Here is a 288,358-nt window from a genome sequence, read left to right on the forward strand (position 1 = left end):
ACTAAGCGTCATTGGTTTGTAGAATTCTAGATCTATAATTATTAAATTGATATGTCTTGCTTATTGAAAAATTATTGCTTATTGAAAACTAAGGATTTTCTTATCCCAGTCATAGATTACCGTAGCCATATTTGGCACAACGTTTTGGAATTTTGGATCCTCAATGCTCTTCAACTTTGTACTTGTTTGGGTTTATAAATATTTTTGATTTGAGCGTCACTGATGAGTCTTATGTCTAGCGTACTAAATTATAATCCTGGTACCTTTGATAACTATTTACACCACTGGGTCGATGCCACTGCTGGTGGACGTTTCATCCACGAGGGTATCACCAGCCCAGTAGTCAACACTTCGGTGTTGACATGAATATCAATAATGTGGTCATTTTTATAAATTTCCTGTATACAAAACTTTGAACTTTTTGAAAAACTAAGGATTTTCTTATCCCAGGCATATATTACCTTAGCAATATTTGGCACAACTTTTTGGAATTTTGAATCCTCAATGCTCTTCAACTTTGTACTTGTTTGGGTTTATAAATATTTTTGATTTGAGTGTCACTGATGAGTCTTATGTAGACAAAACGCGCGTCTGGCGTACTAAATTATAATCCTAGTACCTTTGATAACTAATTATTCCTTGCCATGCCAAACATATTCATATTTCAAATTGTTACAGTCGATCCAGTTTTATATTTTGTGGGTAGCGGAATCGATTTGGATTTTTGTTTTCATAGCAATTAGTATTGATTGCTCAGAAACGCCTTCAATTGAATCTTTTGTAGTTGCCTAATATCGTCAATCGCAATTTTGAATCAGTCCGCTGCACTGTATTTTAGAAAAATGATTGATTGCTGTCAATTTCAGGAAGTAAATAACTTTGCAGCATATTAGATTAGGTAACTAAAGTGGAAAAATGACAGTACAAGTTACATAAAAGCACAAGGTTTGGCTAGCCATAAAACCAGGTTCAACCCACCATTGTTTCTTCAAATGTCCTGTACGAAGTTAGGAAAATGACAGTTGTTATCTTAAAGTTCGATTTTTATGTGTGTTGCATTGTCTTTTGTGTTTTGTTGCACTTCAGTGTTTCTATTGTTTCTTTGTTCTCTTATAGTTGATAGGTTTCCCTTGGTTTTGGTTTGTAACCCGGATTTGTTTTCGATCAACCAATTTATGACTTTTGAACAGCAGTATACTACTGCTGCCTTTATTTACATATACAAGGAATTCTTAAAATGCCATTTTCAGTTTCATCGACGTAAAAGAGGGACGAAAGATACCAAAGGGACAGTCAAACTCAGAAATCTAAAATAAACTGACAACGCCATGGCTTAAAATGAAAAAGACAAACAGACAAACAATAAAACACATGATACCAACATAGAAAACTAAAGAATAAACAACACGAACCCCACCAAAAACTAGGGATGATCTCATGTGTTCCGGAAGGGTAAGCAGATCCTGCTCCACATGTGGCACCCGTCGTGTTGCTTATGTGATAACAAATCCCGCAAATAGTCTAATTCGGTAGGTCACATTCATAAAAGGGAAGGGGATTGTAGTTACGACGTAAGGAACATATCCGATATCATTTGTGAAACGGTTATTCCATAACGGTCAACCAACTCGTGATGGCGTCCGTAAAATTTACGAAGGTAATTACTTAAGGTATCTTTGGTATGCTGTGGAGCTGAATCTGCTTGACCTACCTTAAACACCTTATGTCCCCTAGCTTTCGTTGGAGTTCGTGTTGCTAAGTCTTTAGTTTTTTTTTATCTTGTGTCTTATGTACAATTATTTGTCAATTTTTTTTTAAATTTAGCAATATGACTTTGTAAGGTTATTTTCGATCTATATGTTTAAATGTCCCTCTGGTTTAAATGTCCCTCTTTTCCAGTTTCAACGACTTTAGATATCTTTTGCCTATACTCTACAAACGTTTGAAGCACAAGAATGACCTATGAATGATATAAAAGAAATAACATGAATAAGGCTAAAATTTTAAAGGCAAAATTCGCCAAAAAAACAAAAAAATGGTATTAAGTTCATCCTACATAAATAAGCGTATTCCCAAAATATTAAAGGTTTATCCGTCTAGATAAGTGAGTTAATCGATTTTTAAAAGCAACTATCAATTCTCGGCAAGTCGCCATCTTGAAAACTAATGACCATGGATATTGAATTACCTCAAAGTCCTTGTACCCAGCGTGACACGTCCGTTAATCAGTGTTAAAATGACTTTCAACACTTGTGGTAACAAATTTAAGAGTGGTTAGAAGAATATGTATATGTCTAATCCCCGTGTTATCTAACTTTTTTTTTTACCAGCGACATATATATAATATGTTATTCCACGACGATCTATTTTTATTTGTCACCACCTTGAATATGTATTTTAAATGTGTGTATTAAACGCTACCTCTTGCTTTATAATCCACTGATCCGAATAAACAGTCACACCTGGCAAGGTGTGCCCTAGAAGCCTGGTTAATGAACGATCTGCAAATAACATTTAAGCTTTTTACAAGCCTTTCACGAGTATTGCCACAGAACCGTGAATACACACATCGTATAAACCTAGTCATAGCGGAGATAGTTAAAGGACAATAAGCGTTCGCCAAAATATTGTCTTTATAGATTAAGTTATGTTCTTTAATTTGTTCACCTTATCAGTCTGAAAAAGCATAAATTAAAAAAAGTATATAACTTTTTGTGTTGTCTACGAAAATAAATCGAATATATACGTTTAATTAGTTATCAAAGGTACCAGGATTATAATTGAGTACGCCAGACGCGCGTTTCGTCTACATAAGACTCATCAGTGACGCTCATATCAAAATATTTATAAAGCCAAACAAGTACAAAGTTGTTCAAAATATTTATAAAGCCAAACAAGTACAAAGTAACATAGATAATTTATCTCATGAATGTGTACAACTGCAGGTCTGTGCGTTTTATTTTCTTATTAACCGATGGTTTTTAGATATAGCATTAGTCATCGGCGCACTTACGATTATGTTAAAATATGATTAAAACCAAGACTCTTAATGATTGTATTTTAAGTCCAGGCATGCATTACCAGGAGAAAACGCCACGACCTACAGGAAGTAGTTATTATTTTCATTAATTATTGAATTTTCTCCTGTACTACTGCATACATAGCGATAAAACTTTGTGAATATACATGTTATGTCACAATGAACATATTAAAACCATAAGAACAAATCGCAAATTTTCCCTTTAAAAGCCGGCCATGAACATGATGAAAGACAAACTCATAATCGCTTGTAACCTACACTTCTGACTTATTATTTTTGTAGATTTCTAAAACTACCTAATAGTTTGATATTATTGTCTATCCTACGTCGTGAAAAACGTATTTCTACTTAAAATTTTCACAGTCGGTCGAGTTTCATGTCTGAACATTTACTTTACAGATGAGTCAATTATTAATCCGCTTTTATGTCACGTTAAATAACATAATACAATTTACCACGTATTCTAAAGGGAGTACATAATGACAACAGTAGTATTCCGGTGTTCAAAAGACACAAATCGATTGAGAAAAACAAATCCGAGTTACAAACTAAAACTGATCATAATACATCAGCTATAAAAAGAAAACAAACACTGAAGAGCAACAAAACAGACGCCAACATACATACACACGAACTATTATACATGTTTGATACAACTGCCAGATTCCGGACTTGGTGCAGGACATTTGAAGGAGAAACAAATAGGGGTTGTTTAAATCTCAAGCTAGGTTCTCAATGCCGATCAGATCAACTCGATGATCCGGATTGTCCAAATTTACACGACCAAGCCCAACCAAATTCTTGATCGGACCTGTTTATGACTTCTACCCGACCACCATCCAACTGTACACGACCTTAACTCGACCATTCACGACTCCTTAATGACTGAATCATGATTCCATCCCAACAACAAAATGAATACTTATTCGATAATTCCGATCAATTCATGATATTTACACGATCATTACTCGACTAACCTGACCAAATCAAATATTCATGATCTCAACCTGAACTCGACCAGACCAGATCGACCTGATCGTAAATGGATCGTAGGGATAATCGGGAATTGGTCGGGTATGCACATTTTTTGTATAAAAACGTCAGATGTTTTACTCCCTGCCGCTTCGGAGTGGGCATTAGGTGTTACCCCTGTCCGTCCGGAGGCACGTACGTCCAAACATGACCCTTTATAATGTTATATATGTAGAACTCAAATCTATGGCGGGTTCCGAATCTATGGCAGATTCCTAATCTATGGCAAATGCGACGATACGAACGTCAATCAAATCAAATCTATGGCAGATTTTTGTTTTCTTCAAATCTATGCCAGATCTTTAATTTGCGTAATTTTCCGGGACAAAGAGTAACATATACCGTCACAATTGAATAGCGCAATATTTCATGATCACCGCTGCTAACGATGTTGAAATCAATAGATTTGAATACCATTCAAAATAAAGGTCGCACCCGCGATAACAATTTGCGGATGGTTTAAAGGAAGATGTGAAATATATTATATTAACCGAAAGAGGGAAACAATGTTCTGTACCTGCAAAACAACGACAGAACAAGGGCACCGCTATTTTTTACAGTCCCTTATATTTAAGAAAAGGAGTTATAGTAATTATTTTACTGTCTACGGCTGGTAAAGTTTATAAAGTGAAAGAGAAAATTACCGAATATCAATTTAATTTAAATCGTCATCAAATGAAAATAAAAGTGTGTTTACAATGAAATAGATATCAACTATTCATTTTTATTTATGATCATTTTTTGATAAAAAACAAACTGCCGCTTCTTTATTGTTAACAGTTATGTTTAATAAATGGGTTAAACAGATACTGATACCATACACAGATTAGAAAGTGCTTATCTTTTACGGGAGACATCGTTTTAATCTTGAAGTCTGTATTAAGGTATATAAATTCATCATTGACGTTTTTTTTGTTTGCCATCACGATTCGGTTGACCATTACAGAACGTTTTTTTCACAAATTTTTATAGACATACTCCCGTTGTCGTTCATTTCCACTTGTTTACGATAAGTCATTGATCGTATATATACTGCCACAAAATCTGCCATGGATTGGAAACATAGATTTGGGACGGCATGACGTCACATTTGCCATAGATTAGGATGCCACTGCTAGTGGACGTTTCGTCCCCGAGGGCATCACCAGCCCAGTAGTCAACACTTCGGGGTTGACATTAATATCAATAATGTGGTTATTTTTATAAATTTCCTGTTTACAAAAGTTTGAATTCTTCGAAAACTAAGGATTTTCTTATCCCAGACATAGATTACATTAGCGTATTTGGCACAACTTTTTGGAATTTTGGGTTCTCAATGCTCTTCAACTTTGTACTTGTTTGGCTATATAAATATTTTGATATGAGCGTCACTGATGAGTCTTATGCAGACGAAACGCGCGTCTGGCGTACTAAATTATAAAACTGGTACCTTTGATAACTATTTAGGAATCTGCCATAGATTAGGAATCTGTCATAGATTTGGAACCCACCACAGATTTGAGTTCTGCTAGCTGGGGCATTATTGGTGTCCTTGACACATTCTCCGTTTATTTGGTTATATTCAGTAGAAGGTCCTAGTAAAATCATACATCATATCTACATAGAAATAAAGCAGTTGAATTTGTGGGCAAGGTGGTAAGAGCTCAGAGAGACAGGTTATTAGCTGTGATGGAGCTTGTCGAGTGTATAGAAGACGAAGAAGATAGTGTAGACATCAACAAGCGCCGAGAAATCTAGGTGAGGCAGTGGCTGACACGACGACCACTGTGTTGGCAGTTTGAGAGACTTGCACTAACTCAATAAAGAAGAACCCAATTCTTATAAAAACTTAAAACTTAGAAACTTAAATGAAAACAAACACAAATTCACATGGAGAAGAAGAGATAAGTCACAAGCTAGTAGGATTGACATGATTTTTATTGGGTCAGATTTTTTTTTACCACTGGTAGAATTTTGTAAACCATCTGTTATTCGGTCTACTAACCACCAAAAAGTATTTCTAAAATTTAAGCCAGGGGTATCAGAAAGGGGCAATGGATATTGGAACATTAACAATTCAGTTTTGCAAGATAAAGATTACCAAGAACTAATTAATACTTTGATAGATAAATATAATTTCGAAAAGGAAACATTAGTTTGTAGATTATTATTGGAGGGTTTAAAAATCGCGGTAATGGGAGTAACCACAAATTATTGTAAAAATAAAGCAAAGTTAACCAAGGGACGGAGATATACTCTGGAAAAAGAATTAGAAGAAAAATAAAATTAAGAGACGAGACAAATATAGATGGCAATGAAATAGAAAAAGAAATTAATGGTATTGAAGAAGAGCTAAATAAGATTTTTGAAGAAAAAGCGAAGGGAGCTCAAGTGAGATCTAGAGAAAAATATGTAGAGTTTGGTGAAAAAAATAATTCTTACTTCCTTGGGTTATAAAAAAAATGACAAATTAAAACATCTACAAGTAGGCTAATGGGAGACAGTGGGGAAATAGTTTCGGACCAAGAGAAACTTTTAAACAAAATAAAAGATTATTATGAAAACTTGTATAACAAAAAAGTTTAAATACAGTTTTAACAAAAGAATATATCAGCGATACAAAATTAGAAAATACGTTGAAAAAAATGACAAACTAATATGCGATGGGAAAGTTACAGTGGAGGAGTGCACACATGGTATCTTTAAAATGAAATTAGATAAATCTCCAGGTCTTGATGGACTAGAATTTTATAGATTTTTTTGGAATAAACTTAAATCCCTATTGGTAAATGTCTTAAATACAGGATTCGATAGAAACAGTTTGTCATATTCACAACGTACTAGTATATTAACTTTGATATTTAAAAAGGGGGGATCCATTACTTTTGGAAAACTATCGTCTAATAACACTTCTTAATATATACTTTAAAATTTTGTCATATGTTCTTGCGCAATGTATAAAAAAGGTACTTCCAAAAATTATAAATGAGGATCAAACCGGTTATGTTAATAAAAGATTCATTGGGTTTCATCTGAGACAAATCCAGGATGTAAAAGACTACTCAGAAACATACAAAACAGAGGGAGTAATTGTTTTTGTGGAATTTACAAAAGCATTTGATTCTTTAGACTCGGATTTTATGCTTGGAACTTTGAAACATTTTGGGTTTAATGAATCATTCACATTAAGTGGGTTAAAACTATGTATACAGATGTTCAAACATGTGTAACACGTGTAATGAACAATGGGTGGGTATCAGAAAATTTCAAAAATTCACGGGGAATCCGACAAGGCTGTCCTTTATCAGCGTTCTTGATTGTTTTGGCTGTTGAAATTATGGCTTTTATGTGATATCCGTTTGACGTGGCTCGTCAATGTGTTTGTATTGTCTTTCATTTTTTGGTGGTGTGTTTTGTATATGCGACATTTTGTATTTCTTTGGTTCTTATAACGTGACTCTGTACTCTAAAAGATCCCGTCAGTATGATATTGTTCTATTTGATGTCATTATGATATATTTCTATTTGATGTCATTATCATGATATATTTCTGTTATGAATTACAAAATACATTGAACCACAAACGTCAAAATCATTCAATCGCGTAGTGGAATTTACTATTTGTAGATTCTTATAAATTCTATATATAACTTTTGGACTAGTTTAAATCTCGGTCTATTTCTGAAATCTTATTTCTTACATACTTTTGATTTTTTAACCCTGTATGCTAAATAAAGGCAACAGTAGTATACCGCTGTTCAAAACTCATAAATCCATGGACAAAAAACAAAATCGGGGTAACAAACCAAAACCGAGCGAAACGCATTAAATATAAGAGGAGAACAACGACACAACACCGAAACGCAACACACACAGAAACTGACCAATCATCAGACAAAACACCACGAGAATAACAAATATAACATGAAAACCAAATACAAGAATTTGGGATAGACAAGTACCGTGCCACGTCTTATCTCAATATCTCAAAAACAAGAGAAAACACAAACGACTCAACGTTAAAATACAACACACAGAGAAACGAACAATAATATAACAATGACCATCTTCCTGACTTGGTACAGGACACTTTTAAAGGGGAATAAAAGTGGTGGGTTGAACCTGGTTTTATGGCATGCCAAACCTCGCACTTTAATGGCAAAGTTAAATATAACATTGAAATGACAACATAATATTACAGGACTACAATACAAATAAATAGGAGAACATATTAGACAAAGAAAAACATGATTAATAGATAACAAAAAGCATCAGGTTTAAAATTCAATACGCCAAAAAACGCGCCTTGTCCACACAAGACTCACCAGTGACGCCCAGATATAAAAGATCGAAAGTGAAAAAAGTACAAAGTTGTACAGCACTGAAGATCAAAATTGAAAAGGTCTCGCCAAATACGGCATTGTTTTTATGCCCGGGACAAGAACATTCTTATTATATAGAACAACTCATGCTATTGCAAACAGTAAATTTCATCAAATGAATATGAAAGAGATATAAACAAAGAAACTGAAGCATCAAACATTACAGAAAACTAAACCTGAATATTGCCTATGAAAATTTTCAAATTGTTTGTATGCACATTGAACGACAAATCTGTGTGACGTATAAAATTTTCTGATGTCAAACACACAAATCAATGAATGTGTTTGTAGATAGATGTTTTTGTGTTCTGTTAAATTATTCCTTTTTAAAGTTGTTATACGATGATGACTGATGTACCCATATTTTAACCATTTACATTTATTTATTGTGTCTGTTTAGTTAACGCATCAATGCAAATATAACGGAATTTGATGAGACTGTCATCAAAGTAAAAGGGTTAGCGCTATAAAACCAGGTTGAAAATGCCTGAACAAAGTTTGGAATATGACAGATCTTGTCCATTCGTTTTTGATGCGTTTTGTTATTTGATTTTTCCGTGTGATTATGGACTTTCGGAATTGATTTTCCTCTAGGTTCAGTATTTTTGTTATTTTATTTTTTACATTCTTGGGAAGTGCTTGCTTAACTCATGAGAATTATCTTAAAGAAATAGAAACAAGAAGCTTTAAATATATTTGGGATGGGAAGCCAGACAAAGTAAAAAGAAACCTGATAACATTTCCCTATGAAAAAGGAAGCCTACTAATGGTCGATTTTAAAAGTTATTTTGTATCGCTTAAAGCATTATGGGTATATAGACTAGTTAATGGTAAATTAGCCAACTGGAAGCTTATACATTTTAAATATTTAAAAGTGTCTAATAACATTTTAGTAATATTTAATATGAATTTAAAGGATATAAAACATTAATAATACTTTAAATATGTACAAGAATTTTATAGAGAAGTAATAAAGTCCTGGATTTTGACTGGGGGCGGGAAAACAAAACAAGCAGTGACATATGCTGATATAAGAAAACAAACAATTTGAGGAAATACATTTATTGCATTTCATAAGAAACCAATTATCTTTGAAAACTGGATTAAAAGTGATATAATATACTTGAATGACATTCTTAATGAACCTATATCACTATCAGAAATTATATTCTGAACAAAAAAAAAGTGTAAAGTAAACTGGATTGCTGAATTTCATAAACTAAAACAGTCCATTCCACAAAATTGGATTGATATAGTTAAACAAGAAAATTCTGTCCAAAGTAAAGTAAATATCCAGAGAAATAAGATCACATGGAACGATCGTTATTTTGAGACTAAATTTTTTTCAAATAACATGTTATATGACTCTCTAGTGAATAATAAAGAAACGTCAGTAGGGATAAACAGGTGGCTCAAAATTCTACCATTGCAAAAAACTTCAAATATGAATTCATTATATAACTTTTTTTTCAAATACTTAACTGAAAATGAATTAAAAATATACAGATGGAAACTACTACAGTTTATTGTACCAACCACAAAGCATTTATTACAATGGAAAATAATTAATAAAAGTTTGTGTTATTTTTGTATCATAGATGAAGACTTTGCTCATTATTTTTTCAATTGCTCTTATTTGACAAAATTTTGGCCACAAATATACGATTTCTTAAAAGGGAGTAATTTAGATTTTCAATAAAATTACAACACATAATATTTTGATACACAATTACAGACAGCAAGTATTACCCAATAAATTTTGTGACTACAATTATTATTTTTTTCTATATATAAGTCGTACTATGTATCTTAGCAGAACACAACTAGTGTTATAGCTTGTTGTTCGGTGTGAGTTAAAGGCTCCGTTTTGAACTTCGTACATTGACCTTTAATGGTTTACTTTAATGAATTGTTATTTCGATGGAGAGTTGTCTCATTGGCACTCATACCACATCTTCCTATATCTATATAAGACAATAAGTCACATGTTACTTTCAATTAAAAGAAACATAATCAATGAATAAGTTTTGAATATTGTTAATGTAGAGTTTTGTAAACAAAATGTATGTCAATTAATTTCCTGGGTGGTCAGTGGATTGTAACAGGGTACGTCAAGAGAAGCTTGGAATCTTGATGGTTTATGTAACAAGCAATATTTGATGAATACAATTATTATGTAGTTAAAAAAAAAGAAAGATGTCACATATTTCCCCAAAGTTTGACCCAAAGTAAAATTTCAATCCCCTGGAGTGATACCTTTTCTAAAACAGTATTCAACTTTACATATATCTATCGAGAGATAAGAGTGTATTTCTTTTTAACCAAAGTTTGGTTAACGTTGTGTGCCGTTTGTTTATTAACAGTAACAGAAGTAGAAACAAATGCATCGTTTGGTTAAAGGGGATTTAAATTTTGAATAATTTTAGTCAATGTTTTGAGTTATGACAAGCAAGAACATGTTTAGATAAATTATTTAATGTTGAAGTTAGAAAGAAATGCATCTGTTGAACTAACAAACGAAGAACGACAAACTGTAAACGCATTTGCAGCGAGTGTTTAATTTGTCAAAATTTATGCAAAATTGCAAAAGTATGTTTGAAACAAATAATCAAAACTTGTGCTCACTGAACAGTTAATATCGTTACTGTTGGTAAGAATTAGCACCAAATAAAAAAAAAATATTTGTCGTTCGTCTCATTTTTTTCTTTAATTCGCAATGCTCTAAGGTTAATAAAGTATTTATTTGTTAGACTAGAATACTGTTAAGAGATATACGATTTGAATGTACTGTTGATATTTAACGATCTTAAAGTAAATACAAGTTGATTTTTATTTAATGAATCTGTTATTAATTTTAATCTTACAAACACAGAGAGTTATCATACAAACACGTATTGCCCGATACATCCAAGTTTCTATCTTACCAGAGTAACCAACCTTACCAGAGTGTAGACAGATAACCAGAGTACTACCGTTACGGTACCAAGGAAGGGTCACCAGTAATAACTTTCATTCATTATATACTCGTACATTCTAACAAAACACATTCTTATAGCAACACACTAAAGAATAAACATTTATAATTTGACACTAAGGTCCGACCACTCGGTTTTCGTTACAATAAAAACCTACTTCAATACAAAGTGTTTCTTTTATTGTCGCTAGTTAGCATAGATTCATCACGTGACTTGTTGGATCAAATGACATACATGGTATGTACATTTTTATATCTTATTTAAATAACTTGATATTCAATGTGCTTTTTTTAACTTAAAACATAGACGATATGCCGAATACAATGATTACATAGTAAGAGTTCATCAACTAAAACAGGAGATGAAATTTGTGTGAAACATAGCTTCAACTAACAACAAGTTGTGTAACATCTATTTTAGTTTGTTCTCTTGCAGGGCATTTTGCAGTTTGTGTCTTGGACAATCATACTACAAGTACATTGCCTTTTTTTTATAAGTTGTAATTTTTTTTAATGAAAGTCATAAACTTACAAATAGGTTACGGAAAAAGATAAGTGTTATATTATGTTAATCTATTTTTGACTACTTATCGTCCAAAACTCTCGAAAGTGAATAATATTATACTGAATTATATGTACTGAGTGGTACTGTAGTCTTACTAGATATATGATGTGTGTCTTTTAGTTTTTAATAGCTTTGAACAAGCTGTCAGTTACTGCGGGTATTCTCAAAGGAGTAGGTCCAGTAAGGACCGATTTTGGCCTCAAATTTCAGGTTCATCTGACGAAAGATTTTGACCACTTTTTAAACACCTAAGTGTCTATTTCATTTGAATCAATTAGTTTATGTGAAAGATTTTAACTGATTTAGTCATTAAAAACGACCCGATTCAAGCTCAAATATGAAAAATCTACCAAATATGCCGAAAAATGTCACTTTTCAGATGGTTTTTGTCAAAAATGAAAGTGGCCGCATCCGTGTTCAACCTCAATCTTTATATATGTAATGTATTATCATAAAATACAACTTACATTTTAATATTAAGGATGAACACGAATGCGGCCACTTTCGTTTCACACGAAAACCGTCTTAAATTTAACTAAAATGCTAGAATTGTGAAGATTTTAGTAATTTAGCATGACTTAATGGTGCTAATACCCGATATATGTGCATTGCATTGTAAAAAACAGCCCATATTTAAGTAGAAGAAGCATTCTACTGTACAATAAATAACTAAAAGTTTACATTTTAACAATTTTGTAAAACTGCTATATTTTGGGGCCAAAAAGGGGTCTTACTGGACCTACTCCTTTGTACTAAATGTGTGATTTGTTGTTTTAAATGAGGGATGGATCTTTACCCTGACACGTCCTGTCTGTGTTTTTGTTTGATGATTTTCTTTGTATCGATTATATAAGTTAAGCGTTAGTCGACTGATTTTTATAGTTTGTTACTATGTTGTGCTGTCCCAGATTAGGGGAATGGATTAGTGCTCACAAACATGTTCAACCCCGCCACATTCTTTATGTGAAGGTCGAAAGTATTACACCTATCGTTTAATGGTTGTAGTTGGTTTATGTCTGTCATGTTTTTTTTTTCTTTATCGTTAAGTAATAAATTAGAGTCAAAGACGTATAAGTTTTGTTATCACTATTTTGTGCATTTTTCCTTTGATCTTTTTTTTTGTGATAATTTTTCATATCATGCTACTCGCTTGATATGGAAAATTATCGCTAGAAACTAAGCAGGCACGTAGCGTTGCTAACGAAATTGACAACGTCGTCAAAGGGAAAATAGCGATAAACAGATAATCATTGGTCATCTCAACTCGATTGCCTTTCTCGCTTTCGCCGTCCCGGCTCAAGCGAGAAAATCAATCTCGTTGAGATGATCAACGATAATCTATAAATATCGTTCGAACGAATAAGAACTGTACCTAAATGTTCGTAAATATAATACTGTGGATACCAATTTTCGTCGATTGAGAAATGTTTTCGGGGATATTTGATTTCGTAGTTATGCAAATGTCTCCATACCATGTCTTGTAGAAAAACATGCAATTCGTTGTACATTGGAATTTAAAGTTCCTTGGTAGCCACCAAATCCACGAAAATGGCAATTGATATCCAAAGAATAATGATGAATCCACAGTAATGTACCATATGGATGCACTTTCTTCAAAGTTATCCAAAAGATACAAGATTTTAATAGGACAATGTCAAGGCACGGTAATGCTCCACATGATTTTCTTGTTACGCTTCTATAGCACCTTTTGAGATGTTCTTTAATTTTCATTTCAGAATTCAAAAAATTGTAGTCTGAAATCATTCAGTTGCTTTTTAAAATAATCAGTATTACTCGATTTATTTCACTTGACTGGGCGGAGTTTAACCAGTTCGCTCATAATAAACAAGTCCATCTATAGATAGGTGTTTTAGGATAAACTCATCAATGAAGTGTCCAGTCATTGTTTTGTAAATTTCTTTGATGACACTGATAGATGATTAAAAATCAATAATAATTATAACGGCTATCATCCTTATCACACACATCTTCAAATAGACTCTCCCTATGCAAATTAAAATGTAAGCTCCGCCCGATCAGTTGAAATAACATTGGTAATATGTTGTTGGTGTTCAGTTTCACACAACTGGATACTCTGTAAACAGATTTTGTTCTGTGGTTGTATAGATTAGACCGTTTATTTTCCCCGTTTCAATTGTTTTAAAATAGTCTTTTTCCGGGGCATTTATAGCTTGCTGTTCAGTGTGAGCCAAGGCTCCGTGTTGAAGACCGTGCTTATGGTATAATGGTTTACTTTTACAAATAATGACTTTAATTGAGAGTTGTATCATTGGTACTCATATCACATCTTCTAATATCTGCTTACTTGAATACAAGAGAGTTTCTGAATTCATTGCAATAAATGAGTCTGAATTCATTGCAATAAATGAGTCGAAAATTGATTCAAAAACTCAAAATAATGAAATAATATATTGTGCAGTCTTTTAAGAGTTATTTAGACTCGACATGTTCAGAACAAATAGACCGTTTCAATTCATTATTGGTTAATTCCATGCGGCATAAAAAACCCAGATATTATAGAACCAAATCCTGTATGCAATCCTTTAAGGAAATGTTGATTCCCATGTGCTATCTTTTATCGCGGATTTAAACACTTTAAGTAAACTGTACAAGTTGATAATATTTGTATGCGTTCCTTTAATTCAAGAATTAAAAGCTTATTTTTGTGAATGTATTGGGATGTAAAAGCATTGACCGAAGTAAATTTTGTTTGATCCGCGGAAGCACTTCATTCAAAAAATGAACGTACAGTCTAAGCTTTTACAACCCTTTAAAATAACTAAAAGTAGTACCATTCAATACTTATAATTACATTTTTTGCTAGGATCATAAAAACACGATTTTTGTCAAGTTTTTTTAAATTTATCCATGCACTTTGATGCAAAATTTCGTGTCATCATGAATGTTCATTCTGAAATGAATGTAGATTTCAGGATGACATTAGATTCAAGTTATCAAATTACAATAACGTATTATATTGAAATATATATGTGTTATGATTAGTGTTAAACATAAAAATTGATCATGACATTTAAGTGATTTAACAATCAAACAAATTTTCAATCAATCACAACTAGGAACATATGTGACAGAACACGTCTTCATTTAAATCTATTTAAAATTATGTAGATGAAAGTATTATTATTCATCAACAATTATATTTGTAATTACTTATTTCTTCTACCTATTTAATTTATTAAATGTGCGTCCTTGGTTTTGCTTTAGCATATTTTTACAGATATTATTTTTCTTTTTTGCGGTAGATTTTTATGTTCTTTTATTTAAGGTGGTACCTAACACTACAGGGAGATAACTCTGTAAAATCAGTAGAACGTTTTAATTACGCTGTGTTGTTAAGGGAATATTAAGCTTCTCAATGATCAAAATAAGTGTTTGTCAAACTGCTATATAACCAGTGTAATTTTTCTGATAAAACGGTTGGTTCAAGTTTTTTGAAATTTTTATATTTTTGTAAAAGGGTCAAAGTAAATACTTTGTCAAAATTTTATGAAAATTAAACGAGCCAAATTAATTTTAGTTAAAGTGTTGGGTACCACCTTAAGTCCTATTATAATGAAATGCCTGAATTGATATGGTCGAATCAATATGATACGTGGTTACTTTTAATTAGAACTTATTAGAAACACAACTCATGAGTTATGATTTCTGAGTGTAGCGCTGTAAACAAAGATCGCACATATTTATTGATTTTTTATGCTTTATGTTATGCATCTTGCGTACATTTTTTTTTCGCAGGTGTTTGCATTATAAACGTGGGTCATTTGGCTAACTTATCAAGGCATGTGCTTAAAACCCTTAGAGAGAAACATGTAGGATAAAATCTACAAACGCTAGTTATTATAAATATGAACCTACTTCACTTATTGGTCATTTAATTTTTACTTTTTGTTGTACACTTTTTGCAAATACAGGGATGAAGTCCTTAATCCTGGTCCAACTGAAGAACTCGATAACTCTCAAAGTTTGATGAGCTTAACAGTCATGTTGGATGTACAAACCTCAAAACAAATTTGACGAAAAGCGTAATGTTGAAAACCCACACATTTGTGTGCTTATTAACAACATGACGACGTCACAGTCGAGACAGATAGCCGTGGTATATCTTTAAATTTGGTGGTGCAGAAACACATTTTCAAAAAGAGCTCCGAGTAAAACTTCAAACGGAAATGGCAAAATCAGAAGCTGAAACACATCAAACGAATTGATTACAACTGTCATATTCCTGATTTGGTATAGGCATTTTCTTAATATATAGAAAAAGGCGGACAAAACCTGCTTTAATAGCAAGCTAAACCCCCTTATGTGTATGGCAGTCAAAAACAACAAACGTTTCAAGTATATTAATATTAATACTCCATATAAAAAACCCACCAATATCATCTCAAAATAAAAAGTTCAAACACAATCAAACGAAGTCACATACATACAGAATGTGGCGGAGTTTTACATATACGCGGGATCTCAACCCGCTCAACTTATGACATTGTTGCAACAGTACAACATATGAACGAACTTCATGTATTACAACATTTAATGTTTATTCCTACTTCTGTGATATGATTAACCTTTTTCTCATTCTTATATGTCGTGAAGAGAATGAATGACAATATCAAATATATAAATGTTTTTAAAATACTATGGTTATTTCTGAATCCGTTATATTTATTTCAGGTGTATCCTATAATAAGGTTGTGAAGTACCTCATATTATATTGTTTTAAACTAAGCTTCTTCTACTATTATGATAGTTTACGTCAATTTCAATGCCCAAATTGGTTAAACTACTGATCATAATACGCTTTCTTCTATCATAAAATCTAAGAATGCGAAACAATGTCGTTAACACATTAATTGATTTACTTGTCGAAATGCATTAATAACATTTTATATAATTGTAAATATTTATGAGTCCTTAATTAACATATTGCCCTATATAAAACACAGACTTGAAGTTGCATCACGTATGAAGTGGCTTCCAGGTAATAAATAAGATCATTATACGATGAGTCTTATGTACATAAAACACGCATCTTGTGTACAAATTTATTTATCTGATATTATCATTTATGAATTTTTTGTTAAACTGTGACATGATTTAAGAATTGTCTGTTTGATTGTATAAAAGTAGGTTGAAATATTTGACAAGAACATTGATCATTTGTTCGTGCAAATTGTATATAAATGACAAAATATAATTTGATGTTTAGTTACATCTTTCTGCTAGTATAAAGACATTGTTAAGTGCGGCGTTTGTTTATGATTTAAGGAGAAGGGCATACATACTCTATATTGTGTTTTATCAAATTATTAGTTATTACTCTTAAAAAGAAAACACAGATTTTTTCTGCTAATTATTTTACATGCAAATTTTAAAATTATGAATTTACTTATTTAACTTTAGAGAAGGCAGTAAACATACAAATGATTATACTTATCTTATTATGACTGTGCTTTGTGTTCTAAACCAGAACTGCACTAAATATTGTGGCAAACGGCCTTTATCATAAAACGATAACTATCTATTTCTTTTTTGACTTTCAAATACGTCCAAATTCTAATGGGGCCTGGTAGGCCCAGTCGTCTAGTTCCTACTATTATCACTAACCAGTCAACAATAAGGTTCTATCTTAATAGACTAGGTTTGCCAGTTTTCCTATCAAGGTCGGCTTCCTTCACTAATAGAAACTTGCTGCCAAAAAATAGTCCAAAAGTGGCGTTAAAACACAAAAAAACCCAATCAATCAATCAAATGTTAAAGGATTAAATAAAGGCAACATTAGTATAACGCTGTTAAATATTTATAAATTGATTAAGCAGAAACAAATCAATGATCAACCTAAACCGAGTGAAACACATCAACTATAAAACATACAACGGGACCATGAACACTGTATGCACCAAAAAACAAACGTCAACATACATTTAAACGGACTATTCGTAAGACTTGGTTCAGGACACTTTCAGAAAATTATTTTCTACTAGTTCATTTCCAAAAAATTGTTTTTCTCAAGCGTATCCTCTGCTGGACAAGGGTGGTAATTTTACAGCGTGCACATTCGTACTCGATTATTTTGCGAACGAGCAGTCTCCCAACGAACAATTTGATCAAATGTTAGTATTATTCTATTAATGATATCTATGATAAAGTATAACAATGTTTTTATCCAGGTTGGTTTCAAAATCTAGCAAATGAATTTACTTGTAAGAAATGTATCATTCATGTTTTAATAATTGCGTTTTCGTTAATTTGAAAACAATACAGTGCATTATATGTCTGACATTTGCATATGAGGATCTGAGGACGACCAGTTCCGCTTTCTGTTTCAAAGACCGTTCTTGATACTCTAGTTTTGTCAGATTAAAACACACATGGAGACTGAAATGTCATTATATATTTAACACATAGCTGAGAGGGTGATAGAGCAGATTGTTACACCGCCAATCAAGCTATGGCATTTTAACGAAAAGTATTATCATAGCTTTTGTTGATGTTACCAGAATAGACAGTGTTCTCAGATCCTTGTGAATAAAGCTTTGACACAGGATTCATCGACATCTTCCTTAGTTAAGGGCAATAACTCGCCGGTGATAATTTAGGTTCAAATGTATCCGTTACTAACGAGAAAAAAAGCAAAAACTTTATCTGTTTACCCTCACAGTGAAAATAACCCCAGGTTTTTGGTGGGGTTCCTGTTGCTTAGTTTTTAGCTTTGTATGTTGTGTTTTATGTGCTATTGTTTGTCTGTTTGACTTTTTCTTTGTTAGCCTTTTCATTGTCAGTTTATTTTCAATTTATAAGTTTGACTGTCCCTCTGGTATCTTTCGCAACATATAAACTAAAGACTGAGCAACACGAAATCCACCGAAAACTGGGGTAAGTAGATCCTGCTCCACATATGGCTACCGTATAAGGTTCGATGCAAATGATTGAGTTGCGGAACATAATTGATTTGTCAAGGTTAAGAATATTTTCATTTACAATAGAAAGTTTGATAGGTCCAATTTTTATTGTTGAACTATACCGTTTACAGCTGTGTGATTTAATAACATTATGTTCATCACATTTGATATGTTTAAAAAAAAATATGTTTAAATTCAAAAAATGTTCAATCAGTATGGAAATTCTGATTTTTGATGCAAAATGAAAACAACAATCAGAAAAAATCTAATTAACCGATCCTTTAAAAATGTGGCTGGATGTTTTTTTTTATACTAGGAAGTAGAACGTAGCTAAATGTGGAAGTATTATTGGCTGTTCGTGGTTAAGGAAGTTCGCTTGTCATGTTTTTGAATTTTTGTCAGATTTTTGGAATCCTCTGGTTTTATCTATTTGAATGCCATACAAAAAATTGCCCATTGACCCCCATTTTTCTTTTTGAAAATCTGTTACGAGTATAATGATAGGCCATCTGCAAAAGTCTTATAAGATTTTAATTATATTTTATTAGATTTTGAGAGCTTAAACTTGTCAATGATAAAGGCTTTGAAATATCTAGAGAGAACATTTTCCCGCCAAAATTTCAATGGCTAATATCTCGAAACAAGCACATTTACCTTAATTCGTTTCTTGCTCTTTTAATTCCTTTATTACTCCCATATCAACATGATCAATATATACCAGTTTTATGAAAAGCTTATAATTTTGAAACTGAGAAGCGAACTCCCTTAGTAGGCAACCATGTCCGGTAATAGGGTTAGTTTAAGATAGAGTACAAGTGACTATTACAGGCACACACTTTGCAATATAAAGTATACACAGGAAATGTATGCATTACCTTCAAAAACGAATGTCTCATTTCACGAAAGTTGAAAAAGGTAAACCGAATTCGGATTTCGTATTTTCTTGTTTAGACTTCCATTTTGTCGACAGGTCGAAAACCTTCATTTTCCACCAGTTATTTTCGGATTTGTGTTGCCAAGTATTTAGTTTTCTATGTAGTGATGTATAATAATATGGTCAGTTTTTCTCTAACTTGTGAATTTGCCATGGTATCGTTCGGCTTTTTTAAGCGCATTTAACCTGATATTCGCTTATCAATCAATTAATAATCAATCAATAACTTTATGACGAATAAAGTATAGACAATTATTAATTTGGTTATTTTTACAATGGTATGCTGTATCGTTCACTTAACAAACAAACATAATATAATCATAAACTAGTCATCTATAATATATGTATATGCTAGTTGTCTATAATATATGTATGTTTTCCGATACCTCGTTAAGCATAGCGATTCATTAAACATGAAAAAATACGTTTAATTGTTTATTACATACTAAATATTCGTGCAAATAATTTTAATTGTTTTAAATATTACAAATACTTAAAACATGTTCCCTGGAGTTACACGTTAAGGGCACTATCTGTTTAGGCAATTACGGTAGGAATTTATTTCTTATATAATTCTATAATATTTGATCAATGTCTTTTACAGTTAACTTTTACAGATAAGACATGTATTTTCGCTGTCAGATATTATATCATATTTATAACATATATGTCATTAGGTGAATGGGTTATTTAGATAGCTTACAAGAATAATACTTTTAAAAGGGTCTATGAGCTGTCAAATTTATGTTAACCGATTCGACTCAAAATTTCATACTATACTTATAACATACTAACGTATATCAAATTTATAAAAACTGTAAAAAAAACACAAATTTACGATGCACGAAAACGCTAATTTGTTTCACCATTACGTGTGTAGTTTAGTCTAGACTGCATCAAATTATTCAACGAGGTGACATACGACGGTCATATAACTCGATACAAACATAAACATAGATAAAAGTATATTAAAAAATCGTGTATTTAAGTACATTCTTGTAGGTTTGTTTAATTATACATTGTAGGAAAAACACATATTTTAATCGTCGTTTTTACCTGAAAAAGAATGATTTTTTTGTGGATCACATCTGTCAAACAAAGTTTTACCCTTGTTTAAATTCTAATGTTAACATTCTTTTCCTTTCAATTCAGGGGTAACCTATGTCTAGGAGTTAAATTGGAGGTCACATGAATACGGATTCAATAAGGTCGAATCGTTCACTTGTAAGTGTATAATTCATCAATGACTGTTATACCACTGTCCCAGGTTAGGGGGAGGGTTGGGATCCCGCTAACATGTTTAACCCCGCCACATTATTTATGTATGTGCCTGTCCCAAGTCAGGAGCCTGTAATTCAGTGGATTGTCGTTTGTTTATGTGTTACATATTTGTTTTTCGTTTATTTTTCTTATATAAATAAGGCCGTTAGTTTTCTCGTTTGAATTGTTTTACATTGTCTTATCGGGGCCTTTTATAGCTGACTATGAGGTATGGGCTTTGCTCATTGTTGAAGGCCATACGGTGACCTATAGTTGTTAATGTCTGTGTCATTTTGGTCTATTGTGGACAGTTGTCTCATTGGTAATCATACCACATCTTCTTTTTTAAATAGTCGCCCTTTGGAAAATTGGCACCATGTTTTTTGACAATATCTTTTTTTTGCCAGCCGCATTTAATCAAGATGACGTTTTCCAATTGGTGGAATAATAAAAATATTTCCCCAAAACAGCACTGTCGTAGCTTTTGTTGTGTTTAACTATTTAAACCACAACAAGAAAGTACATATACATTATTGGAATTGAACGATACGTACTATCATATAATCTCCTCAAAGCTTACACAACTTATTTATTTAAAATTCAATTACTTTATATTGTTATATTTCCCTTATCATATTTTGTCATTTTGTAACGAACTGATTTCAAGATTTTGCATCTGGTAATGTCATTTTGAAATATTTTTTTATCATAAACATGTTCATTTTTAAGGTGATCTTTCATCATGTTCCTCGGGCATTCGCTTTTAGGCAACATCACAATAGCAACTTACCTGCAAAATGTGTTGCCACCCGGACCTAAAGACCCACCTGGAGTTTTTGACAGATCCTTACGACGATACTACGATTATATTATAGGTATGTGTACATAAATACATTGAGATATGTGATAAAATAGTGAAACCTGTTTAAACCGAACCTCTTCGGGACTTAAGATTTTGTTGAGTTTTGGCCGATGTTCTGTTTTATCAGGTTCACAACGCATGCAATTTGATGTGACGGTGCTTTAGGCAGCAACCATTTGATTTTCTGGGGGGGGGGGGGGGGGGGGGCTATGGTTATTTTTGGAAAAAAAAGTTTGTTTCCAGTTTTCGGAGAAAAAAATAATTTGTTTTTGATTCTGAGAAAAAAAAATTGTTTGTTCCCCCTCAGCTGCCACTATATGTAATGCTAAAATTGAAAGAAAAAAATTGTTTTCGACTTGTCGCGAAAAAAAGAGATTGTTTTTCGCCGCAGGCGAAAAAAAAAATTTGTCCAGAAAAAAAAACCATAGCCCCCCCCAGAAAATCAAATGGTTGCTGCCTTAGAACATGTTTGGTTATGACAGGTTTTCTGTTTATGCAGGATTCGGTTTAGTCAGGTTTCACTGTATCTGAGATACCATACATAACAAATTATGTACGCCAGACCAGCGTTTGGCCTACAAAACTACAAAACTTCCTTGAGAGTACAATGTTTCAAAAGGTTTATTCCCAAAAACAAATATTGTAATCTATTCCGGAGGGAAAAGAAAGGTACCAACTGAATGGCCTAATCGAGTTAAATAATCTACAACAACACGAACCTCATTGTAAATCTCTGACAGTAAAACTATGCAATTGTTTAAAAAGAGCTTGAAAATTAAGATCACATTTACTGTGTTCCGCTGTCTTTGTTTGTCATGTATTGGATGAATTTTCATTTGACACAGTTTGTATTTGCTTCTATCAAAAAGGTTTCGGTATTTTTCGTTGACGAATATCCATCTTCTTTTTTATTCTTTATACATTGTTATAATAATGTAAGAGTACCGGCTTCTATAAACAAGTCGCCTATCTCGTTGACAATTCTGTTTATAAAAAATGTGTCTTTTACTACTTTCTCGGGACTACTTGATTAGTATTTTTATTAAAATAGTTTTATATCATTTACTTTAGCTACAATTCATCACTTTTCCGTTTGATTAACGTTTGTCCAATTCGAGACGTATTGTCATTGCTACATCAATAAGACACAGACTTTGTTTTGATTTCAATTATGTCTAATTAATTATAAGTGAGAGATGTATTACATTATATAGATGCCTTAAGGTTATGAATTGTTCTCCATTGACAGTTTTTTTTAATTTAAAGGTGTTATTAGGGGGATTATCAAAAGAAAAGGATAAATTCATTCATGTAATTATAAATTATAAATGTTTTAAAGCTGTTTTTGAAATGTTCTAAATTTCCACTCTAAATAAGTTGAGCGGCATAGTTGTGTTTAAACTTTATTCATCCTTTTATAGCGTGTAATTGACGGTAATCGATTAGTAATGTAATTGTAATTGATTACATTGAAAAATAAGTGTAATCGATTATTAATCGATTGCACGAAAATCCATTATGTAATCGATTATCAATCGATTACATTTGTCAGTAATTGTGTCCATCCCTGCGAGCCATATAAAATAATACAAAAAATTTGACAAATCCAAAACGCTATCAATCAAAACAGTAAACAAAAATCCAACTTCCATATTCCTGACGTGGTACGGTTGTTTTATGAGATTAGTGATTGGATGAATCTGGTTTTTAGCTAACGTGACCATTAACTTGTATGACTATTATTTAGAGATCTTTATAATCGTTACGAGAGCACACCGACTTTTTCTCAAGTAAAAGCAAATAGGTTCAACCCTAGAATTTGATTCAATCCTTATTACCTCGAATGTCATGAATAGTAATACTTACTAATGTAATTTGCCTGCATTTCTTCACTGTTAATCTTTAATTTCATCGATAATATCATTTGGATTTATTTGTATAAAATCTTGATCAGTTGCCGTTAAGCTTTTAAAGTCTTCTACTATGGATATATGATTAAAATCGCTTGAACAATTAAAAAGTAAAATAACAAAAATGCCAAACTGCAAGATTATTAAAAAACGAATGGCATAATCAAATGACCAAACATATCAAACAAAATGAAAACAACTGGCATGTAACTGACTTGGTACAGGCACTTCATTGTGAAGATACTGATAGAGTAAATCTTGTTTTAAAGGTAGCGTCGTCTCTTACTTGAATTACTGTCGCGAAAAATTCCATTACATTGACAACCATGTGTTAGCAAAACAAACAGATGTAATAGGTAAAAATGTTAAAATTTTCGATACAGTTGTCAACATTGTGTTATCATCTTCATCACTAAAAATACAAATTACTTTGTCAGCAAAAAAATGGCATGAAGACAATCTACAGTAAAGCATCTTAGCAAACATGAACGTTATGAACACTCAAAATTATCATAGGACAATAGTCGATTGTAATCAAGGATGTATAAATACCCAGCCACGCCAAACTGATATTACAAAAAAGGGTGAACCAGTAAAGATTAAAAAAATAATAAGAACACTTTACCACGTAATTGATATACATAACAGGCAGTACCTATGATCTTTACTTTATGACTATCATGCATCACTTGTGTAGTTGATACTGGATATTTATCAACAAAGTCTTGGTATTTCCGATCAATCTTGTAGAAAAGAACGTGACGTTCTGTGACATAATTTTGTTCATCAACGTTTTACTCAGGCACTGGTGACGATATATAAAGTATAAGTAGCAACTACAAGCTCTTAAATACCGAGTGAGTTGGGCAATGTATATCCAACAAGTGGGGAATTTGGAATATTTAAGCTAAGGTGGGGGAAAATTGATAATTTCCAAATGGTAATCGTCTGATATGTTTTCGATTCTATAAGTCAAAGGTTCTTTGTATCGTGCGATCGGTGATATTTGTGTTCTCGCAGAATGTACACAGTGTCGGTAGTAAAAGGATACTAGAAATTTAACCTTTAAGCTTTACGTTTGATAATTTTGATGTGTTCCCGTTAGATTATCATCCAAACCTATTGAATATCCGTATAAGTTTTGATCTCTTTAGCATAACAAGTATAAGAAAAAATGAAAAATTCATTGCAATCATCGTGTTTGTCTCTTGTAAATCAATAGCATCCTATGAATTTATAAGTTAAATATAGTATGCGTCTTTTAATATCGGAAACGTTTAAAGAAAATATGAAAAAATGTCAATATCGGAGTTTGGTTTACGATTACCCAACCGCAACAATATTTAGGTGTTTTCGGTATTAAGTTAGTTCGTGCTCTTATACTTAACCTTTATGCGTTTTAACAACATCCCACTGTGAATTTTAAGTATTCTACAAAGAACCAATTTCATAAAACAGTTTCATAAACTTTCAATAGAAATGTTAAAATTGGCAAAATGTTCCCTAGTGGAATTTATTTTCTTTCCAATTCCAAACATATACTCATTAGTAATATTGGTATTTCGATAGAAAAAGGACAAACAGCAATATTTCAAATCAACACATTTAACAGTGTTATTCTTAAGTTAAATTCTCAGTTGTTAATTAAAACACTATAGCCATTGTTCCCAGTGGCGGATCCATTAATTTTCATAAGAGATGGTTGCCTAAGAGGGGACCACTTTAGTCATGTTTCAGTAATTTTCTATATAATCAACCAAATTTTGTACACATAATGGGAGCCCGGTCCCCTGCTCCCCTAAACCCGCTTCTGGTTCGCAATACTTTGCACAAGATGTATGAATATTTTTTTTATTTTAGTTGGTGGCGGTTCTGCAGGGTCTTTGCTAGCTTCACGTTTAACAGAGGACAAAGCATCTGTCTTGGTTTTAGAAGCTGGGGGATCAGATTTAGAAAACGAAGCCACTGTAATACCAGGGGCATGGGCAACTCTCCTAAGGAGTAAGCAAGACTGGAATTATCATAGCGTTCCACAGAAACATTCATCTTTTGCTATGGAAGACCAGGTAAATACGATATATCAATATTCAATTTATAGGAAGGTAGATTCACTATTTCCCACAATTTTTGATTGTACAAAATCAGTACATAATCGAAGTAAATCTTAGCCTAAATCTGCCTATTTTGACAAAGAAGTGTAATTTATATGTAAAATGTTTCATCAAATATCAAATATTTGTGTTTTTTCTTTCAATTTAGCCATTGAACGGGAGATAACTCTTACAGTAAAGCTATACTTTTTTTTAAAATTCTATCTCATAGATTTCTTTTTATTCACAAAAAAGCTTTTTTTTCATTTACAAGCCGAGGGGGTATATACCAATGATCCAGTTTAGCTATCATAAATGGATTACTTTTCTTTGGTCTAGACCTTTGTATTATAACAATATAAGCAACTTAGAGATTTGTAATTAAACTACTAGAAAAATGAAATTTCATAGTCTGTCAACTCGAAGAATAGCTCCGTGTAAGAAATGAATGAAGTCGAGGTTTTGAGCCAGTTACTGAATGAAAGTTACTGAATCAATACATAGCTTCTTGGTCAGCATGTTCGTCCTAACATCGGTCTATAGCTCTAACTGGCGTTATTGCAACCTCAAAATATGGCTGCAAAATATTATGATGACTGATATGATCAAAAATCTATTATGTCAATCATGTGTGGATGTTTAAGAATTCTTAAGACCCATTACATATAGGTTTTATCCATTTGAATGCCTTAAAAAAAATTTGCCATGGACCCCCATTTTTCTTTTTATAAATCTTTTACATGTATAATTATAAGCCATTTGTAAAAGATTTTGAAACTGAGCAGCGAACTTCCTTACGTCGCTTCTAACAACAAATGAAGAAGATGGTATCAGCTTCTTTAATTTCAAATTAAGGTGTACTGATGATAAACAGACTTTCATCATTTATTATTTCAACGAGTGTTTATATCTATCATATAATGCCAACGACCTCGAAAATGTAGTATACTTTCGGTACAAGCAAGGATGCTTTATTTGTTCTCAAATATGGCACAGCCGAACTTTTTAAAATTACGGTATATGTTCCACATGACGATTTTAGCTTTCTAAGTGTTGATACAACTACCAATTGCATAGAGTGCATTTCTTTCTAACGATGCAAACGGCTAAGCGCGCACATGTTTTGATCATGTGTTTCTAACATACGTTTGCAAAGTTACCTAAACTTTGACAAACTATGCACTCGCTAAAAATTCGTCCACTGTTTGTCGTTCATCGTTTGTCAGTAAAAAAACCAAACATTGTGTTTAACTACAGCCTTATTAAACGATGTATTTTTTGAACTTTTGTATTAAGTCTGTTTACCAATAACATGTACATGTATTATTGAAAGTTCAAACAGGGTCAGTAAACACTGATTAAACGATGTATGTGTTTCTACTCTTGTACCGTTTAGTAAAAATAACAAACGGCACACCACGTTTACAAAATTTTGGTTAGAAAGAAAAGCTCCCTGAGTAAAAATGCCATCTATTCCATCGTTGAGTGTTTACATATCTCTATTTAATGATGACCGCGTGTATGCTGACATTATCTAGACTACAATAACACGGATGTCATCCTTACAATTAAAATTTCCTCATTAGGGTTTCTGTTGGTTGTGATTAACGTATTCAATCTTGTTTTATATTTCCAAAATGATTTTCTAGATTTGATTATCGTTATCCAAATTTTGCCTGAAATCTATAAGTTTAACAGCAAAAATGGTGATTTTATTAATCAAAATATTTTTTTTGAATTACCATTACATATTTTACCGTTTCATGCTCATTACCGTTACACTATAATTGCATACTATAAACAAATTTGACAGAAAATATATTTGGCCAGTGGTAAGATGTTGGGAGGATCCGGGAGTATGAATGGTTTGCTTATGGTCAGAGGTAGTCGTCATGATTTTAATGAGTGGGCAAGACAAGGATGCAAGGGTTGGAGCTACAAAGAAGTTTTACCTTACTTCAAAATGATTGAAAAAACTGAAATACCGGCACTAAAAGGATCACGTAAGTAAGAGAGCTGGGTGTAAATATGTAACCTTAGGGGTATTGTCTGAAAAAACCAACGTGTCAAGTCACAGGGACAAAAAACAAACTTCGAATGAACCACGGTGATATGTTACAGGAAGATGGACACAGTAGGGAATGCAGATCAAGGCTATCATTCGCTTGCACTCGTCATATGCCCGCTAACAGGCACTAAAAGGATCACGTAAGTAAGAGAGCTGGGTGTAAATATGTAACCTTAGGGGTATTGTCTGAATAAACCAACGTGTCAAGTCACAGGGACAAAAAACAAACTTCGAATGAACCACGGTGATATGTTACAGGAAGATGGACACAGTAGGGAATGCAGATCAAGGCTATCATTCGCTTGCACTCGTCATATGCCCGCTAACAGGCAAACCGAATATAACATTAACAGCTGTACATATTTACTTCTGACATGTGCATTAATATTTTTTATGATTTCGTTTTTTAAATAGGGTGATGATGACTTTTATCGTTTTTTTTGATAAATTTCAACAGGAATGGCAATTATCTCTCTTTGCTATTTCAGATGTTCGTTCATTTTAAAGAACAAATAAAAGGTGTTGTTTTATTCGAAATGTAAAAAAATTTAAAAAAAATGCAGGAAATAACCTGAATTTAATGATTGATATTGTGTTTTACTAATATACATTCCAAGTATTGCATCTTTTGGAGAAATCTCATCTCAGGTGAAATATAAACAACGGTTTGTAGGAATATTTATATATAGTGAAATTTGAATAAGTATAGAAAAATACACACAACTATCTTTTGCTCTATACATTTCCTTTTTTTTGGCAAATAATTTCAATAGACATAAACGCGTTTCTGCTAGATTGACAGTGATCAAGGAAAAAGAAAAGAATATTTGCATTATTTGTTTGGAGTCAATTCTAGAAAGCATCAACTTAAAAGTGAAGTAGTTATTGGCTTTTTCATATTACCACCAATTTCCTACAAAAGTAATGTATGATTGTTGTGCCAATTATATATAAAATGTTTTTTTTTTAGTGGTAACATATTTCGTTTGAGGGAATTCTTAAAATTGGGTAAACTGTTTTGGTTCTTAAACATGTATTTATAATTTCAGCTTATAGAGGCACAAAAGGAAACATAGTAGTAACCCCTCAGAAAAGTACAACTTTAGAATATTTCTATAGAAAAGCTGCTTCGGAAATTGGTTACCGTTCTGTGGATTGCAATGGATACAGCGAAATAGGTACAGTTAACTCTGATTTCAATGGCAAGGTGTTCACAGCGAAATAGGTACAATTAACTCTGATTTCAATGGCAAGGTGTTTACAGCGAAATAGGTACAATTAACCCTGATTTCAATGGCAAGGTGTTCACAGCGAAATAGGTACAATCAATCCTGATTTCAAGGGCAAGGCGTTCACAGCGAAATAGGTACAATTAACCTTGATTTCAATGGCAAGGTGTTCACAGCAAAATAGGTACAATTAACCCTGATTTCAATGGCAAGGTGTTCACAGCGAAATACTACAATTAACTCTAGTTTCAATGGCAAGGTGTAAACGGCGAGATTCAGTTAACTGAATTAACAATTGCAATGTTAACTACGAAACAGGAACAGTTTACTGTAGTGTCTATGGCTTAGTTTGGCGGATAGAAAAAAATCGCCAAATTTAATTCCGCCAATTTAAAAGTGTACATTCAAAGGTATTGATAAAAGTTATGAATCCGCCAAAATGATAACCACCAAAATATTTCGTATACCATTGTATACCTTATTCAATAAAAATCGCAAAATTTTACATCCGCGAAAACATCCCGCTATACGGTATTTTACTTATTTAAACAAAAGATCAAGGCATGTAACTTGAAAAGAACTTAAGAATTTCAACAAAATGTTTTTGATATCAATACAACGGTACTATTCATTAGTTTATTCTGTACAATTCTAAGACTTAAGTTATTTTTATAAGAAAAATTAGCCTTATCGTCTTGCTAAACACTTAAAAGAAAACATACTACAATATTCGCATTCATTCATTGTTGAAATCAACATAACGAGTGTTAATTTTATACAAATGAAATTTAATTAATAGCAGTCATGATGCAATTATAATAAAACCTTATACATGTTATAAGTCGGACATAAATTATGTAATACCATGTCATTGATGTACATTATAAGTTTTCTATGTTGTGTGTGCTATTGTTGTCTGTTTGTCTTTTTCATTTTTGGCCATAGCGTTGTCAGTTTATTTTCGATTAATGAGTTTGACTGTCCCTTTGGTATCTTTCGTCCCTCTTTTCAAAGAAGAGCATCATTGTTTTACTTCAAGTTGAGGATTTTTAAAATATGATGTCACATTATAATAGTAGTTATCTTGTTTACATAAGTTTGCTCTTGATTTTATAAACGACGATTTGTCAAGCAAGAGATATATGAGTTCATGTTGATATGAAATTATTAATTTCTTGAAGTATAGATTCTAAGTACTGACGTTGTCTAATATCTTAATAACGTGCTACAGTATTCGTATATTTGTCTTTTCGAATACAATATTTACTGTTTATAGATATAGGAAGATGTGGTGTGAATGCCAATGAGACAACTCTCCATCAAAGTCGCAATTCATAAAAGTAAAGAGTTCAAGGTTTGGTCTTCAACACGGAGCCTTGGCTTACGCTGAACAGCAAGCTATTAAAGGCACCAAAAAATTACTAGTGTAAATCCATTCAAACGGGAAAACCAACGGTCTGATCTATATAAAAAAGAGAAACGAGAAACACTTATGAACCACATAAACAAATGTCTTTCTTTTTTGTTTATGTGCTTTGTTTATATGCCTTTTAGGGTTATTTTTATTACATTTTTGTTTGTTTTTATAGTGATTAAGATTAGCATACAATGTTGAATGTTGTGCCCCTATTTTGACGTTTTTAACTATTGTGTCTGTTTGTTTTGTTCCCTGGTCGTTGTCAGTATAACAGATTTTTATGTGAGATGACTAGCTAGCTATATAATCAGGTTTAATCCATCATTTTCTACATGAGAAAATGCCAATATCAAGTCAGGAATATAACAGTTGTTATCCATTCATTAGATGTGTTTTAGCTTTTGATATCGGCTTTTATTTATGAATTGTTTGATTTTAATATTCCTCAGACATGTCAGAGTTTGGATTGTTTGTGATTTTACTTTCTCACATATAATATTAAGTCATAGAAAGAAGTATGTAATGGAGTGATGGATTGAATAATACAGCTTAATTTGATGCTGAGTACTTATAACAAAAATAACACTTTGTAAATTTCGTGCGTATATAACTTGTTTTTTTCTGTATACATCTTCTTACCAGGAACGCACTTACTCATTGAAAATGCAAGTAATGTTATATATGTTGAAACTTCAGACGCTATGTGACCGATATAGACATTTAAGTATTGGAATGTTTCTGACGTTACTGCCAAGGCCAAAAATATTCTTAAATTTACTTAAAACAAACATTGAAGAGCCTAAAAAAAGAATAAAATCTGAACACCAAAAAGGGAAAATCCTTAAAAAGTGACAAAATCAAACAATAGGATTTTTTATTCTAAAATATACACATATTAACTACTAAATACAATACCAAATAAAACCATACTTTTAGCATGATTGATATTACATGTTCACGACATACACGTACAGTTTCACCATCAAACTATACATCTAAAACTGAACGGGATAACATGGAGCCAAATGGATATATTGTATCAATCAACACAATTAATAAGTATAAGTATTTGTTATTATATGTTCCTTTCAACTCATATTCCCATTTAAATTTCGGCTTAATCAATGAAATTGTATATGTTATTAGTAGTTGAATAAAAACATTAATTTCATTTTTTGCCGCAAGAAATTATGAATATTTTATTATCCAGTAATTTCATAGTTGTCAAGGGTGAATCGTATCTTCCTTTGACAAGGGTTACACATACGTAATTATACGTCTGTTCTTGTTTTATACATACAAGTTTACCATATGCATGTCAACCCTTACATTGTGTCAATTAAACCTTTTTTTTATGTTTAATAAATATTATATAAAGTTTTTGCTATATATAGTTAGTTATCAAAAGGTACAAGGCTAATAATTTGATACGCCAGACGCGCGTTTCGTCTACATAAGACTTATCAGTGACGCTCAGTTCAAATAGTTAGTAAGCCAAAAAAGTACAAAGTTGAAGAGCATTGGGGACCCAAAATTTCCCAAAACAATTGTGCCAAATACGGCTGAGGTAATCAATTCCGTGGATAGATGGGTTCAATACATGTATTCTTACCATTTTAGGATATTGTCCAACACAGGCCAATATAAAAGATGGCGAACGTTGTAGCTCAGCTTCATGCTTTCTTAGACCTGTTATGTACCGACGTAATTTACAAATCAGTATAAACAGTTATGTAACAAAGGTAAGTAGAATTAGCGTTTAGTGTTAAATATCATAAATGATAATCGTCGTTAAGCTTGCTTTTGTCTTATTACATGTGTTGTCAACATTGTCTGGTAAACGGGAGGTTATACTAGTCACAAAAGCGGCTTCAAACCACCTTCTTCTTTAATTTAATATCCAGTTCCAAGTCAGGAATATGGCATATGTTATTCATGCATGTTATTAAATAATTCGTTTTATATATGTTTGCGTTTGATTTTGTTCCTGGTTTCTGTTGTTCTGTTGTTTTCATTTTTATAGTTGATGTATTTCTCTTAGATTTGGATTTAGTTTCGTTTAAACGATTTATGACTTTTGAACAGCGGTATACTACTGTTGCCTTTGATAGAAATATGCTTAACTGTTGATGATTTTAATTATCAATCGTATATTATAATGCTCAACTGTTTTCATGACAGTTAAAATTGGCCCATTAGCAAATAAAATTATACGACGAGAAAAATTAAGAAAGAAAATATAATAAATAACTGTCTAAGAACATGAGCATAAATGTATACTATTAAACCATGTTAAAACTATGTTGCACTATCCTTTTCATTCTGATCATAATGGCCTTTTGTAGGTACTTATTAGACGCAAACGTGCTATTGGGGTTCAATTTGTGAAAGGAGGGCGGAAATATAACGTTTATGCTCGTAAAGAAGTCATAATGTCTGCAGGAGCATATAATTCACCACATATATTACTTTTGTCTGGAATTGGACCCAGAGAGCATCTACAAGAACTCAAGGTTTGTTCTCTCTTTTCTACTCAAACATTGTCAATGTTAAAGATCTGAAGATGATAACTACTAGATATATAATTTATTTTCAAATTGGCCATATTATTCACATAAAAAATATATTGTGTCATATTTTGAACGATAATTATTTACACGATTAATGCGAAATACTAAAGGAATTATTCGACGTGTTTTCCTATGATATTATAAGTAGTCGTTTTTCCTTTTACAGCTCATGCAATTTTTACAGTTTATTTACTATGCGTATATCTTAAATCAATTAATGGGATTTCAACATCAGAACGCTACACTCTCCTAAATTTAAATTCCATAAGGGTTCAACTTTATCTAACGGTAAATGATTAATTATATTTCAATGCACCGTTTACCCTCAGCTACAAAAAGTTTAATTGCTTGTGTGAGGATGTAAAATTGCAAAAACAATTATAATCTTCAGACTTAAATATAATTAATTTATTTATCGTATTGATTTTACTCTACCTATAATCATAAATTAAAAAAGAAATTGTCTAGCTGACTCTTTTTTCAAGGTAACCAAAACTAATACGGAATTTTCAAAAGAGACAAATGATACATTCTTACGGAAATGACATTTACATCTTCATTGAAAGATTTACAATCGTTATTTGAATGCTAACGTAAAACAATTGTATTGCATTCATATGCGTTATGAATGGGATACATACCTGTCAACTGATTCTGGTTAATGTTTCACACCCTTGATTTAAAGAGCAAACCCGCGATTTTTCTATAGTTGCCCGCTTCATAACAAAACACGTTATATCGGCATGTGAGCTGTGTCCCCCCGTATTCTTGAGCCTTCAGGCTTTTTTAAGTACGAAAAGATATATTAAATTTTGCCTTGAAACACCGTCGATTCTTCTTTGACATGCAGTTCAACTAGCTGTGTGAAAGAGGGACGGAAAGATACCAGAAGGACAAACTAACTCATCAATCGAAAATAAACTGACAACGCCATGGCTAAAAATGGAAAAGACAAACAGAAAAACAATAGTACACATGACACAACTTAGACAAATAAAGAAAAAGCAACACGAACCCCACCAAAATCTAAGAGTGACCTCATGTGTTCCGGAAGGGTAAGCATATCCTGCTCCACATGTGGCACCCGTTGTGTTGCTCATGTTATAACAAATCCGGTAAATTGTCTGATTCGGTAGGTCACACGCATGATTTGTCAACACATGTGATCAATTAAGTATGTGGCTTTTGTGTTAAGGTCAAGGATCAGTAAATGAACTAGTCCATAGATTTAAAAAAAAAATTAAAACTCAACTAGATATTAAAAATATACATAAAAAAATGTAAAAAAAAGTATATGTCACCGACTTCGTTTTCAAGAAAAATCCATTTTAAAAATGGTCCGAGAGGGTACTAAATTACGTTGAATATATAGGGGAAATCTATATTTTTCTTCTACAATTTTCGGTTTCCGGTATAAATCACGTGAACCGCTCCATAGATTTTTTTTTCAAATTAATATTTTCTTCCTTTTTGTCTTACGAATAAGATGATATCAAAATAAAATATGGTCACCGACTTCGTTTTCAATGTAGAAGCGACGCAAACCCAACATTTAGGCAAAAAAAATAAATAATCAAAATTCGTGACGTCGAAATTTTTGTTACATAACGTCAAGTTATCATGCTAATAATTTCCAACGTTTTTCGTGTTGATTCTGCACGATGATTATGTGTTTCGTATTGATAGATTCTTTTTATCATAAGAGTCTTGATAATTATCATTAATTTTTATTAGTATTACCAATATTCGTTATTTTATATTTTAGCACCCCATTATACTTTTTTTCTTTTCTTTCTTTTTTGCATTTTATTCTGCAATTTTTGTCCATTATTCTGTATTCCGTAAACCCCAATCAGACCCTCTTTTATGGAACATTTTAAAAAGAAATTATACGTTGTAAAAACTATGATACATGTTTGTTCATAATCAATATACATATATAAAACAATTACTAATTCAGACAAAAATACGTTGTAAGTACATGAACGCAAAAATTTAAAAACTTAAAAATATAAATCATCAGGGTTACTGTCTACAAGTTGACGCAATAAAAGATGTAATTGAAGCTATATTTTTTTATGACCCCCTCAACTACCCCTGTACATCTGTCCGCCCGTCCTTCCGTCCGTCCGCCTCCCTTTATAGTCATTCCGCAAAACATCAACAGTTTGAATCCTAGAACGTTTTCACTTTGCTGTCTGTTTGCATGCGGTCAGAGTTTTGATCTTTATTAATATTTGCTCTATTGTCATTTTTGGGTAACCAATTCATAAATCTCTTAGAATATCTTGTAAATCATCTGTTTACACTTTTTCTCCGTTCCGATATATGATTTGGCAACTTTAAAAAAAAAAAAAACGGTTTCTTTAGCAGCGGAACATGCAATAGCTTGTGTTTTGGTACTATATCACGACAGAATGTGTTCTGTCCATATACTGCTGCTTAACATCGCATATATAAACAAACATTATATCAATGATCATACAAATTCTTGAAAGAGTGTCGTGTGGTTATTTACACATCTGCAAGTTAACAAGTAAAACACGCAGACAAACTGACATCTTTGTTAATATCTTTTTTGTTCTGTATAAAATTTAATGTATACAAGTCTACAAAAACGTTTTAAAAAGTTTACTAAAGGATTATTGTTCCATAAGTGTACATATGTATGCTCGAAGATATATAGAACCAGTACATGATACACAACATGCGACAAATAAAGGGGGGGGGGGGGGGTAGTAATAACAGGAAACTAAATTAAACTAAGGCTTTGATAGATGTAAACTTCAATAAAACTGGAAGTTACATAAAGGGAACAGGAAAATAAGAATATATTGCATCACTTACAACAACCTTTAAATTGACCAGTGATTTTTTTATTCATTACTGACCAGCAACACCGAGATAATCCAACGATTTTTAAGGTTCCATATTAAGTGTGGACCTAAATGTTCTTTATCTTTAAATATAACGCTTATTCTGTAAAATCTTCAATTAACTATTTTGTAAAATTCTTCTATCATTACATGATTTCTTAATTCTGTACATGGTCTACACTATTGTATTAAATAATTATTTAATTTTCCGTTGTTATTCTTTATAATTTTGCAATCTTTTTTGTTCAATTTTGACATTCGCCAGTATCCGCTATTCTGCAACTCCCTTTGAGATCTAATTTATATGTGACAATACATTAATGTGCTTCTCTCTCTGAATTTCGCTTTCTCTCAAGACATTGCACGGTCTTTGTAGTACAGTGTAAAAACATTTCCAAGGAAACCAAACATACGGAGGTTGAGATATGACATAAAAAACAGATGTACATATTTATGTTTAATATGCCTACAAAAATACCCCCCCCCCCCCCCCTTCCTCAAACAGAAAAAAAAACAAGGAAAAAAAACAATCGCACAAAGACTGAGACATGACTGGAAATATTTTGTTTTGTTATTTAGTCCATCTACACAAATGAGGGGGGGGGGGGGGGGGGCTTTAACGGGACTCCGGGCTCGAGTGTTTTAACACGGGATTTCGGGATTGATCCTTTCCGGATGGCAGGATTTTTATTTGTATAAATTCGGGACCTCGGGATTTCATGTTTTAAAGTCCGGGATTTTGAGATCAGGACCTCTGCCACCCCTACCCCCCTTACAAATGCATATCATGAGATGTCTTTTCCTTTTTAATTTTCTTTTGGCCTTGTGTTGTTGTCTGGTTGCTGTCTTATTGAAGTACTAACTACTTACGGGATTTACATTTTACTTTAAGTACTGAAAGTCTGTGACACTTTGCATATTTTTCAGTAGGTATATATAGTAGTAGTATGATATAGAAATGATCGATATAATCTCATTCTCAACCTTCAAGTTTTATGAGTGAAATAGAGAGAACAGTTCTATTTTATATTTTAGATGCTACTTTCAGCTAGAGTACATATTCGGTTAATTTTTACCCATATATAACAATTTCCTTTGAGGAGACAACCATACGAATCAATACTTTTATGATACTAAGCCATGTATTTATAAATCTTCAGACCATATACTGTTTATACATGTATCTATTTAAAGATTTGTGTTCTATTTTTAACATCGAAATTGCGGACGTGAAAGAAAACACCATTACCAAAAAAAAAAAAAAAACAACGTTAGAATACAAAATGTAGCGATGGATTAATGATCGTGAAACATCATTTTTGTTTGTTTTTAAATTGCTATAATCTAAAAACTGTGTATAAATATTAAACTGTTGTTCCAACCGTGAACAAGGTTAATTAATTTAAGTGTATTATAGTTTAGTGCTATCTATGACTGACTGACAGCAGCGGCGAATTTATAACCAGTATTTAGTTTATGTGGTTCATTTCCTTTTCTCTTATTTGAAAATATTTTTACTTGTTCCGACTGGTGTGATAATTTTCAAAATATGGGATATATATATAGTCTTACCGTACAATACTAAAGTTTTAACTTTAGTATTAATGTCCCAAACTCGCACCCCCTTCTGCTTATTTTCTGCTAGACGATGTCTTTTCCCAGTGAATATAGGGTTTTTGTAAGGACAGTTTTGGCATACTACATATAGAATACTTCCCGAGACCATACTGTTTTTTCTCATCACAATTGTGTAAAAATAGTAGTGAGCAACAGTTTTCACACTTGTTTCAACTGGTCGGCAGATATACAAACTCTACCACCCTACGTCCCTGACGCCAGTCAAACACCTGATTTTCATTTTGAAGATCGTCTTCATGACTCTTTTTATATTAATTTTCAATTTTAAATTTTAGAAAAACAAGTTCATTCTCTTAGAAGTAACATACTTTCCGTCAAATTTACCGTTGACGTTGTCCCATCGAAAAGTCGCCGGGTGCAATTTTGACATTGCAAAATCTGGTCAAAGGGACGTAATTCGTACAAAACGTCGCAATATTTCGCGGAATCCGCTAGACGGCGTTTATTTACTGTTACTTGACCTTAAGGAGACTGATAAATAACACAATTTACATTGACCTGATACTCTAAGAAAAAACAAATGAAACATTCAGAGAGTGGAAGGTCGAAATATATATATTCTAAACAAATTGCAATGTCAATGCTTATTGAACACAATGAAACAATAAAATCAAAGTTTGTATCTATTTTTAGTAAATAACTCACCATGCAATTATTAAAAAAGAAGATTCGGTATGATTGCCAATGGCACAACTCTTCACAAGTGACCAAATAACACATACATTAACAACTATAGGTCATTTTACTGCCTTCAAAAATACGGGCTTATTATATTATTTTTATCGCAAGGCGCTCGTTCTGTCTTTGAACCAGTAATTAACTACTATACAATGTTCACTTGAATTAAATAGATAAGAAGGTCAAATAGGGATTGAAAGTATACATTAAAGATGATTGAAAACCCTACACCTAACAATGTAGTAGACTATGGATCTGATGTTCATTAGTTGTCGTTTGTTGATGTGGCCCATAAGTATGACTTCCTAGCTACAATATTCACTTGAAATAAATAGATAAGAAGGTTAAATAGGGAATGGAAGTTTACATAACAATGTCAGATTAAGCGAGGTGTCAGAGTACTCAGGTTTTTTCTGTAAGGATAGGCATATTTGGGGACCATGAAAATGTCTGAAAAGTAGGATATTGGAATACTCAGGTGTCGGATTAGGCTAGTTACACTGTAGAAGACTCTGTTTGAGGTTATTAACATTATATTTGTTTATAAATAGATACCAGTTCATGCTGATCTGCCGGTTGGAAACAACCTACAAGATCACCCTGTTGTAATAATGTCTTATTCAATCAATACGACGCTGAATACCAACGGCCAAAAATTTACAGATCCTGAGAATGTGTTAGACTATATACTACACAATAAAGGTATATAACACACAATAAGGACATTTTGAGATATGTTATGAATGTTTTAAAAGGATCCTGCGATCTAACAGTGACCAGAAAAACTAGAAACATGGCGGAAAATAGCTCTTGATCATAGTGTGGCCTTCATACATGAGTCAAACTGTATTCTCTAACAAGACAAAATTTAATCAACGACATGGTGTTTGCTAAAAACGATATACAAAATCAAATATGGCAGATGAAAAAACAATTATTACAATTCCAAAACCTGAGACAATCTCATAAATCATTGGACAGTGTTAAACATGTTTATCTGCGGTGATTTCTCCGTCTATTCAAGGACGGTACAACATTAAAACAAAATGTATAAATCAGTTAGAAATAGATACACTAAACGGCACTTGGCAACAAAAGAACCACCATAAGAATGCACGAAATTATAAGTAACGTTTATTATGTTTATTGATTGCATACCTTAGTGAATATGCGAACGGAAATTACAGACCTTAGTCGATCTATCATTGAATTATATACCTCAATTCAAAGATATGTCTACCGATTTATTTTATTTTTGCTATTTCATCATATTTACGCTTGTTTAAAAATAAGAAGTATCTAGTCTAGGTTTTTGTCTATATTCAAACCGATAGGAAGGTGAAAGTTACCTGTTTACATGTAGAACCCTATAAATATTAAATTGGAAAAAAATTAATTTGATAACAATTGCCCGTTGTAAAAAAAGTGTGTATACTTGAGAACACTTTGCGTTTTCTGTTAATGTTTTTTCAGGTTTTTATACAACACCATTAATGGATGGATACATGCTTGATAAATTGGACAAAACATCGTCTTCAAAGTATGCAGACGCGCAAGATATCTTTGTTCCTATTGCATTTGAAAGGCCAAGTATTACGAGTACATACAGCGACTTTATCGACAAGGTATTTTACACTTTGCAGTTAAACCGAGTGACAGGAACTTTATGGTACTTTACACTTTGTGGTCAATGACAATAACACAAAAATAATCGATCAATTTAGCATAAGTAGGTGTAAGGTAGATTCATGGTATACCGCCGAAGTACTTTACACTTTGTGTCCAAAGACAATGACACAAAAAATAATCGATCAATTTAGCATAAGAAGGTGTGAGGTAGATTCATAGTATACCGCCATCTTGGATTGTACAATCTCAGTACAATATTAGTCTAGTTATTTGTCCAAATCTGCCAATTTGGAGACAGATTTGCAATTTTATTGGCTAGACTGTTATTTATATCAAGAAAACTTGTTAAGTTTTTGTATACCTCAAAATATTTAACGAATATTAAACTTTGTGGCTTTAGAATCATTTTTTCTCAAATAAGTAATGTGGGGGGAGATAACTCTTTCAGTAAAAACAAATACCGGACTGAATGGGATTTTTTTTAATTTTTACTTGTAGCAAAAAAACCAAGTTTGGTGACACTTTTTTCTTTTCTTAAATCATAATCCATTTTTATTATATTTAAAAATGAGCATAGTAAAATCTTCTATTTGGCAAAGTATAAGAACATTATATCTCATGTTAAAAAAATACGTATGATCTACCTTAAGATTGAAACATCAGCAGTCTATTACTAAGTAATCAATTGCACTTATGTCCGCCAACAAATTCACAATTCTATTTGCTTCGATATTAAACAGACAGGTTTGTTTTAGTATAAATATCTTCCAACATAATGTTTACGATGTCAAAAAAGGACAAACACTAAAATGAAAAGTTGTGTATATACAAACTTCCTCTCTGTGTGTAAACTTGGTCAACTATTGGTACCTTTTTAGTTGTCAACAACTTTGATTTCAAAATATTGTAAAAAAATAATTATGTTACGAGCCTTTGAATTCCAAAAAAATATTATAAATCTTCCAATTCAAATTCTTATGATGCTGGTATGGTATTGGTGTTTATTATTTTTGAATTTTGGATTACGTATGTGCTGTAAACATTAGAAATGCATATTGTTTTACCGTTCCGCATTACTGTACCATAGAACAACACTGTCGAAAAAGTCATATTACTCTGATCAACCTGCTCGATTAAAAAAGGAAGATATAATATAGTCTGCATGATACTTATAAGTTTCACATGTTCTAATAAGAATGAGAGCTTTCTTAGATTGGATTGGTTTACTTGGTGTTAAGGGGGTTCGTGGGTCTAAATCATTTATATAGGATTTCTCTATATTTTTCTATAAATGAACTTTATCTTATAGTTAATAGAAAAATAGAATAAAAAAGTGGGGTCACCGTTCATTTGCGCTCACAATCTGCCTTCGAAAGAAGCATACATTTTGGTAAAGGTGTTTTTTTCTGTTGAAGTAATAGGATAAATAAAGGTAATATCGAAATAAAATAAAGAAATTTATTACAGAAATCGCTAAAATTTTACAATAATTTAGATTAAGTACAGCTTATATGGAAATTATATTAAAAAAGATAGGTCACCGATGATTTGAAAAAGATATTTCAATTTTAGAGCCAAAAAATGGCATTTTTCCACCAAAGGGAGATAATTTGGAACTTTTTCAATGATGTATACATTTTAAAAGTTATCAGGGGACAACACGAATTGATTGTTTTGAATGATTTTTGTACCATATGATAAAGTAACAACTACAAAAGGAAATAAATAAAATTTGTAATGAAAAACAAATGTTTGATTTTTTTCCTGAAATTTTTATATCCTCGAGCCTCCTTAAGTATTGTCAAAAAACTAAAAAGAAAACTAGTTCCATTACTCCTGTAAAAATGATCAAATTGAAATAGCGGTACAATATGGTCACATACTCATCATGGAAAACAATCGTACCAAGTAATGTCAAAAAAATAAAAATTACTAGTTACATTACTCTTATAAAAATGATCAAATTGAAACAGGAGTACAATGTGGTCACTGACTCGTTATGGAAAACAGTCTTACTAAGTATGAGCGCACTGTCAAACATTCTTCGTGAACTCGCTTTCACAAGGTTTCTTTGTTATTATACTAACAAAAATTATTATAACCAAAAAACCTTAAAAATGGTTCGATTAAAATTTATAGCGCAGACAATTGAATATGATGACAGCCTACATTTAAAAAGTATGAAGGCTGCATGTCAACGTATTGTTGTGTATTGATGTGTTTCGGACAAGATGACGAACGGACAGAGAACATGTCCATCTATCTCGTAGCTCGACGGACAGGGTACTAAGATCTGACGTTGGTTTATATTTGAACAACCCTATAGGTCTTTTGGAGAATTATCCATTAAACAATTAAGTTTTCGTTACTTTGCATGTATAGCAGGGAAGGCATATTAACCTTTATTTAAAGTACAATGAGAAAGCTGAATAATACTCGTCTTTTAACTTTTTTAACACTAACAAAATTTCAATCATGGTATATATGATGATTTCTTTTTGTTTTTGAGGAAGAAAAAGGTGTAATGGATTTACATACAATGAAAATTTAATAAATATCTCATTTATAATTCCCAGGTAAAGCAAGAACTTTTGAAGCGAACTACTGACAGTTCATTTGATGTTGCTCTTTTTTTGTTGCATCCAAAAAGCAAAGGATATGTACGACTGGAATCCACTAACCCTTTAAAACAACCTCTACTGGACCCAAGATTTTTAGAAGATCCATATGACATAGAAATGTTGTTAAAAAGTAAGTAGAAATAAAGAAAGCCGTTTTATATAAAATAAAAAACAAGAGATAATTGGAAATTATAGTAGGATCAGAAATAAAAAAAAAATAATGGTTGATAAAAGGAATGCAACTTTCTTTCGTATCCTCCAGACACTTATTTCTGCTTACCCTTCCGAGGCACCTGATATCACCCACAGTTGTTGGTGGGATTCCTAGTGCTTAGTTTTCTATGTTATGTCTTGTGTGTTGTTGTTTTTCTGTTTGTCTTTTTCCATTTTAGCCATGGCGTTGTCAGTTTGTTTTTGATCTATGAGTTTGACTGTCCCTCTGAAATATTTCGCCCCTCTTTTAACTAGAATTAATAAGACTGATACACAATGTGGTATATTGTTCACAAGGCAAAACAGATCAATGATGTATATTATAAATAATGTGTTATTCGTTAAAATTTGATAACGAGTACATTTATGGTTTTTTTTTCAGTTTCACGCCCATATTGTTATGTTCAGCTTTTCGTAGGTCAAAAACAGCATTTTTGCACAGCACACGATTAAAATTTCCTTATTCTAAAGTGTTCAGGCAATAATTGTTGATTAATAACATGAATGATATTACAATTGAAGTCCTCGATTGAATTTATTAAGATGTTATATCTACCCAGAAAGGCATAATATTTTACAAGGTTGATATTATAAGTAATATCGTTCGCTACTGACTCCCTACAGATCCATGAGTCGGGCGATTCATACTTTTTATTATTATTTTTAAAAAGCCATGTTAAAAACTTCATTTTGACAATTTATTAGAAAATTCTAGGGACTTTGATGCAGACGTACCAGCCACCTTAACCAACTTAAATTACCATTCTACGTTTATGCTGGATTAATCTAGATCAATATGATTGAAACTGAGACGATATGATATCAATAAGTAAAGTGTGTTATTTGCTATAATGTTTATTGGAAGGACTTTGAATACCCTTACTACCAGGCAATGATACAAACAAGTAATTTAATCTACTAACATTTTATCATTTGTGTAATACATAACTTATCAAAATTCAACAATTCGCAAATACAACTTTAAATCTAATTCTGTATTTTTATTTTGTAAACTTTTACGTTTTCGAATATGATATAATATTGATAAAGTGACATATAGGTCCAATGGGTCGGGTGTAAATATCAAATTGCTATGTATATGATTGTATAAATGTATGTTGTGATACAGATGTCACTATAATAAATAGTTACTTACACTAAAATTGCGTCCCATAACTCCAGTATTATAAATTATAGTGATTCGTTGGACACAGAAACTTGAAAAGACTTCGTCATGGAAGAGATTTGGTGTAAAACTAATCAGATATGATATGGAAGGTCACTGTGGGGAAAGAGAATTTAATACGGACGACTACTGGAGATGCATTATTCAACATTTTGTGGTCTCGGGACTTCATCCCACAAGTACGTGTAGAATGGGTTCAAGAAGAGATCCAACTGCAGTTGTAGACCCTACATTAAGGTATAATTATTATATTGTTAAAACTTCTCATTTGGTCATTAATCTCTTTACGTGTTAATGCTTTATAAATCCTTAACTTTGATATTTTTTTGTTTGAGTGTTCCTAATGACGGGGAATACAGATAATGATTCGGAAGCAAAAATATAATTAATCAATTCGCCTTTTCTGAAACTAAAGGTCTATTGGGTTAACTTATTATTTGACGCCAATTGAAAATAACGTTACGTCATTGGTTGGATTTCCATTTTTTAGAACGTTTTAAACCAAACACAACGTTTTGATGTACATTTCTGAAAATATTACGTTTCTGCGTAACTATACATCGCTTGTGTTTAAAAGTATAGATGAATGAGGTCCTTGTGGTGGTTAACCGGAAAAGCAAAATGTTATTTTCATTAATTTAACACTTCAAAGATCACGGAATAAACAGTAAAGCACAAAAAAAAAACGAAGGAAAATATAAATAACAAACGCATAATAACATAAAACTGATGTGCAACCATGGTAAAAACAATATGTCAATTTGCCATCTACATTTTCACTTGCATAATAATGTTTCACGTAGGAACGTTACAATGCAAGACTGTGAATATTTGTGTACAATGCAATTTTAAGAGTTTCAACATGTCAATTGTTACTATACAGTTTTTTATGTACACTTATTACGTTTACTTTTACTAGTATACAGATTAGTGTTTACACGTAGTGTATTCATAGAGAGTTTCACATAATAAATATCACGTTCCTTTAATTCAAACTACTACTGTAGGGTATGTTTTGAGTATACATTCATCGAAAAATCATTATTTGCTCCTAGTTGTTTCATGATAGTTAATATTTTTCAGGGTTTATGGTATAAAAAATCTGAGGGTAGTCGATGCATCTGTCATGCGCAATGTTATATCCGGTAATACTTATTCACCAACCTTGATGATTGCAGAAAAAGCAGCTGATATGATCAAATGTGGAACTAGATATTAAAATATGACAATCACTAAGTGTGTACTTAATATCATATAACTTATTATTTACGGTCGAGTTAGTTCATTTTCGGCATCTAAGGGAATAAGGGTAATCTGAACGTTCGTGTACCAAATGAAAATACCGTTATGTCATTGGCTGAATTTTCATTGTTTATGATCTTTTAATCGATCACAACGTTTTGATGTATCATTTTTAATCTCAGATGTGTTGTCTTTGATGAAAATTGCTGCAAAGATATAAAATGTTGTCTTCAATTCGACAGCAAATATATTATGAGATATCAGTCTTCATTTAGATATACATGTAGGTTATAAGATTACAGCATAAATTGCTCATCCCTACAAAAATCACTCATATGAATATTTTCTTATCAATGTGTTCTTAAGTACCCCTTTACAATCTAAAAGTTATTTTGGACAATTATGTTGTTCAAATTTATCTTGCGTATCAAATCATAAGAACTAAACGGCCATTCACATTCAAATATTGTAATGACGTAAAACTGGCATCGCCAAGGACATTTCTATGTTAAAATGAGGATGATATCATACGATTAACCACTGAACATAACTTCGTTTTAAAAACATCGAAGAAGAATATTATTTAAGCTATTTCAGGAGCTAATTAACTGACGGTTTAAGAAACTTTAATGTACCGGAAGAACACATACATATATTGTATTTCGATGGAGAGAGAAAAATGTGGTCGTAAAACAATGAGTGTTCATATTTTTGTAAGTAAGTTGAAAGGTCCAACCTCATATTTATCACAATTTCAAACACGAAGTTAAAGAGAAGGAATTGATGAGATATACATGATATAGTCAGAGGAATGCTCAAAAACGGTTTAATTAAACAAACAATAAAATTGAGAATGGAAATGGGGAATGTGTCAAAGAGACAACAACCCGACCAAATAAAAAACAACAGCAGAGGGTCACCAACAGGTCTTCAATGTAGCGAGAAATTCCCGCACCCGGAGGCGTCCTTCAGCTGGCCCCTAAACAAATATATACTAGTCCAGTGATAATGAACGCCATACTAATTTCCAAATTGTACACAAGAAACTAAAATTAAAATAATACAAGACTAACAAAGGCCAGAGGCTCCTGACTTGGGACAGGCGCAAAAATGCGGCGGGGTTAAACATGTTTGTGAGATCTCAACCCTCCCCCTATACCTCTAACCAATGTAGTAAAGTAAACGCATAACAATACGCACATTAAAATTCAGTTCAAGAGAAATCCGAGTCTGATGTCAGAAGATGTAACCAAAGAAAATAAACAAAATGACAATAATACATAAATAACAACAGACTACTAGCAGTTAACTGACATGCCAGCTCCAGACTTCAATTAAACTGACTGAAAGATTATGATTTGTAGAGAAAGTTTGTTTTTACGTACGAACATCTGACAATAATGAATCTTTTGATTTTTGGGACAAAACAAATGTGGAAGTGACCTTTACCTTTTCACATCTATTAACTTTTACATTGGTTATCATTCGTTTTTGTCATTACGAGGTTTAACAAAGTAATATGTATTACTTGCTTTGTTTGATCAGTGTAAAAAAAAATGGTTTATGTCATGAACAGTCACTTATACCGGTAAAAATGTGTAATCTCATTTTTCTTTTAGAAAAGTGATTGATTATAATGATCTTCTGTTGTGATTTGACAATCGGTCAATAACCCTGTATAACTTCGATTGCAAATATCAGGTCTTCATTAAATAGTTATCATGTCTTCGTCGAGTGTCTCTAACGTTAAAATACAAATCCCTGGGATGTGTTTCAGTATATTTTAGTCTCTGATGCATGTTTTTTTTATTATTAATTTGTTTTGGCTTTTAACTAGCTGTCAGTAACTACGAGTACTCTCAAATCATACTTTCTTGGTAATTTGACTTGTTGATACTATTCGTAGTGCTTTTTTGTTATCTAATGTTAACATGTATCTGGTAGGTATGTATTATGTTCCGTATCTCCCTCCTTTAGTAGGAGCACCACCATGGGTTATGGTGTAAAAAGGAAGACATTTAACACACTGTATCGGTACAGATTTAATGTGAGCATTTGCCTATCCAGTCTCCCAGCCTGGCCGTGACGGGTCTTACTACCAGAAAGTTAACCTTCCCCAAAACAATAAGTACAATGTAATAAAGCATACGAACACACCCACTCACCTGACTCGCTCATCCTCAAAAATATAAAAAATGCATAATATAAAAAAACATAATATATACAAAATAAAGGATAAGGTCACCCCGGATGCCGCACAAATGCCTAGACAACGAACGGGAAACCGGAGAGGACATACTTGGAATCCAAACCGATACCGCTAAATGCCCAGCTGTATTTCTGGTAGAGGAAAGCTCCTCTGGTGGTGCTCCTACTAAAGGAGGGAGATACGGAACATACATACATACATACACTACAAACATCAAAATTATTTCCTTGCTCCTTTTATACTATTCCGGCATCTGTACATGGAGAACACGGAATCGAGCACCAATTTTATAGTTGTATTGTTGAAATTTACGAACATTTAGTTTTAGATTAGTTTTATTGATATATGAAAAATTTCTTGGTATTCCTAAACTGAAGATTATACAGACAGAAAAAGAAGTACCCTTAACAACACAAATATTTTCATTTACCTGTGTATGATATGACTTCTTTTTTCAAAGTTGATTGTTTTTGTTAACTATTTCACACTGGTATAATATTTTTACTTTATATTCATCCCTTATTTTTTTTATTAACTTTGTATTTACATTGTGTCATAGTTCAAATTTATTCGTTCATTTTGTGTTCAATTTTGTTACTATGTTTTTTATTGAGTTAAGCCATTCCAATGGATATTTTATAGTGTGTCTTTCTATGTGATGTTGCACTATTGTTTTCAGATAAGGGCGATTATTTGGTACCATTAAAACGTGTAATCCCACTGCAATTGTTTACACCTGTCCTAAGTTAAGAATCTGATGTTCAGCAGTTGTTGTTTGTTTTTGGGGTTCATACGTGTTTCTCGATTCTAGTTTTTTATATAGATTAGACCGTTGGTTTTCCAATTTTAACGGTTTTACATTAGTTATTTTTCGGGCCCTTTATAGTTTGATATTGGGTGTGAGCCAAGGCTCAGTGTTGAAAACCTCACCTTGACCTATAATGGTTTACTTAAGTTTGTGACTTTGATAGAGAGTTGTCTCCTTGGCACTCATGTCACATCTTCCTATATCTATATCAGCAATAAAAAATGCTTCACGTTGCGAAATTATAAACAAAAATCTGATCTCGTTATTCTTGCCGTCATTGTTTGAATCCTCTAAGCGCAGTTGCAGGCTTCACCGCCTAACACAGAAAAAGGTCGTGTCATGAACGTCTCCTCGGATACATTATTAAGAATTAAACGATGGACAGTATGTGGACTGAATGCTTCTTACTACCTGATTGGAAGATATTACGAGAAGTGAATAATTAAAATTCGTTGATTGGTTAGGACAATCCAAACCTAGTAAATGTCTTTCAATCCCGTAAAGTATCGGATTTTTCCTCTCTATTTTAGCTATTAGATTTTGCTTGGTCATTAATCATGGATATTGGTATACAGGTTACGTTTATCTATAAATAGCCGAATCTTCTGGAGTTTTGTAAACACACACAACGTTGAACGATAAACTACTTCATAATATGTGACCTCACGTGTGTAGTAAAATTTGTTGATTGATTTGCAAGGCTATTCTAAATGAAGTAATCTACAAAGCGAGAACACTTTCCATTTTCATCAGCTAAGAGACGGCTAACCTTTTTTTGAAAAGATATTACTTTTAGTAGATTTAAGCTCAATGCAAATTATCTGAAGACCTTGCAGGAAGGTATTTATTGCTAGTTATTGTCCCTGTTTGAATAAATGCATCATAGACACCCAAATTAAAATTGTGTGCATCGTATACGCGTTGTGTTGAAAAAAGATTTATCAGTGAAATGAATAAAGAAAGTTTAAAAAGGTAATAATAAAGAAAGAAATTGAAAAGCTTTAGGAATTTTTTCCCAAACACAGCGAAGGTAATATATGAAACTACAATTTTTGACGGTTTTTTTTACATTATTGTGAAGAAAAAGATCATTTGTCTCTTAACACTTTTTACTTATTCGACCTTCTTGATTGTGCATCCAATTTCTCTGTCACCAAACACGACATGCAGAATCATTCGGTGTTTGTCTCTTAGTGTGCCCTGCAAGTAAGTAACCTATGTTGAAGAGAAATTTCAACATATTTACTCGCTTGAAAGCGTTTGCGTATTTGTTCTGGACTAATATAAAAATGAGAATGAAAACGGGTAATGTGTTACAGAGACAACAGCCCAAAACTGCACAAAGCCACTAATGGGTCTCTATGCAACACAGTGAGTTAATCCCGTACCCGAAAGCAGTCTTTTGTCAGTTCCTACTCAAAAATGGACGTCACACTTAACTCAAAAACATATAAATGAATCAAATGTTAACCAATGATACAAGAATAACAAAGGTTATCGTCACCAAACTTGAGCCTGAGGCAAAAGTTTGGAGTTAAACATGAATTGTGAAATAGCACCAATCCCCTATACATCTAGCCATTGTAGAATTAACAAAAACACGCCTCAGTATGCACAGTGAAACCTAGTTTAAACGAAGTCTGATTCCAATTTAAGTACTTGTTTTGCTTTATAAAAAATTTGATATGAGCGTCACTGATGAGTCTTATGTAGACGAAACGTGCGTCTGGCGTACTAAATTATAATCCTGGTACCTTTGATAATTGATTAAGAATAGAAGAAACTAAACAACATGACAATGATACTTGAATTAACAAAGCAGTAAGTGACATGCCAAATCCAGCCTCCAATTAAACTGATTCGAAGTTTGGAATTATCTAGTTACATACCTACTTTAATATTTGTATAGTGTCTTTTTTTCTGTCATTCATGTTATGTGTATTTTCATTTTTAAAAAGCTTGAAATGGTGCTTCAATATCGTTTTGATATACTATGACGATCAAATTGTTAGTATCTGAATTGGGTTGCAAGATGAACCAATTGAGTTTGTGACTTATGAATAAATTGTGATGATTCCTTTCTAAGATTCGATAGATAGAAGGTTGATGAGTTTCAGATGCAAACACGAAGTACACATTGTTCAATTCTCACAACTAGCTTGATAACACAAGGGAAATTTAGACAAAACCTTTTTTGAGAATAATGCGACGTTTATTTTGTTATTGTGTGTAAGTGTATGATATGTTTTGCTACACATTAATACTGACGAAAACCCAGATGGACTGACTAACGTAAACAAGCATAATATTACAGTGAAACCTGATTAAACCGAACCCTGAATAAACCGGAAACCTGTCTAATCCAAACTTGTTCTGAAGACCAATCATATCACATTTTATGCATTGTGAACCTGATGAAACCGAATACCTGCCAAAACCGAACGAAATCTCAAGTCCCGAAAGTGTTCGGTTTAGTCAGGTTTCACTGTATATTCAAATTTTCCCTATGCATGGGCACAACAACATGAACAACATATGCTACTTCACTTGAATTTTTATTTTTTATTTTATGTTGTTCCTCCTGCCTTCTATTCCCCCTCCATCAGATGTTCCATAGTGTTAATTACTTCTCAGTTTCCCTTAAAGGCATCTGAAATAAAGGTTCGTACGCTTAATAAAAAAAGTCTCAAATTATCATATCACCAACAAAAATATGAAGAATTTATCTTTTAACTTTAAAAAAAAGACCCACCTGATTCATATCTATTTTAAATCCAAATAGTAAATTAGTCCAATAAGTTATGTCGCAAATTTATCTTTGCGATCTCGTGATTTAGTTAATGTGTTTAGCGAATAATTAATTATTTCTACCACGTATTAGCTAATAATAGTACATATAACGTTTGTCTCTTGATTATTGGGATTTGCCATCTGTTGCTAAAGTATTTCTATTTTTTGTATCTTGTTGTTTGTATAACGTGTTTAATTGTTCTTCCATAATTAAAAAATAAATTCATAGAAAACCAATGAAAATAATTTGACAAGAGCTTCCTTCTTCCTCATACGCAAATATGACAAAAACACATCATCGACCATACAGACTACTCTTTTACTCTTTACGCCTGGTAACTCCATGATGAAAACAAAATATCGATATACTATTATTGACCATACAGACTACTCTTTACGCCTGGTAATTTCATGATGGAAAACAAAATATCGATGTCTTAGTATTGACCATATAGACTACTCAAGCTTGCTCTTCACTTCTAAAAATATTTCCGATTAGTATACGTTTTTGTCGAGAAGAATAATAAATCCAATGAAAGAGGATCGCCATTAGGAGCCATTCAAATCTGTCATTTTTAATTGTCAAAATCGTTTTTTCCTTTTTCTTTAAAATCAAAATGTGCCTGTTATTCTCTGTTCTTTTTACTATCCTTTAATTCTCTTTTTTTTTGGGCCTATTTGTCTTCGTTTCTATTTAGTTTTTTGGCCTATTTGTCTTCGTTTCTATTTAGTTTTTTGGCCTATTTGTCTTCGTTTCTATTTAGTTTTTTGGCCTATTTGTCTTCGTTTCTATTTAGTTTTTTGGCCTATTTGTCTTCGTTTCTATTTAGTTTTTTGGCCTATTTGTGTTCGTTTCTATTTCGTTTTTGCATATGATTCTGCACTTTTGACACATAATTTTCTTTCTGTAAACCCCATCCTGACCCTGATGAAATTGTTGTGAACTACTTGCCTTAAAAATCATATTTGTTGTTGAGTATAACAATAAAGTTTATAGTATGATTGCAACAAACCAGAGTGGTGATCACAGTTCGTCTTTCAATATTGTGTAATCATATGATTTTGGATTTAACATGTCTTTTGATTGACAGTAAGTGTTTTGTCTATCAGCTCATAGACATAATTTTTTCATGTCACCATGACTTCATCAACGTTTATTTTCAAAATTTACTCATAGAAAAAAAATTTAGAATCAAATTATAAGGAATGACTGAAATATGTGATTCTGTTCATTCAAAATATCCTAAAAAATGTGGTGCACACTTCTAAATAACTCGATCTGCGGTTTATTCAGTATGCACCACATTGTTTTGGTTATATCTTCATAAACATCAAAAACTATAATAGTTTCCTAAATATACACATTGTCTTTAAGCTTTAAAAAAACCTAACGACTATACAAAATAGAATAGAAAGACTAATCAAATATACCAGATGTAAAATTTTGTACTCGAAACACGTTTACCGTCTACGCAAGACTTATACCTCGAACAGTGGCAAAATACTGTTGTATTTGTTTATTCATAAACAATTTAATGCCAAATCAATTAAAAATGGAAGACCGAAAGTTCCAAAAAGAAAAGAAAAATGGGACTTCAGTGAGAAGTGACAATGACAACCATAATACGGTAGCTGGATTCAGTAAATATTTATATTGTCAAGAATCCGAGGGTAAAGAATCTCAAACAGTTATTTGGTGACGAAACCAAACCAAAAATAGTTTCTACGTAAGTTGACTTTATTTAAGGCAAGAGTCAAAGTAAAATTATTTCTGTATCACGACATTGTGAAAACCCAGAAAAGATGACTGCATATAAGGACAATACAAGTTGAGTTTTTTCCAATGCATGAAAATTATGAGAAACAATAAGATATACTTAGTCTTGATAGTTTTACATCATACTTACTGGTAACAATTTTTTTTCCCAAAATTCTTTATAGCATCTAGTAAAAATTTCAGACGGTTATTACAGCACATTTTTTTTTAACCCCAAGAAAACAGGGGACATGAGACCAGTAATAAATTCAAAACCCCTCAACAAGTGTCTCCGAAAACAACATTTCAAAATGGATTCCTTTTCTAGGGTTCTCAATCTGGTAAGACAAGCTGAGTTGGGAATCAGTCTGGACTTAAAAGACACATATCTACACATCCCAAGTTACAAAACACACAAAAAATGTCTAAGGTTTTGTCTAAAAAACAGAAGAGCTCTTCAGTTCCAGGCACTACCTTTCGGTCCAACCTCAGCTCCAAGAAGTTAATAAAGTAAATAAATATAAGTTGCAGAAGTGAAGGCACCATACGACTATATTCATATTTTATCAAGACGACTTGTTTCTTCTGTAGCAGGAAAAAAGTCAAATAATATTAGAGAAAATTAGTACTCAACCTCGTTGTCGAACTAGGATTCATAATACACTTTGAAAAGTTCACTTTAAATCCATCATTACAGATAACATACTTTGGGGCAATGTTTCATTTTGATCTGGGGATCGTTTTTGTAGAGTGAATATATAAATAAATTGAACATGAAATTGCTACCAACCACAGAATTAAGTACTGCTTTGAATTCTGTATGTATCCAATTATGTAAACCTATGAGTTAAATGTAACGAATGGAATTTTAAATTTATATAATTTGGTAGACAAATGTGAATTTTGTAAACGGAGTTACACTTACCTGATATACTACCCATCTCCTCCCCTCAGTAATGTGTTTTGGTGAATTCAACTGGATTGTCGCCTGTAAATCTGAGGTTCTAAGCACTTAACTGATATAGATGTATATGATTTTTAAAAGAATAGCTAAGTGCTTGAGCGGGTTATAACCAAATACCAGAAAGAATAATCAACTAACGTGTAAACCTATCAGGTAAGTGTAAAATAAAGATCAAAGCTTTTTTCTTTTCAAAGAGATATATAGCAATTAGAAAATGTATTTTCCGCGAAAGACTTTGTGGTGAATGTCAGCTAACTTTTATGGTTATTTTGAACCTTCTATGCATTTGTTGAGTTTTGACACCTGTTTCGCAATGTCCGAACCGAACATATGGAACTGTCAGTTCACTTGACTGATTTTCCGTTTTGTTTTTTTACATGTTTTTCTTCTGACTGTTCCCGGTCTTGAGTTCAACTTTCTCGTCATGATTTCTTTGATAGAGGGATGCTTCTCACAGGGAAGCTCTTAAACCAAGAGTTCCCAATGATGAAGTAGAAATCATCCTTTCGTAAATTTTATGGACGTCTTTAAGAGTTGGTTGACCGTTATGGAATAACCGTTTCACAGATGATATCGGTTATGTTCGTTACGTCGTGAATACAATCACTTTCCCTTTTCACGAATGTGACCTATCGAATTAGACCATCTACCGGATTTGTAATAAAAAAACGATGGATGCCACATGTAGAGCATGATCTGTTTACCCTTCCGGAGCACTTTAGATCATCCCCAATTTTTGGTTGGGTTCGTGTTGCTTAGTCTTTCGTTTTTTATGTTGTGTCTTGTGTACTCTTGTTTGTCTGTTTGTCTTTCTCAATTTTAGCCATGGCGTTGTCAGTTTATTTTCGATTTATGAGTTTGACTGTCCCTCTGGTATCTTTCGCTCCTTCTATAATACACCTTTCCTCTCGCATTTCTCGGTTTTATAGATCAATAAACAACAGATTTATATCAAATTATATAATTATCAAAATATTAAAATTTCATACACGAGGTATTACCTTCGATAGTAACAGTCCAGGTAAGACAAACGACTTATTATAGATTATAAGTAGTTCATAAATGAAGTTTTCTTTAGTATTTTCAATTTGAGCTGGCTCGATCAGTCAGTTTAAACTAGGAGATTGGGTTTTTAAAAAGGTAAATAATCAGGTGCTGACTTTTATTCTAGTACCAAACCAAAAGTGGTAAATAACTGAAAATACAAAACAAAGTACAATTTTACAATGTGTCATATAATTATTTAAGTTAATGATTCATCCGGTATTGAGTAGCGACGTAGTCCGGGATGTAGCAATTCAAAGCTCCGACATTGTGTACTTCAGAATGTAGAAATGAAAAACTTCCAATGTAAAGATAGATAAATTATACTTTTGTTGCACAATGTATCACGGACAAGTTGAAGGCATCACTAATACTATTTCTAATGTTACTCACGCTGTGGCTAGCCACAAATTGTGATCAAGAAGAAAACCTGTGACAGTCCTTTGTCCAGTGATGTGACGTGGCAAGGTTGATTTGCAAAAGACAAATGTAAGGCTACGGTAAAAAAGAATGTTGTTCGGTTTAGTTCAGATCAAATCCGGAAATATATAAACTAATCGTGAAAATAATTACACAGAATATATAAGGGATCCCAGACAACAGAGATTTGCTATATGTTATTCAAATTATTTCTGTATTTATCTAAACAAGTTTTTTTGTATCAAACCATTGAAAATTCATTGATATCCTCATACGCAAATATAATCAAAATATGTAATAGCCATCTGTTACAAAAACATTTCTATAATAACAATAAAAAACTGTTTCGTAGCAAACAAATGAAAATCAATTGACTGAAGCTTCCTTCTTCCTTATACGCAAATTTAACAAACGATATGTAATTTGTCAGGGTATATGTAAACAGGTGTATCATTATAACCAGCAACAGGAGATTACAAGACTAGATTGTCTGAATCAGCTGATTTGGGAACAAAATTAAAGGTAAGTAAAAACAAGTATTATATTGCTTTTTTTTAATCTAACTGAATTTATAAGTTGAAGTTGAAGAGCATTTGAGGACCAAAAATTCAAAAACGTTGTGCCAAATACGGCTAAGGTAATCTTTTCCTGGGATAAGAAAATCTTCCGTTTTTCGATACAATCAATGTTTTGTAACAGGAAATTTATAAAAATGACCATATAATTGATATGCATGTCAACACCAAAGTGCTGACTACTGGGCTTGTGATACCTTCGGAGACGAAACGTCCATCAGCAGTGGCATCGACCCATCATATTCTTTATTGTCAACACTTTATTCATAGATAATTTCTTGCATTAATTGATATATTTCGTTATTAATATGATTCACTCTGATTTTATTTTTGTTGTCTCTTTTTATAAAGCATTTTCATTACACATGAATTAATTCATTTCTTTACGTATTTCGACCTTAGTCAATGGTGTTTGTTCCTACTTTTTTTTTTAAATATTTATCAGATTTTCGGACGCCTCCGGTTGTATCCATGTAGTGCTAATACATATTTTGTCCACTTACTCCTACTTTACTTTTCATAATTTTATAACATTTAGTTTAAAAACAAATTTTCAAACCCTTATAAACTCCCTGTTATATTTTAATAGTTTCTGAAAGAAAAAAGGTGCAAATATTAAATAAAGAGTTAAGAGAGTTGTACCCCACCCCTGTTTTCAATTGCACATATCCCAAAAAGAAGGGCACATATCTTTCATTAATTTCTGTTCTTTAAGTTCCATTATTCATAGATGATCAACTTACAACAGTCCTTTAAAGGCATGTTTAGAAGCAAACGTTCTTCAGAGTCAATGATCATAATATGTTCTTATTTTCTTTACAGTAAAACATGATAATTGTGTTTTAATATAAAGAGTCTATCGTGAGTGATATCGCAATCGGCAATCCTCAGGAAACTCCGCTAATCACATAATCGGCAGAGTTGTGACGAAAGATACCGAGCAAACGATCAATTTTGTAAATTTCTTTCTTTTATTATGACTCAACGTAAAATTACCCAGCTTGCAAATGTAGAATAAAGACAAAATATATTTACAAAAAGGTTTTAAAAAAGTTCTTTTGGCAAGCTAGTTAAAATTGCAGAAAATCAAACAAATTTTTCCTACACACGTTTTTTCAATTGTGTTTCAGCATTTCTTTTCATCACTTACGTTAATGATAAATTATCATGTTTGATAACACAAATTTATCAACGTTCTTCAACCGAAAGTAAGTTTGAAATGTAGTTTCGTGCAGTATTCACGAGATCAAAGTTTTCAATGTGGATCGTGTTTCTAAAATATTTCATCAAAATTTTTGGATTCGTAGACACTTTTTTTTTGTCTATTCATGGTTATTTTTTTCTGTGGCGTTGTTAGTCTGTTTTGACTTATGAATTTGAGTATCGTTTTGATATCTTCTCCGAGAGGGATATTCAAACTGATAAGTGGAAAATAAACTGACAGCACTTTTGCTAAAAAAGAAAAAAATGAACAGACAAACGCTAGTACTTTAACACAATATGAAAAGGAAGGACTGAGCAACACAAACTAAGGGTGGTCTCAGATGCTCTAGAAGGGTAAGCAAATTCTGTTCTAATGGGCGTAGCAACACAAACCAGGGGTGGTCTCAGATGCTCTGGAAGGGTAAGCACATTCTGTTCTATAGGACTGAGCAACACAAACCAGGGGTGGTCTCCGATGCTCTAGAAGGGTAAGCACATTCAGTTCTTAAGGACGTAGCAACACAAACCAGGGGTGGTCTCAGATGCTCTAGAAGGGTAAGCACATTCTGTTTCAAAGGACGTAGCAACACAAACCAGGGGTGGTCTCAGATGCTCTAGAAGGGTAAGCACATTGTGTTCTAAAGGACTATCATACATAGATTCTGCTATACTTCATGTCTGTGACCGGATCATCGATGTTTCTACAAATTCAATTACAAAAAAGACTATCAAAACGTTTAAATATTCTGTTTTTCTTAATTGCATACTTAAGGGAAAACCCGCTGACTGTTGAAGCATGATGACTTGGTAATGCCCAAATACAGAATTGATTTGAGTTTAGTCCAAACATGAGTTTTCGGTGTGATAAAGAATTGACCTTCATCGGATATATAAGTTGGGTTTCCTAAAAGTAATGTTTTGTTTAAAAAAAAGATTGAGTTATATCACTGAGATAGTATACGTTAACGGGTGAATATTTCTGGTAATAATTGATCCAAAAAAGTATGATTCAAACTCAACAAATGTAGGAAGCAGTATTTTCATATTAAGAACTGAGTGAAAGCCCATGTTGTTGTAAAAGATTAATCAATGTTTCATTGTTGTCATGATTTAAACAAACATTAGTTAATTTATGTTCTGTTAAAGTTAGACATTCTAAAGAACCTATGGTTCCGACCTCCATATTTGAAATTGGAATAAGTATGATTTTGACATTTTGTAAGGAAATGTACAGTATCAAATATTTTGAAGGGTATATTCATTTAAATGTATAATCATTACTTTTCCCGCTATGACCCGTTATACTGTATATTTCTCTAGAATATTTGAAAAATTAATTTTGACATTTTTCATTCCCTTCATTTTTTTCTATTTTAGTACAATTCGAAATAGCATCATCACTAATTTTGAAACCATGATGTACAATGTGATAGTGGTGTTCATCCTCTGCTTTCTAAAAGACACGTATGCCCAGCAATGTACACAACCACCAGTGCCAATGTGTACTTGCTTCTTACGTACCAACCTATTTTGTTCTGAGAAAAATTTAACACAAGTACCGAGTAATATTCCTGCAACAACAACATCAATGTAAGTTTTGACCTAACGTGATATCTTTTATCATTGTCTATTTAAGATTTTCTATTTTGATCGATTATAATTTGAACAAATCGATTAGATGATATTACGTTTAAATTGCCAGAGCCGCGTTCAATATCGTAGCTGCTACGTAGTGCTACGTAGATTTTGACTATTGAACGTGTAGCTATAGACTAGCTGCTATATAGATATAAATAGCAGCAACGTAGCCGCTACGTTATTGAACTCAACCCTGGTGATGGTTCCGCAATATTTAAATTCCTTATGATCTTGAGTATGCTTAAACAAGATGCGATAAATTTTAATTAAATATTCCAAGTATTAAATAAACTCATCATAAATACCAGGATTGAAGTTAAGTATTTGTACCAGGCGCGCGTTTCGTCGACAATAGACTCATTAGTGTCGCTCGAATTAGAGAAGTTTAAAAGGCCAAATAAAATACGAAGTTAAAGAGAATTGAGGACCAAAAAAATCCTATTAGTGGTGTTGTGCTGGTATGTAATATTCAATCTTTTAAAAAACCCGTAAATCTGCAAAAAAGAGAGAGTTCAGTCTTCTTTCGGATATCATAACTTCGAATCTGAAGCTCTTTGATATCAAAAAGTAGGATTATTAGCTTTTAAATATCACGCTTTAGAATCAGTAGCCTTTTGATTATAAGAATGTAGAACCCTAAACGTTTTACTATTATCATTTTAATCAATGTAACATAGATATCAGGCATACAAAATGTGTACTTTTGCCTTCAAAAGACTCATCAGAGACGCTCAAATAAAAACAAATTAAGAATGCCAAAATAAGGTATAACGTTAACGAGCAATGAATATCACGATGTTGAATTGTATGAATTGAATTTCATGATGAAAAGCAAAAAGCCTTGAATGTCATGATGTGGATCTATAATTTTAAATCGTGAAGTAAAATTTTCTGGATAGAATTATTTAGAATTGTACACTATTTGGTATTATAATAACTAATCATAGGCTTTTGAATACAGTGATTAAATAAACTCTTTAAAAAGATGATGTAGAATATTATCCTTTTGCATTTAAACAATATAGAATCTTCTATATCATGATTACGATTAGAAAGACACATAGAGAACGTTACCATTTCTAATAGTTCAAACTGTACAATCACTCTAGGGTTATATTTGTGTACGGATGTTACAAATAAATAACTATCTGATTAATTTCGGACATTTCACCTTCCTGCTAAAATATCATTTCCTCATGTCATTTTTGAAAATTCAAATACACTGGTGATACTCTGATAAAATTCAGAGTACATATTTATTCAGCAAACCATTTAGAATCAAAAGAGGGACGGAAGATACCAAAGGGACAGTCAAACTCATAGATCGAAAATAAACTGACAACGCCATGGCTAAAACAGAAATAAATAAACAGACAAGTAACAGCACACAAGGCACAACATATAAAACTAAAGAATATGCAACACGAACCCCACCAAAAACTGGGTGTGATCTCAGATGCCCCAAAATGTGGCACCCGTAGTGTTGCTCAGGTTATTTCCAATCTGGTAAACAATCTAATTCGAATAGCATGCTGGGCATACATATTTTACCGTAATATCAAACTGAAATATAACAACGAATAATTAAATATCTATCTAAAAAATTATAAATCAGGTCAGTGGAAAACATCGGAATAACAAAAAGTATTCATAGAGTAAGGAGAAGGGAATCCGGACTTAATTAAGTAGGTCTAGGTAAACAGAACATATTCTATTTGGTTATTTTCATGATATTGTCACGATGGGATATCATTTAGATATTATCGGAAATTTGTTCACATTTACCTTTGATGTGTACTCGCTGATAATGTAAGTATCAGTGAAGATCAGTTAACTGGTTGTGATAAAAAAAAATATTGGGTCTGTCTGCATTAGACATGCGCGAGTACATTGCCTAAGAAACTATTTCCTCTTTGTATTTTCAAAATCGCGGGCAATTTTTTTTTCGAAGAAGAGTTTTAAGGTGAATAATTTTTGCTTTTGTTTCGAACAATTAGTTATATTTTTTTAACAATTTTTTCTAACTGCAAATGTACGAAATGTCAATTAAACTTTATAAATGTCCATAATCCGCAGTAGTATTGATACATGTATCTTACCCTACTCTTCCGAGCTGTTCCAATGTTTCTTGTTTGATACATGTATCTTACCCTACTCTTCCGAGCTGTTCCAATGTGTCTTATTTTTCTGTTTCTTGTGAAGAATTTGTCAACCTGTTTAGTCACCATTAACTGTTGAAATTCATATTTCTAAGAATATAATTTAGTGATAATTTGTTACCCCAATCGAACCATTTTGAAGACTATTCAGAATGGAAAATTAACAGTGAAAGGCTTATTGGCAACAACATACGACTTCTTTCTAAAAACTATTAATTACAGGCGTCAATAGGGCTTTCAACGTTTTAATGGTCCAGGTTTACAAATAAATGAGATGACATAGACAATCACGAAAATGTAAAAGTAAATAAACCAAAGTTAACTTACAAGAATAAGCTTTAAGATTATCTACAGAATCGCTACCCCACCTTAAAGAATAAGTGTCTGCTTACAGTGCTTTCCTCAGATAAATGCGTCTAAAGAACAAATAAATAAAGGCAACATAAGTATACCGGTGTTTAAAAGTCATCAATCGATTCAGAAAGAACAATCCGGGTTACAATGAACGCCAGCGAATAACGACAAGATAAATATTGGCCCATGTTCATGCTCAAAGAAAGAATCCCAAAGCTCTAATTGCGTGCTTATCGTTTTTTGCTGTTTCTCAATAATTGTTTTTCGTTTATTGTTTTGTATAGTCTTCTTCTTGTGTGTCATTGCAACACACTCCCATGTAAGATAAAGGGTTGGCGCTTTCAAACATGTTTTACCCCATCAGATTATGTGTGTGCCTGTCTAATGTCAGGAGTCTGTAAAAAAAAAATCAAAAAAAATCAGTCATTTATTATATGTCACAAACAACCCTTACAAGAAGTTAACATTGTTTCAGCTGACGGTTATCTCGTTGTTGTTAAAATGTAGGTTGGCCAATCCTTAGTTTTCAACAGAACCTGTGAATTTCCGAACATTTCGAATAATGACAAAACCTTTGACTTAGGAATTTTTAGTATGTCACCGATCTTCCAATGATAATACCCATTCTGTATATTCATATGTTTTATACACCATTGAGAGTTCGTGACCTTTTGTTTAATTCAGGATTATTTAATTGTACAAACATGCCAAAAAACAACACACTTCAAATAACGTAAGAACATATAATGATAAATGCTAAAGACGAATACATCAATTCCCAATGAAGTGGATGACGAAAGGAAAGACTACTTAAAACTGAATTATTAATAATAATGTAAACACTATCGTGATAAAATGCACGTCTTTGTAGTTTTTCGATTACTGTGTCTTTTTTTGGTATTTAATTAAGGCATACACATTACTATTAATTTATATAAAAAAAATAGCTGGTTGTATAATTGCACTTCGATTTTTAGATTCCTTAGCTACAATCAAATTAATTCTCTAGATGCTACATCATTTTCTGGATTAACATCGGTTCATACCATGTAAGTACATTAGAACTTGAAATCACATTTGATTGATATCATGATAATATATTACCTGATATCAAGACTAACATACAATATATTCAATTTATGTGTTCATTCCGACGTCCTTTTGTATCATTTCTCCATGTCTGAAGGACAAAGTAAAAGAGCGATTTTCTGATTTTATTTGTTTTGATATAAACGTTAAATTGTGCGCTGATATCGTTATGAGAAAGTTATTATGTAATACCTTAATGTATGTAATACACATGATCAACCTTGTATGTTAGCATACTATAAGAGGGATTTCAAATGGTAATTATAATCATTATATGATTTTTAACTCATCAGCTAATTTTTATTAATTATTACTTTTCACACATTAAAACTTCTAACAAAACCGGTAAACATTTTCTTTTAACATGGATGTTGTAAATTATAGCCTGTTATAAACTGTATTGATTTTTAGATAATTTGAATGATAATTGCAGTAGATGTTTAGTCATTTAATTTTTGAGTCAATTCATAACAAGAATTATGAAGTAAATATCTAAATTTCGAATATGTATTTAATAGAACATTGCAATGTTAGTGCTCTCATACGAACGTTTATTGTATGATTTTTATGAATCTGTATTAAAAGTGTATATAACATATATGATTTTTGTGGGGCCTTTATAGCTTGCTGTTCGATGTGAGCCTAGGATCCGTGTTAAAGACCGTACCTTGCCCTATAATAGTTTACTTTTATGAAATTGTGACTTGGATTGAGAGCTGTCTCATTGGAACTCATACCAAATCTTCCTGTATCTAATAACCATGTACCCGAAGATTGCCGACCAACTATTTGTGCTGGATTTATAAACCTTGAAAATAGAAATATTTGGTTTAATTCTCAGAGAACCTGTGTCTTAAACATTTCGAATAAAACCTTTGACTTATATATCATTCAAATAATGTCCATAACTTTTGACTTAGGAATATTTAGTATGTCAACTATCTTTCAATTATTAAACACTGTCTGTAACAATTCTATTAAAATGTTATTTTTCTCCATTGAGAGTTCATGACCTGTTGTATTCTTCAAGGTTATTTAATTTATTAAAAATACCAGACAACAACACACTTCAAATGACGGTATAAAATTAAAAACAATAGAACATTTGATGAGCAACGCTTAAGACGAATAAATCTATCATCAGTGACGTGAACGGCGAAGGAAAAGGCTACTTTAAACTTGATTAATTAATAAAAATGTAAACACTATCGTTACCTATTGCACGGCTTTGTAGTTGTTTTTATATAGATGTTTTTTTAGTATTAAATCAAGCCATAAATATTCCTATTCATTGATAAAATAGCTGCTTTTCAGAGACCTTAAACACAATCAACTTAATTCCCTAGATGCTACAACATTTTCTGGACTAACATCGCTTAACAAATTGTAAGTACATAAGAACTTGAAATCATATTTGATTAATATCATGATAATATATAACCTGGTATTTAGGGTAAATTAAATGTATTCAATATTTGTGTCCATTCCAACTTCCTTTTGAATCGTATCCGGATGCTGAAGGACATAGTAAGTGACCAATTTTCAGATTTTAAACAGTTTGATATGAATGTTTCTTTAATTCATAGCCGCTTATCGTTTTCCTCACATGCTGATTATTTTTATTTAATCAACGTATGGTTCGTTTAATCTCAGATTTTTATTGGTTAAAGTTCGATTATGATGTCTTGCTGCCTCTGAATTTTCTATTTCACGAAAAAAGCAACCATGTCTGATGACGTCGAATAAATAAACTCATCATAGATACCAGGATTAAATTTTGTATTTACGCAAGACGCGCGTTTCGTCTACAAAAGAGTTATCAGTGACGCTCGAATCCCAAAAGGTTTAAAAGGCCAAATAAAGTACGAAGTTGAAGAGCATTGAGGACCTAAATTCTTAAAACTTTTGCCAAATACAGCTAAGGTAATCTATTCCGGATGTAAAAAAGGCCTTAGTATTTCAAAATTCCAAAGTTTGGTAAACAGTTAATTTATTAATATGACCATATCAATGATAATTCATGTCAGCACTTTACTACTTGGCTGGTGATACCGTCGGGGAATTAAAACTCCATCAACACATCTTTTTTTCTGATCAATTGAGAAGAATGAATAACTGTATACTGCATAAAAATCATTGGAGAAAATGATTCCACCACCAAATCTCGTGTAATACGATATTTATCCACTCTTGACAGTTAAAAAAATATTCAAAACGCGTTTTAAATTAAAGAATTTAATTGTCTCGAGTGGATAAATATCGTATCACACTCGATGCAGGGATAAAATGGTTATTTAATTATGCGCTGATATCGTTATATGAACGTGCTGTTGTTATTTCTTAATGTCGGGATACACATGATCAACCTTGTATGTATGTGTATAAAAAGGGGATTTCAAATGGTGAACATAATAATTTTTTTCTAACTTATCAGCTGATTTTTATGTATGATTACTTTTCACACATTTTAACTTCTTACAAACCCGTTAAACATTCTTTTATGTCACCTTGACGGAGGTTGGGTGACATATTGTTATTGTTCAATCCTTTTAAGGAACCTTCAACGGAGTTGGGGTGACATACTGTTATTTTACGGTTCTCTTTTTTTCTTATTATGGCACCCTGACGTGGGTCGAGTGACGTTTGTTATTATGGCACCCTCAACGGAGTTGGGTGACATTTTGTTATTCTACGTTTCTTTTTTTTATCTATGTCACCCTGGCGGAGGTCGGTTGACAGGGTGGAGGTCGGGTGACATATTGTTATTTTTCCATTCTTTTTATGGCACCCTCAACGGAGTTGGGGTGACATATTGTTATTGTTCGTTTCTTTTTGTCTTATTATTATTATGTCACCCGATCGACAATGTCGGGTAACATATTGCTTTTCCTCTGTTTCTTTTTTTTTATTATATCACCCGATCGACAATGTCGGGTGACATATTGCTTTTCCTCTGTTTCTTTACTATTATTATGTCACCCGATCGACAATGTCGGGTGACATATTGCTTTTCCTCTGTTTCTTTGTTATTATTATTATTCTTCCAACTATTTTGTCCGCCACTTTTCTCGGAGCCAATGGAACCAATCTTAATGATAGTTAAGTATAATAGGGAACACAAAATTCCGGGTTGCAGTAGGGTCTAAGACCATAAAAAATGGCTGCCGTTTCCATGGAAACGGAACAATTGTGAAAAATTCCACTTTTTGGTTTTTGTGAATAATTTGGAGATGCTTAAACTCAGAATCATTATGTTTTGATACAATGGAGGTGCCACCCATATACTGGTTTTGGATGATTTTGGCAATCATTGGAACTACTATGTTGCCATGGAAACTACACCAAAAATTTCAAAAATATGAAAATGCTCCAAATTTTTTGAAACTTTAGCATAACGATGAGCAACTTTGGTAGATGTGGAATTTGGCGTTGGAATTTCCAAAATGTCTGCCGTTTCCATGGAAACAATGCAAAAAGGTCAAAATGCTCCAAAAACTTCCGGGATTGGTAAATAGCTTTGGTATGCTTGAACTTAAAATCCTCAAATTTTAATGGAATATAGTTGTCCACTATATCCAGGTTTTGAATGATTTTGACAATCATTGGAACTACTTTGTTACCATGGATACAGGATCAAATATTTCAAAAATTTCAAAATGCTCCAAAATTAATGAAACTTCATATGATTGTTGACTGTCAAGACTGCATGAGACTTTTGAAGTTGGAATTTCCAAAATGGCCACCGTTGCCATGGAAACTGCAAAAATGTCAAATATTTTCGAAATGCTCCAAACTTAATGAAACTTAATATTATTGTTAGCTGGCATGTATAGATGAGATTTTTTACTTTGGAATTTTCAAAATGGCTGCCGTTGCCATGGAAACAGCAGAAATATGAAACTTTTTACAACGGTCTAAATGTACTGAAAATTTATAGAAAGAGATATCGCAATTCATAGATCTGCATTCACTGTTAAATTGTTTTCAAATGGCTGCCGCTTAGTGGCAAATGGGGAAGGGTGACATCCGCTATTGCTTGCAATGGCAATTCTAGTTATGTCACCCGATCGACAAAGTCGGGTGACATATTGCTTTTCCTCTATTATTATTATTTTTCTTCCACCTAATTTTGTCCGGCAGTTTTCTCAGAGCCAAAGGAACCAATCTGAATGATAGTGCACTATAACAAGGAACCCTGACTTTCCAGTTGCAGTGCAACTTTGGAACTAAAAAATGGCTGCCATCACCATGGAAACGAAAAAATGGTGAAAAAATATAATTTTGGTGTTAGGTGAATTGTTTGAGAATGCTTAACCTTAAAATCTTTAGATTTTAATACAATGTAGATGCCCACTATATACTGCTTTGGGATGATTTTGGCAATCATTGGAACTGCTATGTTGCCATGGATACTACACCAAAAATTTCCAAAATATGGAAATGCTCCAAATTTTATAAAACTTCACAGTAACGATGAGCAACATTGTAAGATGTGGAATTAGGCGTTGGAATTTTGAAAATGTCTGCCGTTACCATGGAAACAATGCAAAACAGTCCAAAAACCTTAAAGTGGCAATAACTTTCTTAATATGGTAGGTCAAATGGATCGAAACTTTGATGATATGGTCCCTCCCATGTACCAATGTGGTATATGCCATTAAATTTTGGGAATGGTCTCTGTTGCCATAGGAACCATCACAAATGTCAAAAATTTTAAAAATTTCAAAATGCTCCAAATTTGATGAAACTTGATAGGATTGTAGACTGGCAAGTCTGGATGAGACTTTTGAAGTTGGAATTTCCAATTTGGCCACCGTTGCCATGGAAACTGCAAAAATGTCAAATATTTTCAAAATGCTCCAAACTTAATGAAACTTAATATTATTGTAAACTGGCATGTATAAATGAGACTTTTGACTTTCGAATTTTCAAAATGGCTGCCGTTGCCATGGAAACAGCAGAAATGTGAAACTTTTGACAATGCTCTTATTGTACTGAAAATTTACAGAAAGATATATTGCAATTCTTAGATCTGCATTCACTGTTAAGTTGTTTTGAAATGGCTACCACCTAGTGGCAATGGGGGGAAGGGTGACATCCGCTATTGCTTGCAATGGCAATTCTATTTATTATTATTCTTCCACCTAATTTTGTCCGGCAGTTTTTTCGGAGCCAATGGAACCAATCTTAATAATAGTTGTCTATAATAAGGAACACAAAATTTCGGGTTTCAGTAGGTTTTAAGACCATAAAAAATTGCTGCCGTTACCATGGAAACGGAACCATTGTGAAAAATTCCAGTTTTTGGTTTTAATGAATTATTTGGAGTTGCTTTAACTTAGAATCATTATATTTTGATACAATGTAAGTGCCGGGCATATACTGGTTTTGGATGATTTTGGCAATCATTGGAACTATCATGTTGCCATGGAAACTACACCAAAAATTTCCAAAATATCAAAATGCTCCAAATTAAATAAAACTCCACAGGAACGATGAGCAACATTGGTAGATGTGCAATTTGGCGTTGGAATTTCCAAAATGTCTGCCGTTACCATGGAAACAAGTCAAAAATGGTCAAAATGCTCCATAAACCATACAGTGGCATTTCCTTTTTTAAAATGGTAGGTAAAATCCTTTAAAACTTTGATGGTTTGTTCCCTCCCATGTACCAATGGGGTATCTGCCATTAGAAATTTGGAATGGTATCTGTTACCATAGAAACCAGCCAAAATGTCAAAAATTTCAAAAATTTCAAAATACTCCAAAATTGATGAAACTTAATATATTTGTTGACTGTTAAGTCTGCATGAGACTTTTGAAGTTGGAATTTTCAAAATGGCCACCGTTGCCATGGAAACTGCAGAAATGTCAAATATTTTCAAAATGCTTCAAACTTAATGAAACTTAATATTATTGTTAACTGGCATGTAAAGATGAGACTTTTCACTTCTGAATTTTCAAAATGGCTGCCGTTGCCATGGAAACAGAAGAAATGTAAAACTTTTGACAATGCTCAAAATGTACTGAAAATTTACAGAGAGATGAATTGCCATGCATATATGTGCATTCACTGTCTACATGCTTTTTAAATGCATGCCACTTAGTGGCAATGGGGGGAAGGGTGACATCCGCTATTGCTTGCAATGGCAAATCTAGTTATATTATTCTTCCACACTTTTTTGTCCATACTATTTCTCAGAATTGGCTTGAACAATATTGATGGAACTATACCATAATGTAGACCACCACATTAAATAGTGCATTGGAGTATGGCACCATCAAGATGGCTGCCGTTGCCATTGAAACGAAACAAATGTGAAAAAATCCAGTTTTTTTGTTTTCTCGAACTGTTTGGATAGACTTGAACTTAGAAACATTATATTTTAATACAATGTAGGTGCCCACTATATACAGGTATTGGATGATTTTGACACTCATTGGAACTACTATGTTGCCATGGAAACAACACCAAAAATTTCAAAAATATCAAAATGCTCAAAACTTAATGAAACTTCAGTCACGATGAGCAACATTGGAAGATGTGGAATTTGGCGTTGGAATTTTCAAAATATCTGTTGTTACCATGGAAACAATGCAAAAAGTGAATACCTAAAAAAATCGAATATTAATTTTGATAGTACATTGCAATGTTAAGACTCCCGTACAAACGTTCATTGTTAAGAATCTGTATTAAAGGTATATAAAACATGTATAACCAATGTACCCGAGGAATGCTGATCAACTTTTTTTATGTTCCATGGGAATAGATATATTTGGGTAAAAATACTGATAGCAAACTCAGATCTAAATTTCTTGTAAGATATTTAAACGGTACTGACTGCATACGTATCTCACATTACCAATTTTTTTGTAGAGTTTTATCCTTCAACAGAATTTCTAGTATAGATGCTGATTTTTTTTCTGTTCTTCGGACTGTGAAAAGTTTGTAAGTATTTTATCACAACATGCAGATATGGAATAGATATATTCAAAATGCTAATCTTTTCGATTGACAAATGTACATTGAAGAGAAATTTATCATTTTACATAGTTCCAATTATACGTCCGTGCTAGGGGTACGTTTTAATACGCATTTTTTTTCATTATGTTACAGATGAATAACTAGCTGATTAATTTACTTGCTAGATAAACGTGTTGTGTCAGATAAAGTTATCGCCGTTAAACATGTTAAACCCCTAGTTTTTGGTGGGGTTCGTGTTGTTTATTCTTTAGTTTTCTATGTTGTGTCGTGTGTACTATTGTTTTTCTGTTTGTCTTTTTTATTTTTAGCCATGGCGTTGTCAGTTTGTTTTAGATTTATGAGTTTGACTGTCCCTTTGGTATCTTTCGTCCCTCTTTTAAACCCCGCTATTTTTTACATGTGCTTGTTTAAAGTCATGATCCTGTAATTCAGCCATTTGTTGCTGTATATCATATTTTATTTTTCGTTCATTGATATAAACTTTTTTTACACAATCAAATAACTTAATATTTTCATTTCATATATTAGATGATTCTCAGCTTAGCGAAAAACGTATTGCTAGACAAAAGAGAGAATGCTATAATAATTATTAAGTCTTTCCACTTTTCTGTGGAAAGACTTATTGTTTTTGTTCTGATTATTATTATTATTAAGTCTTTTCACTTTTCTGAGGAAAGACTTATTGTTTTTGTTCTGATTATTAGGTCTTTCCACTTTTCTGTGGAAAGACCTATTGTATTTGTTCTGATTATTATTAGGTCTTTCCACTTTTCTGTGGAAAGACCTATTGTATTTGTTCTGATTATTAAGTCTTTCCACTTTTCTGTGGAAAGACTTATTGTTTTTGTTCTGATTATTATTATTAGGTCTTTCAACTTTTCTTTGGAAAGACCTATTGTTTTTCTTCTGATTATTTTTTTTTTCTTCCGCCTAATTTTGTTCTTGCGATAAATATTTGTTTCGCAATATGTCGCTTAGATATTTGGTATATGATATCGAACAGTTTATGCGCCTTTGGAATTTATCCTGCGTAACCAAATAAATTTCTTTGTAGGAGTTATACCCCCAAACACTGTTTTCCTTGTGTCCACATCTCCCCCGTAACCGTAAAAGAAAGCGACAAATTTATTTTATAAAATTGCTCTTTATATGCTTCGCATGATTTGTTCCATTTTGACCAAAGCGATATGAACCCTCCATATGAGAGTTCTTTCCCCTTATGCATTGATATAAATGAAATGAATTTCTATCTTGTAAACAATAAGTGAAAGAGACCTAGGATCTTTTAATTTGAGATCCTTTGCTAAAAAAAATGAAAATAAGGTCAAGGTCTTTCCACCGGTAAAGATCTATTTTGATATAAAAATATTAAAAATCAGTCTAAAATGTCACTTCCTATGGCTTTATGATGTATAAATATGAATTTAAAGCAAAGGTCAAAATCTAGAACGTCCTATTAACCAATGACCTTGAGCTCATTTTCAAGGTCACAAACCAAGGACCTCAAATCAAAAGATGCAAGGTCTTATAATATGTATGGATAATGAGTTATATCACTTTATGCATAATTCTAAATATAAGATGGGCGAAAACTCCCATTTATTGTTTATGCACCCTTTCAACCAAAATTTATAAGTTACGACATGTCGTAACTAACAATTTAGTAAAAATAACATGTCGATATGTTATACGGTTTTTGAAGAAAAGTGAAAATAAGCCAAAATTAAAATTTATAATATGACCTTGACCTTTGACCTTGACCTAATTTTCATTTTTTTGGACCAAGGACCTTAAATCAAAAGACCCTAGGTCTCTATTACCTATGGTTTACCAGTTAGAAATGCATATTACTAATATCAAATGCAAAAGGGGGAATAACTCTCATATGGAGTGTTCATATCGCTTCGGTTTAAATATGACAAATCATGCCAAGGATATAACGAGCAATTTTATAAAATAAATTTGTCGCATTTTTCTACGGTTACAGAGGAGATGCACTCTAATGATAAACAGTGACAGGGGAGATAACTCTTACAAAGAAAATGGTTCGCCTTAGCAGGGTAAAATTATTTTTTTTTCCGCCAAATTTTGTTCTTGCGATTAATGTTTGTTTCGCAATATGTCGCTTAGATATTTATCATATGGTATCGTATAGTTTATGCGCTTTTAAATTTCACCCTGCTAAGGCGAACCATTTTCTTTGTAAGAGTTATCTCCCTATTCACTGTTTACCATCAGAGTGCATCTCCTTCGTAACTAAAAAAGATATCGACAAAATTCTTTTTACAAATTGTTTGTTACAACCTCAGGAAATTTTGGCTAATTTGGATCGAAGCGATTGAATAAAATTTTATAGGAGTTATCTACCTTTACGGAATAAATTTGTCGGCATGTTTTTTTAACTCATAAACCGTTAACCGTATAACCCTGGAATGTTTTTATTTGAGTCCCCTGGGTCCTAACTTAGAAAATGTTGACTTTTCCTTTTATTGATATTTTCTCCAACACCTTTAAAGATATGCATAAAAAAAGAAGTGCAAAATGTTTGCTTAATTGTAATTAAGTAGATTTGTAACATTTGGTCTGAAACAATCTAACGGCATCTTATAGGAGTTAGTGCCCCTGAAATGTGTAATTATCATGTTTATTGATGTTTACTTCAACTTGATTCATTATATAGCCATATGACCTTTACCTAAATGTTAAGTGACATATGACCTTGTTGCAAAATATCAACCGGAAGTGACCTGGGAAAAACCGGAAGTAGCCATTTTTGCACATTTTTCATAAAAAAAATCCATATATTTTGTCATATAGATAAATAAACTGATTACTGAAGACTAAAAATGACTCCCAACAAACCGGAAGTTGCCAATTATCTCCCATTCTACATACAAAAGTATATAGAAACTATATATTTTTTGAATCAGTGTGAAAGAAGCTATCCTGAAAGACCGGAAGTGCCATTCATTTCACCGGAAGTAGCATATTATCTCCCTTATTTAACTCAAAATTATAATTTAACCATTATTTATCGCATCAGTATGAAGAAACTATCTTCTTATCAAAATTTCTTTGATGTGGAAAGACTTTCAATTGTTCTCTGAACAATTGGTTTTTAATTATTATTATTATTTTTTTTTCCGCCAAATTTTGTTCTTGCGATAAATGTTTGTTTCGCAATATGTCGCTTAGATATTTCTCAAATGGTATCGTATATTCACTGTTTATCATCAGAGTGCATATCCTTCGTAACAAAAAAAGATATCGACAAAATTCTTTTTACATATTGTTCGTTACATCCTCAGGAATTTTTGGCTAATTTGGATCGAAGCGATTCGATGAAATTTTATAGGAGTTATCTACCTTTACGGAATTAATTTGTCGGTATGTTTTTTTAACTCATAAACCGTTAATCATATATACCTGGAATGTTTTTATTTGAGTCCCATGGGTTCTAAATTGGAAAATTAGGTCAAGGTCAAAGGTCAAGGTCAAGTTCTCAATTGTGACTTTTGCTTGTTTTTGCATTTTCTCTGACACTTTGAAAGATACATATAAAAGAACAAGTGCAAAATGTCTGCTTTATTTTTATGAAGATATGCTACACTATGTCTGATACAATTAAATGGCATCTTATAGGAGTTGGTGTCCCTGAAATGTCGTGATATGAGGTTATTTGATTAAAACTTCAACTAAGTTCATTATAAAGGCATTTGACCTTGTACAAAAGGTAAGGTGACAAATGACCTTGAAAAATGACAACCGGAAGTGACCTTGAGAAAACCGGAAGTAACTTTTTTTGCAATGTTTTCATATAAAATTACTTAGAATGCATATATTTTGTCATATAGATACATGAACTGATAACTGAAGACTAAAAATGACATCCAACAAACCGGAAGTGTCCAATTATCTCCCATTCTACATACAAACGTATATATGGAAATACTTTTAATTTTTCTGAAATTGTTTCTTGAGAAGATTTTATATCAATGACAAAAAATTTAGAACTAGCACATAGAAAACAAAAGTGTTCGTGAAACACAATAAATGAATATTCGAAAATAATAATGGTCCATAGTACGATTTAGCTATAGCGTTGTCCGTTTATTTTCGATTTATGAGTTTGAATGTCCCTCTGGTATCGGGTTGACGCTTTCAGACATGTTTTACACAACCAGATTATGGATGTGTCTGTCCAATATCTGTAATTCAGTCAATTCTTGGTTTATTTTCAGCAGAACCTTTGTCTTAAACGTTTCTAATATTGTCTATAACTTTTGACTTGGTTTTTTTAGCTTGTCAACAATCTTTCAATGATAATACCAATTTTCTGTAAGAATTCTATTAAACTATTAGTTTACTCTATTGAGAGTTCAAGACCTGTTGTATCATTCAAGATTATATAATTTTTCAAAAATGCAAGACGACAACACACTTCAAATAACGGTATAACAGGTGATGAGCAACGCTTAAGACGAATATTTTTTTTAGTTTTAAATTAAGCCATAAATATTGCTATTTAGTGATAAAAAAAATATTGGCTTTTAGAATTGTACCTCGATTTTCAGATTTCTTGGAAACAATAAAATTAATTCCATCGACGCTACATCATTTTCTGGACAATCATCACTTAAAATATTGTAAGTATATTTTAACTTGAAATCATATTTGATTGATATCATGATAATATATTACCTGGTATTAAGGCTAAAATAAAATGTATAAAATATACGTGTTCATTCCAACGTCATTTTTTATCATTTATCGATGTCTGACTGACATAGTAAAAGGCCGATTTTCTGATTTTATTCATTTTGATATGAACATTTAAATATGCGCTGATATCGTTATGTGAAACTAATGTACCTGGTGAGTGCCGACCAACTCTATGTGCAGGATTTATGAGCCTTTAAAATAGAAATATTCGGGTCGGAATACTGATAGCAAATGCAGATTTAAATTTCTTGTAAGATATATATACGGCACTGACTGCATGCATAAGTTACATTTCAGTTTGTTTTTTTGCAGAAATTTACGCTACAACTAATCTAGTTATTTTTACATTGATGTTGTGAATTATAGCCTGTTATTTACTGCATTGCTTTTGAGTTAATTTGATTGATATTTGCTGTAGATATTTAGTCATTTAATTTGTGCATCAACCTTTAATAATTTATACAAAAATTATAAAGTGAATATCTAAAAAAATCGAATATTAATTTTGATAGAACATTGCAATGTTAAGGCGCTCCCGTACAAACGTTGATTGTTATGAATCTGTATTAAAGGTATATAAAACATGTATAACCAATGTACCCGTGGAATGCCGACCAACTTTTTGTGCAGGATTTATGTACCATAGGAATAGATATATTTGGGTTAAAATACTAATATCAAACTCAGATCTAAATTTCTTGTAAGATATTTAAACGGTACTGACTGCATACGTAACTCACATTACCGATTTTTTGTAGAGATTTATCCTTCAACGAAATTCCAAGTATAAATGAAGATTTTTTTTCCAATTTTCCGATGTTGACCAGTTTGTAAGTATTTTATCACAGCATGCAAATATGGAATATATGTTTTTTTAAATGCTAACCTTTTCGATTGACAAATATAACCAGAAGAGAAATTTATCATTCTAAATATTCCCAATTGTACCTCCATGCTAGGGTATGTTTTGGTACGCATTTTATTCATCATGTTACAATTGAATATCTATCTGATTAATTTACTAGCTAGTTGTACATCTTGTATGTGTTGTGCATTAGCACGACTGTCCCAGGTTAGGGGATAGCTAGTGCCTTCAAACTGTTTAAACCCCACTACGTTTTGTATTTGCTTGTCTAAAGTCATGAGCCTGTTGTATATCATATTTGTTTTTCGTTTGATATATAACTTTTTTTTTTACATATTCAAATAATTTAATATATTCTCACTTCATATCTTAGGTGATTTTAATTTATTGAGGGGAAAAACGTATTGCTAGACAAAAGAGTGAATGCTATTATTTTTCTAAAACTATTTCTTAGATACATTTTATAACAACTACAAAAAATTAAGAACAGGCACATAGAAAAAAAAAGTGTTCGTTAAACACAAAACATGGATATCCGTATGTCATAGCGGTCCATAGTACGATTTTAAATACGATGTTGATCAACACGATTGTTATTTTAGATGTTTATATTTTTGTGTTCGGAAAGGTTTTCCACTATAAATGATCTCATATATTGTTCCTATATTTAGCGATAAATAAACACAAACTTCAAATGTTTGTTTCTTTGAATTAATTCAACGTAGACGAACTGTTTCTTTCTTTTTTCTTTCAAAATTTTTCTGCCTTGAATCGTACGGATATCATTACGAGTTGTTTGACTGTTATGGAATATCCGTTTCACAGATGATAGAGAATATGTTCTTAATTTCGTTACGATAATTCCGTCCACCTTTCACGAATGTAACCTACTGAATAAGACTTGTTACCGGGTATGTACTAACATAAAACAATACAACGACTGCCATATGTGAAGCAGAATCTGCTTTCCCTTCAAAGACACCGGATATCATCCCCAGTTTTTGATGGAGTTCATGTTGCTTAGTCTTTATTTTTCTATGTTGTGGTTTGTGTTATATAGTTTATATATTGTCTATTTCTTTTTTTAATGAATGGCTATTATTTATTTTGAATTTATTGAACCATAAAACTAATTTTTTACTCTTCACATTGAATAATCCGCGAAGCAGATTATGTAAAATGTGAAGAGTCAAAAATTAGTTTTATGGTTCAATAAAATCAAAATAAATTATTGCCATTCATTATAAATAAATTTTCATAAAAAATAAGGCTCAAAGAACTTTTTATATTATTTATATTAACAATAACAACGTACACACATGTTGGCGTATGAATACACAACGTCAGAGTGGGCGTGTCGCCATAAAAATTGACAACATTGAAAATAAAACTAATAATTTTAACCAATCAGAAGACAGTAAATACACCAAATTTATTTATTTAGCCATGGCGTTGTCCGTTTATTTTAGATTTATGAGTTTGAATATCCCTCTGGTATTTTATGCCCCTCTCGTGAAGACTATTTAGAATGGAAAATTAACAATAAGATGCCAATTTGCAATAACATACGGTTTCTTTTTATAAACTAAATGTTCTACAAACTATTGCATGTTTAAAATCAGAATTTATGCAGCTCATAAGTGTATTCCCTACTGCATATGTCATTGAAAGTCCGAGTTGTTTCTTAAATAATTATAGATTATCGTTGATCGTCTCAACGAGATTGATTTTATCGCTTGAGTCGGTACGGCGAAAGTGAGAGAAAAAATCGAGTTGAGATGTCCATTGATAATCTGTTTATCGCTATTTTACCTATGACGACGTTGTTATTTTAATGTTAATTTCATTAACAACGGCACGTCCTCCCGAAGTTTCTAGCAATAATTTTTATATCACTTGACTCCGTTGATAAAGAAAATTATCAGACAGTAAGATCAAAGGGAAAAAAGCGACAAAAAGAAATATCGTTCTGAAAAGAAAAAAAAATGAACCTAGGTACTATATACGTTGAATATAATTTTCATGTACGAGCTATTGTCAACTTCATCAAAAACGACTAAACCAAAATACTGACGGGCAGAGATGTGCTTACGTTTGTTTGGAGCTATATCAGTCGGATTGATAATGAAATTAGTTTTCAGGAAATTTAGTATATAAGCGCTCCTTGGGCGTGCGTTTAGACTCCATGACAAGGGCTAATATTTTTCGTGTAAATGAATTTGACTTTCAAATTTTTCAGATATATAATAGATAACAATCTAACCACCTTTAATCCAATTACTAATAATAGTTTTGGAATACTGAATGAATTGTAAGTATTTTATTTTCTTATAGAAAATTATTCAAATGAAGATTATTATAAAGTTTCGGACAATTTGCATTTCTTAAGATTAAGCAAAATATTTACCTTGTGGAGACCTCTTGAGGTCTATCTTGGTTTGACTTAATAATTTATCAGGACTACAACGTTTGCATTAGGTTTTGGGCTTTCAAATGTTTTTGACTCGAGCATCACTAAAAAAAACCAAAAATCTAAAGGGACAACAACTGTCGAAACGCGCATCAGATGCAATGCCATATGGTCCGTGCATGCTATTATGTAATTGATTGCGTAGTAAGTGTTACATGACAACATGACAGCAAAGCATAGTTTCAATGTACTTATTGATACATGTTGATAGAGTTTCAGATAGTATTTGATGTATGACAGATGTTATGACAGATAAAACATACGTGAGTGTACCCAAGAAAAAATCTAGCTGTCTGATTCTCTTCCTTATGAAATTGAACTTTAAACAATAATAATCGGCGACACACCATTTATTTTCATTCGCGTAATGACATTATCAATATGCTGATTCTCAAGAACTGAAAAAAGCTTCTGAAAATCAAATATCGGTCATTCTATGGAATAAATTCTTACAAAACCTTCGATATTTTCATTCTTCACACCACCATACGATTTGAAATAATGAAAATCTTTCTGGAATCATAGCCCGCACGGTTTTATTACATACGCTTCACAGTTATAGTTTTTGGATATAACAAGTCATATGTTTTCTAAATTGAGTTTTAAATTAAAATGTGCCACACTATGGTACGAGTGATAAGTATGATGGAAGTGCACTGTAACAACATATTTGCTGCATTTGGAGATTAAGTTAGCATGTTTTTTTGAATTTCAACTGTCCTCCTCTCCTGGTTGAACTGCATTTTGAACTTTTGGCTGAAAAACTGTTTTGTGAGCAGCAAACCTCTAACAAGTGAACCATGTTGTGTCAACTGAGAGATGCAAATTGAATAGGCATGCGGCGATGTTACTCCGAAGTCATAGTGCTGAAGGATGTTCGGTTGTCATGTTTTGGATTTTTTTCTGCAGATTTTCGGAATCCTCTGGTTTTATCTATTTGAATGCCTTAAAAACAGTTACATGTATAATGATTAGCCATCTGTAAAAGTCTTATGAAATTTTGATTATTTTTTAATAGTTTTTGAGAACCTAAACTTGTCAATGATAAAGCTATGAAAAGTCAAGAGAGGCCAAAATTTAAATAGCTCATATCTCGAAAATAAGCACATTGACCTCTATATTATTTTGCTCTTTTGATTCCTTTTTAATCCCCTATCAATATATAAACTAGTGTTTTGAAACTCTCTTAAATCCGCTCTTTTATCGAACAGTGTTGTTCCACACGACCTCGTTGTCAATTTCTAGATTTAAGGCAAGCTTTGAGTCATCTGTATCTGATGTATCCTTATTCAAGTTAGTATGTCTCCAGATAACGTAGTGACTTAAATTAATTAGCAATACTATGGCAGAGTAACACATTTTTGCAGGTCTCTACGTGTCATAATGACACATGTACACCTTTACACATTAATATGACAAAGTGGCACACATGTTCATGTCTTCATATAACAGTGATATGTTTCTTTCGAACACGAGGTATTTAAGTAGAAATATCTTGCAGTATATATGGCAAATTAATTAGTTAATTTTTAAAGAAACTAAGTGTTGTCAAAAACAGTTGTTCAGTTTTACCAATATTATATTAAGCTCAGTTGATGTTTAATTTAAGAGGTTTGAGGGGGAACCCATTCGTCTGCTGTACAATGAAAGAATTCGTAGATTGGACCAAAACAGTATCATGGGAATTCTTTGACGGATCGTGTACTGATTTCAATGAAAGTACACCGATCCTAAGTTTCAATACATCAACATGTATTGTTCCAGGTTTGTAGCATACTGTTTGTCCTATTAAGGTGGTACATAACACTACAAGGTGATATTTCTGTAAAATTCAGCAGAACGTTTTAATTACGATCTATTCATTTGCTATTGGTCAGGAAATATTAAGCCTATAAATGATCAAAATTGCTGTTTGTCCAACAAAACTTTTCCAACAAAGTGCATAAAGTGTGTGGTTCAAGTTTTTTGAAATTTTATATTTTTGTCATATGGTCAAAGTAAACATGGTAAACATTTTGTCAAAATTTAATGATAATTAAACGAGCCAAATTAATTTTGGTGAAGGTGTTTGGTACCACCTTAAAGACGTTTGTATATACATAAAACTATCATTACTTCATTAATTATTATTATAAACACCATCATTATTATTTTATGATCATTATTGATGTAATTATTATTTTAACTATTTTTAGTATCATTTAGCAGTTCTTGTTTTGTGGTGTTTTTTTTTTTATTGTTCTTATAGTCTTTTTGGAATGCTACATAATTTAAAAAACCGCCAATTATTGTACCTGTCTTTTCAAAATTATATTATTAAGTACGTTCATATCATATTATACTGATAAACTGGCAATAATCCTCATAGTTTACATTTTTTTATCGAATGCATCACTTAAAGTTAAATTTACTAAACATGTGTTGTCTTTTTCATTGATTACACCAGATAAGATAAAAATCAGTGCAAGTGCATAATGATCATAGAACTTTTTTAGGAATCAAAAATGATTGATGATTGATAATTGGATATAACATGTCTCTATTTGCAATGTTGATGGTTTATACATACTATGAATTAAAAAATACAACTTTCATTTCCTATAGTTGATGGTCGATGGAGCGCGTGGAATAACTCCACATGTTCTGTGACCTGTGGAGTAGGCATTGTGTCTAGTAGCAGAACATGTGACAGTCCCCTTCCATCTCAAGGTGGAAAGCAATGTACTGGTGAAGCAAATATCACGACATCCTGTAACTTAGTAGACTGTCCAAGTATGTGCAATTTCAATTCTGTGTTTTAAATTCTTACCATTATTCGTCTTTTCTTAATAGATTTTAGATTTTTGAAGTTTTGTGCATTACTGTCCTCTCAGACAAACTATAAATCATTGTAATCAGTAGTCTATTCAAAGCAGTAGTCCATTCTAAGCAGTAGTCGTATATTGGAACAGTTGAAATTAATCACCTGTCTAATAAGAATATACATAGTTATTAAGGGGGTAGACCTTGGTTCAGGGAGATAACTCTTTAAATCAGTTAAGCGTTTGTAAAAGTCAAGTTCATCAATGTTTTTTAAGCATTTACCTGAAACAGATTAAAAATAATCTATGTAACCTAGAAGCTTAGAATATGTTTTTGAACATGGTTGACACAAACGTACTGATGATTTTAAGAGTTATTTCCCTTAACCTAGGTCTACCTCCTTAAAGTGAGCTTTTATATAAAACATAAACCGTGAGTCACTGTACAATCTTTTGAGGAATTCAATTGTAAACAATTACAGTTGACACATGTTTCAATTTGAACTATACAAATACAAATTTCATTTCTATAGTTGATGGTGGATGGAGCGCCTGGACTAACTCAACATGTTCTTTGACCTGTGGAGTAGGCATTGTATCTAGTAGCAGAACATGTGATAGTCCACTGCCATCTGCTGGAGGAAAGCAATGTATTGGTGAAGCAAATATCACGACATCCTGTAACTTAGTAGACTGTCCAAGTAAGGGCAATTACAATTCTGTGTATTGAATTCCCACCTTTATTTCTCTTTCCTTTATATATTTAAGAATATTACATTCTCTATATATAGCTATAAGGTAACAATAAACCATTCCGAGCAGTATTCATATATATATATACATGATATATATAGATTCTAACATTGATACCTGTGGTTTTTTGGATTTATCCAATCGAGATAGTTAAAATATCAATTTTAAAGTCAGAGCCTCGGCGAGGACTTTAACATTTATAATTTAACAATCGAGATTGGAAAATCCGATAATCCACGAGTAACTATGTAAGAATCTGTTTCTCTAATAGTTAAACAATTAATTTTCTTTTTGTTAAACGATAATCCCCTTCGATTGCCTTTCACATTCCACAAAGTTGTCAATTTCATTAACGCCTGTGAGCATATTTTGATTCTTACAGTTGTCTAAAAAAAGTCATGACCCTTAAATATGACCTACCGAATTAGACTATTTACCGGATTTGTTATCACATAAGCAACACGACGGGTGCCGCATGTGGAGCAGGATCTGCTTACCCTTCCGGAGCACCTGATATCACCCCTAGTTTTTTGGTGGGGTTCGTGTTGTTTATTCTTTAGTTTTCTATGTTGTGTCGTGTGTGCTGTTGTTTTTGTTTTTTTTTCATTTTTAGCCATGTTGTTGTCAGTTTGTTTTAGATTTATGAGTTTGACTGTCCATTTGGTATCTTTCGTCCCTCTTTTAAAATCATCCAATGAGACTTTGTGATCCTTTGAGATCACCGGCAACCAAACGTTGATGAATTTTGTTTATACAATAATGGGTTCGGAAAGGGATAAATTTCCATAGAATTAGAGAAATATATATTCACCTAATAAAATTTAAAAAGTTAGTGAGATGATTGATTTTAGAAATAAAAAGATTTTAAGTTCCTGGCAAATCTGTGAAAGAATCGAATCATAAAATATTGATATTGACTCAGTTTGTACTAAACAATTATTGATGTTTCTTGATTTTCATATACAACATAAGAAATGTAATAAACATTAGAAGATAAACTCAGTTCCTAGCTACGCGTTTATTTATTTTATTTTATTTATTTTTTATTTATTTATTCATTTTATTATATTTATACTGGTGTTTGTAAAATAATATTCACCTATGCTATATTTTCTTTCCAGGACAGTGCAGACGTTCAAGAAAAAGGTAACGCAGGACATTTGGCAAACAGTTTGGCAATAAATGAGGTAAATAGTTTTTTCCCAAAAACTAAGACTTTTTAAAATAAGTGATTGAATGTATAAGTCAGGATTTTTTTGAAAAAAACAGATAGCAAAATATACCATGCTTCCTCTTATCAAAATGAAGGTTGAACGGGCATTGTTTTAGATGAATACTTATATGCATCTAGTAAATATATAGTTCGATGAGTGTATTCACTTACAAAAGATTATCTAAAAAACATACAACTTTAAAGTAAATGCTTTCTTAGTAGTCTGGTCATCAACGTTTGTAGATGTTTTATAGATAACAGTCAATATAACATACAAACAGGCATACATTGTTCTGACCATTCGGATAATCATTGCAATCAAATTTTTTTTGCTTAAACAAAAGTAGAAAATGGAGAACACAAATAACTTATTTAATATTTGTTGCTGTATAATTGTTAGAAGGTGAATTAAATAATTATGGTATTCTTTACTTTCTTTCAGGTGGAAAACGAATTGGAAATGAACCAAAACGGAAAAAACGATATATATACTCATCAACATATTGGAAAGATTACAAATAACGGCTCTTTGACAGGCAACAGATGATAACAATATCTTTTCTCAAAATTGTGAAAATTCATTTATTGCATTCATCTGAAATTTTACAAAAGATGTTTTTGATTTATTTTCTTCGATTCGAAATATATACCTTTCGTAGCTTGATCCATATGACTTTTTATATGCAGTCTTCTTGATTTTTAATGGTGTCCAAATATACAGCTTTTATAGATTAATTTACTTGAGCCCGAACATAAAATGTTTGTAGCATTTAAAAAAAAAAAAATTTAAATAAAAAGTCATAAAGTCTTAATGAATTATTTTGAGTCGAGCCCAAACATACTGTCTATATGAATAATTTTCAGTCGATTTACATTCATGTACTGCTGAACTTCTGGTTTAATTTTGTAGCATAAATAGAAGAAATTACGTTATACCGCTTTGCCCATTTTCATACATTTGAAAACAATATTTATGGCATTATTTCGGGACATTTACTGGGATTATGAATTGGTAACTGGTAGCATTTATATATTTTATATCATTTGATGATAATTTTGGAAATATCAGTTGGGTTACTGGTAGCATTTGTATTTGTTAAATCATTCATCATTTTTTGTGGGAATAACCATACTCTTTAATTATTTGATAACTTACCGTAGGGTTGTGATTTGTATCATTTTTAACGTTAAAATCATTGGATGATAATTTGTTGAAGAGAAAATCGTTGAGGGTAATTTGTAGCATCATTTGAATCATATCTTATTATATGTGTGACTTTTTGTATAAATAAATGTGGGAAAACTATTATTGTGATTTGCCTTTGTGTCTGCCATATGAACATGTTCGGTTCCCGATTGTATTTAATAGTTATCCCACAAGAACGCGGTGTGGTAGTGTATGATCACCCCGATGGCCGGAGGCCAGAGGGTGATCTAACACTGACACACCAAGTCCGACTGGGATAACTATTTTACATCCCAGCTATTTTATTTAGATTGGACGACAAACATTTACAATTCATAAAATCTAGTTTAGATCGCCACACAACCATTATAATATACGTTATATATTACTATATGATGTATACCCTTTATGACCCCCGAACACGATGAGTAGATATTAAACAATGTCAACTCCTCCCACTTGCCTATCGGCCCACACTATATCGCCACTTTATAAAACAAATCGCCCACTCTTGTTCACTGACTCGCCCACCTTTTGAAAAAGTGTAAAATCAAATTGAGCAATCAGTCTGACAACTCACTTATTAACGGAAGAGGTTTAAACCCCACTCAATAAAGGTCTGCCAACTCGCCCCACTTATAAAAAGATCTTGCTTCCTTCAAGTATGTTACATTATCATGATTATTGTGATTTCATATCCAGTCCTCCTGGTGTAGTGGTATATGTCGTGGCTTGTATGCTAAAGGTCTTGAGTTCGAGTCCCAGCATATACACTGGATTTGTTCTACGTGAATTTTGATAGATAATCTTTTCCGTATAATTAATTATAAGTTTTATAGTGGATTTGACATTCCCGCCAATTGTAACAGAACAAAGGAAAGCATGCATAACAAAGAAACTCAAACTGGGGTGATCTGGTAGGGACGATCCAGCTCAGAACACCCCCGTTAGAACAAAGGAGCTGGGATGTAATTAATAGTTATACCACGATGACGCGGTGTGTCAGTGTAAGATCACCCCGATGGCCGGAGGCCAGAGGGTGATCTAACACTAACCTCATTGGTTGATATCTTTGGCGGAAGTACATGTGATACATCCTCATTCTTTCAATATCCAAGCTGTGGGAAGGTCGTGCTCCACGTGTTGTCGGCAAAGTAACTATATTCTTTAACTTTTACTTACATTTGCCTTGGTGGCAATATAGCCTTGGTGGCTTTAAGACCTTGGTGGTCATTTATATATGCCTTGGTGGCAAAAGACCTAGGTGGTCATTTATATATGCCTTGGTGGCAATAGACCTAGGTGGTCATTTTTATATGCCTTGGTGGCAATAGACCTAGGTGGTCATTTTTATGATTTTTTACATTTGCCTTGATGGCAACAATGAATTAAAAATACTAGCCTTGGGAGCGTCAAGACCTTGGTGGTCATTTATATTCGCCTTGGCGGCTTCTTGATAGAACTAGATGGTAATGTTTGACCTTGGTGGCAAACTGATGTTTTGGGATTTAGACCTTGTGTAGTTATTATCAACCCAGGTGGTCAGATATTTGTTATGCCGTGCGCCGGTTAAACGCAGGGCAAAGTGCTATCGCTATATAAAATATATGTGGAAGTGGGGGCTCTGGCCATTTTGGAAAATTGTAGTTGAAAGGAGAATAATAAATTGTTTATAGGGTAAATAGTTTCTTTTGTTACTTTTGACTGTGTTGTGGACTTTTCATTTATTTTTACATCGTACATACTGATAGAAATGCTATTTATAGACTTTGGTAGAAAAGAATTGAATTATTGAGAAAGTGGAATAATTTAGTGTGACATGTCACTTGATATTCATGTTTTTTTTTATCGGAGTGATGTGTATTGAATTATAAGGTGTCTTCGTCGAGGTCCGCGTTCAGCGGTCTGTTTGATTGTACATAGAATTGAATAGAATGTTTTTGTTTTCAGATGGTGTTACCTACAGCTTTGACAGGGTGACGAATGAAGGAGAAGTAATATGACATTGCACGATGATTCATGTCAATGAGTTTGAACAACCTTTTTAAAAGGAAAGGATTTTTTCTAATCAGAATATGGTGAGAACAAATTGCAAATGAAGTAATGTTTTGATTTCTGAAAATAGGAAAATAATGCATGGGGAAAATATTGATACTACACTAAATTATGTATGTCTGTGTTGAGAAAGGCAGAAGATGCCAATATGGGACGGTACTAAAAAAAAAAAAAAAAAAAAAAAAAAATCGGTGATGGAAGCAGCTTTATGTTCAAATGAACCTATTTAAAAGTAATGCTAATAATTTTTCCGTAATTTCATGATGTTTTCTATTGGATGTGTAATTAATTTCATTGATGTGTTGAAATATGTCGCAAAAATCTTTTTGTCATGGGAGATTAAATAATGGTTGCAATATTTTTGTTTTGTTTTGTTTTATCTAAATTAATAAATAAATACAATGTTGAATGATTTTGTATACTAGTACAAATGTATACTTAAATTTAATGTATGGTTAAATTTTTTAATTTAAATTTCTTTGTCTACAGTTCGAGGGACACTGATTCCCTAGTGGTTTTCCACGTGGATTGTAGGCAAAGGGATGTTTCCTTTTCAAAGTGTGACTAATGCTGTCTTTAGTACAAATACACAATTTGTTATTGGTTAATATATTTTCAGTAGACATGTGAAGAATCGAGTGGAAATACAATTGTCAATGTTCCTGATTATGAAGTAAAGAGTGTGTTTGATTCAACAACAGTAAAGAAAGAGACAAGCCAGCATAGTTTACACTTGGAGGTTAAGTCCCTTTGCTTACAAGCTTTCCACATGCTGAAGATGTTATTAGAATAATGACAATGTTCATTTTGATATGAGTTCATTGCCTTAACTCAACTTTTAAAAGTCTGTATGTGGTCAAATTCATGAGAATTTATTGAATTATGAACGATTTATAAAGAACTGTTTACATGCATCTTTAAATGTTTAGAAGTGTTTTAAAGTAATTTTAAAAGGAATAATATTTAATAAAAGTGTTGAATTTGTTTTGAGTATTGGGAATACTATTCCTTAAGGGAAAGCCTTGCTAGTGGTATATTTTGAGATTGGCCTGCAAATATGCTGTATGGACTATAGAGTTTTCTATGCCCATAACTTAACATGAACTGGATGCAAGATTATATCAATCACTGAGGATATGTGTATAACCTCATTGGTTGATATCTTTGGCGGAAGTACATGTGATACATCCTCATTCTTTCAATATCCAAGTGGTTGGTTTAAGGGCTATGTTTGGTCAGGCAATACATATTGCCTCTTTGGGTTGATGAGGTTCTTGATAAGTTCCCCCCTCTCCCACCCATAAGTACCAAAATGTGGATATGTTTTTATATTTATATTTCAATATTGGTTTTACATGTATGCATTTTGGGTTGATGAGCATGAGACAACATTAGAAAAACATGAGCATTACCATGGGATCATGTTGACAAAACAAACCTTCGCTTTATCGATTTTCAAGGGAAAGGTCAATTAGGGCAAGTGTATTGGCATGTTTGTGTTTGCTTTTTCATTACAACGGTAAAAATAATATTATATATCTAGGATGACAATAATGTTGATTATAATGCTTCGTTTTATGAGCTCCAGAGTAGTTTTATAACTGAAAAACAACTGTGCACTATATCCAGTGAGCTCTTCTGCATTGCATTGTGCATGGTAGTCCACATTTTGGTTTCTGAAACGTTAAGATATTATCTTGTATTCGGTTCTTTCCTCTAAAGTTTTCTATGCCCATAACTTAACATGAACTGGATGCAAGATTATATCAATCACTGAGGATATGTGTATGACACACCAAGTCCGAGTGGGATAACTATTTTACATCCCAGCTGTTTTAGATTAGACGAAAAACCATTTACAACCCATAAAATCTAGTTTAGAACGCCACACAACCATTATAATATACTTTTTACATTACAATATGATGTATACCCTTTTGACCCCCGAACACGATGAGTATATATCATCATAAGGTAAACTCACCCCACTGGCCAATTGTCCCAACCTATATCGCCACTTTATGAAAAAAATCGCCCCACTCTTGTTTACCGACTCGCCTCACTTTTTGAAGTGTAAAATCAAACTGAACAATCACTGACAACTCACTTATTAACGAAAAGGGTTTAAACCCCACTGAATAAAGGTCTGCCAACTCGCCCCACTTATAAAAATATCTTGCTTTCTTTAAGTATGTTAAATTACTGATAGTACGTATCCAGTCGTCCTGGTGTAGTGGTTGTGTTGTGGCTTGATATGCTAAAGGTCTTGAGTTCGAATCCCAGCATATACACTGGATTTTTTTCTACGTGAATTTTGATAGATAGTCTTTTCCGTATAATTGTATATTTAATTATCAGTTTTATAGTGGATTTGACATTCCCGCCAAAATGTTACAGAACAAAGGAAAGCATGCATAAGAAAGAAACTCAAACTGGGGTGATCTGGTAGGGGTGATCCGGCTCAGATCACCCCTGTTAGAACAAAGGAGTTGGGATGTAAATCATTATAGCTTCTGATATTCACCGATACGATTGTGTTCCTTTCAGAGTTCTGGGTTTTTAACTCGATTTCTATTTGCTATCGATTAATGAGATTTAACTAACTTGCAATTTGCATAATTATATACTGAACGACTTTTAAAACGCAACACTCATTTTATTGATTTTTTTTTTACCAAATGTTGTTTGATTCTCTTACAACTACTTTTCATGCTTATCATACTTCTTTCTCTTTGCAAAAGATCAAAATCTGACTTATTGAGTATAGTGGTTATTGAACATACCAAATTTGTGAAGTCGCATGAATTTCTTAATGCGAAATTTGGGACCCATGAAAGATTATTTCAGCTTTTTTTGTTTTTTGAAACAGTTCTTTCAATCCTTTGTCACACTTAAATCAGTTTAAAATTGTTGCATCTCCATATTGCCAAGACTAAGAAATATTAAACTGAATCAGCCCTTAAGAATACTGCAAACAGGAAAACACAAACGTACTGCAACCATACTGTATGACTTCAAAAAAACGTCTTACTGTCCTTTCGACAACGATACAAGTAGACAAAATTTGTTGCTAACCATCAATGAACAGATCAACGTGTAGTGCCAATTAAACGTCAACATAATTTTGATTACGTAACATCATTTGCCAGACATGTTTACGGCCGCAACGTCAACTGCTAATCAAATTGCCGAATGTCATTGCGTACATATGCATTCCATAAATGTTTGCCATCATCTAAATTGCCAAAAATTCGACTGAAGGAAAACCTTTAAAGCCCTTAAGTTCCAACCACATAATTGCCAAACCCAATTAATGGGTTTAACAAATGCAAAATCAAAATGTGTAAAACAGAACCCAAATCACGTCAGACAGAATATGTTGACCATTCTGACAATCATTTTGGCATTTATAACAGGCAGTCATCACTTTTGACGATGACACATTCATTCAAAAATAACAAAACAATAATCTAGTGCTGCGTTTTTGAAGTCGATCAGTATACAATGTAACAAGCATAAATTACGGTGAAAACCCTACACTGTTTCCCGAAGTGTTGAAACATTATAGATAACCTATTAATTGCTATTTTTGGAGACATCGTAAATGAATTCATCGTATTTCTGGTCATCTAGGAATAAAATTCGTCGAGTAGCTTAATGTTGGAAACTATCACATAAAAAAGATCAAGAAAAATAAGAAATAAAAGCGACTCATGTTTTTTTTTTTTTTTTCATAAAAATACAATATATAACGCATTTTCTATTGGGCATTTTGGAAAATTTCAATCAAACAAAAATGAAGTAATGTAAATGTATATAGTCTTGTTGTTCGTAGATAACACTATATGATAAACAATGTAAAGCAATATGACACGTAATATTCTACTAACATTTTGTATTAAAATGAAGTAAAAGATATCACAAGGATATTTAAAAGAGGGACGAAAGATACCAGAGGGACAGTCAAACTCATAAATCAAACTGACAACGCGTGGCTAAAAAATGAAAGAAGACAAACAGACAAACATGTTCAAACACTCATCTTTTAAAAACAAACTACATTATTGGTAGGTTCGATGAGGTACGATGGTTGAAATGAAAATCGAATAATTGCTGCCTCCGCTGGAAATGAGGGTTTGCTAAATTACGTTATTAATTATCATTGCAATTGGTTTCCCTACAAAAGAAATCAGATGTTACACAACCCCCTTTTCTGACTAGACCCGACTCACACTGCTATCTTCTGCTTTACAAAATAAACTTTATTCCCTAAAAACAAAATACAAGTTTACAGAAAAACATAATGTATAAATACAAAAACAGTATTGAGGTAAACAAATGCAGTACACTATTCTAAAAGGAAAGTACAAAATATTTTGTAACATGTATAACACTAGATTTAACTCATTAGATAGAAACCAGTACAATGATTATGCATTTACGTTTACATGGAGGGACTTACTTTGTTATTACTACACTTGATAAATATTTTTTTCTGACAATCGCGATGTCAACATATCTCAAACTTGTGACTCATGTGTTATTTGAATACTGTCATATTTTGTATTTTTAGGATGAAACACCATTTACAATAAAAATGTTACAGCCTTTGACAAATTATCGTCATACACTCAATTATCTGTACTAAATTTCGTTGGGATTTATAAATTTCTGACACGTCTGTAACTTATTTTTGTATGAATCGATCAGATTAGTTGGGTCCTTTTCAATTGTTTTATTTATTGTTTGTTCATATGTTATTCTGCTATGCTTTCTGTATAAAACTGAAGTCATGTCCTATCTGATTGGTGGATAATGATTGTAATAAATATTTGATGATAGGTGGATCAAAACTAGAGATAAATCAGGTATAACTTTAATTCAAGACATTGATAAGCATAAAAGTCAATTGGAAATTTTGTACTGAATTTACCCCTACGTGTATACCTGTAAAAAACGATTTAATGAATAAAAAGCTAGATATTTTATGTTTTAGTATATTTTCATTTGTGAATAAACAATAGCAAAATGTTTCCGAATGCGATGCCATTGTCAACATAGGACCCAAAAAATACAAAGTTAACGTCAACAAGACAGATCATCTAAACGAATCAGCAAATCTTGACTTAATACATTGTACTGTTTTAAACTATTTACGATTATTAAGCTTGACACTATTGGCTTTTGCTTAATATTACTTAAACTAGAGGCTCTTCAGAGCCTGTGTCGCTCACCTTGGTATATGTGCATATTAAACAAATTACACAGATGGATTCATGACAAAATTTTGTTTTGGTGATGGTGATGTGTTCGCTATAGAACCAGGTTTAATCCACCATTTTCTACATTTGAAAATGCCTGTACCAAGTCAGGAATATGACAGTTTTTGTCCATTCGTTTTTGATGCGTTTTGTTATTTGATTTTGCCATGTGATTATGGACTTTCCCAATTGATCTTCCTCTAAGTTCAGTATTTTTGTGATTTTACTTTGTAGATCTTACTTTATTTAACATTCTTGCTATTTACAATTTTCTCCATCTATAATAAACTTTGCCCTTTCATTACAGAGGATTTGTTTTTAAATGTACAAAAATTTACCAAATTAATGAAATTTGTAAAAAATTGATTTAAAAGGGCAATAACTCCTTAAGGGGTCAACTGACCATTTTGATCAAGGTGACTTATTTGTAGATCTTACTTTGCTTAACATTATTGCTGTTTACAGTTTATTTCTATCTATAATAGTATTCAAGATAATATCCAAAAATGGCAAAATTTCTTTAAAAATTACCAATTGGTGGGCAGCAACCCAACAACAAGTTGTCCAATTCATCTGATAATTTCAGGGCAGTTAGATATTGACCTGATAACCAATCCAACCGTTGTCAGATTTGCTCTAAATGCAGAGTGATAAGCCAAAATCTACATTTTACCCCTATGTTATATTTTTAGACATGGCGGCAATTTTTGTTGGTTGGCCGAGTCACCGCACACATTTTTCAAACTACAAACCCTAATAATGATTGTGGCCAAGTTTGATTTGATTTGGTCCAGTAGTTTCAGAGGAGAAGATTTTTGTAAAAGATAACAATTTTTTTTTTTAAATTGGTAAAATTGACTATAAAGAGCAATAACTCCTTAAGGGGTCAACTGACTAATTTAGTCAGTCAAATTATTTGTAGATCTTACTTGCTGAACATCATTGCTGTTTACAGTTTATCTCTATCTATAATACTATTCAAGATAATAACCAAAAACGACAAAATTTCCTTAAAATTACCAATTCAGGGGCAGCAACTCAACAACCAGTTGTCTGATTCATCTGAAAATTTGCACTGAGGCAAATATAACATCGGTCACGTTATAATCGCACGGAGTGCCTTCTGGATTGGGTATACAGAATGTATGATAATGAACAAAAAGAGGGGACAGGAATAATGTGATGCTAAGATATAGACTATAAGATAAAATTGCAGAAATAAATTTAAAAAACACCACTAAAACAGTAATATTTATTTCAGAAATAAATCATATTTGGAAGAGCGAAAAATTGCGCTTTATGTGTATGTAACCAATAGTAGGGAAAATTGAACTTTTCATTGATTTTAGCTATGCCAATTCGTTACTATCAGTTTTGTTTTTTCTATTTAAAAGCATGAGTATTTTTACATCTTTGGTCTTTGGTTTTTGATTACGAAACAACATCATGTATGAGCTAAAATGAACTAGGGCTGTTTTCCCGTCCTTCGCAACGTGTATTCTAAAAAAGTTCTAACTATCAAAATACTTCTCCAAACAGTAGACAAGGTTTCGTTACGTTAGCATTTTTTTCGAAATGGCGACAAAATGGATAACGTTGTACTGAACTTTGATAAATAGGCAAGACAGTTATCTCATTTTCCGTCGCTGTTTATGTCGGTCACATTTAGTCTGTGGTTTTATTACTTTTTATAATTAAGAATAACATTGTAAAATCTACATGGTAAATTTATGAAACTGTCCAGCAGTTTGTTAAGGATAGATAGATAGTATAATGGCAAAACTGTACGATTTCATTTTCCTTACTTCACTGTTTCAGACAAAATTGACCGTTTCAGAATCTAAAGGACTATGGGTAATTTCATTTTTCGTACACCAAAACGAAAAACACGTCACGACATTGGTTGAATTTTCATTGTCTTGGACGTTTTCAACCAATCACGACGTTTTGCTGTACACTTTTGAAAATATTACCCAGAATTTATTAGATTCTTAAACGGCAAATTGTGTTATATCAGGACCTTTTGGAGTTTGCCTCGAAGGAAACACATACAAAAGAGCTAAATAAGACTTATCACCGGGTTTATACTAGCATGAACAGGACGATTTGTATCATACACTGAACAGGATAAGCTTAGGCTTTCAGAGATCCTGAGGTATCCCCTTTTTGTTGGGTTTTGTTGCTTAGTAAATAATTATCTATGCAGTGTTTTGAAGACTTGTCGTTTGCTTGATTTCCGTTCTTTGCCATTCCATTGTCAGTTTATTTCAAACTTATGAGTTTGAATATATCTTTGGTATTTTCCTCCTCTCTTCCATTTGTACGCTCAGTAATTAATAATCAGGAATAAATATAACATTTAATCCTGGTATCTATGATGTGTTTATTGAATTTCCGACAACAGTGTATCATTCTATGTTTTTATTTTATTTTCATCTAACACCATTTGATACTCATTTCATTATTTTTATTAACAAACTATTTCCATGATTTCTACATGTGAATGCCTTGATTGTTGTTGTTTGTACTCTGTTCAAGTTGTTTTTGCACCGATGATGTTCTTCTTCCTATTCTCAGACACTGTGTCAGTGGTGTCAATCATCCGATATATGTTTATTATTTTGCCATTTAGGGAAATAATCTTGACCCATTAATGATGATTTCTCCTCAAAAAGTCATCATTTCATCGTGCTTTAAACTGTTAACAACTTCAACATTCGTTTATAAACAATTCGTCGGTGGCGCTCGAATTAAATCAAATTATCATTCTTCAATAATGATATTGATTCGAATGCTTTGAAGTACAAAGAAAGTGACGTGATGAATGTGACCTACAGAATTAGACTATTTAACGGATTTGTAATAACATGAGCAACATGACGAGTGCCACATGTGAAGCAAGATCCGATAACCATTCCGGATCACTTGAGATCACCCCAAGTTTATGGTGGGGTTCCTGTTGCTTAGTCTCTAGTATTCTATGTTGTGTCTTGTGTACTATTATTTGTCTGTTTGTCTTTTTTATTTTAGCCATGGCGTTGTCAGTTTATTTTCGATCTATAAATTTGACTGTCTCTTTGGTATCCTTTGCCCCTCTTTTGAAGCAGTCATTATGTTTTTCATACATGCATATATATCTACAGCTGCAAGGCAGAATTATATCAAACTGATTTGAAAATAAAAAAACTTTTTTTTCTGGGTTCGCCCTGATGAGGAAATTTTAAAACTAAAATGTTAAAGCTAAGTCTGTTTAACTACTGAAACAAGGAAAGAGCTAACATGAACCGTAAACATAGCATAATTTATCAAAGTCTAACTTGGCCTGAGGTAACTGAAACCTTCATTTCACTATATTTGATGGGGTAAACGTCCACCAAAAGCCGCATTAACTCAGTGGTGGAAAAAAAAATCGCATTTGTTTAAATAATTGCGTTCAAAGCTTGTATCTTGATTAACATTCTGAAGGGACAATCACAATCAAATATCTATTGTCGTGTGTATGAAAAAAAAGAGCATTATGATACCCACATTTATTGACAGATAAAACAGTTGAAGTCTGTTATTCCAAAATACATATATTCATACAGATTACTTAAAGTTTCAGTTAGGGAAATTATCAATCAGTAGTATTTGGCATCCAAATTATCAGTCCCTATGATGAATACCTACCGAGATACATTGTTAAAAAATATTTGATAAAGGAAGAAAACATAACTCATAGCAAATAATTAGCCATGACAGACAAAACAAAGATTTTTTTTATTAAAGTTATTCGAGAAATAATTCCAATGTCTTGCATCATCCTGATTTACAACACAAACAAGTTGTACATGTTAGATGTTGTTTTTGTATCTTCTAATATTCTGTCTTCTTCCATGATAGCTTCTGCTATTCAGTCTTCTTCCGTGATATCTACTGCTATATTCAGTCTTCTTCTATGATATCTACTGCTATTCAGTCTTCTTCCTTGATATCTACTGCTATTCAGTCTTCTTCCATGATATCTACTGCTATTCAGTCTTCTTCCATGATATCTACTGCTATTCAGTCTTCTTCCTTGATATCTACTGCTATTCAGTCTTCTTCCGTGATATCTACTGCTATTCAGTCTTCTTCCATGATATCTACTGCTATTCAGTCTTCTTCCTTGATATCTACTGCTATTCAGTCTTCTTCCATGATATCTACTGCTATTCAGTCTTCTTCCTTGATATCTACTGCTATTCAGTCTTCTTCCTTGATATCTTTTCCATTCTCTTGCTTTCATTTTTCTTGATTCTACACGATAAAGAAATAAGAAGAAAAATATCATTCAAATATTTTCCTTTATTTATTAATTTTAAAAAGTAGAAAAAAATATGCTTTGGGTATTAATCAGACATTTTATATCCATAGTTTCAATATACTAATAAAGTAATGAAACTTTCAAAACTTTTCGTCTATCCTTCCTGTTAAACAAGCGTTTTAATACATTTGATGTATGTTATTTACACGAGATGATATGATTCACCAAATAGGTTAAAAAGTAAAATCATAAAAATACTGAACTCTTAGGAAAGTTCTAATCGAATGGCAAAATTAAAAGCTAAAACACATCAAGCAGAACTGTTAATGAATTTACCATAACAACTAATTAACTTAATCAATCGGCCAAAGATATCGGAGGTTAAAAACATGGATACAACACTTACTTTAGGACAACAGAAGTAAATCAATTCTAAAATCTTATCAACCTTGATCAGCGTTATTTACATTAATGCTAACTTACCTGAACATAATTCTAAGGTACAAATCACAGAGACTGTGAAAGAACCAATACAACCTTGTCCATTGTTAGAAGCTAGTGGGCTGTCACAACTCCTCTTTCTATATCTTATACCATTACCACATGTGACAGAACATGGTCCAGTCGACCAGGAACCCCACTGACCATCAACTTTAATATATGAAACTTTAGTTGAATTTGTTTTCAAATTGTATCTAAATATTTGATATTTGACAGGAACCCCACTGACCATCAACTTCAATAGATGAAACTTTATTTAAGAATTGAATGCTCTTTTTTGTTAATTTATTGGGATGTAAAAGCGTTGACCGAAGTACATTTTGTATGAAGCACGGAAGCGTTTCATACTAAAAATGTGCGCACGGTCAACGCTTTTACAACCCTATAAAGTTACAAAAAGGCATTCAATACTTATAATTACATTTTTACCTATAGGATCATGAAAACATGCCTTTAATCAAGTTTTTATTTCATTTACCTGCGCACTTGCATTTCTTGTGGGACCTCGTGTCATCATGAATGAAAAGTTGCATTGTGTAATGCAATTGATTAAGGAATATCACGAGATTGCTAGTTAGCCAATCAGAATAACGTATTATAATGAAACATACATCTAATGTAATTATTTGAATTTGTTTTCAAATTGTATCTACATATTTGATATTTGACAGAATTATTGTTTCAAAACTTTCATATTTTTAGTATTACACAATGTCGATTAATGAAAAAAAGGTAAAGACGATTAACCAACTTTAAGTAAAAAAACACAAAAATGTTAGAAATAACATATATCCATTAAAATGGTTGTGAGTGACTTTACAATGTATGTCGTTTGTCACAACAATGATCGTCTTTACATTGAATGTTTTACCTAGGTCAACAATATTTCCTCTGAACTGATGTATGGGTCGACCTCCACAAGGAAACCTCAAAACAACATGAACTAGGATTTTTTAAAAGAATAAAAAGTCATATCCATCTCCGTTTATTGGTGAGATGCATGAATATTTTGACAATTAATGAAGTTCGCTGCTCTGTTTCAAAATAACACGCTTTCTATAAAATTATTATATATAGATGGGGATTAACAAAGGAACCATAAGAGCGAAAAAATATATCGGCCTGTGTGCTTTTTTTTTTTTTTTAGATATTAGCCATTGAATGTTTGGCTGGAAAATTTTGTCTCTTGATTTTTCATAGCTTTATCATTGTCAAGTTTAAGTTTCTAAAAACTGTTAAAAAATAGCAAAGATTTTATAAGACTTTTACAGATGGCTTATGATAATATATGTAAAAGATTGATGAAAAGAAAAAAGGGGGTTAACCATGAAAACAATTAAGACATTCAAATATATAAAACCAGAGGATTCCGAAAATCTGGTAGAAACTCCAAAACATGACAAGCCAACACCCTTAAATCGAAGTTCCGTAATAGTTTAGTATTTGTTCTTTTAGTCTCATTGACCATGTTGACTTACAAATTAATTGTATAAATCAGTTTTACACAGACATGGGTTATATTTCGAATCCCGTACAAACAATTACCTGGACAATCATTTAAGCTGCAATCCGATGTATCTACACTCGATCCATTACATGTTTGACCATCCACAGAAGGAACTGGATTGTCACAAGCTCGATTTCTGGATTGAATACCGTTTCCACATGTGACAGAACATATTGGGTTCGACCAGGAGCCCCATCCGCCGTCAACTTTCAAAAATAAATAAATTCTATCTAAATGATCTCTTAACTTTACAATGAATAACAAAGTTATGTTTCTTTACAATTTTTAGTTGATTTTTTCACATTTTACAGGGAACTTATCTTACAAAGATATGTCTTAAATGTAATAAATGGCATGTTTTAATGCCTATGCTTGTAATCTATGAATACTTTGTAACTCACATGAATCAACAGCGATATGTTTGGTAGGGTATTACATAATGATATAACCTATATAATAAAGTTCAACATATGATTTATGTTATAATACCATTAGAGATTCAGAAAAAAATACCACCTGCAAATTATGATATAACCAATGAATTTGATACATGGTTTTTAAATCAGACATGGATTTCATTTTGAACCCCGTACAAACAAATACCTGGACAAACTCTTAAGCTGCAATCCGATGTATCTACACTCGACCCATTACATGTTTGGCCATCCGCAGAAGGAACTGGACTGTCACATGATCGATTTCTGGATTGAATACCGTTTCCACATGTAACCGAACATATTGGGTTTGACCAGGAGCCCCATCCGCCGTCAACTATAAAAATAAATGAAGGTTATCAAAGTATCTCTTAATTTTGTTATGAATAACAAATTTATATTTCTTTACAATTTTTTAGTTGATTTTTTTCCATTTGACAGGGACCTTATCTTACAAAGAAATGTCTTAAATGTCTTAAATGACATGTTTTTAATGTCTGTGCTTGTAATCTATGAATAATTTGTAGCTCACATCAATCAACAGCGATATGTTTGGTATGGTATTACATAATGATATAACCTTTCTAATAAAGTTCAACATATAATATATATTATAATACCATTAGTGATTTAGGAGAAATACCAATTGTGATATAACCAATGAATTTGATACATGATTTTTTTCAAAACAGACATGGATTTCATTTTGAACCCCGTACAAACAAATACCTGGACAATCCCTTAAGCTGCAATCCGATGTATCTACACTCGACCCATTACATATTTTGCCATCCGCAGAAGGAACTGGACTGTCACAAGCTCGATTTCTGGATTGAATACCGTTTCCACATGTGACAGAACATATTGGGTTCGACCAGGAGCCCCATCCGCCGTCAACTTTCAAAAATAAATAAATTCTATCTAAATGATCTCTTAACTTTACAATGCATAACAAATTTATGTTTCTTTACAATTTTTAGTTGATTTTTTTCACATTTTACAGGGAATTATCTTACAAAGATATGTCTTAAATGTAATAAATGGCATGTTTTAATGCCTATGCTTGTAATCTATGAATACTTTGTAACTCACATGAATCAACAGCGATATGTTTGGTAGGGTATTACATAATGATATAACCTATATAATAAAGTTAAACATATGATTTATGTTATCATACCATTAGAGATTCAGAAAAATACCACCTGCAAATTATGATATAACCAATGAATTTGATACATGGTTTTTAAATCAGACATGGATTTCATTTTGAACCCCGTACAAACAAATACCTGGACAATCTCTTAAGCTGCAATCCGATGTATCTACACTCGACCCATTACATGTTTGGCCATCCGCAGAAGGAACTGGACTGTCACATGATCGATTTCTGGATTGAATACCGTTTCCACATGTAACCGAACATATTGGGTTCGACCAGGAGCCCCATCCGCCGTCAACTATAAAAATAAATAAAGGTTATCAAAATATCTCTTAATTTTGTTATGAATAACAAATTTATATGTCTTTACAATTTTTTAGTTGATTTTTTCCATTTGACAGGGACCTTATCTTACAAAGAAATGCCTTAAATGTCTTAAATGACATGTTTTTAATGTCTGTGCTTGTAATCTATGAATAATTTGTAACTCACATCAATCAACAGCGATATGTTTGGTATGGTATTACATAATGATATAACCTATCTAATAAAGTTCAACATATAATATATGTTATAATACCATTAGAGATTCAGGACAAATACCAATTGTGATATAACCAATGAATTTGATACATGATTTTTTTCAAAACAAACATGGATTTCATTTTGAACCCCGTACAAACAAATACCTGGACAATCCCTTAAGCTGCAATCCGATGTATCTACACTCGACCCATTACATATTTTGCCATCCGCAGAAGGAATTGGACTGTCACAAGATCGGTTTCTGGATTGAATACCGTTCCCACATGTGACGGAACAAGTTGGGTTCGACCAGGAGCCCCATCCGCCGTCAACTTTCAAAAATAAATAAATTCTATCTAAATAATTTCTTAATTTATAATGAATAACAAATAAATGTTTCTTTACAATTTTTTAGTCGATTATTTTCACATTTTAGAAGGAACTTATCTTACAAAGAAATGTCTTAAATGTCTTGAATGGTATGTTTTGAAGGTCTTTGCTTGTTATCTATGAATACTTTGTAACTCAAACGAATCAACAGTGTTATGTTTGGTATGGTAAATCAGAAATGGGTTTCATTTTGAACCCCGTACAAACAAATACCTGGACAATCTCTTAAGCTGCAATCCGATGTATCAACATTCGACCCATTACAAGTTTGACCTCCTAAAGAAGGAACTGGACTGTCACAAGATCGATTTCTGGATTGAATACCGTTTCCACATGTAACCGAACATATTGGGTTCGACCACGTGCCCCATCCGCCGTCGACTTAAAAAAAAAAAAGTTTCTTCTAATTGATCTCTTTATGTTGTAATGAATATTAAAAAGATAATGCTTTACAATTAATACGGGGATTATCTTTATGTTTCCCATTGAACTTTCTGTTAACAAATTATGTCATAAATATCATGTCTTAATTGGCAGAGCTTGTATTCTATCAATTATTTTAAACTCACATAACGATTAAATTTTATGATGGTATTATATACCTGAAATATTGTATAAGATCAGAAAATGATAGAAAAATAGTTTAAACTACTAAGCTTTCTTTTCACCGTTATAGACACTTTTATCTAGAACATTTTGAAAAACTGTAACGAATTTTTCTTGTATGATATTGCATTCACCGCACTAGACAATTTGCCGTTTCAGAATCTAATGTATTCTGGGTAATATTTTCAAAAGCGTACACCAAAACGTCCTGATTGGTTAAAAATGTCATAAACAATAGAAATTTAACCAATGGCGTGACGTTACTTTCATTTTGGGGTACGATTCATGAAATTACCCATCATGCTTTAGAATCTGAAACGGCCAATTTCAGACGAAGTTTTGTGTTTGCATGTTTTTTTATTTTCATATTTAACGTATGAATATCATATATTTGTTTATATCGAAAATCTTGATATGTAAGGATTAAATGATTTTTTTTTAATTCATACGAAATGAAAGCAAGTGACCATCATATATTTAGCAGTAAGCATTTTTGCGATGCAAAATGAGAGAATCACTGCTTTTTATTCGTATAAACATGAATAAATACAAATAACATTTCAATTCTACAGCAAAATTAGCTCCTTTTTCATAGTATACAATTGTGATTGTTTTATACCATCACACAGTTTATTACGAACAAGTTATGGTTATTATAAGTCGATTATAAACTATAATGTATATTGAAATGACGACTGTGTGCCCTTTTCTTCTAGCACAACTATGGATTGGTTTACTCTTTCAATTAAGCTACTACATACTAACCTGGGCACTTTGATAAATCAATTTCATCTAAATCAGTACTTGTTTGAAAATCAGTGCAATCGCCTTCAAATACCTTAAGCTTGGTTTGATTAGACCACCAGTCAATCAAATCAGTCATCTTGCAGCATACCAATGGATTATATCTAAGATACCTTCAACGTGAACAAATACATTTATTTGAATATTCGATAAGTATATTTTCGTTCTTCACCTAATCTTTCTTTGGTAAAGGAGTAGGTCCAGTAAGACCCCTTTTTGGCCCCAAAATATAGCAGTTTTTAAAAAATGTTAAAATATAAACTTTTAGTTATTTTTTTAGAAAGTAGAAGGCTTCTGCTACATAATTGTGGGCTGTTTTTTTTACTATAGAACGCACACATATCGGGTACTAGCATCATTAAGTCATGCTAAATTACTGAAATCTTCACAATTTTAGCATTTAAGTTAAATTTTTGACGGTTTTCGTCTTAAATGAAAGTGGCCGCATTTTTGTTAAATTTTAATAATGAAATATAAATTGTATTTGATGATAATACATAATATATATAAAGGTTGAGGATGAACGCGGATGCGGCCACTTTCATTTTTGACAAAAACCATCTGAAAAGTGACATGTTTTGGAATATTTGATAGATTTTTCATATTTAAGCTTGAATCGGAGAGTTTTTAATGACTAAAACAGTTGAAATATTTCACATAAACTAATTAAATCAACTGAAATAGACACTAAAGTGTTTAAAAAGTGTTCAAAATCTTTCGTCAGATGAACCTGAAATTTGAGGCCAAAATCGGCCCTTACCGTACCTACTCCTTCCTCGTTCTTCACCTTAACGTATACTTCCTTTTGAATGATTTTTTTTAAATGCAACGTGTTATTGCTAAAGAAATTAAACACTTCTTCATAATCGTTTGTCGTCCTATTGAATAAATATATTATTCTCTGTGGAGTTTATTCACTGGGACATTTACATTTCTCCAATCATTGATTAATTTATCCGAAGAGAATAAGTATTCTCTAAGTAAATAATAATACGTGTATCAACTCACAAAAATTGCATGTGATGTTGTATTCATACATTATCAATCATATATTTTCAATCTCTTCGATATACACACTGATTTAAACATAAAACAGTTGATTTTTGACAAAACTTTAGCGTTGTCCTATTTATATTTTGTTTGTGTGTGTTTGACAAATAAAAATGTAAAACAACAATGTTTAAATTAAGGCCTTCCTAAAAATATTCTATGAGTAGACAAACACAAAAAAAAAAAATCAACGCAAAATTATCTATATTGTAGATAATTGTTCTTTTCTGGTAAATTTATTAAAGAATGATGTAAAAACTTATCGGTCAGAACCATACCTATTGTAGTTTTCAATGGGACAGTACATTTTTCAAAAATTTAAATTGACTCAGGTAATGCTACTCAAAGTGGGGACGTGTTTTATTTCCTTCTCAAACCAACAAAATAAAAACAAGAATGTGTCCCCGTACACGGATGCCCCATCCGCACTATCATTTTCAATGTTCAGTGGACCCTGAAAATGGGGAAAATCTTTAATTTGGCATTGAAATTAGAAAGATCACATCATAGAGAACATGTATACTAAGTTTCAAGTTGATTGGATTTCAACTTCGTCAAAAACTACCTACACCAAAAACTTTAACATGAAGCGGGACGAACGGACCGACGGACAGGCCAGAAAACATAATGCCCATAAATGGGGCATAAAACCTGCTTGATACGATAAAGATAAAATTAATTACCAATTAGGGTTGAATGAAAAGATACTAAGATTGATTTGAAATACTAAAAGATCATTGTAATTCATTTAACAGATACATATAATTTGACAGATATGTTGACTACTAAAAGTAAAATTCTTTCAACGAAGAATGATAATTTTGTTCCAATTATGCAATAATGCATAATGAGTTCTAAGAATATATGAAATACAAAAAATAGCGTTTTAAGATATGCCAATAGTACTCACAAATATACTATATCTGTTAAATCTGCAAATACACTAGCTGATACCGTTGTCAAATCGTTATCTTTTAAATTTCTGAAATACAAATATTGCATTAAAAAACAAAATAAGGAAATACAACAAAGGATAATAATATGACATCCGATGCCATTTTTATCAGATGCCGTTTTCAGAAAGTCACACAGTTTTCCAATGGGTATTGATGTTGGCCAGCTTTTCATGCAAGGACTGTATATATGTCGGTGCTGAATATATGCCTTTTGGCTATAGTAGCAACAATTAATATTTGGATAAAGACAGCTTAAAAGTTATGTACTTTTGATTTTAAACATGTGTTATGCAAATCACTATTGGGTCTCTATTGAAAACAACACTTCAAATGTTCCATTACATGACAAAATTGATACAGCAGGTTTTTGTTGTAAGGTAAGATTGGAATAAAAGCCCTGCATATAGGCTCCATATGAGGAATTTTTGAAAACAGTGCCAAAAGCAGTACAAGGAATAGTTATGTATGCCCCGTTATGTGTATCGTTGACAACTTCTGTCATGGTGGTGTACTCTCCTATTGTAGATACTGGGAGATAACTTCTATACCTTTAGATTTGAAAGCAACAACATGGGGTAAATTAACATTGTCATTAAAGCGGGAGGTTTGGCATGCCACAAAACCAGGTTCATCCCACCATTTTTTTCTTAAAATGCCCTGTACCAAGTCAGGAAAATGGCCATTGTTATATTATAGTTCGATTCTTTGAGTGTTACATACAATTTTGTGTTTCTGTTGTGTTGTAGTTATCTTATATTTGATACGTTTCCATCAGTTTTAGTTTGCAACCCGGATTTGGTTTTTTTTCTCTATCGATTTATGTGTTTCGAACAGGGGTATACTACTGTTGCCTTTATGTAAGATACAGTGATACAGAAAAAAACTAAATAATAAATGCATTTCTCAATGACGCGCTCCTGTTTTTATCTTACACAAAACACATTAACCACAACAAATTACAAATTGTAGTTATGTAATAATGACCTCCTTTAAGTGAATGGTTTACGTTAAAATTAAATACTTACAATTCTCGCAATGATCCAAGACTTTTGAATGTATCGGGTTTTATGCTGGTTAATTTATTATCGTTTATGTTTCTGAAATGTATAAGAGGATCAATAGATCAACATAAAATTAAAAAAATAGCACGCGATCACTTGTAGTGGGTTCTAGTTGTATTACTCAGGAGCGCTTGGTTGCTTCATTTTCTGATTATGAACTTTTTTATTTGTAATGTCTGTCATATAACTCCTAGTGTATTCATTTATAAATCTATATACTTAACTTATATACCTATATGGAGACATTTCCTTTTAGAAAGATCGGTGTATTGTTTGACGGAACAACCCGGACGATACCAAGTTTCAATGAAATATGGATCAAGTCATAATATAATGGACTGTGTAAGGTCATTATGTTCTTTGATTTTAAACATGCAAAGTTAGTTTGTCAAAACTTTTAATTCATTTCATAGTAATCGTGCGTTATTGCCAATTTGGCTTTTACCGTACAATTGTCCTTAGTCATTAAAAGTTTCAAGCATAAACAATCATTTCTTCTGTTTATTAGACGCCAATGCTAAAAACGTCGTAAACGCAGAGTTTAATTTTCGGATTTTCTTTTTTATTTATCACTACAATAAAGAGACAATATGTGAGATTATTTTATAACGCAAAACTTTTCAATTCCTTTTAAAACAAGCCAAATGTTATCACATTGATGTAAAGGATTATAAAAATAATAAATTAAGACAATAAGGTTGAATCAAATCGTATTGGCAATCGAAATCTGACCACTATGACTTTCTGATATTTCTTTTACACTATCAAATTAAAACATATTCACATTTTCTATATTTGAGCAGACATGTAATTAAATGGGGCGTTTTGGGTCGAGCAATATCTCTCGTGAAGAAGAAAAAACTGCATTTCATGAAACAGGAGAAATAAAATAATTCCCTGTTTTATAGTTAATATGAGCTATACCTAAGCTATATAAGACAAAACCGTTCGGAATTTTGGGTCATCAATACTCTTCAACTTCGTATTTTTTTAGCCTTTTTTACTATTTTATTTGTAATTTTTAGCCTTTTTTTATTCGGGCGTAGTCTTTTTTCCTCGAAACGCTCGTCTTGCGTACGCAATTTAATCCTGGTATCTATGCTGATAGGGCAAGGGGTAGGTGTAATTAAAATGTCAGCATGTCATTAGAAATGATTGGCTGATTAAATATCTGAAATAAAGGTTATCCGAATATCACCTCTTATTTGGGATTTTTGAACATTACACGAGGACAACCAATTCTAAAGGAGCAAGGTGACAGATCTGATTATAATCAGATTGTAATTTGTTTGTAACAATTTGAATAAAATCTGTTCAAAAACAAGAACCCTTTCAGTATGACAGTGTTCTATTATATGCCATTATGATATAGTTCTATTATGAATTAGAAAATACGTTGAACCACAAACGTCAAAATTATTCAATCGCGTTGTGGAATGAACTATTTGTGGATTCTTATAAATTCTATATAACTTTTGGACTATTTTTAAATAACGGTCTATTTCTGAAATTACTTCTTACATACTTTTGATTTTTTAACCTTGTATGCCAATATTGCCTATGTGAAATTTTAAAATTGTTTGTATATACATTAAACGACAAGTATATGTGACGTATAAAATGTTCTGACGTCAGACACGCGAATCAATGAATGAGTTTGTGTTTGTGTGTTCTGTGAAGTTGTTCATTTTAAAATTGTTACAGGATGATAACTGATGTACCCATATTTTGACTATTTGATTTATTATGCCTGTTTAGTTCACGCATCATTGTAAAAAAACGGAATTTGACAAGACAGTCATCAAAAAGGGGGGGGGGGGTTAGCGCTATAAAAAGGTTTAATCAACCATTTTCTACATTTGAAAATGCCTGTTCCAAGTCAGGAATGTGACAGTTCTTGTCCATTCGTTTTTTGTGTGTTTTGTCATTTGATTTTGCCATGTGATTATGGACTTTCCGATTGGATTTTCCTCTGAATTCAGTATTTTTGGGATTTTACTTTTTTCATGTACGTACAATCTTAACTATTTGGAATGTTAAATTTCTCTCATTAATCTATGTTGTCAATCAGAAAGGTTCGCATTTTTTTAATTTTTACTTTGATGTTTGCATGTTGGGATAAAAAGTAAAATCACAAAAATACTGAACTTCTAGGAAAATAAAATCGGAAAGTCTTTAATTACATGGTAAAATCACATGACAAGACACATCAAAAACGAATGGACAACAACTGTCGTATTTCTGACTAGGTACAGGCATTTTCAAATGTAAAAATGGTGGATTGAACCTGGTTTTATAGAGCTTAACCTCTCACTGTGTACGACTGTCTTATCAAATTCCGTTATATTCACAACGATGCGTGAACTAAACAGACATAATAAATATCATGGGTACATCAGTAAAATACTCACAAAAGTGACAAAGAACTAAGAGTAGAGAACGCACCATCTTCTATACTCGAAATTTCGTTGGATTCCAAAAGTCTGCAAAAATATTTTAATATCATTTCATAGTTATAAAATCATACCTGATGTGAATGTCCTTTGGTTTTTTGAGTCTTTGTTTATTCCTTGGTTTTGATTGTTATTGTTTTATAGTTTCATGCTGGTTCATACAAGAGTACTAGTAAACGTACGTTCCAACGTACATCGTAATTGCCATTAAAGCGGGAGGTTTGGCATGCCACAAAACCAGGTTCATCCCACCATTTTTCTTAAAATGCCCTGTACCAAGTCAGGAAAATGGCCATTGTTATATTATAGTTCGATTCTTCGAGTGTTACATTCAATATTGTGTTTCTGTTGTGTTGTAGTTATCTTATATTTGATACGTTTTCCTCAGTTTTAGTTTGCAACCCGGATTTGGATTTTTTCTCTATCGATTTATGTGTTTCGATCAGCGGTATACTACTGTTGCCTTTATGTAAGATACAGTGATACAGAAAAAAAACAGAATAATAAATGCATTTCTCAATGACGCGCTCGTGTTTTTTTCTTTCACAAAACACATTAACCACAACAAATTACAAATTGTAGTTATGTAATAATGACCTCCTTTAAGAGAATGGTTTACGTTAAAATAAAATACTTACAATTCTCGCAATGATCCAAGACTTTTGAATGTATCGGTTTTGATGGTTGTTAATTTATTGTCGTATATGCTTCTGAAAAGTATAAGAGGATCAATTCATCAACATAACATAAAATTAAAAAACACGCGATCACTTGTAGTTGGTTCTAGTTGTATTACTCAGGAGCGCTTGGTTGCCTCATTTTCTGATTATGAACTTTTTTATTTGTAATGTCTGTCATATAACTCCTAGTGTATTCATTTATAAATCTATATACTTAACTTATATACTTATATGGAGTCATTTCCTTTTAGAAAGATCGATCTATTGTTTGACGGAACAACCCGGACGATACCAAGTTTCAATGAAATATGGATCAAGTCATAATATAATGGCCTGTGTAAGGTCATTATGTTCTTTGATTTTAAACATGCAAACTAGTTTGTCAAAACTTTTAATTCATTTCATAGTAATCGTGTGTTATTGCCAATTTGGCTTTAGTCATTAAAAGTTTCAAGCAGAAACAATCATTTCTTCTGTTTATTAGACGCCAATGCTAAAAACGTCGTAAACGCAGAGTTTAATTTTCGGATTTTCTTTTTAATTTATCATTACAATAAAGAGACAATATGTGGGATTATTTTATAACGCAAAACTTTTTAAAACCCTTTTAAAACAAGCCAAATGTTATCACATTGATGTTAAGGATTATAAAAATAATAAATTAAGACAATAAGGTTGAATCAAATCGTATTGGCAATCAAAATCTGACCACTATGACTTTCTGATATGTATTCCGTGTTACATGTTAATTGTGATTTGAGCTTAACTGTCTTTGTGTCAGTTCTGGAGTTTTCCATCCATTCATACCTTTTCTTTTACACTATCAAATTAAAACATATTCACATTTTCTATATTTGAGCAGACACGTAATTAAATGGGGCGTTTGGGGTCGAGCAATATCTCTCGTGAAGAAGAAAAAACTGCATTTCATGAAACAGGAGAAATAAAATTAATCCCCTGTTTTAAAGTTAATATGAGCAATACCTAAGCTATATAAGACAAAACCGTTCGGAATTTTGGGTCATCAATACTCTTCAACTTCGTATTTTTTTAGCCTTTTTTAATACTTTATTTGTAATTTTTAGCCTTTTTTTTTTATTCGGGCGTAGTCTTTTTTCCTTAAAACACACGTCTTGCGTACACAATTTAATCCTGGTATCTATGCTGATAGAGGAAGGGGTAGGTGTCATTAAAATGTCAGCATGTCATTCGAAATGATTGGCTGATGAAATATTTGAAATAAAGGTTATCCGAATATCACCTCTTATTTGGGATTTTTTAACATTACACGATGAAAACCAATTCTAAAGGAGCAAGGTGACAGATCTGATTATAATCAGATTGTTATTTGTTTGTAACAATTTGAATAAAATCTGTTCAAAAACAAGAACCCTTTCAGTATGATAGTGTTCTATTATATGCCACTATGATATATTTCTATTATGAATTAGAAAATACGTTGAACCACAAACGTCAAAATTATTCAATCGCGTTGTGGAATAAACTATTTGTGGATTCTTATAAATTCTATATAACTTTTGGACTATTTTTAAATAACGGTCTATTTCTGAAATTACTTCTTGCATACTTTTGATTTTTTAACCTTGTATGCCAATATTGCCTATGTGAAATTTTAAAATTGTTTGTATATACATTGGACGACAAGTATATGTGACGTAGAAAATTTTCTAACATCAGACACGCGAATCAATGAATGTGTTTGTAGATAGATGTTTGTGTGTTCTGTTAAGTTGTTCATTTTAAAATTGTTACAGGATGATAACTGATGTACCCATATTTTGACTATTTGATTTATTATGCCTGTTTAGTTCACGCATCATTGTAAATATAACGGAATTTGACAAGACAGTCATCAAAAGGGGGCGGGTTTAGCGCTATAAAAAGGTTTAATCCACCATTTTCTACATTTGAAATGCCTGTTCCAAGTCAGGAATGTGACAGTTCTTGTCCATTCGTTTTTGATGTGTTTTGTCATTTGATTTTGCCATGTGATTATGGACTTTCCGATTGGATTTTCCTCTGAGTTCAGTATTTTTGTGATTTTACTTTTTTCATGTACGTACAATCTTAACTATTTGGAATGTTAAATTTCTCTCATTATTCTATGTTGTCAATCAGAAAGGTTCGTATTTTTATTATTTTTACTTTGATGTTTGCATGTTGGGATAAAAAGTAAAATCACAAAAATACTGAACTTCTAGGAAAATAAAATCGGAAAGTCTTTAATTACGTGGCAAAATCACATGACAAAAGACATCAAAAACGAATGGACAACAACTGCCGTATTCCTGACTAGGTACAGGCATTTTCAAATGCAAAAATTGTGGATTGAACCTGGTTTTATAGCGCTAAACCTCTCACTCTGTACGACTGTCTCATCAAATTCCGTTATATTTACAACGATGCATGAACTAAACAGACATAATAAATAACATGGGTACATCAGTAAAATACTCACAAAGTTACCAAAGACCTAAGAGTAGAGAACGCACCATCTTCTATACTCGAAATTTCGTTGTATTCCAAAAATCTGCAAAAATATTTTAATATCATTTCATAGTTATAAAATCATACATGATGTAAATGTCCTTTGGTTTTTTGAGTCTTTGTTTACTCCTTGGTTTTGAATGTTATTGTCTTATAGGTTCATGCTGCTTTAAACAAGAGTACTAGTAAACGTACGATCCAATGTAATGATGGCGAACAAGTAATTTACAAATTTAAATAATACCAACTGAAAATAATACTACAGTAGTTTGTCTTAAAATCTATTAAAAACAAGATTGTTTCGGGTATCGTAATTTATTTGTGGTTATAAGAAACTGGAAGCAGCAATAGTTTACTGAATTTTCAAATCTTCGTTTAAGAGCATAACGTATTAATTGAGATATGTAAACGTCACACAAAATTACAGAAAGTGTACAAAACAGCACCAATATTAAAACAGAGATAATACTTTATTCCGATTGGCTAACTGCAAATCACGTGTTATTTCTATAATATCGATATATTGTTAATCCCATGTATTATAAATTCGTGTTCACATTCGAGAAGAAAGAAAATGCGATTTCGAGTATTATTGTACTTACAACATCTCTAGCGATGTTAATCCAGATAATGATGTGGCATCTATCGACTGAATTTTATTTTGATTTAGCGCTCTGAAAATAAAACCACGTAGTACAATTCTAAGAGTAGCCATTTTAATCAATAAATAGCGATTATTACGAAATTGTTAACTACCAAAGTAACAAATAAATACTGTAAATTCAGAAATCATTGTGAGGTTTTTATTTATGCGAATAATGCGACTACTTGAGTATCGCAATAATAAGAATTCGTATTCTGATATCAAAAACATATATTTGTATGCAGCTTTGCCTAAAATCGCAATTATTAAACTTTCGTTTTTGTACATTCTTAAAAAAAACTTAATAATAAATGCACGCAATAATTTCTGAATTTACAGTAGCCTAACTAGTTCCGTTGATCATATATTTTAAACAATATCTGCATATGGCATAACTCAATTACAGATACAGATAAACCTACACATATGTGACAAATTTTGACACATTAACCTAAATTTGGTGTTGTGTTAGTGTAACTCACACGTAAACTAAACACAATTGCGTTCCCATTGATAAAACGCAAAAAAAGGTGTGAGGTAAATGATGTTTGTCAAGTATCTCAGATCCGTTAAATTACACTTAAAATCAACAAAAACATTACCCTATCCCTTTGCCAAATACTCCTTGGAGAAGAAATACCATTTGAAACAAACAGAAAAGATAAAAATGTAGTGATCCCTTATATCTCAATCCTTTTTCTCGTCTGTAAGCACGCTGCTGCAGCTTACGTAATCGAGACATCTTTAGTATATTTAAACTACTGCAAATCATAAAAATTGCTTTCATAAAGGAGCAACCACTTAACTCCAAAAAGGGAGGGGGTATTTTCTTTTATCTGGTCAGATTTTTTTTCGAGCGAACGTTTTATTCAGGGTTTTTTTCGATGATGGTGATCAAATACTTTTTTTTTCAATATTTAAAACTATAATGTATGGGGAAACTTTTCATTCAGAATAAAAACATTTTATCATCTGTATGACCAGATTTTTGTATCCAATTGGGGATCGGAATATTTCATCCCCCCTTTTTGAAGTCAAATGGTCGTTCCTTACTGCTAGAAAAGTTGTTCGAAAGCTTTTCAATCGGTTCTACGTAATGAACATGCAAATGACATATAGTTTACAAGTGTTAACAAATCTTATGTACAGGTAATTAAACAAGGTGTATAAATGTGAACAAATTTTTATTTTAATGAAACTGGTTTCATGTAAACATATGTTTACTGTACACCGCTTTTGGTGTGAACACGGCCTTAGACAATCGTTGATTAGACCATGGAAATGATATCGAGAAGAATAACAACGATAAGTTAGCATTCATTAGTTACATGGAGAGCTCTGTACTGTAGCATAGGATTTATCCAATTATTGTCTCCCTTTGATTTATATCATTAAATCACGATCATAATTGAAATGTGTAATTAAACGCCTATACTTACAAGCGTGTTGTATCTGTAGGAATATTTCTTGGAATTTGTGCTAAATTTTTATTCGCACAATTAACTACAGTTCCGCTACAATCGCACATTGACAATGATGGTTCGGTACATGGCACAGCAAAAACTTCTTTTAAACAGCTGAGGGTCAAAACTACTATTGTCTCAAACAACATGGTTCCAATTTTCAAGTCGGTGTTACTTTATGAAAAAAGAAAACAAAATTATGAAACATGTGAAAATACAGTTTTCTCAAATTTCCTAGAGACATTTCAAAAATAACGAGACATAGCTGGAAATAGATTCATTTAAAATTTGGATGAATTAATCCTCAAATACTTGTAGACATATTTGACCAAAAGCGACCTTAAGAAATATCAAAATCATCTTTAGTCCAATTTTGCATGCAATGTAGTAACCATATTTCTTAAAATAATTTCTAAATTTATCAATGAATATAAATTCAGAAAAGTTTGTTATAAATCATGACGATGATGAAGCAAAGGGACATTCAAACTCACAAGTCGAAAATAAACTGACATCGCGCATTTACAAAGACATGTAACAGACATATGAACGTATGCCTTATAAATGAGTATTTTTTTTTATATCATCAATCACAATATTAACTTTGAACAAAACTTATAATGTGAAAGGAAAATATGAAGGATGTGCTTAATAAAAAATAATAACGTAACAATAAGGGAAAATTTATTTTGACAATTTCAAATTTGAATTGTTTGAACCTTTATCTAAATATTTTGAAAGAAAACTACCTGTAATAAAACGTTACAGAGGGGCGGAACATGAGGGGGATAGAACCTTTATCGGGAATCCGGGATCGGGTGTTTTTAGGCTCGGGATTTCGGGTTGGACCCTTTCGGGATCCGGGAATTCTTTTTTCGAATTTCGGGATGTCGGGATTTAAATTTATTTTAATTCGGGACCTCGGGATTTCGTGTTTTTAAGCACGGGATTTCGAGATCAGGACCCCTCCTACCTCACCCCAACCCCATCCCCTCGAACATGTGAAAGGGATCTTCCAACTCATAAATTAAAAATCAAACTGACAACGCCATGGCAACAAAAAACGAATTACGACAAAAAGAACAGTCTACCAAACCCAAAATAGGAATATAAAGACTAAGAAACACGTACCCCATAGCAAAAAAGTGATCTCTGGTTTTCTGGAAGAAACTTCATTGCAAAATTATTGTTGGCTTAACTGCATTGGTTGATTTGTGTAATCATCAGAAAACTTTATTGCAAAATTATATTTTGGCTTAACTGCATTGCTTAATTTGTGTAATCAAACTAAATAGTTTATCATTAGATGCAATTGATGAAACTAAATGCTGAAAACCAATTCAAAGGAAATACCTGTTTAGTAATAATTCAATTAAATAATACCAGCTAATTCAACATGTTGTTACTTGTTAGCACTTACATACAAGACAAAGATCTTCAGTTAAAACTGGTTTGCCTTATAACCTTTTTAGCCATTCATAGACCTCTTTGTGAATATATGTCATCTGTATTGTCAGAATGGTGGTGGTACGATGAGTCAAAATAAATGAAAGAACTAGGAAGTTTAAAAGTTGATCGTATCCTTCGTAATACTAAGACTTTTGATAGTGAGACACCAATCTCATGTTTTACTTTAAAATTTTTTATTATGGTTGCCTCTTATGAAAGGTCAAAATACGAAAACAAGTCTAAAATGAATTTGCTTTATAAATTGAGACACAATAAAAAAATAAATACGTGTTTCAGGTTCATAACGAAATATCGATTGACGTAAGAAATGCTAGATTTAAGAAACGTGTTGACCATAAAGTTCATAATTTAAACATACGTAAAATTGAGAATGGAAATGGGGAATGTGCCAAAGAGACAACAACCCGACCATAGAAAAAAAAAACAAAAAAAAAAAACAACACAACAGCAGAAGGTCACCAACAGGTCTTCAATGTAGCGAGAAATTCCCGCACCCGGAGGCGTCCTTCAGCTGGCCCCTAAACAAATATAGACTAGTACCTGCTGCTTTTGAGAAACCAATATAATGTTCATAGTCTGATGTACAAATATTGGCGTGAAGAATGCAATCTAACTCTTTGTATTTCATAATTGAAAGATAAATGTATATTTGCTGTTATAACAAAACTATCCGAAAAGCAAATGCAACCAATTCAAGAATAATATCGAAAAAAAACCATGCGAGGTCAACACCTTTGACGCACGAAAGAAGCAAACTACCATTATAGACAAGACACAAATATTCGGCATGTTCAGAGTTACAGAAATGAAAATAATCACAAAACAGTTCTAATGTGACCTGACAAATAAAAATTTACCAAGCAATAACAAGTTGAAAAAGAATTAATTTATTATAACACAACGAAAATTTTGTCTTTACTTACATTCAAATCGGTTCCCAACGTGGCTGATTCAAACAATTTGATCTGGTTCATGTAGATACAGATACTTGCAATGCTATACATGTATACATGTATACATATATACCCTGACAATAATGGAGTTTTTTTGTCATATTTGCGTATGAGGAAGAAGGAAGCTTTAATTCAATTAATGTCATTGGTTTGCTAAGAAACCTTTTTTCAATCAAGGATGAACGTTAAACAAATAACAAGATAAAAAAAATAGAAATTCTTGAGCAACAGATGGCAAATCCCAATAATCAAGAGAAAAATGTTGTATGTTATATTGTTAGTTGATAAAAGAGGGACAAAAGATACCAGAGAGACAGTCAAACTAATAAATCGAAAAGAAACTGACAACGCCATGGCTCAAAATGAAAAGGACAAACAGACAAACAATAGGACACACGACACAACATAGAAAACTAAAGAATAAACAACAGGATAAGCAGATTCTGCTCCACATGTGGCACCCGTCGTGTTGCTTATGAGATAACAAATCCGGTAAATAGACGTATAATTCGGTAGGCCACGTTCGTGAAAAGGAAAGGGTATTGTAGTTATGACATAATGAACATATCCGATATCATTTGTGAAACGGTTATTCTATAACGGCCAACCAACTCGTGATGGCGTCCGTAAAGTGTCCAAAGGGATTATTTCAACTTCACAATTTGGAACTCTTGGTTTAATAGCGTCCTTGTGAACAGCAATCCTCTATCAAGAAAATCTTGATAGGATTTTGGTCTTACTTTTTTTATCTTAATCACTATGAAAACAAACAAATATGTCAACAAAGGAACACAAAAAGTCAAAAGACAAAACAAATAATCAAAATGAAAGACATTTTTTTTACCATGGCACAATAACACAATGTTGGGGTATATATGTACTGAGCCATGTCAAATTAATAGTACCAAAAATAGACTAAACAGAAAACGCAATATTCTCAAAGACAAATAAAAGAATACTAAAACACGTTATTAAGATGATGATAAACAGTACCTACAAAAGAGGGACGAAAGATACCAGAGGGACAGTCAAACTTATAAATCTAAAACAAACTGACAACGCCATGGCTAAAAATGCAAAAAGACAAACAGACAAACAATAGTACACATGACACAACATAGAAAACTAACGAATAAACAACACGAACCCCACCAAAAACTAGGGGTGATATCAGGTGCTCCCGAAGGGTTAGCAGATCCTACTCCACATGTGGCACCCGTCGTGTTGCTTATGTGATAACAAATCCGGTAAATAGTCTAAACAAGGTCAGTACCTACAATATATACGTCAAGACCATCATATTTGTGAGGTTGATACGGAATATTTATCAACAGGGTCTTGGTATCTTCTGATGAACTTAAAAAAAAAACGATTCGTCCTTTGATATACCTCTGATTCATCAACTTTCTGCTGGTGACGTTTTACAAAGTCTGAGTAGCTACTGCAAGCTCTTGAATACCGAATAAGTTGGAAAATGTATATCACATATGTAGGAGAAGTTGGTATTTGCTACTAAGGGATCATATATTTATTCTTGCTAGGAAGCTCCAAGCATGCTCGGAGGATGCTCGAGGCTTTTTAGGTAGGCTCATCTCTGCAGTTAATGGGACAATAATTATCATTATCCATCAAGATGTCAATCAAATCTATAGCACTTCTATCAATAGGAAAGTAGAGTATTATAGAGGAAGCTCAATTAACACCAGTGTAAACATCAAGTCTATTCAAATAAATCTTGCATTCATTTTACAAACTATAAAAAAGATGAACAAAATTTCATATTCTATTACAAGGCCTAGTCGTGTAGTTATATTATACCTTATAAAGGGCTGTTACTAGAAATAGAATTTCCATCAAGATGAAAGTTTAAAAACATGCTATGTTTGATAAAATAGGCCTTTGATATCAATTAAATGAATATTTTTTAAGCATTCTAGTATGGTTTTTTTTTCAATAATATGAACCAATTTGGTAATAATGAGTATGCTATTGTTCACCTCTCAAATTTCCTTTGAATAAACTCATCATAAATACCCAGGACTAAATTTTGTATATACGCCAGACGCGCGTTTCGTCTACAAAAGACGCATCAGTGACGCTCGAATAAAAAAAAGTTAAAAAGGCCAAATAAAGTACGAAGTTGAAGAGCATTGAGGACCAAAATTCATAAATGTTTGAAGTGCAGAAATAACACCAAAAGGTCAAATTTCAGATTTTTGAAAATTTAGAAAAAAATCAGGATTTCAAAGTCTTCCCAGGATTAGCCAGGATATCTATTTCTCTTAATTTTGGTCTTTTAACTATTTACAAAATCTGAAACAAATGTCGTCGGCAAATGAATTTGTCTCCATGCATTTTATTCATCTTTCAGTCATAGTTATGGATTTTGACGACTTTTATAAATTTTCACTTGGTTACAGTAAATTCTCAAGTAAGATTATGTAACTGTCACAAACGTGCAGACAGATGTTCTTCTATGTTAAATATTGCATGCACATGTTTTGTATCAATTTGTGTTGTTTTCATTATTTGTACCCGTTTAACAGTACATGAACATATGTAAAATTGTGGAAAATCTGTTTAATGGATTATGAATTAAAGACCGTACCTATTATGGTTTACAAATTTGGACTTGGATGGAAGGTTGTCTCGTTGGCACCTTAAGTTTTAGTAATGCCTAATTCAAAAGATGTCTCGGATATTCCATTGTTATGCAGTCGTGTAAAAACATTAAATCATTCGATTTACATGGAGCTATATTTGTAAAAAGCTTAGTCTCATGATATATGATTAATGTTTTGGGGTATACCTAAATTAGGAGAGGATATCAAGGGTAAAATCAACAATAAACACAATCGTTAAAAATAACAAAAACAATGCAGAGAAAAGACAAGACATCAATAAAAGGTATCAAAAGTTTGTCTGGGAATGATAAACAATGCGTTATACTGAAATTAAACTAGTCCCAAAACCTATACAATGAGGCACTACGAATAAGAAAAAGAAAAGAAAAGAAATATTAAACCCAGAAAGATGACATTCGAAAGGTCAATTTACAGTGATGGTATTTTTTCAAATGGATTGTAGCCGAGAAATTACATCTTTAAATAAAACTTCAAACATCTATTAATTTTAACAATTTCATTGCAACAACGAATATCGATGTACTAGACCGAACTTGTGAAGTATTGCATTATTATTTTTTCGTAATATAGCATTTATTGCGACAAAAATGTCTATACTTACAATTAAAGTGTCCCAAAACGGTTGCGGAGACAAACCATGGAAATGCTATCAATTTGCTACACTTTCGATTATATATACTTTTGGCAAGAAGAACACGTAGGCGCATAATATATTAAAAACATGTTTGTTTTAAATCAATAGAAATATGTAAGCAACATATGCAACCAACACGGAAAAGAAAATACATGTATGTAAAAAAAAGTACTTTTAGTTACAATAAATTAAACAAATTAACATGTCGAGTAACATTGATCAAGATTGTAAAATTAGTAAGTTAAAAATTGTATTCGTGATTGTATTGTGTAATGAAAGAAAAAAAAGTGTCAAACAAATATAACTAAACAGTTATCTAGAATGCACATTGCAACGTGCAATTTACCAACCGGTAAAATTATAGGTTACTTTATACCGTTATAAGTATATTATCTTTATATTTTATTCACTAACATGTAAACAGTTACCAAAAGTCAAAGTTAAACTGACAACTTTAACTAAATTATTTCAAAGATACAGAGATTTGAGTAGTTAATCGGCTGTACCTGTAGAAAACTTATTAAAAACGGTATTTCACATTCTTAATTTCACGGTAATACTGTACTAAAAGCGCGGAAACCACTATGCGATCCATGTAATTTCACTCATCAAACCTTTAAACAAACTTTAAATAAAGATTATCTTACCAATGTTGTAATTACATCTTTGACTATAACTAACATTGGCACTAATATCGATTTGATCATCAGCAAATTATAACTATTGAAAATTTGTATTCTTTTCAAAGGGGGTGTAAAAAGACACACCCACGTCTATTTTTATATATAAGAGGTTAACTATCCTACTGCCTGTCGAAACATTTATTTTTGGCATTGCACAAGTCATATCTTTTTTGACTGTCCATGACGTTAAAATACTAAATCCCTTTGTTTTAGTTGATTGAGTCACTGATGCATGATTTTTTATTATTCATTGTTTTTGGCTTTTAACTAGCTGTCATTAACTACAAGCACTCTCAATCGTACCTTCTTGTTAATTTAACCTGTAGATACTACTTGTAATGGTTTTTTTATTTAATGTTTACTTTTTCTTAAATTGTTTAACATTTCACAGCGGTATAATACTGTACCTTTAATAATCCAACCCTTATTTTATTGATTTTGTATTTACATTGTATCATAGATCAAGTCTATTCGTTCATTGTATGTTCACTTGTGTAAATATGTGTTTTGATTGAGTTAAGCCATTTCAATTGATATTTTATTGTGTGTCTTTCTATGTTGTGATGTTACACTATTGTTTCAGATAAAGGGTGAAGATTTGGTACCATTAAAATGTTTAAACCGCCGCTATAATTTGCACCTGTCCTAAGTCCGGAACCTGATTGTCAGTAGTGTTCGTTTGTATATTTGGTTCATAAGTGTTTCTCGTTTCTGTTTTTTTTTTCTTTCTATAAGACCGTTTTCTATAAGACCGTTGGTTTTCCCATTTGAATGGTTCATCACAAGTAATTTTTCGGTTCCTTTATTACTTGCTGTTAGGTGTGTGCCATGGCTCCGTGTTGAAGACCGTATTTAGACCTATAATGGTTTACTTTTATAAATTGTGACTTGGATGGAGAGCTGTCTCATTGGCACTCATACCACATCTTTTATATTTTACACATGGCAAAAAATGATAAAAAGACGGTCTACTAAAAACATCTTGAAAACCACAAGTTAACTTATCATCACCAACCCAATATAGAACCAAACTACCTTCAACAAAATGAAGGTATAATTCAAAATCTCCTTCAATCATTGGTGATGTAGCTTATAGAAATGCAATTATTATATATATTAAAAAGGTTATTTTTTTACTGTTTTTTTTTTGTTTATAAAAAAACCAATTTGTATCAAGAAGGAGAAGTAAATTACTAGTTTTAATTAAGTTGCCTTTACAGCTGAGTAAAATACATTCGCATAATCTAACAAATTCGATATGTAAGTCTAACATGTTGTCATTCTGACATCTTGAAAGCGGACCTGAATGATAACACTGTATTTCCTTTTTCATACATATATGACATTATACGTATGTGAAACCATTAAAATCTGTTTTGAATATCATTCAGCGTCTTTCATTTTCAAAGTCAAAAATGTTTTGAAACTTTTAAATTTATTTTGATACTAGCAGTAAATCAAATATAAGGAAATAAATGCAGGCAACAGAAATATACCGCTGTTCGAAATACATAAATCGATTGAGAAAAAAATTCCGGGTTACAAACTAAAACTGAGGAAAACAAATCAAATATAAGAGGAGAACTACAACACAACAGAAACAAACCACTAAAGGTAACAAAAACAGAAACGAACTATAATATAACAATGGTCATTTTCCTGACTTGGTACAGGACATTTGGCTGATTATTTTGAAAATTTTGAAAATTTTGTAATTTTTTTTCTCCATAATATAGCATTTATTGCTACAAAAACGTCTATACTTACAATTAAACTGTCCCAAAACGGTTTTAAAACAAACCAAGCAAATGCTATCAAATTCCTACTCTTTCGCTATTATGTACTTTAGACAAGAAATACACGAAATCGCAAAATTTATGAAAAACATTTTTTTTTTTTTTTTTAATCAATAAAAATATGTAAGCAACATATGCAACCAACACGGAAAAGAATACATATGTAAAGAAGCACTTTTAGTTATTAAACAAATTAACATTTCCAGTGATATTTAACATTAATAAAGTTTATGATAAGTTAGTTAAAAATTGTATTGAGATTGCATTGTGTATTGATAGAAAAAAGTAAAATCACAAAAATACTGAACTTAGAAGAAAATCAATTCGGAAAGTCCATAATCACATGGCAAAATTATATAACAAAACACATAAAAAACGAATGAAAAACGAAAAAAAAAGTGTCATACAAATATAACTTAACAGCTATCTACAATGTACATTGCAACGTGTGATTTATCAACCGGTAAAAAACACTTGTTTGATATGTACTTAAAAAAAAGATTTGTTTTACTGTTTTAAAGTGGTACCTTTATATAAAATTTGAATCCATGTATCTATGATGAGTTTACCTAACACCTTGACAAAAATAATTTGGCTTGTTTAATTTTCATATAATTTTGACAAAATATTAACTTTGACCCTTTTAAAAAAATATTAAGATTTCAAAAAACTAGAACCAATAACTTTCTTGGAAAAAATTGGTTGGATATATAGCAGTTTGACACACACTAATTTTGATCACTGACAAGCTTAATATTACCTAAACAATATAATGTGATTAAAACATTCAGCTGATTTTACAGAGTTATCTCCCTGTAGTGTTAGGTACCACCTTAATATGTATAAAAACTATGTGTTCTACTCATGAAGTAAAATACATTCGTATAATCTAACAAATTCGAAATATAAGTCTAATATATTGTCATTCTGACAACTTGAAAGAGGACCTGAATGTATTTCAGTATTTTTACATAGATGACATTATACGTAACTATGTGAAATGATTTAAAATCTATTTTGAATATTATTTAGCGTCTTTTATTTTCAACATCCAAAATATATATACTTAAAAAAAGACTTTTTGTTTTACTTTTTTAATATGTATTTAATAAATGTTCTACTATAGAAGAAGATGTTAATTACTAGTTTTTAATGACATATACATGTATATTACATTATAGGTACGTAAAACCATTAAAATCTGTTTTTAATATTATCTAGCGACTTTCATTTTCAAAGTCAAAAATGTTTGAAACTTTTAAATTTATTTTGGTACTAGCAATGAATCTAATATAAGGAAATAAATGCAGGCAACAGTAGTATACCGCTGTTCGAATACATAAATCGATTGAGAAACAAATTCCGGGTTACAAATTAAAACTGAGGAAATCAAATCAAATATAAGAGGAGAACTACATCACAATAGAAACAAACCACTAAAAAGTAACAAACTTTTATATAACAAGGGTCATTTTTCTGACTCGGTACAGGACATTTGCCTGATTATTTTGAAAATTTTGTAATTTTTTTTCCATAATATAGCATTTATTGCGACAAAACGTCAATACTTACAATTAAACTGTCCCAAAACGGTGTTGAAACAAACCAAGCAGATGCTATTAAATTCCTATTCTTTCGCTATTATATACTTTAAACAAGAAATACACGCAAGCGCAAAATTTATGATTTTTTTTTTTTAAATCAATAGAAATATGTAAGCAACATATACAGCCAACACGGAAATGTATATATATGTAAAGAAGCACTTTCTTTTGGATTATAGCTCTTCATCTTTTATATAAGCTTTGGATTTCAAATATTTTGGCCAGGAGCATCACTGAAGAGACATGTATTGTCGAAATGCCCATCTGGTGCAGGAAAATTGGTACCGTTAATGTTATTAGTTATTAAACAAATTAACATTTCGAGTGATATTTAACATTAATAAAGATTTATGATAAGTTAGTTAAAAATTGTATTAAGATTGCATTGTGTATTGATAGAAAAAAGTAAAATAAAAAAAATACTGAACTTAGAAGAAAATCAATTCGGAAAGTACATAATCACAAAATCAATTCATAAGGTACATAATCACATGGCAAAATCAAATAACAAAACACACCAAAAACGAATGAAAAACGAAAAAAAAGTGTCATACAGATATAACTTAACAGCTATCTACAATGTATATTGCAACGTGTGATTTATCAACCGGTAAAAAACGCTTGCTTGATATTTACTAAAAAAAAAGGATTTTTTAAATGTTTTAAGGTGGTACCTTATATAAAATTTGAATCCATGTATCTTTGATGAGTTTACCTAACACCTTGACAAAAATTAATATGGCTTGTTAAATTTTCGTTTAATTTTGACAAAATATTTACTTTGACCCTTTTAAAAAAAATTAAAATTTTAAAAAACTTGAACCAATAAAAGAGGGACGAAAGATACCAAAGGGACAGTCACACTCATAAATCTAAAACAAACTGACAACGCCATGGCTAAAAATGAAAAAGACAAACAAACAACAGCACACATGACACAACATAGAAAACTAAAGAATAAACAACACGAACCCCACCAAAAAAATAGGGGTGATCTCAGGTGCTCCGGAAGGGTAAGTAGATCCTGCTCCACATGTGGCACCCGAAGTGTAGATTATGTGATAACAAATCCGGTAAATTTTCTAATTCGGTAGGTCACATTCATGAAAGGGAAGGGGATTGTAGTTACGACGTAAGGAACATATCCGATATCATTTGTGAAACGGTTATTCCATAACGGTCAACCAACTCGTGATGGCGTCCGTAAAATGTACGAAGGGATGATTTCAACTTCACCATTTGGAACTCTTGGTTTAATAGTTTCCTTATGAGCAGCAACCCTCTATCAGGAAAATCATGATAGGAAATGCAAGCACGGGAATATCGTATCAATTGGGAGATATATACCCCGTATGCAGGTGCTGCTGGTATGTTGCTACTTAGAAATGGAAAGTTCACAATTGGAAAGCTGAAATCATCTCTTTTGTCGTAAAATTTTGTTTTCAACCGACCCTCGTTGTCAATTTCTAGATGTAAGTCAAGATATGAGGCCAACTTAACGGTATCTGTAGTATCCTTTATTTCTAGCTCGATCGGATAGATGCGTTCCACATAGTCACCAAATTTTGAATTATTTAGTGAAAGAACATCATCTATATAGCGGAAAGTAGAGTTAAAGGATATGGCTAACTTCTTATCTTTATTCCTCAGAAGTTCCTGCATGAAGTCAGCCTCATAATAATAAAGAAACACGTCGGCAAGTAGAGGGGCACAGTTTGTTCCCATTGGAATGCCGACAGTCTGTTAAAAAACACGTCCTCCGAACGTAACAAATATGTAGTCAATCAAGAAATCAAGCATCCTGATAATATCAGTTTCAGAGAATTTTTTGTTTGAATCAGAGTGATCCTTTACAAAGTAGGATTTATCCCTCCCTAAGACAAGATACTTGTTTCTACGTTGGCCATTCTTTTTTATGAAGCAAAGCAATACCAACTCTTTCAATTTGTCTCTTAGTTTGTATAAAGAGTAGAAAAGTCATTTGTTTTAATACTGTTACAAGATGAAAGAGAGTTAGATTGAATGTACTCTAAAAGATCTTTGGAATTTTTAAGCATTCACATCTGATTCACGCCCCCTCTAGAATAGGCAGTTTCACAATAACTTTGAAGCCCGTCTTTGATTGCTGATAAAATGGATGTTAATAATTTAGAAAGAGGTTTCGTGGAGCACTTGGAAGACCCAGCAATATATCGTTGTTTGTAAGGACACTTATGTAGTTTAGGTATCCAATACAGTGATGGAAGATCCAGTTCTTCATCTTTGGTTGAAATTCCAACGGAACACAGAACAGACCTATGATTATCCAGGATTTCCTCTTTGGTAAGTGTCGTGAGGGTATATGTTGAGTTTCCAAGTGAATTGTCAATACCTAATTCGTTTATCAAGCAGTTAATGTAATGAGTTTTACACACAAAAACGATGTTGTTTGGGGCTTTATCTGCGGGGACAACAACATATTTGTCATGGAGGTAGGATAGGTGTTTTGCAACATTTGGGTCTTTAAAGATTGACGTAGCATGGTCATTGATCGACCCATACAGTTTCTTAATTCTGATTTGTATCAACGACGTCACTGCCTTAATCCATTCGGAAAGAGTGTCTACGTCTTCCTTCTTGCGCTTATCCCATTGCCTGGCATAATCCTCAACTGAATTCATCAAAATTTTAAAGTTGTATTTCCAACTGATGGATTTAGGCTCACGATATTTCGATCTTTCTATAACACATTTCGTAGAGAAGTGTTATTAACAATGTTGAGGTCACCGGTAATAACGTGGCCAGCAGGAGACTTGAACTCGTCAATATCGAGATCCTGCAAAACGTGTTTGTAACTGAAATTTTTTGTTGCAATAGGTTTGGTATAGGTATAAGAAATGATTGGTACAGACTGGTCTTTGAAATAAGAAGGTATTTTCGATTGAACTAATTTATGATGAAGGATATTGCCTAAGTTGACGCCATCGAGACCTTTGTTGGCAAAGATCTTTTCTCTTTTTCATCTTTGCAAAATTAATGCGGACTGGCTTGAAAAGTCCGTGACTTCTTGGAAAAAAATGGTTTGATATATAGCAGTTTGACACACACTAATTTTGATCACTGACAAGCTTTATATTACCTAAACAATATAATGTGATTAAAACATTCAGCTGATTTTACAGAGTTATCTCCCTGTAGTGTTAGGTACCACCTTAATATGTATAAAAAAACTATGTGTTCTACTCATTAAGTAAAATATATTCGTATAATCTAACAAATTCGAAATATAAGTCTAATATATTGTCATTCTGACAACTTGAAAGAGGACCTGAATGTATTTCAGTATTTTTACATAGATGACATTATACGTATGTGAAATGATTTACAATCTATTTTGAATATTATTTAGCGTCTTTAATTTTCAACATCCAAAATGTTTTGAAACTTTTAATTTATTTTGATACTACCAGTGACTTTAATACAAGGAAAAGCTGATACTACCCAGTCTGTCTACGGGTGTTTCCAAAACGAATGTCTCATTTACAACCCTTGATGTCTTTTTTTCTTATTTTATTCAGACCTAAAAATACCTATTCTCACATCGGAGTTTGCATTCTTTTCAAATGAGTTCTACTCAGTCTTTTGCTGTTTGTTTGTTTTTCTACATTTGCTAGAAGTATAGGGGGAGGGTTGGGTAATCAATTGATTAACAGCAGGCCATAAATTGTAATTTTTTTTTAATAATTCTCATTTTGTAACACAGTGATGACTGCTGTACCCATAGTTTGACTATATTATTTATTTATTCTGTTCACGCAGGTTGTAAATATCACAGAATTTGACGAGACTGTCGTACAAGCGGGAGGTTTAGCGCTATAAAACCAGGTTCAATCCACCATTTTCTCGTTTGAAAATGACTGTACCAAGTCAGAAATATGACAGTTGTTGTCCATTCGTTTGATGTGTTTTGTCATTTGATTAGGGACTTTCCGATTCAATTATCCTCGGAGTTCAGTATTTTTGTGATTTTACTTTTTGATTTGACAAAGATAATTTAAGTAAAGGGTTTCGTAAATATACGTGTGTCAACAGAGTCGGATTTAGATTCTGGGTAAAAATTGGGTAAAAATTAGTTGATTATATAGGTAATCATTGAAACATGACTGGAGCAGAAACCCTTAGGCACTCAGTCCCCCCAGTGGCAGATTCAGAAATGTTCCCCCCACATATGAACATTTCTGAATCTGCCACTGGTCAATGTTTTCTCAAAGGAAGATCTATTGACCAGGAATGTATATACATATGTGATATCAAAATAATAAGATGTGGAAGGTTATAAACTATAAAGGTTACCGTACGGCTTTCAATAATGAGAAAACCCCAAACAGCATATTAATCTATAAATGGGTTCGAAATGACAAATGTAAAAATAATATCAAACAAGAAAACTGACAACCGTATTTAGTTAAAAAAACACAACTGATAACATATCTGATATACAGAAACAAAAGAAAACCATTGAATAAATGACTTTGGATAGGCACACACGAATAAAGCGGGGATAAGATAAATGACTTTGGATAGGCACACACGAATAAAGCGGGGATAAGATAAATGACTTTGGATAGGCACACACGAATAAAGCGGGGATAAGATAAATAACTTTGGATAGGCACACACGAATAAAGCAGGGATAAGATGAATGACGTGTTTCACCTGGCACCAAACCCTCATAAATAAAGGCAACAGTAGTATACCGCTGTTCAAAATTCATAAATCGATAGAGAAAAAAACAAATCCGGGTTACAAACTAAAACTGAGGGAAACGTATCAAATATAAGAGAACTACGACACAACAGAGACACAACACCCAATTGTAACACACACAGAAACGAACTATAATGTAACAATGGCCATTTTCCTGACTTGGTACAGGGCATTGTATGAAAAAATGATGGGTTGAACCTGGTTTTGTGGCATGCCAAACCTCCCATTGAATACCATTTCCCCTTTAAATCTTACAGATAGACATATATAAATAGATGAAACCTTGTGAATAAATTAATAATTGAAGTTACTTATAATTTGAATCTTAATCAAAAACAATTACAAGTACTAAATTTCTAACTTGTACAAAATAGTTAATAAAAGGAGTATTTTTGTCATTATTTTTAAATTGAATAATTACTTAATTCTATATAATGAAATGATATAACAATTCTTAAAAACTACATTTAGTCCATGCTCCTTTTGACATTTAAAACAATTTTGAAGTTACTTAATCATTTTAAAAAATATACCTACGCAAGTAATTAAGAAGTAACTTGCATATTAACGCACACTGACCGTTCCTTGTATCTTGATTGATTGATATCTTAATGGATAATGATAATTATTGTCCCATCAACTGCTGATAAGAGCCTTCGTAAAAAGTTCCAAGCATGCTCGCAGATTCCTCGTAAGAATAAATATATGATCCCTAGATAAATAGGTTAACCGAAACGGCGAAACATGTTTTGTTTGAAAATTAAAACGATCAATGCAATTTTGCCTTTCTTGCTTTCAAAGATGATAAAAGACGAAATGATCCTGTTTTTTCAGTTGAATACAAATTTCAAATAGTACGCTCTTTTTAATATCCAACAGTCCTTGTAAACGACTGACAAAATTTGAATATTTGAACCTGTAGAATTGATTTGAATGGTATAAAGTACGGAATTTTATAATACAGCTTATTTAAAGTATATTTTCCTTCGTGCATAACCAATGGTGAAACGTTTCCGAGTGCGATATTACTGTCAAAATACGGCTAAACATACAAAATTAACGTCAACAAAACAGATGCCCTAAACGAATCATCAAAATCTGACTTAATACATTGTACTGTTGCAAAACTATTTACGATTATTCAGCTTGAGACTATTGGCTATTGCTTAATATTATTTAAAAAAGGGTTTGCTTTGAGTTGCATATTAGTTTTTAGTGTCAAGAAAAAATGATTTGCCAAAATTGCACTGAGGCAAATATTACATCGGTCACGTTAGAATCGCACAGAGTGCCTTCTGGATTGGGTATACAGAACAAAAGATAATGAACAAAAAAGGGGGTAGGAATAATTTGAAGCTAAGATATAGAAGATAAAATTGCAAAAAAATACAAAAACAAAACACTACATGATAAATTTATGAAACTGTCCAGCAATATGTTAAGGCTAAACAGATAGTATAATGGCAAAAATGTACGATTTCATTTTCCTTACTTTACTGTTTCAGAAAAATTGTGTTATATCGGGACCTTTTGTAGTTTGCCTCGAATGAAACATATACAATAGAGCTAAACAATAGTTTTCAAAGGTACCAGGATTATAATTTGATACGCCAGACGCGCGTTTCGTCTACATAAGACTCATCAGTGACGCTCAGGTCAAACAAGTATAAAGTTGAAGATCATTGAGGATTCAAAATTCCAAAAAGTTGTGCCGAATACGGCTAAGGTTATCCAATTCTGGGATAAGAAACTCCTTAGTGTTTCGAAAAATTTAAAGTTTTGTTACAGGAAATTTATAAAATGACCATATAATTGATGTTCATGTCAAAACCGAACTGCTGACTACTGGGCTGGTGATACCCTCTGGGATGAAAAGTTCACCAGCAGTGGCATCGACCCAGTGGTGTAAATAGTTACCAGGATTATAATTTGATACGCCAGACGCGCGTTACGTCCACATAAGACTCATCACCGGGTATGTCAAACACTTAACAGGATAAGCTTACGCTTCCAGAGATCCTGAGGTATCCCCTTTTTTTGTGGGGTTCTTGTTGCCTAGTCAATAACTTTCTATGTAGTGCTTTGAGGACTTGTCGTTTGGTTTTTTTTCCGTTCTTTACCATTGCATTGTCAGTTTATTTTCGACTTTTGAGTTTGAATATATCTTTGGTATTTTGCTCCTCTCTTTCATTTATACGTTCAGTAATTAATAATTAGGAGGTACAAATTGTATCTGTACTTCAATTCTATCAACCCAAATGAGGCCTTTTCTATTCTTTATAGTCAAATCTGGGTAAAGCAGACCGTATATAAACCGGTTTCCTGTCCATCCCGGCTGGCAATGAAAGTTATTTTTTTTTCATTTCGAAGTCATTTTAAAAGCCGGACCCTGTGTATTCCAAATTGCGGTATCATTATGACGTGCGGTTGCTCTTAGCTACAATCATTTATAAAGAACAGGTTTTACTGTGCAAAACAGTAATCAGTTGAATATGACTCGAAATAAAATATGTATACATCCTTGGCGTTGTTTTATGAGGAATTATCGTTTCTGGTGTACACAACCCAAAATAGACATTTTCGACGTATTGTAAATATGAAAACTGCATAAATGTGTCGATACATGGACAAAGAGACAGCAACCAAACAACAAAATTTTCAAAGATACCTATATGTTTGAATGCCGACTTCAACGCCAGGCAACCATATATTGTCTACATCTGTGTGTGTCAATAGAAGAATGTACCCTACTACGATATATCTGTTACATTTCATGTTCAAACATAACACAGGTGATATGAATTAGATGCCCTTGATAGTTTCTAACTCCCACGTCATTTGTCCTCTAGTGAAAAGTTGTCTCATAGTCAAGAATACCACATCTTTCCATTTACTAGTGATGTTAAATTGATTCGAGCTAACTGATGAGTCTTTTGAAGACGAAATGCGCTTCTGGCGTAAATACAACATTTCATCCTGGTTTCTATAATGAGTTTATTTATTTTATTTAACTACTTGGTCGATGACATTGCTGGTGTAGTTTTAATTCCCCGAGAGTATCACCAGCCAAGTAGTCTGCACTTCTGTGCTAACATGAATTATCATTGATAGTGATTTATTTATAAGCTATTTACAAAACTTTTGATTTTTTTAAATAGTAAGATTTTCTACCTCAGGATTTGTTTACCTTAGTTGTATTTAGTAAAAACATCTAGAAATTTTGGTCTTCAATGATCTTCAACTTCGTACCTTATTGGGCCTTTTGACTTTTTAGGATTCGACCGTCACTGATGAGTCTTTTTAAGACAAACGCGGATCTGGCGTAAATACAACATTTAATCCTGGTATCTATGATGAGTTTATAGAATGTTCGACAACAGTTAAAAATCGCAGTGTTTTATACTATGCTGGTTTTTTTTATTTTCATGTAACACCATTTGATACTCATTTCATTATTTTTATTAACAAACTATTTCCTTGATTTCTACATTTGAATGCCATGTTTGTTGTTAATTATACTCTGTGTTATGTTCAAGTTGTTTTTGCACCGATAATGTTCTTTTTCATATTCGCAGACACTGTGTCAGTGGTGTCAATCATCCTATATCTGTTAAAGTTTTGTCATTTAGGGAAAGAAGCTTGCCCCATTACTGATGATTTCTCCTCAAAAAGTCATCATTATATTATGCTTTAAACTATTAACATCTTTAACATTCGTTTACAAACAGTTCTTCGGTGGCGCTCGAATTAAACCAAATTATCATTCTTCAATAACGATATTGATTCGAATGCTTTGAAGTACAAAGAAAGTGACGTGATACATGTGACCTACAGAATTAGACTTGTAATAACATGAGCAACGCGACGGGTGCACATGTGGAGCAGAATCTGATAACCCTTCCGGATCACCTGAAATTAATGGTGGGTTTCCTGTTGCTAAGTATCTAGTATTCTATGTTGTGTCATGTGTACTTTTATTTAAAACCGAGAATAGAAATAGGGAATGTGTCAAAGGGACAACAACCCGACCATAGAGCAGACAACAAAAGAAATATATATACTAGTTCAGTGCCTGTTTGTCTTGTTTTTAAGCCATGGCGTTGTCAGTTTATTTTCGATCTATTAGTTTGACTGTCTCTTTGGTATCGGTTGCCCCTCTTTTGAAGCAGTCATTATGTTTTTCATACATGCATGTATATCTACAACTGCAAGGCAGAATTATATCAAAATGATTTGAAAATAAAAAAAACTTTTGTTTTCTGGGTTCGCCTTGATAAGGAAATTTGAAAGCTAAAAATGTTAAATCCAAGTCTGTATAACTACCAAAACAAGGGAAGAGATAACATGAACCGTAAACATAGCAATATATTGTTATGCATTTACTTTTCTTCATTGGCTAGAGATATAGGGGGAAGGTTGAGATCTTAAAAACATGTTTAACCCCGCCGCATTTTTGCGCCTGTCCCAAGTTAGTAGCCTCTGGCCTATGTTAGTCTTGTATTATTTTTAACTTTGGTTTCTTGTGTATAATTGGGAGTTTAGTAAGACGTCCAATATCACTGAAATAGTATATATATTTATTTGGGGCCAGCTGAAGGAAGACGTCGGGTACGGGAATTTCTCGCTGCATTGAAGACCTGTTGTTGACCTTCTGCTGTTGCCTGTTATATGGTCGGGTTGTTGTCTCTTTGGCACATTCCCCATATCCAATCGCAATTCTATCAAATTTATCAAAGGTAAACATTACCTGAGTTAACTGAAACCTTCATTTCACTATATTTTTAAACTTAATCAATGACAAATTTAAGAACTCTATCAATCATGTCAATACAGAAGCACTGACTACTGTGCCTATTATATCCTGATGGGAGAAACTTCCACCAAAAGCCGTATCAACCCAGTGATGGAAAAAGAAATCGCATTTTTTTTAAATAATTGCGTTCAAAGCTCGTATCTTGATTAATCTTCGGAAGGGCCAATCAAAGTCAAAGATCTATTGGCGTGTGTATGAAAAAATAAAACATTATTATGATACCCACATTTATTGACAGAAAAAGCCAGATAAAACAGTTGAAGTATGTTATTCCAAAATACATTTATTCATACAGATTACTTAAAGTTTCAATTAGGGAAATTATAAATCCGTAGTATTTGGCATCCAAATTATCAATCCCTATGATGAAGACCTACCGAGATACATTGTTAGAAAATGTTGTAAGATAGAGAAAGAAAAGATAACTCATAGAAAATGATTTGCCATAACAGACAAAACAAAGATTTTTTGTATTAAATCCCTCTTAAATTATTCGAGAAATAACTCCATTGGCTTGCATCATCCGGAGTTACAACTTAAACATGCTGTACATGTTAGATGTTGTTTTTGTATCTTCTAATATTCAGTCGTCTTCCATGATATCTTCTACTATTCAGTCTTCTTCCATGATATCTTCTGCTATTCAGTCTTCTTCCATGATATCTTTTCCATTTTCTTGCTTTCATTTTCCTTGATTCTACACGATAAAAAGAAAGAAGAAAAATATCATTCAAATATTTTCATTTTACTATTAATTTTCAAAAATAGAACAAAATATGCTTTGAGTAGTAACCAGACATTTTATAACCATAGGTTCAATATACTAAAAAAGTAATAAAACTTTCAAAACCTTTCGTCTATCCTTCATGTTAAACAAGCGTTTTAATACATTTGATGTATGTTAATTACACGAGATAATATGATTCACCAAATAGGTTAAAAAGTAAAATCATAAAAATACTGAACTGTGAGGAAATTCCTAATCAAATGGCAAAATTAAAAGCTAAAACACATCATGCAGAACTGTTTATGAATTTACTATAACAACTAACTGACTAAATCAAACTGCCAAAGAGATCAGGGGTTAAAAACCTGGATACAACACTTACTTTAGAACAACAGAAGTAAATCAATTTTAAAATCTTATCAACCTTGATAAGCGTTATTTGATTCAATAAAATTGAGAATGGAAATTGGGAAAGTGTCAAAGCGACAACAACCCGACCATAGAGCAGACAACAGCCAAAGGCCACCAATGGGTCTTCAATGCAGCCAGAAACTCCCGTTCCCGGAGCGCGTCCTTTAGCTGGCCCCTAAACAAATATGCATACTAGTTCAGTGATAATGGACGTCATACTAAACTCCGAATTATATAAAAGAAAAATCATACCAGACTGACAAAGGCCAGAGGCTCCTGACTTTGGACAGGGGCAAATTTGCGGCGGGGTTAAACATGTTTTTTGAGATCTTTTTGTAATATCAACTGACCTGGACACACTTCTAAGGTACAGATCACGGAGGCTGTACAAGAACCAATACAACCTTGTCCATTGTTAGAATCTGGTGGGCTTTCACAACTTCTCTTTCTATATCTTATACCATTACCACATGTGACAGAACATGTTTACCTACCTGGACACATTTCTAAGGTGCAGATCACATAGACTGTACAAGAACCAATACAACCTTGTCCATTGGTAGAAGCTGGTGGGCTGTCACAAGTTCTTTTTCTATATCTAATACCATTACCACATGTGACAGAACATGGTCCAGTCGACCAGAAACCCCACTGACCATCAACTTTAATAGATGAAACTTTATTTCAATTTGTTTTCAAATCGTATCTACATATTTGATATTTGACAGCATTGTTGTTTCAAAACTTTCATATTCTTAGTATTACACAATGTTGATTAATGAGAGAAAAAAAGGTAAATACGATTTAACGTTGAACAAACTTTTTTACACAGATATGGGTTTTATTTTGAATCCCGTACAAACAAATACCTGGACAATCAATAAGGCTGCAATCCGATGTATCTACACTCGACCCATTACATGTTTGGCCACCCGCAGAAGGAACTGGACTGTCACATGATCGATTTCTGGAAAGAATGCCGTTTCCACATGTAACCGAACATATTGGGTTCGACCAGGAGCCCCATCCGCCGTCAACTATAAAAATATATAAAGATTATCAAAGTATCTCTTAATTTTATTATGAATAATAAATGTATGTTTCTTTACAATCTTTTAGTTGATTTTTTTCACATTTTACAGGGAACTTATCTTACAAAAAATGTCTTAAATGTCTTAAATGGCATGTTTTTAATGTCAATGCTTGTAATTTATGAATACTTTGTAACTCACATGAATCCACAGTGTTATGTTTGGTATGGTATTACATAATGATATTACCTATATAATAAAGTTCAACATATAATATATGTTATAGTAGAATTAGAGATTCAGGTGATATACCACCTTTAAATTGTGATATAACCAATAACTTTGATTCATTAATTTTTAAAACAGACATGGATTTCATTTTGAAACTCGTACAAACAAATACCTGGACAATCTCTTGAGCTGCAATCCGATGTTTCTACACTCGATCCATTACATGTTTCGCCACCCGCAGAAGGAACTGGACTGTCACAAGATCGGTTTCTGGATTGAATACCGTTTCCACATGTCACGGAACATGTTGGGTTCGACCATAAGCCCCATCCGCCGTCAACTTTCAAAAATAAATAAATTCTATCTAACTGATCCCTTAATTTTATGTTGAATAACAAATAAATGTTTCTTTACAATTTTTTAGTTGATTATCCACATTTTACAAGGAACTTATATTACATAGAGATGTCCTAAATGTATTGAATAGTATGTTTTTATTGTCTATGCTTGTAATCTATGAATACTTTGTAACTCACATGCATCAACAGTGTTATGTGCTTTTATGGTAAAACAAACCTTAGTTTCATTTTAAACCCCGTACAAACAATTACCTGGACAATCTCTTAAGATGCAATCCGATGTATCAACATTCGACCCATTACAAGTTTGGCCACCTAAAGAAGGAACTGGACTGTCACAAGATCGATTTCTGGATTGAATACCGTTTCCACATGTAACCGAACATATTGGGTTCGACCAAGAGCCCCATCCGCCGTCAACTATAAAAATATATAAAGATTATCAAAGTATCTTTTAATTTTATTATGAATAACATATGTATGTTTCTTTACAATCTTTTAGTTGATTTTTTTCACATTTTACAGGGAACTTATCTTACAAAAAATGTCTTAAATGTCTTAAATGGCATGTTTTTAATGTCAATGCTTGTAATTTATGAATACTTTGTAACTCACATGAATCCACAGTGTTATGTTTGGTATGGTATTACATAATGATATTACCTATATAATAAAGTTCAACATATAATATATGTTATAGTATAATTAGAGATTCAGGTGATATACCACCTTTAAATTGTGATATAACCAATAACTTTGATTCATTAATTTTTAAAACAGACATGGATTTCATTTTGAAACCCGTACAAACAAATACCTGGACAATCTCTTGAGCTGCAATCCGATGTTTCTACACTCGATCCATTACATGTTTCGCCACCCGCAGAAGGAACTGGACTGTCACAAGATCGGTTTCTGGATTGAATACCGTTTCCACATATCACGGAACATGTTGGGTTCGACCATAAGCCCCATCCGCCGTCAACTTTCAAAAATAAATAAATTCTATCTAACTGATCCCTTAATTTTATGTTGAATAACAAATAAATGTTTCTTTACAATTTTTTAGTTGATTATCCACATTTTACAAGAAACTTATATTACATAGAGATGTCCGAAATGTATTGAATAGTATGTTTTTATTGTCTATGCTTGTAATCTATGAATACTTTGTAACTCACATGAATCAACAGTGTTATGTGCTTTTATGGTAAAACAAACCTTAGTTTCATTTTTAACCCCGTACAAACAATTACCTGAACAATCTCTTAAGATGCAATCCGATGTATCAACATTCGACCCATTACAAGCTTGACCACCTAAAGAAGGAACTGGACTGTCACAAGATCGATTTCTGGATTGAATACCGTTTCCACATGTAACCGAACATATTGGGTTCGACCACGTGCCCCATCCGCCGTCAACTTTAAAAAAAAAAGTTTCTTCTAATTGATCTCTTTATGTTGTTATGAATATCAAAAAGATAATGCTTTACAATTAATATGGGGATTATCTTTATGTTTCCCATTGAACTTTCTGTTAACAAATTATGTCATAAATATCATGTCTTAATTGGCAGAGCTTGTATTCTATCAATTATTTTAAACTCACATAACGATTAAATTTTATGATGGTATTATATGTATTACCTGAAATATTGTATTAGATCAGAAAATGATAGAAAAATAGTTTAAACCACTAAGCTTTCTTTTCACCGTTATAGACACTTTTATCTAGAACATTTTGAAAAACTGTAACGAATTTTTCTTGTATGATATTGCATTTACCGCACTAGACAATTTGTCGTTTCAGAATCTAATGTATTCTGGGTAATATTTTCAAAAGCGTACACCAAAACGTCCTGATTGGTTAAAAATGTCATAAACAATGGAAATTTAACCAATGGCGTGACGTTACTTTCATTTTGGGGTACGATTCATGAAATAACCCATCATGCTTTAGAATCTGAAACGGCCAATTTCAGACGAAGTTTTGTGTTTGCATGTTTTTTATTTTCATATTTAACGTATGAATATCATATATTTGTTTATATCGAAAATCTTGATATGTAAGGATTTAATGATTTTTTTTTTAATTCATACGAAATGAAAGCAATTGACCATCATATATTTAGCAGTAAGCATTTTTGCGATGCAAAATGAGAGAATCACTGCTTTTTATTCGTATAAACATGAATAAATACAAATAACAATTCAATTCTACAGCAAAATTAGCTCCTTTTTCATAGTTTACAATTGTGATTGTTTTATATCATCACACAGTTTATTACGAACAAGTTATGATTATTATAAGTCGATTATAAACTATAATGTATATTGAAATGACGACTGTGTGCCCTTTTCTTCTAGCACAACTATGGATTGGTTTACTCTTTCAATTAAGCTACTACATACTAACCTGGGCACTTGGATACATCAATTTCATCTAAATCAGTACTTGTTTGAAAATCAGTGCAATCGCCTTCAAATACCCTAAGCTTGGTTTGACTAGACCTCCAGTCAATCAAATCAGTCATCTTGCAGCATATCAATGGATTATATTCAAGATACCTTCAACATGAACAAATACATTTATTTGAATATTCGATAAGTATATTTTCGTTCTTCACCTAATCGTATACTTCCTTTGGTAAAGGATTAGGTCCAGTAATACCCCTTTTTGGCCCCAAAATATAGCAGTTTTTAAAACATTTTATAATATAAGCTTTTAGTTATTTATTAGAAAGTAGAAGGCTTCTGCTACATTTTGTGTTAAATTTTAATAATGAAATATACATTGTATTTGATGATAATAGATTATATAAATAAAGGTTGAGGATGAACGTGGATGCGGCCACTTTCATTTTTTACAAAAACCATCTGAAAAGTGACATTTTTTGGAATATTTGATAGATTTGTCATATTTAAGTTTGAATCGGAGAGTTTTAATGACTAAAACAGTTGAAATATTTCACATAAACTAATTAAATCGACTGAAATAGACACTAAAGTGTTTAAAAAGTATTCAAAATCTTTCGTCAGATGAACCTGAAATTTGAGGCCAAAATCGGCCCTTACCGGACCTACTCCTTCCTCGTTCTTCACCTTAACGTATACTTCCTTTTGAATGATTTTTTTAAATGCAACGTGTTATTGCTAAAGAAATTAAACACTTCTTCATAATCGTTTGTTGTTTACCTGTAAATTAAAACTTTTGTAAGTTCAGTCATCCTATTGAATAAATATATTATTCTCTGTGGAGTTTATTCACTGGGACATTTACATTTCTCCAATCATTCATTAATTTATCCGAAGAGAATAAGTATTCTCTAAGTAAATGATAATACATGTATCAACTCACAAAAATTGCATGTGATGTTGTATTTATACAATATCAATCATATATTTTCAATCTCTTCGATATACACACTGATTTAAACATAAAACAGTTGATTTTTGACAAAATTTTAGCGTTGTCCTATTTATATTTTGTTTGTGTGTGTTTGGCAAATAAAAATGTAAAACAACAATGTTTAAATTAAGGCCTTCCTAAACATATTCTATGAGTAGACAAACACACACAAAAAAAACCGCAAAATTATCTATATTGTAGATAATTGTTCTTTTCTGGTAAATTTATCAAAGAGTGATGTAAAAACTTATCGGTCAGAACCATACCTATTGTATTTTTCAATGGGACAGTACATTGTTCAAAAATTTAAATTGACTCAGGTAATGCTACTCAAAGTGGGGACGTGTTTTATTTCCTTCGCAAACCAACAAAATAAAAACAAGAATGTGTCCCCGTACACGGATGCCCCATCCGCACTATCATTTTCAATGTTCAGTGGACGCTGACAATGGGGAAATCTCTAATTTGGCATTGAAATTAGAAAGATCACATCATAGAGAACATGTTTACTAAGTTTCAAGTTCATTGGACTTCAACTTCGTCAAAGACTACCTAGACCAAAAACTTTAACATAAAGCAGGACGAACGGACGGACGGACAGGCCAGAAAACATAATGCCCATAAATGGGGCATAAAACCTGCTTGATACGATAAAGATAAAATTAATTACCAATTAGGGTTGAATGGAAAGAAACTTAGATTGATTTGAAATACTAAAAGATTATTGTAATTCATTTAACAGATACATATAATTTGACAGATATGTTGACTACTAAAAGTTAAATTCTTTCAACGAAGAATGATAATTTTGTTCCAATTATGCAATAATGCATAATGAGTTCTAAGAATATATGAAATACAAAAAATAGCGTTTTAAGATATGCCAATAGTACTCACAAATATACTATATCTGTTAAATCTGCAAATACACTAGCTGATACCGTTGTCAAGTCGTTATCTTTTAAATTTCTGAAATACAAATATTGCATTAAAAAACAAAATAAGGAAATACAACAAAGGATAATAATATGACATCCGATGCCATTTTTATCAGATGCCGTTTTCAGAAAGTCACACAGTTTTCCAATGGGTATTGATGTTGGCCAGCTTTTCATGCAAGGACTGTATATATGTCGGTGCTGAATATATGCCTTTTGGCTATAGTAGCAACAATTGATATTTGAATAAAGACAGCTTAAAAGTTATGTACTTTTGATTTAAAACATGTGTTATGCAAATCACACAGCCAATGGGTCTCTATTGAAAACAGCACTTCAAATGTACCATTACAGGACAAAATTGATACAGCAGGTTTGTGTTGTTATGTAAGATTGTAATAAAAGCCCTGCATATAGGCTCCATATGAGGAATTTTTGAAAACAGTGCCAAAAGCAGTACAAGGAATAGTTATGTATGCCCCGTTATGTGTATCGTTGACAACTTCTGTCATGGTGGTGTACTCTCCTATTGTAGATACAGGGAGATAACTTCTATACCTTTAGATTTGAAAGCAACAACAGGGGTAAATTAACATTGTCATTAAAGCGGGAGGTTTGGCATGCCACAAAACCAGGTTCATCCCACCATTTTTTCTTAAAATGCCCTGTACCAAGTCAGGAAAATGGCCATTGTTATATTATAGTTCGATTCTTTGAGTGTTATATTCAATATTGTGTTTCTGTTGTGTTGTAGTTATCTTATATTTGATACGTTTCCATCAGTTTTAGTTTGCCACCCGGATTTGGGTTTTTTTCTCTATCGATTTATGCGTTTTGAACAGGGGTATACTACTGTTGCCTTTATGTAAGATACAGTGATACAGAAAAAAACTAAATAATAAATTCATTTCTCAATGACGCGCTCCTGTTTTTATCTTACACAAAACACATTAACCACAACAAATTACAAAGTGTAGTTATGTAATAATGACCTCCTTTAACTGAATGGTTTACGTTAAAATGAAACACTTACAATTCTCGCAATAATCCAAGACTTTTGAATGTATCGGGTTTTATGCTGGTTAATTTATTATCGTTTATTTTTCTGAAAAGTATAAGAGGATCAATATAAAATAAAAAAAATAGCACGCGATCACTTGTAGTGGGTTCTAGTTGTATTACTCAGGAGCGCTTGGTTGCTTCATTTTCTGATTATGAACTTTTTTATTTGTAATGTCTGTCATATAACTCCTAGTGTATTCATTTATAAATCTATATACTTAACTTATATACCTATATGGAGTCATTTCCTTTTAGAAAGATCGGTCTATTGTTTGACGGAACAACCCGGACGATACAAAGTTTCAATGAAATATGGATCAAGTCATAATATAATGGACTGTGTAAGGTCATTATGTTCTCTGATTTTAAGCATGCAAAGTATAGTTTGTCAAAACTTTTAATTCATTTCATAGTAATCGTGTTTTATGCCAATTTGGCTTTTACCGTACAATTGTCCTTAGTCATTAAAAGTTTCAAGCAGAAACAATCATTTCTTCTGTTTATTAGACGCCAATGATAAAAACGTCGTAAACGCAGAGTTTAATTTTCGGATTTTCTTTTTAATTTATCACTACAATAAAGAGACAATATGTGAGATTATTTTATAACGCAAAACTTTTCAATTCCTTTTAAAACAAGCCAAATGTTATCACATTGATGTAAAGGATTATAAAAATAATAAATTAAGACAATAAGGTTGAATCAAATCGTATTGGCAATCGAAATCTGACCACTATGACTTTCTGATATTTCTTTTACACTATCAAATTAAAACATATTCACATTTTCTATATTTGAGCAGACATGTAATTAAATGGGGCGTTTGCGGTCGAGCAATATCTCTCGTGAAGAAGAAAAAACTGCATTTCATGAAACAGGAGAAATAAAATAATCCCCTGTTTTAAAGTTAATATGAGCTATACCTAAGCTATATTAGACAAAACCGTTCGGAATTTTGGGTCATCAATACTCTTCAACTTCGTATTTTTTTAGCCTTTTTTAATACTTTATTTGTAATTTTTAGCCTTTTTTTATTCGGGCGTAGTCTTTTTTCCTCGAAACGCACGTCTTGCGTACACAATTTAATCCTGGTATCTATGCTGATAGGGCAAGGTGTAGGTGTAATTAAAATGTCAGCATGTCATTAGAAATGATTGGCTGATTAAATATCTGAAATAAAGGTTATCCGAATATCACCTCTTATTTGGGATTTTTAAACATTACACGAGGACAACCAATTCTAAAGGAGCAAGGTGACAGATCTGATTATAATCAGATTGTAATTTGTTTGTAACAATTTGAATAAAATCTGTTCAAAAACAAGAACCCTTTCAGCATGACAGTGTTCTATTATATGCCATTATGATATATTTCTATTATGAATTAGAAAATACGTTGAACCACAAACGTCAAAATTATTCAATCGCGTTGTGGAATGAACTATTTGTGGATTCTTATAAATTCTATATAACTTTTGGACTATTTTTAAATAACGGTCTATTTCTGAAATTACTTCTTACATACTTTTGATTTTTTAACCTTGTATGCCAATATTGCCTATGTGAAATTTTAAAATTGTTTGTATATACATTAAACGACAAGTATATGTGACGTATAAAATGTTCTGACGTCAGACACGCGAATCAATGAATGAGTTTGTGTGTGTGTGCTCTGTGAAGTTGTTCATTTTAAAATTGTTACAGGATGATAACTGATGTACCAATATTTTGACTATTTGATTTATTATGCCTGTTTAGTTCACGCATCATTGTAAATATAACGGAATTTGACAAGACAGTCATCAAAAAGGGGGGGGGGGGGGGGTTAGCGCTATAAAAAGGTTTAATCCGCCATTTCCTACATTTGAAATGCCTGTTCCAAGTCAGGAATGTGACAGTTCTTGTCCATTCGTTTTTGATATGTTTTGTCATTTGATTTTGCCATGTGATTATGGACTTTCAGATTGGATTTTCCTCTGAATTCAGTATTTTTGTGATTTTACTTTTTTCATGTACGTACAATCTTAACTATTTGGAATGTTAAATTTCTCTCATTAATCTATGTTGTCAATCAGAAAGGTTCGCATTTTTTTAATTTTTACTTTGATGTTTGCATGTTGGGATAAAAAGTAAAATCACAAAAATACTGAACTTCTAGGAAAATAAAATCGGAAAGTCTTTAATTACATGGTAAAATCACATGACAAGACACATCAAAAACGAATGGACAACAACTGTCGTATTTCTGACTAGGTACAGGCATTTTCAAATGTAAAAATGGTGGATTGAACCTGGTTTTATAGAGCTAAACCTCTCACTGTGTACGACTGTCTTATCAAATTCCGTTATATTCACAACGATGCGTGAACTAAACAGACATAATAAATATCATGGGTACATCAGTAAAATACTCACAAAAGTGACAAAGAACTAAGAGTAGAGAACGCACCATCTTCTATACTCGAAATTTCGTTGGATTCCAAATGTCTGCAAAAATATTTTAATATCATTTCATAGTTATAAAATCATACATGATGTGAATGTCCTTTGGTTTTTTGAGTCTTTGTTTATTCCTTGGTTTTGATTGTTATTGTCTTATAGTTTCATGCTGGTTCATACAAGAGTACAAGTAAACGCACGTTCCAACGTTCATCGTAATTGCCATTAAAGCGGGAGGTTTGGCATGCCACAAAACCAGGTTCATCCCACCATTTTTCTTAAAATGCCCTGTACCAAGTCAGGAAAATGGCCATTGTTATATTATAGTTCGATTCTTTGAGTGTTACATTCAATATTGTGTTTCTGTTGTGTTGTAGTTATCTTATATTTGATACGTTTTCCTCAGTTTTAGTTTGCAACCCGGATTTGGATTTTTTCTCTATCGATTTATGTGTTTCGATCAGCGGTATACTACTGTTGCCTTTATGTAAGATACAGTGATACAGAAAAAAAACTGAATAATAAATGCATTTCTCAATGACGCGCTCGTGTTTTTTTCTTTCACAAAACACATTAACCACAACAAATTACAAATTGTAGTTATGTAATAATGACCTCCTTTAAGAGAATGGTATACGTTAAAATGAAATACTTACAATTCTCGCAATGATCCAAGACTTTTGAATGTATCGGTTTTGATGGTTGTTAATTTATTGTCGTATATGCTTCTGAAAAGTATAAGAGGATCAATTCATCAACATAACATAAATAAAAAAAAAACGCGATCACTTGTAGTGGGTTCTAGTTGTATTACTCAGGAGCGCTTGGTTGCTTCATTTTCTGATTATGAACTTTTTTATTTGTAATGTCTGTCATATAACTCCTAGTGTATTCATTTATAAATCTATATACTTAACTTATATACTTATATGGAGTCATTTCCTTTTAGAAAGATCGATCTATTGTTTGACGGAACAACCCAGACGATACCAAGTTTCAATGAAATATGGATCAAGTCATAATATAATGGCCTGTGTTCGGTCATTATTTTCTCTGATTTTAAACATGCAAAGTTAGTTTGTCAAAACTTTTAATTCATTTCATAGTAATCGTGCGTTATTGCCAATTTGGCTTTTACCGTACAATTGTCCTTAGTCATTAAAAGTTTCAAGCAGAAACAATCATTTCTTCTGTTTATTAGACGCCAATGATAAAAACGTCGTAAACGCAGAGTACAATTTTCGGATTTTCTTTTTAATTTATCACTACAATAAAGAGACAATATGTGGGATTATTTTATAACGCAAAACTTTTCAATTCCTTTTAAAACAAGCCAAATGTTATCACATTGATGTAAAGGATTATAAAAATAATAAATTAAGGTTGAATCAAATCGTATTGGCAATCGAAATCTGACCACTATGACTTTCTGATATTTCTTTTACACTATCAAATTAAAACATATTCACATTTTCTATATTTGAGCAGACATGTAATTAAATGGGGCGTTTGCGGTCGAGCAATATCTCTCGTGAAGAAGAAAAAACTGCATTTCATGAAACAGGAGAAATAAAATAATCCCCTGTTATAAAGTTAATATGAGCTATACCGAAGCTATATTAGACAAAACCGTTCGGAATTTTGGGTCATCAATACTCTTCAACTTCGTATTTTTTTAGCCTTTTTTAATACTTTATTTGTAATTTTTAGCCTTTTTTTATTCGGGAGTAGTCTTTTTTCCTCGAAACGCACGTCTTGCGTACGCAATTTAATCCTGGTATCTATGCTGATAGGGCAAGGGGTAGGTGTAATTAGAATGTCAGCATGTCATTAGAAATGATTGGCTGATGAAATATTTGAAATAAAGGTTATCCGAATATCACCTCTTATTTGGGATTTTTTAACATTACACGAGGACAACCAATTCTAAAGGAGCAAGGTGACAGATCTGATTATAATCAGATTGTAATTTGTTTGTAACAATTTGAATAAAATCTGTTCAAAAACAAGAACCCTTTCAGTATGATAGTGTTCTATTATATGCCACTATGATATATTTCTATTATGAATTAGAAAATACGTTGAACCACAAACGTCAAAATTATTCAATCGCGTTGTGGAATAAACTATTTGTGGATTCTTATAAATTCTATATAACTTTTGGACTATTTTTAAATAACGGTCTATTTCTGAAATTACTTCTTGCATACTTTTGATTTTTTAACCTTGTATGCCAATATTGCCTATGTGAAATTTTAAAATTGTTTGTATATACATTGGACGACAAGTATATGTGACGTAGAAAATTTTCTAACGTCAGACACGCGAATCAATGAATGTGTTTGTAGATAGATGTTTGTGTGTTCTGTTAAGTTGTTCATTTTAAAATTGTTTACACGATGATAACTGATGTACCCATATTTTGACTATTTGATTTATTATGCCTGTTTAGTTCACGCATCATTGTAAATATAACGGAATTTGACAAGACAGTCATCAAAAAGGGGGGGGATTAGCGCTATAAAAAGGTTTAATCCGCCATTTCCTACATTTGAAATGCCTGTTCCAAGTCAGGAATGTGACAGTTCTTGTCCATTCGTTTTTGATATGTTTTGTCATTTGATTTTGCCATGTGATTATTGACTTTCCGATTGGATTTTCCTCTGAGTTCAGTATTTTTGTGATTTCACTTTTTTCATGTACGTACAATCTTAACTATTTGGAATGTTAAATTTCTCTCGTTAATCTATGTTGTCAATCAGAAAGGTTCGTATTTTTATTATTTTTACTTTGATGTTTGCATGTTGGGATAAAAAGTAAAATCACAAAAATATTGAACTTCTAGGAAAATATAAAAAGTCTTTAATTACATGGAAAAATCACATGACAAAACACATCAAAAACGAATGGACAACAACTGTCGTATTTCTGACTAGGTACAGGCATTTTAAAATGCAAAAATGGTGGATTTAACCTGGTTTTATAGCGCTAAACCTCTCACTTTGTACGACTGTCTCATCAAAGCCCGTTATATTTACAACGATGCGTGAACTAAACAGACATAATAAATAACATGGGTACATCAGTAAAATACTCACAAAATAGACAAAGACCTAAGAGTAGAGAACGCACCATCTTCTATACTCGAAATTTCGTTGTATTCCAAAAATCTGCAAAAATATTTTAATATCATTTCATAGTTATAAAATCATACATGATGTAAATGTCTTTGGTTTTTTGAGTCTTTGTTTACTCCTTGGTTTTGAATGTTATTGTCTTATAGGTTCATGCTGCTTTAAACAAAAGTACTAGTAAACGTACGTTCCAATGTAATGATGGCGAACAAGTAATTTACAAATTTAAATAATACCAACTGAAAATAATACTACAGTAGTTTGTCTTAAAATCTATCAAAATAAGATTGTTTCGAGTATCGTAATTTATTTGTGGTTATAAGAAACTGGAAGCAGCAATAGTTTACTGATTTTTCAAATCTACGTTTTAGAGCATAACGTATTAATTGAGATATGTAAACGTCACACAAAATTACAGAAAGTGTACAAAACAGCACCAATATTAAAACAGAGATAATACTTTATTCCGATTGGCTAACTGCAAATCACGTGTTATTTCTATAATATCGATATATTGTTAATCCCATGTATTATAAATTTGTGTTCACATTCGAGAAGAAACAAAATGCGATTTCGAGTATTATTGTACTTACAACATCTCTAGCGATGTTAATCCAGATAATGATGTGGCATCTATCGACTGAATTTTATTTTGATTTAGCTCTCTGAAAATAAAACCACGTAGTACAATTCTAAGAGTAGCCATTTTAATCAATAAATAGCGATTATTACGAAATTGTTAACTACCAAAGTAACAAATAAATACTGTAAATTCAGAAATCATTGTGAGGTTTTTATTTATGCCAATAATGCGACTACTTGAGTATCGCAATAATAAGAATTCGTATTCTGATATCAAAAACATATATTTGTATGCAGCTTTGCCTAAAATCGCAATTATTAAACTTTCATTTTTGTACATTCTTAAAAAAAAACTTAATAATAAATGCACGCAATAACTTCTGAATTTACAGTAGCCTAACTAGTTCCGTTGATCATATATTTTAAACAATATCTGCATATGACATAACTAAATTACAGATACAGATAAACCTACACATATGTGACAAATTTTGACACATTAACCTAAATTTGGTGTTGTGTCAGTGTTACACACACGTAAACTAAACACAATTCCCATTGATAAAACGCAAAAAAAAAAGTGTGAGGTAAATGATGTTTGTCTAGTATCTCAGATCCGTTAAATTACACTTAAAATCAACAAAAATATTACCCCATCCCTTTGCCAAATACTCCTTGGAGAAAAAATACCATTTGAAACAAACAGAAAAGATAAAACTGTAGTGATCCCTTATATCTCAATCCTTTTTTTCGTCTGTAAGCACGCTGCTGCAGCTTACGTAATCGAGACATCTTTAGTATATTTAAACTACTGCAAATCATCAAAATTGCTTTCATAAAGGAACAACCACTTAACTCCAAAAAGGGGGTATTTTTTTTTTATCTGAGTCAGATTTTTATTCGAGCGAACGTTTTATTCCGGGTTTTTTTCGATGATGGTGATCAAATACTTTTTTTTTCAATATTTAACACTATAATGTATGGGGAAACTTTTCATTCAGAATAAAAAAAAATTATCATCTGTATGACCAGATTTTTGTATCCAATTTGGGATCGGAATATTTCATCCCCCCTTTTTGAAGTCAAATGGTCGTTCCTTACTGCTAGAAAAGTTGATCGAAAGCTTTTCAATCGGTAACATTGAACATGTAAATGACATATAGTTTACAAGTGTTAACAAATCTTATGTACAGGTAATTAAACAAGGTGTATAAATGTGAACAAATTTTAATTTTAATGAAACTGGTTTCATGTAAACATGTTTACTGTACACGGCGTTTGGTGTGAACACGGTCTTAGACAATCGTTGATTAGACCATCGAAATAATATCGAGAAGAATAACAACGATTAGTTAGCATTCATTAGTTACATGGAGAGCTCTGTACTGTAGCATAGGATTTATCCAATTATTGTCTCCCTTTGATTTATATCATTAAATCACGATCATAATTGAAATGTGTAATTAAACGCCTATACTTACAAGCGTGTTGTATCTGTAGGAATATTTCTTGGAATTTGTGCTAAATTTTTTCTCGCACAATTAACTACAGTTCCACTACAATCACACATTGACAATGATGGTTCGGTACATGGCACAGCAAAACCTTCTTTTAAAAAGCTGAGGGTCAAAACTACTATTGTCTCAAACAACATGGTTCCAATTTTCAAGTCGGTGTTACTTTATGAAAATAGAAAAAAAAATTATGAAACATGTGAAAATACAGTTTTCTCATATTTTCTAGAGAAATTTAAAAAAACAACGAGACATAGTTGGAAATAGTATCATTTAAAATTGGGATGAATTAATCCTCAAATACTTGTAGACATATATGACCAAAAGCGACCTTAAGATATATCAAAATCATCTTTAGTCCAATTTTGCATGCAAGGGTAGTAACCATATTTTTTTTAATAATTTCTAAATTTATCAATGAATCTAAATTCAGAAAAGTTTGTTATAAATCATGACGATGATGAAGCAAATGGACATTCAAACTCACAAGTCGAAAATAAACTGACATCGCCATGGCCAAAATAGAAAAAGACAAACAGACAAACAAATGTACACAAAACACAATATAGAAAACTAAAGACTGAGCAACACGAACCCCACCAAAAACTGTGGGTGATCTTAGGTACCCCGGAAGGGTAAGCAGATCCTGCTACACATGTGGCACTCGTCGTGTTGCTTATGTTAGTACAAACCCGTTAAATAATCTAATTCGGTAGGTCACATTCGGGGAGAACGGGACGGGATTGTAGTTACAATATTTGGAAAATATCCGCTATCATCTGTGAAACGGATATTCCATAACGGTCAACCAACTCGTGGTGGCGTCCGTAAAATTTACGAAGGGATGATTTCAACTTCACCACTTGGAACTCTTTGTTTAATAGCTTTCTTGTGAGCAGCAATCCTGTATCAAGAAAATCATGAAAGGAAATACAAGCCCTACAATATCGTATCAACTCTTTTGCACTAGCAGTTCATTAACAGCGGTATATGTCCAGTGCTACACTATAAACATACTACTTCTTACATTCGGTGAGTTCGAAGCATACTTTTCTGGATTAATAATAATTTGAAATGCTCAACCCGAGACAATATACTAACTGCATTATATCACTTAACTATAATAAAAAAAAAAAGAAGATGTGGTATGATTGCCAATGAGACAACTGTCCACAAGAGACCAAAATGACCCCGAAATTAACAACTATAGGTCACCGTATGGCCTTCAACAATGAGTAAAGCCCATACCGCATAGTCAGCTATAAAAGGCCCCGAAATGACAATGTAAAACAATTCAAACGAGAAAACTAACGGCCTTATTTATGTAAAAAAAATGAACGAAAAACAAATATGTAACACATAAATAAACGACAACTACTGCATTACAGGCTCATGGCTTGAAACAGGCTCATACATACATAATGTGGCGGGGTTAAACATGTTAGCCTTTGTTTTAACAAAGCATGACAGATGTGAAACAAATAGAAATGACTGTTGAATGTGAACTTTTATCACATCAAAAACCTATGTTCGGACAAAACACAAATCAGTTATTGTAAAAGAGGGACCAAAGATACCAGAAGGAGAGTCAAACTCATAGATAGAAAATAAACTGACAACGCCTGGCTAAAAATAAAAAACAAACAGACAAAAAATAGTACAGAAGACACAATATAGAAAACGAAAGACTAAGCAACACGAACCCCACCAAACACTGGGCGTGATCTCAGGTGCTCCGGAAGGGTAAGCAGTAATTTGGGCATAAGCTCGTCATCGTGCTTCTGAAAAATTAGGTTTTTCCCTAAAGATAAAAATGTAGTAAAATAAACGAACATTTAAACATTTAAGAAAGTCTTGTATAGAAAATAAAATTGTAGACACATAGATGATGCTAACACAGGTATGAAGCATTGCAGAATAATTTGAAAATAACTTGAAATATGTTCCTTGTTACTTATAGCCACTGTTTTGATTTGTTGTTTTGACATGACTGGGTCAATCCCATCGCATACCCTGTTGACGAACCCAACCTCGGTTTCTTTTATTGTTCATTGTTTTACATTGATTTGCAGCTTGTATTTGAATTTGTATATTATTAAAATTGGTAAGCTACTTAATCCACAAATAAGACTTACTAAAGCAACCCGGACGGTCTATAACGACAGTAGGGACAAACTGTAAAGAGAATACATCTATTATGAAAAGAAGGACTAATATTTGATAATAAATTCCAAAATAAAACCAAATGCGTCTGCATTTACAAAGACATGCAACAAACATATGAACGTATGCCTTATAAATGAGTATTTTTTTTTATATCATCAATCACAATATTAACTTTGAACAAAACATATAATGTGAAAGGAAAATATGAAGGATGTGCTTAATAAAAAATAATAACGTAACAATAAGGGAAAATTTATTTTGACAATTTCAAATTTGAATTGTTTGAACCTTTATCTAAATATTTTGAAAGAAAACTACCTGTAGTAAAACGTTACAGAGAGGCAGAACATGAGGGGGATAGAACCTTTATCGGGAATCCGGGATAAGGTGTTTTTAAGCTCGGGATTTCGGGTTGGACTCTTTCGGGATCCGGGAATTCTTTTTTCGAATTTCGGGATGTCGGGATTTAAATTTATTTAAATTCGGGACCTCGGGATTTCGTGTTTTTAAGCCCGGGATTTCGAGATCAGGACCGCTCCTACCTCACCCCAACCCCACCCCATCGAACATGTCACAGGGATCTTTCAACTCATAAATTAAAAATCAAACTGACAACGCCATGGCAACAAAAAACGAATTACGACAAAAAGAACAGTCTACCAAACCCAAAATAGGAATATAAAGACTGAGAAACACGTACCCCATAGCAAAAAATGTGATCTCTGGTTTTCTGGAAGAAACTTCATTGCAAAACTATTTTCGGCTTAACTGCATTGCTTAATTTGTGTAATAAAACTAAATAGCTTATCATTAGATGCAATTGATGAAACTAAATGCTGAAAACCAATTCAAAGGAAATACCTGTTTAGTAATAATTCAATTAAATAATACCAGCTAATTCAACATGTTGTTACGTGTTAGTACTAACATACAAGACAAAGCTCTTCAGTTTTTAAAACTGGTTTGCCTTATAACCTTTTTAGACATTCATAGACCTCTTTGTGAATATATTTCATCTGTATTATACTGTCATAATGGTGATGTTACGATGGGTCAAAATAAATGAAAGAACTAGGAAGTTTGAAAGTTGATCGTATCCTTGGTAATACTAAGACTTTTGATAGTGAGACACCAATCTCATGTTTTACTTAAAAAAACAAACTATTATGATTGCCTCTTAGGAAAGGTAAAAATACCAAAACAAGTCTATAATGAATTTACTTTATAAATTGAGACACAATAAGAAAAAAAAATACGTGTTTCAGATTCATAACGAAATATCGATTGACGTAAGTAATGCTTAATTTAAGAAACGTGTTGACCATAAAGTGCATTATTTAAACATACGTACCTGCTGCTTTTGAGAAACCAATATAATGTTCATAGTCTGATGTACAAATATTGGCGCGAAGAATGCAATCTAACTCTTTGCATTTCATAATTGAAAGATAAATGTATATTTGCTGTTATAACTTAACTATCCGACAAGCAAATGCAAACACTTTAAGAACAATATCGAAAAAACCCATGCGAGGTCATCACCTTTGACGCACGAAAGAAGCTAACTACCATTACAGACAAGACACAAATATTCGGCATGTTCAGATGTACAGAAATGAAAATAATAACAAAACAGTTCTAATGTGACCTGACAAATAAAAATTTACCAAGCAATAACAAGTTGAAATAGAATTAATTTATTATAACACAACGAAAATCTTGTCTTTACTTACATTCAAATCGGTTCCCAACGTGGCTGATTCAAACAATTTGATCTGGTTCATGTAGATACAGATACTTGCAATGCTATACATGTATACATATATACCCTGACAATAATGGAGTTTTTTTTGTCATATTTGCGTATGAGGAAGAAGGAAGCTTTAATTCAATTAATGTCATTGGTTTGCTAAGAAACTTTTTTTCAATCAAGGATGAACGTTAAACAAACAACAAGATAAAAAAAATAGAAATTTTTTAGCAACAGATGGCAAATCCCAATAATCAAGAGAAAAATGTTGTATGTTATATTGTTAGTTGATAAAAGAGGGACGAAAGATACCAGAGAGACAGTCAAACTAATAAATCGAAAATAAACTGACAACGCCATGGCTAAAAATGAAAAGGACAAACAGACAAACAATAGGACACACGACACAACATAGAAAACTAAAGAATAAACATCACGAACCCCACCAAAAATAGGGGTGATCTCAGGTGCTCCGGAAGGGTAAGCAGATTCTGCTCCACATGTGGCACCCGTCGTGTTGCTTATGAGATAACAAATCCGGTAAATAGTCTAGTTCGGTAGGTCACATTTATGAAAGGGAAGGAGATTGTAGTTAAGACGTAAGGAACATATCCGATATCATTTGTGAAACGGTTATTCCATAACGGTCAACCAACTCGTGATGGCGTCCGTAAAATTTACGAAGAGATGATTTCAACTTCACCATTTGGAACTCTTGATTTAATAGTTTCCTTGTGAGCAATAACCCTCTATCAAGAAAATCATGATAGGAAATGCAAGCACGGGAATATCGTATCTTTTGGGAGATATATACACCGTATCAGGTGCTGCTGGAATGTTGCTACTCAGAAATGGAAAGTTCACAATAGGAAGGCTGAAATCATCTCTTTTGTTTATAATAAATGATAGATATAATGAATCATTCGCGAAAAATGAGATTGCTGCAATCCCATTTATTTAAATTGTGCAGTAATTTCAACTCTTTTGATATGTTATGCTTCACCCTACTATGTCTCATGTACAATTCAAAGTACAACGGTCATGCTCTACTCATAAAAAGTCAGGAGCATTTTTTCACGGGGAAGCATTGTATATGCACAACGGTCATGCTCTACCCATAAAAAGTCAGGAGCATTTTTTCACGGGGAAGCATTGTATATGCATTGCGGTCATTATCACCAATTAGTTGAACGATAATATTTTGTGTCACGATTTCCTGGTGACCAATGTTACAATAAACAAGAGCAGCAGTTTATCGATGTTCAAATCTCAGAAAACAAATACAGAAGACACAAATAAAGTAAGAAAACAAGAGGGAAACTCATTAAGGATGTTTGCTGCTCAGTTTGGAAATAAATAACTTTCCATAAAACTAGTATATATTGATAGGGGATCAATTGAGGATTAAAAAAATCAAAAAAAATATAGGGGTCAATGTGCTTGTTTTCGAGATATTAGCCATTGGAATTTTGGCGGGAAAATGTTTTCTCTTGATTTTTCATAGCTTTATCATTGACCACTTAGAGGTCTCAAAAACTACTTAAAAATAAATAAAATTTGATAAAACTTTTTCAAATGGCTTATAATTGAACATGTAAAAGATTTTTAAAGAGAAAAATGGGGGTTCATGGGCAAAAAATTTTAAGACATTCAAATGGATAAAACCAGAGGATTTCGAAAATCTTGCAAAAAATCCAAAACATGACAAGCAAACATCCTTAAGTCCAATGAGATAGTACTAACGCATTTTAAGAATAGTTGAAACGTTCTCAAATGTTTTCATTTCGAGTCATTGTATAGCTAAATATGCCGTATGAGTTCTATTCACTGTTGAAGGACATACAGTGAACTATAGTTGCTAAATTCTACGTCAATATGTGTCACGATGGCAATCATACAACATCTTCTAATTTATTCATTTTGAATGAATATCATGTGTGTAAATAAATACAGTGCTTAAATTATGACTGTGTATGCAACGTGTATTTAGATAGATCTGTTCGGGTTTTGGATTATGTGATCATTACTTGGCCTTTTTTATCGTGATTATTTGATTATCTAACCAAATATTTCATCATTATTTGATTATTTGATTATCTTGTTAAAAAACGAAAATTAATGATTATGTGACTATATATTGGCAAGCAATTTGTGATTATGGGATAAGATGGACACCCCCAAGAGGGGACTCGTTTTAGACCTCTAACAGGAGCTAACATGAACACGCAGGTGAAGGCCGTGGATATCTTTGGTCTGTTTTATAATAATTTTAGATAATATCAAAGATAGAACTGCACTGCCTTATCCCATACGCTTATTCCGGTTAATGTTCTATGAAAGTAGTAACATGTTTATATCAGCAGCTAAAAAAAATTTCTACAAGTCAAACAAAGATTATACTTTTTTTTTGTGTCTGAGATATTCCCGGGCTTGTATTTCCTATCATGATTTTCTTGATAGAGGATTGCTGTTCACAAGGAAGCTATTAAACCAAGAGTTCCAAATTGTGAAGTTGAAATAATCCCTTTGTACACTTTACGGACGCCATCACGAGTTGGTTGCAGACTTGGGGTAATTGTAATTGTAATCGTTAATCAGCTGTAATTGATTACAATTTTTCAAGTAATCATTGTAATCATTAATCAGCCAAAAATCTGATTACATGTAATTTGATTTAATCAATTACTTTTCAAAATACCCTGTAATCCTGATTACTTTTTGATTACATTCTGATTACAATGAAAAAGATCTTAAACTGTGTTTATGGTCAATAAATGAACAATTTTGTTATTCTTATTTAATAAATATTTACATGTTAAGATAGTTTGGTTTTCTTTATAAAACATGTTAATTGATTTGTATACTTCAGAAAAAAATATACTGTTACAGTATTGAAAAGTCATCATTTATAGCCTAAGAAGAGACATATAATACGATTAGTAAAATATATTGTACTGGACTCAGTTAAAGATATGGTACATATATTCACAATGTAAAGATGTACATATATATATATATATATATTTGATAATAACTGTTTTATTCAAGTAATATTATACTTTTCTTTAATCCTGAATTATGATCTTTTGTTAATATTGGGATTTTTGTCAACTTTGAATAGGAAACCAATTAAGGTTTGTTTTCATTGCAATTTCCAATTGAGTATAGCTGTAGGACAATGTATATGATAAAAGATTAATCAGACATGTGAAAATTTATCTAATTAGTACAAACTAAATTAAAAGTTGGAAAAATATCTTGTTCAAGATTAGCAAATTTTTGTATTTTCTTAAACTGGACATGTAAAATGCAATGATTTATAGGACCTGTATTTTGTTTACAATTTGATAAAACAATTCTATTAAAATTTTACATAGTTTTTAACTGGTAACTTTATTTCATCCATATTTTAACTTCCATAAACTGCACCTTGAAATACATATAAAGTCTCAAAGAGGTCAGAAGACAAACAGCAAACTCTTTATAATGCCATATTCAATTGAAGTCAAAATAATTCAGAGATTAATGCTGATAAAGTGTAATGGGTCATAACCAGTGACACAATGTTCATGTATGTATGTTGTGAACTTTTGTGGTTTATTAAATAGATGAAATTTGAAGTTATCATTTTCTAATGATAAAAACAAAATCCATTCTAAAAAGTGCTTTAGTTGTATCAAATGTTAATTCATTCATCATGTTCATATCATTCAAAATGTTTTTTTTGTTTTAAATTCATTGTAATCAGATGTAATCATGATTACTTTGCTAATGTAATCATTAATTTAATCAGACACTTTCAGAAATGATGTAATCATTAATTTAATTTAATCGTACAAATGACAAAGTAATTGTAATTTAATCAATTACATTGAAAGTAATCGGACCCATCTCTGGTTGGTTGGCCGTTATAGAATAACCGTTTCACAGATGATATCGGATATGTTCATTATGTCATAACTACAATACCCTTTCCTTTTCACGAATGTGGCCTACCGAATTATACGTCTATTTACCAGAGTTGTAATAACATACGCAACACGACGGGTGCTACATGTGGCGCAGGATCTGCTTACCCTTACAGAGCACCTGAGATCATCCCAAGTTTTTGGTGGGGTACGTGTTGCTAAGTCTTTAGTTTTCTATGCTGTGTCTTCTGTACTTTTATTTGTCTGTTCGTCTTTTTATTTTTAGCCATGACGTTGTCAGTTTATTTTCAATCTATGAGTTCGATTGTCCCTCTGGTATCATTCGTTCCTCTTTTAAAGGCTATGTTTGCTAACAAAAGTGTGCTTATCATATGCTCAGCGAACTTGGATTCTCTTTTTTTTAATGGTTAAAATCTAGTTGCTTTCGATCTTCCATTTTTTAATTGATTTGGCATTCCAACTGTTAATGAGTCTTGCGTAGACGATATATGTGTCTGGAGTACAACATTTTACACCTGGTTTATATGATTAGTCTTTCTGTTCTATTTTATTTGCTTTTAAATATTCGTTAGCTTTTTAAAGTTTAAATACAATGTGTATGTTTCAGGAATTACTGTAGAGTAATATTTTGTGTGTTTATGAAGAAGCAACCTGAACAATTCGGTGCACACTATTTAACCCACGTGTCGAGTTATTTCAAAGTGTGCACCACATAGTTTATGTTATTTTGAACGGACAGAAACACTATTACAGTCCTTCTTTATAATTTTACTCCAAATTCCATTTATAAAGTGTAACTCATCATAAAAAAAATCCGTTGGTGACGTCATGGTCGCATGACAAAATGATATCTATGAGCTGATAGACAAAATACTTTCAGCCAATCAAAAACAGTAAAAACACAAAAATATGTCATATTCCTGACTTGATGCAGGCATTTTCAAATGTAGAAATGTAGGATTGAACCTGGTTTTATAGCGATAGACATGTCACTTGTATGACAGTCGCATCAAATTCCATTGTATATACAACGATGCGTGAACAAAACAGACATAATATGTTAGGGATACAGCAGTCATCACTGTGTCACAATCTCAATTAGAACAAATACAAACAAAAATTTAACAAAAAAACACTAAAACATCTATCAAATTTAACAACCACATTCATTGCGTACTTATATATGTATTTTAAAAAAGACTAGTTACATTAGAGTTTAAATCTTTACACAATATTTGAGGCCGTACTGTGATCCCCACTCTGGTTCTGGTTCATTGCAACCATACAACCAACCTTATTGTTATACTCAACAACAAATATGATTTTTTAAGGCAAGTATTTCCCAACAAATTCATCAGGGTCGGTGTTGGGTTTACAGTAATTAGAATAAGCAACAAGTGGAGAATGAAATGCACAAAACAAACCGAAGACAAATAGGCAAAAAAAAGAGAATAATGGGATGCTTAATATAAAGAACAGATAATAACAGGCACATTTTTATTTTATGGAAAAAAAGGAAAATACGGCTTAAACAATTAGAGATGACAGATTCGAAAGGCCCCAATGACGATCCTATTTCATTAGAATTATTATTCTTCGCGTCCTGATTTGACCATTCAAAAAAAAATTATAAAAATATTTTTTTTAGAAGTGAACAAGCTTGAGTAGTCTATATGGTCATTAATAATACAATTAAACCTGACTTAACCGAATCCTGCATAAACCGAATACTTGTCTAAAACAAACATGTTCCTGAACACTGTCATATAAAATTATGTACGTTGTGAACCTGCCAAAACCGAAAATCGGCCACAACCTAACAAAATCTGAACTCCCAAAGAGGTTCGGTTCAAACAGGTTTCACTGTATATCGATATTTTGTTTTCATCTTGAAGTTACCAGGCAAAAAGAGTAGTCTGTATGGTCAATAATAGTATATCGATATTTTGTTTCCATCATGAAGTTACCGGGCGTAAAGAGTAGTCTGTATGGTCAATATTAATATATCAATATTTTGTTTCCATCATGAAGTTACCAGGCGTAAAGAGTAGTCTGTATGGTCAATTACAATATATCGATATTTTGTTTCCATCATGACGTTACCAGGCGTAAAGAGTAGTCTGTATGGTCAATAACAATATATCGATATTTTGTTTCCATCATGACGTTACGAGGCGTAAAGAGTAGTCTGCATGGTCAATAATAATATATCGATATTTTGTTTCCATCATGAAGTTACCAGGTGCAAAGAGTAGTCTGTATGGTCAATAACAATATATCGATATTTTGTTTCCATCATTACGTTACAAGGCATAAAGAGTAGTCTGCATGGTCAATAATAATATATCGATATTTTGTTTCCATCTTGAAGTTACCAGGCGCAAAGAGTAGTCTGTATGGTCAATAAAAATCGATCAATATTTTGTTTCCATCATGACGTTACAAGGCGTAAAGAGTAGTCTGCATGGTCAATAATAGTATATCGATATTTTGTTTCCATCATGAAGTTACCAGCTAGGCGCAAAGAGTAGTCTGTATGGTCAATAATAATATATCGAAATTTTGTTTCCATCATGAAGTTACCAGGCGTAAAAAGTAGTCTGTATGGTCAATAAAAATCGATCGATTTTATGTTTCCATCATGAAGTTACCAGGCGTAAAGAGTAGTCTGTATGGTCAATAATAATATATCGATATTTTGTTTCCATCTTGAAGTTACCAGGCGCAAAAAGTAGTCTGTATGGTCAATAACAATATATCGATATTTTATTTCCATCATGACGTTACCAGGCGTAAAGAGTAGTCTGTATGGTCAATAATAATATATTTATCGATATTTTTGTTTCCATCATGAAGTCACCAGGCGTAAAGAGTAGTCTGTATGGTCAATAATAGTATATCGATATTTTGTTTCCATCATGAAGTTACCAGGCGTAAAGAGTAGTCTGTATGGTCAATAATAATATATCGATATTTTGTTTCCATCATGAAGTTATCAAGCGTAAAGAGTAGTCTGTATGGTCGATATTTTTGTGGTTGTCATATTTGCGTACGAGGAAGAAGGAAGCTCTTGTCAATTTACTTTCATTGGTTTGTTAAGAAACTTTTTTTTTCTATCATTGAAGAACGTTTTTAGACAATTTAACACGTTTATCAAACAACAAGATACAAAAAAAGATATACTTTAGCAACAGATGGCAAAACTCAATAATCAAGAGAAAAACGTAGTATGTGCTATTGAAAGTTAATAAATGATAGAAATAATCAATCATTCGCAAAACAGGGATTGCTGCTATCAAAGTTAATCATTGACAATTGGATTAAAAGTTGATTTGTGTGGCTTACATTGTAATGTTGTGTTTCTATTGTGTTGTATTTCTCCTCTTATATTTGATATGTTTCCCTTAGTTTGGATTTGTAACCCGCATTTGTTTTTTTTCTCGATTGATTTATGAATTTCGAACAGCGGTATACTAATGTTGCCTTAAAATATGAATGATTTTTTTAATTTTTTTATGTTCGTAGAAGAAAATATATTTTAATTTGATATTGTGATATGATAATTTGAGACTTATTAATTAAGTGTATGCACCTGTCTTTCATATGTTTATACGGGAAACGGAGAGGGGAATGATCCTACGGAACATCTTGAGGGAAAATATAGAACAAAGGAAGATTGATATGTTTGAAACAAGAAAAATAGTAAAAATGATTCAAGTGAAGTGACTGTTTGGAAAGCTTCAAGAGTAACATTTATTGTGGCGACTATGGATACTAAAAAATATAAATACCATGCTATAATGCAATGGCTATTTTGATGAACGTTTGTCCGTCCATATTAATTTTCGAAGGTTTAGTGTTTACCAAATATTTATCATCACTTACATACAATAAAAGGTTTCGTCCTGTGGAATGAAGCTAGAATGCAAGTGTGTACTTCATTTCTGCAACTTAAGGTTTCAACTCCCTCGGGCAATGTTGGCTTTAGATAATTTTTGCTATTTATTTTAGGTGTTTTTGACATATAGCTCTTCAACAGTTCGGTACTTATACATCTTCTGATTTCAAATGTTTGGCTTTGAGCGGTCCTGATGATGGTAAATCCAGAAAAGCGCTTCGGACGCAAGAAATTATTATACGTGTTGTTTTCAATATTTTATCAACCCCCTGTCTATCAAATCCTAGAGAATGATTATCATGATTAATGCATAGGCACTGGTTCACAAAGCTTAGGGAGCTACCATTTGATTTTTATGGGGGGGGGGGGGATTTTGTCCTGCATTTATTTTTTAGTTGTAATCTCTGTCCTGCCTTTTTATTTTTCACTCTATTCGGTCCTGCCTTTTTTTTAGTAGTTTATCCTGACTTCTTTTACCTAAATTGTCATCCTGTCTTTTTTTGGCAAAGTGTCACATCCTGCCCTTTTTTTTACTCAAAACTGCTGTCCTGCCTATTTTTTTCAAATTTACTTCCGGAGCACCTGAGATCACCCCCAGTTTAAGTGAGGTTCGTGTTACTTAGTCTTTAGTTTTCTATGTGGTGTCTTTTGTACTATTATTTGTCTGTTTGTCTGTTTACTTTTAGCCATTAAGTTGTCAGTTTATTATCTATCTATGAGTTTGACTCTCCCTCTGGTATTTTTCGTCCCTCTTTTGCAAAAATTATAATTAATAAATAAAGTTGACCTATTACTTATAGTAACTAAGAAATGAAAAGGGATAACTTAACATTGGCTAATTAACCATGAAAATGAGGTCAGGGTCAGATGTTACATGTTGGCAGACATACTTGTACACATTACAGTCCTTCCATACACCAATATAGTTGACTTAGTGTTTGTTATATTTGAAATACAGACCCAATTTAAAACACAAAAACTTTACATTTAACAATATTTATGAAGATGACTTACCCTTCCGGAGCACCTGAGATCACCCTTAGTTTTTGGTGGGGATCATGTTGCTTAGTCTTTAGTTTTCTATGTTGTGTCTTGTGCACTATAATTTGTCTGTTTGTCTTTTTCTTTTTTAGCCATGGCGTTGTCAATTTATTTTCGATTTATGAGTATGACTGTCCCCTTGATATCTTTCGCCCCTTTTCAACCCAGTTCTATTGATATACTTCATAGTTTCTATTTCTGAAACAAGTACAAATTGAATATATCTATTGCTACGGATAACAAATAACTTTAACCAAAGGGTGTGACGAGCAGGGTTTTCTTGAAAACCAATCTTCTACATACTAGTCCATTGTTATTCAACACAATGGAATTAATTATTCAATCTGTATATTTTTATGTTAAGTGAGCCCGGTCGAGTGGGTGTCTAATACAAACACATTACACCCTCAGTATGTCGGAACATGAATGTTTGTTCATTCTCGAAAAGAGGAGGGGACTTTTTGTATATAAAACTGTGACACATAAAATACATGTATGATTTCTTATATTAAATTGATACATGTAAGTACTTTGGGTTCTGATATTGCCTTTATCTTAAATCTCTTCTACCAAATCCATCACTTGACTCAAAATGTCGTCAGTCTTATAACCTTCCATACAAACCCTGCATACAAGGAGCATGGTCTTTTTTTTTTTTGTAATAAGAACACTCCAAACAATCAACCTTGCTTGACCTTCTGATCCATATTAGGATATGGATTCACCGGGAATATGCAGGCATTTGTAATATCTACACACTTTTCAAAGTATGAACGAAGATAGCCAAAGTAAGGTTACTAGTTGGGTTTGATGTAAACTAAAAATCTTATTAAGGTGGTACCTAACACTACAGGGAGATAACTCTGTAAAGTCAGCTTAACGTTTTAATTACGTTGTGTTGTAAAGGAAACATTAAGCTTCTCAATGATCAAAATTGGTGTTTGTCAAACTGCTATATAACCAGTGTAATTTTTCTGACAAAACGGTTGGTTCAAAATTTTTGAAATTTTTATATTTTTGTTAAAGGATCAAAGTAAATACTTGGACAAAATTTTATTAAAATTAAACGAGCCAAATTAATTTTAGTGAAAGTCTTGGGTACCACCTTAATCATGGTTTGATTTTGTTAATAAATATCCTATCCGTTATTTTTCATTTAATAATCAATTTTTAAAATATATGGGGTGTAAGTTAGTTATACAACTCAGGATATGACGCTTCTGGAAAAGAAACCTCTTCGACCTCCGGGGTTAATTATCCAGATACATATATCCCTCGGTGTATAACTATTACGTAAAGGTAAGATAAAGCCTGCCAGACTGACGTGAACAAATTCCATGCACACATCACATATAAGTGAACTACTGTTGATATTACCTGAGAAACAGAGACAACTTAAACCTCAAATTACTGATTCATGATATGAGATTGAGGTCATTTTAATCCTGTCTGACTGTCATCTTTACATTTTAAAGAACCTATAAACCACCTATATACCAAAGTTTAGTTATCCTTAAAAAGATAAGTGAGAAATCACATAAAAAGATGTTTTGACGCAATCCATGAACTACGCAAATGAGGTAAATTACACTAGACATATGATAGACAGAAATTCAAAAAAGTATGAGGCATAAGGGTATGTTACACTCTGCTGATAACAATTAGTTTATACCTATACCGCCAAAAAAAGATAGTTATCATTGTCTTGTTTTGTTTTTTTTTTCTTTTATTGCAAGCGAGACAATAAAACTGTTAAGGAATAGACCAAAAAGAATTTCATTATTTTGTAAACATTCTAAAATATCACAAACATTTCTGAAATCACATTGCAAGTTAAAATGATGAATCAGAATTGATAACTACAAACAGAGGAAGAACAAGAATGTGTCCCAAGTACACGGATGCCCCACTCGCACTATCATTTTCTAAGTTAAGTGGACTGTGAAATTGGGGCATTAGAATTAGAAAGATCATATCATAGGGAACAAGTGTACTAAGTTTCAAGTTGATTGGACTTCAACATCATCAAAAACTACCTTGACCAAAAACTTTTAACCTGAAGCGGGACGAACAGACGGACGGACGGACGAACGAACGAACAGACCCACAGACCAGAAATCATAATGCCTCTCTACTATCGTAGGTGGGGCATAACAATTATCTGAGAGGTGAGTTTTAGGTGTCAGCTAAATGAATAATTTACTTTGATATGGTCATGTACTCCTATCTCCATATAAAGGAAGGTTAAAATAGTCATCAATCCTTCCATGATATTGCCAAGAATGGTTGTCTCTGATGCATAAGTTTTTAATTACTGTTTTTTGGCTTTTAACTGGCTTTCAGAACATGAGTACTCTCAAATCGTACTGTCATGTTAATTTGACATGTTGATAGAATTTGTAATATATTTTTGTCATATGTTTATTTATTTGGTTTTATTTCTCATCCGACTATTTTTAACATAAAACACCTTTGAAAGGTGTTTGGTTTGACGATAAATTCTCATTTCTGTTCTTATACTAGGAACAACAAAATTATTTATTCTTTCTGATATTATATTACATCTTACCCCCATTTGTTATCAATTTTGTATTTACATTGCGTCATAGATAAAATTTAATTCATTCAATGTTTGTTAATATGTCATTTGATTGAGTGAAGCCATTTCAATTGATATTTATAGTGTGTCTTTCTATGTTTTGATGTTACACTATTGCCTTTTTTATAATTGTGACTTGGATGTAGAGTTGTCTCATTGGCACTTATACCACATCTTCTAATATCTATTAAATACCAAAAATCTTTCTTTACTCAATGTGACACACTACAAATACACTACTGAGGTTGGTAAAAGTTTGGCATAATGAAATAAAGTACAAAAATGTATTTTATTTATTAAAAATTTCATTAAAATGCTTCCATACAGAAGATAAATATTATGTACACAATATCACAGCCACTTTTTAAATCATATAATTGTACAACGATTGGAATGTCTATCTCATTGGATTCATTTCTAACTGTAACACTCTTGTGGGTGGAATCTCCAACTCAGCATTCACCTGCAAATATAAGATTCAAACAATTATATCCACGTCCCTTAAATTTAAAATTTTATTTATCAACTGTCACCGGGATGAAATTTTTAATGAAACGCAAAATGGAATCCTACTATGTACCAGCCCTCTTTATACATAAAATCTTATGATTAACAATTTTATTAAAAATTGGAAAAATTTTATCAAATTCTACGTATTTAGCTGTTAGCGCTATTTTACCAAATTTTCCTTTGATCTTGCTTACTGATAATTTTATTTCTCAGCAGAGTTGAATGATATGAAAATTATCCCTAGAAACTAAGGTTGCATGTGCCCGTTGTCATGAAATTAACAACGTCGTCATAGGTAAAATAGCGATAAACAGATTATCACTGGTCATCTCAACTCGATTGGTTTTCTTACTTTCCCCGTACCGGCTCAAGCGAATAAATCAATCTCGTTGAGATGATCAACGATAAACTATAATTATATTTACCTTAGAATTAACGTATTGGTGTAACAACATCCTGAGTTCTGCATTCTGTTGTTTTAAAGCCTCGGTCTCATTTATCAAGCTTGATCTGGATGTCAGTGTCTCACTGTAAAAATGAAAAAAATTATATGTAAAATGTATTCAATTTCATGTAAAAGACAGTAAAGGTACCAATTTTACTACACCAGATGCCAATTCTGACAATTAATGTCTTTAGTGGTAGTCTCGGTCATGATATCTGTATTGGTTTAACATCATTTTTATTCTATTATTTCTATCATTTAGATTTATAAATTTTATATGTTAATAATTAAATACAACAGACCACAGAAACCCCTAAAATGAACTCTTCCAAGAAAATGAAGGTTAAGAAAAAACTAAAAAAATATGTTCAATTAGCCCAACTTAATACAGGCAAAATAAACTAAAGGTTTTCCCCCATTTTACACACACAGCCCTCTCCATTCCCTTTATCTTTGTACACTACATGTTGCTAAATGAAGGTATACCATAGGATTATCATACTTCCTTGATTTTAAATTTTTGAAGAGGTTTTCTCAAACAGAAAAATAAAATTTGTAGTTTTGGCCAAAGGAGTAGGTCCGGTAAGGACTCATTTTGGCCTCAAATTTCAGTTTCATCTGACGAAAGATTTTGACCACTTTTTAAACACTTAAGTGTCTATTTCACTTGATTCAATTAGTTAAAGTGAAAGATTTTAACTGATTACGTCATTAAAAACGATCCGATTGAAGCTCAAATATAAAAAATCTCTCAAATATGCCAAAAAACATCACTTTTCAGATGGTTTTTGTCAAAAATGAAAGTGGCCGCATCCGTGTTCATCCACAACCTTTATATATGTTATGTATTATCATAAAATACAACTTACATTACAATATTAAGGATGAACACGAATGCAGCCACTTTCGTTTTACACGGAAACCGTCTAAAATTTAACTAAAATGATAAAATTTTGAAGATTTCAGTAATTTAGCATGACTTAATGGTGCTACAACCCGATATATGTGCATTGTATTGTCAAAAACAGCCCATATTTATGTAGCAGAAGCATTCAACTGTCCAATGAATAACTAAAAGTTTACATTTTAACAATTTTGTAAAACTGTTATATTTTTGGGCCAAAAAGGGGCCTTACCGGACCTACTCCTTTAAATCATTAAAATCTTCAGGCCAATTTTTTCGCATCTTCTCTAAATTTAATTACAATGGCTATTTAGAGTGAAGATCTAAATGTAGGTTCAAGCAATTAAAAAAGACTAAGACGATACAGAACAAGGAAGCAAAAGCTGAGAAGATGGTATGAACTCTGAAAGGAGTGAGACTGGGTACATTGACAGGTTAAGCATCTCCTCACAAGCATTATATGCCATACAATTCACACCTAGTCGTAATGTCACAATTAGGAATAAGACACAACAGGCACAATAGGGCTCTTCACGGTTAGTTCAGCCATATTGGATAGGGGGCAGATTTTTTTGAAAGAGGTGGAAAAAGTATGAAAGTATGGGAAATCCTATGCATGTTTCTAAGCAACTGCTCTATTTGCATGATGTGTTCCCATATTTTTCGCACTATTTTTACCTCTATTATGAAAATATGCCCCCTATCCAATATGGCCGAACTAAACGTGAGGAGCCCTATTATAAAACAGTAAATACAAACCTATATTTCTCTAGGCCTTCTATCAATGCATCCCATAGTCTTTCTTTTGGTGTATCTATCAGTTTAGCATATTTGGACCAATATTCTGAGTCTTGTGAACTGTCTCTTTCTTCTAAAGCTTGGATCTTGAAATGAGATTGTTTTCCTTTCTCTCTACAAATACAAAATTCATTTACTTGAATAAAATTTCCTTTCCAAGTCTCAAAACTTCTTTTGTTCACAGTGAAAGTACTATTACACCAAATTAGTTTCTGTAACATTAGCAATCAATGTGTAAATCAAGGAAAAACCTAGTACAGGGATGCCCTATCCGCACAATCATTTTCTATGTTCAGTGTACTGTGGAAATGGGGTAAAAACTCTAATTTGCATTAAAATTAGAAAGATCATATCATAGGGAACATGTGAACTAAGTTTCAAGTTGATTGGTTTCAACTTTATCAAAAACTAACTCGACCAAAAACTTTTTAACCTGAAGCAGGACAGACAGACAAACAAATGAACGAACAGATGCAAAGACCAGAAAACATAATGCCCATAAATGGGGCATAAAAAAGTATTGGACCAACAAAATTCAAGTATTTGTTGAAATTCATATAAAAAGAATAACTGTTATAAATAAATACACAGAATAAGCATTTATGAACTTACTTTGGAGGTTGTTTATTTTCCTCTACAAATGCCCTCAGACCTTTAAGCACCTCGTTAGGATGGATCAGTTCTATAGATTCACTATTTGTGGATACATTGTCACCTTCTTTGCCGGTAAGTTTACGAATCTCTTCATCAATATCCTCCATCTGTAAAGATAATCAAGACATTACAGGCACTGATTACACAAATTAAACACCAGTTATTTTCCTTTGCAAAGATAATCAAGATATAACAAACATTGACTTGATTAATCAAGACATAACAAACATTGATTTGATTAATCAAGAAATAACAAACATTAATTTGATTAATCAAGACATAACAAACATTGATTTGATTAATCAAGACATAACAAACATTAATATGATTAATCAAGATATAAGAAACATTAATTTGAATTATCAAGATATATATATAAAAACATTGATTTGATTTATCAAGATATAACAAACATTGATTTGATTAATCAAGACATAACAAACACTAATTTGATTAATCAAGACATGACACACATTGATTTGATTCTGTTTTTACACACTTTTGAACATCAGTTATTTCCCTTTGTAGACTTGTTATAAAATGGACAAACTTTGCTGCTGGTCATGCAAGTTGAAAGAGGCAAATGAATTTACAATAAAAAAGGTCAACTGGCAAATTGACTATTGATCATGCGAATAATGATCTATTCTCATGATTTTTAAAAGGTCATTTAATAAAATTTATTTTAAAGGATGATCCAGCAGTTTTTGATTCACGGTTTACAAAATTAGAAGCATTTATACAGAATTGTTTACAATTATGATGTTTCCCTAAAGTAGCCTATAACTTGAAAAAATGCTTTTCAAAAATTGTGAACAGTGATCAAACAGTTAAAAGGTCAGAATGTTGTGGCATTAAAACTACTTTTAATATATTGATGTGTTTATTTATCAAGTACATAAAAATCAAATTAACAAAAATTATAAAAAGATAATTACCTCCCCTGTCATATCGGTTTGGGTATCAAATTCATCAGTCTCTTTCTGAAAAAATAATAATTCAGTAATCATCAATGTTTTAGTATTTGTGGGGAATCACTCACAAACTGAATAAAGATAAGAATTTGTCAAAGATTTGGGCATTTTCTTAAACTTTATAATGGCTGTTCCATTAAAACAAACATACATTGTGCTCAGGGTCTTCAACAATTTGTAGACAATTTTAAAGTTTCTCTTACATTTTCATTGTAAAAAATAGTTTTCAATACCAATCCATAGCTAAGATTCGGGAGTGCATGCCTTCCCTGGCTCTCATGTATGTTTTTATGAAACAGCCCTTTTTGAAAATTTTGAATGATTTCAACTATTTTCATGCATTTCTTTCTTCCTCTCTTTTCCCTATAAGTTCTTCATCTATATTGCTATCCAAATGACCCATAAACTCCCCAATCTAAACATATTTTTTTCAATATTTCATTATTCCTCCGTCATAATAAATAAATAAGGCTGTTAGTTTTCCCGTTTGAATTGTTTTACATTGTCATTTCAGGGCGTTTTATAGCTGACTATGTGGTATGGGCTTTGCTCATTGTTGAAGGCCTTACGGTGACCTATAGATGTTAATAATTTCTGTGTCATTTAGGTCTCTTGAGAGGTGTCTCATTGGAACCATACCACATCTTTATGATATAAATACAACGTAATTACCTCTTCTGTCTGTTGTGGTTTTCCTCCCTTCACATGCATGAAGTAACTGGATAGTAAATGTATGTCTTCTTCTGTTTCTATTCCTAAAGCCTGTAAAAAATTAATATATTCGTAAAAAAAAAATAATAATAGAATTACCTAATATATCTTAAAAATTACTGTATAATTAATACATTATGTATATGCTCGGAATAGACACTTTATTTGGATTCAATATATATATATATATATTCTAATTTTTATTCATCAAGCAAATCAAACGAATGGAATACAACTGTTATATTCCTGACTTGGTACAGGCTGTTCCTCATGCAGAAAATGGTAGAATTATTACTAGCTTACCCTCTCACTTGTATGACTTGGTACAGGCTGTTCCTCATGCACAAAATGGTAGAATAAACCTGGTTTTATTACTAGCTTACCCTCTCACTTGTATGAAAGTAGCATAAAATTCATAAAATAAATCACAAAGTCATTTTTAATGTTTGGATTGTTTTACATCTTGACATACTTTCTATACAGTGTGGGTTTTGTCCATTGTTGAAGGCCTAATGGTAAAAAGTGTCTGGATAAGCATGTTTTCTTAGTAAATCCTTTTTAACAATATTAGCTATCCATCTCTGTGAAGATAATTCTAATAACTTAAGGATGTACTTAGGACTTATTGTCAGATGTTCAGACTCCTTGGTTTTTTCTATGATATAGGGTAAAATATTTCCCCCCTTAACACTTATTTCTCTTTTCAATTAAGACTTCAATAGCTGATAAAAGGTCCCTTACCAAATTTCGAGGAAATTCTCAACTTCTTTTTTGTTTTGTTTTGAGATCCAAATTTATAATAGCAATGTAAATTTTAGGTAAAAGTCTGAGTCCCCATCATTTTTTAAAACTCAATTATCCCAGAAAGGAGCTTCATAACCTATTACTATTTTAAGCTTATTCTGTTCCCCAAGATTCTTCTGACTAAGAGTATCAATTTGAAATTCTTGATTTTATAAATTTCACATAAGTACATCCTTAAAGGCACAATTCAAGTAAAACTACTTACCGTAAATATAGCATCTAGTTTCATCAGTGATCGTTCATCTTTTTCTAGAGGTGTTAATAACTTGTTTAATTTCTGTTCCACTAGATATCCCTGTAAAACAGAACAGATCATTAAAAAGTGATTAGATACAAGATAGACAATCAACTGAGAGGGCTACGACAAATATATCATGCAAAATATGAGGACAATCAAATGTTAAATTTCAGATAAATACACTTGTTTTGTACTATATCATATGGAATATGGAATCTGGTCAGATGGTACAATGTGCTTACTACCCAAAACAATACATGAAACCATACTCAGATATACCATTCTTAAGCAAAGCCATTGGGCTTGTTATTCTGATTATTACCAAAACTGGCACTTATAATAAAAGGTTATTGTTGGTCTGCTTATTTGTTGTGGATCTATGTACTATTCATTTTTTGTGGTGTTCCGAAAACTTCCAACATTTTTGAACAATTGTCATGCTTTTAAAAAAGTAAGACCAAAATATAATTGAATTATTTTTTATCTTTGTTGTCTATTAAATTACCCTGAATAAAAATTACGCAATAACTTATCAACAATCTTACCGATTCATCACATAGCAGTTCCAGTATTGATTTTATGACATTGGCATTGATTTTGGACAAGAGGGTACTTTTGACTGGTTTCCTGTCTGCTGGTATACTATCAGCATCATCCTCTTCTTTTGGTTCTTCAACCTGACTTCCAGCTAAAATTTAAAAAATCATAGTTACTATCTGTTATCAGGTTAAACTAACAGTGAGTTTTTACTAGCAGTAATGAGCTGTGAATGTCCAACAACCCAATCTACCAATATATTTATTATACCCCCGCTTTAAAAAAGGGGGGGTATACTGTTTTACCTCTGTCTGTCAGTCCGTCCGTCAGTCCGTCCCATGAAACTTTCGTCACATTTTTCTCAGGAACTACACATCCACCCTTTCTGTAATTTGGTATCAACATTTATATGTCAGCCATACCGTGTGATGCATTTTCAGATTCATCACTTGACAACTTCCTGTTTACCGAAAAACAGGGTTGGCAAAGTATTACCCGCCCGGGAAAACCCAGGTGGGAATTCCCGGGTTTTCCCGGGCTGGGCAATACTCCCAGAAATGGGTAATACTGGGTAATACTGGGCAATAAGACTTTTTAAGCTTATTTTAACACAAAATAGTAAAGTCTTGTTGTAGTTTCATAGTATTATAGCTAAAAATATACATTTTATACAGTTAACCATTGAGAGTCATGTTTCTAGAAGATTGAAAATTCAATTTCATTCTTTTCTTCACTACTTCTATGTAGGCAGAATACAAAATTTGAATATTTTCGAATTATTAATACCTTGTTAATTTTCATGTATTGTTTCAACTATCCAAACTTTAAAAAAAAATGCATTTTATAGCAGTGTTTATGTGAATTGTAAATTTAAATGTCTATGCAATCATATTGCTAAATAAACACCCTACAGGGTCAAGTCATTAACCCTTATAGAAATGAAAAGGCTGAATATTGTTATATAAACATATCAATGTCCTAATCTGAATAATTACTTATTAATTAGTGATGTACATATAAATTATGCAAAAGTAATTTTTCTTACATTTTCTTGTTAATTCTTAATGTAAGATAAATACATTTGAAAAATGAATTCTTTGAATTTATGTTAACAGTTTGACCAATCTAGACGAAAGGGTGATTTAATAGACTTTCAGAAGAAAATTATTGATAAAGGCCTTTTCCATTAATATTTGTGTAATGTGTGACTACATGTTTACTTGTTAAATAGTTGCAAGAATAGTACTTTTTTCAAATGTATATACACTTGTATCATCACTCTCAAACAAGTAAACTAATTTATAAATCAAAATGTGTTTATAAATATCTTAAATGTATTGCAACTGAGTTTGATCACTGAATCCTCTTTAAAATTCAGGCCAGTATTTTATATTACCCAGTATTGCCCAGTATTACCCATTAAAACCCAGTAAAACCCGGGTTTTCCCAGTATTTCCCACTGGGCTGGGCAATACTCATAAAACCCGGGTTTTTGCCAACCCTGCCGAAAAAACTTGTATGATTTTACACATGATATCCAAGTTGAAAATTTTCGTCACATTTTTCTCAGGAACTACAATACAAGGATTTCTGAAATTTGGTTTCAGGATTTATATAAGTCAGCTATACCGTGTAATGCGTTTTCAGATTCATCACTCGAAAACTTCCTGTTTACCGAACACTTGTATGATTTTACACATGATAGCCAACTTGAAAATTTTCGTCACATTTTTCTCAGGAACTACAATACAAGGATTTCTGAAATTTGGTTTCAGGATTTATATAAGTCAGCTATACCGTTTGATGCGTTTTCAGATTCATCACTACACAACTTCCTGTTTACCGAACACCTGCATATTTTTACACTATTAATATTATCCACTTGCGGCGGGGGTATCATCAGTGAGCAGTAGCTCGCAGTTTCACTTGTAATAAGATAGTTTTCTATTGGTGTAATTTTGAGTTATTTTCCCTTCGCTAACTGTGGGAGGTCTAAGACTCAAAGTGCACAAATTCCTTTACAAATTAACTAAATGCAATGTGTTATATACTGACTGCAAGACGGTAAAGATGTTTTCTGAAAAATTTACTTGCTTAAGCCTTGCAGAATTCATTACTTTGATCTATCAAGGATCTCATCTCAGAGTTGTATAAACCAAAGTTTATTTAATTTTCATAAAACATATCTGTAAAAAAGCTTACAGGAATAGTATGCACATCTCCAAATTTTTACAAGAATTTAAAATATGATCTTTGTTTAGTGAAAAGTATTGATTGATTTATTGGTGTTTCACCCCACATTCTGCACTTTTGTGCAATTTCATGGCTGTCAGTTTTATTTGGTGGAGGAAATTGGATTCCCAGGAGAGAACCACACCCTTAGATAAGAAAATTGACATTAAAGTCATGAAAAGTAATTAAAAAATACTTATTAGGACATTCATAGATAGCTTTTTTTTTATTGGCTTTCAATAAATTAATATATTTCAAAGTTCTTTCAATTTCATTTTCCCCCTTTTTTTGGGGGGAAAGGGGGGATAGGGTTGTATACTTTCTATAAATCCCTAAATTCCTACCTGTTTGTGACATGATTTCCTGAACAAGCTGATGAGCTGACAGACCACCCTTTTTACTCTCATCAATGTTAAGGGGTCCTACATTTTCCAAGAATGCTCTAAAATAGTGAAAAAATATTATCAGGTATTGTCAAATATGAAAATCAAGCAAATATATAGTATAGAAAATTTTATTAATCTTCATTAGTTAAAACTACAGTTTTGGTTGATATTGTTATTTTGCTACCATCACTGACAGGACATCCATGGGCTCTAGATGGTCTAACATGGACAAGAACTTTAGTGGAAAGTTGTCTCATTGGCAATCATACCTTATCTTCTTATTTTTGTATAGAGATTTCTTTTCTATCATTATAAGAATTGCAGATGCAATACCATCAAATTAGGTTCAGCTTTTGCAATCAAATCAATAGTAAAATAAACTGCCAAGCTTTAATTTAATTAAGCAAGATTGGAAGGCATATCTAAGACACTTGAAAATGTCAAAACCATCATGTTTAATCCTGCCTCATTTTTTATGTGTCTGTCCCAGTAATTCAATGGTTTTCATTGGTTGCTATTCAAAATATTTGTTATTTGCTTTGTCATTAATCAGTATGTTTGTTTTTCTCATTATTAATTGGTTCACATTAGTCTTGTCAGGGTGCTTTATAGCTCAGTATATTAAAATTATTTCTTTTGCTCTTTTTTGAAAGCTGTACATTGACCTATAACTGCTTATATATCTACATCATTTAGACTCTGGTGGATAGTTATCACATTGGCAATCATACCACATCTCCTTAATTTTATATTGAAATGACAGCAACTTAACAACACAAAAAAACTTAGTCTACTAATATAATATACAGACAAAGTGTGACTGACAGTATTGATTGTGCTTATTTGTGTATACATTGAAAAACGTCTATTGCTGCCGTTTTTCAATTTTACAAAGATCTATTTTTACATCCTTTACTTGACTTACACATCAGGAGTCTGGTATTTGAGTCCTAGTTGATGCTCGAATACAATTCTGTCAGCCTCCAACACGCCGTGGGCTAACTCTTTACACTCCTCCTCGTTCATACACCATACATCGTGAAACTTCTTGGCATCAGCTTGCATGAAGTGTCTGGAAAATAAAACATATCAATGGTTTGAAATGAGTTAAAAACAAATCATTAACTAAGAAATAAAGAATATATTTTGAAAATGACAATGGAGTGGTTAAAGTGATATTACATGAAGCTATAAAATCAGTTTTTAAATATTAGAGCTATTTATAAAAAAAATTATAGGAAAATTTATAACACTTGTTTTATACACCACCATCCATAATTTATATTTTAATTTATACCAAAAATAACTTTACTTCCAATATTAAAATAAGAAGATGTGGTATGATTGTCAAAAGACAATTATATTACCCAAAAATAAAATACCTCACATGCAAGGGTCCGGAAACGGTCATATATGCCAGTCTTGACCTAAACTGAAAGTAGTTTGTCCTAAATGAGTAATTGGGATTTAGGACAAATTTTATTTTTTTACAGAAATAATTTCGGTCATTCAATGTCATTTCGTTGAGATCGAGTTTCTAACATTGTCTAAATCGCCATTTTGAACTTATATTTTGTTATTATCCTTTTCCTGTAATAAAACTGCCACTCCAGTAAAGTGTTATAATCCTGAGGGCCCTCCTAATAACTATAGTAATGCCTCCGGGAAATATTGGCTAATGATCGCTAATCTCTTTACCTGTGTTTTTAATTAAATTTTTTATTGATAACGAGCTCAGAACTAATATTTTAAAGAAATTAAAAGTTCATAACAACTGTCTGCATTATTTAATTACTTTTCTCAGCTTAGACAATTGTCAATTCTGATTTAAAATTAAATTAAAATTAAATTAATTTACGTAGAACAAAATATTGTTTCACTACAAACACACGTGCTGTGTTTACTAATACGCATGCTTGAAATTCTCTTCCGCAAATTAGACACTAAATCGTAAATTAAAAATGATTTCATGCTAAATTAAACAAGTCCAACTATTATAATTAATATTCAAACACTATTAAAGGTAAAACAGTTAAAAAGCCGACGATTTCCTGTGAATTTGATAAACAAAACTAATCCCGGAAATGAGTCCGGAATTGGTCGTTTTACTATTGTCGTAAAACATCCGGTTATAATTTTGTCTTCAAAATCGAAACAAACGTAAGCGAAGTTTGAGAAATTTATCGTTTTGAGTCATTAAAATCATTTCATTTTTAAACTGGTGCCTTCCTTTTATTGCTCAAGATCGATTTTAAGGAACATGGTAGGGAAATTTCTGAAGTAAATGTGATGCAACAGTTAAACAAGTTCGTTGATGCTACGAGTATGACTGTATGAGCATACACACAATCTTTGTTTAAAAAGGGCACCAACTTTTAAGTTATCCCAAAATGACCGAAATTAGGTGAAAAAATTTCCGGATCCTTGCTCACATGGCAGGCGCACTAAACTTGAATCCTAATTGAGTTGCTATGACGGCCAGTTCTCCTACTTAAAATCGATGACACTCAGACTACCTCCACCATTGAGAAACTGACCGCCATGAAATAGCACATTAGTACTGAAAGTTGTGTTAAACACCAATCATTCAATCATAAATTCAATATGTGGCCATCAATCCTCTTTTTAAATTTGATATGTGACTAGTTCTTACCTTGACTTTCTTTGTAAATCTCTGAATTGTTCTGTAATTCTTTTATAATCATCGCTCAGTTGTGTATTCTCATCTCTGTAAATAGAAGAAACAAGTGAAACTGCGAGCTACTGCTCACTGATGATACCCCCGCCGCAAGTGGATAATATTAATAGTGTAAAAATATGCAAGTGTTCGGTAAACAGGAAGTTGTCGAGTGATGAATCTGAAAACGCATCACACGGTATAGCTGACTTATATAAATCCTGAAACCAAATTTCAGAAATCCTTGTATTGTAGTTCCTGAGAAAAATGTGACGAAAATTTTCAACTTGGTTATCATGTGTAAAATCATACAAGAGTTCGGTAAACAGGAAGTTGTCGAGTGATGAATCTGAAAACGCATCACACGGTATAGCTGACTTATATAAATCCTGTAACCAAATTTCAGAAATCCTTGTATTGTAGTTCCTGAGAAAAATGTGACGAAAATTTTCAACTTGGCTATCATGTGTAAAATCAGACAAGTGTTCGGTAAACAGGAAGTTGTCAAGTGATGAATCTGAAAACGCATCACACGGTATGGCTGACATATATAAATGTTGATACCAAATTACAGAAAGGGTGGATGTGTAGTTCCTGAGAAAAATGTGACGAAAGTTTCATGGGACGGACTGACTGACTGACGGACTGACGGACGGACGGACGGACTGATGGACGGACGGACGGACGGACTAACAGACAGAGGTAAAACAGTATACCCCCCCTTTTTTAAAGCGGGGGTATAATTTTAAAGCGGGGGTATAATTATTCATAACATGTCAAAACAAAGAAATATGACATCTGGTCCGATATACATTCACTACCTAAACTAAGTCTGCTCTCATGAATGATCAAATAAATATATTCTGACCTTCTACTATCTTCTACCTTCTAACACTTGAATAAATGGATTACCATGAAAAGATTCATAAAACTATGTAAATTTCTAATTCAAAAAGAAGAAAGAGGCACTAAAACTTCTCAAATGGTATAAAGATTACGAGAAACTATAAGGCCACTTTTTTAAATCTTTTGACGAGTCACACCTCACATTGGACAAAATTATTTTTTTTAATTTTTTTTATTGGTATTAACTTTACATTTTAATTTGAAAAAATTTCTATGCATAGTCTGCAACTATTTGAAAATTTAGGTGATATAAGAACCCTACAAAACAAATCTTTTATTTTGTTATTTGAATGTTCCAAAAGCAATCAAGTCTTATACATGTACATGTGTATGTGCACTTGCATTAGGTGGATTTCAATCGGACACATCTCAAATGTTACATTAAATGTATGTAATATTTAGCTTTATTACTTACTTGTACTGTTTTTCCTGTTTTGCTAGTTTTATTTTCAGTCCACTCAACACATCTGAGAGTCTTGTGATCTTTCTCTTTTGTTGTGATCTTGTTATATTATTTTCGTCTTCACGTTTCCTTAAGACTTGGTAATTATACTCTAATTTTTCCTGATTGAGTTGGTAGGTTGCTTTCATCTGTTGTAGCTGTTGTTCAAGTATCTGGAAAAATAAATTGGTTATTGTATTTCAGCAAAGAAAATAGGAAAAAGATTCCAAAATGTACATTTGTTATTGCTTTTTATTAACAATGGAAAATAGGGGGGAAATCTGAAATTAAATATACTGCAAATTAAGAAATTATTGCGAAGTTTTTATTATTTAGAAAAATGCGACAGGGTTATAATAGCAATAATCTAAACCCGAATTTTGAAATTGTTTTATATGAATTAAAGGATTATCCTCAATATGGCAAAAATTAAAATTGCATTTTAGTCCGAAATGACAAAATCACAATAATAAATGCACACAATATTTTTTGAACTCACAGTACTGAGAACTTTCATAACTTTACTTCAAAAAGCTGTAAGTGACCTTTGAAATTATCCAATTATCTTAATGTAAAAAAGTAATACACTGTTCTTTGTTAACAGTAAGAAAACCTACTACAAATTACATAAGGAATCAACGAGGATCAATGTGTCCATAGTACACAGATGCTCCACTCGCACTATCATTTTCTATGTTCAGTGGACTGTGAAATTGGGGTTAACACTCTAATTTGGCATTAAAACTAGAAAGACCATATCATAGGGAACATGTGCACTAAGTTTCAAATTGATTGGATTTCAACTTCATCAAAATCTACCTTGACCAAAAAACTTTAACCTGAAGCGGGACAGATGGACTAACCAACTGACAGACCAATGGATGAACAAACAACGGACTCGCACTCTGAAAAACATAATGCCTCTAAGTGGGGCATAAAAAATCTCTATCAGAATAGTGATTTATTTTCAGGAGGTATGATTTCACGATTTCCACTGAAAAACAGATTTGTGATGTTACATTTCATGTTTTTTTAAGAAAAATCAGTATTGAAGTAAACTGCAGATTACCAACATAATTAATTTTAAAAGAATAAAATGGACAAAACGTAGTCAAGACATTTTACCGCATCATTAAACCTTGTCTATTAATTCAAAGTTATGTGTAGTTGTGGATTTAAAAGTTAGAAGATTGTATATATACCTGAATATTTGTTTCCAGGCTAATTTTAATATCATTATATTCTTCTGAATCTTTAATTCTGGTTTCATGAATTGAATTTTCAAAATCCTCGACACGTTTTTCACGACCCTTCATGTATTCTATTTCCTTCTGTCTCCTTCCTTCCATCTTATCTTCCCACTTCTTCTTTTGAAGTTCTAACAATTCATTTCTTTCTGCTGTAAACGCGTTCTAAAATATACAAAAATTCAGTTAAATACGAAAAATGGAGAAAAAAATTTAATTCTGAACTTGAAGACATAATCTTTCAATCAGTTTAATTGAAGTCTGGAGCTGGCATGTCATTTTACTGCTAGTAGTCTGTTGTTATTTATGTATTATTGTCATTTTGTTTATTTTCTTTGGTTACATCTTCTGACATCAGACTCTGACTTCTCTTGAACTGAATTTTAATGGGTGTATTGTTATGTGTTTACTTTTCTGCATTGGCTAGAGGGTTGAGATCTCATAAACATGTTTAACCCCGCCGCATTTTTGCGCCTGTCCCAAGTCAGAAGCCTCTGGCCTCTGTTAGTGTTGTATTATTTCTTTTTTTAGTTTCTTGTGTACAATTAGGAGTTTAGTATGGTGTTCATTATCACTGAACTAGTATATATATTTGTTTAGGGGCCAGCTGAAGAACGCCTCTGGGTGCAGGAATTTCTCGCTGCATTGAAGACCTGTTGGTGACCTTTTGCTGCTGTCTGCTCTATGGTCAGGTTGTTGTCTCTTTGACACATTCTCGTTTTCCATTCTCAATTTTATTGATCATAAAAAAGCTCCTGTTCAGGTATTGTTAAATTAAATAAAGGATTGTTATTGATGTCAAAACTAACCTTTAAACACAGGCTGAACCTAAATATTGGAGAAGCTGATGACAGAACGGAGAAAGCAGCCTATGCCACAAAATGTTTTGTTTTACAAAAATGAATATCAATATTAGATTTCAGTACATTCGGACAAAATAAAAACTGAAATTATCTCCCCTTTGAGCTGAAATTATCAGAAATTATTTTTTTCTAATAACATTTTATCATATGCTTGTAATCTTTACATGTAATTTGAAAATTTTACAAAGTATTAAAAATAAAATGTAGCAACCCATTCTATTGACTATGCTTTGAAAATGATATAACTGAACAAAATGGAATGAATCAACCTAAAAAAAAAGCTATTTTAATCATGCGATTTCAAAAAAAATGCTGTCTTGTATATTTAAATTATAAATGAATAACCAAAAAATGTTTCTATTTGCAGTGTTATAAAAATTACTGAAATACACTGCATAAAATTATTTGCTTCTAAAAAATAGTCTGACATAACTAGTTTATCTACAAAACTGTCAACAAATAATGGGAGACAACTCTACCTCAATTTCTCTCAACTCTTCTTTATAAGCCTTAGTCAGTGAGGCTATCTGTTCATCCATTCTGGCTGTCATCAGTTCTATATCTTCTGCTTGTTTCTTCAGATCTTTCACATGAGAATCATCTTTTTCTTTAAGGACCTGAAAAATCCAGAGTGTGTTTAAAATGGAAAATCAGAAATTGCTGAGACTGTAATTTTTGTTTGGAAAGTGTTTATATATATTCAAAATTAGTTAGTTTTAAAAAAAGAAGACAAAAGACACCAAGGAGCTTATAATATATTAGGTCTATATGAAAAACACAGATAAATAGAAAAATTACGAAAAAAAAATTAATGTCCTAAGTCAGGAACAGGTAGCTCAGTGGTTTTGATTTGCTGATGAGATTTTACAAGTGTTTACAAGTATAGATTAAACCATTTTTTTTTCCTGTTTCAATTGGTTTACATTAGTCATTTTGGGCCCTTCATAGCTTGTTGTTAAGTATGAGCCAAGGCTCTGTGTTCAAGGCTGTACTTTGATCTTTAATTTCTACAAATTGTGACTTGGATAGAGAGTTGTATCATTGGCATTCATACCCTTTTCTTGTTATTTCTAAAAAGTCATCGAAATACTATAGGGAAAACTAAAGCCTGAGCAACACCAAACCCAGAAAAAAACTGTGGGAGTATGTAGATGCTCCAGAAAGGTACTACTGGAACACTTTGTGTTGAATTTGATTTACAGTTGATAACCCTTGTTCTACATTACCTTCTGGTAATCATTGATGATTTTATTTTTGTCTGATACCAATTGGTCACAGGAATCTTTCTGTTGCTTTAATTCCTGAAAAAAATAAGTAGCACATCAATTTTATATGTACCAATTCTCAAACAAATATATTACAATAAAATTTTCACAACTAAAGCCAAGATTAACAACTCCAAACAATTTTCTTATCTAGACTTTGTTTTGATTTTTTTAGTTTTATAAAATACTTCTTAAAATTCATTGTTATTCACATTTTATCTTCTTTTTTTTTAGTATCCTAAATATATATATATCATTTCATTATGGCCGTTGTATTATAAGTTGAATTTAGCTTTATCATCCATATGTATAACTGTTTGTTTAAAGGATGTTTATATGATGTGATTTATGTTGATCACAATATATAATATCATTTCACATATTCTTTTATTTATATTACATACAAAAAAAAAAGAACGATTTGCCACAAAATAGTTGATAAATGTTGTTTTTTTATAGACTTACAGCTCTCAATGATTGTGGAATTTCTTTTTGTAGCGCTGATTCCCACTTCTTTGTAATCTGAAAAACAAATACAACCATATAATTTAATGTAAATAGGGTGTTTTTCTTACAATATTTATAGATTATCGTTGATCATCTCAACAAGATTGATTTTCTTGCTTCAGCCGGTGTGAAGGTGAGAAAAGCAAATCAAGTTGAAATGACCAATGCAACTGCAATATCTATGTGTTTAAAGCAGACTACCAAAATTTAAAGGTTATAAAAGACTGAAATGTATGTAGAAAGTTTTACTTAATTTCTAAAACATACTATAATTGTTAATTTCTGTGTCAGTTGGTCTCTCGTGAAGAGTTGTCTCAGTCATTGGTATTCGTACCTAATTTTCTTATTTTTTTTATTTACTATCTAATATATATATTAAAATACATAAATAATCATGTTTTCAAGTAATCTAAGATAACTGTTTTTCAAAAAATTGATGAATTTTATTTCACAAAATTTGTTTTAATTGACTGTTATAATCTAACCCGAATAATTCAGTCGTTATATTCCGCTTACTACATTAACGCCTGAATGCATAGACAATGAAAAATCTTCAATCAACCATTCGGAATTAGCTCGGGATTTACCTATCTTGATAAAATTGAGCTAATTGCTGATTGGTCACCTCTTCTACAGGGCACCAATCAAAATCCAGGATTCGTGAAGAGTTTTTATCATGTAAGGAATTCAGGCCCTCACAAGTAGGAGAGATCGATTACGGGGAGGGACTGAATTATTCGGGTTAGTTATAATCTGAAAAATATTCTTGCAGTAAATAAAAATCTTACATTTTCAAATTTTTCAGCCATTGTCTTCCCTTCATGCTTAAGTTTACCATTTCTGAAATTAAAATGTTTCATTATTTTTGACACAATAGAAAATAAATTAAACATAAAATGTGTGAACGTTTTCCTTCCTCTGGTTAAAAATTCTATTAACAGAAAATATGAAGATCACTTATTTTTTCTATTAAAGTAATTTTACAAAAATTAATGTATATCATTACTTACATTTTTTGTAGGTGATATATGGGATCATGTCAGTGACATTAACATTTAAAAGGGGCCAGCTGGGGAAATTACTAACTTCCTATAACAAGGTTTGAATGCAAGATGGGTTTTCTAAGCACTCATCTTTTATTTTCACAAGTTATTTAATTTATTCCAGAAAACCTTTAATTAATATCTTCTATGTATGGAGAAAATAAACAATTGGGAAACATGAAGTAACTTTTGATTATTATACAAAATGAGATTTGAACCTGCAAGCACATGTGGTTTATTATTTCTGATAGTTTTTACCTGTCCTGTTTTTTAACCTCCTCGTCTGTTCTCCTGGCTGCCTCCCTGGCATCACAACCAACACGTATATTGGTGACCAGTTCAACACCATCCTCAATTAACTTAGTTAAACGAAGTCGACTAGCTTCAATTTGTTTTCTGCTCTTACTGAGTTCCTCTTTGGCTTCTTTTGCATCGTCTAAATCTTCTCCTCTTTCAGCCCTAAAATATAAAGCTGGATTAAATTTTGCATTATGTCTCAAAATAATCAAATTTGCCCATGGTTAGTTTTTTGTTTTCAACTTGTATGACCTAAGAACAAAAACAATGGAAACTTGTCATACATGTCATAACTTGGTTCTCAGCCAAACATCAATACCTAACTAAGCCAAAAAGACGCAATCATTACAATTATGCACTATTCCTGGTATTCCAAATCAAACAGAGCTCTAGAATATTTAGTCGTTTTAAAATATTTTGAAATTTTGTTTCTGTTTTGAATTTCATGAGAAAAATCCTTTAACAGAAGAATTTGTTTACATATACTTATTCTTTTTATGTGCATTTATATTTAATTTCTATTTTTCTATCATGTTTTCTCTTACAGGGACTCATAGTGTACATCTAATGTGCAATATTTATTACATATTTTTAACTAATAAATTGTATACAAATTAGAAAATGTTGTTTGCCATACACCTAAATTGTGACCTTATGGTTATTTGGAAATCTGAGAATCTCTTCTGCTTCAACTTTTGATGTCATACATCATACAACAATCACTTTTCTATTGTTGCATCAGATATTTTCTATTAACTTTAAGATGTCAAAATTTTACAGGAACCTTTGTGATGTCCAGTAATGGCAGACAAATAACTATCTTGATCTTGATAGGTTTACGGTGAATACATCCAAGGATATTAATACATTGTGCGTATGTCAAGTAATTTACTTAAGTGGGACCCCCTTTACAATTTCACTAAATGTTTTAGCTGGTTCTTTTGCTGTATGAATTTTGAAGAAGATATCTGGTGGTAGTAGGTTCCAGTCTTTGATGGTATTTGGAATGAAACTGTATTTCTGTTTTCGTTTTAAGTCTGAGGAAATGTTGGCTGTGCATGTTCTTGTTTGTCAGGGATGGTTTTTTCAGTTGGTCAGATGGTAAGTTTGCTTGACCATGTATGCTTTTGCAGAAAAGGATCAGTCTGTTTTGTGTACAGCAGTCTTTTAGTGATGGTAATTACAGTTCGTATCAGTCTTTTATATGCCTGGAGTTTAACTTCAAGTGGACATGCGGATAGATTTCTTTTTAGTAAACCTTAAATGTCCTATAAGATTTATTGCATATCTCCTCTATGTGCTTTCCCAAGTGTAGATCATTTGTGATGTTTACTCAAAGATATTTTATAGATGTTGTAAATAGGAGTTCCATATTTTTTAGAGTATACTTAAATGTCAGATGTAATTTTCTTCTTGCCACTCAATGTCATCAGATCCGTTTGCATTTAAGGGGGTCTCATTGGGGGTTCTGATCCCAGATCCCGCTTACTGTCTTGTCAGTTAGCAATTCTCATTTTTATTGTAATTTCCCATGGCCACTAGATTTAATTTCCTGTTTTCAGGACACAAATTGGAATTTCATGTGTCACGCTTACAAAAAATCGGCAATCCTGTGTCACTCTTAGACCCCAATGAGATCCAGATTTAACTGGTTGAAATCTCATACCCCCCAATTTGTCGCCCAGTTACCAATATAAGGTGTATTCTCTTCACTGAATTCACAAAATCGACAATTACCGATAATTTCCATGTATATTTCAAGTTTCATTCTCATCACAGTTTTTAATAAAACCAGATGCAGGTCCTATTAGCTTATGAATATGTCTACATATCCTTGCATGCAAGGTCGCGCAGACACTCAGTCTTCACGATGAACTGCTAAATCTACAGGCCCGGAGCTCAATTTTTGAAATTTTTTAGTTAGATTCTGTTGCCCTGTAGATCTGATTTTAACAGGCCCGAGAGCAATTTTACCAGCCTGGGCTGCCAGCCTGCCACTCAGTGTGAAGACTGGACACTACCAAAAAATTGCCAACATGCTTTAAGATTGTTGTCACTGACACTGTTGAAAAGCAGACAGAAGGTCACAGACGGCACCTGCTGTATATTAAGAAATGTTTGTGTAAGATCTTTAACTGATATAATTTGTGTTTATGCCTAAACTTATTAAAAATTAATGAGTTTTGAGAATTATGACAATTTCATAAATTATGTTGACATGTGCTGAAGATTTATAATAACCTCTTTGCAGCTTCTATTCTACGTGTGATCCGCAATCTTCGGGCTGCAACTCTCTCCTCCGGATTTTCAGAATCAACAGTTGGCCCTTCATTATCTGAATCCCCATTTGAACTCATGATTTCGGCACAATTTTTAAGATCTATCGTTTAGTTGTTATTGTTGCTATGAAGGTTCCGGCCATTGATCACGTGTTGTTGTACTTCAGGTATTAATTTATCTATATTTTAATTTATTTTATTACAAAGTTGTATTTTTCTGTATAAAATTAACTCAAAAGTCTTTAATTTACATTATTTAAAATTATAAATTAATTCTATGAATTGAAAGGGTAAACAGGTCAACTTCCTTTTCCTGTTGTTTTCATCATGGCGGTTAGTCTACGAATTTTACATGTGATGAAATCTTCCGTCATCCTGATTATTTGATTAATAATAAAAGCTAAACACACCTTTAAGTCTCTTAACAAGATATCATAGCTTGATTATAGTTAATTGTCTCATTTATATTTTGTAAAATAAGGTGTACAAATCCAAAACAGTCGACGTGGGTTAAACTATGGTAAAAATATATGTTTGATGTATTGCCACATGGTAAGGAGTAATAGCAGACTGTTTAAAATGAAACTCTCCCATTAGAATGTATTCATTCTTTGCATGCTTGTGTACTCGTATCAAACCGTGAACACAAGCGAATGTGATAATATTAATAGACAACCCCCTTGGCTTGTTCAAAGTACTCAGCATCAGCCATCACTACTATAAGTAAAAGTCTTAATTTACAGGGAACATCGTTAAAAAATTAGTGAAAACGACAAATTGTGCACATCAGAGTTGTCAGATTGTTGTTTACACCTTAACTATTTGATAAGAACTGAGAAATAGAAATACGAACACTTTTGTCTTCTGTCCCATGGTTCAGTAGTAATAAAAGAGGGTAGTAATGACCTTTACCGCCAGACTTCTAACTGTTTATTTGCCTCCCTAAACATCAAATTGGGTAACGATTTCCTGTGATTTGTCAACATATTTAATGATGAAAGTCAGAGGTCTCAAATTATAACTAAATACTGGAATTTGCTGTGCAACTATTTGAGTCCATGCAGAAGATAGTAAAAATTAACAAATGCACACTAACTTGTAAGATCATATATATTGTAACATTGAAGAAATTAGAATAGCTTAGAAATTTAAGATGCTAAGTTGCAATCATAATTTTCTAGTCGCACAAATATTTCTATGTATAGTTGTTGTGGTGTAAACATGTAGTCCCAAAAGGTCAATATAAATATTTTAAAGTGCATGAAAGTGTTCTTGCTATAATTTTATTTATCAAATGTTTTCTTTGTTTATCTTTTCAGGATAAAGACAAAAAGAAGAATGTTATGCGAGATCTTAGGATCGTCAAGCTCTGCATTAATATTTGTGTTGGTGAGTCTGGTGATCGACTTACCCGTGCCGCCAAGGTGCTTGAACAGCTAACTGGTCAGACCCCAGTGCTCTCAAAAGGTATTGTAGGATTTCTTAACAGTTAAATCAATTGCAAATAATTCTTAAATGCTTAATTTATAACAAACGCACTTCAAATGTACATAGTCCTATTTATAATCATCTCATTCAGATCTGTATGTGTCTCAAAGCTGCCATATGTTCAACCAGATTCATAATAAAAAAAAAATCTGCATTACTAGGTTTTACTCTTGGAAACTTGTTGTTATTGTAAGATTTTGTAACCAGTACAGTGGACAACAATGAAAATATGAACTGAACAATTATACAGTTAGCTGCATCAACTTATCCATCCAATATAGCTAGTTCTCTTTAAACATTTTAAAACTATTAACCAGTTTTATTTCACACTGAATATGCCTATCTATGGCAGAAGAAGCCAAAGATAATCTGCAGACCCCTTGTCTGTTATATTTTTTGCCTCTTTTAGTTTGCTGTTGACATATAATTCTCTTATAAGTGCATCTTTAACAGGTTGGGAACAAACCCCCTGTATGGTGATTATACCGGTATAGAGGAATAATCCTTCTTTAGAGGGATAAAATTATCCTTCTATAGAGGTGTATTTTTGTTTGCACTGGATTTAAAGCAAATTAGGGCAGAATGGCATTTTCTATTTATATTGGCTATAATCTCTAGCATTATATGCATCAACATATGCACTTTACTAAAAATTGGGATAACCAGTTTTCTACTAAAGTGACAAAACTTGCAATCTAGTATTGTTTACCTATCTGAACACCTGATCAACAACAAAAGGAATAGTTGATCTTTAAATTTCATGTGAAATATATCAATAGAAATTCTGTTCAGTGAGGCATAAGTGAGTAGAATTTACCTGATCATCACAGCTTTTAATCATGGTGAACAATAGATTTTATATTTAGTCAGATAAGCATCAAACTGGACATGTGCATATTAAATTAAGTACACCAATTGGTGCATCAACTGTTCCAGGTTACTGCCATAATAAGAAAAGAATGCCATTCTGCCCTATTTTGATTTAAATCCAGTCTAAACAAAAATACCCCTCTGTAGAGGGATAAATTTACCCCTCTATAGAAGGATTATCCCTCTATACAGGTATAATCACCATATAGAGGGTTTGTTCCCAACCTGTTTAATGTACTTTTAAATCCTTATGTACATATAAATCATGCACATTGGCACGGGTTACAGGATAGTTCCTGTTGCCTGACTAACTTTGTGCAACATCAAAACCATAATTGCAACTCTTGTCTATTCAATATAGTAGATTGGATACTAAATTTATTTGGACATTATACTTTGTAAAAATATTTGAACATGTTATGAAATTGGTATAATGTTTGTTTTAAAAGTAATTGTCTTGTTGCCATAATGGGTACGTGATTTGAACATTGAAAATTCTCTTTTATATTAAATATTCTGTTGTTCTTTCAGCACGTTATACCGTCAGGTCCTTCGGTATCAGAAGAAATGAAACTATTGCCTGTCACTGTACAGTACGAGGCGCTAAGGCAGAAGAGATCTTAGAAAAAGGTTTGAAGGTACATGTGTTTACTTGTTCGATTATACTAAGACTGTTTTTGTTCGATTATACTAAGACTGTTTTTGATTGTAACAAGTTTTAAGTTGGGCTAGTTGAGATTTGAAGTGACATTAATATGCACATTGGCACGGGTTACAGGATAGTTCCTGTTGCCTGACTAACTTTGTGCAACATTAAAACCATATTTGCAACTCCTGTCTATTTAATATAGTAGATTGGATACTAACTAAATGGTACAGGATATACTCAGAGATGCAACTAATCGTCGGACCTGTCAGACCTAAGGGGCAGAATTTATGCAGGTCCGGCAAAACTCGTTGCTGTGCAGGACCTGATGGCCGTCAATATTTTAGTCTGCTTGGGTCAGCCAAAACTTAATTCCCCGTCGGTACTGGCAGAGTATTTTGTTTATAAAATTGTGAATTTACAACCACGTTGCATGATTAGATAGAACAACATTCAAGGCTTCGATTACATAATAGAAATCGGGAGTTCAAACTGTTTTAATGATAACTATTATAGCCTGACACCTTCCAAATATCCTTCCTTAAAAAATAAAAATAAAACCTTTTGCAGTATAAATTTCAGTTTTGAAATCGTATGTTTGACATTGTTAATTTATTGAAATATTTATATCAAACGCAGTTATTTAGTTGTAACAGAGAATACACACCATTGGTTTGAAAAATGACGTAACTTTAACCTCCGTAGCAGAGTTCAAAAAATCTATGGGTCACTGAATATTCACAATATATTTTATTTTTTAAACTTTTCTTTCAAATTAGTTTTAATCCAGAAAAAAGTAAAAACATTGCCTGACTGTACCTTAAGTTGAATATCTATATCCAAATTCAATTAATTAAAGCTGTAATCCATGATCACAAATTGAATGCTTTGTTTACAATTGTTGAAAGCCATGTGCTTTTTAGCGGGAAAATTCGGGAAACCCCTTAACAGGAAACAGTTACATTTCATTGTTATTTATAGACATATTACAAAGTTTTTACATTGATTATTTTGAGTGAAAATATAGGTCTGGCAGAAATGTGATGGGTCTGGCAAAACTTCGTACCCTGTAGGCCCCAATGTCTGACAGGAAAAAAAAACTGTTTGCATCTCTGTATACTATAGAAGTATTTATTGCTGATAGACAATCATTCTGCTACAGCTCCAAACTGTCTTAAGTAATGTACAACTCCGTTGAAATATTGATCAAAGGTGACACATTATCCAAGGTCTTCATGAGTAAGAGTTCTTGATATGTTGTCAACCTTTGACGATTTTTATGGTTACTGTGTAGGATTAAATAGTGTCCCCCATGAAATTATGTCCCATGGACCAAATTTCATGGATATGATCTATGAAATTTGGTCCAGGACATAATTTTATTATAAAATATTGTCCACCTCTATGTAAAAGTGTCCCTTGACAATAAATACTATTGTGACCTTCGTTGGACATTTTTTCATAGTGAAATCATGTCCATATTGCATAAAAGTCTTGTCTAATACCAAAAAATTTATTTAACAAAAAATAATAAGACTAAATTGACATTTGTATTTAAATAAGCAATAGGAATCTATGAATTATTTTTAACATCTTTGAATTATCCTTTTTAACAAGATCAATAATGTCAGGAATAATATTCATAAATGCTTGATTGCCGTTTCTTCTTGCGCATATTACAAGTTTTGATGTTTGCTCTTGTGTTTTTTTGTCAACATGTATATAATACATTTCATTGTTATACGACCGCAAAATTTGAAAAATTTTTCGTCGTATATTGCTATCACGTTGGCGTCGGCGTCGTCCGGCGTCCGAATACTTTTAGTTTTCGCACTCTAACTTTAGTAAAAGTGAATGGAAATCTATGAAATTTTAACACAAGGTTTATGACCACAAAAGGAAGGTTGGTATTGATTTTGGGAGTTTTGGTCCCAACATTTTAGGAATTAGGGGCCAAAAAGGGCCCAAATAAGCATTTTCTTGGTTTTCGCACTATAACTTTAGTTTAAGTTAATAGAAATCTATGAAATTTTGACACAAGGTTTATGACCACAAAAGAACGGTTGGGATTGATTTTGGGAGTTTAGGAATTAGGGGCCAAAAAAGGGCCCAAATAAGCATTATTCTTGGTTTTCGCACAATAACTTTAGTTTAAGTAAATAGAAATCAATGAAATTTAAACACAATGTTAATGACTACAAAAGGAAGGTTGGTATTGATTTTGAGAGTTAAGGTCAGTCACAATAGTTTAGGAATTAGGGGCCAAAAAGGGACCCAAATAAGCATTTTTCTTGGTTTTCGCACCATAACGTTAGTATAAGTAAATAGAAATCTATGAAATTTAAACACAAGGTTTATGACCATAAAAGGAAGGTTGGTATTGATTTTGGGAGTTTTGGTCCCAACAGAATAAGGGGCCCAAAGGGTCCAAAATTAAACTTTGTTTGATTTCATCAAAATTGAATAATTGGGGTTCTTTGATATGCCGAATCTAACTGTCATGACTGTGTATGTAGATTCTTAACTTTTGGTCCCGTTTTCAAATTGGTCTACATTAAGGTCCAAAGGGTCCAAAATTAAACTTAGTTTGATTTTGACAAAAAATGAATCAGTTAGGTTCTTTGATATGCTGAATCTAAAAATGTACTTCATTTTCAATTGGAGTTATCTTTCTTTGTATAGAATAGTAGTTGATAATATATGTTGGAAATTTGCCAGACATGACTATGATGTCATTTTTTATTTTTATTTGCCAATAACTTTATGTAAATAACTTCATTGGAAATTTGCCAATATAAATTGTTGCTGATGAAGTTTTTTTTATTGTTTTATACAATAAACAATGTATATTCACTTTTACTACCAACCAATCTTTACCATTCAGTGATAACAAGCACTTTATTTTACATTTTAATATTTTATGATGTATTTAAAAGAGTAGTTATTGTTGCAAACTCCATCAGAAATTTGAATTGATATCAGTTTTGGAGAAAGGGAAACGGGGATGTGTTAAAAAATGGGGGGGGGGGGGGGGGGGGGGGGGGGGGGGGTTAAATTTTTCTCATTTCAGATTTCATAAATAAAAAGAAAATTTCTTCAAACATTTTTTTGAGAGGATTAATATTCAACAGCATAGTGAATTGCTCAAAGGCAAAAAAAAACTTTTAAGTTCATTAGACCACATTCATTCTGTGTCAGAAACCTATGCTGTGTCAACTATTTAATTTTAGATTTAAAAAGTTTGAAGAAGAAATCTTTAATTGATTTGTAAAATCTTGACATTTGTTTTGTGTAAAAAAAAACCATGTAATGTCAAAAATTTGATCACAATCCAAATTCAGAGCTGTATCACGCTTGAATGTTTTGTCCATACTTGCCCCAACTGTTCAGGGTTCGACCTCTGCGGTCGTATAAAGCTGCGCCCTGCGGAGCACCTGGTTTTTAATTTGAAAGAGCTTTGCCTTCCTTCTAAATGATCTATCATTATTGTCAAATTCTGGAGGGTATTGATCATCAGACACATAATTATACAGCTGTTTATATTCCTCACTTTCCATTTTTGTTCACATCTGTGTAGTCTTTATTTAATTTTCAATTATAATTTAACTAATTGATTAAAACATTTAAATGATTTCTAAATTATTTCCCTTGTATAGGGACAGAAAAAAATAGCTACACTATGAAATATTGTCCTTTGGGACATAATTTTATAAATCATCCATGAAATTATGTGCAAGTACTAGGGACAATTTTTCACTAGGGGAGACACTATTTTATGGTTTACAAATGTGATATTTTGCCCAATGAACAAAATTTCACAGCTGAACTGTGAAATAATGTTCTAGAGGACACAATTTCATGGGACACTTTTTTGGCTTACAACTGTACATGTAGATGGAAAGTCAACTTTTGTTTAAAAAAAAATAACTGGTAGTATTAAGGTTCTAAATATTGGTGTTTTTTTTTTCATTGAAAAACAATTGCAAAATGTAAGCCTATAGCTCTGAAACTAAATAAGAACAAGACTTCTGGCATATTTTATAAAGGCAATGTAAATACTCCGTACAGGTGTAATACAACCAAAACATGGTACGTCACATCTGGTCGTATACAAAAATAGTTTGAAAAAAATATTCCCTTGCATTTGACAGTTGTACATAATTAATCCTATATTTTATTGCAGTAAAAAATTTCTGTTTCATAAACATTAAGGGTTTCTATGGAAAATTTTGTAAACTTGAGATTACATGGTTACTAAAGCCTGTACACAGGTTAAATAAGGGGAGAACTTTGATTGAATGAATGAATGAATATTTTATTTGCAAAAGCATATAGAACATGCTATGGCAATACATAATATATACATAATGTGACAAAAGACTGGTAACAGAGAACAATACAATAATAACATACATGTTGTAGCTAACCAATAATATCAGATCTAACTTTCCATGCACTCTTCAAATAGTTACAGAGCTTAATTGTTAAAGATCTAGAATTAGCTTTCAACAAACAAGATAGTTTAAAAATAGTAGGCCATGAACAATAATAGCGTGGCAAAAACAATATTCTAATTGCCCTAAATGCTGGACATACCAATACAAAATGGAATTCATTCTCAACACATTGCATGTTACAACATACACAAAGACGCATTTCTCTTGGTATATCAGAGAAGCGACCAACTTCAACATTAAGTTTCAATGTACCACTTCGTAGTTTTGTAAGAATGTTAATATTATTAATGTAGCTAAAATAATTCTCAAGACAAAAATCAAACTTTATACTTCTATACACACTTAATTTCTCACAGTCACAAATATCTGCTGACCATTTTTGTAGATATTGATCTTTAATGCGTGTCTTTATAACATCAAACGATATATCAATATTATTTTGATCAATCCAAATATGGTTCATTCCAAGACTAAATAAAAAATCACGCACATTAGATGCCCAATTAATTTTACCATGATTTGCATCGTCATACAAAATTTTATATACATCATATACAAAAGCTGGTTTATACATAACAATACGTAACCAATATTTTAAGATTAATTGTTTTCTCAAAACAAACATAGGTAGATGACCAAGCTCGCCACAAAGAAAACTAATAGGAGCACGTTTACCTACTTTTAAAACAAACCTACAAAAACGGTTATGAATAATTTCTATGTCGTTGGCACGGTGAAAACCCCATATTTCGGAAGAATAGTTCAGTACCGATCCAACCATACTGTCATAAAGAAGACATTGTTGCTTTGTAGAAATGTAAATATTATCTAAACATTTTAAGAGTGACGAAAGAGCTCTTGATCCTTGTTGTGATAGTCGTTTTTGCGTGTGTAAGAATTTCCCGTTAAAGTGGAGCAACATTCCAAGGTAAACGTATGAATTTACGATTTGAAGTTCTTGATTATTATACATGAAATGATTGTTTACAGGTTGCCATCCATTTCTAAACACAACTATTTTAGTTTTATCAGTGTTAACTTCTATGTTCCATTTTCTACAGTATTTGGATAGTTTGTCAAGTAGCTGTTGAAGAAGTTTGGCAGATTTGGCAAATAAGACAGTGTCGTCTGCAAAAAGTATCAAATAAATTAAAAGACCGTTCAGGTTCACTACATCTTCATTATCTGTAACAGTTATATCTTCAATAATATCGTTAATAAAATAGAGGAATAATAAAGGAGATAAAGGTCAGGGCTTTCCATTGAAATGGAAGTAGAAGGCTGAATTAAAATTATAGGCGGCTATAACATGCGTTCGGCGAAGCCGGACGCCCACCAAGCTGTAAGCTTGGTGCCTTACGGCAGGGGGTCTGGGGGCCGCTCAAGGCCCCCAGAAGCTCTGGCATAAATAGAGCAAAATCCTGCATTCTCGCAATCTCCTGGCACCTAATTTAATCTTTAAAATTACCATTTTTTATGTAGGAAATTAAAGAAAGAAAAAAAAAAAAAACTCAAAGAAATTTCATTTTTTTTTATGTCAGTTTTTTATTTTCATTACCTTATGCTTAAAATTCATTTACTTTTAAAGGAGTTTTATTTAAATAATCATCCGGTTTGTTAGAAATCTTGATCGATTTATTTTGCATAACTACGTGCATTTGTAAACAATTAAATGACCCCCCTTTTCTCTCTAAAGACTGTTACGCGTATTTAAATCATACAATTATTTCTCAAGCATTGACAGAAAATTGATATATCCTCTGATTTTCTCTTTTTTTGTAAACTGTTCAATAAGTCGGATACATAAATCATTTGGAAATTTTATTTATTTGAGGTCGAGTCGACAATATTCTACTTTCGTTTTTGACCTTGATTCTCTGAACACCACGTGGGCTTTGAAAAAATGAACTTCAAAAGATACTGTTTTCCAGATTCTGAACAATATGATCTACTACACTTTCTTTAATTTGACTAAATATTATTCCATAGCATAAGATTGTCATCCTATCTGATTGTCTTCACGTTTTAAAAGCCAAAAAAAGTCAACGAGTTAATGACAATCGGAACGTCTCTATTGTTATCATTCAATGACCACCGGAACGTCTCTCTTGTTATCTTTGAAAAGAAACGATGCATTCTGACTTTAAATAGACAACCAATCAGTGACCTGAATTCATGTGAACTATATTTAGACCAAGGTAAACATTGACTTCTCATCCTTGTTTATCGTGACCGCGACTTTGCGACAATATACGTCTCTCGGCTGCCTGTAAACATTTGAAAAAGATATTTTTTTCTTTTTGAATTTATATTTTTGGCAGTGAAGTAGCCGGCACTTGAAACCACCGTAAGCGGCGGATTTCCGCCGGCTACCGGCTTCAATGGAAAGCCCTGAAAGGTTCGCCTTGTTTCACTCCTAACAAATTGTCAAAGGCATCAGAAAGAAGTCCACCAGATCTTACTCGGAGACGCACAGACGTATAAATTGATTTAATTATGGCTACAAATTTACTGCTGACTCCACTGCGAAGTAATTTATAAATCAAAATTCTCCTGCTTAATTTATCGAACGCTTTTCGAAAGTCAACGAAAGCACAGTATAGTTTAGTTTTTTGTTGAAGAATATGTACAATTATACCATGTAAAACAAAAATAGCATCAATAGTTGAATGTCCAGGACGAAAGCCAAATTGATTGTCGATTAGTTTATCTTCGTCTTCGGACCATACTAGTAATCGAGTAGTTAGGATAGACGTGAACAGTTTTGATAAGACACTCACTAAAACAATGGGTCGATAGTTATTTGGATCGGTCAAATCTCCACTCTTAGGAACAGCAATAACAATACCATCTGCCCAAGCATCAGGAAAAGTTCCACTTTCAAAAGTATAGTTGAAAAGTTTATTTAGAATTGGAGCAAAAAATATTGGACTTGCAGCAAACATTTCGCTAATAATTTGGTCATCTCCCTCGCTTTTGTTCAATTTTAGTTTTTTAATCGACTTCACAATTTCATCTTCAGTAATTTCAGTGTCTAGAATATCTATGTCTATATTTTCAAAATGTTCATTATTTATTAAGTTCAATACTTCATCACAAAGATCAGGTGGATTTTCGCCGAGAATTCTTTCGAAATGTTTTAACATAGCATCATTTTCAACTGTGCATCGTGTTCTTTTCGTAGGTCTAATAGTGGACCAAAACTTTCGTGGATCAGTTTTTGCAATATCACAAAGTTCAATACCCATCCGCCGTTTATAGTTAACCTGGGCTTGCCGTTTTATCCTGTTGAATCGATTTCTAGCATCTATATACGATTGCCTATTAACATCAGTGGGGTGTCGAAAAAAGAAGTTTCGGACTTGGTGAAAAATATGACGCTCTGATTTACACTTTTCGTCAAACCAATCATTGTTTTTTCTATCTGTATTATTATTTTCCTCTTTAATTAGGACTGATCGGCCAAAAATTTTAAAAGCACTGTCATATAATATACGAGTGATTTCCCCTACAGCTGTATTCAAATCGTTTTTAGAAGAGATGTTGTCTACCAATGAGAACAACGCACTACGCTCTGTTTGTAAGACTTCCATGTAATCACTATTCTTATTTGAATCCCATTTGATATACTTGTGTAGCTTGTGATTTTTGTTCTGTGGACGATTGTTAGAAAAATTAAGTTGAAAAAATAATGGCGAATGATCAGAGAATTCATTAAATTGCAACACGTTAAAGTAACTAATAAGTTTATAGTCGATCGGTGATACAAGTAAGTAATCGTTCACGCTTCGTCCTCTACTTGTACAAAAAGTAAACTTTCCATCTGAATCGTCACCAAGTCTACCATTGGCGACAGTAAGTCCAGTAGTATAGCAAAGTTGAATAAGCTTACGACCAAAAGAGTTCACACATTTGTCCAATGAACGTCTACTTTGAATGTTATAGGGGTTTTCTATGTGCTCAACGCTCTCGACATATTTATCTAAATTATCATCACACAAAACATCATTAAGTTCACCTACTCGACTATTCAGATCCCCACATACAAATACTGATCCCCTCTCTTTATATTCAAGAACAATGTTTTCAATAATTTCATGAAAATCGCTGTCACAGATCTGATAATACTTTGATTTTTCATGTGGAATGTAGGAAAAGCATATATATATATCATTAGCAATGGTAAAAAATTGTTTATTCAATTTGATAAGGACAATACCACAGTGTAATTTTCTTTCTATCGAGATACCACTACATAAAAAATGTTTACAATAAATAGCAATTCCACCTTCATTTCTTGTACCTATATTAGTGCTACGATTAATGCAAGATATATTTACAAAACCATCTATTTCTACTATGTTATTATCATTTAACCAAGTTTCACAAATAAAAAGAACATCATAGCTATTTACTAAATTCAAAAATTCGTTGTCATTATAGATCGAGTTGAGTCCATGGACATTCCAGCACAAACATTTCAAGTTTTCAAATTGTTCTCTGAACGGATCCTATGGAACGTATTCTTTTCCACCAACGTAAATTTTATCTCTCACAAAATAGGCTTTGATATTTTCATCGCGTAGTCGCTTCAGTGTCGGTAGTTTTGCTTTCCTGCGTTTTTGTATCTCTACTGGCAACTGCTCCGAAATTCCGTAATTCGAACCTTTCAAATTTTTAGCACTTTTTTTCACTAGATCTCGACTATCAAATGAAGCAAAATTTGGTTAACTTCCAGTAATGGTTATGTTATGTGAAATATTTTTCTATAGTACTGGACAGGATAAAACTTTACTCATGCCAAGTATTTTTTTATTTGAAACAAAGATCAATTCTGCACACATTTTTGAAAAGTGCAAATTTAACAAAGACTAATAGGGAAAAATCAATGGTGGTATACACCTACAGTACCGCAGTGTAAATTAAGTACCAAGATGTATTTGAAATTTTATGATAGGAGGGGTCACCACAACAGGAAAAGAAAGCGACTATGTCTACCAAAGATTTGATATAGGATTTCCCAAAAGATTGTTGATATCATGACATGACAAATTTGTCAGATGTTCAGGTGTTAAGTATTTTAAATGAAAACAATATGCACACTGGCACGGGTTATAGAAAAGTTTCTGTCGCCTGACTTACTTTGTGCTATATTAAAACCATGTTAACACTCGATTCTTATCTAATTAAGTAGATTTGAATACTCAATTAACTGGTACATTTGTTTCAAGAAGTGTCTATTAAAATTTCGAACTGTTGGCCATGTCGAGATAATATTTTTAATCAGCAAAATCTTGAATTCTCCTGGTTTCTGTTCTTGCCATATTATAAATTACAATCTTTGTCAATGAAAGATTTTTGTGGCGTTGAGTCTTAATCTTAATTTAATTTCTACCTGTATTTAATAATGACTTGTATGTGGATACTGATAACTCAAAGACTGTAAAAGATAAGTCCTAATATTGGGGATAAGCTTTGTAAGTCATTTGGTCTGGATGAGTAGTGGACTAGAATTGAACTAGAAAGTAAAAACAACAAAAATGTACAAATAGCAGTTAATGTTTTAAAATAACAAATACCTTTATGACTATGCAGTGTTCACCAGACGACTTTCTTCTATCACTGGAATCGGTATGGAAATAATTTGATTCGAAAGGCTGATAAGTAAATGGGAAAATCAAAATGGACAATATTTCGTATTAACCTGAATCAACTCGCTCACAAACTTATTTGAACTTTCATAGATGTCCTGAACCTGATTCAAATAAGCACACTGGCACGGGTTACAGAACAGTTTCTGTCGCCTGACTTACTTTGTGCTATATTAAAACCATGTTTGCAACTCAGATCTATTTAAATAAAAGATTTGGATACTAAATTAATGGAACATATTTTCATTATAATTTGAACTGACTTTTTACCTTATTTTTGCAAGAAGTTTTTTTAACAAGGTTTTTATCTTAAAGTCCTATCACCAAATTCGCAAGCAAAAACATGGTTCTCAGTTATTTAAATGCTTTGACAGTGACATGAGGTATTTTTATTTGAATCACCTCATGTTGACAGATAGTCAATTTTAATGTTAATCCATAAACCTGGTTGTAATTTGCCTTGTTTATATTTTCTTGAAATACTCTAGTTAACACAGTTTTGATATAAACTTGTCATTTGTGAGTTCAACCAAATTGACAAGTGTCTTCACTGTTGTGATGCTTGAATAAACTGATTGAAGTATTTAAAAAGCTTTTTGAAGCATAATGCACACTGGCACGGGTTATAGAAAAGTTTCTGTCGCCTGACTTACTTTGTGCTATATGAAAACCCTGTTTACACTCGATTCTTATCTTATAAAGTAGATTTGAATACAAAATTTACTGGAACATATATTGGAAAAACTCATATTTTTACTTTATTTTTCCAACATAAAAAAAATCAAATTATTTTCAATTAATTTTTTTTTTATTCATCATACATGAACTTACACTGGAAATCAACTTTCTATTGCAGGTTAGAGAATACGAGTTGAGGAAAAATAACTTTTCCCAAACTGGCAACTTTGGTTTTGGTATTCAGGAACACATTGATTTAGGAATTAAGTATGATCCTGGAATTGGTATCTATGGTATGGATTTCTACATCGTGCTAGGAAGAGCAGGTATAAATAAACAGAAAAAGACATGTTATATAAAGTTAAGCTTGCAAAACATGAAATATACAGCAAATTTTTTTAAGGTTTTAACTTTTAGATATTTTTTGAAGATTAAACAGAAATTTCCATAAATTTTTACTAGGTTTTGTGCCATTAGGAATTGTCTCCACCTGATGGTTTTCACGTAAGCTTCTTTTGAGCTGAACTTAAACTTGATTCGAAATTTCATCACTCAATATAAATTATCAGAATGCGAGTTTTTAATATTGCAATAATTGCCCATTTGTATTAACATGTCAACCTGAATCAATTTACTAGCAAACTCATAACAACTTTCACATGTTCAAAGTTAACTTTAATATTTTTATGACCTTTCTTTTTTTAAATAATTAGCGCACTGGCACGGGTTACAGAATAGTTTCTGTCGCCTGACTTACTTTGTGCTATATTAATTTAAAACCATGTTTGCAACTCAGATCTATATGATGTCATAGATTTGGATACTAAATTAATGGAACACCTTATGTAATTACACATTAAATTAGCTTTTTAGTGCAATCACACTAAAGTCACAATGCAAGTTTTTATTATTGCAATACCCATTTGCATTACCATGGAACCAGTGTCTCGCCTACTTTTGCTGAAAATCGCAGGCTCAACAAAAATGAGGAAAAAAATTAATAAAAATAATCCTCTCGATACTATCTTTTGATTGTACTGTCCAAATTTTGTAAAAATCCAGAATAGTTTATGAATTTTTTTATTTTTTTTTAAATTTAACCACAGAGTGAATGTGTTGTTTCCTGGCAGAAAATCTAAGTCCATTTAAAAGTAAAATACAGAAAAAATGGATTTATTTTTTTACAAAATTTACTGTTGTATACTATCGTTTGATCATAAACAAGCTTCTGTCCAAGTTTTGTACAAACCCAGGATAGTTTTAAGAAAGTTATTAAAATTTTAAAAACTTTAACCAGAGTGGAAGTAATGTTTCAGGCAGACAAACTAAGTCCATTTATAAGTAAAATACGGAAAAAATGGAATTTTATTTTTTACAAAATTTACTTCTGGATAATATCTTATGATCATAAACAAGCTTCTGTCCATGTTTGGTAGTAATCCAGTACAGTTTAAGAAAGTTCTTAAAACTTCAAAATCTTTAACCACAGAGTGAATATTTGAGGACGACGACAGAATGTAGGATCGCTTAGTCTCGCTTTTTCGACAAAAGTCGAAGGCTTGACAACTAGCAATTATTTGAGAATTTACAGTATAAATATATCAAACTGAATATCATTCTGATTGTTTAAGTTATGAATAATCAAGGAAGGAAACATTCAATTTGTTTCAATCTTGCCTTAACTGATTGTTAGTATAGGCACATCAATGTTACATGTACATTATATCAATATAAAAAAGAAGATGTGGTTTGATTGCGAATGAGACAACTCTCTATACGAGACCAAATGACACAAAAATCAACAACTATAGTTCACCATACTGCCTTCTACAATGAGCAAAACCCACATCACATAGTCTGTATAAAAGGCCCCAGAATGACAAATGTTAAACAATTCAAACGAGAAAAATAACAGGCCAATTCAGGTCCAAGAAAATAAAGTCTGCTAACCGTAATTTCTCATTTTTTAGGCTTCAACATCGCACAGAGACGTAGAAGGAAGAGCAAGATTGGACCAAACCATAAAGTTTATAAAGAAGAATCAATGAAATGGTTCCAACAAAAGGTAAAAGTTCATTTACAAGCTATTGTGGATTCATTTATTTTCGTGGATTGAAGAAACTTGCAGTTTGATATTAGGGTTTTCCTAAAGTCCACATATAATCAGCAAAATTGCAATTTGTTGAACAGTTAAATTTGTGATTTCTTTGTCCCAACAAAATCCACAAAAATTGGTATCTAACAAATAATTATGAATCCGCAGTATTTATAAAGAACTTAAGTCATATGCTTTACTGCTAAAAAAACATGTTCTTGACATGATTTGTTACTAAACTTTGTTGAGAACAGAGTAAAAGTATGATTGATAGAAACAATTCAACAAAAGTTCACTTAAATACTAAAAATTTTGGTTGATGCAATACCAGAGATGATTCAATAAACAGCTTATGGCTATTTTTTCCGGTTTGCCTCTCAAATAATATAAATATAAGTTGCTGACCTATGACTTGTGGGGTTTGGAGGGGGGTTGCTTTCCTCAGATGAAAATTCTGATACTATTTGGTATCTTCAACATCAACAATAATCTTTTACTAAAATTTAATAAAATAATATGCCAACAAAATGCTGGTGATGTAGTATAAAACGTACTCTTTTCAAATCTAGCAAAGAAATGAACATAATGTAATCAATTTGAAAATATACCCCTATCTTTAAATTAAGTTTAAGTCAGCTTTCCAATTCAAACTATTGACATGATTGAGTTGCTTTTCATATTTGATTTGTTCTGTATTCATATACAGTAGGCAAAAAATGAGAAAACTACTGCCCAAGCTCCTAGTCCTGCAAGATGTTAGATGCTCTGCACACTGGCACGGGTTACAGAACAGTTTCTGTCGCCTGACTTACTTTGTGCTATATCAATACCATGCTTGCAACTCTGAACTGTCTTATCTGGTAGTTTTGGATACTAATGAATATGGGACAGTTTATAAAAATAAGTTTTAAAAAAATCTGAATCTTTATTGAAACCATAAAACAATTACAACAGTATGATTTCTATTAGTGAGTAAGTGTATAATTGACTTTGACATTACATTATGTATCCAATGATGTATCTAGAAAATTTAAATAGAAAAATCAAACTGTTACAAGGAATGTGAACAGCAAACTTCTAAGCCAATAGAATTTAATATATGTATAACTTTTATGGTTTGGAGCCAACCTGACTGTCTCCCTTAGCTAGTTGCTTTTAATACTGTAAATTTAGAAATTATTGCATGTATTTATTATTGCGATTTCGTCATTTTAGAAGAAAAATCCTGTTTAATTAGTATTAAATAAATCTAAAATGAAACAATATTCCAATTTGATGATATACCCCCATCTTTAAAATCAGCTTTCCAATCTATTGAATTACTTTACATATTTGATATGTTCTGTTTTCATACAGTCATAGTAAAAAATATCTATCAAGCTCTAGTCTCAACAAATGCAAGATTTTAGATGTTCTGCACACTGGCACGGGTTACAGAACAGTTTCTGTCGCCTGACTTACTTTGTGCTATATCAATACCATGCTTGCAACTCGGAACTATTTTATCTGGTAGTTTTGGATACTAATGAATATGGGACAGTTTATAAAAAAAAGTTTTTAAAAAAATCTGAATCGTTATTGAAACTTTAGAATAATAATTACAACAGTAGGATTGCCACTAGTGAATAAGTGTATAATTAACTTTGACATTACATTATGTATCCAATGATATATTTAGAAAAAATTTACAAGAAAAATCAACATCTGTAACAAAGTATGTAAACCGAAAATTTATGCCAACAGAATTTGAAATATGTTAATAAACTTAACAGCTAGAAACCTGGTTGTCTCCCTTATCCAGTTATTTTTAATTCTGTAAATTTAGAAAATATTGCATGTATTTATTATTGTGATATTTTGTCATTTTAGATGAAAAATCCTGTTCAATTCATATTAAAAAAATCTATCGAAGAATGAAACAATATTCCAATTTGATGATATATCTTTAAATCAGCTTGCCTATCTATTGAATTACTTTACATATTTGATATGTTCTGCTGTCATACAGTAATTTAAAAAAAAAAGAGTGCAAATAGCTGCCTAAGCTCTAGTCGCAAGTAATGCGAGATTTTAGATGTTCTGCACACTGGCACGGGTTACAGAACAGTTTCTGTCGCCTGACTTACTTTGTGCTATATCAATACCATGCTTGCAACTCAGAACTATCTAATTTGTTAGTTTTGGATACTAATGAATATGGGACAGTGTATGAAATAGTTTAAAAAAATCTTAAATGTTATTCAAGCTATAAAATATATGATTTCTATTAGTGAGTAAGTGTATTATTGACTTTGACATTACATTATGTATCCAATGATATATCTAGAAAAAAAATTACTAGAAAAAGAATGTAAACCAAAAAAATTTATAACAATAGAATTTGAAATATGTATAATAACTTTTACAGCTTGGATCAAAATATGTATTATTTTCAATCACATTAGATCTTTACAAACTTGAAAATTTATGTTGTTTTATTTTTCTCTTTTCAGTATGATGGAATTATTCTGCCTGGAAAATAAAGGACTAGAAATTAAAAAAAATAAAACCTGGCTGTGATCAGGATATTTTTTGTCAGTGCATTGCCTCCTGATTATGCTATTGTTAATGAAAAAAATCAATTGTCAAAAATGCAGCTTGGAAGATAAGTCTGACAGGTGCTGTCATCAACAAATGGAGTATTTTTTTATGGGCATTATGTTTTCTGGTCTCTGCGTTTGTCCGTCTGTCAAGCAAAGTTGGTCAGGGTAGTTCTTGATAAGTTCAATCAACTTGAAACTTAGTACACATGTTCTCTGTGATATAATCTTTCTAATTTTAATGCCAAATTAGAGTTTTTACCCCATTTTTATGGTAGAAAATGATAGTGTGGATGGGGCATCTGTGTATTAGAGACATGTTCTTGTTTGTTTTGTAGAGGAGAAATAACTTTGCATTTTCTCAGGACTTCATCACTTTTTGCCCATGTCTTCTACAATGTGGGGCAAGTTTTATCGTGATCTTTTTGTTCATCCTGAAATTAGTTTCTTTTCTCTAACCAAGTTTATCTCTACCAAATGTTGTGAAACTTGTACATTACACACTGCTTATTACCACCAATCACAGATCAAGTAGGCCACAGACCACAAGTAATTTACCGATTAAATCTTCATTACTCTTTAAAACCACCTCAAAGAAATTTTAATGCTATGATGTTGTCGTAGTCTGAAGACACATTTAGTTTCTGAACAATAATTTCAGTTATCGTAATAATTCAAATTCAGTTTCTAGCTTGAATATTGTGTCCAAACTTGCCCTAATTGTTCAGGGTTCTACCTCTGCAGTGGAGTCCGACTGTGATTGGTTAAACATTTTATTTCACATTGGGGGAAAAAAGATTAACCATGCCAAATCATTGTATGTTTAATGTACAGTACAAGTCTCACATATCCAACTTTTAGGAAAATCCCTTTTGTGCAGGTCATTAAGTTGGTCAAAACCTATCTATACTGGTATGGCCAAGTCTAGCGCAGGTCCCCGTTACCTATTACAACTGGCTTATCATTTATTCCCACCACTGGATACTGTAGATTCATTCATTTTCTGTATGAAGGAAAACTTGCTTGTTCCTGGTTTTGCAGGTCAACATACAAATCTATAGGAAATTTATAATTTGTTGAATATCTTATTTTGTGGTTGACCTACATGTATAACCACCAAATCCTCCAAAATTGGTTTACAAGGAATACAAATGAATCAACAGTAGTTAAAATAATACACCTGAAAATTTATTTGACTTTCTGTTTCATTTCCACCAAACAAAAATACAGAAACAAAAGACCTGTACAAGGAACTATATTTGTGGACAACGCAAAACAGGTCGTTGATTATGATCTGCGGCCAGTACAGATTTTGGTGCAGTTACATTGGATGTTCTCATGTTGTGTCCCTTGGAAAAATTGCTGATTTTGATGAAAATTTACAATTTGTGGGGCATACATTTATTCTAAACAAAATTATAATGCAAATATGTTTATTATTGGCATACTACTACAATTCTTGCCTTGCATGTGACTTCTGTTGCAGAATGCAAAATTTAGGAATTACAATCCTGTGGTGGCATGAATATAAAAAAGAAAATGTGGTATGATTGTCAATGAGACAACTGTTCACAAGAGACCAAAATGACAGACACTAACAACTATAGGTCTATGTACGGCCTTCAACAATGAGCAAAGCCCATACCTTATAGTCCGCTATAAAAGGCCCCGATAAGACAATGTTAAACAATTCAAATGAGAAAACTAACGGCCTTATTTATATAACGAAAAACAAATATATGTAACACATAAACAACAACCTCTGAAGCTTCAAATCTTGTATACTGATGCCTTATGTTGTGAAGTTTTGGTCTGTTATATGGACATTGTCCTTACCCTATTATCCATGTGCACTATCTGCACTTCACAAAAAGTTTCATGTGAATTTCTCGCTTTGTAGCATCACCCCCGAAAATAGGTACCTCTGAAGCAAAGAAACAACGATGGCCAAAGTATCTATTCTATTTCTTGTACAGTAAATCTGCTTTACAGGAACTTTTCTGAGAAAGCAATAGTTAATTCTGTCAACTAAAATGAATACTAGTAGATAAAACTGGTACCACCCATACCTGATTCTGACAATCTGAAGAGAAAGTAGACTAAGGATCATATTGGGACTTAATCAGCAGAAGGGGGGTGGTGGTTGCTTTTCCGGGAAAAAATAGGTTGATTATATAGGGAATCGCATGCATGACTGGAACGGGCCCCCACTTGTGGAAATTTCCGGATCTGCCACTGTAAATTGTAGATCCATTACTATACTAAGAATCGGAATCACAAAACGTAGAACAACCCAACTTTATCTGATGGTGATACTACACTGTTTAAAAGGATCAACATATGTAGTATACTAGTATGTGTTCTTACAAGGTCTGTTTGAAAGTGGCATGATCAGTTTCCTCCTATAGATGATGTAAGTAGTAGCCTAGGTCAACTGTATTTAGGGTATGAAATGATAGTCGGTCTAAGAGGGTTCATTAGAAGTTTGAATCATTTTCAGCCAGCCAGTATCATATTCTATACATCATTCGCATTGCTGTTTATTATTGTGGTATGATAGCAAATGAGACATCTCTTGCAAAGTGACCAAATTAACTACTATAGTGTTCAGCCCTCAGTGATGAGCAAAGCCTATACTACATTTCGTCTGATATAGAAGCCTCGAAATGACATGTAAAACAATTCAATCGAGAAAACAGATGGCCTAATTAGTTAACATGGCAACAAAACGACAACCACTGAATTGCAGCCCCCTGACATGAGAGAGACGCATACACTGAATATGACGGGTTTGCACATGGTAGCGGGTGCCTATTGCTAACCCTCTCGTAATATTAGGGCATTGGTGCAACAGAACAATCATCTTTGCTAGCCATGGATTACGATCCAGTCTCGACAACACATGTGATCAACAACTTCTCAATTACAGGCTCCTGACTTGGGACCAGCAAGCGGATTTGGAGGGTTTTTCAGTAAAGACGCTCGAGTACTGACCGCTAGTTCAAAGCCAATAACAAATAATAAAAACATCTTGCATTTAAGACTAAATTATTAATCAGTATTCATTGGGGAGTGTTGAGATATCAAAAAACATGTTTAACCCCTGTGACTGTCCAAAGTGGAGCCTCTGGCCTTTGTTAGTCTTGTATGAATTTAAGTTTCTTGTGTATAATTCGGAGTTTAGTATGACGTCCATTAGCACTGAACAAGTATACATATTTGTTTAGGGGCCAGCTGAAGGACTCATCCGGGTGCGGAAGTTTTTCGCTGCATTGGTAGCCCTCGGCTGTTGTCTGCTCGATGATAGGGTTGTTGTCTCTTTGACACATTCCCCATTTCTCTTCTCAATTTTATCCAATCGATTTAATTTTAGTGTAAAGACGTCATCAACAGTCCGATGAAAAAAAAACAGATGCTCCGCAGGGCGCAGCTTTATACGACCACAGAGTTCGAACCCTGAACATTTGGGGAAGTATGGACACAACATTCAAGCTTGATACAGCTCTGAATTTGGATTGTGATTAAATAGTTCACACAACACAGGTTTCTGACACAAAATGAATGTGGTCTAAGAACTTAAACTTAAAAACTTTAAATTTTAAATTGAACATTACCTATTATGGTCCAATATCCAAAATCTAAATACATGGTTAGATTCAGCATATCAAAGAACCCCAAGAATTCAATTTTTGATGAAATCAAATAAAGTTCAATTTTGGACCCTTTAGACCCCTATGTGGACTAATCTGATAACTGGGCCCAAACATCAAAAATCTAAATACATAGTTATATTAAGCATATATCAAAGAACCACATATATACAATTTTTGTTGAAATCAAACAAAAGTTTAATTTTGGACTGCAATTTGGATCAACTTGAAAACTGGGCCTATAATCAAAAATCTAACTACAAGTTTAGACTCAGCACATCAAAGAACCCGAAGGATTCAATTTTTGTTGATATCAAACAAAGTTTAATTTTGGACCACGATTTTGACCAACTTGAAAACTGGGTCCATAATAAAAATTATAAGTACATGTTTAGATTCAGCATATCAAAGAACCCCAAGGATTCTATTTTTGTTGAAATCAAACAAAGTTTAATTTTAGACCAACTTGAAAACTGGGCCCGTAATAAAAAATCTATGTACATGTTTAGATTCAGCATATCAAAAAAAAACCCAAGAATTCGTTTTTTGTTGAAATCAAACAAAGTTTAATTTTGGACCCCAATTTGGACCAACTTGAAAACTAGGCTAATAATCAAAAATTTAAGTACATGTTTAGATTCAGCATATCAAAGAACCTCAAGAATTCATTTTTTGTTAAAATCAAACTTAGTTTAATTTTGGACCTTTTGGACCAATTTGAAAATGGGACCAAAAATTAAGAATCTACATACACAGTTAGATACGGCATATCAAAGAACCCCAATTATTCATTTTTTTATGAATTCAAACAAAGTTTAATTTGGACCCTTTAGGCCCCTTATTCCTAAACTGTTGGGACCAAAACTCCCAAAATCAATCCAAACCTTCCTTTTATGGTCATAAACCTTGTGTTCAAATTTCATAGATTTCTATTTATTTATACTTAAGTTATGGTGCGAAAACCAAGAAAAAAATGCTTATTTGGGCCCCTTTTTGGCCCCTAATTCCTAAACTGTTGGGACCTCAACTCCCAAAATCAATCCCAACCTTCCTTTTGTGTTCATAAACCTTGTGTTTAAATTTCATTGATTTCTATTTACTTATACTAAAGTTATTGTGCGAAAACACAGAATAATGCTTATTTGGGCATTTTTTTTGGCCCCCAGTTCCTAAACTGTTGGGACGAAAACTTCCAAAATCAATCCCAACTTTCCCTATTATGGTCATAAATGTTTAAATTTTATAGATTTCTATTCACTCATACTAAAGTTAGTGCGAAAAACAAAAGTCTTCGGACGACACCAACGTGATACCAATATAGACCCAAAAATTTTCACTTTTTGCGGTCGTATAATATACAATTCAAAGATGCAGATATCAACATATTTTTGAGCCATGAATTTGCATATGTATATAACAATTATATGAAGGGTTATGACACCTTCTGTAGCCATGTGAATTGCGAAATTTTCATACTGCAATCGCATATCAAAACGTCCACGGTGATGAATTAGGAGAGATGGGTCATTTTGTACATGTACATATACCAAGGGGAAACTTAGTACCAAACGTCATTTATTTTTTCATTGCATTTAATAGAAAAAAGGGATTTTGTGGCAACTGAAACTTAAATTTTTTTAAGATAATTCGTTCAATTTACTGATAGCAATATTAATCATACAAATTAAACAATATTCAAAGATCAAAAGTCAAGTGTTGAATTTGTAACATTTTTCGAATAAGTGTATTTACTGTGCCTTGACTGTAATTAAAGTTGCTCTACACCCAATACAATTATTTCAAAATTCTGACCAAATTGAAGATGCAAGGTGAAAACATAATTCAGTTTGTTTTATCTTGAATAATCATACACAACTTGAATTCTACTTCAATGCTATTATGAATAAACACCTGTGTCATGAGCGCAATATACGCTCATTGTTTTTATACGACCGCACAAAAAATGTACCGTCGTATATTGATATCACGTCGTCGTCGTCCGAAGACGCTTAGTTTCCGGACAATTACTTTTATTAAAGTGAATGGCTCTCTATGAAATTTGAACACAAGGGTTGAAACCACAAAAGGAAGGTTGGGATAGATTTATGGGGTTATTGTCCCAACAGTTTAGGAATTAAGGGACTTAAAAGGGGGCATATACACATATTTCTAGTTTCCAGATAATAACTTGTGTATAAGTGTATGGATCTTTCTGAAATGGTACCAAAAGGTTCCATACCAAGAAGGAAGGTTGGGTTTGATTTTGGGGGGTTATTGCCCTGACTGTTTAGGAATTAGAGGCCAAAAACAAGACTTTTCTAATACTTTGTATTTTATAAATTGCTTATTTCTTGACCAATTTCAATGCGGTTTTATTCTTGAATTCTTTGGGTTCTTTAATATGCGGATTTTTGGCCCCGTTTTTAAATTGGTCCACATTGAAGTCCAAAGGGTTCCAAATTAAAATTTCTTTGATTCCATCAAAAATTGAATTTTTGGGGTTCTTTGATATGCCGAATCTAACCGTGTATTGATATTTTTTTGTTTTGGTCCTTTTTTAAAATTGGTCTACATTAGGGTCCAAAATTAATCTTAATTGAATTCATGGGGTTCTTTGTTATACTGAATCTAAACATGTATTTAGATTTTTGATTATGGGCCCAGTTTTCAGGTGGTCCAAATCGGGGTACAAAATTAAACTCTGTTTGATATCAACAAAAATTGAATTATTGGGGTTCTTTGATATGCCGAATCTAACCGTGTATTTAGATTTTCAATTTTTGGTCCCGTTTTTAAATTGGTCTACATTTAGGTCCAAAAGGTCCAAAATTAAACTTTGTTTAATAACATAAAAAAATGAATTATTTGGGTTCTTTGATATGCCGAATCAAACAAAGTGTCCAAAATAAACCTTAGTTTGATTTTAACAAAAATTAAATTCTTGTGGTTCTTTGGTATGCTGTCCAGTTTGTCAAACAGTAGAATCTAATAGCTTTAAATACTTATCTACAGTTTCTTCTGATGATACTGCAACTCAAGATCTCTGTAGGAAATTTAAATTGGGTGTCCTTAAGGATAATTTGTCTCATTGGCAAGCATTTTTTTTTGCGCAGCCGAAAATATCGCTATAAGTAAATATTGCATAAACAAAACCTTTTAAACCCCATTGCAAAATACTCGACAAAAAGCTTCATCATTTTGACTCGCAGCTGATATTTTACATTGTATAAATACGCACACAACCTGATAATCGGTACATATTTGGCGGAGGAAATAATTGCATGGCTGACCCGTGTTAAGAGAGAACAATACATCTTGCACTTCGAAAAAGAGCAGGCTAACACCCGTGACCGCTACAAGGCAGCACTTGCACCAGCAACGTGGAAAGGGATTGCTATAAGTTGTAATAACTTTTTCCCTATCTACAATAACTAAATATGTTTAAATCAATTGTTAAGTATGCATGAGGGGCTGGATTGGGTTTTCAGAAAACAGAATTATAGGCAAAATGTGCCGAATAAAAATGGGAGGAAAATACAGAATGGACTAAAAATTACCTAAAGAATACGGGCACAGGACGTTTGCGCTTTTTCACCTGTAAAACGATAGGACATTTGCGCTTCAAATACTATGGACATTTGCGCTTTTTTGAATCACCTGTATTAAATTGACCGGACATTTGCGCTTTTTACCTGTAGTCGTCCACCTGTCATTTTAATGAGAAGTAATATTACGTAGATGATTTTAACTTATATTATGGTGCAGAATCCTTTCGTGCCCATTTTAATGAACAGTACTACTCACTCATTTCGCTAAAAAAATCTTTTTGAAGAGTATCATTTAACAACAGTCGGTGAATCACATTACGATTTGCTACATTGATGAACAGGCACCCCAGAATTGAGAAACATTATTAGTTACTTGAAATATAGGCGAAATACCAGTCAGAACAGATAACAAGAGCTATTTTTTTCAGTCCTTGCATGGGCTTCAGATATAAAGCGTGTTTTCATGACTTTAGAATGTTTTCTTTTACTAGTTTTAGCTGTATATAAACTTTTTAACATATATCAATGTGCTAAGAAATGTGCTATGCAATGAATTTTAAACTTTTAACTCTGCTAGCTGGTCAAAACTGCCGGTCCCAAGCCCGGATAAAAGAGGAGGATAGTCATAAAAATCTAATATTGCAAAAGCGCAAATATCCTATGTAAAAAGCGCAAATGTCCATTTTTAAAAAGCGCAATTGTCCTATGATTTGAGGCGCAAGTGTCCAAAAATAAAAGCGCAAACGTCCCGCGCCGAAAAGTACAGACACGAAGGACCCCTTCCAAACCCTCATGCACGTCTGTCATCTGATACTGACATTATTTTCATAGTTCATTGGTAAGTGTGGAGTTTTTTGTGGTGAGGTCTGTTTCTTAAATACTGTTAACAACATGTCAGCTGTATTTGGTTATGATATGATTTTCATGTGTACAGCTCTGTCTGGCAGATTTCATCTGACCTTGACATTTTGTTCATGGTTCATTGAACAATGCTAACTTATATGTGATTTGGTATATTTAGAAGATACCACAAGCAATAGGACCACTATATTTGGTGTAAAAGATTGTTCCAGTCCAGAAAACTTAACCTAGCTGTCTTATATATAATGATTTGTGTTCAATTGGAGGCTAAATTCATATGTATTCATAATTTTATTATACTCCTGACGAATAATTATTTGGTATATTTTTGGACACATTTCTATTGTTAAAGACTGTAATGTTGCCCTTTAGTGATCTCTTAGTCATTTGGCTAGTTTTGTTGCTTGGTTACTGTTTCATTGCTACTTTCTCTAGATCTCAATTATGCATACATACATGTAATATAGATTAAGGTTACTTTATTCTAAAGAGGCAATAAACAATTGATATAATTGAAAACGCATTTGGATAATTTATTATTATCGTTCAACCTGATGAACACCTATAAATTATAGTTTTGCTATGAAAATAATGCTGTGACATGTATAAAAATTTCACACGAAATATTACACACAAAACGGTAAACACCTCATTTTTTTATACATTCAACAATTTTTTATCACGATTATGGTGTGCTTCAACTGAAAGGTTTTAACCACAATATGTTTGAAATGCAATTACATATCGACCTTTGACTTACTTTGTTGCACAGCGTCTTAAAATACAATTGAAAGTACAATACCTTTTCGACAATCTTTCTATACGAAAACACTGGATGAGTTTGTGCAAATGTAATTGATGGATATTCTATCGAGTCTCGTAACAATAAACAATAGAAACTCCCACGTATACAATGAGTTTATCTACATACTAGTATGAAGATTATAAATCCATTTTAATGGTATTTTTATACTTGTTGTAGTTTTGGATTGAGATATGACTTTTTGTAGCATGTGTAGCATACAAAAAACAAAGACCTTCAAATGGTAACTCATACCCTTACATATAATGCATTTGTGTACAATTACGAGTAGTTACAAAGGTATTTCAGCAACATATAAATTAGCTGTCCAGCAAAAATTAAAATTACAAAGTTCAATGGAGCAACATCTGCGCATAATCCTGCAAATGTTATACCGGAAATAAGTAAACAAAACAACATTAAATTTAGAGTGTACACATGTTCACAATTATTTGTTGAATTGTTGCTTAACACATTTTTCGTTGCTGATAAAGGCCTCTGAGGTGATGATGCTTGTTTCGACATTAGTGGACGTTTTTGAGACGACGATAGAGACGACGACATTGTGTCACGTGCTGACGAGCATGCGCTTTTTGACTTATTTGAACTGCAGTTGGAATGATTTTGATTATCGTTAATCGACTCAGTTTTCTCTGTTCCAGATCCTTTTGAACTTCCGTTTGATAAATCTGTTTTGATCTGTTTATTATTTTTTGAAATCTCTGTAAGTTCGACAGAGCATTTTAACTTTGACGTATGCCCATTATCAAGAAAACCTAATTCTGAGTCGGTACCTATATTCCCTTGATTATCGTTCGAGTGTTGATCGCTTGACTCGCAGACGACCAATAACCGATGGTTTGCATTTTCATCTTTGACTAATCCTTCACACAATTTAATAGAACTGTTCAAATTTTTATCTGCTTTCATGTTTGTCAAATTTTTATTTTCGAAAACCAGATTCGGAATTGGGGAATTTTTAAGATCATTTCCGAAAACATTTTCCTTGTCGGAATCCATTTCCATGCCGCAGTTGTAAATGTCGTTGTCCGAATTTTCTACCAGTCCAGGTAAAAATACGTCTTCATCGTCGATGTAGTCCAAGTTGTCGTATATATTGCTGGTATCTATAAATAAAATTGTACAATGATCAAGGTACAAGTTACAAAACATGAACAATGAAAATCTTGATCAAATAGAACGGTCTTTTATATATATATATATATATATGTACAACAATTTAAAATTATAAGGGTACCATAGATTCATTGATTTAAAAGAACGGCAAGAGCACATCTCAGCAACTGAAACAATCATTACGTGGCGTTTAAAAATCCCACTGAAACTTAATTGTGACGTTATGTCGAAGTGAGATATGCGAAGTATATTTTCTTTTGCAAGTACTAGTAACTAATTGAATTGATAATTGGTACTAGGAAGTAAATTTCTGTTTTTTCTTCTTCTTTGTACGACTTTTTATTGCACAATAGTACCAAATACAATATAACTACTTTGTTCATTTGCGTATTTGATACTACATCAGAAAGAACTGATTAAATCTGTTTGAACTGATCAAAGTTATAAAAGGTATTGGACAATAATAGCAAAAGCACAAAAAAGTATTTTTAAGGCGAAGGGTACGGAATTGAACCACTCTATTGACAGGTAAAAGCTTGGCGAGTGATCTTCCTTACTCGAGGATATTGCCATGAACAGGCAAACGAAAAATTACTTCGGGTTGTTTATCAAAATTGTCCATACTTAACCAGTGTTACAACAGGCGAGGTGTTGAAACTGATGTTCAGCCTATGAATGCATTCATTTGCTATTTCAACAGAAACTTATAGTTTAGACAGCCTTTTGTCTCACATATATACTTGTATTTAAAAAAAAAAACAGATTATGAAATTTGTAAAAATAATACGTATGAAGACTTATTTCATTTGGGTGTCATATTTAATGACTTTATTCCCATTTCATGCAAATACGTTTTAGAAAAAAAGCAAGCTTTTATACGTGTGTAACAAGTAAAAGAAGTTATGGATGAAGATTACTTAAGTCATTTTGCGCCTCCTTGTGGTCATAGGTTGGAGCAATCGGAGATAGCCTCAATATAATGAATAGAATTATTCGGATAAAATGTAATCGAGATTCTGCTCAATATCTTAAAATCTATGCTTCATGCAAATAAGCAACTTGCTTTCGCTTACATTATTTGTAAGGCCAATTGTCGATTTCTTTTAGTGTATATATTTCATTTTAAAGATAATTCGTAGAAATTGGTTTGTATAAAATTTATATTTTCTATTAATTGAATACTAGTACTCTTGAAATTGTGTAATAATTAAAGTCACACACACACACACACACACACACCCCACTCATCCTACTCCCTTTTATCGCACCTCTATTTTGTTACTTTTCTGGTTTATTTTTAAAATCACTATTCATACATGGAATTTAAAAGGCTGTGGAGCAATTTATTTCGAACACTTCGCCTTAAAGCTGTCAAACTTTAACACCATGCAAACCTGGCAATAATAGTCAAGCCCTTATCAATAACAAACTTCAACAGTCGAAACATTAACATAAGGTTACAAGAGCGCAAATATTTGCATACATTTTACAGGCAACTGCTACTGAGAATAAAATCATGTGCGATTCCTGAATGATACAGAGATTGAAATATGCCAAGTTCAAAGCTTATACATGAAAATTCGGAAAAGTGAATTCATATTAAACCAAGTGCAGAAAAAATATTTATTCAAAGCATTTACCAAGCAGACTTTAATAAATTGCCTTTCCCAATAATTTATTTTAACTGCATTTAAAGTTAACTGTTTCCCAATGATCTCAGTTTTACTTTATTGGCTGCAATACATCCCTTACAACTAAAGTAAACAGAACTGCAACCGATTTTTTCTACTTTTTTTATTTTTCAATAAATAAAACATGAAACACCACTGGTACCCTATGGAAAATGCATTTCAAATAATTGCGCTCCTGTTACTACATATAAGCAGTGAAACATGTCTTGTTTGTCTCCCCTTGCATGTAGATTATTTAACTATGTAGAACTGATAGATCCCAACAGCTCCAGCAAGTTCGAAAAAGACCCGTCAGATGTCCGAGCAACCTAGGACTATCCTCTATATAGCTCAGAAATAATCTACAGTATAAATGTATAGAGCTTTATTTTTACAATAGCTAATTATTTTGTAACAATAAACAATGAAGTCCTAATTAACAATCATATCTATTTCTGAAAAGTTGGACATCTTAGTATCTTTAACTTACTAAACTAATAGCAAGACAACAGGTTTCACTGAGCAAAGAATCATACCGAGGCGATCTGCAAATGCTGCGAGTTTAAAACTAATAGGTTAGAGTTCAAAATTCACAAGTAGCATTTAACAAAACCAGGCTCAGACCTTACGAAAGAGTATAGATGAATTCAATCTTCATAGAGTGTCTACTGTGTTTCTAAAAGTGAAAGTTCATAAAAGTGCATAACGTTGTTAATATTTAGGAAAGTAAGAAAAGGTGAAATCTTCATGCCAGATTTAGATTTCAGATCATTCAAGGTATTACATGATACAATATACAGGGAGATAACCCAGTTAAAATCAACTGAACGTTTTAATCTCATTCTATTTTTTAGGAAATATTTAAAAGCCTCTCAATGATTGAATTAGTGTTTGTCAAACTTTATATCAAATGAAATTTTATTTTTATTTAGAAAGAATGTGGTTCAATTTTCTTTTTAATTTTATGAAAATCAAACGATCGAAATTAATTTTAGTCAGGGTGTTTGGTACCACCTTAAGATAAAGTCACTTAATTATATTAAGATTCAAAATGTGCATGTTTTCAAATAAATATTTCAACCAACCACACCGTTTTCACGTTTTCTAGAATTTTTATTAATGATTAAATGTAATCTGACTGATGCAAAACAGCCCACAAAATTGGCCATAAAACATTTTGCTAGGTATATACTAAAAACTACGTAGGGAAAACTAAATTAACACAAATATTTCTAACGTTTCATTTCTATATCATTTAACTAATACGATTACCTGATGCTAGGAAAGCCCAGTTGCCAAGAAAATCCGGCCATGATTGTGCCTTGATGGTGACCCCATCATATAAGTATGTGAGTGGTGACTTTGGTTGTTTTCTGATTTCCTCTGCCTCTCTCTCCTCTTCGTCTATCCTCTCTGGGATAGGGTTAAAGGTTGACTTGAAAGTGACCCGCTCTTGTGACCTCTTAGGTGAGTTAGGTTTTGCTGTAATGTAAATTTATACGTAAGTTTTATTTTTGTTTTTCTGTACAGTTGATGTGTCTCTATCTTTTGAAGAGACATTTATTGCTGAAATGCAAATCTTGTGCTTTAAATTAAAATGGGTGCTTTTGAAATTATTCATTCTTAATTTTCTAGTATTTTCTGTATTTGGACAGATTTCATTTAAAAAATGTATTATTTTGAGTATAGCATTTCCTTTCCTGATAGTTGGTACAAATGTAGTTAATGGTCAGTAGTATTTCCACTTAAGTAAATAGGTTAACACAAAAGTCAGTATAACAGTGTTAATAGTCAACATGCAGCATGTACAAATATATTGATAGTGTTTTTATACGTCCGTTTACGGGACGTATTATGATATATATCGTTGTTCTTCTGTCGGTCAGTCTGTCTGTCTGTCTGTTCGTCGTCAACATGTCGGAAATTAACTAAAAAACGCTTTAACCAAGTTGCATAAAACTTTGGTGAAAAGTTTTAGAGTTTACGTTTCCGAGTTATGGGGTTTTATTCATTAAAACAAAACAAAATTGGACAAAAACTCAAGAATTTGTTCACCAACTTGCAAGACATTTTGGTGAATTATTTGACATGAGCTCCCTTTCGATTTTTATATATAAATTTTTAGATTTTACATTTCCGAGTTACAGGGTTTTATTCATAACAAGTGGATTTTTCAGTTTTCGGACAAAAATGCTTTCGGCAATTCTCATGAAACATTGGTGAATTGTTAATATCTATTGATGTAAGCTACCTATAGAATTTCATAAATTTTAAATATGACATTAAGAATAATGTAATTGAACTTTATTCTTTGAAAATGTGACTGGCGTATCATGCGCTCATGGCGCAGCTGTTTATTTTCTTTGTAAAAGTCAAATTAAAAAAGGAAAATGCTACGAGTCAATTATGAAATGAAGTCACCTGATTACAGAATTTATTATTCTATCAAATTTTACACACAATCATTGGTGCTTCAATTCTATTGTGAGAGCTCTGAATGTCGAGGACTTAATTCTGTTCTATAAACTTTCACTTTGCCCAAATCTCTACCATTCACCATTGTGAATATTTATTTAGAAACAAATTAAGGTAAATTCTGCGTATATTTTTTTCAAATGCAAGTTAAAAACCAGATGCTCCGCAGGGCGTAGCTTTATACGACCGCAGAGGTTGAACCCTGAACGGTTGGGGCAAGTATGGACACAACATTCAAGCTGGATTCAGCTCTAAATTTGGATTGTGATTAAATAGTTGACACAGCATAGGTTTCTGACACAGAATGAATGTGTTCTAATGAACTTAAAATTTTTGTTTTCTCTTAGAGCAATTCACTATGCTGTCGAATATTAATCCTCTCAAAAAAATGTTTCAAGAAATTTTCTTTTTTATTTATGAAATTTCAAATGAGAAAAATTGAACCCAATTTTTTTAATCACATTCCCCTTTCCCTTATTCCAAAACTAATCTCGATTAAAATTGCTAATGGACTTTGCAACAATAACTACTCATTTAAATACATCATAAAATATTAAGATGAAAAAAAAACTGCTTGTTATCACTGAATGGTAAAGATTATTTTAATTTATCAGTTGGTAGTAAAAAGTGAATATACATTGTATATTGTATATAACAAAGATTTAAGTTGATTCTGGACAAAGAAAGATAACTCCAATTAAAAAAAAATTTGCTATTTCACAATATTGTGCAATTAGATATTTCTTGCCATTGCGCAATACTGTGCAATTGAAAAGACTTGCTATTGCACAATACTTAATATAATAATTTTAGATCCTGATTTGGACCAACTTAAAACTGGGCCCATAATAAAAAATCTAAGTACATTTTTGGATTCGGCATATCAAAGAACCCCAAGATTTCAATTTTTGTTAAAATCAGACTAAGTTTAATTTTGGACCCTTTGGACTTTAGTGTAGACCAATTTGAAAACAGGACCAAAAATGAAGAATCTACATACACAGTTAGATTTGGTATATCAAAGAACCCCATTTATTCAATTTTTGATGAAATCAAACAAAGTTTAATTTTGGACCCCGATTTGGACCAACTTGAAAACTGGGCCAATAATCAAGAATCTAAGTACATTTTTAGATTCAGCATATCAAAGAACCTAACTGATTCATTTTTTGTCAAAATCAAACTAAGTTTAATTTTGGACCCTTTGGACCTTAATGTAGACCAATTTGAAAACGGGACCAAAAGTTAAGAATCTACATACACAGTCATGACAGTTAGATTCGGCATATCAAAGAACCCCAATTATTCAATTTTGATGAAATCAAACAAAGTTTAATTTCGGACCCTTTGGGCCCCTTATTCTGTTGGGACCAAAACTCCCCAAATCAATACCAACCTTCCTTTTATGGTCATAAACCTTGTGTTTAAATTTCATAGATTTCTATTTACTTATACTAACGTTATGGTGCGAAAACCAAGAAAAATGCTTATTTGGGTCCCTTTTTGGCCCCTAATTCCTAAACTGTTAGGACCTAAACTCCCAAAATCAATACCAACCTTCCTTTTGTAGTCATTAACATTGTGTTTAAATTTCATTGATTTCTATTTACTTAAACTAAAGTTATTGTGCGAAAACCAAGAATAATGCTTATTTGGGCCCTTTTTTGGCCCCTTATTCCTAAACTATTGAAACCAAAACTCCCAAAATCAATCCCAACCGTTCTTTTGTGGTCATAAACCTTGTGTCAAAATTTCATAGATTTCTATTAACTTAAACTAAAGTTATAGTGCGAAAACCAAAAAAATGCTTATTTGGGCCCTTTTTGGCCCCTAATTCCTAAAATGTTGGGACCAAAACTCCCACAATCAATACCAACCTTCCTTTTGTGGTCATAAACCTTGTGTTAAAATTTCATAGATTTCCATTCACTTTTACTAAAGTTAGAGTGCAAAAACTAAAAGTATTCGGACGACGACGACGACGACGACGACGACGACGACGACGCCAACGTGATAGCAATATACGACGAAAATTTTTTCAAATTTTGCGGTCGTATAAAAACCAAAGAATAATTGGAGTAATCAATAGTGGTTATTAACCCTGAACCACATAGATTTTCTGTAGTTTGTACATATTGTATGCCTCTTCAACTTGACCCAAATCTTCTCTTTTAAGAGAACCATGCAGTAAATGTGCACTATATATACATTTGTACCTGCACGTTATACTATCCTTAAGATTTAATAATTATCATTAAAATTAGTATACTTGTTAGCATATGTTTGTCTGTAATGTGGAATAATTAATATAATTTGTTGTAGTGGACATATTTGAACAATGTCAGTAAAGTGTACTAAAGGAGACTTTAAATATGTCAAATGTAAAACAATTCAAACGAGAAAACTAATGTATGTACAAAATAATGAACGAAAAACAAATATGTAACACAGTAACAAATTACTGAAATGCAGGCTCCTGAGTTGGGACAGACACATACAGAATGTAAAGCGGGGTTAAACATGTACGCAGGCGCCTAACAAAAACACATGTATGATCAACAGCAACAAATAACCACATGATCTCAATTCTCAGTCTCAATTACACAGGCTCCTGACTTGGAACCGGCATATACATAGATCCGGATTTTACGATTCACTGAACACACAAATGTCAAAATGCGAGTGCGGAATGATGTCCTGAGTTTGTTACTCCCTTGGTAAGAAAAGTACTTTATGTTTAAACATCCTTTATGGGCTTGCTCAATGTTGCATATGTAAAGAAAATAATTTAACCGCCTTGAACATGCATACAATTCCAAGGTCTTTCTCTTCGACACATGGCTGATGCACGCGTCTTACTAAAATCGATGAAGTCACATTAGCAATACTATTTCAATACCATACCGATCTAATATCCTTGTTACTTAGTAGCGTATGTAATTCTATCTTACCAGCATGTGATTTTACTTATCTGTCTAAATCAGAACATCAATCAATCCATTTAATGTTTATCAGCTTACCGTCTTGAACACTTTATTGTTTACTTAAAAACCAATCACAGAAAACCGCAATCAAAATGTAGGGAGAGGAAAATAGAAATTTTGTACATAAAACCGCAATGAAAATGTAGAGAGAGGAAACCAGAAATTTTGTTTTATTTCGAATACTGATTGATGGAAAAATAAAAGAATTCAAATTCTACGGACAACAATAAAGTTACGACTATCGTAGACCTATACTTGTTAACTTTAACTTCTAAGTTATTATGTCTTTGGTGGATAGTTGTCTCATTGACAATCGTACCAAATCTCCTTATTTCAATAGATTAACAAACCAGCATCAGGTCTTAGACACTGGGTGACACATATTTCGTTCAACCTAATTGGGAGTAACTATTTACCGTTTTAGAATCTATACTCTAATGCATTCTTAGTAATATTTTCATAAACGTAAACCAAAACGTTGCGATTGGTTAAAAACGCTTTAAATAATGAAAATCCATCCAATGACGTAACGCTACTTTCATTTTGGTGTACGAACAATGAGCTAGATTACCCACTGTCCTTTAGATGTCGTTTGCTTACCCGTTTCGCTTTGAAGGCTTGAAAATTAAGGTGAAGACATTCTAAATGGTACAAAGTTACAAATATCTTTGCCTTAATTTGTGTTACATTCTTCCGGGAAGGGGGCATATGCGAATCTAGGGCCCTAGGGCGCCCCGTATCCTCCTTTCGTGGACAAATACCATTGATTATATAGGGAATCACTGAACCATGACTGGAACCCCCCCCCCCCCCATTTTTTTAGGTCAGTCAGCGGCCCCCTTGTGAATAATTCTGGATCTGCCACTGGAAGGGGGGGGGGGGGGGTCACTGCAATCATCTTGTGGAATGGATGAGCAGCTAAGCCAGCCAGTACACAACCATTTGCATATAGTTTGAACAGTCGAAAATGCATATAGCCTTTAAAATATTTGTTGACAAACATTGACTTTTAAAAAGACTTTTTTTCTGACATTATCACCTCCCGGTTTGTTCTAAGATTACAAAATTGTTTACGCCTAAGCTATTGTCAAGCAAGGCTGAAATGTGAAATTCCGAAAAGAACAAGTTAAATTATTTCAGATATCATGTGATAGTTAAATCGCACTAAGCAAGGTATTGTGTAATACAGCAGTATATATTGTCAAGTAACAATTATTTGCAGAATTAAAGTATAGACCTTTTGCCATATATCTTTCTTCGTGAATCGAAATATGTTATATAAAAGAAGCTGCATGATAAAGAACATCTGAAATAACATCTACAGTCATTGCTAGTATCATCTTAAATAGTAACAACAAGTACGGGTTCTTTCAAATTTAAGTACAATATAAACATTGATATCTATTGCAATAAATCTGAATTTAGCAAGTAAAATATTTGTTATGCGCAGAAGCGTTGATGTATTTGCAAAAAAGGCAGAAAAGAACATAGAGAAGCTGTACATTCAATTGGACGAAAAGAAAACTAGTCGATTAATAAAATAAAAGAGCCAACTAAGATGCAGTAAATAAAAAACACAACTCGCAAATAATAAAGCACACCAGCAAACAACACATCTACATACAACGAGGGATACCTTTGATCGAGATATATATTGAAGACGAGGCTGAACCTTCGGCATTTTCCGCTTTACATCGGTAACTACCTTCTTCCGATTTTTTAATCTTCTGTATCTCTATAGATGCCTCACCTAATTCTCCATATTGGAATGTAATTCTTGGATTATCTGGTAATATTTCTAAATCTTTAGTCCAGTTTAACGTAGGTTTAGGAAAGCCAACTGCTTTACATTCAAACTTTACTGTTGAACCTTCCTCGACTGTCTCCTCTTTTGGTAACTTTTTGACGAATTCAGGAGCTGCAATGAAAAACGCCAGAAATTAGTTAAGATTGACCACAGTTAAGTTATCGTTATAAAATTTTATGATTTTAACTACATTTTAATGAAAACTTTACACAAACAGGTGTTACACAGTTGTAACTATAATATATATTAAAAATGTGTGTATATATGTGGTATGATGGCAATTGCCGACTCTCCACAATAGACCAATTGTATGTCACCGTACAGCCTTCAAAATGAGCAAAGCCCATACTGTATAATCGGCAATAAAAGGCCCCAAAATGACAAATTTAAAATAATTCAAATGAGAAAATTAACGGCCTAATTTACTATAAATATTTTGATATGAGTGTCACTGCAGATGAGTCTTACGCGCGTCTGGCGTACTAAATTATAATCCTGGTACCTTTGATAACTATTCACACCACTGGATTGATGCCACTGCTGGTGGACGTATCGTCCCCGAGGGTATCACCAGCCCAGTAGTCAACACTTCGGTGTTGACATAAATATCAATAATGTGGTCATTTTTATAAATTCCTGTTTACAAAACTTTAAATATTTCGAAAAACTAAGGATTTTCTTATCCAAGACAAAGATTACCTTAGCTGTATTTGGCACAACTTTTGGGAATTTTGGATCCTCAATGCTCTTCAACTTTGTACTTGTTTGGCTTTATTAATATTTTGATATGAGCGTGACTGATGAGTGATAACATAACAACATAAGAACGAACCATAAAAATCAGTTGGAAAGGCTTTACTAATCATATTGATAGACATAGAAATACCTGTAACAAAAAACACAGAGTGGATGTGGCCGGGTACTTGTATATCCCAATAACAAAAAAAAAAACCACTAAGTACTGATCTGAGCGTACTCGCAGTTATACATATTTGTTGATAACCTTTGACCATTGCAAATTATCAGGGTGGTCAATTTACTGCAGCAGTAGCCAAAACACTTTGATTATGTGCCGATGTTGGTTTTTTTTGTTTTTGTTATATTAGTTCAGCAGCTTACCACACAAATCATGCAAATGGTGATACAAGCATAAAACTGTGTAAGAACATGCCTATAGGTGTATATAATCATATTAGGGGGGTAGCCACGAAAAAATATCATCCGATCATGGCGGCCATCTTGGATTTTCGAAATGACGTCTTCACAGGGTACAGACATCATATGTATGGCCTATTTTGATTATATTGTATCCAAAATATTACAAAATGGAGTAATTCATTGTTATATAAGATAAAGTATCACTTTCGGTCAAATATCGGTCGAAAACCCACTCCTGGTTTTATGAATATCCCGAATATGACTGTTTTATAACCCAAATAATGTCAGTCGTTATATTCCACAAATATTCGATTAATCTTCGATTGCTACATTAGGTTTAATAGGTTATGGACCAAAAGAGGGAGTAATTTTATTCTAGTTAACCTTTTTGAGAGTGTGTGTTCTCATTGTTATAAGACGTGTCTCGGTACTTGTCTATCCCAAATTCATGTATTTGGTTTTGATGTTATATTTGTTCTGTGTGTGTGTGTGTGTGTGTGTTACATTTTAATGTTGTGTCGTTGTTCTCCTCTTATATTTAATGCGTTTCCCTCAGTTTTAGTTTGTTACCCCGATTTTGTTTTTGTCCATGGATTGATGAGTTATGAACAGTGGTATACTGCTGTTGCCTTTATATATCCACCGTTCATATTTTTAGTTACGAAGTTTTATTTGCAATTCTGATCGGATATTGATTTGAAGGAATTCTATCCCTATTAACATGATTAATAACACAGTTCTATAATAATACTGTTGTTAATACATCAATCAATGAATTAAATGCCCTTCCTATCCCTCTTAATATTCGGCGATACCACGGAGAGGGTATTGAAAGCACAATGAAAAAAAAGAAATGCTAAGTACCATAATTTGTGTAGGATAAAGTTCAATAATACTACACTTGAGAGAGCCCAGAAACGCAATATGTCACCGATACCATCTGGACGTTATAGTGATGGTACGTCTCCTCAACTTTTTAGGCGTACTCCTCGTTCTATTAAAGATCAACAACAAAATCCAGTTGAAAATGTGCATAAATGTTTCATTTGTGATAACGAGTGACCTTTATCAGTCTTATGAGAGGCAATGACAATGAAACTAAACCAACGACTAGTTGATTGTGCAACAACTCTTCATGATAAACAACTGTTGGCAAAGCTGAGAAGTGGTGATGTTATAGCACAAGAGATGAAGTATCATCTGTCTTGTCTCGCAGCTGTATATAACAAAGAGAGATCAAAGAGACAAACAGAGATCGAAAGCAGTTGCACACAGGAGGAAACTATAATGAAAGTAACTGCATTAGCTGAGCTGGTCACATACATTTTTGATACTCAAAGAAACTCTGAAGAGTCGGTTGTGTTTCGATTAGAAGACCTGGCAAACCTGTACGAGGAAAGATTGGCACAGCTTGGTTCTTCTTCAGCACAGGTACATTCTACTCGACTGAAGGACAAGATATTGCTTAAGATGCCAGAATTGGAAGCACACCTAAAGGGCAGAGACGTTTTTTTGATGTTTGAAAAAGATATAGGACCAGCTGTAGCCTTTGCTTGTGATTATAACGACACCATGCATATGGCAAAGACGGCCGAAATAATTTGCTGCCAATTAGCTACAACGAAGACAACATTTTCAGGATCCTTGGTCTCTGATGATAGAAAATGATAGAACCTGAACCTCATATCAAATCGCAGTTAGACAACGTTTCTACAAAGTCTGACTTAGCTGTGGCCCAACTTTTAATGTTTAATCATCACCCAAACAGCCGAAAGTTTACTGTACAACACAGACATTCAGCTGATCGTGAGACACCATTTTGTGTGTATCTTGGACTGTTAATCTTTGCAAAAACCAGGAAAAGACATCTTATAGATACATTATTTCAACGTGGGTTATGTATCTCTTACGATCGGGTACTAGGTGAAGTTGTTGTTGAACGTTATTTAAATGAAGGTATAGTATGCCCGCCTTTATTTAAGGGCAAATGTTTACCACAGCTGCAATCGACAACATAGATCATAACCCAAGCTCAACAACATCAAAATCATCTTTTCATGGGACCGGAATCTCTATTTTGCAACATCCAATTAAAGATGATATCGGTGTTAGAAGGGATGAGTTAATATTACCTACACATAAACCAAGATCTAAAAAAGGTACCTGAACTCCCTGCTGCTTATATGAATATAAAACCTGCATATCTTAAAACAAAACCAGAACCTCTCATTCTGCCTGACGATACTATTAATATTCTTAACCACAATTATCTATTCATGAGTTTTCAAAATGAGTATGAGTGGTTAAATACGGTGAGGTTAATAAGTGAAGATATTACGTCCGAAAATATTTCATGGTCATCATTTCAATTCAAAATATTTTATTGTTCAAATATCAAATGTATATTTAAACAAAGGGATTGGACAAAAGGCAGTGCCTATACAAATCCTTTTCCATACAAGATGGATTGAATAACATGCATGATAGTATATAATTTTCTGATAATTTAACAGATCATACGTTGTTGCAGTGAGTCAGGGGAGGCAATTCCCCCACTTTTTGAAGTATTTTTATTGTGTATACATATATAAATAACTATGTTAACAAAGTCAAAGCAAGACCTACTGAAGGTAGTGTCGAATTTTATACCACATTAATAAGTGTTGGTTAGGAATCAAGTAGATCATTAAGTAATATTTTTACTCAAATTCACAAACTCACTGCAACAAAGTTGTTCTATTTATATGAATAACAAGAATTGATTGGCCTTTTTTGCAATACATAAGTAATTTGGTGTACCATCTTATTACAAGACTATTAATTTTTTGATTTTTTTGAAAATATAATTACCAATACAAAAAATAAAATAAAATATATATGAATTTATTTGCAAAAAGATGCTAAACACAATTGTGTTAAATGTTAGGTTAGTCTTTAATTAAGACTAAAGAGTGGTACACTGTGGTTATAAGCTGATTTCTAAACAGTATAGTATCACATGAAATATTATAAAAATCTTCCAGTTTCATGAATATATTGTTGTACATTATTTCATTCTTCAGAGAGACGCGGGCCAACTGTTGAAATGAGTCTTAGCTGCTTAATGCCATTATTTCAAGAGCAAACTCACCATAAAACATATGATGGATAAGCTCAGGGATGTTGTGTCGTTTCTTAATCCTGGTCAAACTCCAGTGATTACAGTAGACCAACCGCTATTTGTTTTGGCAAAGCAAATTCAATGGGAATGGCCAAATGAATACGGTGAAAACAAATTCGTTGTTACGTTCGGTGGATTACATATGCAGATGGCATGACGTGGGAAATATTTAATGATGTAACCGAGGTTTTTGAACGATTAAGTAAGAAACCTGTATTGGTCAGTGACGTTGATATGGAGTTGATAGAGGCATTTGTTGTGGTTATGTACGACAGAACTACAACAACATTTGACATCAACGAATCCAGACTTGCACTATTTGCACGCAAGCAAAGACAGTATGACACCATTTGACCTACTAGAGCTGCACTGTTTGATCAAACCAAACTAGCTACATACCGAGGTGGCCATGTATGGGGACAGGCAGTCACACGTGATTAACATCTACCTAGTCCTGGTGATTGGGAATTGGTTAAGGAGAACACAGATGGAATGTGGATTCCTCATTGGACACAATTAGCAGCAATTGCTGCAGCTTGCCAGGAGTTACAGAAATGTGGCTGCAAGAAAACTTGTTCTGGTAATTGTAAGTGTTACAAAGCTGGCTTGACCTGTACAACATTGTGTTCATGTAGCTGTTAAGACGGAATACATCGGAAAATATTGTAGATTATTACACTAATCATTCCTCCAGCATGTATAACATAATTACCGATATATCAAACGGAAATTTTGATCGTATATCTATACCACTATTATTTCACTCGAGAGTACAAACTTTTTCGTCCCAAACCGGAAGTGGTGATTTTTTTTTTACAATTGTTTTCTGTTTGACATATTTTCATATAATTTTATTGTATATAACTAGTTTTCATGACATATATAGCGTTGAAAATGGTAAGAACAGTTTTTCAATCTCCACGATTGAGCAAAATGATGTCAATTTTGAATTCAAGATGGCCGCCGTGAAAAACATCGAAAACATGTTGGCTACCCCTCTAATATGATAAAGTACTTTCTAATGAACGTCTATGCCAAATCCCTTGCTTGTATCACCATTTGCATGATTTTGTCAAATTTCAGTACTAAGCCGCCTCACTATATCTGGTATAGAAATAAAGATGATTGTTTTGTAAGGAAAATATATATTTTTAGATTTCTTTTCTTAATTAAGTACAGTGAACAGCATAAAAACTACATGATATTATAAAACAATTTATTTTTCTTCTGAAAATTGAGATCCTGGTGGATTTCATGATTTATTTACGAATTTAAAACCACAGGTTAGAGGAGATTACAAGAAAAACTTCTCTGTGATCATTTTCATGCAACGCTAAATTATAGTATTAAGGTTCATCATAACCTTTTGGCTAATATGGCCGTATTTACACCACAAAGTTTACTCTGAGTACAGACAAACCTATGCACCTGCAAAAGTTTAATGGGATGGCAGGAACTAGATATATAAATTTTAAATGCATTTTATGTTTTAGAAAATTATAAACTTTACCAGATTTTGCTATCCAGTTTTTTTCGTTCCTGCAGAAGGTGCCAAAATAAACTAAGTCGGGAAAGAGGTTTGAGAATCTCCCCTCATATAATACATGTTGTGAGTAGTATTGATTTAAATGAACAATAGATGGACAAAAGACATATGCAGACAATAGGTGATTTAAACTGTGTAACTGAGTGGACCGTATCAAAAAAAACTCGGGTGTTTGTTTATTTTGCTATCTTCTGCAGACTGAAACCAGATGCTCCGCAGGGCGCAGCTTTATACGACCGCAAAGGTTGAACCCTGAACGGTTGGGGCAAGTATGGACACAACATTCAAGCTGGATTCAGCTCTAAATTTGGATTGTGATTAAATAGTTGACACAGCATAGGTTTCTGACACAGAATGAATGTGGTCTAATGAACTTAAAATATCTTTTTGCCTTTGAGCAATTCACTATGCTGTTGAATATTAATCCTCTCAAAAAATGTTAGAAGAAATTTTCTTTTTATTTATGAAATCTGAAATGAGAAAAATTTAACCCCCCCCCACACATTTTTTTCACACCCCCATTTCCCTTTTTCCAAAACTGTTCTCAATTCAAATTTCTAATGGAGTTTGCAACAATAACTACTAACTACTCATTTAAATACATCATAAAATATTAAAATGTAAAATTAAGTGCTTGTTATCACTGAATGGTAAAGATTGTTTTAATTTATCAGTTGGAGGTAAAAGTGAATGTACATTGTATATTGTATAAAACAATGATTTAAGTTGATTCAACTACTATTCTGGACAAAGAAAGATAACTCCAATTAATAATTTCTTGCTATTGCACAATATTGTGCAATAAGATATTTCTTGCTATTGTCCAATACTGTGCAATTGAAAATATTTGCTATTGCACAATACTGTGCAATTGAAGATTTCTTGTTATTGCGCAATACTGTACAATTGAAAATTTCTTGCTATTGCACAATACTTCATATGATAATTTTGGATTCTGATTTGAACCAACTTGAAAACTGGGCCGATAATCAAAAATCTAAGTACATGTTTAGATTCAGCATATCAAAAAAGCCCAAGAATTCAATTTTTGTTAGTTTAATTTTGGACCCTTTGGACTTTAATGTAGACCAATTTGAAAACGGGACCAAAAATTAAGAATCTACATACACAGTTAGATTTGGCATATCAGAGAACCCCAATTATTCAATTTTTGATGAAATCAAACAAAGTTTAATTTTGGACCCCGATTTGGACCAACTTGAAAACTGGGCCAATAATAAAAAATCTAAGTACATTTTTAGATTCAGCATATCAAAGAACCCCAAGGATTCATATTTTGTTAAAATCAAACTAAGTTTAATTTAGGACCCTTTGGACCATAATGTAGACCAATTTGAAAACGGGACCAAAAATTAAGAATCTACATACACAGTTAGATTCGGCATATCAAAGAACCCCAGTTATTCAATTTCTGATGAAATCAAACAAAGTTCAATTTTGGACCCTTTGGGCCCCTTATTCCTAAACTGTTGGGACCAAAACTCCAAAAATCAAACCCAACCTTCCTTTTATGGTCATAAACCTTGTGTTTAAATTTCATAGATTTCTATTTACTTATACTAAAGTTATGGTGCGAAAACCAAGAATAATGCTTATTTGGGCCCCTTTTTGGCCCCTAATTCCTAAACTGTTGGGACCAAAACTAAAAAAATCAATCCCAACCTTTTTTTTTGTGGTCATAAACCTTGTGTTTAAATTTCATTGATTTCTATTAACTTATACTAAAGTTATTGTGCGAAAACCAAGAATAATGCTTATTTGGGCCCTCTTTTGGCCCCTTATTCCTAACCAGTTGGAACCAAAACTCAAAAAATCAATCACAACCTTCGTTTTGTGGTCATAAACCTTGTATTAAAATTTCATAGATTTCTATTCACTTTTACTAAAGTTAGAGTGCGAAAACTAAAAGTATTCGAATGACGACGACGACGACGCAGACGACGACGCCAACGTGATATCAATATACGACCAAAAATTTTCAATTTTTTGCGGTCGTATAAAAACTAGACATCAAAATCCAGGTAAGTTTTTAATTTTCTGAAACGTATACTACATATAACTTTTATATATTTAGTTCCTGTCATGCCTTAAAACTTTCCTAGATGTACCAGTTTGTCTGTACTCATAGTAAATTTTGAGGTGTAAACACGGCCATATTTTTCTATTCCTTATGATGAATGAGCCTTAAGGCTGAAATCTTCTCAGAAAAAAGCCTTTATTAACAAAACGTTGTAGTTTTTTTTCATCTGATAACACAAAAAAATAATTCGCTTGTACACATTTTGTGTAGGGGTGTGAGATTTACCTACGGTCATCGGGATGATCTTACACGGGCACATCGCGTCCTCATGGGATAACTATTACTCATTAACCGCAGTGTATTGATCGCTAACTCTCTCTTGGTCGCTTATCCACTCTGCGTCACTTAAAAGGGTTAAATACAGGTTTTTAATCTTACGGAAATGTATATAAGGAATCGTTGCATGAATTGAATAACACCGCAATCTACACAAAGTATACAGACACTCGCCTAGAAACTGCACCAACAAACAAAACAAGAAAATACTTTAACCAATAATATGAACAGCCATTCTCGGTTATGACAGGTTTATTTTTGTAGTGCAGATTGTACCTGTATCTTTCTTTGTACAAAACTGTTTTACAGAAGCAATAGTTATTCGAAAGCTTTTTTGAGATAATAGGATAAAACACAAAAAATTGTCAAAAGTCATTATTTTAAAGAAAATCACTCCTTAAAGAGTCATCTGATAATGTTGTTGAACTCAGGAAGTATAGGTAGTCATTGACGTCACATTTTGATTATTTTCCCAGTCTAATTTTTCTCTCAATCTAATTAAAATATAGAACTCGGATTTCGTATTCATACGAGGTAAGTATAAAGAAATACGAGTTCTATATTTTAATTAAATTGTCTCTATATCTATTATAGTTTCTAAGACGATGGATGTATTTGACCTTCATGTTTTGTTTGTAGCCATGGCGGTCATGTTTCTTAACGTACAAGAAACACACAATGTGTACATGATATCATAAGGTTCATTCACCCTAAGTTTGTTATTGGTATTGTCTTTTCAGAGGAGAGTTTCGGACGACGGATGACGTCAGAGGGCAAGTGATAACAATAGCTTGCATGGTCTATGAAGACTTGGGTGCACTAAAAGTAGTAAAACTTCGAATGCTTGTTTTCAATGTGTACATAAGTTATTAAACCTTATCTAAGGTAAACATAGTGTAATTTAGAAGATGAAGAAGTAAAAAGCAAAAACATGACTCTCTTTGATATAGAAAAAAAAATAAGGGTAGCCAAGGTTGTGGTTAATACTTAAACCAGACAGCCATTCTCTAGGGTACTGACATTTTGGCAAACCTGTTAAAGCAACATTGTTTACATCGCTAATTACCGTCAGTTTGTTTTATAAAACATACGTTACTATGACAACGCATACAGCACATAGTTTGGTATGTTTGAAGGTGAAAATAGAATAACAGGTTGTTTGACAACTTAATTTATTTCTCACTCCTTCTTGTAGAAGCAATTACATATTACATCGTACAGGAAATTATCTGTTTCATGAAATAATAAACTATTTAGATTTTATTGAAGAAGTTGGCTCCTATTTACGGCATAATGTATTTTATAGAGTGGAGTGTTGGAGTGGAGTGTTGGAGTGAGATTTTGGAGTGAGATTTTGGAGTGAAATTTTTGGAGTGAGATTTTGGAGTGAAATTTTTGGAGTGAGATTTTGGAGTGATTTTTTTTTTGGTGAAATTTTAGAGTATATAGTATATTATTCTAGAAGTAGTAGAATGTCAGGGGGTTAAATGTTTTGTTTAATTTTGAACAAGTATTCATTAAAAATAAATATAGAAAAATTACAGTGCTAAATATTGATTTAAATTTTGATCACAGATAATCATGAATAATTATTTAGTCATGTTCATTTAAAAATATGAAATATGCTCCTCTCATTAACTCACCTTGTGGGAGTGTCATTTGACTTGTGGTGACAAAGTGCACATTGAATTGCACAGAATTTCGAAGTCCTAATGGGCAAAAATCTGGGAAAACTCATTGAACCAGAATATCATAATAATGCTCATATCTTTGTGCAAAGAATAAAATTCGTAATAAAAATTAATTTTTTTAGAGGGTAACTGAGGCTTACTCATAAACCTACTGTTGGCCTAATAGCATATACAGGGAGTCTAAATTAATGCAGTTAAGGTTAGTTCTAAAATGCCAACACAACTCTATTGTATAAAAACAAATACTGAATATTGACAATTCTATGTCAGAGGCTGGTGACTTTTTGAAATTATAAGATTTATTCGATCATCTAATAATGTAGAGGACATAGAAGCACAAATTCAATTGTTCAGAGAAAAACTCCAGAAACGGGGTTATGTTGCAGACGAAATTGATCCCTTAATAACAACAACAATGAAAAGAACAAGGGAAAGTACATTACGGTACATTACTAGGAAGAAAGGGAAATCACCACCTTTATGTTTCATAACAAAATGTAATCCTAGAGTTAAACAACTGGGTAAAACTTTAAGAAAACACTGGCACTTAATTTCGAATGATGGCACAGCAAACCAACTTTTCAAGTTCAAAAACCACCCATTAATGCATACCAGAAACACAAGAACTTAAAAGAATATTTAACATCTTCTAAATTAAAATAGAATATAGGCGATTAAGCTATATCACAATATTCGCAAGTCAATTTAAAGAAAACAGAGAGATGATTCACCGAGTGTCGTACCCCAGAATTTTCGTTTATTTTTATCATGTTGCTGTAAGGCTAGGGTACCTGATGGGGATAATGCCTAGGTAATATAAAACCTAAACCGAAACACCAGGTGAAATTACATCATCAAATCAATTATTTCTTACCAATATCTATGCGTATATATATGCGTGTATGATTTTACTATTGAAGTAATAATAAATAGATACTTGCCTACATAGTTTGGTTCAAAACGAAACTAATAGTAATATTGACCGACTATCTCAAATATTTAAATACATGAAAATAAACTATATATGTATTTAATGATACGATAGGTCACTGATTCTCTGAAGATATATACTGTTACAAAAATAGAAGAGTGTGTCCTAGAGATAATATTGAGATGTTTGGATTGCTTAAGGACTCGTTCTTATTTCAACATCTCTGAAGATTTATGTTGTTACAAGAAAAGGAGAATTGTGTCTTAGGAGTTGTATTGAGATATTTTGATTGGTTAAGGACTCGTTTTTATTTAAACATTGTGAACATCGACGTTACATCATAGGCAATAAGGATGCATTCTTTTGTGACCTCGTGTGACTCTATTTTTTTAATGAAGTCTTTTGTATCTTGAATGTAAAAGTTATGCCTCTTCAATAATGGTTTTAAGATTAGACCCAGTACTCTTTCAATGCGTCTTGTGGGAGAGTTACACTTATTGATGATTGGTCGGTAAGGAATGTTTATGTTTCCAACTATTTGACCAGTTCGGAATGCCTCATTAATTATTTCTAGATTAATTTTATGAACTTTTGGAAGAAGGTACATGTGTCCGTGTTTTGATTCATTATTATTCCTCAAGAAATTATAAGTTTGTGAATTTATTTCTTTTTTCCTATATAGATTTTCAACAATATCTTTTATAGATTTGACAACAACGTTAGTAGTTGGTTCATTTATTTTCAACTTTTATTAAATGCGGTTCCTTCAACCAACATACGTAAGAATCTCAAGACTTATATATATTTTATTGAGACCATAATTATTATATGCCTTATAACTACAACTAAATAGTTTTGTAAATATTAAAATTTGACCAATCTCTCTTGTTAATATGTATCCACATATTGGAGATTTATCATATATATGATATTATATTACTATTGATGTATCTATACCAGTGCCTGTATTAAAAATTACCATATTACCTATGTTTTATATTTATATTTATAGCTCAGCCTGCTTCGAAGGTTTAACCACACACCCCAGGTGTAACAATATTTTCTCAATGTAAATCCAGGAAATAACACTGTAATTGCAGTTCATCTTTTATTATTGTGTTCTATTGATGCCGAAATGATAGCTAGGTAATACCAATTAATAACTTATTTTTTCATAAATCCAAATTTCATCTAAATTAAATTCAGAAAATGAAAATACTTTCATCATTGTTGAAAACATTTAAACATTCTTTTTTATTTAAACAGAAGCTCAAGTCAATTAATTTGTAAATCATTTAAAAAACTAAAAACAACAGTGCAAAAACAATAAATATGATACTTTTAAACATGATAATGTGAAGATTTTTTGTTCATTTTACAAAATAATATAATATAATAAAGAATGGAAATGGGGACTAAACCTAATACACGAGCATGTAAAATTCTCCTAATGAGGATGCTGACAGATTCTTAAGAGATTGGGAAATCACAATGCTAAATAATTATATAACTCTTAGTTATGCATCAGTAGGTCAGGAGAATTTGAAATTGTTTATAAAGGACTGTTGATATGAGGTCGTTCACATTATTATTCGAATACTTCACTGCATGCATTTTTTTATTTCTATTTCAGTATAGTTTGTTTTTAAATTATTCACTACAAAATTTTTCATCAAATTTCACTCCAAAATCTCACTCAAAAATTTCATTTCAAAATCTCACTCCAAAAATTTCACTCCAAAATCTCACTCCAAAAGTTCACTCCAACACTCCACGCCAATACTCCACTCCAACACTCCACTCCATACAATACATTATGCCCCTATTTACCGATTTTAAGTATTATATAATAATCTGTTTGCTGCTGCCATTGTTCATGAGTTGCCAGCTAGTTAATTAGAAATTGTCATTTTCTTCTAAGAGATACAAATAATGCCACCATGACATCTCGCGTGTTAAAGTTACATTAGCATCATGTACCATGTATACATATGGAAAACGGTACTATTTATTCTGCCATATACATAGGCAACAATACTAACATTTTCAAAATTTACCACTTTTTAAATCAAAAACCTAGACAAAACAGTTATGTGTGGTGTTAGTACTTTATTATTATGTTTTAACAATTGAAGCCAAATAGTATCATGACCAACTTCCAACGGAGCTTGTTTATGTTTTTCATGCCAACCGTCATTTTAAACCAAATTTATGATTTTTTTCGAATAAGTCTCTAGAAATAAGTCTCCATAAAATATTTTTAATGGGTTAAACAATGTATATTGTAAGTATACACAATGCAGTTATTCATAGATAAATAATATGTTTGTGGCATAACATCTTGGCCACAAGTTTATCGTTTTCTGTTTAGTATTAAAATTATATTAAGATCCAATGGCAGTCAGCAGGGTTTAAGAACATCAGTTGTTCGACCTCTTAGTCAAATGCGTTTTGTTTAAATATACTTTTTCACTTTTTTGGTCTTTTGGAAAATGTTGTTTGTGCTGTATTTAGACCCTTCTACAACGAAATTTGTTTTACATGCACACGTATACAAATTGCGGTTTTTATCCAACGCAATCATAGGTTTGAACGTAGTTTTCAATTTAGACTCGTTTATATTTTTTCGTTTGGGCTTGTATCATATTTTCCCACCGGTTTACCTGATCCGTTCATCCTATATTGACTCTTATAATTCAAGAGTCTATCTGAAATTGAGGGTAAATTATATGGCCTTCTAAATACCGTTTCGAAGAGACATATATTGTCGAAATCTAGATTGATTTATTGTGGAAAGAAGAGAAGCGACACCCAAAATGAGGTCTTCTCGTTTAATAGTATAGATATATATTGTACCCTTACATCCAATCACAGCGCTCCCAAAGTTGACTTCCTTCTTTTCACCTGTATTGGTTAAACAAAATGCCACCTAATACTGGGAAAATATAATAGTACTATTTTCCCTATACGTACGTGCGATTGCATAGATGGGACATACAAATTCTCCGTGTTGGGATGCTGCAGAGTTTGAACTTAAAAGAACAGTTCTGTCGACTCTGTCGTGGGTTTCATGATGAAAGGCTACATGATTAACGTTACTCCTGAGGGTCAGAATGGGGTTTACAGAATAAAGAGTATGGGTAAAAGGTGCAAAATAAAGGACCCAAATAATAAAGAATATAGAAAACTAGGCAAACAAAATTTAAGATAAGGGAATTATGGTGTGCTAAGATAAAAATAATAGAAATTATTGCCGGACACAGAATATAGAGAAGGACCCCCATCAATAGCCTCACTCACGCAATATATAAAGTAACATTTTATACCAACCCCTAATTGTCAATCGCTTTGCGCATGATGCAGAACTTGAAATATTTGATTCATCCATTAATTTGGTATTGTTCTAAAAATGCTTGTCACTGGACTTTGTTGGGCATGGTTAAGAAAATAAAAATTCATTGTAGATCGAGTTCAAAAATCAATGCTTAAGGATGTACTTAGGTGAGGTTAGGCGAAAATTAATAAATCAAGAATTTAAAATTGATACTATAAGCAGGTAGCGCATTCTTTCAGGATAAAAATAAGCTAAAAATATTGATAGGTCATGGCCCTCCTTTTCGAGATATTTGAGATTTAAAATATGGCGGGAAAAGGCTGACTCGGACTTTGACCTTATGTTTGCATTGGTATTATTTGGGTCCCAAAACAAAAGAAAGAAAATTAAGAATCGTCTTAAATTTTGGTAAATGACCTCCATGAGCTATTTAGTCTTATATGAAAAAATAAATGGGTGTTATGGGGCAAAATATTTTACCTTGTTTTGTATGGAAAAACACCAAGGAGTCCGAAAATTTGACACAAATTCCAAAACCTCACCTATTAAAGTACATCCTTATTAGCAAAAGTAATAATAATGTTTGTCATTGTCACTGACGTACTAGATTTATAAAAGTGCTGTTATTATTTTCTTATTCTTTAATTTCGTAACAGGAAATGCAACAACAGGAAAAAGAATGACAGAATATCAATACATTGCCATCAATGCAGTTCGAAAACGTGTTTGAGGCGAGTAAGCTCTGATCCTGAACGTAACCTTGACATACATCTATACTAAAGTACGGCAGGTATATCATGGCGTGTTGCATAGAAATTGAAGATCATTGACTGACAGTTAGTATGGAATAGCTTTCATTATGTTTTGGTGATGTTATCTGTATCATGTTTCCTCTCATTAGAAACCAATTATTTAGTATTGATAAAGTTGTTGTTACGAACTTTTTGTATGTCAATCAATGTTTCGGTTGTCTTATGTTATCAACAAGGGAGATAAGCTTGTCAGAACTAATATGTATACATTGTGGTAAATAAGATGGAATATATTCCGTTTCTTCTGGGAATATTCAGAGTGTTTTCTGTTTGACTTCGTAATCAAAACCTACGATCTCACATTGACAAAATGCAATTAAAGTACAGGTCTTCATGATGGAAATCAACAAGGCTGTCCTTCGAGAAATGTACAACGCAATCAGAACGTAAATTAGATGTTTACAGTGACCAACCATTTTTATTCAAATGGGACAAATAAATTGCTATAGGGAAATGCTCCAAATTCTATGCATTCCAATGAACTACGATTGACAACATTTCTAAATATGTCGCAAAAAAGAAAGAATACATTTAATGTTATCTAGTATTTTATGAGTCTTTTAAGCAAGGAACATGGTTTACGACTGTTGTTTCCACATAATATGAACAGAAATGGCTAAGTCCAATTTTTGGTATGGGAAATTCAGAAATGAACAACTTGATGCCTTGTGCAAGTTTAATTTAGACCGTTGCTGTTAAAGGACACAAACATACTTAAACTATATATATATTATATATAAATATCACTAAAAATGTCAAAACAGTTCCCCTTTTTTCTCATTACATAATAAACTGTTGTCATGGTTAACCAGTAACTTGAAAAAAATCACAGAAGTAACCGCAAAATCGCAAAACACACGACTGCCATTGTCGCAATAATTAATAAGAACTGCTGATTAGAACAACAACACATAAAACTGAATTTCAAGAAAAAGGGCAAAATCAAAAGCACAAAAAAATCGAATGAATTGAAATCAGCTGTCATATTCTTGACTTGGTACAGTATTTACTTCAGTCAAGTATGTATACTGATCTGTTTTATATCATTTTTGAATCATAATTTCATAAACTTAATTGTGATTGGTTTACTCAGTAATAGACACGCCCTTTTTATTGTCTATTAAGCCTGACACGATATTGCTCCATTCGTTTCAGAAATAGTCCGACTTACATAGCCACATGGGAACTTGGTTATTGTGCAAACAGAATGCCCGAGTTTTACAGAATTAGGAAGTAATAAACACATTGCAATTTTACAAAGCTTTCTGTTCGATGTAAGCCAAGGCTCCAAGTTGAAGGCCGTACTTTGACCTATATAATGGTTTACAAATTGTGACTTGGGTGGAGAGTTGTCCCATTGGCACTCATACCACATCTTACATATAATAAAGCTGACTTTATATACATGTATATGCGGTATTGGCTTTGCTCATTGTTGAAGACCGTACTCTGACCTATAATGGTTTACTTTTTATGAATTGTGACTTGGATGGAGAGATAGAAAACAAGGGAAGGCAATATAGGGGGATGATGGGTGGTAAGTTGGACTGTTCCCGCTGTGGAGGATAAAAATGTTCCAGACGGGACAGGAATTTTTGCCTGGTGACATTTAAACTAAAATGGTAATCTAATTTAACGTCCCGATTTGTGTTTATATCATGATTGTTCAATTGTTAGATATCTCATAAACCCTCAAGATTAGGCGATTTTGTATTTGTATATTTACATCCATGTATCTCGTCCAAGAGACTTCATGTTGGGTGAGTTTATCAAGATAGTTAAAAATCTATACCTATGTCATTCTGGACCCAAATTTTTTTACAGTGTAATTTCACCCCCCTACTTGCAATTTGAGGCATTACACATGGAGAAATAAATTTGGAAGGGGTATAAAAATTAATGGCAAGTAACCCACTGTCAACACTAGGGACTATAAAGAACAACGAAAATCAAGGGACAACAATTGTGGTCTCGGACCAGTAGTGTTACATCACATCATAGAATAAAATATCAATTGAAATGGCTTCACTCAATCGAAAGTTATATTAACACAATTTAACATACACTGAACGAATAAATTAGATCTATGATACAGTTTTAATACAAAATCAATAAAATAAGAGGGGAATGATTAAAATAACAGTATTATAAGTTGCACGGATTATCAGAAGTATGTTTTTTCAGGCATGGATAATATAATTTATATGATACACCATGTATACAGAAGTGAACCGCAAAACGAATTTTTCGCACACTGGATATTTTGATATGATTTCGATTCTTTAATTATTTCACCTCATCTGCTACGTTTAGACTCAAAGTTTATAGTGCCACGAAATTATAACATGTGTAAACAGAACAATCTAAGTGCAACAGTGACAGATTGAAGATGTATGGGAATAATATGTATGATAAAAATGTATACAACTAAATTGGGAATGTCCATGGGACACAAATGATGCTCCCGCTTGCATATCATAGAAAGTTATAAAGGGACATAACTGAAGAACAGTGAAATTGAAGTTAACCAAATTTGTACTTGATCTGAGTTTTGTGGTAATAAGTATTGTGTATAAGTCTCATATTGTATGGTGGTGGCTAACTTAAGTTAGAGAACAGAAACAAAAACAAAAAGACAGTAAATTTTCCATTTGTAAACAGGCATAACTCAAGAAAAGTTTAACAGGCAAAAAAGGTAAAAGTGACAATACAAAAAAATGATAATTATTGTGTATAAGTTTCATAACATTAATTTGGTAGATACAAACTAAAGTTAATAGCCTGAGAACGGAAACTAAGATTCAACAATTTTTATGTTTATGAAGGGGCATACCTCAAGAACGGTAAATTGACACGACCCAATTTTAAACTTGATCTGTATTACGTGGTAATAAGCATTGTGTATACGTTTCATAACATTTGGTTGAGGAAAAGTAAAGTTAGAGAACGGAAACCAATTTTGGGACGAACTTAAAACTGTTAGCCCTTAAAGTGGCATAAAAACATTCAAAAGATGATAGGCGTAAAATAGATATTAAGTATTAACACAGGGTAAAAGCCCGAGGGCTTTAGTAAATTACACCTAGTCGGATAACAGAGGTTAATTAATCGGGGTCAAATGATTGGTTAGTAAATTGCTGTATATGTTTCCCCCTCAAACTAGTGACTTCGCTCTTCACCAATTTCTAAGCCTAATAAAGGCGTTATTTTTTTCTGAAATTTATTCTAATAAACAAGATCTAGTTTACATTTGTAGTTAAATGAGCCTCAATTAATGTAGTTATATATATTTTGATCATTACGGAAAATCAGTTTCTTAAACACGGAAGTATGATGAAGTGACGTCTTTTACTGCAGATAATAAAAAATCGATATTACGTGTGTTATTTAATTAAAAACATATGCACAATATTCTTCATAAAGAGATCAAGAAATGTCAGTTCTTTAGTAATCCGAAACTTCACGTGGATTCGATCATAACCATATGATTGATTGACACGAAAGAAACTTTATCCGAGGCCACACCATAGTTATTTCCTGTTTCATCCTGTTCAGAGCTTAAACTTTAATGCTGAAAGGGGATCGAGGTTTGACAACCATCTGGTCCATGAAAAAAACCAAAACAATGGTAAACCTATTGAATCTTTGTAAAACTATGGATTTTTGATATAAATGTATGTGTTTTTTTATATTAAAGTGTGAAATGGACAAAAGGATAAAATAGGGACCGATAAGTACAGAAATGTCCGTTTTGCTGACACGGTTGCGTTATATCATGTTGCAATTTACATATTTAAGATAAATTTGACATTTTCACAATGTTTTGCTAACATTTCCATAATGACACCCCCTAAAAAATCATCCACCAATGACTTTTCCGTATTTTGTAGGGTTACTTATAAAATAACTAAATAAGACAAAGAGCAGAGTTCTTACAGACTGGCGCCTGGTGTTTCAAAGTCTCTAGTTGACAATAAAAGTTACTCATCATTCTCAAAATGAAAAAAAGAGAAAACAATACCACTGGCCTAGCACTGTCTTGAACACAGTAGTTCACAAAACAACTAAGGTGTTTAAGGTGGCCTTATCCAATAGATATGCGTACAGTATAGAGTTTTACGTAATCATTATCAATTAACTTTGAATAATAGTAATTTGTATGATGTAAGACTACATTCTCGCGAAACAATTTTATCTAGCTATCGGTACTACTTTGAAACTTGCTATAAAAACGACTATTTTCAAGGAAAACATGTCTTGTCAGGGTATCATTAATATAGAAAATAAAATGATGGGGCGTTATAAAATATATAAAAAAAGTATATAATAACAAGTCAAAAAGGGTATAACATCACCATTAAATAACTATAAAATGAACAAATATTAGATATTTCGGATAACAGATATCCTTCTTCAATAATAGCACGATGTCAAATGAATCATGTCAAAATATTCAAACTGAGAAACTTTTTCTAAATCTCCAAATTTATACAATTTAAGCAAACACCACAGACGCTGATACAATTTTAAAATTTCCAAACACGGCGCAAAGATTACTGATTTTTTTGTTTGAGGACTGCCCTCAATGCAGTTATAACATCTAAACTGTCACAACCTTTGGAAATTTAGAGTTGTGCCAGTTCACATCGAAAATAACTATTTTCATTTGGCATATCTTTGTAATCTTTGCGCCGTGACGTGTTTGGAAATTTTAAAATTGTATCAGCGTCTGTGGTGTTTGCTTAACTTGTATAAATTTGGAGATTTAGAAAAAGTTTCTCAGTTTGAATATTTTGACATGATTCATTTGACATCGTGCTATTATTGAAGAAGGATATCTGTTATCCGAAATATCTAATATTTGTTCATTTTATAGTTATTTAATGGTGATGTTGTACCCTTTTTGACTTGTTATATATTATATTTTGTAGTGTACAGAATCATATTACATGATCCATCGCCCTGTAAGATTGATCGTTGACTATTTATTCAGTCATTTTATATATATATATATAGGGCATGACGAGCTTTGCTTTTTATTCTGTTTCTGTCACTGAGGTAATGTTTATGTCACCGTTTTTAAATAACTTTACATGAAGCAGACTATGATTTGCTGCAGTAAGACTTTAAAACTCACCCCTTTTTCTCAACCATATATACAATGAGAAAAAAAGACTGTTCAGGTAATGTTGTACATGATTACTTATCATATCATATGATAATCATGATTATGGTTATGTAACCTGGAAAATGATTTGGCGTTTATATAATGTTTATTCACCACTTGTCCAACCCATTAACAGACTTTATTCCCATAATGTTCACTAAAACGTGGTATTACTCACGTTATGTTACAATTATGAAATATTTACTAATTTTAATTTATATTTTAGAACCAAAGTACGATTTTGTGTCCTTTAAATGATATCTAAAATTGTTTTTTTCGCCTTTCATTACAAAAATTGCTATGCGTATAAGCATAAATACTACATACTTGCGCGATGCCTTTTAGTTTTAATGAAAACTGCGCAGACTATGAAATGTTTTTACAGTTGGAAAATGTTCTATGATATATATCATTTTGTCAGACACTTTTCTTTTTTTGATTTGATTCTTATAATGTACCTAAAATCTGTATATTAAATAGATTTTAATATTAAAATTGTGCGTTTTACTCTTAACAGACGTATAACCAACCCGATTAACAGACCAACCGCCGATTTAGCCGCATACTCAATATAGATTAACCGACTATCTCTCGGTTAGCCGAGTGTCGGCCGTGGTGTTGGTATATTCTTTGTGGTTTATTTTTAATTGTTATGACACCTGCCTATTGTTGAAGAATCCATGTTTATTTTGGTATCTCGTGTCTTTAGGTTTCTGTCTTATTGACGTATACCTAACATCTATCACTTATATTCTAGAACAGACAAAAGTACAACAAACATGCCATTTCTGACTGAATAGGTGTGTATCTTGTATACATGGCAAATGCTTCCATCATGAAACATACATGTACAGAAATAGATATATATATATATAGATAGATATAAGTTATTTACCAATATCGCCTGCATCAGAGATCATCTAAGAGTCAATTATTTACAGAAAGTTAATATCTTTTTATAAGTAGTTATACATTAACACTTAAGGTATATTATCAAGACGATATGTTTCTTTATTATTCGCCAATACTGTTTTAAGAAATTAGAAAGTTTCTGGCATGAATTGAGCAAATTCCTAACAAATTCTTTATAAGACAGACATTTGAGTTTATTGCATTGGATGTATACAAAGCAGATAAAGGGTGGAGTTAGGCCTTCCTTTGAATAGCTACATATTGATTCAAGCAAATACTTTTGTAATGTCCTTTCCCAAACGTTATCTAGTTTGACCCCCCTTTTTTCAAATTATAGATCAGCATCTGGTATACTTTATACATTTATTGTGTACATGACCAATTCAGTATACAGTTCTTTAAAAATAGATCTGATGTGTTTGAATTAAGATACAAAATCACAATTTCCACACAAATTAACTATTTAAGCTGGTATATTAACTCACCTCGGTATAAGCATCGCTTCCTAGTAAAGGTCAAAGGTCCTCGTCTTTCTACCCTTGCTAAAATACTCTCAAGGTCAACGTCATCAAAACGACTGTCTTTTGGTTCTTCAACGTCAGCCATGTCAACAAAAATTAAACACACAAAATAATGCTCTGGAAACAATAATTATATCCCATTCATAACTCCATATATTTAAATTACTAAATTCCAATAAAAAATCCTAAGAGGTCACGAAAAGCAGCGGGTCAAACACATCTAACTCTCGAAATGATTCCGAAAAAAAAATCACTATCGTATGTCCCTCTTATGACCAATAATTAGATCTCATAAATCCCAAACCTTGAAATAATTAACGTATATATTAGCACAGTATGTATACACGCGTTGGCACTGCAACAGGTTTAATATGCCTATAACCTTTATCTACGGCTGTTCAGTAATGCACTGTACAGATCAGATTACCACGGAATTACTTTTTCTGTAGAACGGTATATAAACATATTGATAAATCATTGGCGATGTTTATCTGTAAAATAACCATCAGTGTAATTTTCTGTATTTTGTTTCATACGTGTGTATTTTATTAGATTATTTTGTTTCATACGTATGTGTTTTATAAGATTACAACTAAATGTATTAATCAAGCGAGACACTAACATCTATTACATTTAGTTTTCCGTGTTCTATTAACATATTATAGTTTATAAGGTTGTTCTTTGTATGTAATTACAATATCAAAATCCACACAAAATCACAGAATAAGAAGGACGGAACTATATTTTTTCATACACTATTTATTTTGCTTAAAAAATAAGGCAACAAACATTCATCTTAAAAAATTTGTATGTGTTTGTTTTAATTGTGTGTGCATTAATGGGGTGCATTGTGGTTTTTTTCCTTGGGAACACATTTTTTCTTAAGTTAATTTTATTTTTTTTGAATACCATTATATTTAAGGTCATACATAATAAAACTAAATTTGTTGTTTTTAAATCAACTTTATTCTGTAAAATCATTTTGTAAATAAGAAAAATAGTATCATAACATTTGTTTACTATCTGGGTTGAGTTTAATATCGTAGCAGCTACGTAGTTGCTATCAATATTTATGTAGCAGCTAGTCTATAGCTACACGTTCAATAGTCAAAATCTACGTAGCACTACGTATATAAAGCCGCTACGATATTGAACGCAACCCAGTTCTCAGTAGTGGACTCTTATGAGCTAAAACATAATAAAGCAAATATCGACGAATCGCTAAGTATCACGAAAATTATTAGTGCGTCCTGTCTATCAAATCTCTGTCGCGCAATAACTGATGTACTTTCTGTGTACTTTATGAGTTGTGGCACCGTTAAAGTCCACAGATGCTCTTAAGTACACAGCGGACTTTAGCGGTGTTGTGGACTTATGATGAATTGTAGACTTTAACGGTGCCACAATAGGTCAGTTTGTTGTTATTTGTTTATAATGATACATATATCTCAGTATGTGTTTCCTAAATTATAATACCGAGGAATAACAGATTTAATATTTTAACGAAATTGTTTGAAAGGACAATTACCCGTTAATAGTAACACAAACTTTTTACTGGAAGCAACATTTTCCAATACTTTCGGTGAATTAAAAAACTACTTTACTCGGTTTTTTTTTCAACAGGCATTTCCCCCTAGTTTCTGGTGGGCGCACGAATTTATTAATAAACTAAAACTTCAAACATTACTAGACGAAATTTTAGCGCTGACAATCTACGTTAACTCCAGAATAATCCGTTCACTTTTTAATTAATAGCTCCATAAACCTAAGCTCATTTAAAGAAAACTCACCAAGATAAAATTGTTACAAATAACATGGTGATCAAGGAAATAAACCAATGAAAAAAAAGAGCAATATTTGATGGAATCAGTTATCTGTTAATCAAAGTACAAAAAGGTCAAGAAATCCAGACTAATTAAAATTATTGCAATTCCTACCATCCATGTTGTCGATGGCGATATGAATTATCGAGACATCACTAGAATATAAATTCCCAGCTGGAACGGATTAGTAACATTTCAGTTTAAAAACGGATACTTTAGATAAGATCATCGGTTTGATTGTGCTTTTAGAGCTGCATTGTAATAAATATGACATTTCAATATCTAACCGTTTTGACATTAAAAAAAATCATTCAATTATATTGCAAACGTGTAAAAAATATGTGTATATAAAAAAGAAGATGTGGTATGATTGCCAATGAGACTATCCACAAAAGACCAAAATGACACAGACATTAACAACTATAGGTCACCGTACGGCCTTCAACAATGAGCAAAGCCCATACCGCATAGTCAGCTATAAAAGGCCCGATAAGACAATGTAAAACAATTCAAACGAGAAAACTAACTGCCTTATTTATGTAAAAAAAATGAATTAAAAACAAATATGTAACATATAAACAAACGACAACCACTGAATTAAAGGCTCCTGACTTGGGACAGGCACATACATAAATAATGTGGCGGGGTTAAACATGTTAGCGGGATGTCTATATAGGTATTTGCACATTGTGTATCAGAATCGCCACAGGAAATTGGGTACCAGGGGGCAGGGGGCCCGGGCTCCCCTTTTTTGGGAAAAATGTGGTTGCTTATGTTGGGAATCACTGAAGCGTGACTAGATCGGCCCCCCTCTTAGGTCAGTCAGTGGGCCCCCACTTATGAAAATTGCTGGATCCGCCTCTGCCAACGAAGCGGAGAGAAAAGAAAAAATAAATAAACAAGTTAAGAATTCCATAAACCATTTCTACCGTGTTGATGGGATTGTCGCTTTTGAAACGAATTACTGATATGTAGCAGGGTTTGTAATTAAGAACATCATTTGTTCGACCTGTTAGTCAAATGCGTTTTGTTAAAATATGTTTATTCACTCTTTTGGTCTAGTTTGGAAAATGTTGTTTGTGCTGTATTATGACCCCTCTACACCTCATGACGCAAGTTTATTGTTTTTTTCTTGGTATAAAATTGATATAGAGATCCATTTTGTTACACCTTGTGATCAATTTATTTGGCAGTGGCCAATGGAAGTCAGCAGGGTTAAATTAAGAACATCAGCTGTTCGCCTGTTAGTCAAATGCGTTGTGTTAAAATATGTATTTTCACTCTTTTGTTCTTTTGGAAAATGTTGTTTGTCCTGTTTTATGACCACTCTACAACGGAATTTGTTAGATGCACACGTATAAAAATTGCGGTTTTTATCCAACGCAATCCTATATTTGAATGTTGCTATAAATTCAACCTTTAAAATAGATAATTCAGCTGATCTGTAACAATACCATTTTCTGATACAGTCAGTGCAGGCGATTTGGTGTCACGATATCTCAGTAGCATGAGTTCGAATCACGGTGAGGGAAGAACAAAAAATTTACAGATTTAACATTGTTGGGCTGATTTTTAGACGAGTTGTATATATAGAATGTACACAGCCATGTATCACCATCACTGGTGTTGATCCGATGGATAAATCAGTTTTAGAGGTGTCAATGGTTCAGCCGTATAAAATTGCTTATACCAACAAGTAGATAACAGATAAGATTTTATGTTATACTCCAAAACTGTGCACCAGAAAATTTCGAGAAGATTCGCACTTCGTCGCCCCGTTTGCCTGATACTCGTAAGAAAGCAACTGGCGAAGACCTTACAGTGATCGACCTATAGTCATTAACTCTACGCCATTTGGTCTTTGTTGAGATTTGTTTAATTGACAATCATACCGCATCCTCTTATTTTTATTTGTTTACGTGATACTTTTGTTTAGCATCAATGGATATAACCTCATTTAATTTATATCTCAGTATAACGTGCTATATCGGTTTGATAAATTATCCTCAGTCGAAAAGCTACTGCTATGATAAATATTTTTACAGTTATTGAAATTCACACTATAGGTTACTCTTTGTAAACTCCACTAATTCTCGAACCACGCCTCTTTTGGGGTGACAATTTATTTTGTTAATGTACTGGTTCCCAGTTATGATCTCTATGTTTCATCTCGTAGAGACATAACTTCGGAATGTTACAAATAAACATGCATAAAATAAGATAACACATAAGTCATAAGGTAGGGGGAGTACAACATGTTAGTGTAAGATTAAACTCCTTGAAGTTTTTGACATATACACTTTGTAAAATATGCCGCACAGCTCTATATTTTGACATTTAAAAAAATAGTACTAGTGCATTTGAAGCCTCCATTCTAGCTATGTTTCTTTTCAAAAGTTTATAGTAAACGTGGTACAGTTTTAGCCGTAAAAGAAGTTCCTATGGGAAATTGTAATGTGGGTATTTACAGAAATGCAACCTATATGGTGATGTGATGTTCAAGGAGGTACCATTTCTGAACAACTGAGGGGTTGAAGCGTGGGAAGGGGGGGGGGATAAATCCAACAATGGGCTTTATTGTTTAAAATTTTGATCTATTTCTAATTTTCCTGTATTTGCTAAAGATATATAAGTGTTCCTAGTTGATATTCTTGTTATATACTAAAAACTGCTTTGGAAATTTGTAAAGTTATATACAAATTTTAAAAACCTGAAACACACTCTTTATTGGAAAAAATCATTTGATATAAAGCAGTTTTACAAGTATTAATTTAGATCGTTGGGACCCTTAATATTATCTTAACAATAAGACATGATTAAAACATTCAAACTGACTTTACCAGAGTTATCTCCCTGTAGTTTTATGCACCTGCTTAATATACGACCTAGGACATTCTTTCGAGATCAATACTAGTGTTCTTGAGTAAAACACATGATTGTAGTCATGTTGGTTAAGTTTACACAGGAAAATTATTTGTTATTGAAAATGAAACTTTATAATATTTTGTGTCGAACATTTAGATTTTAAGAATCAAATGTTTACATAATACAAAACATGTTAAGTTCGTGAAACGTATCAAAACGGTTTTTAGTAACAAAGTATAGCACTGAACACCACCTGAGTCCTCTATTTTATGGATAACATAATTTTTATTTATATAATTTCGATTCTATAATGCCAGATATTCTCAGCAATTTTCTATTTTACACTGTAAGTGTATGAAATTTAGCGAAATTATCGATACCTGTTTAATAAACTAGTTCTGATTATTTCTAAAACATATATTAACAATTTTAAAATCAAACACATTTTTGCTAGAATACTAAAATTTAATTCAATGTACTAAATATATATGGGGTGGGGAACAAACGTGAATACATATCCCTTCTTTGTCCCTCCAAATTACACTGAAAAAATAACATTGAAGTAGCCTGATTTAATGAAAACGTTTTATTGTATTTAAAACCAACATTTAACTTTCCCTTTCGAATGGTAACTTTAGTTTATTTTAGATCTCAATAAGAAATGTCAGACTTATAATTCCCTTTTTGAAATGTATTTTGACAGCAATTTGACCATCAATAGTGAACTGAAATTGTGGTATGGGTCTTCTTTTTACTAGAATTAACAAACAAATGGTAATTTGTCTTTCAAGTAATTATAATTTTCGGAATAGCAAATTCTTCCTTCACAGTGTTAATATATATAATTGTTAAAACCTTAGTGGTATTGTGATCGATGCCTAAAGCACTTCCTTCGTAGCGTGGGTCCTATTTGGCATTACAAATAGCAGATATCAACAAAAGCTTTGCTGTGACAAACAGAAGTCTGCAGTACTCAAACTTTATTGATAGAACGAACAACATAAAAACTAGTATCCAATCCCGAACCCAATAACCGTTACACTATTCCCTTTTTATTTATAAAAAGAAGGTTCTCAATAAAAATATCTCTAATTTTTGCACAATGTGTATTGTCCATCTTTGAAACGTAACGGTTGGTTTATTTTTGCATCCATATCTACTGATTTAAGGTGGGTGCTCTTCCCTTATCGTGTGATTCCCATATGAGCATGGAGCCTGTGTCCTCGACTCACTAAAATCTGAACAGTTATCTGTCTTAGTTGAAACCTTTGGATTTAATGCATCATTGAGAGACTCCGTCTTCTTGGTTACGTTTACATTTGTCTTACTACCACTTGAGACTGGACTTAGTCCCCCCGAATCAAGTGATATAATCTCCTTTTGTTCTGTTTCAACATCTTGTATTGTTGAATCGTTGATTGTATTTTCAATTATGTTGACTCCTGAATCCAAACGCTGTATAGTCTGTTTAAAGGAAACGATGGTTTGATCTTCTAATCCTGAATTATCTTTCCTTAAACTGTCAGATTCATCGTCGGTAAACGCATCCTACTTATCAGAAATTACGGCAACCAACTCCTGTGATTGCCTATCGTAATCATTCACAGTCCCACAGTATGGATCCTGTGTCCTCGGCCCAAGTGGACCATTTGAATCATTCACGCTTACCTCATCTAGGTCTGATACTTTATCTTCAAGAATTTCGAGTAGGCAAGTTTCTACTTCGGGGATATTAAGCACATCCGCTTTAATGTTTTTAAGTTTTCTTCGCTGGCGAGTTATCCAAAGAGGTACTGAATACATCATAGCTGGATTAAGTCTAGCATGGTGCAACACAGTTGTAGTCTTTTGATTATCGATTTCATATAATCTTTATCTAAACGTTTGCTCACCACATAAGGTTCTTTCCATTGAGCTTGGAGCTTTATTTTCTTTGCCGTATCCATAGCGTAGACAAGATCTCCTTTCAAACGTATGCTCATGTTTACATGCTTCATATAGTCGTTTCTGATGTTCTCTTTAAGGACTTTCTTGCAAATTCGTGGCATTTCTGTAAAGAAGAGGACAATCTATCAACATAGTATTCATAGTCACCATTTGATTTCTCTTGTATTCCAAAAATAAGTTCTTGCGGGAGGTGTACCTCACGGCCCAACGTAAGTCTGTTAGGTGTCAGTCCAGTGCTTGTGTTAGATGTACTCCGATATGCACTGTTAATAGATGTTCATCCCAATTATCTTTACTCTGACTGACAAAACATCTCATCATTTGTAACAAGGTCCTGTTAAATCTTTCAACTAGCCCATTTGAACTAGGGTGGTAAGGTGTTTTTCTTGTTTTTGTCCATCCAAGTAGTTGTCCTGGTCGTCGCATTAAGCCACAATCGAAATTTTTACCTTGATCCGTGTGGAACTCTAACGTTATTCCAAAACGAGAAAAAATTCTCTGACCACTGTTTCTGCAACGGTTTTGGCTGTTTGGTCTGCTAACGGATAGGCCTCTGTCCGCTTGCGAACTAGTCCACAAGAGCAAAGACATATTAACTTCCTCGGCGGGATTTTGGGAATGGTCCGAGAATATCTAGCTGTATGCGGTCCAGTGGTACTCCAGTCTGATAAGTTTGCATTGGTGCATAGCTAACTTTCGTGCTTTTCTTGTTAACTGCACACTGCTGACTGCAAGATATAAAAGAAGCTACGTCATTTCTCATGCCATACCAATAAAATTTATCCGAAACTTTTCAACTGTGCGGTTAATTCAAGGATGCGCTGCAAGTACTGATTTGTGACATACTTCTAAAACTTCCTTCTTTAGACTCTCCGGAACGATTAAAAGCTCCTTCTAATCATCAATTGTTTTCCATTTTCAGTAAACGATTCCATCTCTCATGCTTAGTTGTTGAAAGCAAAGCCAATAATGTCCTAAGGTGGGACATTATTTAACTATGGTGTTGCGTTCTGGAGGTCCGTGTTTCATCCATTCAATTAAGTTCAGTTAACTACTGAATCTTTAAGTTGTTCCTCTTGAAGTTGCATGCGCGAATAGCCCTCTATCCATGTACAATGACTATTTGTGTTATCATTTGGATCACTTGCTGTAATTCTTCTCGTGGCTATTGGAAGGACATCATCACTGTCTGCTTCAATTTTTCCCATTGTGTGTGCAGTGTTGGCAGCCATACCATGGCAATGTTAGCGGGTCCATTCCTGCTTTGTCACAAACATGACTTGTCTCTGGATATCGAGACAGTGCCTCAGCGTTGCAGTGGTCTTTTCTAATTCGATGCTGGAATAATATGTCAAATTGACTGAGCTGTTCAAGCCAGCGGGCAAGTTGACCCTGCGGGCTCTTGAAACGGTAGAGCCAAGTTAGGGAGCTATGGTCTGTACTCAAAAGGAATCTTTGTCCAAGTAAATAATGATTGAATTTCTCTGTAAAAGATACCACGGCAAGAAGCTCCTTACGAGTCACACAATCTTTCTCCTGAGCAGAACTAAGACGTCGGCTGGTGTAGCCTATAACTTTTTCCACATCTTCCTGTATCTGTGACAGAACAGCTCCAATTGAAGTGTTTGATTGGTCTTTGTCAAGAATAAATGTCTGCTGCGGGGGTTGATAATCTGAAATAGGCTTTGACGTTAGGAGAGTCTTTAGCGAGTCGAATACCAGCTGTTGGTCTGTCCTCCATGTAAACGTACATTCTTTGGGTAGTAAACGGTACAAGGGATCCGCAATGTCGGCATATTTTGAAATAAATCGCCAGTAGTAGTTGGTCAATCATAAAAATGTATGAAGCTCCTTAACATTGGAGGGAACTGACTAATCTTTAAAAGTATCGGTAAGTCCATAATTGGTCTCTATAACCTTTGCACTGATATAATGTCTCAGAAACAGTTTACATTTGATGGGTTTGATTTTGAGACCATGATCACTAACTCTTTCAAATACATGAGTAAGGTGACTTATGTGAGATCAAAAATCTGGCTATTATTACATAGTCAAGGAATATAAGAACCATTTCCCACTGCAGACCTCGCAGGACTAATTACTACACGTTGAAAGGTTCCTGGTGCTCCACATATAGCTCAAACAGTATTCGAGTGTATTCAAACAGTTCGAAACGAGTTGTGAATGCTGTTAGGCATCGATCCTGGGTGCAACTACTATTTGATGCTACCCACTCTGGAGGTCCAGTGTCGAAAATACACTCGCTCCTGCTAAGGTGTCTAAACATTCTTCGATATTCGGAAGACGATACGAGTCTTTGCTAGTTACTGCGTTGATTTTCATATAGTCAATTGTCTTGCAACCTCTTTTTTTCTTTTCAGATAAAAGGTTGTCTCCTGTTGAATCCATAATGGGTCCTAAATATTCTGGCAAACTGTCTGTATAATAAGGTATGTCTCTGTTGTCGGTATCAGGATCCCCATTGTCAATGTCCAAGCTTTCTGTTGAGTTGGATATATAACACTAATTGGTATTTTTTCTTTCATTTCCAGTAAAAGAATCCAGTGTGGCAACCGTTTTGTAAAGATGCCGGGTCCAAAACAGCACTTTCTTTTAAACCGTCGCCCTTCCAATCACATCTGTCTCTGCCATGGGCTACAAAGTGGTTTCCATTGCAACCGTAACTCTAGATATTTGGTATTGAGTTTCTTTTCGATACCGTCCTAGAATAAGCTCATCTTTTATCAGCAGATTACCTTGTCTGGTCATTATTATACTATCTACTTCTTTCAATAAGTCCAGTCCAATTAAGATATCGTTTCTCATCGGCGCAGTGCATACTTGCCAAATGATCTTTGTCTTTCGTAGTCTAAGCTTTGGAACCACATTCATGTCGGCCTCCATGCCATTTCTTATCCGTTTTCTGCATTCAACAACCAAGCTTTCATACCCGTAGTACCGCTCAACCCTAAATAACTTGAAAGTACCGTTGCGTTTGCTCAACACAAGCATCGACCTTATTGTCATTGACTTGAAAAGGAATGAATGAACCTTATCCCCTGCCGATCTTATAAACAGGTCTCCTTTCACGATCAGTGCCAGTCTCTTGTCTGCTGATAGGGTTTGGGGAGCGTGATCATTTAGGACAATCACGTTTATAATGGCCTTTATCACCACAAGAATAATATTCCGTTGGTTGTGTTGTCGAGGAAGTTGGTTTTGAATCTTTCAACATGGACCTTTCTAAAAATCTTTCAGTGCTTTGATTTTATTCTGTAAACTTTAATTATCTGGTTTCCGAAATGAAGTTGCCAACCGTCTAACTGTTTCCATCTCTTCTTATTGGTAATAACTGTTTTCATCTACGTCATTCTCGTCTTTCTAGGTAACGCGTCTGGACCGTTGTTTTGTATTCAAATCAACATCTTATCCGAACGTAGCATGGTAATTGTGTTGTAGTTGTACTACAATATCTAGTGCTGAAGATACAGTCTTAGGTCGACGATTTAAAGCTTTATATGCTATTTTGGGGTTCTTCTGGCCCTTCAAAAAGTGTCCCGCTGCTAGTTCCTCTTGTAGCTAGATACTACTTGTTAAGTATGCTCTAGAAACTAATCGCCTTACTACTTCAGCAAATTATTCATTCGTTAATTCGCAGTTGGCCCGGGACTGTTCCCGCGACCAAACTGCAAACTCCCGGTCTGTCTGTCATCATCTAAATTGAATGAAGGTGGTCTGGGACTGTCCCTACGACTGAACTGTAAATCTAATGTCGGCTTGCTATCTTGATCGGACACAAATGGTCTGAGACTGTTCCCTTGGTCATTCTGGAAACTGTCAACTGGTTTGTTTTCACATAATTTAGGGTCTAAGTGTTCATCATTGGCATCAGATAATCTATACTTTGCACAAATAGAAGATCCAGAGAAATCGTCGTCTGTTAAACTGGAAGTGCTTGTTCCTGTGCTCTTATGATCCTATTTTAATGTCTCCCAGTTCTGCAAAAAGGTATGGATTTTTTTTTATTTAACTCTTCTAAAGTTCTACTTTGTTGGTAGACTAGTTGTATTGTATTGGCAGAAACCACATCCTGTCAGCCAAGGTTCCCTTGTCATTATCCATTCTTTCTTACACGTTAAGCATTTTTATGCCTAACTGATCACCATTGAACTGGTAATCTTCGCTGACTCTTCTATCATTACCCGTCTCGATTACTGTATCGCATTCATGTCTGTTATTTAATTGTAATTTATAAAGATTGTAATTCCTGTGGATCGACGTGTACTGAAAATGATTCCCTATCTGACCAACACTCTTGACATACGGCAAGTTGTAACCTTCCCAATAAAATTGAGAATGGAAATGGGGAATGTGTTAAAGAGACAACAACCCGACCAAATAAAAAACAACAGCAGAGGGTCACCAACAGGTCTTCAATGTAGCGAGAAATTCCCGCACCCGGAGGCGTCCCTCAGCTGGCCCATAAACAAATATATACTAGTCCAGTGATAATGAACGCCATACTAATTTCCAAATTGTACACAAGAAACTAAAATTAAAATAATACAAGACTAACAAGGCCAGAGGCTCCTGACTTGGGACAGGCGCATAAATGCGGCGGGGTTAAACATGTTTGTGAGATCTCAACCCTCCCCCTATACCTCTAACCAATGTAGTAAAGTAAACGCATAACAAAACGCACATTAAAATTCAGTTCAAGAGAAATCCGAGTCTGATGTCAGAAGATGTAACCAAAGAAAATAAACAAAATGACAATAATACATAAATAACAACAGACTACTAGCAGTTAACTGACATGCCAGCTCCAGACTTCAATTAAACTGACTGAAAGATTATGATTTCATCATATGAACATCAGGCACAATCCTTCCCGTTAGGGGTTTAGTATCATACCATCATAACATAACATAACCCGTGTCATGCCAACAACTGTTTTTAGAATAAATGTGTTTAGTTCCGATGCAAAGACCTTATCAGTGACTCAATATTAACGCCAAAATATGCAATCTTTAATGACTTGACAACAGTATCGTAATTATATCCCTTCTTAATAAGTCTATTCAAAGGTTTTGTAAGTTTCTGAGGTGAATACTGACACCTTTGTGCTTTATAAAGAATATTACCATAAACAATTGGATGTGAACGTATTAGAAGTCTGCATGTTGAGCTATATTTACGAATGATGTCTTTATACCGATGATAAAATTTAGTAAATGTTTTGACTAGTTTGTGATATCGAAAACCCTGGTGTAATAATTTTTCAGTAACCAACCACTTTTGTGTCAATATTCTTTAAGGATATAGCCCGTCTCTTAGGTTAAAATTAATATGCTGTCTTTTGTGTGGTCTTGTTTTAAAAATACTAGTATCTGTCTGAAATTTAAGCGTATTCCTCCAAAGAGATGTGTTTAACTGTTCAATTTGTGTGTTCAAAAGCTTCCTGTTTGATGAACTCGTCTGTTTCCAAAAAAGTATCTGTATTTATGACCTCTTTCTTGATTATAAATTGACGCAGAATATGGGGGAATGCAAATAAATTTTATAGTTCCTTGTTTTTGAAAAACCAAAGTCTTTAATTCTATTGAACTGGATTAATATTTTGTCAGTAGCTTTTCCTAATTTTTTGTACCTCTTGTCGATGTACCCTTTGGACTGTGAAATTCTTCATACTTTAAGAACAAGTATCACATGAAACAGTTCAATACTATGCAAATTATTATGATATAAAATGCAAATATTTACTAAACATTTTATTTTTAAATGTTAGAAAATGTTGTATGTCCGGTAATTTGGTGACGAGGTCGAAGCAACCGGAACTATATTTTTTTCAAATGCAAAATTTCGTCAGCTAAATTTTTTGTAAAATTTAAACAATTTTTAGTATTCAAAGTATAAAAATCATACAATATTTATGTTTGGAATGTGTTTGACGTAGATCCGCTTCTAGATTTCCCAATCGTCGACTTACGTGGTTTTCCGACTTGGAAACTTTCAGATGAATTTTCAAGCTTCTCAGTCAAACAAATTCACAATCATCACTACTTTTGATACCAGTGTGATGTCTAAAGCACTTCCTTCGTCACCGCAAATAGCAGATATCAACAAAAGCTTGGCTGTGAAAAAAGACGTCTGCAGTTCTCAAACTTTATTGATAGTACGAACACCATAAAAACTAGTATAAAATCCCGAACCAATAACCGTTACACTATGATTGCCAATTAGACAATTCTCCAACAGTGAACAAGTGACGCAGAATAACTATTTACTTTTATATAGTATATATATAAACATATGTACGTTTATGGTAAATTCGAAGTGCAATAATCAATACATGTATCTTTATCAGTAAAAATCCACAAAATAGTTGAATATACATAGAAATAGAAGAATTTTAAACCGACAAGGAAGTTTACATTACTCTTTTTAACACAGATATCAGTTCATTAAAAAACAGAAACGATAATGAAAGGTTTTAAATCACTTGTGTTTTTTGCCTTGGTGTTTGACTTTTCGTGTTCTTTTTTGTTGAATGATAAAACAACGAGACCTGGGACTAACAATGGAGCCTTTTTAACCGACAGTCACTACAATACATTAATGGATATGATATACCAAGAACGACAATCCAGGTTACGTTTGGAACAGTACGTTACGAAGGTACATGGGCGAATGTTTGCTGTAGAACAGGAAAACGAAATTATGAAGGCAAAAATTAATCTATTAGAGAACAAAACATATGCTTGTTCTGACATAATCCTTCAAAACTTACAAAATGAAACCGATTTGTTGGCTGTCAATTATCAAGTTGTTTTAAAGGAACAAATTAACATATCAAAAAGGACATTTGCAGTAGAAAGAGATATAAACGCACTAAAAAATGTAAACAGTTTTTCGGAATTGAAGCAAATCAATAATTCAACCCCGGATTGTTCATCGTTAACACAGGAGCTTCACATCTTGAAAAGTGACGTAAATGACTTGAAGTTAGATAGTATCGCTCGGAAGCAGGACTTTATCGCACTTCTTAGGAAAAGTAATGCTAATGAAGAAAATGTGAATCAAAGCTTTAAGCGTATTAACGTGACACAGGAATCCCTGCAACAGAAGTTCAAAACAATGGCATCTAAAGGTAAGTCGTCCGGTCGAGTAGTAGAAGACGATGGTTTATATCCATTAAATAGGCTCACAAGAAACATAATAAAATATATGGCATTAATAAGAGAATAACAAAAAGAAACAACAATAGTCTAGTATACATATATATACAAAGAAAAGAAAAGTATAAACAAAGTAAAATTGAGAATGGAAATGAGGAATGTGTCAAAGATACAACAACCCGACCAAAGAGCAGAAAACAGCCGAAGGCCACCAATGGGTCTTCAATACAGCGAGAAAATACCACACACAAGGCGTGTTTCAGATGGCCTCTTAACAAAAATGTGTACTAGTTCAGTGATAATGGAGGCATTATTAAACTTCAAACATATAGATGAACTAAAATAAAAAGAAATCATACATGACTAACACGCATGGAACAACCTGTAACATCAAGTGCTTTGTATGTTTTGTGTGTATTTTTGTGACGTCACCGGAAGCACGTGCTGTCAGGAATGTTTCATTTTATTTGAAATAAAAACTCATTCTGGAATTCTTTTCGATTGTTGTCAGCAGTCAAATTTTGATAATTACATTAGATGTATGTTTCATTATATTACGTTATTCCAGATTATTCATAGCCAGAAATTAGTAAGGCTTTTGCTAATTAATATTCATAATATGTAAATGAGAATTGTACCACGTGATAATAGTTTGAACTGGACTGGCTTGATATCAATAAAATCTTTAAAACACGGATATTATAAGTTGCCCGTCACAGAGTCCTTGATTATAATCACTCTGGTATTTCCGTAAAGTTGTCAGGCGGTCAAAATGAAAACAATGAACGCGAATTTAGTCATTTGTTCGTGTTTTCGTGAGTTAATTATTCTTGAAATAGTGCCATTTTCACTTTACGTGGGAACCTAGAGTTTAACGACTACACATACAAGGTCTGGACTTGCTTATTCTTTGGACATTCAAGTTTTAAATTTCATCCCGGCAACCTGTTTTTCTAATGACCTTGTTAGCCAATTTTCGACACGAAGTTTGCAAATTTGACGTTTCAGCCATTTTAGCCTGTATTTTATATTGCAATGTTAAAAGCCTCTCGCTTCGATTTTTATAATAGCTCAGGAACAGTCATTATGTTTCGTTTCAATGGTGTGTATATTGTTGTGTATATTTATTTTCTGCCACGGCAACCAGTCTATCACTTAAATAAAAGTTAAAAGAGATATTTTTTCAAAATTCCCTTATCATTTCAATATAATTTCCGTGACCCGTATCCGATTTCTTTAGTATAATATGCAAATAAGCAAAGTGGCGTCGATTTCTGGATATGTCTGATTGGCTCACTGCAATCACGCGTTATTCCTTAACCAACTTCATCACACAATAAAATTTATCATTCATGAGGACACGATGTCCCACAATAAAGTGCACATGTAAATTAAATAAAAACTTGATAGAAATCGTGTTTTCATGATCCTAGCTAAAAAATGTAATTATGAGTATTGAATGCTTCTTTTTGTAACTTCATGGGATTGTAAAAGCGTTGACCGTGCGCACATTGTTTGAATGAAGCGCTCCCGTTTTTTCCCCTTTTTGCCTTTCATATTCTACAGGCAGAAAACGCAAAATACGAAGACGAAAACGAGAAATGAAACCATTTCATGTTGTTGAGTTTTCGACTTCGCAATTTAATGCAAAATGGCATTAACCTTCAGTATTTGTCGTTTGTTGCTGTTTATTATATTTGTATTTCGTATGTTGTCTCTTCCATGAATCAGGCTGTAAGTTTTTTTAATTGAATTGTTTTAAATTTGTCATTGCGACCACATCCGGGGTAAATAAGGTTATTCACAATGTCTGAGTTCACAGTGGTACTGAATCAATTACACATTCGCAATTTCGAATTTACAAAACTAGTTTCACAAACACAAATAAATTCGTTTTATTTTTTTCTTTTCAGTTGCATTGACATCTTGTACTTCAGCGACTGCATTTCCATCAATGAGCAAACCGGATGTAATCAAGTTTCCACGTGTTTTATTTCACGAAGGAATACAGAACTTATCAGCTTTTACCACAACGGGGGTTTTCACGTGCAGAGAAAGTGGACTGTATGTTGTATTCATGAATTTGATAACTTTTTCGACCTCCGCTTTTATTAAAATATTCAGAAACTCCCAGATGATGTCCGTTTTGTATACAAGTAGTGGTACTCTGGAATCTCTGCACGCTGAGACATCTGGTTCTGGAATGGGAGCTGTAGAACTGGTAGCAGGCGATACCATCGTCGTAAAAGCAGAGTCCGACAACATTATACTCAATCCGTCGACTTGTTTAACAATCGTAAAGATTTAATTATATCATTATACGTGTAGACACGAGTCGGACAATGATAGTTTTTGAAAATCAAAGAATAAAAAATAAAAATTAGGTAATTTCAAATTATGCAATGGACTAACATACAGGTTGTTAACTTCCAGTGTCATTTATTGGCGAAGGGTTATTAATATATGTATATGATCTTTAATTTGTTTTGTTCCAAACTGATTCTCTCGCCCGGATTTTAAACGTGCTAAGTGTAGGTCTAAATGTACATTCCGTATGAAATAATGGCACTATATCTGGACATGCACATATATTTTATATGTTCTACCATTTTAAAAGCTATACGTTTTGTTCATTTAAGAAGGCCGCACGCGTTGACCTTCAGTTGCCAACCTTCTACGTCATTTGGTCATTGGTGGAAACTGTAGCTAGTTATTTGACAAATTCTTATGGTTGTATTGATCACCATCTATTTGTATATAAGTAATTATATATATTTATATGTGTGACGTTATTGTATATTTTCAAAGTTCTTGAAAAAGGACATGTATCCAAACAGCTATATTTCAGCTATGGTTATTGATATTTCTGATGATCTCTTCTCGACTGAATTTCAAATTTTAAATGTCTTTTTTTCGAAACAGAATTTTATATATAGTGTAAAGTCTATCCGATATCTGATAAATGCATTCAAGTTTGGTTTGCTTTTACATCATGAATAACACGCCAATTTGTACAAAAATCCAAATCCAAAACGGCTTAGGACACTTCCGTCGAGTGTTTTATAAGGTGAATTTAATTTTTGTAATTTTTTCAAACGTTTTTTTTGTTTCTTCATTGTTTAAAAATTAACATATTGAATAATACGCTTTCAACCAACCTCCAATTTCTCTATATGGTTATACACTCCTCCCCATTTTGCAATAAAAGTAAAAATCAAATTGTAATAGCACATTTATTCAATATACAACTTAACAATAACATTGCACAATACCATAAATTACGCACACAAAATTAAAAAAATAAAACTTAACAATAAATACTACCAGTCATTTGTTTTTGAGGCTGAAAAATATTAAATTCACGTTTGAAACACGAGAGCCCAATATTCACTAAGCAAAGAAGTTAATCAACTTCTTATAACTTATATGACAGACTGTATATCAATTTGTACTTTTATGTCACGATATGTCCATGGACAATCTAATTAAAAACCGATCTCTCATCGCTCCTGTTTCTGATATGTCGCAGCTCCCACGCGACATATCAGAAACAGGAGCGATGAGAGATCGGTTTTTAATTAGATAGGTCCATGGATTTCATATTTTATACAACTTTTACTGAATAAATAAAATGATCAAGATAAGGATTACTCTTTCCTTTTTTTTACAACAACATGTACATAATAAAATTATGAATGATACAATTTCGTAGCTGTTAAATGGGTTCTCTTATGCTGACTAGTCACTTCAGAGCAATATACAGTGAAACCTGTTTAAACCAAACCTCTTCAGGACTTAAGATTTTGTTTGGTTTTGGTCGATGTTCGGTTTTATCAGGTTCACAACGCATGCAATTTGATAAGACGGTGCTTAAGAACATGTTTGGTTTAGACAGGTTTTCGGTTTATGCAGGATTCGGTTTAGTTATGTTTCACTGTACTACATAAAACTTTAAGAAAACACAACATTTTATCTGGTCGCTGTTTTCCATGCTATGTATGTTTTTGACTCTGAATAATGCATCAATATTCCATTAGTCTGTTGAGGACTCGCATCTTCTGAAACTAATTTACAATTGGTCCCAGAAATCTATTCAGGTACCGGCATCTGTTCTGTATGTATTCGTCGATGTGCATTGAGGGTACTGATTAAAGTGAACCCTTTACCGCAGATATCGCATCTATGTGGTCTTTCACCTACAATAGACAAACACAAACTAAATAAGAAATTATAACAAACATTAAGAACAAACAAATAACACACAAGAAACAAAAACTCTGGTGGCCATGCAAGTGGCCACTTATATTTCCAAAAGATGTGGCATGCATAATCCCTTCTCGTCAAAAGTTGCTGATGAAGATCTGCAAGAAAAGCCTAATATTTCTTTGTAAAAGTCTGGGACAATTAAACCGTTCGGAACGAACTTTATACTCATTGGAAAAATTTTACTGGACAAACTGGTTTCATACAATATAACAGAAAAGATATAAATAAACATGAACCTACCAGTATGGGTGTAGCAATGAATTTTCATGTCAATCTTTTGATGAAAACCTTTTCCACAATACGGACAGGTAAATGGTTTAAAGTTGGTATGAGTGCGCATATGCGTATGTAAATTAGATGCTCTGTTGAAAGCTTTGTTGCATGTTGGGCAGACGTATGGTTTGACTGTCGTATGAGTCAGACGATGTCTCGTGAGATTTCCCGGTTGTCTGAAAGCTCGTCCACATACTTCACACTTGAATGGTTTGTCTCCTGTATGGATTCGCTGTGAAAAAAAAAGAATTGGGTTAAGATTCGATTATAATAACTGTTTTGGACAGGTCACTATGTTCTACCATTGAAATCTTCCTCGATTCTTCCTAAAAAATCTGATTTGGTCTTGTTCATTATCAATTGTGATCATGACACGCCTTGAATATGAATACGGTTTTGTGCTTATTTGTATATACATATAATAGTTATTTATTCTTTCCCGTAAGGTTGGGTTTTTTTTTGTTCGGGAGTTTCTTTTAGCTTGTGTGTTGCCTTATAATATATTCATGAAAACTACTTTTCTTTGTCTTTTAAAATTATTTCAAAAGTCAACATTTCAAAAGTTTTCGATGTGAAAACTAATTTGTAATCTGATATAATTATTTACTTTAATAAATAATTTCTTATTTATTTATTTATTTATTATTTTTTGATTTTAGCATTTCATCGACTATTAAAGATATTGTTTGAAGTCAATTAGTTAACTTTATTTTAGTATTATAGGACTAGTCAATATTATAAATTTATGTTTCAATGAGTATTTATACTCTTCTGAAATAATTTCGGACAATTTGTCTTGTGTTTGCCCTAACAATTGTTGTAACAAAAACTGTCCCAGTACCGCATATGGCGACAATAATTTTTAAACCTTGTATAATTGATATAAATTTGATTTTATTGAATGATTGGAAGATGGCTGTGAAAAGCAGGTGTATTCTAATGTGATTTAAATTGTTCAACACAATATTGATATAAAACAGTGATAATATTGACACTAAATTAGATTTGTTAACAAAGGTCGCGTGTCCGGAACTAGCAAGTGTTTCGAATGGTCCGCTATTTGTTTGGTAATTACCTTTGTCAACAATTTGAAGAGGTGAAAATCTTTTAAAATAATAAAAAGGTATCTAAACTTTGTGACAATTATTGGAAGTACAGCGCATTTAATTGTAAAAGGGATGTGATCTGAATTTACAAATTTAATTTGTATTTCAGTACATTTTGAAACTAATTCTAAAATAAATATTTGAATTAATTGCTTAACTATTATAGAATTTATAAGTAAATATACGGGGTTAAAACGTTAAAGGGGTTCAAAAACTGTAAACTGTATATCAGGACCGTGATATCTTAAGGAAAAAGGGTAAGACGGTTCTAAAAGTCATAAAGTTGGGTATAGCACTGTGGACGGTTTTGGAATTTCAAATATTCAAAATTTGAAAGTAATGTCTTCCAAATTATTTAAGAATAATTACATTAGATGTATGTTTCATTATAATACGTTATTCTGATTGGCTAACTATTAATCCCGTGATATTCCTTAATCAATTGCATTACACAATGCAACTTTTCATTCATGATGACACGAGGTCCCACAATAAAGTGCACAGGTAAATGAAATAAAAACTTGGTATAAGCCGTGTTTTCATGATCCTATAGGTAAAAATGTAATTATAAGTATTGAATGCTTTTGTTTGTAACTTTATAGGGTTGTAAAAGCGTTGACCGTGCGCACATTTTTAGTATGAAGCGTTTCCGCGCTTCATACAAAATGTACTTCGGTCAACGCTTTTACACCCCAATAAAGTTACAAAAAAGAGCATTCAATTCTTAAACATTTTACTGAGGTAACACGAAAGAATAGCATCATTACCATTACAAGCGTATGAAATTTCGCTATGAACAGTCATGCAAATAAACAAAAAAGAGTTGTCCGACTTTTTCTGTGAATCTTTTTTTTTTCAAAATAAGACACAAGTTTTTTCAAGTTATCAAATACTGAAGACGATTTAGTTTTTAACTGTACTCCATACAGATCTTTTAATAAACACTATCTGTTTAATTTTAAAAGTATTTATTCTCGTATACTAGTATATGTATGACATTAATGGGAAAATAATGCTGAAAAAAAGAAACATTTTTTTTATTATCCTCCCTTCCTTTCTTTTAAGCTAGACGGATAAAACGTTAGCGTACACTGGTTACAATATTCGCAGAAAATTATAATAATAAAAAAAGGAAACCGGTTTGGTCATATTCAACAAAAATTGGAATGTTGCTTGTCAGAACTTGGAAATAAAATCAGTCTCGGTTATAAACACAAACTGTCAAAAATGACAACTGGGGAACAAAACGTTAAACATTTTAAAAAGTAGACTTATAAAGTATCAAGATTTTCTAAATTATTAATTGAATTAAATATAAGCCGATCATCTCATTAGTTCACGTTAAACCAGATTAATCTAAAGATGTTTTCTCATGGTATTCTAAAAAATCTTTCAATTTATAATTAATCATTTTCAAAATCCAGATTAAAATTACATATAGACCCATAATATTTTATTTTATTATCCTTCATAAAAATACATTTTTTCTACTACTAGTTCGGAATTCTTTATTTATTTTTCTATACATCTAACAGAAACAAATGCTATAGGTAGCGACAGTATTTGAATGTTAGCTAATGGCAATAAAAATCTCCCAAAGTTTCTTTTTTTGGTCAAGTTATGTTTTCAACGGTTTCGTTTTTCGAAATATTTGTTAATATTCAAAAGTGTTTCAATATTAAGCAATACAATGCAAAAAAAAGTAAAATAACAAAAATACTGAACTCCGAGGAAATTCAAAAAGGAAAGTCACTAATCAAAGAACAATATTAAAAGCTCAAACACAAAACCCGCATCAGCATTTCAAAAAAGTATTATACTATTTCATTCAAGTATCCTTTAGATAAAAACTAAAAAGCAAGATAATTCTAGATAATAAGGGGGAAAAAAATAATGGTTTCAGGTATAATATCAATGTTTGAAAATATTTGTTTGCCTTCTAAAAATCCAAATGTCTTGGCCTAAAGAATAGTACACGTGTGACTTGGATGGAGAGGTTTCTCATTGGCACTCATACTACATCTTCTTATTTCTATGTAATTGCGCACTCGGTGCAAATAACTGTGCTGGTATGTGTCATTCGCAGAGGACTTTAAAATGTAGCCGGTCCTTAATCGAAATAAAAAAATATTTTTATGTCAAAAATAAATATTTGATGAAATGGTATTGTATTAATAGTATATTTACTAGTTGGTTAACATATTTGCAATGGTTGAGAGTCTATAATATAGAGAATAACAGGCAAAAAATAGAGATACGTGGGCGACAAACAAAACCCAAAATAAATAAGAATAATGGTGTTATAAAATGAAAGTGGGGAAATCAAAGAATTATCTGAAATAATGTTTTTACCACCTATACTTGACCAACAATATAAAATTAAGAGATTTGATATGGTCGTCAATAAGACAGCTATCCACCAAACTTCAAATAAATTGGATGTAAGCAATTATAGGCAACAGTACGGCCTTCAATATTGAGAGAAACGTATACCATATTGTCTGATATAAAAAAAATTCGACATGAAAAATATTACAATTCAATTGAGAAAAATAACGATCTATTTTTTAACAAAACAATTTACAAAAAACAAATATGAAAAACAATGAACCAACGACAAACACTGAACTTCAGGTTCCTGACTTATGACAGTCACATACAGAATGTGGCTGGGTAAAGTATGTTTGTGAGCGATCAACCCTCCCCTAACCTGGAACAGTGGTGTAACAGCACAACATACGAAGCATAGAAGTTATTAAAAAAAACCAAGACTCTTACCTTGTGTGTTACTAAAGTATTGCTTCTAGAAAATGCTTTTCCACATACATCACATTTGTACTTTTTGATTGGTGGAGGTTTCTCTGCATTGATCCGTCTACTTCTTAGCCCCGCCATGTGGAGTAATGCTGGGTGAAGTAAACCGGAATGAGGCTGAATACCCCCGAAATACTGCATCATCTGTGCGTTTGGTGATAATTGCGGAACTTGTGTTGCAGGTGTTGGTAAATACGGAGAAGAACCGAGTAGATGAGACATTGCTAAAACTTGTCCATTCGGGAAAAATGGTGCCGGTGGAATAGCAATGTTAGTGTTATTTGGTGTTTCATTTTTATTGCAATCTTCTGTGTAATGTCTGCTTGAGGAAAGTGTTTCTTTGTATAACTCTGATCTGTTCGATTTGTTTCTGTGCGTTATTTCACCAGGTTCATTGTTAACTTCGTCATTTTCGTGTCGGGTTTCTGTACTCTCAGTCTTTTTAAAAAGCCTTGTTAAGTTCTGGAAATAATTTGTAAAAGGTATGGACGTGTTCACTTCAGTAAACGCGTTCGTTGTGAGTTCACTGTCTTTTTGGTCTTCAGTAGTCAAATTTGATTTACTTTGAGCCAAGAGAGCTTGGTAATCGGTTGTTTCAGTTGTCCATGGTGGTATGAATAAGCCTGGAAAGTATCCAAACGGAGGGGGTGCACCAAAGGGTATAGTTGGAAACGCTCCTGAATGTTGAGTCGAACTTGCTAATTTACTTATCTTACTAAATGCTGAACTTTCGGAAGGTGTTATGATTTGCGGTCGGAATGGTATGAAGGATTTCGGAAGGTCCATTTCGTATGATGATGTTGGTGAAGTTGTTCCGTTCGAAGAAACATTTGATATCGGACTTGTTTCACACTCCTCCATGCCAGAATCTTAAAAAATGAAATTAAAAAATTTATGAATATATTGTGCTTTATTTTTGACTACTATCATATTTCAAAAGTGTTGAACTCGATATGCTTATTATTCTTTCCATTTCTGTATTCAATTTCTTTGCATTTATTATTTGTTAATAATTTGTATGATATTTTTTTACGTATTTACAAGCTCACAAAATGCAACTGTATTTCTGACTTTTCTATTTTGTTTTATGATATCAATTATTTTTTTCTTTATTTTTTTGTAATTTATTTTTTCCTTTCAAACTTTTCTTCAACAGAATAAGACTTTTATTTCATTTCATTTTCAAATTATTTTTTTTTTAGACGAGTCCACAAATACGTGTATATATTTTATGTAGAAGAGGCTAAAACTAAAAATATACAATTAAAATATGATAAAACTAATTAATACCTGAGCTGCATGAATTTTCCGAATCTTCCTGTAACATTTTGTCATCCATTGGATATTCTGCCGTGTCCGACATTTCCTCACCAAAAAACTGTGATTAAAATAATAAGTAGCTTTTAAGTTCTACCTTTATGTAAAGATAAATATTACAATAGGATAAATTGGATTATTTTATTGTATTTTTCAATTGGCGAATCACCTGGAACTTAGGTAAAAGGTCATTCGATAGGCGAGCTTTGATTGGCTATTCGAATTTCGTTTACATGTACAAGGAAAATGCCTTACTTTCTGCCAAGTCAAGATATTAACGTTTTTCATTTAATATAACACAAAAAAAAATAATATACAAAAAAAAAAAAATGTTTTTTACTTTACAACTTGTATTTTAGACGATTCAATTTATTAAACTTATTTCTTACTCTCCATCATTATTTTTTATTAAGATAATATTATACATCGCTTTAAGAAATAAGACAGAAAGAAATAATTTAATTATGAACATTATTTGAAAACTCTAAAATCTGTGAATGAAACAGACTAATAGATGTAGAATTTACAGTGCCATTTTAAGAAAAAAATGTAAAACCTTCAACCCGAAAAAACACAGGAATTACAGAAAACGACCTATCTCGAGAAAGAAAAGGGATATTTTCATGCCAATGAAAATGCAAAGAAAAATCAGACTTCTGAAAACAATAATTTCAAAGATACAAGGTTTGAAATCCACGAATTAGTAGCGGCTGTGTAGTAAAAGTGATAAACAATTGTTTTGAAAATACTAGCAAACTCATTTCAATAAACAATATTTCAATGCAACAAAAACACTACAAAACTAACACATGAATGATACCAAAGAACAGTGTACAAGTTGTATTCATAAGTTAGAAGAAAATCATCATTTTATATGCTCGTGTGTGCTCACAAGTAGCATGCATGTTCCACTATATTGCATTATTTTAAATACAGTTGTTATAATTGATTTATACCTTGTACATGTATTATGGAGAGAGCTTTTATAGGCTGTGCCTGTTGCTAAATCCTTTTCATATCTTAATGAATAAAATATGTTTAAAATCAAATCATTTTATATGTTTACTGGGTTTTATTTGGTTTTTTTTTAAATTATGCAATATAGAAATAAGACATTTTTTTTTTTAATTTTCCCTTTTTAATTAAATTATATCTGCAGTGTTATACCTATAAGATTTTTTTTTCTTCATTTTAGTAGTTTTTACACGATAGTTATTTGTGATCAACAATTTCAACGAAAGTGTTTAAAGTTTGGTTTCTTGAGAAATTAAAACATGAAATACAAAAAGACCCCGTTGTGAGATCAATCGTTGTCTTGTGATTCATGTGGCGTTTCTAACTATGAAATCGTATGGGGACAAATAAGGTGCTGATCCGGAATATTGAGGCGTTACCGAGCACAGGTGAGATTTTCACACTTATTTGTGAACATACTGTCCGCCACACGACTGACCATAATAGATTAACACAATAATGTGATTTGTCAACAAGCAACTTAATCACATGTATACCAAAACAGATTGATAATTAAACATATATTATTATTTAATAATTTACATTAATTGATTAATAAACTTCTAGAAGGTTACCGCGTTTCGGAAGTTTTCAGCAGTTTAAAACAGATTGATAATTAAACGTATATTATTATCTAATAATTTGCATTAATTGATTAAAAAACTTCTAAAAAGGTTACCGCGTTTCGGAAGTTTTAAGCAGTTCAATTTTTAATAGTTATCCTCTTAAAATATGTGTAATGCAATTTACTTGTATTGAGAGTTTATCAGACTGGTGCCGCATTGAAAAACTTAACTTTGATTTCCTAAATTCGTCAAGAACAAAGATTTCTGTAAATAAACTGCTAGACTTTTTTCAAATTAATTTAATATTTGATATATTTTTTTTTATATATTAAGTTAAAAAGGACTATAAAGATCCTTAACAACAATATTTAATTACCACGGAAGTAAAGAAAGATGCTTTAACGTTTATTAACTTAAAAAAGACCATTAAGCTTTAATTCAAAATAAATTATCGTTTCTTTTTCTTTTTTTTTCTTCTTCATAAAATGGGTTTTGGGTTGGTTTATTAAGCTTGGGACAATTTTTTGACAAATATCGATAAAGGACAGAACATTTTAAAGAGACATTAACAAACTATATTTCAAATAAACTAACCTCCACCAGACGCAAGTTAAAGAACAAATGAACATCGACAACTTGCAATACATCAGAAGATATAATAGTCGTAAAGATGAGTTATGATATTCAGTATACTATTACATTTTCAAAAACTAAATCTGAGCTTTAAAAAATGTCTTAACACAGCTATGAAAATACGAAGAGATTCTATGCTAACAATTTCTTCTGTTTGATGAACAAATATTGTGTATCTATGCTGGCTAATTATCATATTTACCTTCTGAAAGATCCTCTCATGGTCACTCAACTTCCAAATCATGCTTCTCGCTTTCTGTTGATACTAGCTGCCAAAGTTAACAATTTTAAAATGGTATTATTTTTACGTTTACTAACATTTAAATATTAGAATATGACCGCAATGATTCATTATAAGTCACTTTAACCAGAGGTGTATTGCAGTTTTAGTTTAGATTATCCCTTAATAATTTAAAGTCAACTTCAGAGGAAGGCCGCCATGACCATACTTTGACAAGTATGAGTACTGAAAGTTATATACAGTACCGAACAGTCATATCCCCTCCAGAACTTTTGTATTTTATTTTTAAATCTTAAATGAGAGAAAATAATTAGTTAAATCTGTCTGTTACTATTCCTTTCTCATGAATTTGTTGTCAAGCCCCAATAAATGCTTTGGTTGACTGATTGGTTTGAAATCATGATTGATTGATTGATTGATTGTTTGATTGAATCATGATTGATTGATTTATTGATAGATTGAATCATGATTGATTAATTGATAAATAGATTGAATCATGATTGATTGATAAATTGATTGAATCATGATTGATTGTTAAATAGATTGAATCATGATTGATTTATTAATAGGTTGAATCATGACTGATTGATTGATAGATTGAATCACGATTGATTGATTGATAGATTGAATCATGATTAATTGATTGATTGATCTATTGATAGATTGAATCATGATTAATTGATTGATAGATTGAATCATGATTGATTGATTGATTGAGAAATCAAACACTGGATAAGAGTGACGATATCAAATCGTTAAAAACAAGAAAAAAAAAGTTCTATATTTGTTTTAAAAAGTGCTCATCTCTATTATACTGATATCCACCTCTTAGATTAACCAGTAAAATTTTGATAACCAGAATTCTGAACAATAAAAGAATAGTATTTAAAGAAGTGATGCAAACAAACTGCTGTTAAACAAAATGACATCAGACCCTAGGTATATAAAATGTTACAAATAGGATCATACTTATCGTCACTTACATTAATTATACAACTTTACATATATAGTTTTATTAAAGGGTTATTTTAAGAATTTGGCACATGTTTATGGATGCCTTTGTAGTTAGTTTGCTGTCACGTTAACTATTCTTGAGTATATATGATCCTTTAACCATGTTTGTCTGTTCATTTCGTCGTCAAGGCTGTTGATTTTGTTGATTTTCGGGTCGTTGTCGCACGCTGGTGTTTAAAGATCGAAATTCCTAAAGTGACTTATTTTTTTTAAATTACAAAACACAAAGGGTAGACCATGTATAGTAACCTTGACCTTGACTTTTTCCTGCCGACAGTAAAACCATTGTTCAGGTATAAAGTTACGCAGCCAAACCGGTCGGATCCGATCCACCCAGGTCCGTCAGTGGTAGGTCGTAAGACAATATATGTATATGCTCCTATCAAATATTCCTTCTTTTTCTAGACGTAGTCTAAATTTTCTGTCATTCTACCCAGTCGATCAACTTTGCAGACCATTAATTTTTGATTTATCGTAAAATGCCTTGAATATCATGAATTCTAATGCAACAACGTTTGTAAAGTTAATTTCGATTGGATAACGTCACTTTCTTACATGGCATCGTATTGACAATTGATGCTATGGGACGTACGCGCAAGCGCAGACGGCATATGACAGATTTTAAATACATGTTTTAACGTTGTTTTCTGTCAGTTTCATTAGAATGGAGATAACAATATTGTATTTTAAGCTCCGACGGCATCAATTTGGGATTTGATGGTCGCAAATACCCGTTTACTGTCTCCGCTAACGCGTCGCCAGTAAACTTAATTTGCGACCATCAAATCCCCAATTGATGCCGTCGGAGCTTAAAATACATTACAGTTATCTCCTAAATATCAATTTCAGAAAAGAAGGGGAACTTCTAAAGGGACATAAATCGAAAATAACAGACAATGCCAGGTCAAAAAGACAAAAGACGAAGAGTTTCACACAATAAAATTGAGAATGGATACGGGGAATGCGTCAAAGAGACGACAAACCAACCAAATAGCAGAAAACAGCCGAATACCCAAATGTCTATTCAACACAGCGAGATAATCCTGCATCTGCAGGAGGCGGGCTTCCTTTGGACCCTAACAAAAATGTGCACTGCATTTTAATTTTTTGTTTTGAACCAAATCAAGATTGAGATTTTACTGTATCAATCAAAAAGTATACCTTCCGGACCACCTGAGATCACCCCTAGTTTTTGGTGGGGTTCGTGTTGCTTATTCTTTAGTTTTCTATGTTGTGTCATGTGTACTTTTGTTTGTCTGTTTGTCTTTTTCATTTTTAGGCATGGCGTTGTCAGTTTATTTTCGATTTATGAGTTTGACTGTCCCTATGGTATCTTTCGTCCCTCTTTTAAAATCCTAAATATGATACCGTTAATATATTAAAACGATATCTTGAAGTATTTTCCTATATAAAAAAAGAAGATGTAGTATGATTGCCAATGAGACAAATCTCAACAAAAGTCCAAAATGACACGAAAATTATCACATATAGGTCACCTTATGGCCTTCAACAATGAGTAAATCTAGGACCAAATATTATAGTCAGCTATAAAAGGCCCCAATATATCAAAAAATTAAGCCTGATATCATTAACGAGTTCTTATTCTTTTGAGAATCTAATACGTCCATGTTTCACATCGATTTTTAAATAATTTGAAATCAAACTTCGAAATTAAAGGATCAAGAATTAAATCTCTTTAAATTTTGGCACTTCAAAGAAAGCTTGTTGTACCACAAATATTCTAAGGGATATGTAAGTTAAGTTTCAAAACGACCGCGTAACAAGATTTGGATTACTGCAGCGATTAAGCTGGATTAACGGGCGAATACACTAAAGAGATGCAGAAAATAAACTCATAATCTAATACATAGGTCACATTTCTAATCCGGGTCTTTTGTGTATTCGTGGGAAAATCTAAATTGTCCGGGCACAGCTAAATTAGCTTAAAACCAGAAGTTCACTTTCCCAAATAAGCTTATAAAGTATATTCTATATCGTCAGCTCTATCGACAGATTAAGATTTTATAATAATACTTTTCGAAAAACAAATAATTTCAAATAATAATTGGAAAACAAATAAGCTCAAACAATAATCGTAATTAATTTTATTTATTTTGAAATGTACAGTTTATGGTTTTCTCTTACTAATTTTAAGAACAAAAATTGGATGTCACGGAAATGAATTTCAAAAGCTAATTTACCAAGGAAAAAATACACAAACTAAACCCACCATAAAAAAAAGTAACAAACAAACAAACAAACAAAATCCCAACTATGTCTATATACCACGATAACAAAATATCTTTTGGAACGAAAAAGAAGAATAATAATTTTGCATGATTGTTTATATCCAAATATGGATATTTTAGGTTCATAACACCATAGATTTTGCTAAAGACACGAAGGCTACGTAAAAAGGCTAATAAGACAAGAAACGAGTCAGAACAAATGTTACATAATTTTAACAGGTACAAGGTCTTGGTTCCTTTATAAAACGGACAATGAACCTGAGGACAAGGGTCTTTTGATAATCTTAATTTATAAATTTGGTTAATACATGTATATTGTGTGTCGTAATTTCTGTATGTTTTACGGTATTTAATATTATTATTTGCTTTAGGTCCACATAAAACTATCATACTCATATTGTGTTGTATGAATTATTTAAAGAATTACTGTCATAGTTTTTCTGTCTATTAAGAAAAAACATTAAAACATGTAGTGCACACTGAAAACCGGCGAACTATAACGTAGAGGGTTATTTTAAAGTGTACACCACATTTGTTTTAAGGTTATTTCGATAATGGTCATCCATGCCTTTCGATAAAAACAAGTTTCGAATGATTATCCCATATTTTTCTTTATCAATTTAAAATTCGTTGGGGTAATTTCACATGTGAAAATTACATTTCTTTTTTTAAATTCGTTCCAGCAGGATTAATCACCAATGGGAGAAACAAGGATATACGTTATACATCTACATAACGACCGAAGGAATCCATGTAATATTTTGAATTACAGGAGAAATGTTAAGGAGACGTCGGGGTGACCGTTATTCGTAAATCCTCGCGCCTTATTGAAGTTTACCGAGTCTATACAAAGTTAATTAATTTGTTAATGTACTTATATCTTTTGGAATTTCATAAACAGCTTAGTCCTTTCAATATTTAATAAATCTCATCATAACTTATTATGTGTTACTTAAACATCTTTTATTTAGGATAATCTGAAATCTAACGGTTTATTAAGAAGGGATATATGAAAAAAAATTACATATCGCATTGTCAATTTAGACAAATACGGCATTCTTCAACTTCATTCTTTCTTTTTTCCTAAATTATTATGAAATAGAAAAAAAATCTTATACTCCTACTTTGCATATTCCAGAACAATTATATTTAATAGCTAAAACCCTGTTTGTGGCCTCATAAAGTTTGAGATTAAAAGAAAGATTTAAATTTGCAGGTGATGCTTGGGATATTTAGTTTTAACTTTCTCTCACAAACGTTCCACTACTGTGCATGTGATTTTTTGTAAAAAAACAAATCTAATTTAATTAATACCAAATAAACGAATAGTTATTGAGTAAACAACGTATATACACAGCAGAATTTTGTTGTGCCTTGCTTTTGCGCCAATTGCCTTTCCATTTTGCGCCAAAATATTTTTTTTCATTTGCGTCACAAACAGTATTTCATTAGCACCGAAAAAAATCATTTCATAGCGCCAAAAATACAGCTAAAACAGGAAAGTAGTATAAAAATAGTTTTATTCAAAAGCGACTCTTAATAATAACTTTAAAACACAGTGTTTGATTGCACTATAAAACATCCGTCATTGTAATATAAAAAAGAAGATGTGGTATGATTGCCAATGAGACAACTATCCACAAAAAACCAAAATGACACAGACATTAGCAACTATAGGTCTCCGTACGGCCTTCAATAATGAGCCATACTGAAAGCATTATACACTGAAACATTGTAAATAGAAAGAGACTTTTCTTAATAATGTTAAAACACCGTTCTGTTATAAATTAGTTAGATCATATAAAACTATACATAAAAAAGGACGTTACACTTGAGTAAAATCATCTCGACACTTGTGAACACAATATACTTTTAAACCTAAGTGACTCGCAGTTTTATATAAAACAATCATTTGATTTTTTTTAAACAAGACTAAGTTACCCTGGGGAACACTTTGAAGAAGTCATCTTATACACGTATAGCAATGAGCTTATGAGTGTGTGACAGTTTAGAAATAAGTGTATATATAAAGGAAAATTCACATACATTTGATAATGGGAACGGGGAATGTGTCGAAGAGACAAAAACCCGACTAAAGACCGGAAATCAGTCGAAAGCCACCAATGGGTCTTTAATACAGCAAGAAAATCCCACACCTGTAGGAGGAGTGCTGGGCCGTATATACGAATAGACTCATTTTATTTACTTCATGGATTGAGTATAACTTTCACATTTTATTTAATATTTTCTTCAATGTTTCTTTCTAAATAATCAAAATATTTTGTGTTAAGTTCACTATACAATTCACAAAATATAATAAGAAAAAGCATGTTTCCATCTTCTTATATTTTACATTCAAGGCATAATCTCTGCTATCTATGGAATATTATAATTATTTTCTTTTAATTCTATAATTAAATAATAAATAAACATTGGACAATTACTTTTTTTGATGAATTCAATGGCATGTATTTACATTACAAAGTAAATACACTTTTAGGAAATTTTTGTCTTCAATGCTCTTCAACTTCGTACGTACTTTATTTGGCCTTTTAAACATTTTTTGATTCGAGCGTCACTGATAAGTCTTTTGTAGACGAAACGCACGTCTGGCGTAAATATAAAACTTAATCCTGGTATCTATGATGAGTTTATTTACATGTACGCATCTGCATTGTAGGAACGTCAAATATGAAAATTGTTTTTTGACATCCAGTGGCGGATCCAGAACTTTTCCTAAGGGGGACCTGCTCCAGTCATGCTTCAGTGATTCCCTATATAATCAATCAAATTTTTCCCCAGCCCCCTGGATCCGCCTTTATGACGTCTTTTATTTATTAGATGGGTTAAAAGTTCATACTTCAAATAATTTTGGTTATAAAATTACTTATGTAATCAATAGATTGTCTATTACACTTTAAAACATTATTTACAGAGTTGTTAGTATTCAAATATAAAAGATTGGTATGAAATGATTTCGAAGTGCTGTTAGCCATTCCATGTATTAAAGTAAATCTCCACCATAAATATTTGTCTGTAGACGATAGCCCACATCTGCCGGTCCATCTAACGTTCAGGAAGTCCGGACATTTGTCCGGTAGGTAAAACAATTACAGAAGGTTTGTAAATTGAATTACTTGTTTACTTAAAATCTTTGATTCAATCAGCGCCATTATCCCTAACAATCCATTATTAACAAGATCACACTTTTATGTTTGGCCGTGTTATGTTTATCGATTCGACCCATTGAACTGTTATCCCAAAACACCATTCAGTAATACGTCTCATTGTAGATGTTTGCTGTCGAATAAAAGGTGTTGAATAAAAGCAAGAGTTTAATTCAATAGGGAGCAGTTTCAGAAGCAAAAATCGAAGAGCTATGAAAATACAGGCTGTTAGCCTTGGGAAAAGTTTACTATATCATTTGTAGCTCTTTTGTGGTTTTACAATATACCATAAATGAACCACGAAACATACCCGCAGAGATGTTTTTTGAATAGGTAATTAGCTGCCGTAATTCTCGTTATTGTTCTTATAAGTCATCGTTAATTAAGACATAAACTTGATAAAATTAGTTTGTAATAATTCGTATACGGTAATGGCATCGTAAACGGATACAGCAGTTGTTTAATTTTTCAGCTTTCTTTCGTAGATGCATTTTTCATCAATACTTGTATAGACTTCGATTTGTTTGAATCCCCGATACTAATTAACTGTTATAGCTCAGTATACAAAAGTTTATGTGAAAACTTGTAGTCCTAACATGTTTGTCAATTAAATGTAGCTATCGACAAAAAAAAAAAAAAAAAAAAGACAAGGTACTTAACACTTTAAGATCACCGTAGGAACTTCAACAATGAGCTTCCCATACCTCAAAGCAAACAAAATAGCCCAAGATAATTTATTGAAAATTTCGAAGAAAAAAAAAAAAAAAAGAAAAAAAAAGAAATGAACGACCGAATTATGATTGCAAATTACATTCCGCTAGGAAGTTGATAAATCCATATATGGAGGGGGGGGGGCGGCAAGGGGTTTAACTGTTATGGGGCAATTCAATTCTTTGTTATCTGTTATTCTGAAAATATATTTGCTGTTAGCTGTTATTGTCTTATTCATTGTTAGCTGTTATTGGGCTTTTAGCTTTTTTGTTATCTGTTATTGTGATAATGTATTTGCTGTTAACTGTTATTGGAAAATTGGAATGTTAGCATTTTTTTGACAGCCAATATTTGGTAGAAATTAAAGATCATTGGACATTGGGGTCTACCACTAGTAATATGTTGGTCATGTATTCGGAGAAGGATTCCATTAACATATACCCATTACAGAAGTGAGGTCCAGGACAATTGCAGTATATCTTATGATTATCCTTTGTAATAAATTCCATTTTTTTTGGAACATGTATTTAGAATTATCATATATTTTTGTATGAGGATAATGTTCCTTGTTTCCCGTACCAACATATTAAATCAGAACAATTATTAATATGACAAAAAGGAAAACATATGGCCAGGAATATCTGACAAGAATCTCAATTAAGGACTAGGTCCTTACAACCAGTTAACCTTTTATTTAATATGGTCAATGACTCAGCTCTGTGATTCTTTTCAAAGCAGAACCAAACACATTGTACAATGAAAGTTCCAACCATGTACTGGGTCCCGAAGCATCACATAGCTCATTACAAACACAGATTTATTTCGTCTTCAAGCCATTGCTCCCCTACTAAACTATGTATTCTACTTACTAGTACACTTGGTCCAATCAATAGCCTGATAAAAAAATGTTCAAATTGAGCCTTTGAAAAATAATGGAATAAATTACTTCTGGAGTGTCAAAATTGGTTCGAGTTACTTGATAAATTGCATGCTTATAATTGGTGCTTTTGATTTTTCTACTCTATATACTGACCACTTTGCCTCATAGTCTTATTAAGAAAAATTCACACACCTCATTAAACGGGCATTTAGAAAATGTCAGAATGCGATTATATATATTCAAACTCTTTTAGGTCATTTTTTAGTAGTAACAAACACAAGATCTATGTGAATTGAATACCATAACAGCCCTTGAATTTTTACTAGATATCATTTTTGTCTCTTTGACATATTCCTCATTTCCCTTCTCAATTTTATTACACAATATTTAAATTACAAGCATGTGTGAGTTTCTATACTGTATAAAAATAAATGCTGAAAACAAGTAATCTATAACAAATAAACAGCTACACCATGAGCGCATGACACGCCCGTCGCCCTTTTTGAAATATTCGATTACTTCCTTATGTCATATCAGATATTTATAAAAATTGAAAGGGAGCTTCAGTCAATATATATAAACAATACACCAAAGTTTCATACGAAACGGCTGAAATTTTTTTTGAGTTATTGACCGCAAACTGGAAAGTACCACCTTTTTTAATGAATAAAACCCCTTAACTCAATAACATAAAATTTAAAATTAATGAAAATAGAAAGGGCGCTTACAACAATAGCTATAAACAATTCAGCAAAGTTTCCTGAGAACTACTGAAAGCGTTTTTGTGTTAATGTCCGAAAACTGGAAAATTCCCCCTTTTTAATTAACAAAACCCCTTAACTCGGAAACGTAAAATCTAAACTTTATAAAAATTGAAAGGGAGCTCATGTCAATAGATAGTAACAATTCACCAAAATTCCTTGCAAATTTGTGAAAGGTTTTTTGAGATATTATCAGAAAACTGAAAAAAAACACCATTTTTATGCCCCACCTACAATAGTAGAGGGGCATTATGTTTTCTGGTCTGTGCCTCCGTTCGTCCGTGCGTCCGTCCGTCTGTGCGTCCGTCCGTCCGTTCGCTTCAGGTTAAAGTTTTTGGTCAAGGTAGTTTTTGAAGAAGTTGAAGTCCAATCCACTTGAAACTTAGTACACATGTTCCCCATGATATGATCTTTCTAATTTTAATGCCAAATTATAGTTTTGACCCCAATTTCATGGTCCACTGAACCTAGAAAATGATAGTGCGAAGTTCAGGTTAAAGTTTTTTGTCAAGGTAGTTTTTGAAGAAGTTGAAGTCCAATCAACTTGAAACTTAGTACACATGTTTCCCATGATATGATCTTTCTAATTTTAATGCTAAATTATAGTTTTGACCCCAATTTCATGGTCCACTGAACATAGAAAATGATAGTGCGAAGTTCAAGTTAAAGTTTTTGGTCAAGGTAGTTTTTGAAGAAGTTGAAGTCCAGTCCACTTGAAACTTAGTACACATGTTCCCCATGATATGATCTTTCTAATTCTAATGCTAAATTATAGTTTTGACCCCAATTTCATGGTCCACTGAACATAGAAAATGATAGTGCGAAGTTCAGGTTAAAGTTTTTGGTCAAGGTAGTTTTAGATGAAGTTAACGTTACATCAACTTGAAACTTAGTACCCATGTTCCCTATGATATGATCTTTCTAATTATAATTCCAAATTATAATTTTGACCCCAATTTCACGGTCCACTGAACATAGAAAATGATAGTGCTAGTGGGGCATCCGTGTACTATGGACACATTCTTGTTATTGAATAAAACCCCATTACTCAGAAACTTAAAATCTGAAATTTATGAAATAGAAAGGGGAGCTCACGTCAATAGATATAAATAATTTCCAAAAGTTTTATGCAAATTGGTTCAAGAGTGTTGGAGTTAATATTCGACATGTTGACGACAGACGGACAACAGTATTCCATAATACGTCCTGTTATAACGAGAGTATAACACTATATTGAGTAGAAAACACATTCTAGATACATAATTTAAAAAAAATGTTCATAGAAAATGGAATTCATTACAAAGGGTTATATCCGTAATAAGAAATACTGGATTTGTCAAGGTCCCGACTTATTTTAATATTTCATTTACTGTTATCTGTTTTTGTCCATTTTAATTCCTAGCTTGTTATCTGTTATAAGCCACATATATTTGCTGTTTTGCTGTTATTGGGCCCCTTTGCCCCCTTATATATGTAGAAAACTAAAGACTCAGCAACACGAACCCCACCAAAATCTGGGGGTGATCTCATGTGAACAGGTGAAGGGTGAGCAGATCCTGCTCCACAGAATTATACAAATCTTTGATATTGCACATTCACAGTGTTCCTTGGACTATATTCAAAGTATTTACTGAAAAACGGGATTTGAATATACTGTAAAAAAAACAAAAAACTCTGGTTTTACATACATTTTATCTATAAATATACCTAGAGTATTCCTTGTACTAATTTTTTTCTTATTTTTAAAAAATACTTAAAAGGAATAACAGGTATATTGGAAATCGAATGCATTCTCTAAAATGTAAAACAACAAATCTACCGAGCTTTGAGGATTGTGATACAAGACTGAAAATGCATTCAGAATATATTGTTCGTCTAAATAATAGTCCAACAAAGTATTTTATGTTACAGCAGATTTCATTGAGTATGTATCCAAAGGTAGTATCTTTGGTTAGCTTGCTTGTTAGCTGAACCGTGAATTCATTATCAAGTCAGGTATACTACCCTTCTTTCGAAGTAGCCTAGTCCAACAGACAGATAGATTGGTTATCTGCCGGACTAGTCTACTCTTAAAGGAGGATAGTTTACCTGACCTAACAATGACTTCACGGTTCAGCTAACAAGCAAGCTAACCAACGATATTACCTTTGAATACACACTCAATGAAATCTGCTGTAGATCTGCGCGCAAATGTTTGTTCGTCACTGGCCCGGTATGTATATAAGAAATAAGACATTGCCAAACATGAACGATTGTATACTAAACCTGTGAATGCAGCAGCATATACACTTTTGTGACGCCCCAGTGTATTATATGCTTGTGCAGTTTGTGAGTAACAGAAATATTACAAAAAGGGACAGTAATATTTGTATAGAACAACTACTCAAACCGAACGTCTTGCTATGTCACGAATTACGATTAAGCAATGACCATAGAGAAGTCTCGAAGAATGGAGAAAATCCAGTAAACAGTGAAGCTGGCTAAACCGAACCTCTTCGGGACATAAGATTTTGTTTGGTTTTGTCAGTTGGTTTATGCAGGATTCGGTTTAGCCAGATTTCACTGTACTATGTAAGAAATAGCGTGAACTTAACCCCGCCACATTCTGTATGTAATGTGACTGTCCCAAATCAGGAGCCTGTAATTCAGTGGTTGTCGTTTGTTGATGTGCTACATATTCGTTTTTTTGTTGTTATTTTTTTTGTACATAGATTAGGCCGTTAGTTGTCTCGTTGAATTGGTTTACATTTGTCATGTCGGGGCCTTAAATAGTTGGCTATGTGATATGGGCTTTGTTTATTGTTGAAGGCCGTACGGTGACCTATAGTGGTTAATTTCTGTGTCATTTGGTATCTTGTGGAGACTTGTCTCATTGGCAATTATACCACATCTTCTTTTTTTATAATAGATCTAGACAGACAGCCAGAAATACATATGATATCATGATAAATAAAAAAAAAACACTGTCATACAATAAAGTAGCACAATCTCCCATGCAGAGTTATCGATTCTTTCTCTCTCTAAAGAGAAAGGACTGATAACTCTGTCCGGGAGATTGTAAAGTAGTATTGACAGACTTTATGGAATTCTTGTGACCAAATTAGATAAAGATTTTATGGAATTCGTGTGACCAAATTACATAAAGATTTTATGGAATTCGTGTGACCAAATAAGATAAAGATTTTATGGAATTCGTGTGACCAAATAAGATAAAGATTTTATGGAATCCGTGTGACCAAATGAGATAAATATTTTCTGGAATTCGTGTGACCAAACTAGTTGAAGATTTTATAAAATTCGTGTGACCAAATTAGGGAACGATTTTATGGAATTCCTGTTACCAAAGAAGATAAAGATTTTCTGGAATTCGTGTGGTCAAGTTAGATAGATATTTTTGTAGAATTCGTGTGACCAAATTAGATAAATATTTTCTGGAATTCGTATGACCAAATTAGATAAATATTTTCTGGAAATCGTTTGACCAATTAGAAAAATCCTTTCTGGAATTCGTGTGATCAATTTAGATAAAGATTTTCTTGAATTCGTGTGACCAAATAAGTTGAAAATTTTATGAAATTCGTGTGACCAAATTAGATAACGATTTTCTGGAATTCGTGTGACCAAACAAGTTTAATATTTTCTGGAATTAGTTTGACCAAACTAGATGAAGATTTTATATAAATCGTTTGACCAAATTAGATAAATACTTTCAGGAATTCGTGTCACCAAGTTAGATGGATATTTTCTGGAATTCGTGTGACCAAATTAGATAAATATTTTCTGGAATTCGTATGACCAAATTAGATAAAGATTTTCTGGAATTCCTGTGACCAAATAAGTTGAAGATTTTATGAAATTCGTGTGACCAAATTAGATAACGATTTTATGGAATTCGTGTGATCAACTTAGATAGATATTTATTTTCTGGAATTCGTGTGACCAAATAAGATAAAGATTTTCTGGAATTCGTGTGACCAAATTAGATAAATATTTTCTGGAATTTCTGTGACCAAATTAGTTGAAGATTTTATGAAATTCGTGTGACCAAATTAGATAACTATTTTATAGAATTTGTGTGACCAAATTAGATAATGATTTTATGGAATTCGTGTAACCAAAGAAGATAAAGATTTTCTGGAATTCGTGTGACCAAATTAGATAAATATTTTCTGGAATTCGTGTGAACAAATTAGATAACGATTTTCTGGAATTCGTGTGACCAAATTAGATAGATATTTTCTGGAATTCGTGTAACCAAATTAGATAAAGATTTTCTGGAATTCATTTGACCAAACTAACTTAAGATTATAATAGAGAAATGCACGGCCGACACTCGGCTAACCGAGAGATTGGTCGGTTAATCTATATTGAGTATGCGGCTATATGGGCGATTGGTCTGTTAATCGGGTTGGTTATACGTCTGTTAAGAGTAAAACGCTTAATTTAATTTTAAACTCTATTAAATATACCGATTTTTGGCATGTTATAAGAACCAAATCAAAAAAAGAAAAGTGTCTGACAAAATGATATCTATCATTGAACATTTTGCACTTGTAAAAACATTTCTTAGTCTGCACAGTTTTCAGTAAAACTAAAAGGGGTCGCACAAGTATGTAGTATTTATGCTTATACGCATAGCAATATTTCAAATAAAAGGCGGAAAAAACAAATTTAGATATCATTTAAAGGACAAAAAATAGTACTGTGGTTCTAAAACATAAATTGACATTAGTAAATATTTCATAATTGTAAAATAACGTGAATAATACCATGTTTTAGTGAAAAATATGGGAATAAAGTCTGTTAATGGGTTGGACAATTGAAATTGTGTCAGTTAAGAGTTATTTAACCATGACAATAATTTTGCTACCTTTAAATTTTCCCCATGAAAAATTTAAGAATGAGATGTTCCTGAGTAAACAAAAATGACAATACGGTGCCACAGTATCCTAGAAAGAGCATTTTTATTTTGACTTTCTTTGCATTTTATTGAAGGGTGTGTCACTTCAATATAGCGTGATAAGGATTGGCCTCTGGAATAGGCATAAATTTTTTTATTGACGTTTTCAATCAGCCTTAATTTTTGTGTCTGTTCGAAGTAGCACGTTCTCAATTCCGCCTGAAAGTGTCTTTCTAATACAACACAGGGTACATATAACGTGTTCTCGTTCACATACGAACATGATATTTGTCACTGGACGTTAAACCCTAATTCGTCAGCATCATTCAATTGATTCTTTTCTTCTATTACTTAATCATATGTTGTTTACAAATAACTCTAAAGAAGTAAACGGAAAGGAATGAATGTAGCTACATTTGGTTATTTTAAGTTTCAATTCATTTTATTCCGTTTAGTTCCTTTCTTTCATAAGTGCAGAGAAGAACTACAGTTGTCTATGGTGGCCGGTGAAGTTCATTTCGCGTTTTCGCGATTTCGCCTTTCATATTCTATAGGGCGAAAACGCGAAGTCGAAAACGAGCAATCGGTTTCGCGTTTTCGCGTTTTCGACTTCGCAATTTCGCCCTATAGAATATGTAAGGCGAAAACGCTAAAGCGCTAAAACACAAAATGGCATTAACCTGCAACCTTAGTTGTCCGCATGTTAACTTCTAGAATTTGTCACCAATATAAGTACATCGCAATCCGTTACTGTTTCAACAGCCATCGGTGTTTCACTGAGTATTCTTAAAGAAGTATTATTTTTCTCTCGTTTTTAGCAATGTACCACTCTCTACTGTCCTTATATATTATTCTATATTTAGGAGATAACTGTATTGTATTTTAAGCTCCGACGGCATCAATTGGTGATTTGATGGTCGCAAATTAAGTTTACTGGCGACGCGTTAGCGGAGACAGTAAACGGGTATTTGCGACCATCAAATCCCCAATTGATGCCGTCGGAGCTTAAAATACAATATTGTTATCTCCATTCTAATGAAACTGACAGAGAACAACGTTAAAACATGTAATTAAAATCTGTCATGTGCCGTCTGCGCTTGCGCGTACGTCCCATAGCATCAATTGTCAATTGATGCCATGTAAAAAAATGACGTTATGCAATCAAAATGAACGTTACAAACGTTGTTGCATTAGAATTAGGAGATAACTGTATTGTATTTTAAGCTCCGACGGCATCAATTGGGGATTTGATGGTCGCAAATTAAGTTTACTGGCGACGCGTTAGCGGAGACAGAAAACGGGTATTTGCGACCATCAAATCCCCAATTGATGCCGTCGGAGCTTAAAATACAATATTGTTATCTCCATTCTAATGAAACTGACAGAAAACAACGTTAAAACATGTAATTAAAATCTGTCATATGCCGTCTGCGCTTGCGCGTACGTCCCATAGCATCAAATGTCAATTCTAATGCAACAACGTTTGTAACGTTCATTTTGATTGGATAACGTCATTGTTTTACATGGCATCAATTGAAAATTGATGCTATGGGACGTACGCGCAAGCGCAGACGGCATATGACAGATTTTAATTACATGTTTTAACGTTGTTTTCTGTCAGTTTCATTCTTTGAATGTATTCAGTTATAAATGAAGTACTCCTTAGTTTTTTAAATGTAATTATCGTCTTTTCTTAAGTCTTTTTTTTGTTTGTGTTTGGTACCGGATCTGATGAGTAAACCCATTCCCGACTGCTTTTTCAGTTTGTTCTTATGCTGTGCTATACATGACATCTTATTAAGGTTGGGAAGATTTAGATTTATTATGTGGATGTCCCAAGGAAGAGGCCTGTGATTCATTTGGTAACAACCTTTGTTATATTTTTTTTGCATTCGTTCATAATTCTTGTTGTTTTAGCGGCCTCAGTGGCCGAGTGGTATAAGTAGTCGAACTACTGTATCACTAGCCAGTCAACATTGAATTGAAGTTCGAATTAAGCACGTGGTAGGTGCACTCGACTCCAATTTATTGACCAATCAGACTGTCAGCTTTCCTACTGAAAGTCGATGGTTCTCTCCGCCGGACACTCTGGCTTCCCCCATAGGCCAACAGTATAAGCTTACCACCATGAAATAGCACAATAACTTGAAGTGTTAAAAGTGGTGTTTAATCAATCAATCAATCTTTTATTTACAGTCGGAAACCAGGTTGAAATAGAACAAAAGAATCGAAGCTCTTTATTAGAGAAGGCGATAAATGTTTACTGTATTGTTTACTATAGTGACAAAATTTTTAAAAGTTAATAGAAACAAACAAAATTGCAATTTTCTTCTCAATTACGAGGTGTTTTATTTTAAAAACACCATTTGCATAAGTTTTCAATTTATCTAGTACATAGTTAAGCAGAACAATAAGATATCAAGTCGACGACATGGGTATCTTTCAAGTTGGATGAAGAAAATGCATAACCTCCGATTTTTATGAAAAAATTATCACGGACGGAAAACATGTCAATCTATTAGTTCAGTAATTTTCGTGTCTGCCCTTCCATTATGTGACTGAAGAAAAAATTCAAAAAAATGGGTAACAATTGTATCGAAAAGAGAAAATCGAGTGCACCTTTTTATGTTAGGGCGTGTTTGAGTTGAGTATTTTGTCTTGATCTCGTACAAAGTAAGAATATTTTATGCATCATCTCGCTTCAGATTCTATTATTTTTATATATTAAAGCTACAGGTTGACTTTACAACACAAAAAAATCACAGTACTAAAAGATGAAATATATGGGTCAAGTGAAATACCTATCTAATGAGTCACAAAAACAGAGAAGGTGTGTTCGAATAGCTATTTTTTTACTGAAAGTACTTGACGACAGTCTTTCAAGTTGGATGATGAAAATGCATATCTTCGAAAAATTCTATTTTTTTGTGTGTGATTACTAGGGTTTATAGTCTTCATACACTAAAAAAATCTAGTCTGCCCTTCCACGAAATATTTAATTAGAATTTTTCTAAATGTTTATGAATTTTCGAAAATTCCACCTGACAACCGATCAGACAATAGTTTTAAGTTAAATCAATGCAGCCAAGATTATTAACTGATGCTCATTAGCTAGTTGATACATTTGTCTTTTAAAATACAACTGACATATAAGGATCGTAATGGTGGAATGTGGTTAAATTAATCGGTTTCCAAGAGCAATATTGGTAGCACGTCATCCCTACAATGGCTTCCATTTCTACGATTTTGAAAATGAACTGGCGTAATGGGGAGATAATTTTGACGAAGTAGACTCCTGACTGTTTAGCTTAAAAAAAAACCCGAACTCCAAGGAAAATTCAAAACGGAAAGTCCCTAATTAAATGGTAAAATCAAAAGCTCAAACACATCAAACGAATGGATAACGACTGTTGTGAGGCCTTTCACAGCTGAATATATGGTATATGGGTTTGCTCATTGTAGAAGTCCTTACGGTGACCTAATATAAAAAAGACTATGTGGTATGATTGCCAATAATACAACTCTCTACAAGAGACCAAATGACACAGAACTTAAAAAGTATAGGTCATCGTACGGCCTTCAACAATGAGCAAAGCCCATACCGCATAGTTGCTTCCATACATGCCTTTGAACTCTGGTGGATAGTGCTTCATTTCCAGTCTTACTTCATCTCTTTAATTTTAGATTAAATGATGCGCAAAGCAGTAAGGTTTATGAAAACATGGCCATGACTAACCAGACTCAAGCTAGCGACCAATTCTAGCGACCAATCAAGCTAGCGACCACTTAAGTTAACACTGAGCATAAACACATAACAGAACCATTTCGAGATATGTCTGAAAATCACAAAATGACATTATACTACAACGTTCTACTAATATTTAATACATGAGGTATCGCTATTGATAGAAAAAATACATACTAAATATACTTTGAAAAGGAAACATTGCAAAGGAAACACCTATTAATTTTGTTTCAATTTTATTTTGGATTCCAACAAAAAACATGAGTAGCGTGCTTGCTTGCTGGAGGCTAATATTCTAAATCAGTTATAGTATCAGTTATTCAGTTTTTGAAGACTTTATATTACATGGTATTATACATTTATTTCAAATCGAGATTTTTGTTTTAACTAGATATACTGTTTCCAGATTAGATATTTAAAAAGAAAAACCTTTATGGTGCAAATACCTCATATGGTCCAGCCCGTTGATAATAAAACGAGTATAATACTATTATGGTCCAATCATACGCGTACGGTCAGACCATATGAGTATACGCATATGGTCATGACCGCACGCATATGGTCCAAATATTGATATGGTTCGGAACATATTCGTAAGTATTGTAAAACAGAATAAAAAAATCTAAGTACAGCCGTTCAAATGTCAACTTACGGTGAGATAAATAAAATGTTTAAGTGAACAAGGAACTAGAAAAATATCGAGTATTTCCTGAAAACCATTTAGGTTTGAGGGGAGTGGTTCTCGAAACAGTATAATGGGTATAGTCCAAGGCACTTCAGATAATACTGAAAGCAGTAAAACAAATAAAAATATAATAAGAAAGAAAAAAGAAAATTTATTCAATGCAACATTCATCAAGTCAAAACATTTAAACTACGTTCAGCCAGATGCATTTTTTAAAATCTTTAATATTTATATACAACAGATATATTACATATTACTCAAAAATATCACAAGAATGTTTTAAGTATAATGACATATATAATCAACACGAAAATTAGAAAATAAATGTTATGAATCCTTCGGTTTCTAGTACAATGTTGTTCTTTAAAAAGTGTTGCTCAAAAATATTTCTCATACATCTTGCATCACACAAGTATTCATACAGAATAGTTATATAATGTTTTATACTGTATAAGGTCAACTTTACTGTTTAACCTCTTAAGTAAATTCCTTCTGTGAAGATACAACTTTTTTTTTTTTTTCTAAGTTTCAACCTTTATTCAGACATTATGTAGCATGTTATCAATAAAGTGTCCGATAAAGACAAAAGAGTAATAAGTTGTCTAACAGATAACATTTTATACATTATTCCTTATTCAATACATTCTTTTTAGATAAATTATTCGTATTTTTTTTTTTCAATTACACAATGCAATATCAAGAAAAAATTCTGATTTAATGACAAAAACTAATGTTGTGTGAATATTCTTTCTTATCTTCTCAAATGTAATCAGATTAAGTTTCAAATATAGCTCGTTGATTTTGTGTATCAACTTGTTTGTATTTTACCTTTATTCATGCATTCAACATATACATTTATAATTAAATTATTATATAAATTATTATATATTACAACAAATGGAAGTTTTTAACGACCTTTACTGGCTATATAGCCCTTGTACGGTCGGTATATATTACACATGAAGATACATTTGTAATATTATTATTTCAAGTATTGAAAAAAATGGTAAGCAAAAGTAAATAACGTTACAAAATTATAACAAACGTCAAATAAAAAAGGGTCTGGAATGTCAGTCTTGTTCAATTATTGAATATCAATTAGAATGAATAAAATGAAAATATAATATGATATAAGCAAATAAAAAATAGTCGAAACTAATTGATAACTGAAAAGGGAAACAATCTAGTCCTCTTACATTAATTTTTATAATAAATTACGATATCGGCCCGATTAAAGTAGTATATCAAACAAAATAGTTACTATGCATATTTATAAATCTTTGTCAATTAGTATAATATTTAGTTCATTTTGGTATCAAATGAAAGCGTATTCACTTAGTATCACTAAAGACCCCACAGGCACTTGTTTCTATCCATACGAAGGTCGACTATCCATATAAATAGAAGAAGGTGGCTAACGAATTTTTTTTAGGTCACGACAGTCTCCGCTTGGGACGCTTTTTCTACCCTTCAACTTAATGCTAAAAATCCCTACCTTATATGAATCGATTCAGTGAATATTTTCCTTTAACACTAAACTAATTTCATAATCCCCACAGTGTTCCTCTTCACGGTAATCTACTCTCAATTCACTAAACCATGTCCAAAAGTTCAACTACCATCTTTCCAATGTATCTACTTCCGGTTGTGGGCAGAATGCTATCTTTTTAAAAACGAAATGATTCTGTAAAATTACCAGTTTATTATTTTCATTATCAATATATTTTTAAAGATGAAATTTCACCGAAATAAGTACATTTATTGTTGTTATTAAAAAAATCAGAAAGTCAGAAACTAATTTGAATGAATTCGATAATACTAGAGAATTCCGAATGTATATGGTAACTCTAAAGAATTTCATCGATCTTTTATTTTGGAGGTAAAAAACGTATCAGAATTAGGGGAAAGAAACTGAGTCAATGAAAACAAAAAAAATTTACTGCGATGTCAACCGGAAGTAGATACATTGGAAAGATGGTAGTTGAACTTTTGGACATGGTTTAGTGAATTGAGAGTAGATTACCGTGAAGAGGAACACTGTGGGGATTATGAAATTAGTTTAGTGTTAAAGGAAAATATTCACTGAATCGATTCATATAAGGTAGGGATTTTTAGCATTAAGTTGAAGGGTAGAAAAAGCGTCCCAAGCGGAGACTGTCGTGACCTAAAAAAAAAATCGTTAGCCACCTTCTTCTATTTATATGGATAGTCGACCTTCGTATGGATAG

The 288,358-nt window shown here is 32.4% G+C and overlaps 9 protein-coding genes and 2 long non-coding RNA genes across 29 annotated transcripts; 6 read left to right on the forward strand and 5 right to left on the reverse strand.

Annotated features, from left to right (window-relative positions):
* Positions 1-20,307: 20,307 nt before the first annotated feature.
* LOC139498021 (glucose dehydrogenase [FAD, quinone]-like) lies at positions 20,308-45,363 on the forward strand. Of its 2 annotated transcripts, XM_071286314.1 has the most exons (13): positions 20,328-20,397; positions 21,000-21,071; positions 21,837-21,982; positions 25,740-25,945; positions 27,783-27,972; positions 29,087-29,215; positions 32,304-32,425; positions 33,029-33,196; positions 38,997-39,147; positions 39,919-40,070; positions 42,651-42,825; positions 44,106-44,331; positions 45,178-45,363. In XM_071286314.1, exons 3-13 carry the CDS (start codon positions 21,850-21,852, stop codon positions 45,311-45,313), a joined length of 1,788 nt encoding a protein of 595 aa, XP_071142415.1. In that variant the 5' UTR covers positions 20,328-20,397; positions 21,000-21,071; positions 21,837-21,849; the 3' UTR covers positions 45,314-45,363. The 2 variants fall into 2 exon arrangements, with proteins under 2 accessions (XP_071142416.1, XP_071142415.1); XM_071286315.1 differs by lacking the exon at positions 21,000-21,071 and having other exon boundaries at positions 20,308-20,397.
* A 10,317-nt stretch (positions 45,364-55,680) lies between these two features.
* LOC139498023 (slit homolog 2 protein-like) lies at positions 55,681-83,460 on the forward strand. 3 transcript variants are annotated; one of them, XM_071286316.1, is made up of 13 exons: positions 55,681-55,849; positions 58,483-58,695; positions 62,234-62,305; positions 63,660-63,731; positions 69,223-69,294; positions 73,905-73,976; positions 74,811-74,882; positions 77,157-77,228; positions 78,997-79,151; positions 79,992-80,159; positions 80,722-80,889; positions 82,063-82,128; positions 82,597-83,460. In XM_071286316.1, the coding sequence occupies exons 2-12, from the start codon at positions 58,520-58,522 to the stop codon at positions 82,089-82,091; spliced, it is 1,128 nt and encodes a 375-aa protein (XP_071142417.1). In that variant the 5' UTR covers positions 55,681-55,849; positions 58,483-58,519; the 3' UTR covers positions 82,092-82,128; positions 82,597-83,460. The 3 variants fall into 3 exon arrangements, with proteins under 3 accessions (XP_071142417.1, XP_071142419.1, XP_071142418.1); XM_071286318.1 differs by lacking the exon at positions 63,660-63,731 and having other exon boundaries at positions 55,737-55,849; XM_071286317.1 differs by lacking the exon at positions 62,234-62,305 and having other exon boundaries at positions 55,737-55,849.
* A 931-nt stretch (positions 83,461-84,391) lies between these two features.
* LOC139498024 (uncharacterized) lies at positions 84,392-86,378 on the forward strand. Of its 2 annotated transcripts, XR_011657792.1 has the most exons (3): positions 84,392-84,494; positions 85,291-85,418; positions 86,015-86,378. It is a non-coding gene; the product is annotated as an uncharacterized lncRNA (long non-coding RNA). The 2 variants fall into 2 exon arrangements; XR_011657791.1 differs by having other exon boundaries at positions 84,401-85,418.
* A 7,793-nt stretch (positions 86,379-94,171) lies between these two features.
* LOC139498025 (coadhesin-like) lies at positions 94,172-150,787 on the reverse strand. 9 transcript variants are annotated; one of them, XM_071286323.1, is made up of 18 exons: positions 150,766-150,782; positions 149,002-149,041; positions 146,834-147,031; positions 145,364-145,435; positions 144,735-144,806; positions 142,293-142,364; positions 141,613-141,684; positions 139,170-139,241; positions 138,096-138,167; positions 100,832-100,983; positions 99,674-99,841; positions 99,235-99,402; positions 98,676-98,843; positions 98,113-98,280; positions 97,553-97,720; positions 96,988-97,155; positions 95,425-95,592; positions 94,172-94,934 (listed from the first exon to the last, which is right to left on the reverse strand). In XM_071286323.1, exons 3-18 carry the CDS (start codon positions 147,004-147,006, stop codon positions 94,549-94,551), a joined length of 2,319 nt encoding a protein of 772 aa, XP_071142424.1. In that variant the 5' UTR covers positions 147,007-147,031; positions 149,002-149,041; positions 150,766-150,782; the 3' UTR covers positions 94,172-94,548. The 9 variants fall into 9 exon arrangements, with proteins under 9 accessions (XP_071142424.1, XP_071142425.1, XP_071142422.1 ...); XM_071286324.1 differs by lacking the exon at positions 149,002-149,041 and having other exon boundaries at positions 150,766-150,787; XM_071286321.1 differs by lacking the exons at positions 138,096-138,167; positions 139,170-139,241; positions 141,613-141,684; ... (4 more) ...; positions 149,002-149,041; positions 150,766-150,782 and adding exons at positions 102,831-102,902; positions 103,902-103,973; positions 106,349-106,420; ... (3 more) ...; positions 111,661-111,858; positions 121,438-121,508.
* LOC139499238 (coadhesin-like) lies at positions 131,252-136,323 on the reverse strand. The gene is made up of 7 exons (XM_071287913.1): positions 136,206-136,323; positions 134,605-134,772; positions 134,040-134,207; positions 133,601-133,768; positions 133,036-133,203; positions 132,661-132,828; positions 131,252-131,725 (listed from the first exon to the last, which is right to left on the reverse strand). Exons 1-7 carry the CDS (start codon positions 136,321-136,323, stop codon positions 131,583-131,585), a joined length of 1,101 nt encoding a protein of 366 aa, XP_071144014.1. The 3' UTR covers positions 131,252-131,582.
* An 11,739-nt stretch (positions 150,788-162,526) lies between the features above and the next one.
* On the reverse strand, positions 162,527-183,128 carry LOC139498027 (dynein regulatory complex protein 1-like). Its single transcript, XM_071286329.1, has 19 exons — positions 182,931-183,128; positions 180,651-180,851; positions 180,138-180,189; positions 179,308-179,364; positions 178,804-178,878; positions 178,057-178,194; positions 176,670-176,879; positions 175,441-175,640; positions 174,096-174,170; positions 172,368-172,514; positions 171,401-171,498; positions 168,833-168,975; positions 168,255-168,344; positions 167,207-167,296; positions 166,499-166,543; positions 165,519-165,667; positions 164,868-165,020; positions 163,185-163,287; positions 162,527-162,712 (listed from the first exon to the last, which is right to left on the reverse strand). Exons 1-19 carry the CDS (start codon positions 183,044-183,046, stop codon positions 162,647-162,649), a joined length of 2,208 nt encoding a protein of 735 aa, XP_071142430.1. The 5' UTR covers positions 183,047-183,128; the 3' UTR covers positions 162,527-162,646.
* An 80-nt stretch (positions 183,129-183,208) lies between these two features.
* LOC139498028 (large ribosomal subunit protein uL5-like) lies at positions 183,209-201,433 on the forward strand. Of its 4 annotated transcripts, none has more exons than XM_071286332.1 (6): positions 183,209-183,301; positions 184,288-184,435; positions 185,858-185,964; positions 196,937-197,084; positions 198,729-198,823; positions 201,346-201,433. In XM_071286332.1, exons 1-6 carry the CDS (start codon positions 183,296-183,298, stop codon positions 201,373-201,375), a joined length of 534 nt encoding a protein of 177 aa, XP_071142433.1. In that variant the 5' UTR covers positions 183,209-183,295; the 3' UTR covers positions 201,376-201,433. The 4 variants fall into 4 exon arrangements, with proteins under 4 accessions (XP_071142433.1, XP_071142431.1, XP_071142434.1 ...); XM_071286330.1 differs by having other exon boundaries at positions 183,283-183,322; XM_071286333.1 differs by lacking the exon at positions 183,209-183,301 and adding an exon at positions 183,466-183,488.
* An 8,570-nt stretch (positions 201,434-210,003) lies between these two features.
* LOC139498029 (neural cell adhesion molecule 1-like) lies at positions 210,004-242,569 on the reverse strand. 4 transcript variants are annotated; one of them, XM_071286336.1, is made up of 5 exons: positions 241,940-242,569; positions 220,196-220,477; positions 214,373-214,582; positions 213,725-213,776; positions 210,004-211,420 (listed from the first exon to the last, which is right to left on the reverse strand). In XM_071286336.1, the coding sequence occupies exons 1-4, from the start codon at positions 242,058-242,060 to the stop codon at positions 213,766-213,768; spliced, it is 624 nt and encodes a 207-aa protein (XP_071142437.1). In that variant the 5' UTR covers positions 242,061-242,569; the 3' UTR covers positions 210,004-211,420; positions 213,725-213,765. The 4 variants fall into 4 exon arrangements, with proteins under 4 accessions (XP_071142437.1, XP_071142438.1, XP_071142435.1 ...); XM_071286337.1 differs by having other exon boundaries at positions 213,730-213,776; positions 241,940-242,337; XM_071286334.1 differs by lacking the exon at positions 213,725-213,776 and having other exon boundaries at positions 241,940-242,544.
* A 12,506-nt stretch (positions 242,570-255,075) lies between these two features.
* LOC139498031 (uncharacterized) lies at positions 255,076-258,201 on the forward strand. Its single transcript, XM_071286338.1, has 2 exons — positions 255,076-255,760; positions 257,702-258,201. Exons 1-2 carry the CDS (start codon positions 255,094-255,096, stop codon positions 258,094-258,096), a joined length of 1,062 nt encoding a protein of 353 aa, XP_071142439.1. The 5' UTR covers positions 255,076-255,093; the 3' UTR covers positions 258,097-258,201.
* Positions 258,202-258,539: 338 nt separating this feature from the next.
* On the forward strand, positions 258,540-259,433 carry LOC139498033 (uncharacterized). Its single transcript, XR_011657794.1, has 2 exons — positions 258,540-259,256; positions 259,375-259,433. It is a non-coding gene; the product is annotated as an uncharacterized lncRNA (long non-coding RNA).
* On the reverse strand, positions 259,382-265,641 carry LOC139498032 (uncharacterized). Its single transcript, XM_071286339.1, has 4 exons — positions 265,538-265,641; positions 264,212-265,116; positions 260,295-260,559; positions 259,382-259,984 (listed from the first exon to the last, which is right to left on the reverse strand). Exons 1-4 carry the CDS (start codon positions 265,608-265,610, stop codon positions 259,878-259,880), a joined length of 1,350 nt encoding a protein of 449 aa, XP_071142440.1. The 5' UTR covers positions 265,611-265,641; the 3' UTR covers positions 259,382-259,877.
* Positions 265,642-288,358: the final 22,717 nt, after the last annotated feature.

Source organism: Mytilus edulis, chromosome 12, assembly GCF_963676685.1.
Source record: "Mytilus edulis chromosome 12, xbMytEdul2.2, whole genome shotgun sequence".
Lineage (NCBI taxonomy): Eukaryota > Metazoa > Mollusca > Bivalvia > Mytilida > Mytilidae > Mytilus > Mytilus edulis.

Bases quoted from the DNA above. Each gene is read 5' to 3' on its own strand.
- LOC139498021 (XM_071286315.1), top strand. From the start codon at position 21,850: ATGTTCCTCGGGCATTCGCTTTTAGGCAACATCACAATAGCAACTTAC. The intron at 21,983-25,739 runs GTATGTGTACAT...TTTTTATTTTAG, and splicing joins ATACTACGATTATATTATAG to TTGGTGGCGGTTCTGCAGGG. The intron at 39,148-39,918 runs GTATATAACACA...ATGTTTTTTCAG, and splicing joins CTATATACTACACAATAAAG to GTTTTTATACAACACCATTA.
- LOC139498023 (XM_071286316.1), top strand. From the start codon at position 58,520: ATGATGTACAATGTGATAGTGGTGTTCATCCTCTGCTTTCTAAAAGAC. The intron at 77,229-78,996 runs GTAAGTATTTTA...GTTTAATTTAAG, and splicing joins TTTGGAATACTGAATGAATT to AGGTTTGAGGGGGAACCCAT. The intron at 79,152-79,991 runs GTTTGTAGCATA...CATTTCCTATAG, and splicing joins ATCAACATGTATTGTTCCAG to TTGATGGTCGATGGAGCGCG.
- LOC139499238 (XM_071287913.1), bottom strand. From the start codon at position 136,323: ATGACTGATTTGATTGACTGGAGGTCTAGTCAAACCAAGCTTAGGGTA. The intron at 133,769-134,039 runs GTAATTGTTTGT...TATTTTTGAAAG, and splicing joins CATCTTAAGAGATTGTCCAG to TTGACGGCGGATGGGGCTTA. The intron at 133,204-133,600 runs GTATTTGTTTGT...ATATTTTTATAG, and splicing joins CAGCTCAAGAGATTGTCCAG to TTGACGGCGGATGGGGCTCC.
- LOC139498025 (XM_071286324.1), bottom strand. From the start codon at position 147,006: ATGTTGTTTGAGACAATAGTAGTTTTGACCCTCAGCTTTTTAAAAGAA. The intron at 100,984-138,095 runs GTGAGTACTATT...TTCACGTTGAAG, and splicing joins TTAACAGATATAGTATATTT to GTATCTTAGATATAATCCAT. The intron at 99,842-100,831 runs GTTAGTATGTAG...TTTTTTTTTAAG, and splicing joins TGATTTATCAAAGTGCCCAG to TCGACGGCGGATGGGGCACG.
- LOC139498027 (XM_071286329.1), bottom strand. From the start codon at position 183,046: ATGAGTTCAAATGGGGATTCAGATAATGAAGGGCCAACTGTTGATTCT. The intron at 179,365-180,137 runs GTAAGATTTTTA...TTTGTTTTTCAG, and splicing joins TGGCTGAAAAATTTGAAAAT to ATTACAAAGAAGTGGGAATC. The intron at 174,171-175,440 runs GTAAGTAATAAA...TTCTATTTACAG, and splicing joins AAACAGGAAAAACAGTACAA to AGATGAGAATACACAACTGA.
- LOC139498028 (XM_071286330.1), top strand. From the start codon at position 183,296: ATGGCGGTTAGTCTACGAATTTTACAT. The intron at 184,436-185,857 runs GTATTGTAGGAT...TTGTTCTTTCAG, and splicing joins GACCCCAGTGCTCTCAAAAG to CACGTTATACCGTCAGGTCC. The intron at 197,085-198,728 runs GTATAAATAAAC...CTCATTTTTTAG, and splicing joins CATCGTGCTAGGAAGAGCAG to GCTTCAACATCGCACAGAGA.
- LOC139498029 (XM_071286334.1), bottom strand. From the start codon at position 242,060: ATGGCTGACGTTGAAGAACCAAAAGACAGTCGTTTTGATGACGTTGAC. The intron at 220,478-241,939 runs GTGAGTTAATAT...TTTTCATTGCAG, and splicing joins GAAGCGATGCTTATACCGAG to CTCCTGAATTCGTCAAAAAG. The intron at 214,583-220,195 runs GTATCCCTCGTT...TTTACATTACAG, and splicing joins AATATATATCTCGATCAAAG to CAAAACCTAACTCACCTAAG.
- LOC139498031 (XM_071286338.1), top strand. From the start codon at position 255,094: ATGAAAGGTTTTAAATCACTTGTGTTTTTTGCCTTGGTGTTTGACTTT. The intron at 255,761-257,701 runs GTAAGTCGTCCG...TTTTCTTTTCAG, and splicing joins CAAAACAATGGCATCTAAAG to TTGCATTGACATCTTGTACT.
- LOC139498032 (XM_071286339.1), bottom strand. From the start codon at position 265,610: ATGTCGGACACGGCAGAATATCCAATGGATGACAAAATGTTACAGGAA. The intron at 265,117-265,537 runs GTATTAATTAGT...TCATTTTTTAAG, and splicing joins GGAAAATTCATGCAGCTCAG to ATTCTGGCATGGAGGAGTGT. The intron at 259,985-260,294 runs GTAGGTTCATGT...TGTCTATTGTAG, and splicing joins TCATTGCTACACCCATACTG to GTGAAAGACCACATAGATGC.